This window comes from Strongylocentrotus purpuratus, unplaced genomic scaffold (assembly GCF_000002235.5).
Source record: "Strongylocentrotus purpuratus isolate Spur 01 unplaced genomic scaffold, Spur_5.0 spur5_scaffold_19, whole genome shotgun sequence".
Taxonomy (NCBI): domain Eukaryota; kingdom Metazoa; phylum Echinodermata; class Echinoidea; order Camarodonta; family Strongylocentrotidae; genus Strongylocentrotus; species Strongylocentrotus purpuratus.
In genome coordinates this window covers 3,308,040-3,583,459 of record NW_022145604.1, presented here as the reverse complement: position 1 = coordinate 3,583,459, position 275,420 = coordinate 3,308,040, and the positions used below count along the sequence as shown (strand labels likewise).

The 275,420-nt window shown below is 37.8% G+C and overlaps 8 protein-coding genes and 1 long non-coding RNA gene across 12 annotated transcripts; 5 read left to right on the top strand and 4 right to left on the bottom strand.

Annotated features, from left to right (window-relative positions):
• Positions 1-18,058: 18,058 nt before the first annotated feature.
• Positions 18,059-95,045, top strand: LOC100888963. 3 transcript variants are annotated; one of them, XM_030990047.1, is made up of 21 exons: positions 18,059-18,151; positions 19,505-19,840; positions 20,401-20,499; positions 33,427-33,771; positions 34,336-34,434; positions 47,696-48,046; positions 48,335-48,433; positions 60,983-61,318; positions 61,665-61,763; positions 67,193-67,540; positions 67,862-67,960; positions 78,095-78,439; positions 88,304-88,402; positions 89,341-89,439; positions 90,645-90,743; positions 91,675-91,773; positions 92,176-92,274; positions 93,212-93,310; positions 93,715-93,813; positions 94,214-94,312; positions 94,855-95,045. In XM_030990047.1, the coding sequence occupies exons 1-21, from the start codon at positions 18,064-18,066 to the stop codon at positions 94,959-94,961; spliced, it is 3,543 nt and encodes a 1,180-aa protein (XP_030845907.1). In that variant the 5' UTR covers positions 18,059-18,063; the 3' UTR covers positions 94,962-95,045. The 3 variants fall into 3 exon arrangements, with proteins under 3 accessions (XP_030845907.1, XP_030845909.1, XP_030845908.1); XM_030990049.1 differs by lacking the exon at positions 92,176-92,274; XM_030990048.1 differs by lacking the exon at positions 93,715-93,813.
• Positions 95,046-101,163: 6,118 nt separating this feature from the next.
• Positions 101,164-107,965, bottom strand: LOC105437804. The gene is made up of 4 exons (XM_011664841.2): positions 107,763-107,965; positions 106,731-106,890; positions 104,062-104,184; positions 101,164-103,335 (listed from the first exon to the last, which is right to left on the bottom strand). Exons 1-4 carry the CDS (start codon positions 107,910-107,912, stop codon positions 103,253-103,255), a joined length of 516 nt encoding a protein of 171 aa, XP_011663143.2. The 5' UTR covers positions 107,913-107,965; the 3' UTR covers positions 101,164-103,252.
• Positions 107,966-117,076: 9,111 nt separating this feature from the next.
• On the top strand, positions 117,077-153,317 carry LOC115918089 (probable C-mannosyltransferase DPY19L1). Its single transcript, XM_030990765.1, has 22 exons — positions 117,077-117,266; positions 119,039-119,063; positions 137,923-138,010; positions 138,823-138,960; positions 139,766-139,886; positions 140,766-140,917; positions 141,500-141,591; positions 142,094-142,193; positions 143,771-143,848; positions 144,447-144,497; positions 144,608-144,694; positions 145,247-145,303; positions 145,806-145,886; positions 146,621-146,722; positions 147,538-147,609; positions 148,185-148,297; positions 148,903-148,930; positions 149,473-149,592; positions 150,443-150,617; positions 151,060-151,159; positions 151,730-151,855; positions 152,258-153,317. The coding sequence occupies exons 1-22, from the start codon at positions 117,122-117,124 to the stop codon at positions 152,403-152,405; spliced, it is 2,199 nt and encodes a 732-aa protein (XP_030846625.1). The 5' UTR covers positions 117,077-117,121; the 3' UTR covers positions 152,406-153,317.
• On the top strand, positions 120,528-133,516 carry LOC100891466 (formin-like protein 13). Of its 2 annotated transcripts, XM_030990045.1 has the most exons (6): positions 120,529-121,165; positions 126,292-126,408; positions 126,761-126,874; positions 128,562-128,721; positions 129,312-129,522; positions 130,833-133,516. In XM_030990045.1, the coding sequence occupies exons 2-6, from the start codon at positions 126,393-126,395 to the stop codon at positions 131,469-131,471; spliced, it is 1,140 nt and encodes a 379-aa protein (XP_030845905.1). In that variant the 5' UTR covers positions 120,529-121,165; positions 126,292-126,392; the 3' UTR covers positions 131,472-133,516. The 2 variants fall into 2 exon arrangements, with proteins under 2 accessions (XP_030845906.1, XP_030845905.1); XM_030990046.1 differs by lacking the exon at positions 126,292-126,408 and having other exon boundaries at positions 120,528-121,165.
• On the bottom strand, positions 124,478-130,939 carry LOC115925963. Its single transcript, XR_004064896.1, has 2 exons — positions 130,830-130,939; positions 124,478-126,075 (listed from the first exon to the last, which is right to left on the bottom strand). It is a non-coding gene; the product is annotated as an uncharacterized LOC115925963 (long non-coding RNA).
• Positions 153,318-156,005: 2,688 nt separating the features above from the next.
• LOC100888738 (adhesion G-protein coupled receptor G2) lies at positions 156,006-174,370 on the top strand. The gene is made up of 16 exons (XM_011664823.2): positions 156,006-156,171; positions 156,745-156,820; positions 160,709-160,774; positions 161,319-161,454; positions 162,517-162,635; positions 165,232-165,414; positions 165,908-166,027; positions 166,940-167,064; positions 167,635-167,775; positions 168,410-168,755; positions 170,015-170,205; positions 170,821-170,997; positions 171,472-171,581; positions 172,068-172,330; positions 172,843-172,909; positions 173,581-174,370. The coding sequence occupies exons 2-16, from the start codon at positions 156,745-156,747 to the stop codon at positions 174,095-174,097; spliced, it is 2,637 nt and encodes an 878-aa protein (XP_011663125.2). The 5' UTR covers positions 156,006-156,171; the 3' UTR covers positions 174,098-174,370.
• Positions 174,371-176,619: 2,249 nt separating this feature from the next.
• On the bottom strand, positions 176,620-208,632 carry LOC580251 (sushi, von Willebrand factor type A, EGF and pentraxin domain-containing protein 1). Its single transcript, XM_011664840.2, has 42 exons — positions 208,452-208,632; positions 207,809-208,036; positions 207,171-207,359; positions 205,763-205,963; positions 204,328-204,463; positions 203,974-204,092; positions 203,242-203,433; positions 202,464-202,655; positions 201,724-201,924; positions 200,831-201,073; positions 199,987-200,175; positions 199,431-199,637; positions 198,762-199,010; positions 197,708-197,953; positions 197,102-197,302; positions 196,069-196,659; positions 195,375-195,536; positions 194,724-194,885; positions 193,595-193,756; positions 192,907-193,119; positions 192,187-192,531; positions 191,308-191,673; positions 190,692-190,922; positions 190,131-190,284; positions 189,596-189,754; positions 188,977-189,241; positions 188,397-188,690; positions 187,419-187,563; positions 186,985-187,105; positions 186,157-186,290; positions 185,171-185,381; positions 184,569-184,768; positions 183,935-184,111; positions 182,694-182,924; positions 182,136-182,306; positions 181,280-181,483; positions 180,580-180,755; positions 180,031-180,148; positions 179,076-179,270; positions 178,618-178,794; positions 178,020-178,170; positions 176,620-177,482 (listed from the first exon to the last, which is right to left on the bottom strand). Exons 1-42 carry the CDS (start codon positions 208,630-208,632, stop codon positions 177,173-177,175), a joined length of 8,799 nt encoding a protein of 2,932 aa, XP_011663142.2. The 3' UTR covers positions 176,620-177,172.
• Positions 208,633-213,270: 4,638 nt separating this feature from the next.
• On the bottom strand, positions 213,271-229,746 carry LOC105437801 (P-selectin). Its single transcript, XM_030990764.1, has 13 exons — positions 229,427-229,746; positions 224,841-224,897; positions 223,183-223,312; positions 222,368-222,483; positions 220,760-220,963; positions 219,596-219,784; positions 218,364-218,615; positions 217,262-217,447; positions 216,695-216,889; positions 216,117-216,314; positions 215,072-215,278; positions 214,457-214,663; positions 213,271-213,395 (listed from the first exon to the last, which is right to left on the bottom strand). The coding sequence occupies exons 1-13, from the start codon at positions 229,491-229,493 to the stop codon at positions 213,271-213,273; spliced, it is 2,133 nt and encodes a 710-aa protein (XP_030846624.1). The 5' UTR covers positions 229,494-229,746.
• A 162-nt stretch (positions 229,747-229,908) lies between these two features.
• LOC580186 (sushi, von Willebrand factor type A, EGF and pentraxin domain-containing protein 1) lies at positions 229,909-272,559 on the top strand. The gene is made up of 34 exons (XM_030990043.1): positions 229,909-230,429; positions 231,833-231,904; positions 234,270-234,320; positions 235,404-235,530; positions 236,508-236,626; positions 241,969-242,157; positions 242,375-242,554; positions 242,997-243,251; positions 244,167-244,352; positions 245,005-245,193; positions 245,917-246,111; positions 246,550-246,756; positions 247,226-247,435; positions 248,017-248,120; positions 248,700-248,868; positions 250,584-250,808; positions 251,254-251,442; positions 251,735-251,932; positions 252,181-252,316; positions 252,613-252,731; positions 253,469-253,657; positions 254,138-254,323; positions 255,241-255,441; positions 262,975-263,214; positions 264,069-264,260; positions 264,986-265,195; positions 265,821-266,072; positions 267,209-267,454; positions 267,933-268,136; positions 268,818-269,098; positions 269,494-269,980; positions 270,730-270,891; positions 271,207-271,365; positions 272,104-272,559. Exons 1-34 carry the CDS (start codon positions 230,414-230,416, stop codon positions 272,124-272,126), a joined length of 6,168 nt encoding a protein of 2,055 aa, XP_030845903.1. The 5' UTR covers positions 229,909-230,413; the 3' UTR covers positions 272,127-272,559.
• The last annotated feature ends 2,861 nt before the right edge of the window (positions 272,560-275,420 follow it).

Below are 275,420 nucleotides of genomic sequence, written 5' to 3'. Positions count from 1 at the left end.
CCCTCACTTTTTGTTAAAGTGAAAAAAGTTAAAGAGAAAAAGAAAGAAAGACGGAGAAAAAAAATAAGTGACCTGCCAAAATCACAAATAAAGTATAAAAATGCTCATCTGACTGTAATTAAATGCCTAAAACCCCAAAGCGTCCGGGGGCTCTGCCCCCTTGATGCTCATCTGATCGGAATTTAATACCTAAAAAAAAAAAACCGAGTTTCCGGGGGTTATACCCCTGGACCCCACCAAAGGCCCTAAGGCGGGCCCCTGGATGCTCATCTGACCGTTATTAAATACCTAAAACCCCCGAGCTTCCAGGGACTCTGCTCCCTGGACCCCCTGCCGAGGCTCATGCCCTGGACCCCACGCCAATTTACGCTCTACCTGATCGTTAATACTCCACTTTGAAAAACGTTCCGCGGGACCTGCATGTAACGTGTAAGACTGGTTGTGATGCAGATTTTTCGTCTGCCCCCCCCCCGCTTCCGAACGTTTTTTTCTCATTATGTCACTGCCCCTGGAAGGTGAGCCCCCTGGAATGTTTGCCCCCCCCCCCCCATCCCAAACTGCTTCCGGCGCGCCTGGAGAGAGAGATTGATTGAGAGAGGGAGTGGGAGACGGGGAGCGAGAAAGAGGGGGGAGGGGAATAGGACAGTAGGGGGAGGAGTGGAGAGAGACAAAGAGAGAGAGAGAGATAGAGAGTGTGTGTGAGAGCTAGAGAGGGGTAAATAGAGAGAGGGTCAAAGAGAGAGAGAGATAACGAGAGAGAGAAATAGTAAGGAAATATTGCCTCTGACAAAGTCTACGTAGTAAGAACTCATTAGTATTGGTCGTATTCCTCTAAATTAAATGTAATGATAATACAGTTTATTTGCATCATACAAAACATGACAACTCATAAATACAGAATAGATAATTATATCAGCCAGGACAACGTGTGCTTGTACATGAGGCCCCTATCAATGTAAACACAATATTCAATTAAATTAAATAGCGAAATGAATAAAACTTACTAGGTATATATATACGTACATTTAGAAGAGGAAAGAAATATAAGACCAACCATTAACTATCAGCAGTATCACGCATGTATCTGCATACACCCACAATCACACTCAAACCAAAGCAATACAAAAATAGGGAGAGTACAGAATGAGAAAATGACACACTGAGTGTCAAATTTGAAAGAACATACAATTTAAATGACAAAGTCATTTTTGTTTATCAAAATCTGTTCAGAAACGACTAAAATATCCTTAAATATAGCGATTTGTAATATTTGTGTACCATCAAAAATATTCGATCATTTGAAAAAGCCGTTGAAAAAACGAAACAGCACCTTTTACGTTGTATTTCAGCCAATGCCAATTAAAAAATAATTAATTAATTAACGGTCACTGTATTTCTTTGAAAGTGGAGCTGAATTGGAATGATTGGCTAAATTTTACACATTTGGGGTCTAAATTTACCTTCATAGCAATTTTAGGTCCCAAAAGGGCACTGGAAATGTCATAGATAAGAATAAGAGCAATAAGCATGCACTTTAAAGCCATTTGCGGTCTGAAAACAGAATTCAACTATCCCTTTAAACATGAAACTGATATATTATTGAGTTTTAAAAGTTCAGACACTGGGAGAATTTTCAATTAAAAAAAAAGGTGGAAGACTGGGACTACGAAGTTACTCTTTTTTATCAGTCGTATTGCACCTTTTTGTAAAATATATAGTTTATCAATATAAATTGGTGGGTATAAAATATCTGAGTTTGGATATAACACCTATACTTCTTGAAAGCTTAGAACATATGTTAGCAATGTGATACTTCTTTTTGGCTAATCGGATTTCCCGACACCATTATATTGCTCGTTAAAATTAAAATATTTAATTTCAATCGATTTCAATTGATTTCGTAATCAACGACAATGCACTTTCAACCGAATATCGTTTATCTTTATTCGAATCTCTCCCAAATTATAATATGTAGTAGCTGAGTTTCTGATCTAAGTTCCAAATACAACCTATTTTCTTTCTTGATGACGGGATCATGAAGGAATTTTAGTCAAACACAATGGGTCAAAATCAAACTTCCCTTTCATTTCTTCTTTTTTTACCATCCTGGCCTCGATGATTGCTAAGCTCCTTTCCCTTCCGAATACTATCTTCAGCTATCTACAGTTCCATGCATTACTTGAAGAAAAAAAATTAATACTCCCTGCCTCTCATTCTTTCCCTTTCCTATATTATTACCTGTTAATTCAACTCTGGTCTAATCCACATACTTATACAGTGAAAGTATATATCCATTCGATATTTAAAGATTTTATTATCAAGCAACTTGCGAAACTCACGTCAACAACTAAAAATGATCGCTAATGTAGTCCCACATTTATTTTGACTTTTCATTTACGCCGGGACATCATGACGTCACGCACTATTCACTTTTTATTATTCAGGCATGTGCTCTTATTTATCAATTACATTTTCATTTCTTTGAATAAGATAAAATCGTCAAAATGCGTTCTTCATGATGTAATTTAGAGTCAAAGGTGTATTGTCATATATCGTCACAATCTATCTTCCCTAGATCCATGATGATCAAGGAGACACAATTCAATCTTTACATATGGATAGATCATACTGGGAGAGTCATTTTATAAAATGATATATCGTGTAATGCATTATTCGTTATGTAAACCATTATCATACGTACCACCTAATTCGTCTAAGTGACGAATTAAAGTCTACTTATTCTTTATTTTTATTTCTCCCCTTTTTTTTCCGAGGATAACTCAAGATCGGTTCATTCAATTTCTTTCAATTTTGGCACAGTCATAGGTCATTGTCATGAGACGTGACAATAACATTTTCAAGGTCATCAAATTATCGTGACGTCATCCAGGCGCCATTTTGTGAAATCACATTATCCATAATATCTTCATGATGCGTACTCAAAGTTCATTCATATTTATATCACATCAGGTCAAGGGTCAACAGGTCATGTCATCAAAGGTCACATAAAGGTCATGACGCGCGCGTACACGCGCGTCAAATTTAAAAAATGCTCAAAATCACTTAACTGTTAAACGAGAGTACGAATCAGGTCATTTTAAGCATTTCGCAAAAAAAAAAAAAAAAACGCGCACACGCGCATGCGCGCGCTTTCTCTCGCGTCATGGCATTTTGCAACATAGAATCGCCGAATCTTCTCGGTCATCATTATTGAGCACATTTTTCCAAGCATTTTGATACCTTGTTCACCTGTTTGTGAACATTAATAACGGAATGAGCGTCCGTTTAAGATACATGTACTTGCATGTGAACTCTTGTAATACATAGCATATATGGCCAAAAACTTGCCTACCGGTATACAAAATCCATTGTAGCTCCTTAAGATGCCAGTTGACCTCTAATTTTATTTTCATATTTGGATAGAGTATGAATCGTAGATATGATTTTATGCCTCATTGACCCTCAATGAACTCATGACGTCATCATAATGGCCACTGAACTCAAAATTTCTATTTGCTTATATTTACGTCAGCATATTTTTAGAACATTGATTGTATCTCTGTAAATATTGATCGATTTTCCTCCGAATGTGGATATGTTCTAGCTGAGACAATTCTCTATGAGTACAGTCGTCACGATTTTTCATTTTGACAAAGGCATTATGGCGTATTTTTGCGATTAAAGAAGGCATGTAAATTTTTCACATTTTGCGTGTATTCTCTATTGGACATGACTTTTTCTCAAAACTGGATTCTACATTCTAGTCTTTCGCGAGCAATATCTCCGTCGTGTTATCTTTGTTTACGCTGAGCTTTGAGTATGTTGTAGCTGAGACAATAAGCTATCACGAGTGTGCCCTTTATTTTTCGATCAGATGCCGGGATCATGCTCATATTTCACTTACAAAGTGGGATTTGAGAATTACATTTTCCGTTTACTCTACTTTCCGTAATCTCTATAGGAAATGTTTTGGTATATATCGGTAACGCACTTGACTTCCGACCTCGAGGTCCCTGGTTCGAGTCCGGGCGTCTCCAACAATTTTTTTTCTTCACTTTTTTTTTCTTTTTGACCTTTCACTGTACCATCTCCTTTGAATATTAAAACACGTACAATCGCAAATAATGTAATAAACAACCATATTTACTTTATTATTACCCTATTATCACTTGATCCATTACTTTTTGCGTGTAATCCTTATGGGAGATGACTTTTTCTCAAATCTGGATTCTACATTCATGTCTTTTGCGAGCAATATCGCCGTTATTTCGGCTTGATTTTTGTTGATTTTTGAGTATGTTGTAGCTGAGACTATATGCTATCTGGATGTCTCCTCATTTTCAGGATCACGATAATGATCATGAGGATGATGATCATTATCATCATCGTGGTCTGATGATGATCATAATCAACATATCATCATGCATCAACATAATCTTGATCATGATCATGATCATCATCGTCATAGTCATTATCATCATCATAATTAACATTATCACTATCATCATTATCAACATATATCATCATCACCATATACTATCATGATCATTATGTTCATCATCATCATCATTGTTTACATGTTTATATAACTTCTCCCTTTCTCTATATAGTAAATATTCAAATCTATCATAAGATAAACGTTATCATTACCCTATTATCACTTGATCCACTTTGCGTGTAATCCCTATGGGAGATGACTTTTTCTTGAATGTGGATTCTACATTCCTGTCTTTTGCGGGCAATATCGCCGTTATTTCTGCTTGGTTTTTGTTTATGTTTGAGTATGTTGTAGCTCTGACTATATGCTTTCTAATTGTCCCCTCTTTTTTCAATCAAATGTCAGGATCACGCTCATGATAATCATCAATATTATCAACATTATTGTAATAATCATGCTTGACATCTAGTTAAGCTCAAATGTAACTTTATTACTTGATACATACTTATCGGTACGTGAGACTCGCACGGTAGCATCCATGCATCGTTGTTGTCTATATGACATATCTCACCACAAGGTGGCGCTATTAACGTTAGACTAATGAGATATACATATCATTACATCCCCCCTTTTCATCAAATACAAAGAATACATATATCTTTTTTGTTGTTTTTGTAACAACTATCAAATCTGATACAATGTGACCCACTATTCAAATCCAGCCAGGTTTGAGATTAAATGAGATTTACTTCCGAAATAAAGTTCAATATAGTCCAGTTCTCATTTGTGTTCGTTTGTTCGAGTGTTCATAATAATAATAATAATAATACATTATATTTATATAGCGCTTATTACAATGTTTCTAAGCGCTTTACAGAGTTGTACTTAGATAATAATACATTCAATAACTATAATTAATATATACTAATCAACCTACAATTAATTCAAAATACATACAGAAGCACAGATACATCTAGTCAATACATACAGTGGAGTTCTTCCAGTATTTGCTTCCTTTTTTAGATCTTGATTGTTCGCTTTCAACACGATCCTCTGTCAAATATTACAACTTTACAAGTAAGATTTTTTTACTTTTTCTACAACACTTAATAAGTAAATGAGTAACAGGGTAGACTGTCTGTTACTCCAACTGTACTAGAGGATTATTCTGCCTCTTGGATAACACAGTTTTCCTTCTTCAACACTAAATAATAGTTGAAGATACTAGCTACATGCCTATACTATTTAACTAATCGGATTGAAGGGGTTGACTACCCAACACTCCAACTGTACAAAGGAGATTATTTTACCCCTTTTAACTTGTACAGTTTACTACATGTATATATTTACAAATCCAACTTATCCGGGCGTCTTCGTACTCTCAAAGGATAACGACGTTCACGCTCGGAGATGGTTTACTCTCACTGGGGCTTCTTGGCGATGTCATGTCTCGCGAGTTGGTTGTAGCTTCTCCTGTGATTTCGCTGTCTTCGTAGTCATTGACACTCACGCTTTGTTCACGTCGTGGTCGCTTCCTTTTCTTTTTCTTTTTTTGTTGTTGCCATGCATGATATTTTATATACAAATCATCGTTTACATAGATTCAGGTTTCATTAAAATGGGTTGTGCTCTTTTTGCAAAAAAAAATTGAAGGAACTTATCAACATGTAGTATTTGAATGTAATAACATAAAAGAAATCTGGGGAAATGTGTTTATAGACTTAATTTACCAATTCTGAAGATATTATCCTGCACGGAAAGAAATTCATATAGCAATAGATGACAGTACATGTTCCATAAAAACAGAGCAATTATTGAACCATATTTGGATTTATCAAATTTGTGATTTCCACAGTAAAGAGATGGAAACAAACCCTCCAAAAGCAAAAGAAATAGAAGATATAATACTGGGAAAAAGAAATGAAGAATAAAAACGTTCATTGGAACAGTATACCCTTTCAATATTGAATTGGATTTTTTGGTGGTAATGTCTAAATTTCGTTTAAAAATAGATGATATCAGTCTGGTAGGCCTACACTGCAGGTAAGAGTCAGGACTAACATTTAGCATGTTATTAATTTTATTTCCACTCTTATATTCTCTGAAATGTTATCTTTATTGAGGGTGACTTGAAAAAGTTAATAACTTGGAAGGGAGGGGGTGCAACCTGCCACACGCTTCTCCCTCTTGGTTGCTTTGATCCATTGCCGGAAATATTTTGGCACCTATCACCCCCCCCCCCCCAACCACGGATACAAATCGACACCCTTGGCTTCATAAACACGAACGAGTCATTCGAATGAGTCATATAAGGAAATAAACAAAAAGCGAAGAGTATGTATTTTTCAAGTACGTGAGGGCAACAGGGTGTGATTGCGTGTGCGTTTTGTGTGTGTGTGTGTGGGTGTTTGTGCTGAATTGAAAACATATTTAAACGCAATGCTCTCAATAGTCTCCATCTAAATTTCCCATCAATTAATGTATACAAGCCTAAATGTAGGAAAATCCCCAGTCATATCATGAAATACATCCTTAGAAATGCAGGGTAAAATACAATATGATTAAAAAGAGCATAATTTATATAGAGAAACTCATTGAGTTAGAAGATGACCACTGCATAAATATATACTCTCTATCGGCTAAGACTGTAATAAAAGGGGCTGGAAAACATGGAGAGAAAACAAAATCAGGAACGAATTTTAAAGACATTTTAGTCAATCTGTATTCATCTTCATTGAACTTTCTCAACTAATTAATGGAGCGGGTAAGTTCAACTTCCTTATTCCTCAAGAATTGTTGTCGTTCTGTAACAAAATTATACAACCAAATAAATTTGTTCTTAAAGTTAAAGTAAGAAAATGGTTTTAAAATGGTTTAGGTTTATACATATTAATATAACAATATATTTTGGGGAGCTATGACGGGATTTTTCCGTGTATAGTATCTTTAATATTCAATGATTCGATTTTTGATATGTTTCAGATAATACATTCGTAGAATATTGAGAAATATGAAATCCTTGAGCAAGGTAAGATGATGGTGACCTGCTCATATTGAGTCAGTGTCATGTGTAGGGCAACGAGGAAATTGACGATGCTTTTAATATAAGTTGCTCGAATTGTTCTCAAAAGCCTACAAAGTAATATCTAATACATTTAGGCCTACACAACCGAATTATTGGATTTTAAAGCTACTATACGTGTATTGTATTGTATTGTATTTATCAAACTTCATTGATGTACATTAATAATCTGTTTATAAACATATAAATCATATAAATCAATTTACAATGCAACGGTAACATATAATTATTGAGATTAAAAAATAATATTAAGACCTGAATTGAATCACAACAAAATTATATTCCATTCAAATTTAAGGAGAGTAAAGAGGAAATAAATTTCCTAAACATTCCGCATGCCCCCACATTAAATGAAGGATTTGATAATAGCGATACGTGCATATCGTGGACATACGGTATTGTGAGAGGATGGGAAAGCGTGTTTTTTTTATTAATAGGGGTGAGAAGACATGAGCCCCTGAACAATTGCGCACTGATAGGGGGGGGGGGGTAGTTGCCCCAAATGAAATTCAAACGTGGTTAATTCCTAATTCGATTCGATTTCTCATTTTTGGGGGTAAATTATACTTTTTTATGCATTTGTTGGAAATCACAAATTCCCAAATTTACAGTCAGGCAAAAAATATGCTTATTTAGAAACCTTCATGTCAGGGCCTGCAGAACGGTGGGGCTCAGGGGGCTCGAGCCCCACTCACTTTTGTTTGAAAAAGTATTTTACTTGTTAGAGAGAAAATGAAAGAAAGAGAGAAAGAATAGTTACCTGCCAGTGTCACAATACGGGGCCCCTGGATGCTCATGTGACCGTAATTAAATACCTCAAACCTCTTAGCTTCCGGAGGCTCTGCTCCCTGGACCCCACCAAGGGCCCTAAGGTGGCCCCTGGATGTTCATCTGACCGTTATCAAATGCCTTAAAACCCCTGAGCTCAGCCCCCTGGACCCCACGCCAATAACGAAAAGTGACCTGCCAGTGTAACAAATAAGGTATCTAATGGCATTGGAAAGATAATACTGATTTAGAACTTCCTTCAAAACGAAAGGGCTGGAAAATGTTGTCAAATCGACATAAGGGATTGCTATCACTTATGTAAATAGTCTGATTTTCAGACCCTTTATACCGAATGGTTGTATATTTTAAGGCTGCGCAAAGATTCAATTAGTTTCATTTTGGCCATTACAAGAAGTAGTTTAATGATGTAGACAATGCTGCATGTACCTGTTACAGCTCATTTTATGTATTTTATTACCAAATAAAAAAGATGTAAGTCAATCACTCAATAGTGTCTGACAGTGTAGTCTAAGAAGTAAACGGGTTTACTTGCATATATTGAATATTAGGACGTTGCAAGTGTTTAAATTTCACAAGTAGGACATACATGACATATTCATGATTCCTGCAATGTTCTACATAATATGATGTTAGCTGCAAAAGGGACATGGTATCTTCAAAATTTACAAGTATTGCTTTCTCCAACAAACCGATGTACATCATCAGTAAAAATACAATAATCTGAATGAATCCAGTACGGTGTAAGTTTGATCGAAAATCCTCCAATCAATCGCAAACCTGCAGATTAACATCTCTTTTGTACACAGTGGCATCTCTATGGGGGCATGGGCACGTGCATTCGAAGAGGGCACAATAAGGGGGCGAAAGACGTAAAAGAGAGAAAGGGTGAGCGGAGAAAAGGAAGAAAACTTTTGATTCTTATAAATACATGCGCCCTAATACGCAAGCTAAAATGCATTACAAATAAAAAAAATTCTAAAGCTCGGTCGCTACTCGCACAAGTATGTTGCACAGTATCTTGTTATTTTGCGCCCCCATTTAGATATAGTTTATGACGAAAAATAGCGTCTTTAATAAATAGTTCAAAATGTGACATCAAAATACAATTCTCATTTCTTTGCACCCTATTGTCGCAGTTTCATTGTTTGTTCTGGGTCCCATTATACATATAAACGTCACTGTTTAAACAAATTTGTGACTTGATTTGAAGTTGAAGTTGGTTTGGACAAGGAGCATTAGGCTCCTTAGTTTGGAGAAATTGCAACTGTTCCACAAGACGAGGACCAAACTTGCAAAGATAGATGCGATTTACACGCAGTACCAAACGGGGAGATACTAGACGGTTTAGGTTCAGAATTTGTATCACATTCCTATTGGTTCTCCTTTAAAAAGAAAGATATTACTGATACTTGATAATATCATTCTCGATCTGCTGCTACGTGGTCTACAATGTATCGGTGCATAATCACATGTAAGTCCTGAACCGCTTAACTGATCTAGGACTGAAATACAAACTCCCGTTTTAGTGTATAGTCGTCCGGTATTGATCTGTTATTTCTACACCAAGTTCCTAAATAAGTTTTTGGTACCGTACCCAGTGGCGGATCCAGGGGGGGGGCCGAAACGGCCGCGGCCCCCCCTATTGGCGGCGCAAAAAAAGGGAAGAAAAAAGAGGAAGAAAAGAAGAGAAAAAAAAAGGAGAAGAGGAGAAGAAAAAAAGGAGAAGAGAAAAGAAAGGAGAAGGGAAAAGAAAAAGGAAGAGAAGAGAAAAGAGAAAAGAAAAGATAAAAAAGAAAGCCCAACCCCCCCCCCCCCTCCCCCTCCATCCCACTCCGGGGTTGGAGGGACCGAATATGTGTTCCCAAAATTTCCGATAAAGAGTTACTTTTAACGCAACAAGGTCCGGCCCGTAATACACAAAAATCCGGCCCGTACTGACTTACACCGGAGATAGAGGGGTGCTTTCAAAGAGAGGGAACATACATGTGCGTACCCTATAGTAAGTGGGTGGGGGGGGGGGGGATTCGGTGAGAAAGGGGGAAAGACAAGGAAATGGCGCTAAGTGACAGTAACGACGAATAAGGGAGAACTGTAATCGGGAAATTTGGGGTCATTCCAGAAGGTTTGGCAAACGTTATTGAATAGAGGGGGCCGGGCCGGCCGCATAAAATCTCGAGCCGCGGATTCAAAGTTAAACGTAAAAAACAGCCCCCTGCGCTACAAAGGTCATCACTCTTTAGTGAGAAATTTGAAAAGGGCACAATATTTTGGATGTCTTTTAAATAGAAGCTATATACTCAACAATCAAATTTTAAATTAACGGTTGGGCCGCTTCATTACTCTTCTTTTGCCCTTCATTTGGATTCAGCTCATACCAACTCGCTCGTGTTTGTATTTGAACTCATGTTGGTAGTAATCATGGACAGGGGCGGCAATCCTGGGCCCGATAGGGAGACACGTCCCCCAGGAAATTTAGAAATATAGCTAGAAAGAAATATAGCGAAATTTTCTAGAATGCATAATTTCAACATTACAAAATCTTGCTTGGTTGCTACGCCCCGGCCCTCGCCCGATAACACAAAACTATGATATGACGCTCCCGGCCGTGATTTATCCATGGTTAGTGTAATAGATCTTTTCTCCCTTTCATTTCTACTAACCTAATTGTGTGCTATCACAATCATGATTGTTTCATTTTCCCTTTAAAGCAGGCGCGTAGCCAGGGGCGGTAGGGGCAGGAAGAGGACATAGGACGAAAAAGGAGCAGACAAAGAAAAAAAAAATTCTGACAAGTCGAGTACGGTACAACGAATCGTCTTCTTTCTCTAATAATTTAATGTAATGTCAAAGCTTCCGCGCTTCGCTCGGGAGGGGGGGGGGGGCAAATGAAATCAGACAAGGAATGGTAAAACGAATCGTCTTCTTTGTCTAATAAGTTAATAAAACGTCAGAAGTTTACGCGCTACGCGCGGGCGGGGAAAAACTGAATTCAGCCAAGGATTTATAGAGTCGAGAATGGAACAACGAATCATCTTCTTTCTCTAATAATTCAATGAAACGTCAAAGCTTCCGCGCTTCGCGCGGGAGGGGGAAAACTTAATTCAAACAAGGATTAAGAGACGAGAATGGTACAACGATTAGTCTTCTTCCTCTAATAATTAATGAAACGTCAAAGCTTCCGCGCTTCGCGCGGGAGGGGGAAAACTGAATTCAAACAAGAATTAAGAGACGAGAATGGTACAACGATTCGTCTTCTTCCTCTAATAATTTAATAAACCGTCAAAGCTTACGCGCTACGCGCGGGCGGAAACTGAATTCAGACAAGGATAAAGAGTCGAGAATAGTACAAAGAATCGTCTCCTTTCCCTTATAATTTAATGAAACGCCAAAGCTTCCGCGCTTCGCGCGGGAGGGAGGGGGGGGGGGGGGGGGGGGAACTTAATTCAGAGAAGGATTAAGGGTCGAAAATGGAACAACGAATCATCGTTCTCTAATAACTTCACTATGAAAAGCCTAAGTTTCCGTGCTTCGCGCGGGAAGGGGGGGGGGCTGAATTCAGTCAAGTAATAAGAGTCGAGAATGGTACAACAGATCTTCTTCTTTCTCCAATAATTAATGAAAGGCCAAAGCTTCCGCGCTTCACGCGTAATGGAGGGGGGGGGGGGGGGACAGCGAGCTGCCCGAATATGAGTTTTTGATATCTTTTCTCGTTTATTTTGGTGATAAATAACACTTTCACAAATTATTGTTGCTCGCTCGCTTCGCTCACTATTTCGAATTGTGAAACCAGAAAATTACTTTCCGGGCAACAGGCTATAGCCCCCCCCCCCGATGAAAATGTCAAAAATTCTACCGGTATCGTGCTTCTAATATGACCTTGTCAGTATTGGTATGTTGAGCTGAAAAAATGGTCTGCGCAATTTTCAAATTTCCGCCCCCCCCCCCCCCCCTATTGGAAAATCCTGGATCCGCGCCTGGTACCGGTCATGGTTTGATTCCACTAGCAATCCTAGCATGCATTTTATTAAAGATGGGAGCTTCCAGTTTATCCATAAGTCGGCTGTATGCAACATCTTTGCAATCATAAAGGTTTAATATTCACAAATCAGAAAGAATGCACATAGATATAAGTTGTTTATAAAAGATGTATACGTTATGTCATACCATTAGATATATTGTAACATCACTATATTAGTCCAAACTAAATTCCATCTCTGCTAAGCTTCCTCGCTTTACCTCATTAAATTTTTTGATTTTAGTATGCATATCATGCACCTTGGCCTCTTTCTCCTTATTAGCCCCTGGTTATATATCTTAAATTGTTTAAACTTTGTCCTTCTTATGAATCCAAATCTCATGTTATTTTCACTATGGACTTTTGTTGATTTCTTGTTCCCCAACAAATCATGATAAAGTAAGATGAATCTTATAGAAATCAATTTTTGGCAAACTTTAGAGAAAGAGAGGAAGGGAGCAAGAAGGATATGTTAATTGCAGACATGCTTGCTCTAAAAAATGTAGGCATAACTGATTGAGACTCATTTTTCAAAAATTTAATGTACCTGGCACCATTTTCTCTTAATTCTAAGTAGAGGCGAGCGCATTGGCATGTCACATGGAAAGTGGATGGGGGGGGGGGGGGTTGCAAGTTATAAACCCCTTTACAGTGTAAATCCTCTCTATTCGAAATTTAATCTCACTCTCATATTATTTTAGAGATTTCCTGATAGCACCGGTGTGTTGGCTCAGTCAGTAGAGCGTCCCCCTCACAACCGGGAGGTCGTGGGTTCGAACCCCGGCCGCGTCATACCAAAAGACGTTAAAAGATGGGAGTTGCTGCTACCTTGTTTGGCGTTCAACAATAACCGATAGAGCAACGTCGATCTGGCGCTGCTCAGTGGCTGCTGGGCTCACGACCAATTGAGCAAAAAAAAAATTCCATTTTCGGTTTAACTTAATTAAATTTGGAGTGGACTTTAAAAGATTATTATTATAATCGGTATCTTTCACGCGAATTTAGAATTGATCTTGATTTATTTATTTTTAAATCGATTTAAGCTATATTTTAAAGGGAGTGTGGGTAATGACAGACTTTTCCCTGTATCATTTGATTCTAAATGTTTTATGAAGTATATAAGCACAATCCAGCACGTACACAGTACACTTCGATCGCCATCGATCACGACACCTCCTTGCGGTACACCCTGTTAATATACATACCTATGGAAACCGATCCCTTGTGGTTTCACCTCCAGCTCTGTGGAATTCTTTACCCTTGACAATTGGGAATACATCTTCCATTCATGATTTTAAGAGAGCCTTAAAGATACACCTTTTCTTACAGTAGTGTAACAATTCTTTTTAAAGTGTCGGTGTGCACGTAGTGGTGTTATTTTTCCTCAGAGGTGGCCCTCCGGGGGGGGGGGCAGGGGGGGGGGGACAGTGCCCCCCACTTTTTCAGATACCCTTAAAGTGCCCCCTTTTACATAGGAAAAGTGCCCCTTTTATTTTGTAAGAAGTGCCCCTTTTACATAGGAAAAGTGCCCCTTTTAATTTGACAGGTGCCCCTATTACTTAGCAAAAAGTGCCCCCTCCCCTTTTCGCCGAGTGCCCTTTTTATTTTTGACACGTGCCCCTTTTCCTTCGACATGTTCCCATTTTCATTTGCAATACGTGTCCATTTTCCATTCTCATAAATCTTGAAATTATCTTGAAGAAGTGCCCTTTTTAATCTCTAGTAAGTGCCCCTTTTCAGGTACGAGAAGTGCCCCTTTTCACTTTTGATAAGTGCCCCCTTCACCTCTGATAATTGCCCTCTTCAAAACTGAGAGGTGCTACTTTTACTTTGAAAACTGCCCCTTTTTTCCTTTGTAAGAAGTGCCCCTTCTCCTTTTAATAACATCCCCCTTTTTAAACTCGGATGAGCACACCTTTCATTTTAACATGTGCCCCTTTTATTTTCTAATAAGTGTCCCTTTTCCTTATGATAAGTGCCCCCATTAAAAAGAGAGAGAGAGAGAGAGCTCCTTCCCCTTCTCATAACTACCCCTTTTAAAAATCTGAACGGCGCCCCCTTTTCATTCAACAAATGCACATTTTCCTTTATTATAAGTTCCCTTTTACATTTTCATAAGTGCCCCTTTTCATATCTGGTCAGTGCCCCTTTTCACCTCTGATAATTCCTCTTTTAATAATGATACGTGCCCCTTTTCCTTTCTAATAAGGGACCTATCTCCTTTTCACCTCTTATAAATGCCCCTATCAAAATCTGATGGGTGCGCTTTTCCGTCAACAAATGCCTATTTCCTATTTTCGTAAGCGCCTCTTTTTCATCACTGGTGAGTGCCTCTTTTCAGGTGAAAAAATGCCTCATTTCACCTCTTATAAATATCCTTTGCACTTTGACAAGTGCTCCTTTTCTTTTCTAATAAGTGTCTTATCCCTTTCGATAATTGTCCCCTTTTCATGTAATCATTAAACGTGCCCCTTATTTAAAGCGACTAAGAGCAATGTCCCCCAAAGGTCGCTCGCTGCGTTCGCTCGCATTTAAAGATGATATAATTACGTTACTTATCAAAGGTCTTTTAGTCTTCCGTTATGAGAATGTGCTTATATCTTCATCACGATTGGCTTTTTTCCTTTTTATAAGATGTAATTTTTCGCACATTGACCTCACATATCTGTAATTTTTTTCTCGCTCGCTTCGCTCGCTCGTAAATGCATGTTCAGACATCACACCCAACTGGAAAGTTTGATGCTTAAGCGATATATTGTATGATATATGAAGAGAAACAAATATTGAAATCATCCCTGATAATGTAATCACAATGTAGGGGTATATACATGTACCAATGTCTAAAAAATGGTATATTTTCGCTTTGAGATTTCCCACTGTGAGTGCCCTTTTTTTCTAGAAAGTGGCCTTTTTTGTTGGTGCCCCCCCCCTACTTTGGAAGACGCTCGGCCGCCCCTGTTTGTCCTCTTATATATGTTAATGTAGATTGTAAAGCGTACTATTCTAATGTAAAGCGCATATTTTCAAAAGTTTCCATTTCTGCAGGGGATTCCAATTTTGAGAATTCATTGAACTAATAACATCACAAATATTGTTATGATATCAGTCATCAAACAGAACACGACTGTTCAGCTTCCAGTAATCTGAACCCTTTCGAACAGATTTTGTTTTGATTTTTAAAGAAATAAAATATTGCGTCGTGATCAGCTCTCATTGCTGGTCTGATATCTGTGCTACAACTCTTCCTTAAAGAGCTTTTGTCGACCAGCCAATAATCTAATCTTGATGCAAGTTTGAGATATTCATTCTTTCAGTCAAACTGAATATTATTAAAATTAATTCCCCTCCAGATATCACACAATTCGTATTTCTCTAACAATCTACCAAATTTTAGCGGTTTCTTGTAACAGGAACGGCTTGTTCCCTGAACGTTTTGAGTGTCTTGCTTGACATTCAGTACACGGTTCCAGTCTCCTAAAGAAGGAAAGAAGAAAAACAAAAGAAGGTCCCATATGTTTTGTTTGCCATGGTATGAACTTAAGAAGTGTTAACGAAATACATATTACAATAACAAAATTGGTTTGGTTGAAGTCTAATATTTTCCAAATTTAGTATATATACAGTGAGCAGTTTAGACGAATTGTCATTTGTATTTTGTCATGAATGATTGCTTCCATTGTGTGTCCGCACGTCATTACAAGCTTCGTTATAATTATGTTCACACGGAACCGTCGTAGTTTTAAACTTCTAAGTCTCTAATTTTGTTACTCTTCTACAACCTTGAAGTTCAGAAAAAACGAACTAATGCCAAAAACGAGGACCAAAACAACAAGTGTTCAAAGTTTTAAACTTCGAGCTGAGCAAGCAATCTTAGTAAGAACACGGTAGCGAAACCTTGAAGTTTAGTGCGTCATCATGGTACGCAATTGAGGATCCACGACTGCCCGTAGCTATCGTGTTGTACATTTCTGTATTGATAGTTTAAACTGATTATCATCTATGCCTTGTGTATGTCATAATTTTATGTTATGTTAAACAAAAACTCATAAGATCGACCGTGTGAAAAAACTTTGGGTAAACTTAAAGGTAATACAAAGTTTTGGTTTGGGGTCATGAATTTGGTTCAAATGAACATATTTGAAGCATATGCGATTCTACAATATTCAGTGATCGTTGTTGCGGTTGAAATCGAGTCTAAAGTTATGAAATTGTAATTAATAAACTCTTTATATTGTATAGTTCCCTCTCAAGGTCAAAATATTAATTAAGCTATAAAACAATGTTTCCTGACTAAAATATCGACCGATTAACTATTCCCATTTGGAAATTATATATCACAACTACATATTCTGAGAGTTTCATGGTTGCAGTTACCGTTGTTCGGCCGTAGGCGCTATTTGAAATTTTTCAAAATTTATATTCCATTTTTCTCGAAAGCAGAAGTGTTTTAGGGGCTAAATTTTTTTGTGCTTATACATCCACATGGGCATCCAAACAGATCAAAGTTGTAAAGAATCACTATCCACCCAATTTTCAAAATTTCCCAAAACTTTGTATTACCTTTAAAGCATCAAATTGGCTGGTTTTTCTCAGTAACTTCAATCCTATATACTTATCTTTCCAAGGGAGAAGACATATTTGTTTAATCACGATTTCCTACGAAAGGATGGGGGCTTCTTTTATACCCATACCAGCCCCTTTTACCATAGGCCATTACAATTTATTTCTTTCAAAATGAGGAAGAACATGTGAAATACTGCAAGCGGGGGCGTCCAGCCAGGAAAAAAGCAGGAAAAAGAAAGAAAAGAAAACAAAATCTTGTAGTGAATAACGAGGTAAGACTGTATCACACTATCTAGATTCTAAAGTGCTAACTAATTTGCTACTTACCATTTTGAAGTCCTTCTCCTTCTGCTACGTTCTGAGAATTTTCTAACATGTACATTACCTGTGTTTTCTCGATTCATATGAGCAGGGATTATATCTCGGGTGCATGTATGATTAAAACCCTTTTTAGAAATAAGTGAATTTTTATTAACATATTGGTACATCTAGCGAATTAGGAGGGGGAGGACCCTCAAGATACGTTTAAAAGTTGCCAATTTGTGTTTGATCGATCCCACGATCAAAAATTCATAACTTAAACAGAGACTTTAATCGGAATTTATTAAATTTTCCCGCTGCACCCGAAACGTTTTACACGTCTTTGCTTTCAGTAATGTTAACACGTCGATCTCTGCTCGAATCTGTTTATTTCTAGTAACATCAGGCCGGAATTCCCCTTTAATTTCGAGATACTTCTTCCATATGAAATTAATATTTGGTGCTGTTGTTCTGATTAATTATATTTCACTAAATGCTGATGAGTTTATTTTACTCTTTTTAAAGCAGATGTTGACCCATATAAACAGGCTGGATTGAAACCCTTTCTATCCGTTGCTATACGCCTATAGCATATACTCCCTGCATTTCTAAGAAGGACTACTACACTTTACTTCTTCAAAAAACTTCCGAAATCATACCTCTACAATTTATTCTTGTTATTTTGTTGATTGGATACGGAACAGCGCCTTGTATACACTGGAAATGTGCTATATAAATCCACTTATTATTATCATTATTGTTATCATTATAAATATTATTATTATTATCATTATTATTATTATATTACAAATACTTGTATCGAATTACCACATCAGATTTTATAATTTTAATCCCAGTATCATGAACGGAATGAAAATGAAGAAGAGTTTTGGAAAAACTCACTCAGTTGTCCAGCTTCTCCTTATTCTTTGGATGACATCCCTCATCCACATTGCAGTTGGGGGTAAGTACATTTGTTTTAAATGTTTACAATTGATTTGTAATGTTTTGTTGGAAACATGAATAAATTAAAATTGAAAAATTGTAGTAACATTAAATAAAAGGTATACCGGTTACGTATTTATCTGTTTATCAATGTGTATAGGCCTAGATTTTCGGGGAAATGTAAATGTTCATCTATCACTGTGTATTACACTGTCGCTAATATAGTTGGAATATTTTTGTTTTACCCCAATTTATGGAATTATTTTTAAAATAATTTAAAAATGATAGATCTAGATAATAGTGTACATAATGAGAAGCGAGTAAACAATAATATTCATCATTCTTTATGGTTTTAGATTTCTTTACTCCGAGCTTCTTATGACTCCCTGGACGTTAGAAGAGTAATATTTTGTCAAATATGTAAACCATCTTGAAATTTCGTGTTTTACTTTTTTTTAAACGCCGGAGGGCTCCTATATAGGCTAATTTTAATTAATAGGTCATACCAAAATATGGTGCTTTTATCCACCGAGTAAGGGTAATTTCATTAAGCCACCTGACTTCATGAAGTCGGGTCCAAGCAACAAATTTTGTCAATATGAAGTCGTATGTCTGCATCTCATGATAGGCCAGTCATTATATTCTGTAATGAACATAGATTGCTTCCCATATAAATTTTGTCCATACGATTTTTAGGGGAAATGCCCCCACTCTTTAAGGGGCTTCTTATTTAACCAATCCCTTGTGATCTTTCTCGTGTTTGTAATGTCCAATCATACTTTCAACCAACGAAATGTTGTGCGTGAGGTAGCTTTTGGGAGCTCTGACATATACGGCGAGGTCAAAAACTTTTTGGGGAATGAACTTTATGGTCTAGGTAACTTGTCTCAGATTCTGAAACAAAATTCTGGATTTAGCTCATGCTGCAATGATAATTATAAACCTTTAGGTCAGTCAGGAACCCCGTGAATTTTACAAGCCAATCGCCTGTCTGATTATCAAGATATTTATGATTGGAATTACAAATTTTGAAAACCGTAACTCGAAGATTTTTACTTTTTTGAGGCACTTCTTGATCATTTTGAAGCGCATTTTTTTTTTAGGACTTCACTAATATTACACCACATCACACACACTGATAACACGTAGGGCCGTGTATCTCAGATTTTACATTGTAAAACGATCCCTTTAAGTCGGTCAAATCGTATGGATAATATAGGTTTTTTTAGGAGAGTCTCCAAAATTAGTCAGTGCTTATCCAACAATCTCAAGTTGAAGGATTGATCAGAATCATCTACAGATGCGAAAGTTACTTGTTTTTCTTTTAATTTCTTGTTTTTCTTTCATTCTTAAAAAAAAAAAAATCTGACAGATTATTCAGCAACTTATCTTCCGGAAGGCGAATCACATTTCATCTCCTTTCCACACACCTCTGAAATACGGTTGTATGAAGCAACCTTGCTACAAACAAACGCCACGAATGGATTTCAAGTTGTGCTTCAAAATTTGCGAATCTATGATGATGATAGTAAAGTCCAAATAGGAACAGGTAACGACCCATCTGATATACGGTCTGTTATCACAACTATCCGTGGACATACACACGACGCTCTTGATCATGTTTATGTAGATAACAATGAGATGTGGTTTGCCGCCATAGGATCAGGGCTAGACCACGGTGTTGGTATTACTGCCATTGATTTGCTGAGTGAGTATAATTGCATCAATCGGATTATTACTGTTCAATTCCTTGTGGATTTTTTCCACTAATAAAATTACTCGAGGTAACAGAAGTTACATATAAATGGCTTTACTGTTTAATAGACAGTGACACCGCTAGATATAAAACAGGACGTGGGAAGGCTGCCCGAATACAGAAGTACATATCCCACCAACTTCAACAAACATTTTCCAACACGATTAAGAAGAGCGTATTCATCGATCTAGGTTGAAAACTACATGTACAGTTCAAGATCTGCCGACATTAATCTCTAATAAATGAGTATCCCACCTCTCGCCAATACCAACAGCCTGTAGCGTAATTATTAAGTCGGGCTCCCTTTCATTAACACGTAATAATAATATTAACACAAAAGAGCATATGCAATAGTCTATGTGTCAGATCAATTGTAACTGAAAATGCATCAGTTTATCTTAATTGTCATTATACAGAAGCAGAGATTAGGGTTATTATTATTAAAAGATTATGTTTATTATCAGAAGTAGGTGAATACTCCTAAAACACACATCGTCCTTTTTCTGTTTCAGATTTCTTTCCTTGTTTGGGATCGATCATGAACGTGTCAGTAACGTTAGTTTGCGATGGATATTACGACTGTGACAATTATGAGGATGAATCATCATGTAGTAAGTAACAGAACAGCCCCTAAGTTTCGATACTGAAATTCTTTTAGACTACATCCCCATGTTCTGACGCATTATGTTCCGCTGCCTACTATATACATGATATAGAATACAACTTAGGCAAATTTGCATAAATCCTTATTAGCACATCCCTCATTAGTTACACCAGGGGTCTGTTTCATAACACTTGTTGTGATGGACCCAATATACTTCCATGTACTTGACACGTTGTTGCAATAAAGAGAATAGCTAGGGCGTGTAACTTGATTCTTAATGCCTACTTTAATCTCTTGTGGTGTACAAACGTAGTTATGGGAATATAATTCAACAACTGTGTTGGTTACCGTACCCTGTAAACCAAACAGACAAGAAAAATATTCATAAGATCAATGTATCCACACATGGAATGTTAGATTGTAGTTTCAACTCCTGTTAAACGATTTTCACATTAATTGTGATGAGTAAGAAATAATTAAGAGTTTTCTTTAATTATATCATGCTGGTATTTCACAAAGTGTATTTTGAAATTAATGTTTTTCTTCAACTAGAGAATGAATCCAAAAAGTACTTAAAACAAAAGTATGAAACATATAAAACATGCATGTGTCCTGATCATGATTGCATAACACTATTTCCATATGAAAGACCTAACTTTAAACCTAAGCGTGTGCCTAATACCCCCTTCACATACACGGATTTTTCTTACGAGTCCTTACGGATCGCACAAATTCACGGATCTTTCACGGATCCTTACGATTTGGCCACGTTTACGACCGGTTTAAGAGTTATTACGAGCTGTTTGCGGTTTTATTACGATGTATTTACGGCAACAGTACACGATTTGTTACGAGTTGTCACGGATAACTACGAGCAACGGTGTAAAAGAGAATATATATATATATATATATATATTTTTAGTCTAAAAAAAAAATCGCAACGACTCAGCCAGCGGCTGAATAAGCGGGGGGGGGGGGGGGGGGGGGGGGGGGGAGGGGGGCTGATAAGAGGACACTTTTTTTTGTTTTTGTTAAAAAAAAAAATCGCAACGACTCAGCCAGCCGCTGAATAAGCGGGGGGGGGGGGGGGGGGGGGGGTGGGAGGGGGGGGGATAAAAGGACACTTTTTGGTGGGGGGGGGGGGGGGGGGTTAGGTCACCTTTTTAGGTCAGCCATTTGAATATTTTTTTATTTTTTTAAATACAATTTTTAATAATTTTTTTTTGATCGGGGGGTACGCCCCTGTTTTTCAGTACATTTTGGGCGAATTTAGGGCTGATTTTAACATTTTTATTGCCGGTGGGCACGTGCCCCCTGTGCCCCCCTGGATCCGTCCACGTCTACATCAACCAAATAATAATTTCATGCTAATCTCTTTCCCTTTTCAAGCTAAAAACAAAGGCACTTTTACTTTCAACATCAAAAACCTGACAATCAACATAAAATGTGTGTGCATGAATGAATACACTCGAATCGATAAATCGCCATGCAAACTATAACATAACTGCTTCTTATCTTTCATGCTATTTGAAACATAACGAAAAATTATTCCAGAAACATACCTTTAAAGGTACTATGTCCCATTTGCAGGCCAAAAAATGAAAAAGTTAAATTCCAACTGCATTTGAAAGATAATACTAATTTAGAACTTCCCTAAAAAGGTGGGGCTTGAAAATGTCTTCAAGTGGGAAAATAACGACTTTTAGTTGTCAAATCGACTTTAGGGCTATAGAGCCCAAAAGTAAAAGTCTTGATTTTCAGACAATTGTACCGAATGGTCATACGTTTTATGCTGCGCAAAGTTTCAATCAGTTTAATCTTGGCCATCATAAGAAGTGGGTTATTGATGTAGACAAATGCTCATGTACCCTTTGCAACTCTATTCATGTATGTTATTACCAAAGAAGAAAAAGGCCAGTCATGTTGTAATATGTTATTATGACACTCAATAGTGTCTGACAGTGAAGTCTAGCAAGTAAACGGGTTTCCTTGCATAATTTGAATATGAGGACACTGCTAAAGTTTAAATTTTACAGATAGGACATACATGACATATTCATAATTCCTGCAAAGTTCTACAGCATTTGAGGTTGGCTGCAAAAGGGACATAGTACCTTTAAGTATGGGGTGAAACTTAAGGAGTTAAAATGAAATCTGGAAGTCATACCGAGTAAAACTGCTACAAACAAACTCGGACGATTAGTAAACTGCTGTGTATAAAGTCAAGTGTGCGATTTTAAAATGTTGCTACCATGTAGTTTCTTGACCAGTCGCCTAAAAAAATAACAGTCATAACAAATTACAGTTAAAACAAATCATGTTAGATAAATCATGTCATTTCATGACACTTGTTATGAAAAACTAATTCTAAATGCTATGATAAATTTGCTCTCAGCAAATCAAATGCCACGATTTCAGTAGCTTATAACAGTTATTGTAACTTGTTACTGATAACAAGTTTTACGAAATAGGGCCCGAGTACACAAATACGGAATTGTTGGAATACGGGTGCGGAAATATAAAGCCATATATTTCGCATTCTATCACATTCTTCTCCACTGTTTTATGAAATTGTGGAATTCGTTAGTTTCTTGCATTTTATGGTGAATGTTCTCCATTATTTAGAAGAGTAACTTGTTTTGTCTGTCTTGGGGACTTTTTTTTATATATTTTAATGGCTTTTTGGCTCCCAGCTTATTAGGGTATCCCATATTGTTCCAACGACTTTTCAAAACTTGGTAGAAGACAAAGACCTGAATAGTCAATCATTTCGATCATACAATTTTACCCCTCAATTGATTGAGATCATCTAGGTCATTGATAAAACGTGTGGTAGGTAGAGTGAAGCTGTCCTGTTACACTCCCCCTTTAATTGTCAGGTGGCTTAGTGTTAAATTTTAAGGATACCGTTACTCGGCGGATAAAAGCACCATATTTGGCACGAGGCTTCCTTATTTGCCACGGTCACACATTTGCGTACCTTTGCGCAATTAAACGTGCTAACTACGTACTCAATACGCAGACTAGCGCATATAGACATGCGTTGGTCCGCGCTAGTTTTACAATTTTCTAAACTATCGCAAGCAAACGCAAGCTCAAATCGCCTACGAGCGGATACGAGTGGCAACCAGTGAATGCGAGCAACAGCAAGTGGCTTAGCGCAGGTATACGAATCATACGAACCTCTTTTTTTTTTGGATTGAGCGCGTGTCACTGCCTTTAGTTGCGTTTCCTGCACGATTTAGCCCATTGCCGTTCGCATGATTGCACGTATTGTTTCGCTCTCTCGCTCTCTCTCTCTCTCTCTCTCGCACACCGCTCACAGCAACAATTAAGAACCGTAGCCTTTAAACAAGGCCACATGTACGATAGACGCCGATCGACTAAAAAGAGACTAATCGCGGAAACCCAAGTGACCGTCAGGGCGAGTAGCGCAGCCAAGTAGCCTTTAGTAATCTAGATTGGATATCTTATGTTAACCTTTGTTTCCGACTGGAATTCTTTACCGAAATGGTAGCGTCCAATCAGCGAACGTATCCTCGCATGATGTCAGCATATAGTATCCATCACACACACACATACACACACAAGCACAGTAAACTCCACGCAGTACGAACATGGTCTACTATGAACTAAGAATGACGTACGGGCTAAGACCACTAACCTCTACATGGAACGAAAACGAGTTGGACTGGTTCATTTTATATACAGGGAAAGTCCAATTATCTCACGTATGATTGTTGCATAAGTCATAAAATGCTTGCTATTTAAATATAATTTTGCATGTAATAGATTTGAATGTGATATTTTGTATCTATCATTTATATGTCCATCTCATAAGCAAGACTTATTTACGTATTTTACCTTTTCTTATATGTTTTGATAATGAACGAATCACGAACGAAGCTAACTGGGAGATGGCCGTTCTGATTGGTCAATAAATCCAAAGTAATGAATAATTCATGCAGAGTAGTAAAATCTAGATTGCAAAAGGCCTCGTGGCTAGCGCCACTCGGTCGCGCGTTCACCCCGGGTATCTAGATTCATCTCAGCCGCTGTTTGGGGTGGAAAATAGCCAGAGTCACGAGGCCTTGTGCGATTACTACTTGCTACGCGGCGAGTCTAGCTCGTACGCCGTTCGCTTTAGCTCGCAGTCGCTGTATGGTTACCGCTCGGTTTAGCTTGCTATCACTGCGATTGGGTGCAATGCACCGACCACCGTCGTTGCGCTGCATTTCGGCTATAAAAGATGTAGACTCGTCAGAAGCTAAGATGCTTATGACTAGTATGTATACACCGCCGCAGCCTGAGTGAGCTGGTATGCTGTAGAGCTAGCTGACACCGCCAGCGTATTGACTCGTACTGCTATGAGCCACAACGAACTGTAACATGGTCATATAGGCAACCGTAGGCAGTCTTTGGTACGAGCAGCATACGAACTGAAACTGCATCAGAATCTGAACCTACGAGCTAGATACGCAATAGTGTGACTGCTACCTTCAAATTTGCGGCGTATTTTTGGGCACGGCTGCGTATAGCCTCTTGTCGATGGCCCTGTCGTTGTTGGGGTCCATAAATTCTGGCGGCTTGCGTGTTGTTTCTAGCTCGTTTCGTCAACTAATGTTAGCCTATGAGCCCTCCGGAAGTTTTGAAAAAAAATCATGTCTAATGTGGTCGAGGTCGAAGTCTTCGACGTTCGCAGGACTATACACTAGACACCTCGGGTATTGGAGTGCACATGGGAATTACGTGTACGTTAACTACATCACAGTTTACGCCATAGATTACACCGTGGTTTACATCCTTAACGCTGAAGTTTACGCCATACATGTAGTTAACGCCATTTTTACAATAATGAAATACCGAGGCATTAAAACTACCTATCCTTAACCAAATACAATCTTCATCTTTACGCTGTTAGAATAACCCTAATTATTCCAAGAATAATCAAAATGCAAATGATAACTTTATATTCTACTTTCATAAAATATCTTCATATTCCTGGTATCATATAACACGTAACAACTAGATAAAAAAATGAACAGCATCCATTTTGAAATAAGTAACATTCCTTTTCTCTGTCAAGGATAATATTATATATGCAAGACTTTAATCATAAAATGATTTACACTTAGGGATTCAGGTCAAAAGAGCCTTTAAATTATTGTCACCCAGGCTTATCTTATTTCTCCATTAATTAATGTCTCTGACAATTTGCTTAATTAATTTACTGCAGAAGAGAAATAAGTAGAATTCACTTACAGTTTAACTGGTGACAAGAAAGCTTGGAAGACAGGAGCAGCCCATGTCCAGTACAGACAATTTAGGTGCAAGCTAGAAACACAAGAAACTGCCTCGCTCAGTTTCAAAAGGTGCAGCCCAAACACCTGCCGTCGCCCGACTCTTTCAGCCTAGCTGAAGCCACCGAACCCCTAGCTGGCTAACTGCTGCGGCTGCTCTAAGACATTAGTCACTCAGAGGTCTTGCCTCTCCAGATCATAAGCTTTAAGTGACCAATGTTAATTCGAACTAGGATTCCTCCCGTATAAGGAATTTCGATATATACCCAAGCTACGAAAATATTGCCTTTATCTGCTTAAGAACAAAACTTTGCAAGAAAACTATCCGAATCACCCTAATTTTAATAGAGATTATAATTCGAAACTTGCAGGAAGCCTAAGACTGTGCTGGACAAAAGGAAGGAACTCATGAATATGAATAGGCTAATAAGCTAACTCCACTTCATATCTTTGGACAATAGCAAAGACATGACTACAGGCTGAAATAGGTATGACTTGTAACAAGGCTGAACACCTGAAAACTTGATGAGAAAATGAATTAGTCTCGGGCATTTGTGTACCTGACCAGCTACATTGAGACATCTGTGGATTCTGAAATTCTCCTCTTATAGTGGAACGAGGTTTACTGTATGTAAGTGAATCGTCTTAAAGGACTGGGCATCAAGAAACAAGAAGGCAACAATACAAGACTGAAGGGTCGTTTGTTAGAATGCATCTCAGAGGAATAAGAGCAGCATGATGAGAGGCACACTGTTCCCATTTTCAAGGAAGGCATGCGAAATATGTTGAAAAAAGCTCTAAAGAATCGAGACTTTCAGAAGACGCTGTTATCCTGGCCAAAGCTGCTACAATTAAGAAGAAAAAAAATCTTTAGCCATCAAGGCTTTAAGTTTACTGGTTGCTTCCTGGGAGAATGTCAGGAAGACTCACTGCCCTCAAGGATCAATTAAGTCTCTTGTTTCCATGATCTTGAATGGTCCAAACTTAAAAGATCAAGACAAGCGTGATTCCCAGGCTTGCCTCACAATCAGCCAGGTATCATTTACAATAAAAAGAAACGGTCATCTGATACTGCTGTGAAGACCAGCAACACTCTGGAGCGTGAGCCACTCCTGCTAATCTATATTGGCATTAATGCACATGCACTGACCAGAAGCAAGAAACTCATTGATCAGTCATATCACTTTGGCGTCAGCATTCCTTATGACAGGATTATGAAGATTGAGGATTAGATCGCCACTCCTACCTGTGAACGCTATGTAAAAGATGGAGTGGTTTCTCCGGCTAGTCTCCGGAAAGGTTTGTTCACTGTTGGCGCCCTCGACAATCTTGTCCACAACCCGAGCTCAACCCCTTTCATACCATTATTCCATGGGCTGGAATCAGCCTTTTACAGTTGCCTACCAAGACCAAACCGGATGAGAGCAGAGCATCTGTTATGATACCACCTTCTGAAAATCTGGAAATCAAAAACACGCTCTTCCTGACAGCTACGCCTATGTACCAGCCATAGCTTTGAAGACAACTGCTGTTGCGGTGCCAGAAAGTTATGTGTGTCCAGTCGAGAGGTGCTTTAGATGAAGCCAGAGCAGGGGAACACAACTGAGTAGAGCATTCTCTGCCACTTCTAGAGACAATAGAACCTATCATGTCTCTAATTAACCTCGGGTAAAAGACCATCCAGCACAATAAGTACTTCTTCCTCTGTCCTATGAGAAGTCTACCACTACTGATATGATCAAACATGGCATTGATGTCGAGAGGCAAGTTTTCGAATTTCTGAACCCAGGACAAATCAAAGTCATTACATTTGACCAGCCTCTGTTTTCCCTGGCAAAGTTTGTACAGTGGCAATGGCCAGACATGCATGGTGAGAGAGTGCATGTGGTTATATACAGGTGGTCTGCACACAGAAATGGCACTCTTGAATACACTTGGGGATGTCTTAGAAAGTTCTGGCTGGACTAAAGCCCTCACAGAGGCAGAGGTAGCGTCATCTGACACGGCGGACACCCAACTCGAACTAGGCACGCCCACCAAATCACTCTCTTGACTCTGCAACATCTTCAGAGTGAAGCTTTCATGCTCAGCGAGGGCCCCAAAGATGAAGAGTCTGCCACGGCTTGGAGAAACAACTTGAGGAAGAGAAGTCCTACTTTCATGTACTGGGACCAGATTATGAGATATGAAACCCCTATTCTCATCTTCATCGGGGCTCACAGAGAGAAGAATTTCCCTTTGTATGTTGAAGTCTTGGATAAACACACACCACTGTTCTTTGCCTTGGATAATATGAACTACTCACGGTGGATGCCTGTCCACATCAGAGATATGAAGTCCTTGCCCGACAATTTCAAGAATGAGTTTCAGAATTTTCCCCACTGGGTCCTTTCCAAGAGAAGTAACAAATTCTCTGCGATCCCATTTGATCAAGCTCATGAGCAGGAGAACAAGATTGTGAAAGGTTCTGGTGAAGCTGTTGGGCTCACAGAAAACCCTGTGACTTTTCGACAATGGATGCTTTCGGGAACAGAGATGTCCAGGCTGCTGAAGAAATTTAAAGAAGAATACCTTCCTGATGATCACACAGAGATCCCGGAGAAATTTCAGCACCATGAGCAGGATCTGTCAACACTGAAGACCTTCCAGCGATACTATTAGACAAATAGGCAATCCCATTCTTAGACGATTTCTCAGGTCTAGTAACTCTTGATAGTCGCAACTGCGCGGATGAATCAGTGGTAGCCGTATTGCACACCTTGGAGGATACAGGCAGGTAACAGTACTAGAACTTTGTCGAGAATGTGCTTGATATGCGCAGCCACGCCATATTTGACCCAATCAAGAGGAATTACCTAGCACTATTCAGTAAACCTAAACGTAAGGTATAACATCTAAGCAGGGGAAGAAGATCAAAGTGCTTCAAAACAAAGTGGCACTCTTTGGCCAGCTGTACATATCTATGCACAACCGGGATGGTGACTTGGCAGAGTCCTTTACACATGAGATACAGTCCTTCCCTCCTTCCCTCTCAGATTTTAACAAGCTTCATTTGCCAAGCACGAAGCCGGACCTCATGAAATGTCTTGAGCAACCTGGTCAATCAGAGCCACTTTATACCTATGACTGCAAAGTCCTGGATGGTGCCGTCATCGCACTTGTCTGCCTAATACCAGCGTCAGCACCTTCCATGAGTATGCAGACAGGGTATTCATCCCTAATCTGGAGAAGCAGCAGCATGATGTCTCGAAGTTGGATGTTGTGTGGGACACAAACATCCCAGATAGTTTGAAAAAATCTACCTGGGAAAAGAGAGGCAAGGATGTGCGCAGGAAAGAGTCGGGTGAGATCAAACTACTAGGCAATTGGATGGACTTTCCCAGTGACCCACTCAACAAAAAAGAGCTGTTTGCCTTTTTGACTTCCAAGATTGAATATTTCAACTTTCCGCCAGCCAAAGCTGTGTATGTCACATCCGGGAAATCTGTGGCATCCATTGGTACTAGCATCCCCATGCAAAACTGCAATCATGAGGAGGCGGACACCAGAGTTGTGGTTCATGAAAACGGGGGAAAAACTATCAACATGCGTACTGTGGACACAGATTTTGTAGTAATCTTTGCTGGCACATCCCATAAACTGATTTGAACTCGACCTTTGGTTAACATCTGGATGGACTTTGGCATTGGGCAAGAAATACAGGTTTTACCACATCAACGCCATCTACTCAAGCCTAGAGCAGCAACAACCACGAGCATTACCCATGTTCCACGCATTTTCAGATTGTGACACAACCTTCTGATTTCAATGGCAAGGGCAAGAAGTCAGTTTGACAGCTAGGACCGGCAGGCCTATAGAGATGTCACACAAACATTTGTCTCTCTAGCCAATCATCCTTTCCAGATCCTGGAACGCAATGACGACTCTCTTCTAAAGCTCGAGAAACTGACTGTTATCCTGTATGACAACACCAGTTCTTTGCGCTCTGTCAACGAGACAAGAAGGAAACTCTTCTGCTATAAGAATCGAGCAATGGACAAACTGCCACCCACCAAGGATGCACGGTGCTAGTTCAGAATCATATCCAGACTTTGACCCGTAACTCCGGCGTGGATATACCTTACTAAAACATACCAAAAATCAACTAAATCTTCATCAGTTGTTCAACTAATGGTCATGATTTTAAAGTCGTATGTTTCTTACCTATTTCGTGTCAATTTTCTTTTCTTTTTTGGAGTATTTTTTCCTAAAAACGAAGACTTTATAATATACTTTCTTACAGGTTTCACGGCAAACCGCCGCGCAATACAATTGCATACCGTATAGGACCGACGGTGGGTTGCAGGCGCGTGCGCGTACGTGAAGTTAGCGACTGTGATCACAGATCCTCATTACATTCATGTAAGTAATTCACATTATGATAATGATCATCATTATTAAGGTAACATCAAGCATACTTAGAAAATTGAGAAAACTGCAATCCATTTCAGCCACATGGAATTGTCTAATCTCCGTGGTGTGAGATAGTCAGGAAAATTTAGATCGATTATTCACTTATTGGGTGATAACATTGAACTTCAGACTCGGACCAGAAAAGCACATGAACGGATCCGGGGAGGTGGGGGTCAACCCTCCCCCACCCCCCATGGATTATTATCTGTATTGCTTGAGTCGGTACGGTCGATCACACCGGGACCTCACCGTTGCCGTCGGGTCCCGGTTTCGTTTTTTGAGAACCGACGCTCCGAAAAAATGAAATATGTAAGAAATTGCAGTTTTGCACACCACTAAAATCAACCCAGCTTAAAACTTAAGTATTTAATTGTTACCAATCATATTCTAGCTCATCCTGAATCAATCCGAACTGCTGATACAAATAGTGCATGGTTGCAAAGCAGTTCGCCCCACGGGGTTGTTGTTGCCAGCTAGCTGCTAGCTAGCTACTGTACTGGCCGGGTCTCTCGGCAGGATTAATAAATCAGGTTGAAAGAAACATTAATGTTTGAATAATAAAACGGCTTTCTAAAAAGTGCTTCTTTACAACATACCGATCGAATAATTTTTAAAAGACAAAATAGATATTTTTCTTTGATTTTGAAGACCGCATGCTTCTTTTAAAAGCTGAAAATTACTTGGTAATCACAAGAAGTTTCGATACGGATAGCTGTTGCAAGGCAAGTTCAGACTAGTTTCGGGAAAATGCGCAGTGCACCTCGTTAGCAGTAATGCGTGCCAGAATGAACCCAAACAAAGACGTGATCGTAACGAGAAAAAAATCATTAAAAACTACGAGAGCACAATTGGAAAGACAACTACTCAAAATTATCGTAAGCAGAAACATAACTTGGAGGAAGAATACAATAGTTGTCCAAGAAAAGCGACATAAATAGTGATATTTAAGGAGTTACTATAGGTACAATCATTATCGGAAGGGCCAAGCTGCTGCGATATCCGAATTACAAGTGTTTAAATTGAACACGAGGCTAGAAACCAAATAAGGCCCTCTACGGTAAAAAGCAGTATAACAAAGGATTCGAGTATTTTGCAGCAGCTAGGCTCCTTGCGATAAAAATGTACCCAGTTACTCCACGATTATCACAATTTCTGTGGCATTTCTTGGGCGATTATTGAATTCTTAGTCCAAGATATGTAATTGATTATGGTAATTTTGAGCAGTAGTTGTCTTTCCAATTGTGCTCTCGTAGTTTTTAATGATTTTTTTTCGTTACGATCACGTCTTTGTTTGGGTTCGTTCTAGCACGCATTACAGCTAACGAGGCGCACTGCGCATTTTTCCGAGACTAGTCTGAACTCGCCTTGCAACAGCTATCCGTATCGACACTTTTTGTGATTACCAAGTAATTTTCAGCTTTTAAAAAAAAGCATGCGATGTTTAAAATAAGAGATAATTTTTTTTTTTGTCTTTAAAATATTATATGATCTTTATATTGTATAGAAGAATTTTTTAGAAAGCCGTTTTTATTATTCTAACATTCATATTTTTTGACCAGATTTATTCAACCTGCGTAAATCAAAATGGCGGCTCGAATGTTGGCCTTCTATTTCTGCCCCAGTTTTTTAATTTTAGAGGCACGATAATGGCGCTAAACATCGCCAATCATGGATGAAAATAATGTCAAATGGAAGAAAACACCGATCTGAGCCGAGGTGCATGTGTTGATTTATGTGATTGATAAAAAAGGTCCCTTTTAAGAGACATACTGATGATATGCGCTTTTTATAGAGGCAAGTGACAAATCCTGCGAGCTGATTTCGGGACACCGGGTCCCGATCGGTGCAACGCCGTCGGGACCCGGTTTATGAAAATCCCGACATGACTCAGGCCTAATTAATTTACTGTCTGGTTATGTGGTGAACGTTTCGAATAGGTGACTGGCTAGAAATCATACTGTGCATATAATTTTTTTAAATATTGTTTGTATTGTGTGTGTGAACAAATCTGATGGGTCTGAACCCCCCCCCTTTCTTCGAAAATTCAGAAATCCGCCCCTGAAGAGGGTTGATTTTTGTTGGAAGTTGAATAACGACGGTATTTGAAATATTTTTAAAAATGTTATGGTACTAATATATAGTCTAATTAGGGCTACCTAAAAGTCAAAAATTACGCAACCACTCCGAGCTTCTTATGACTCCCTGGACGTTAGAAGAGTAATATTTTGTCAAATATGTAAACCATCTTGAAATTTTGTGTTTTACTTTTTTTTAAACGCCGGAGGGCTCCTATATAGGCTAATTTTAATTAATAGGTCATACCAAAATATGGTGCTTTTATCCACCGAGTAAGGGTAATTTCATTAAGCCACCTGACTTCATGAAGTCGGGTCCAAGCAACAAATTTTGTCAATATGAAGTCGTATGTCTGCATCTCATGATAGGCCTGTCATTATATTCTGTAATGAACATAGATTGCTTCCCATATAAATTTTGTCCATACGATTTTGAGGGGAAATGCCCCCACTCTTTAAGGGGCGTCTCATTTAACCAATCCCTTGTGATCTTTCTCGTGTTTGTAATGTCCAATCATACTTTCAACCAACTAAATGTTGGGCGTGAGGTAGCTTTTGGGAGCTCTGACATATACGGCGAGGTCAAAAACTTTTTGGGGAATGAACTTTATGGTCTAGGTAACTTGTCTCAGATTCTGAAACAAAATTCTGGATTTAGCTCATGCTGCAATGATAATTATAAACCTTTAGGTCAGTCAGGAACCCCGTGAATTTTACAAGCCAATCGCCTGTCTGATTATCAAGATATTATGATTGGAATTACAAATTTTGAAAACCGTAACTCGAAGATTTTTACTTTTTTGAGACACTTCTTGATCATTTTGAAGCGCATTTTTTTTTAGGACTTCACTAATATTACACCATATCACACACACTGATAACACGTAGGGCCGTGTATCTCAGATTTTACATTGTAAAACGATCCCTTTAAGTCGGTCAAATCGTATGGATAATATAGGTTTTTTTTAGGAGAGTCTCCAAAATTAGTCAGTGCTTATCCAACAATCTATAGTTGAAGGATTGATCAGAATCATCGATGCGAAAGTTACTTGTTTTTCTTTTAATTTCTTGTTTTTCTTTCATTCTTAAAAAAAAAAAATCTGACAGATTATTCAGCAACTTATCTTCCGGAAGGCGAATCACATTTCATCTCCTTACCAGACACCTCTGAAATACGGTTGTATGAAGCAACCTTGCTACAAACAAACGCCTCGAATGGATTTCGAGTTGTGTTTCAAAATGTGCGACTCTCTGATGATAGTATAGTCCAAATAGGAACAGGTAACGACCCATCTGATATACAGTCTGTTATCACAACTATCCATGGATATACACACTACGCTCCTGATCATGTTTATGTAGATAACAATGAGATGTGGTTTGCCGCCATAGGACCAGGGCAAGACAGTTATTTCCGAATGGGTGTTGGTATTGCTGCCATTGATTTGCTGAGTGAGTATAATTGCATCAATCGGATTATTACTGTTCAATTCCTTGTGGATTTTTTCCACTAATAAAATTACTCGAGGTAACAGAAGTTACATATAATGGCTTTACTGTTTAATAGACAGTGACACCGTTAGATATAAAACAGGACGTGGGAAGGCTGCCCGATACAGAAGTACATATCCCACCAACTTTAACAAACATTTTCCAACACGATTAAGAAGAGCGTATTCATCGATCTAGGTTGAAAACTACATGTACAGTTCAAGATCTGCCGACATTAATCTCTAATAAATGAGTATCCCACCTCTCGCCAATACCAACAGCCTGTAGCGTAATTATTAAGTCGGGCTCCCTTTCATTAACACGTAATAATAGTATTAACACAAAAGAGCATACATGTATGCAATGGTCTATGTGTCAGATCAATTGTAACTGAAAATGCATCAGTTTATCTTAATTGTCATTATACAGAAGCAGAGATTAGGGTTATTAATATTAAAAGATTATGTTTATTATCAGAAGTAGGTAAATACTCCTAAAACACACATCGTCCTTTTTCTGTTTCAGATTTCTTTCCTTGTTTGGGATCGATCATGAACGTGTCAGTAACGTTAGTTTGCGATGGATATTACGACTGTGACAATTATGAGGATGAATCATCATGTAGTAAGTAACAGAATACCTCCTATGTTTTGATACTGAAATTCATTCTGACTGTATCCCCGTGTTCTGACGCATTATGTTTAGCTGCCTACTGTATACATGATATAGAACACAACTTAGGCAAATTTGCAGAAATCCCAATTAGCATATCCCCTAATTAGTTATACTTGTCACAATGTGACTGGGATTTCTTTTTTAGACAGAGAATGTAATGGACAGGTGTTAGATGAATAGATGTTGTTGGTAGCAATTTACTAGGTCAACTAACTTGGATTTACTAGGTCAACTAACTTGGGTCTCTAGTAGAGCAGGTGTCTGTCTTTGTCTGTGTGTGGGGAAAGGATGAGGAGAATGTTAATAGGAAAGTTTTGTATAGAGGATTCAGTAAAAGGAATTTGGATGGACAGTTTTGGCATGAGAGGAATACAAAGAATGTTAAAGAGGTTACTATTGAGAGAGCCAACGTGGATTAGAGATTTAGGGTAGTTTAATCAGATTGCACATGAGATCTCGAGAGGAGCAGACCTTTCAGAATTTGGTCTGATTTTGGGAGTAAATGAGGGGTGTTGGCCACGAAGGTAAATGTTACAGCCACAGGCTATAAGCATGCTGTTGCTGGCATAGACTTTCCCTATACTATGGGACCAGGCAAGAACCAGGCAGCACAGGCCGACGTGGTAGAAGCCTCATCAGCCCTCGCCTCAACTTGAATCATCATTTGAACATCTGAACTGTAAGTTACAGAAATAAATGTATTACCTTATTTGTAATTATCTGGAAGGAAGGTTAATTTCATACATTTCATAAAGAGAAAGATATTTTCTATGTACTACGAGATAATGGATTTTTGTGTTTTATCTTGCTTGTTGAATAAGGAAGACTTAACCTTGATTATTTTGTTTGCTTAGAATTATGAGGTTTAAGAAATTGTATTGCACTGAAAAGTTATATATGTATAACTATATGTAAAGACATAGGTGTTATTCTATAATTTCTAGGTGAAAGATACCGTACATGGTCATTTATAAATGTCGCCTATTTTAGTGGTTTATGTCAGTGAAGCCAAGCTCTAGAGATTGTAAATGATTGTTGTAAATTGTTAGGATTTACATCGCTATAGCTATCGTGTTTATTTTTGTAGATGGTTGGCTATTTGGTTTCCATTTAATTCTTTTAGGGACAAGCTGGGCTCGTAGCCATAACCCTAGGCACCATCAGTGAATGGACATGTGTTCGTAGTCGACACGCTCAGGCAACCTACTCGCGTCAAGTCGTTGAGTCAACACCCAGTGCTGTCGTACACCGGTCAGGCTTAGCAGGTCATGCATCATATCGCACCGGGTTACAACATACACCAGAGTATTTCGTTCCGCCTATTCAGAAACAGGAAGAGGTGGTATTTAAGAACTCTAAATCGGGACTCTCTAACCCACAACAGTATACTTTTTATATAAAGACCGGGCTAGAGACGGTGGGTGATTAACTATGTTATACCTCGAAGGATGACCTGGTCATCAGGTAATCTATTTTCCTTTGGAAATATGGAGAATTATATTGTGATATAATTGAGTACCGATAAGACGACATAAACAGTGATAGGATATACTCCTATCTAAGTTCACAGTGATTCTGAAACATTTTATTTTTGTCAACTGTTTGCATGTTTAATTATATTGAGCCGATGGCTCTTAAATAAACTGTTTGTACCCTATATTCTTACTCTTGAAATTGCTTGATTTTCTTGTGATACATACTCATTTCATCAGAACCTAATTTATCGTCAGACCATAATAATTTTCAGTATTTAAATCTGACAATACTAGGGGTCGGTTTCATAAAACCTGTTTTTTAATTTGATTTGATTTATTTATTTCTGTTTGATTTTCTTTTTCTTTTGCATTTTTACAAATATATAACAAACAAACATTGCAAATTTACACATGACAAAAGACGAGTATGTAGAATAAAGTAAGGCTGGCTGTAACTAATCGAAAGCATCAAACAGGAGGGTTGATAAAGTAAGCAAAGCTTGATAGTATGACTTCCCTTAAAGGATACATAATAATACAAATATGGAGGAAAAAATATTTGTAAAAGGGGAAAACGACAGAAAAAAAGAAGAAACAAAGAAAGAGGGGATGCACATCAAGATTCACAGATGTATGTGGTAGTTGGATTTCAATTTGATATATAAAGATAAATAAGAAGACGCACATTTGAATACTGAGTGGCCAACTTTGGATATAATAGAATGATACCCCATTCACAGTGGTTTTGAAATTTGTAGCGGCGTTGTAGCGGAGCGGCGACACCGCCATAACACCGCTACAAATGCATTCACAGTAGAAAAGTTATCCCGCTGCAGCAGCGGGATAAATATCATGTACCCATTCACGCTGCAGCGGGTGATTTTTATTACCTCCGTAACAAACACGTGTATGCATGGCTCATGACCCGCGAGTGACCCCGATATGACCGGAAATACTTCAGCGCGGGGTTCTCGATTGCTTGAAATTGCGCGCGCTAGCTGTACTTTACACACTCGATCATATTACTTTTTAAAAAACTAGCATTTTTAATTGCTTCCAGTCAGAATATTTTAATTTTTTGAAGTGTGAAATATTTTTATTTGGATAATTATAATATCTACATAATAATAAAATCAATTTGAATCCACTGGTTACTTTATTTCTATTTCACTTTATGTTCCCCATTGCTGGAGAAAAGAGGTCAGTGATAGGTAAGTAAACAAATCACACGTGTTTGTCGCGGTGTTATAGCGGAGAGCCTTCACACTGAGTAAACACCGCGACAGCAGCGGGACTGTCCCGCTGCTGTAGCTAGGCGAACCTAGCGATAGTTTGTCGCGGCGTTATCGCGAGGCGGTGTTATCCCGCGATAGTTTATAACGGGTCCGAGCCTTCACACTGAAGACAACACCGCGACAGCAGCGGGACAGTCCCGCTGCTGTCGCGGTGTTTGAGGCCACTGTGAATGGGGTATGAGAAGACTCGCGAGGTTCGGACAATATGAATGTGAATGTGAGATCAGCGAGCTGGTTTAAAAACCTGGGCCTGCGAGTCGGAGCCTTGAAATGTTTGTATACAAAAGAGTGTTTATAATACCCCATTCACAGTGGTTTTGAAATTTGTAGCGGCGTTGTAGCGGAGCGGCGACACCGCCATAACACCGCTACAAATGCATTCACAGTAGAAAAGTTATCCCGCTGCAGCAGCGGGATAAATATCATGTACCCATTCACGCTGCAGCGGGTGATTTTTATTACCTCCGTAACAAACACGGGTATGCATGGCTCATGACCCGCGAGTGACCCCGATATGACCGGAAATACTTCAGCGCGGGGTTTTCGATGGCTTGAAATTGCGCGCGCTAGCTGTACTTTACACACTTTTCTTTACTTTTTAAAAAACTAGCATTTTTATTGCTTCCAGTCAGAATATTTTAATTTTTTGAAGTGTGAAATATTTTTATTTGGATAATTATAATATCTACATAATAATAAAATCAATTTGAATCCACTGGTTACTTTATTTCTATTTCACTTTATGTTCCCCATTGCTGGAGAAAAGAGGTCAGTGATAGGTAAGTAAACAAATCACACGTGTTTGTCTCGGTGTTATAGCGGAGAGCCTTCACACTGAGTAAACACCGCGACAGCAGCGGGACTGTCCCGCTGCTGTAGCTAGGCGAACCTAGCGATAGTTTGTCGCGGCGTTATCGCGAGGCGGTGTTATCCCGCGATAGTTTATAACGGGTCCGAGCCTTCACACTGAAGACAACACCGCGACAGCAGCGGGACAGTCCCGCTGCTGTCGCGGTGTTTGAGGCCACTGTGAATGGGGTATTAGTCTGTACCCCAAGTAGGCCACTCTTTATTCATACGTGTATTCATACCAGGTCATGGATGGTTATAATCAACGTTTCAATGAATGGAGGCAAAAAAGTAAGAGTACAGAAAATTATCGAGTTTTGTAACGAAACAAGGAGAACTTATTTTGATGGTGGATTTAAAGATAATGAGCAATAAGAAACTGTTTCACCGCTCTTTTAAAAGATAGCATTGTATCCATCGTTTTTATTTCAGGGGGTAGTGCATGCCAGGTATCAGGTTCAGAATGTCTAATTGAGTTTTGAGCTAAGGCTGTTTTGGCGTTAAATAGGTGATATTCATTGGAATGCCTGGTTGGGTAGGAATGAAAATGAAAATTATGTTGGAATAAAATGACTAGTGATGGGGGTAGAATGCCGGATTTAAGCCGAAACATGAACAGAGATTTTGCATGTAGTGTATATCACTTACTTTTTAGAGTTTTTAATGTGGCAAATAAAGGGTCAGTGTGGTCGCGATAACCTGCATCGGTACAAACTCGAATTGCTTTTTTCTGTAACATTAATTTACGATTAGTATTGCACTTATGAGTAGCCCATATGATATTGCAGTAAGAAATATATGATAAAACCAGTGTATTATATAGCATATTAAGCACATGTTTTGGCAACAAATATTTTAGCTTAAACAGTATACCATTATTGCGAGAAATATGGGTAGTTCACATGATCATTCCAGTTACATTTGTCATTCATATATACACCTAAGAATTTCGTTCATGACTTTTTTCTATCGGAACATTGTCGACAAGCAGCTCAAAATTATAAATATTGTGATTTCTTGAGTTTCTAAAGTGAATAAAATTGGTCTTCTTTAGGTTTAATGATAATATGTTGCTTTTTAACCATTTCGATAACTTAGGTAGTTCAATGTTAGAGAATTTTAGAGAAACTTGGTGATATGGATTTTGGTCGATGGTTCGACATAGAAGAGGGGTAATCTTTTTGTGTACGACTTTTTTTTATTAAGCAGTTCTTTAATGACATTCCATGTAGATGATATATTACATTCAGCATTTTTTAATTTGTTTGAAAATATATATTTTTTTGGATGGCCTTATGATACTGGTTAGCTCACTTGTGAAGGGGTAAACTAAGTTTATACAGTTTGTTTCTTTTCCTTATTGATGTGAGAATTCCCTTCGTAACCCATGGGTTAATAGGCTGATTATATTTACCTTCATATACCTCACTTAAGAAATCCAGCCATCTGATTGGTCGCAATTGCATTCATAAACTTTAACTATTTCTGTAAAATTCCCAGTAACCATGGTTAAAACAGTTCTAAAATCCCAGTAACCATGGTTACCGGGAAAATAGTTCAGTCTCCATGGTTACCCCATAGGTTTACATGTTACAAAATGGTTTAAGCGATCGAGGATACCGTACGTGTGCGAAGAATTGGTCGGTATTTTCATACAAGACAAGACAATTCCAAACAAGACAAAAATGGCTAAAGAAACTGTCCCAAGATTTCAACTTATCAAATGCAAGACTCGCTGACAGCAAGAACAACAAAAAAGGTACGTGAAATTATCCATAAACATGTTCGTTTAGATGCTGAAAATAGAGTACCAGCATAGACGTAGACGAAAATAGATCTAGATGTCAGGGTGTCTGATCGCGCACCCGATGTTGTGTGCTATATTCTTCCCATAGAGATTACACGCAATGCAGTCTCTATGCAGTCTACGTGCATTGCGCGACCATGCAAAAAAAGTCAAGTTTTTTTTTTCAATTCGAGATTCAAACCTTTATCTGTTGTGATCCTGAAGGTGATACTCAATAAGTGAGGTGTCATCCCGGCCCCCCCACTCAGTGTTATTTAGGGTACGCATATGCTCGTTCCCTATTTTTTAAAGCACCCCCTATCTGAGGACTGCCAACATTTTCGAACCCCCCTTTCGCGGGCTTTTCGCGGCCTTTTCCTGCTTTGGAGACCCCCCTAAATCAGGAAAAATGCTCAATGTACCCCCCTAAATTCGGAATAATTTCTCAGGAGTCCAAAGAGATAAGAAAAAAAAAGAAAAAACACCCCTTTTTTGAAGAAATCTCCGGGTGAAAATCAAATACACCCCTTTTTTTACAATTCTCGGGCCGGACTTTGTCGCACGAAAAGTACCCCTTTACCGGACATTTTGGCAACACGCATGCGGTCATTCCGACCCCTGAGTGGGGGGGGGGGGGGCCGGGGGTGTCATATGAAAGCGCAGGTTCTTCTCTCTATTCCCCACAGGGCCGGCCCACCCCCAAAATTGTAAAAATATCTTGCTTAGACTTGAATCTAGATCTAGTCTACTCTCAAAGATACACTCATAAAAAACAACCATGCAGATAAACTAGAGAAAGGCCAAGGTGGTGTCATTAGTTGACTCTTTTGTTTTCGGCATATAAAAGTATTAATGACTGCTTTAATATTCGAGAAATAGTTGTTTTTATACGCTCTCGGGAAGGTTACAATTGGGCTATTGCCCTCGGCACGCCTCGGGGCAATAGCACAATTGTAACCTTCCCTTGAGCGTATAAAAACAACTATTTCTCTCAAAGCAGTCATTAATACGGTTCCATGACACATGCTCCGCCGACGATTGCTCCGCCGACATTTACTCCGCAAAACGCGACAATTGCTCCGCGACATTTGCTCCGCGACATTTGCTCCGACGTCAAATGCTCCGCCGACAGGTGCTCCGCCGACAGTTGCTCCACCGACAGTTGCTCCGCCGACAATTGCTCCGCCGACAGATGCTCCGCCGACAATTGCTCCTCCGACAATTGCTCCGCCGACAATTGCTCCGCCGTCAATTGCTCCGCAAAACGCGACAATTGCTCCGCCGACATTTGCTCCGCCGACATTTGCTCCGCCTGAAGCGACACTTGCTCCGCCGACATTTGCTCCGCCGACATTTGCTCCGCCGACATTTGCTCCGCCTGAAGCGACACTTGCTCCGCCGACATTTGCTCCGCCGACATTTGCTCCGCCGACATTTGCTCCGCCGTCAATTGCTCCGCCGACAATTGCTCCGCCTGAAGCGACAATTGCTCCGGTGACATATGCTCCGCCGACAATTGATCCGACGACATTTGCTCCGCCGACAATTGCTCCGCCGACAATTGCTCCGCCTGAAGCGACAATTGCTCCGGTGACATTTGCTCCGCCGACAATTGCTCCGACGAAATTTGCTCCGCATGAAGCGACACTTGCTCCGGTGACATTTGCTCCGACGACATTTGCTCCGCCCAAAAAGTGTCCCATTAAATACAAATGCTACTAGTACTACAACAAATGCTTCGCCGACAATATTTTTTTTTCACGGGTTGTTTTTGTTTCTTTCTTTTTTTCTTCATTTTTTGAATGCATTTCATGACATTATGTAAATGAAATGAAATGAATGAATATTGATGAAGTGGGAGGAAAAAGCAGTTGCCTAAAAGTCATTTCGAATATACTGAAATAACTTTCCATCTATCACTGTACGTCCCACATAATGTACACTAAACACTCATTACATGTCATGGGAAGTTTTTTTTTTTTAAAAGTAGAGCAGCAAGCCACATTCCCCAATACGCGCATACCTCCTGGTTAATTTCAAACAGCTCATCAATATGTAAGACCTGAAATTACCTCAATGAAAGAAAACTAATAACATGAGAGGAAAGAAAAGAGCAAAAAAGACAACCGTTTTTTTTGCTATTCCCCATAATGTTTGATTTAAAAAAATAAAAAATAAAATTATAGCTCCTTACGCAAGTTCTCCGGCGAAAGATAATTACTCCGCTCAAAATCTGTTTCATGTATTACTCATTAGCTGATCCAAAGCTCAAGGCTATCTCTCTCTCTCTCTCTTTCTTTCTCTCTTTCCCATGCTCCTCCTTTTTCTGTTTACACCGTTTTCTTGTCTTCTTTGCTCTTTTCTTTCCTCTCATGCTATTAGTCTTCTTTCATTTCCATCACTTCTTCTCTGCTCCCTCTCGAGTTCTATTTCTCTCGTGAAATTGAAACGTAAAGTAATACAATCATGTAGTACATTCTTGTTTAGAATAATATTTTCAATAATATCCAGTCCATTTTCTAAAGGTTTCTTTCCTTTAGTTAAGTGTATGTAGCTTTAATATATATATGTTAGTGTGCAAAACACTCCGTTTCATTCGAGTACTTTGTTTTCACTAAATAATTTAAGGGACTCACGAAGCCACCGGAAGAAGAGCAATTGGCTTATCATGAAGAACTAACATCAAACTGCAACAAAATGATTTGTATAAATGTGAATAAGCAGAAAGGCTGCCATCTCATTTTCCGGTCTGAATGGGTTCTCTTCCTTACGTATATAAGTGCCCTTATTTTCTAAACTTTTTTTTTATATTTGTGTGTTTATTAAATTGTCAATCATATAAAAATTACATATTTACAAGTCATTGGTAATAATTAGACAAACAAAAAAACCAATATGTATAAGAACAACTAACAATAATGAAAGGACAAGAAAGTTATAAAAAAAAAACATTATAGTAAAAAAAAATACACTGTACACATATAAATCATAGTTTGAACTCCAGTGCATAAAGGGGAGTGGGGGGGGGCACAGGAATAAAAGTTAAATCAACATGAGTATCATAAGTCAAATCGCCATTTCTTAAAATGCGAAACAAGCTTGTTCCTTTTTTTCGCTGAGAAATATTCAATATCTTTTTGTTTCTTTATAAAACTCTTAAAAAGATCAACACTTGGTAAATCCCCCTTACTTATTTTCTAAACTTCCATGATGACCTATTACATTGTATAATGCTTTACCTAGTAAGATGCATTGATCGAGGTAATTTCAGGTATTACATATTGATGAGCTACCTGAAATTAACTAGGAGGTATGCGCGTATTGGGGAATGTGGCTTGCTGCTCTACTTTAAAAAAAAAAAAACTTCCCATGACATGTAATGAGTGTTTAGTGTACATTATGTGGGACGTACAGTGATAGATGGAAAGTTATTTCAGTATATTCGAAATGACTTTTAGGCAACTGCTTTTTCCTCCCACTTCATCAATATTCATTCATTTCATTTCATTTACATAATGTCATGAAATGCATTCAAAAAATGAAGAAAAAAAGAAAGAAACAAAAACAACCCGTGAAAAAAAAATATTGTCGGCGAAGCATTTGTTGTAGTACTAGTAGCATTTGTATTTAATGGGACACTTTTTGGGCGGAGCAAATGTCGTCGGAGCAAATGTCACCGGAGCAATTGTCGCTTCAGGCGGAGCAATTGTCGGCGGAGCAATTGTCGGCGGAGCAAATGTCGGTGGAGCAAATGTCGGCGGAGCAAATGTCGGCGGAGCAATTGTCGCTTCAGGCGGAGCAATTGTCGGCGGAGCAATTGTCGGCGGAGCAAATGTCGGCGGAGCAATTGTCGCTTCAGGCGGAGCAAATGTCGGCGGAGCAATTGTCGCTTCAGGCGGAGAAATTGTCGGCGGAGCAATTGTCGGCGGAGCAAATGTCGGCGGAGCAAGTGTCGCTTCAGGCGGAGCAAATGTCGGCGGAGTAAATGTCGGCGGAGCAATTGTCGCGTTTTGCGGAGCAATTGACGGCGGAGCAATTGTCGGCGGAGCAATTGTCGGCGGAGCAATTGTCGGCGGAGCATCTGTCGGCGGAGCAATAGTCGGCGGAGCAACTGTCGGCGGAGCAACTGTCGGCGGAGCATTTGACGTCGGAGCAAATGTCGCGGAGCAAATGTCGCGGAGCAATTGTCGCGTTTTGCGGAGTAAATGTCGGCGGAGCAATCGTCGGCGGAGCATGTGTCGGGTTACCCATTAATACTATACTATTATTAAGCTTTGGGAGACATGTATCAAAGTACGATTAAAATTTTGTCCAAAATAAGCAATATGCATCATCTGTATTATTGCACGATAAAACATCTTCCCAATTTTCGGATTCTAATTTTTCGATTAGTCGAGATATATTCCGCTCAGTAAATCTTCGGACTTTAACTTTTTTGTTCGTTTTTGGAGGTTTAAGTATTTTTTTCAAGTATTAGAAACAGTGGTAGATGATCTCAGATCTCAGAGTATATTAAGCCTGACCCAAGTCATCCGATAGCTATATTAATAAATATATTGTCTATTAAGGATGATGAGCGGGTATCTATCCGTGTAGGTTTATCAATTGTTGGGAAAAGTGCATTAGAGTACATGAGTGTACGTAATCGGTTGATGTTATTATTATCCTTAATAAGGTCAATATTGTAATCACCCATTAAACACATAACTTTATTTTCATCATTAAGGTTATGTAATAAAGTGTCAAAGTCAGACAGGAATAGGTCTATTATTTTTTGATTGTTTGGAGGTCGGTAAATTACACATATAATAATTTTTTTTCTTTTCCCATATCGATTTCGACACAAAGTAATTCTGCACTATCATCTAGCCTAACTTTATATGATAATGTTTGTAAAATATAAAGGGCGACTCCACATCCTCTTTTAGTTTGTCTGACATGGTGGACAAATGAATAATTATGAATTTCAAATAAGTTCGGAGAGTTATCAGTCAACCAGGTGTCAGTAATTCCAATTACAGAGAATGGAAATGTAATATCAGACAACAATGAACAAATTTTATCGTAATTTTTAACCAAACTTCTGGCATTAGAGTAAAATAGACCAAAATTTGTACAATAATTACCTGTAACTGTAGAATTAAATTCTTCTGGTAAGTAATATTGACAATCGACAGATTGCTGTTCGTTAACAGTTACGTCGTTAACGGTAATCATTAAAGAGTACAAGTAATAAATGAATCCATGACCTGGTATGAAGTAATAAATATATAAGCATGCACCCTACGATGTCTAGAAATCCAAAAAAATACATAAGGAAACACAGATCTGATTTACAGATGCATTGCAATTTAAACATACGAAATATCAGGCCGAGTTTGTTTTGTCTATAGTAGAGTGAACTATGGTCTCTCCGTAACGTTATGATAAACATACACAATATTCTCTCTTAATACTGGGAAAACAGGTAGAGGGAGGATACGGAGAGAAGAAAGAAGTAACGATAAAGAGAAGAGAAGTGAAAGGTAGGAGGATGGAAAGATGTTTGTAAGAGATATAACACTGTAGATGTAGTATACACGGTATTAAAGTAATACATTGTATAATATGTATAATCAGGTTCTATATAACATTGTCAATAAAATGATAGAAAACAGGAATAGCGTTACCAATAAACTTGGAAGAAATAAAGTGTCTATTCCAAGGTTGACAATAAACTATTTTAGGATTTTAAGAAAAATGTGCTCTCAGCTGATCTAATGCCACTATTTAAGTAGCCTACCAGTTATTGTAACTTGTTACTGATAACAGGTTTCTATGAAACAGGTACCACTACCAGGTACACGAACACGGAATTGTTGGAATACGAGTGCGGAATTTAAAGCCACATTTTTCGCATCCTTTCACATTCTTCTCCACTATTTTATACAATTTTAAAATTCATTAGTGTCATGCATTTAAATGGTGATCTTTCTTCATTGTTTTGAAGACACACTTGTACGGTCTGTCTCATGGACTTATTTTAGTCACTGGGGTTATATATGTCTTTTGTGCTCCAGGCCTATTAAGGTATCCAATTTTGTTCCAACGACTTTTTACAACTTGGTAGAATCCAACAGTGGCGGATCTAGGGGGGGGGGGGGGTAATGCCTAGTCATAATTTCTACCCGCGAAATTTCGTGCGTGAGGTAGATGGGTTGAAACCGACCTTACAAAAACCAATTATATGATATATAGCAATTCGTTCAAGATGTTGCCCGGTGACATTATGTTCAACGGTGTTCTGATAGACAGGGTAACATCAACTAAATTTTTAGGTCTTTATATCGACGAACAATTGAAGTGGAAAACTCATGTAAATAATCTATGCAAAATATTATCAAGGAACACTGGTGTAATTCGTAGGTTGAAGTCTACTCTTCCTAAAAGCATATTACTTATCTTGTATTCAACTTTAATTCTACCTTATATTAATTATGGTGTGCTTGCTTGGGGCAAATCTCTAATAACACAATTAGATAAAATATTCTTTGCTCAAAAGAGGGTAATAAGAACAATCTGTAATGCTGACTTTCGTGCTCATACAAATCCTCTTTTTTATCATCATAGGATTTTAAAGGTAGAAGATATTTATTATATGCAATTGGGTTCCTTAATGTATGATCTCAACTCAGGTGTACTGCCACTGGCATTAGACAAGATTTTCAAGAGAAACAATCAAATTCACAATTATGCCACAAGAGGTGCTTCTGCATTCCACTTACCCCATGCAAGGACAAAGTTTACTCCCAACACTTTAGTTTGCACTGGACCAAGGTTTTGGAACACTCTTGACTCAAGCATTAGCCATTCTGTCAGTATATCTGTCTTCAAACGTAAACTGATATTGTACTTATTGAATAATTACTTAGTTGTTTCTTAATCTGTACTGTCGTGATTTATATTTGAACTTAATCCATTCCTCAATTTACTACTGTATAGCAACTGCCGACTTACCTTTTCCCTTTTCTCTCCTTTCTCGCCTGTAGCTAGCTTTCAGTTTACAGTGAAAGTATATATATATTTTTCTTTCTCCCCCAACTCGAGCTCTCCCTCTCTTCCCACTCCCGCCCCCTCTCTCCATGTCTATATCCCACATTATTATCACTCTTATCTCCCCCTTTTGTACATAGTCTCTTCTCCCCACCCTTTTTTATTACTCAGTTAAACCATGTGTATAATCATATGGTTATTGTTTATAGTTATTTGTTTTAGTACTTTAGCGCCTTTGACGAACATTTCTTGTATTAATCTATAATATAACCAGGCTGTTCTTGTTGTTTATGTTATTGTTTTTGAGGGACCTGACCTCTACAAGCTAAGCTTTAATTAGGTCTCCTCGTCTTTTCTTCTTTTGTTTTCTCATGTAAATGCATTGTATGAACTTGATTCTTATAAGTGTTCCTCTTATATACTTTGCATGTTATACATTTGTTAAATTGTATTACATTTATGTTGGAAGAAAGACAAATAAACTTGAACTTGAACTTGAACTTGAACTTGACTTTTGGGTCTGTTTTGAGAACTCTGACAGATACGTTCAGGTCGACAATTTTTTTGGGGGAATGATCTTTCCTCTAAGTAAATTAAGGACTTCAAATCGCATGGATAATAAAGGGTTTTTCGGGAGAGTCCCCAGACTAGCTATCAGTGCAATATGATGAATATTGTCTATCAATCTCTTGTTGAAGAACTGATAAAAATCATCTACAGGTCACTTTTTTTCTTGTGTTGTTTTATATTTCTTGTCTTTGTTTTCCCTACAGATTATTCAGCAACTTATCTTCAGAAGGGCGGTTCACATTTCATCTCCTTACCAACCACCACTACAACACGATTGTATATCGCAACCTTACTACAAACAAACGCTACAAATGGATTTCGAGTTGTGTTTCAAGACGTCCCGTATCTCGAAAATGATGATAATATAGTCCAAATAGGGATAGGTAACGATCCGTCTGACATACAGTCTGTCATCATAACTATCCATGGATACACAAGATACGCTCCTGACGATGTATATGTATATAACAATGAGATGTGGATTGCTGCCATAGGAGCAAAGAGTGACTCCGAGCTTAAAATGGACGTTGAGATCATTTCCATTGACCTATCAAGTGAGTGTTGAATTAATTTTATTTTAAAAAAATCGGTGGAATCTAAAGCTGTGTGTATTGAAGCAGTGATTACTGGTATCTTACCAGTTGTAAAATAAGAATTGTTCAATACAGGTCGAGTGATAAAGATAAACCATGTTTCCAGTTTTACCAGCAAAATAGTATAAAGAAGGCCAATTTTTAACGCGCCTTATTACTAAAAGTAATTAAAAAAACCTAGTGTATTCAATCGCAAAATGTCCAAGCATAATAATGTTATTTTTCTGTCCATCTTCTATTTTCTACCAGCCTTACTTGCCTGTTCAGGCTCCAAGATGATCGTGTTACCGACTCTCCTTTGCGATGGACTTTACCACTGCGATCATTACGAGGATGAATTAGCATGCAGTAAGTCAAAGATAAGCTGCTCGTTAGTACTGCGTTTCTTATAAGTATGACTAGTTTTCTGTACTTTGTGATTTTGTAGCATATGTTATTAATAACTAATTCTAAGATTCTATGAAAAATTTGCCCTCAGCCAATCGAATGCGACGAATTCAGTAGATTATACCAGTTATTGTAACTTGTTACTGATAACAGGATTTATGAAACAGGTCCCAGGTATACGAGCACGGAATTGTTGGTATAAAGCTACTATTAATACGAAGCCCTGTATTTCGCATTCTCTCACAATTTTCTCCAATGCTTTATAAAATCAAGAAAAAAGTAAACATCATTAGTTTCTTGCATTGTTATGGTGAACTTTCTTCATCATTTCTTTATTATTTTTTTACCTAAGCTCGTCTACTAGAAATCAAAGTGTGTGCGTGCGTGTGTGTGTGTGTGTGGGGGGGGGGTGCATGATAGTATGCACGTCGATAGTCACTTAGAGGTGTTCTTGTACAGAATCTTCCAGACAAGACAGGATTTATTTCAGAATTTAGGAGAAGCGCACCTTGCCGGTCATGGTATATATTTTTTCCATAGATTTTCTGTAGTATGGCTGCAACGCTTAGTGCAAATTCCTTCAAGAGTTCAGTTGGAACATTATCTGACCAATATTTTTACCTTCGGGTTTTACACCGGCCTTTCATGTCGTCGAATGGCTATATCTTTGTTTGACATTAAGCCTAAGATCTTTGGGAGGGGGTAGATATTGGATCCCTCGCACGGTGCGAGCCGCCAACGCCATGGTAAATACTCTATTTTCGATCAGTTCGATAGTAGCTTGATTGAAGGTGGACAAAGTGAGCTTTAGATAGACCCATTAACCCTAATAAGGCCGGGGGGGGCATTATGCCCTCCCCTCCACGATTTTTCCGATTGCTCGGGAACGCATATGGATGGCGCCCCGCCGCTCGCTGACTTTTTTCTTTTGAGTCTTGCGCAACTTTTAAAATAATTTTTTTGAAAATCAGACCTACGGTTACAAGGTCACGTGACCTTTTGTCTTTGCATGTCAGCCCGAAAATCGCTCATTTTCGTGATTTGTGTACAAAACACATGGAAAAGTCATTTTTCCTAAAAACAGATCAAACATGGGTTATTGGGTCTTGTTTAAAGTTTAGGTGGTTGTTTTGGGAGTCAAAATAGTTGAATTGTAGTAAGAAATGAAATAAAATAACAAAAACAATGAAATACATAAGTTAAAAAACCAATGAAATACATAAGAAATTATCAAAACAAGGGATAACATGAGGAATAAGCTGGCTCTTCCAAATTTTTTTGTCGTATTATTATTCAGAATGGTCTAATGGATATAGTGAAAAGGAATGCTTAAATATGAATAATATATGATTTATGGGTAAAATGTGATTTTTATGACTTTATTTGCATAAATTACCATAAATATCAAAATGAGTAAATTTTTCAAAAAATTGAAATTATCATATTATTCTATACACTTTACTTGACATGCGTGCAAATTTTCGCGGCGATCGGCCGCTTCGCGGCCGAGATCTTAAGGGGGGCCATAATGCCCCCCCGGCCATACTAAGACCTCAAATAGCCCGGCCTTTTTAGGGTTAAGCTGGTGACTATTGAAACAATACTCACTTAAAGGGATAGCCGAGTTCTGTTACAGAGGGCGCTACACAAAATATTTTTTTGTGAGATAATACAAAAATGGTTGTCAAATTTGAAAGAGCGTACAATTTAAATGACCAAATCATCTTTGTTTGATCAAATCGGTTCAGAGACGGCTGAAATATCCATAAATATAACGATTTATAATACTTGTGTACCACCACAAATATTAGATGTAATACCCCTACATTATAAGTAATACATTATCAAGGATATCCTTCAAGGTTTTATCTTTTAATAATAATAATAATATTTAATTTTTATATAGCGCTTAAAACAAATGTCTCTTTTACGTGATCAAAGATACTGCTTCAACACCATACTTTGCTGTTGTATATGATGGTCTGAACATATTTTTGTGTAAGCGAACGAAGCAAGCGAGCAAATCTTTCAAGATTTTTGAGGTCACATTGCGACCGTTTATTACAGAGCCTGATGGGGTGTTAAGTACAATCTCTTAATGAAAACAAATAAGACCTTCAATTTATTTCTTAATGACATGACCAGCGTGTCCACACACAAAACAATTTATCCCGAAACTCTATAACGAAACGTCGTGTAAAGAATCATCGTATAAATTTCAGAGTGTCCACACACAAGAAACATCGTATAAATTCCAGGATGCCCACACACAGAAGAAAGTAATCCTGAAACTCTACAGCGAAATGTCGTGTAGGTGCGCAGTTTGCTACTGCGGTCATGAAATGGAAGCGAAAATGAGAGGTCGCTTGAGGTCACGTTAAGCCCCGCCCAGTTAGTTACACTAGTTACACTCTCCCTGTTCACACACAACATTTTCCGTGATTAGGCGTGATTAGGCGTGATTCTTTATTGAGTTTCAGTTTGAAACGATGCCCAAACCTGCGTTTCGTTAGACTAGTTTCGTTATACGACGTATCGTTAGTGAGCGTCCACACACACAATTTTCATCGTAAAACTATCGCGAAACGGTATCACTATCGCGAAACGGTATAGCTAATCACGCTTTATCACGGAAAATGTTGTGTGTGGACAGGGGGGACATTTAAATGCAATCGTAGCGAGCGAGCTTTGGGGATTATTTGAGAAAAATAGCTCGCAGTCGATTTATCAAAGGGTCACATAATATGGGAGACTATGGGAAATCCATTTTTTGAGGGGAACTGAGAGGCGATAAGAAACATCGTATCATATAGCATATAATATGGTAATTATGTCTCGGTCTTTTTTTAACATGAATGACGGAAATGTAGGCTGAATGAAGTTGTCTTTAGAAAATTTGTACTGTCGAAACCTTTATATCCCTGAACAAAAAGCAGATGGTTACTTTTCATGTTATGATGTCAAAAAAAAAAAAAAGCGGACACTTTTTTTTTTTTTTTTGGTCTCGAAATTTGAAAATTTGACATTTTGCTCCGTTGGGGGGGGGGGGGGGGGGGGGGGGGGGTAAGGTTTTTTTTTTTTTTAATAATTAAAAAAAAAAAAAAAAAAAAATCCAAAGGGGGGGGGGGGTTTAGGGATTTTTTAGGGGGTTTACACACATAAATATACCAAAGGGGGGGTTTAACCCCCCAAACACCCTCCCCCCCCCCCCCTGCGTACGCGCCTGATTATTACAAACCGAAAGGGGCACTTGTCAAATTAAAAGGTGCATCTATCAGATCTGGATAGGGGCATTTATCAGAGGTGAAAAGAGGGGCACTTATAAGAAAGTGGAACGGACATTTATTAGAAAGATGAAGTGAGCACTTATTACAAGAGAAAAGATCACTTATTAAAAATGAAAAGGGGCACTCGTCAAAGTAAAAGGGGCACTTATCAGAGCTGAAAATTCGTATTTTTAATTCCTTAAAGGGGGCACTCATCACAGAAAAAAGAGGCACTTCTTACAAGGGAAAGTGGCAAATTTTGGAAAGGGAACGGGGCACGTGTCAAAGTAGAAGGGACACTCAGAAGTTTTTGGGAGGGCGCTATTTGTTGGCAGCCACAAGCGATATGTCGCTGGAATAAAATCAAGGTAAATTTATTGCTCACAGCCGTGATTTTCACTTCCTTTATAGTGAATTGTGTTATTTGTACTTTTGTCATCATTTTGAACCGGGATTTGTGCAATATTGAAGAATGGCAGCTCGTAAAACTACGTTTGTTTTGAACGCCTTGATACTGTTCTTTGGATTATGTATGTACATTACGTGTATGTGTGTGTGTACGCCAATTCCTTGGCGTCAAAGAGTGACGTTGAATGACTTAAATGGTAACAAAGCCATTTCCTTGAACTCTAAAAGGTCGCTCGACCCTGACTTAGAAAGGTCGCTTGATATCGTCCGTGAACCTAAATTGCTCCGGATCATCAATAGAACAATGGAACTGCAACGCATAACGTACTCTATGAATCAGCTTTACACATTACGTAAGCGGTCCAGGTTACCGTTGCCTGGTGATGTGAAGCAAGTTGCTAAGGAGTGTGGTATATTCCTAGCCCGCGGATGTAGGGGCGGATCTCGCAGGATCCGCCAACTTGGTGTTCGCATTACGAGTCGAAATGACCCCTCCCCACTATCAACTGATGCAACTCGTTCTAACCTTGTAAACATACATACTTCATCTAAAAAAAAAGTAAACACCACGAAAATTTGATTTCCCTCGAATGCTTATGAGCAATATTAGATCGCTATCCAACAAGGAGGATGAACTTCAAACAATCATCCATGAGAGCAATATTGACGTGAAACATGGTTGACCCCGGAAACTGTTGATTATTTCGAAATGAGTGGCTTTAGCCATCTTCACAAATGCAGAGATCATAAGAGAGGAGGTGGAGTATCCATTTACATAAATGAACAAATGCCACCCAGACCTGTACCTGACATACACGTTCCTGAAGACATCGAAGTGGTCTGGGGACAGATTCGGCCTCGTCGGCTGCCACGTGAGATATCAAGTATCTTTGTGGCGTCAGTCTACTTCCCACCAAATAGTGTCAACGAGCTAGAACTGGCCGACCATCTCATTAGCTCAGTAGACCAACTAAGGTCGAAGCACCCTTCTGCTGGCTTCGTCGTAATGGGGGACTTTAACCAAATGAACACGTGATCTGTACAAGCACTTCGCTCAAACAGATCGTCAAGAAACCTACCCGAAATACAGCTACATTGGACAAAATATTGACAAATATGAAAGACTTCTACAGCGAGGCTGACGTCATGTCACCGCTAGGACTGAGTGACCATAATTCTGTTGAGTGGGGTCCATTGAATATATTCCCCCCAAAACGGAACGTTTTCTCCAGACGAGTCATTAGACCGATGCGCGATTCTGACATAAGATCCTTCGGCCGGTGGATATCTGTTCAAACTTGGCATGTTCAAGATGCTGTGACAACATCAGACAAATGTGAGGCATTTTACACATCCTTTCAATCAGCCATTGACACACATTTTCCAACAAAGGAAGTGAAAATCCATCAGAAGGATAAGCCATGGGTTACACCATCTATTAAGGCTTTAATTAATCAGCGTCGAATCTTCTTCAACATTGGACAGAAAGGCGAATGGAGAGCCTGCTCTAATAAAATCATCCGGAGCATAGGTAAAGAGAAACGCCACTTCTACCATGATCGTGTGGCTCAGCTGAAATCGGACAATCCTACCTCGTGGCACCAGCATATTAAGCTCATGACTTCTAGATCACAATGCTGTCCAACCATTGACGTTCCCGGTTGTGATCAGTCGTACCCATCGAAGATTGCAGATACCATCAACAAGCGATTTGTAGATGTTGCTAGCAACATCCGGCCCCTCCAACTATGCGACTTGCCATCATACCTGCCGTCTCAGAGACCCCCTACTGTGCAGCCATGGGAAGTTTATCGAGAACTCCAACGGTTAAAACCTGGAAAGTCCGCTGGTCCCGACGGAGTACCTACCAGATTGATCAGGACCTTTGCGTATGGAATAGCCTATCCACTAACCACCATCTTGAATAGCTCGTTCGTGGAAGGGGAAGTTCCCAACAGATGGAAAAAAGCTATTGTTGTGCCAATCCCGAAGGAAAAGCCTGCTAGAATCGATAAACTGAGACCGATTGCACTTACAGACCACTTTGTGAAGGTAGCAGAACTTTTCATAACAAAGTGGTTGATGTCTGATATCTCATCCAAACTAGATGCCAAACAGTTTGGAAGTAGACCAGGTAGATCAACAACACACTGTCTTGTAGATATTGTAAATTTTCTAACGAAGCAGGCCGACAAATTAGGTACCACATCCACTTTAGTCACAACTGACTTTTCTAAGGCTTTTGATAAAGTTGATCATACAGTAGTTATCTCTAAGCTTATCCGCCTTGTGTCTTGTCCCTCACTTGTACCTTGTATTTCTAACTTTCTGACTGGTCGCACCCAGTGTGTTCGCTACCAAGGTGTCATGTCTACCTGAGCTCCAGTGAACGCGGGCGTCCCACAGGGGACACGCTTAGGCCCTATCTTGTTCCTAGTCCTAATCAACGACGCATTGGCATCCTCAAATTTGGAGCATTGGAAATACGTTGATGACATGACAATAGCGGAAGCGAGACCACGGGTTGCGGCTGCAGAAATCCACAATACCCTATCTGAACTCAACACATGGTGCACTAACAACGCCATGCAGCTTAATGCCAGTAAATGTCATGTAATGAGAGTAAACTTCGGAAAAACCCAACTCCCTCCAATTAATGTAAGTCTTGGGGACCAGACCCTTGATGAGGTGCAATCAATCAAAGCCTTGGGGGTACTACTACAAACAGATCTGAAATGGAACAGCCATGTCGATAACATGGTGCGTAACGCAAATAGGCGCATGTATATGCTAAGAACCCTGAAACCATTCCAACTACATGTACCATGGAAAGACTTACTATGTGTATACACAGGCTATGTCAGGCCCATGGTTGAATATGCTGCTCCACTGTGGCATCCTGGCTTAACCAACAAAACGCCCAGATTGAAAGGATCCAGAAACGTGCACTCAAAATTGTACTGGGATCATTGTACGTGACCTACGAAAATGCACTACAAATGAACAATCTCCAAACCCTAGACAATAGAAGGCGAGAACTTTGCAAAAGATTTGCTAAATCACTAATAAATTCACCTCAGTTCAGGGACTGGTTGCCACGCCCACGCAATAATAGATATTCTCAATCTCTGAGGAGGGTTGCTCCTTATCCCGCAATCAGATGCAGAACTGATAGATACAAAAGAAGCCCAATTCCATTCTTGGTCGACCTATTGAATGATATGTAACTATAATCATCAGACATAGCTACACTTTTCGCTTTTCACCCCTTATTATATTTGAATTTTTTTCAGTTTGTTACATGATATTAATTTTAATGAATTCTATCCAGTTTATTGACAAATCATTGCTGTATCAATCGTAACTCCTAAACTTATTTTCCTCTTCCATTCTCCCCTCTGTTTCTATCACTCTGTCTCCCCCTCTCTCTCTCTCTGTCTCTCTCCTATTCTCTCTCTTTCTTCTCTCCTTTTCATTTCCCCTTTCTCTCCTATTGTATCCGTCACCCTGTATGTGTCTCTATTGTAACGATTTGGAATAGCTGGCCCCATTTAGAAACCAATCAGCCCATGTTACGCTTTGAACCTATGAATATTTAAAGTATATCTATTTTTGCCTTTGTAAATCTTAACTTATTTTCTGTCAAATGTAAATTTCCAATGTATCACTGTATTTTACTGAGCTTTTTAATCTGTTAAAATCACGCAATTATTCACTTTTTAAATCCATTGCAACTATTGTATAAGCCTGTCTGGTTACAAACAAACACGACCCGTTTAAATTCAATGAATATCGGAGAGAAAATATTATTGCATGTTCACATTTATATATATATCTTTATATTTTATATTTTTACTATGAACTTGAACGAATTTTGAATTTATATCTTGTAATGTCTGATTTCACATGTATTTATTGTAATGTAATTTTTTTTAATCAATTTGTAAAAAGTCACACAATTCAGCCTTCGGGCTGCGAGATGATTTTCAATAAAACAAACCATTTTATTATCAGGTGGGCTGTATAGCGTACAGACCACCTTATAATTTAGTTAGAATTGCATTTATTATTATTTATTTATTCTTTATTTTTCTTATTTCTAACCACTTTTTTGTGGACAAGATAACTTGAAAATGGCTCGATCAAATGCCTTGAAATTTGGCACACATATGTATAGGCATATGTACAAAGCACAATAACGTTTTCAACATTGACCTTCACTGATGACGTCATCTAGGCGCCATTTTGTAAAATTTTACGAAAATCAACTCATGATCATATCTTCATAACCAAAAGCTATTTCTCATTCATATTTATTACGATCAAGGTCAATATCCGTCCGGTCAATTTCAGGTCAAAAAACGCGCGCGTGCGCGAACGTCCGCGCGTCAATGCGCGCGCAAAATTTTCAAATGCTCAAAATCGTCTCAAAATCATTTCGCATACGTTTTAGGCCATTCTAAGCATTTTATTAAAAAATCGCGTTTTCGCGCGCAAAGCTATTACGCAACATAGAATCGCCAAAAAAAAATTTCTTTCATAATATTCCACATTTATTTACAATTAAATTGATACCATGTTTGTCTCTTTATGACTATTAATAATGGAATGATCGACCGTTTAACACAAGTTTCCGTGCGCGCGAGCTCTTGTAATACATAGGATATATGGGCAAAAACATGCCTAGATATAAAATCCATTGTAGCTCTTTAGGATGCAAGGTGACCCCAATTTTTTTTTCATATTTTAATAGAGTATGATTTGGAGATATTTTTCATGTCTCATTTGACCCTCAATTAACTCATGACGTCATCATAATGGCCTCCGAAATCAAAATTCAAATTTGCATATTATGACGTTAGCATATTTATGGAAAATTGATTGTATCTCTGTAAATATTGATCGATTTTCTTCCAAATTTTGATATGTTATAGCTGAGACAATTTTTTACAAATGCAATTCCTATTATTCTTCATTTTGACAAAAGCATTATGGCGTATTTTTGCGATTAAAGGAGGCATGTTAATTTTTCACATTTTGTATTCTCCATGGGACATGACTTTTTCTCAAAACACGATTCTACATTCCCGTCTTTCGCGAGCAATATCTTCTTTGTTTTAGCTTCATTTACGCTGAACTTCGAGTATGTTGTAGCTGAGACAATAGGATATCTCAAATGTTCCCTTTATTTTGTCTCGATTTTTTGTTAGATCAGCCCACCTATACTTGTTCCAAACAAGTATTACATATCTAGTTTATTTTTCTTATTTCTAACCACTTTTTTGTGGACAAGATAACGTGAAAATGGCTCAATCAAATGCCTTCAAATTTGGCACACATATGTTACCTGGCAGTCCTTTCTCACTGAACTGACATCAATAACAAGAGGACATGGATCTCGTTTTAGGACATTCAACTGCAGTAGTCAGACCTATGCTTCTTCCTTCTTCCCAAGAACCTGCAAGGACTGGAACAACCTTCCACAGGACCCAGCCCAATACCACTCTCTTGACGCCTTCAAGGTCTTGACGCCTTGAGTGAGATGCAGATGTAATGTCTACAAGACTGGGAATGTTTTTTTTACTTACACATGTATATATGCACCTGCACAACAAGAACAACAAGTTAAAATGTGGAATAACAGGACATGTGAAAGTCTCCACATATACACACAAAACCAGTGCGATTATCTTCATCACCATGAAGCGGCACTTAACTGGAAGAAGAAGAGGCATATGTACAAAGCACAATAACGTTTTTAACATTGACCTTCACTGATGACGTCATCTAGGCGCCATTTTGTAAATTTTTACGAAAATCAACACATGGTTATATCTTCATAACCAAAGGTTATTTCTCATTCATATTTATTATGATCAAGGTCAATATCCGTCCGGTAAATTGCAGGTCAAATAACGCGCACGTGCGCGTATGTCCGCGCGTCAATGCGCGCGCAAAATTTTAAAATGCTCAAAATCGTCTCAAAAACATTTTGCATATGTTTAAGGCCATTCTAAGCATTTTATGAAAAATCGCGCACACGCGCATGCGCGCGCGTTTTTGCGCGTAAAACTATTACACAACATAGAATCGCCATTTTTTTTCTTTCAAATTATTCCACATATTTTTACAAACAAATTGATACCATGTTTGTCTCTTTATGACTATTAATAACGGAATGATCGACCGTTTAACGTAAATTTCCGTGCGCGCGAGCTCTTGTAATACATAGCATATAAGGGCAAAAACATGCCTATACAAAATCCATCGTAGCTCTTTAGGATGTAAAGTGACCCCAATTCTTTTTCATATTTTGATTGAGTATGAATTGGAGATATGATTGCGTGTCTTTTTTGACCCTCAATTAACTCATGAGGTCATTATATTGGCCTCCAAACTCAAAATTTTAATTTGCATATTATGACATCAGCATATTTTTAGAAAATTGATTGTATCTCTGTAAATCTTGATCGGTTTTCTTCCAAATTTCGATATATTCTAGCTGAGACAACTTTCTACAAATGCAGTGTATAACATTTTTCATTTTGACAAATAAATCAAGGCGTATTTTTGCGATTAAAGGAGGCATGTCAATTTTTCACTTTTTGCGTGTATTCTCTATGGGACATGATTTTTTCTCAAAACTGGATTCTACATTTCCGTCCTTCGCGAGCAATATCCCCGTCGTTTAAGCTTCGTTTACGCTGAACTCTGAGTATGTTGTAGCTGAGACAATTAGCTATCTCAAATGTGCCCTTCATTTTCTCTCATATTTTAGTTGGACTAGCCCACCTATACTTGTTCCAAACAAGTATTACAAATCTAGTTATTATTATTTTAAGTAAAAAGGAGCACCTCTTACCTGAAAAGGGGCACCTGTAAGAAGGAAAAAGAGGGTATTTATTACAAAGGAAAGTGGGGCACCTATTAAGATAAGAATAGGGAAACTTATCAAAGGGCACTTATGAAAAGGGGAAGGGGCACTCATTAGAAAGAAAAAGGGGACACTTTTGGGGTACTCGAAAAAGAGGGGGAGGAACTGTGCCTCAGCGTGTGTCATAGAGCGTAGATATACTTGGAGAGTGTTCCAAAGTTTTGGGTCAGTGCTTTATCACAAAAGGTTTTTTTTTGCTCTAGGATTGATGGTGAGAAGGTGTTGTAAGATGGCCATGGTGGGATGTAAGGTAGGAATAGGGATATCGGACAAAGGTTTTAAAAAAGATTTGAGATAAAATTGTTTAAAATTCCCATAAAAGGGAACCGACCTGATTTGGGGTTCTGTTTTGGAAGCTCTGGTAGATACGGTCAGGTCGACAACCTGTTTAGGATGACCTAGAGGCTGTTCACACCGCAATGAGATAGCGCGGTCTATCGGAGCACCCCTTTTTTCTAGCGCGCTAGACCGCGCTATCTCTCGTGGACCACCCCAAGAGGTGCTCCAGTGGCACTCCGTTTTGGCTCGCCGTGGCTCGCTGTTGGGCGGACCGAAACGACGTTGTACCTTCCACACCGCAGAGATAGCGCGCGCTATCTCCGCCGGTGTGAACAGCCTCCTAGATGGCCTGTAACTTAAGTGGCTAAAGAGATTGTTAAGAAAACTATACATGTTTTTGCCAAGCACCTTTGTCATATTTTTAATGAGTCTTTTTATTTCAGGACAACTTCCGGATCAATTAAAGTTAGTAAAAGTAATACCCCTTCATAAGAATCTCTGTAAAGAAAACAACAGAATATTATAGACCTATTTCTATCTTGCCAATCTGTTCAAATTTTTTAGAAAAATTGGTGTACAAACGTGCTATTTTATATGCTAAATAATTCGGATTTCGTAAAAAAACACTCAACATCCACGGCTCTAATTGAATGTTTAAGTCTCTAACTCATGCATTGGAAAATAAGCTAATTCCTGCTGGTACATTCCTTGATTTATCTAAAGCATTTGACTGTATTAACCATTCTATACTGTTACAAAAGCTATCGTTTTATGGCTTACGGGGTACTCCTCTCAAATGGATCAAAAATGACCTTTTGAATAGGAACCGGGTTTGTTAAATTTAATAGTGTTTGTTATCAATCACAGATCCTTTCAACAAGAGTACCCCAAGGCAGTGTTCTTGCTCCTTCATTGTTTTTGTTGTTTATAAATGATCTACACTTTGTATCAGACCAGCTAAATTAGTTTTATTTGCTGATGACACCAATATATTTAATTTCATATTGTTTTCAGGGAAAACTATGCAATATTTATGAAAGTTTAAACCGAGAACTGAGTAGAGTTTGCAAATGGTTCACTGCTAATAAACTCGTTGTTAATATGTAGGAAAAACTAATTATATGGTATTCAGGAGAAGAAAGGTAGCAGGTGACTTTAATGAATTGAATATAAAATTTGATGTGTTGCTCAACAGAGTTAATTCAACTAAATTTTTAGGAGTTAATATAGATGAGTCACTTTCTTGTAAAAGTCATGATTTGCATATAAATATATATATATATCTTTTGTATGTGTTTATTGTTTTTTTTAAAGTTTATTTCTGTATTTTAATATTGTAATTTTAAGCAGGGGATGATCCCCGATAAACCTTTGTGGTTTTCGATCACCCCCTCTGCAGGTTTATATTTTGTTCTAATGCTTTTCAATTTGATTTAAATTATATTGTCTTTTCATGAATCTGTGGAAATTAATGAAATTGAAAGTGCAATATGATGAGTCTTATCTACCAATTTCTAGTTAAAGAAGTGATCAGAATCATCTTGAGATACAAAAGTTATTTTTCCACTCTTTTTTAAAATTAATTTATTTATTTATTGTCTTAATTCTATTTTTTTTAAACAGATTATTCAGCAACATATCTTGAGGTAGGCGAATCATATTTCATCAACATGTATTCCTACGAACGACTATACAATGTAACCTTGCTACAAACAAACGCTATGAAAGGATTTCGAGTTTTTTTCCAAGATTTTCTACTCTATTCTGATGCTGAAGTCAAAATAGGGACAGGTAACGATCCGTCTGACAATCAGTCTGTCATCACAACTATCCACGGAAGTGTACCTTACGCTTATGATGTCTATGTAGATACCAATGAGATGTGGTTTGTTGCCAAAGGAGGAAAGGATAAATCCCCTGTTGTATTGGATGTTGAGATCATTTCCATTAAGCTATCAGGTGAGTGTGTGCTAATTCTTGATTTAACTTATTTGAATATAATTTGTGTTGGATATCACTGCATCGCTCAATGTTCTTCATAATCTAGTTACACCAACAATACGACCGAATCTAGACCGACTAGGGACCAAGCAAATAATTACATCTTTATGATTATCCCAAATGGCCAATGAAATTGATGGTATGGAGTAGGTTTGAGGATAATACGACAAACATGTTACATGAAGATACACAATGTCTCCTAATGAACCAGTAGTCAAGTCAAAGAAAACCTAGTGTAATAAATGGTGAAAATGGTGAAAGCATTATGAGCTTCCAATATTTTCCATTTTCCATCTTCTACCAGCCTTTTTTTATTGTTCGAGCTCCAACATGAGCGTGTCACCAACTGTCCTGTGCGACGGGCTTTACCAATGTGATCATTACGAGGATGAATCAGCATGCGGTAAGTCAAAGAACAACTGATCATACATTTCCGATGTGCAAAACATATTTTCTTTTTACTCAGCTTTCGTGGAAGGGGGCTTTTCGGGCAAAATTATCCGACAAAATGCACAATATTTCACAACAAGCCGCCCCCCCCCAAAAAAAAAAATCTTTCTTATACAGAAAATATATAAATGTTTCCTAATTATAAAGTTTCAGCAAAAGTATACATTTGGTAGAATTAATAAATACCTTTTTAATAATATATTTTATTTCCCCCGCTGTTTTTGTCCTCTTGTCGGGTTTAGTGACCCCCCCCCCCGAACCACTGCAACATACCATAACAAGTCGGTCTTATGCGCAATTCAAATGTCTGCATATGAGGACAGGCCAGTCTTTATTTTTGTGACGAACAGACATTGTTTCGTAACACAATTGTGTCGATATGACTTAAGAAGGAAAATTCCACCATTTTTAAAGGGTCGTCTGACATTACGCAATCCCGGTAAATATTACGTCACTCATTATGTTTTGTAATGTCCAGTCATAATTCCTACTAAAGAAATTTCCTGCATGGGGTTGGGGTGAAACCGACTTGACTTTGAGCTATACGGGAGTAAATCCGACAGATAAAATACAGAAAAAGTGCATCACTCATAAAACATGTTTATATAAAAATATTACATTAAAATGTGATACGATAGAATGGATACGAATTGCTTCTCAGAGTGCATTTACAATGGTATGGTGTTTACATCGCCTCTTGAATGAAATTAAAGATGACATTGCATGTAAATCAGGCGGTAAGGTGTTAAAAATGAATGAACCTTGGTACTGGAGGGATCTTTGGAAATTGTCGCTCCTCGGGGTTTTTTTTTTTTAAAGAGTAGAGGGTGAGCAGCGTATCTTGTATCAATAGAAACATTTCTCGGAATGACTATCTATTTCAGATACAAAGGCAAGAGATCAATTTCGATTAAAGGCCACATGTCAGATTTTTCTTAATTTTCGTGCTATGCCTACGGAAGGTGAATTTCGTGCACAATATGAATCTACGTGACATTGTTTTTATAGCAGTATCTCGCTTATTTTTGCTCTATTTTGTCTCATATTTTTAGTTGGAACAGCCCATCTATACTTGTTTCAAACAAGTATTACATGGCTAGTCAGGTGGCCTGTATATAATACCTCAAAAATAGTGATCTGTCAAATTATGACAGGTTCAGTGACCCAATCAAAATTTTATATCAAGTGCCTCTCCAAGTTCCTCGGTCTTGAGCCATCCGTTTCAGCGTTTCATACCCTAATGCTCCACATTCTGTGATTACATCGTCTATGAAACTTTACAAGGACTTTCCCTATTCTTCTTTCCATGAATACGACCTTTTATGACTCTGAGCATCAAGCCCTCATCATGCCGCATTATGTGTCCAAGCCATTTCGTCTGTCTCTCTCTCTAATCGTTTGAATCAGGACCCGCTTTTCTTGAGCCCAATGCAGCACCTCTTCATTCGAAACTCTGTCCATCCAAGTCACAGCTAGTAATTTGCGCCAGCACCACATTTCGACCGCCTCCAATCGCTGCATGTCCGTTTTAGTGAGTGTCCACGTCTCCGTCCCATTCTACAGTACACTCCATACTAGAGACTTCACAAGACGCTTTCTCAGACTAAGGTCAATATTGTGGCTCATCAGGATAGCTTGTCGTTGAATGAAGGCAGCTCTTGCCAGAGCTGAGCGCAAGTTCACCTCTTCTGCATAGATATTGAAGAGAAGAGGAGACAGAAGGCACCCCTGACGTGTTCCACGTCCAATGACGGCTGGTTCAGAGACCCATCTCCAACGCGAACGCTAGCAGTCTGAGATATGTACAAGGATGCAAGCAGTCTACGTTCTTTCCAGCCAACACCAATAGCTGACAGCACCTCCATCAACCTAGTCCAATTGGCACGATCAAATGCCTTTTCGTAGTCCACAAAACAGATATAAAGGTCCTGATCATGCTGTATACATCTCTCACTTAGTATTCTCATTACAGCGATTGCTTTTCGAGTACCGACCCCTTTACGACAGCCAAATTGATCAATTCCAATATAATCTTTGGACCTCGCTTCAATCCGATGGTGGAGTACCTTTTAGCAATACTTTTGAAGCATGTGATACCAGGGGAAATGGTGTAGAAAGTGGTGTTCGAAGAGAACGATTCTGAGGCTTGTTTTAAGTTCTCTATATTAGTAGATCTTCTCCCACGTTGCCTTTTTGCAGGATTCCTGTTTTGCACAGTTTGATCTTTCCATGATTAGCTTTTGAAAAAAGGCGCGAAATTCGATTGGCGTATCGTGCAGCTAATTATAATGAAATGCTGAAAAGTGTTTGAAAAGCCCAGTGTTCGCTTACCTTACGAGAAATTCCTATTCCAAAAGTGGTCACATAAATCCAAAACAAAAAACTTCTAAAAGAACAACCCAATTTCCATATGAGAAACAAAGTCAAAGATATAATCCAAGAGTAAGGCGAGAGTGCGACCTATCCGGGTAGCATATGGTGGCATATGTATGGTAGGTATATGGACAAACCACAGCAAGGTTTTCAACCTTGACCTTGACTGATAACGTCATTTAGTCGCCATTTTGTGAAATTTTCTGATAATGAACTCATGACCATATTTTCATAACGAGTCATCAAAACTGAACCAGATGTGTAACACATGAACTTAAGGTCAAGGTTCAACAAAATATGTCATTAAAATCCGCGCGCACACCATGACGCGCACGTACGCGCCCGTCAAATTTTTGAAATGCTCAAAATCATCTCAAATTCATTTTGCATATGTTTCAGGCCATTTTGAGCGTTTTATAAAAAATCGCGCACACGCGCATGCGCGCGCGTTTTTATTCGCTTTGGCCTTATGCAACATGGAATCCAATTTTTTTTTCTTTCATGATATTCCACATTTTTTTTACACACAATTTGATACCAATTTTATCTCTTTATGACTATTAATATAGAAATGAGCGTCCGTTTAAAATAAATGTCCGTGCGCGCGAGTTCATGTTATAAATAGCATATATGAGCAAAAACATGCTCATACAAAATCCTTATAGCTCTTTGGGAATCACCCGGACCCCCATTATTTTCTTCATATTTTGATAGAATATGAGTCGGAGATATGATATCATGTCTCATTTTGCCATTAAATATATTGTGACGTCATCATAATGGTCTTGGAACTAAAAAAAAACGAATTTGCATTTTATGACGTCAGCATATTTATGGAAAATTGATTGTATCTTTGTAAATGTTGATCGATTTTCTTCCAAATTTCGATATGTCGTAGCTAAGACAATTCTTTACATGCTCTGACAAAACTTTTGTTAATTTTGATGACGTCTTCATGGTGAAAATTTTGATAAAAGGCCACATGTCAGATATTTTTTTAATTTACATGTTATACCTCAAGAAGGTTAATTTCGTTCACTACATGAATCTACATGCAAAGTTTTTTTTAGCAGTATCTCGCTTATTTTTGGTCAATTTTGTCTCAAAATTTAGTTGGATCAGCCCACCTATACTTGTTCCAAACAAGTATTACATGTCTAGTTATTATTGTCTCACTAATTTCTGGCCCGTCCTGCATTTTCTTCCGAAATTTTATCCTCCTTTCCCTCACTCAATCCATAACCTCCCTTCTTCCATATTCCACTCTACCTCTCTCTACTTCCTCCTATACCCGCTCTCCTTTACCACTCCTTTACCCCTCCCCTTTCCCCTCTCGTTTACACTCTCTTCACCCTCTCTCTCTCTCTTTCTCTCTCTCTCTTCGCTCCTATCTTCTTTTATCTCCTCCCCGTAATCCCAATCATCCTTTTCCCCACTCTCTATAAACTCGTGCTTCCCCCGGCTTGGTCACCCCGTCTTCTCCCTCTCGGCAAGCTCGTAGCTAGGATTTATTTAAGGGGGCGGTAGTGAGCACGCGAATAACTTACAGAGCGCCAAAGCGCGCTTCCTAGGGGTGGGGGTGGGGGGGTGGGTGGGGGGGGGTGACGTTTCATTAAATTATTAGAGAAACTGGAGTCGATTTGTTGTACCGTTCTCGACTCTTAATCCTTGTCTGAATTCAATCCCTTCCCCTTCCTCCCCCTGCCGCGCGGAACGCGTAAGCTTTGATGTTTCATTAGATTATTAGAGAAAAAAGACGATTCGTTGTACCGTTCTCGACTATTCATCCTTGTTTGAATTTTTAAAAAGTGTTTTTTGCTGCTCCTTTTTTTCTTTCTACGTACTGTTACTGTTGTCTCTTCTCTCGCTTTCTTTTTACTTCTCTTCTCTCTCTTTCTTTTTATTTCTTCTCTTCTCTCTCTTTCTTTTTGCCTTCTTCTCTTCTCTCTCTCTTTGTTTTTGGTCGACGTTTTGGGGGCGTGCAACCGCCCCACCGCCCTGACTACGCGCCTGCCTCTCGATCCAAGTCCTGTCTAATCGCCTCCACCTCTCTCTCTCCCTTCTCTATGTCTGATCAATCCTGCAGCTAGTACTTCGTCCTTCATTTCCCCCTTTTCTTTGGCTCCACATCCTGCTTATCCCCTTACTTATGTAAATCCATTCCCCTTTTCACCTTTCCCCATCTTTCCCTCACAACTCTTTGCTTTCATTTTGCCCCCTCTATGTCCCCTTTTTTCTTCTGCCCCTTCTTCCTTCCACCTCCTTTCACGTACTCTCCTCATTTTCTCAACTACCCTCTTCCTCCTCTTCCCCCTTCCTCTTCACCCCAAATGCAGCTACTATAGGACAACTTGAACCACTGAATTTACAGTCGGAACAGCTCGATCTCGTTTCCCTTCCTTGCCAGTCCTCCATTTTCTCGTCCTTTCTTCATTCCTATATCCACTCTGTTCCCCCATGTTTTCTTACTCCCTCAAACCCACCTTCTATCTCTCTTCCCTCCTCTGTTGCAACCATTTGTTGGGGTTTAATTCCCATACATTAAATTAATCTACCATTTATTGCCCCCCCCCCCCCCAGTTGTGAAATAGCCTCCCGTCCTACATCCAAAATGCTCCATCTATATCCACGTTCAAAGTAATGTTAAAAACCCATCTGCTCAAATCCATATCATGAATCGTGTCTTCTCTAAACATGTCAAATAAATAAATGATGTCGTACTATTATTTGTTATGAAATAAGTCATTAGTTAAGTTAACTTGATTCATTCATTTATCTGTAACAAACTGTAATTTTGTAACGTAACATAGCGTAACATACTGTAATTTTGTACTGAATAATATTGTGTAATCGTGGTGCTGTCGTCCCGGCTTTTATTTCGTGTAAGGACATTGCTTCACTTAATGGCTGCTGGGACAACAGCACAACAGCGCCTAGAAACAATGTATTAAGCGCGTTATAAATGTGATCTATTATTATTATTATTATTATAAATATCTTTTCTTACAGATTACTCATCAACATATCTTGAGGAAGGCGAATCTTATTTTATCTACAAACCGATCTCCACCTTTAACAGCCGATCGTACAAGGTAACCTTGCTACAAACAAACGCTATGAAAGGATTTCGAGTTGTGTACCAACATTCGTCTTACTACTTTCATGGTAAGGCGATGTTAGGGACCGGTAACGACCCATCTGATAGTCAGTCTGTCATCACCATTTTCAACAAAGATACAAATTACGATCAGGATGTCTATGTAAATACCAATGAGATGTGGTTTGCTGTCATAGGAACGAAGAGTACCCTCTCGCGGTTTGACATTGATGTTGAGATCATTTCCATTGACCTATCAAGTAAGTGTGTGATTATACTTGATTTGTTTTATTTGAATATAATTTATGTTGGATATCACTGCATCGCTCAATGTACTTCATAATCTAGTTACACCAACAATAAGACCGACTCCATACCGACTAGGGACCAAACAAATAATTATTTCGTTACGATTTTCCTCAATGGCCAATGAAATTCGAAGTACGGAGTCGGTTTTAGGATAATACGACAAACAGGTTATATGACGATACGCAATGTCCTCTATTGAAGCAGTAGCCAAAGAAAACTTAGTGTAATAAATGGTGATAGTATTATATTTTCCCTTTTCTATCTCCTACCAGCCTTTTTTTATTGTTCGAGCTCCAACATAAGCGTGTCAACAACTGTCCTGTGCGATGGACTTTACCACTGCGATCATTTCGAGGATGAATCGGCATGCAGTAAGTCAAAGAACAACTGATAATATATTTCCCAAGTGCAAAACATATGTTCATCTGATTCAGATTTCTCATTGCCTTTACGATTACCTTAAAGCAGTTATTAGGTGATCTGCCGCGGAACGTAGCAGTCTAGCAGAGAACCTATTGATTTCGTTTGATAGAAACTATCTTCTTTTTTTGATTTTGTAAGAATCTCCCCCTTTCTTATTGTATGAATTTTGTTCGCTTAATATCTCATGAATGACATGGTTAATGACAATGAAATTTTCATTATAATTAATGTGCCATTTGCATGATTATTGATCCTAAAGAAGATTTTTTTTTTTTGTATTACTGATGCGTGACGTCGTCTAGGTGCTTTTTTGTTAATTTCTATCGTTGACCATATTTCTGTCATACATTGTCATTTCTGAATAATATTTGATATGCATAAACTTGCATAAATATTTGGTCACATGCTTGTCTGTGCGCGCGTAATGGCGGACGCGGGCACTTTACTCTCTCGCAAATTACATAAATCGCTACAGTTGACAAACTCCTAGTCGTATAGTAGTAGCAAAATTTCAAGTAGCGAGTTAGATCGCTACGCTCTCCTATATAAGAGCGAAATTCAAATAGCGAGTTAGATCGCTTCAGTTGGCGCTCTCCTATAGTACTAGTAGTAGCAAAATTCAAATAGCGAGTTTAGATCGCTACGGCTGCTACGCTCTCCTACTATAAGAGCGAAATTCAGTAGTCCGGTAGAAGTTTTTCAGACCTGGACAAGTTTTTAAGTACAAGGTTTTTTTGTTGATTCGTGTTTTAGATGGGTATTGAAGTAAATTCAGCTTGGTTGCCACCTTGGCAACCTCGGGCTACTTTTGTTTATTTATAGCATAATGATGTAATTAGCATATTTGCAATACGTGATATGTTGCTAATCGTAATCCAGGAAGCCTGAACACATGGATCATATGACTTTTCAAGGGTTTTCTATGACGTGGAATTTATTTATGACACCAGTTTTTTTTTTTTTTTAGTAAATTGCAAATAATTAGCATATGTACAATGTATGGAGTTCTTTGCCATTGTTTATCTGAAAAGCCTGAAAATGGTGCAATGCAACATGGTAAATCACTTTTTAAAGACAACACATTAATTTATGAGAAGATATTCCATGTAGATGTAATATAATTAGCCTAATTAACATAATTAGTGAATTTGAATACTTGCATTTATTGATATAGGTCTAGTCTAGCCAGAAAGATCAAGGGGTGATCATTTCAATATGTATTTTTTTTTAATGACAACCAATGTTCATCTCAGAAGTCGGTCATGTTGAAACGTAAAATAATTAGCCTTACTAGCATAGTTAACCAAATTAGCATATTAATCAGGCAATTGCCTGATGGCCTTGTGAATTTCTGTCCAACGAGTAAGAATACAAAGGTATTCTTTTTAAGTTTCCCACTAAACAGTCATGACAGAGACCAGTAAATTAACTGAAAAATGGTTACTGTGGTAAAGTATATTTGTGACCCAACACCACAAAACCACCAAAAAGTCGCAAAAAATTATTTTCCTGATTTCATCTGATTATGAAAGAAGTAGTTCTCCTCATTAAAATGGTATATTACTTGTCCAAATTGAAGCTTCCTAACCCTTTCAATTTAGTGAATGAAAAGAGCTGGTGAGGGAGGTTACTGGTATTAAATTGTGAGAAAGAGAGCTTTAAAGTTTGGGGCTATTCAAGCAAGCAAACCACAGGGAAATCAATAGAAGGGTGAATCAAAAGGCCATAGCAACCACTATGAAGAGATTTTCAGATTAGGCTAAAATTTGGCCTGATGGTCAAACATAGTCTGTTCATTATGTTTCTGAGGTTTCAATGTGTGGACTTAAGTCTTTCAAAAGTTATTATGTTGTAAATGTATAGAGTTGTAATTGGACAGATTAAGTGAACTGCAACATAGTGCCGAGACACCTGCACTAGACAATGCCTATTCATGGTGGACCCGGAGTCTTTTTGTTCCCCCTTACATAACACTGCTTGTCACCTATCTTGTTTTGTATACATCTGGGCAATTATTTGTAACCACATTATGAACTTGCTTTATACTTAATTCCCATACTGTTTTCTTTCTCACAGGAGGTTCAAAGTATTTTTACTATGACTTGCTCTTTCATTTCCATTTTCATTTCGTTGACCGCCCGAGCTACCCGGGCATCTGCGTTGGTGCACCCCGGTACCATCCCACGGCTCTGCTCACGTACAAAACCTGGCATTGTAACGACGTTGTAGACTTTTTCGCAACTTGTCACTCTCAAATGTATAAAATATAATAATGTTCTTACTCATGATCAACAAATTCTGGATATGTGATGTACAATCAAGCTACTCGAAGTCGTTAACGGAGAATATAAGACGAACGCAAATCTGGAACTCGGATGTGAAAGCGGATACAAACAAAATGGCGCGCCGCACTGATTGCTATAACGGACCAATCACAGCCCGCGTAGCACGACCCGTTAGCAACGACCGACCATTTCCGGACTACGATAATTTCGCTCGGGAAAAGTGATCAAATTTTGGAAAAGACCGAAGGCTGTACGAAAAAAACTGGTCTAGAAAAACCGTTTAAAACACATCTTCTACTATGTTTTAGACTTCCAAATTTTGATACTAGGTACAGAAAAGACCACTCTTTCAGAAAATGCAAAAAAACAAAAATCTATTTTTTTCACCTAAATTGACATTTTAGCTGATTACGGAGAATCGCTGGTTGCGACTTTTTGTTGGTTTTGTGGTGCCGGGTCACATTTAGTATGTTGATCATTTTTTCTTTTTTACTTCTTTGAGTTTAGGTATTGGACACAGAATAAGAAGTCCTTGTTGCTGTTATAGATGGACATATATTGGTACTTTCGATCTAACAGTGCTTATACTAAGATGCATAGATGATGAATTACAAAGTAACAATCCTTGCCTATTTATTTAACAAATTACCTGATTAATATGCTAATTAGGTTAATTATGCTAGTAAGGCTAATCATTTTTCATTTCAACATGAGGGACCTGTGAGATATTAGTTTTCATAACAAATATACACATAAAATTACCATTCCAGATTTTTCTGGCTAAACCCGACCTATATCAATAAATGCAAATATTCATATTTACTAATTATGTTAATTAGGCTAATTATAGTACTTCTCATGAGTTAATGTGTTGTCTTTAAAAGTTGATTTACAATGTTGAATTGCACCATTTTTAGGCTTTCCAGATAAAAAAATGACAATAAAGTACTTATATTTATACATGCAGTGGCGGATCCAGAGGGGGGGGGGGGGGGGGGGGGGGGGGGCTGGCCCCCCCCCTTCTCCCAGGGAAAAAAACATGTAAAAAAACACGTGATTTTTACCTTTTTGGGGGTTTGGACCCCCCCCCCCCCCCTGGCGCTCAAGGGAGGGGTGCAAATTTTCGATGGCCAAAAAAACAAAATAATATAATCAATACCCCCCCCCCCCCTACTGAGCGATTTTTCGGTCGGCGCCGTTTTTCAAATTTTCCGGTGCAAAAAAAAAAAAAAAGTTGGGCCCCCCTCCCCTAAGAAATCCTGGATCCGCGCCTGAGTACATGCACTGTAATGTAATTAGCTCATTATGTTTATTATGCTATTTAAGACGATTGCAATACTTACAATTAAAAAATAGTGTCATAAATGAATTCCTCGTCATAGTCATACTACCAATATTTTCAGGCTTCCTGGATTAAGATTAGTATCATATTACACATTGCACATATATGCTAACTAAAAAAAGTTGCCCAAGGTTGCCAAGGTGGCAACCAAACTAATTTTACTTCAATTTAAAAAAAATTTAGAACACGAATCAACAAAAAATTCTTGTACTTAACAACTTTTCCAGGGGGATGTTTCACAAAGATCCTAAGTTGAACTTATCTCTAAGTTGGACTTAAAAAATATGGAAAGCCATTAGCATCTTTGAAAATATTTTGTAAAAGTTATTTTGAAAGGCATTCATTGTTTATTGAAATCATTCATATTTTCTATCATCAAGGAGATTTCATGTTCTGGATGTGGAATTAATAAAAAGTCTAAAATACTTGAATTTCTGCTTTTGAATATATTTCATTTAAAGACTCCAATGGCTGTCCATAATTTTTAAGGCCAACTTAGTGTTAAGTTCGACTTAGGATCTTTGTGAAACACCCCCAGGTCATGTACATGGTATATGGTAACGTCTACTAGACTATAGTGAGTTAGATAGCTACAGTTGGCGCTCTCCTATAAAGTAGTAGCAAAATTCAAATAGCGAGTTATCGCTACGGCCGGTGCGCTCTATTAAAGGCACACTGTTCTACTTGTAGCTACTTGGTGTACCCAATCGGTGCCTGTTGGTCCCCCATGATCCTCTTTTTCTTATGTTAAGTAAGAGCTGAGTTAATGAGATAGCCACCTGTCACAGTGACCTCCCTGGCTCGCTGGGTGATCCAATCAATCCCTTCTGGCTGAAGTAGTAAAGACTGCCTTTAAGAGCAAAATTTAAATAGCGAGTTAGATAGTTACTACTGGGCAATTCCACGGTAACGGAAGGACACTCAGACAAGATATTTGAACTTCAGGTTCATACTAAAAGAACTGTTTTATTAGTATAAGATGTGAAACAGTACAGATATAATACCTATATAAGTGCCTTTAATTCTCCCAAAAAAAATTGTCATTATAGTTAAGTAGTTTAAGAATGTGCATATTAATTATCTCGGTAACAGAAGGACATAAAAATGGACATGGTTTTTCCAGTTAATTAGTGTTTATCCAAACTTTGTGAAGTTGATGAAGCTTTCCACTTGACTGAAACACATTTTGTTCCCCATAGTTTAATACATACTAATAAAACATTTCTTTTAGTATGAACCTGAAGTTCAAAAATCTTGTCTGAGTGTCCTTCCGTTACTGTGGAATTGCCCTACTGGTACTTTACTCTCTCGCAAACATAAATCTCGCAAACCACAAATGGTTTATTGCTCTTATTCTTATTTATGACATTTCTAGCCCCCTCTTAGGACCTAAAAATGCCACAAAGGTAATTTAATTTTAGAAATACAATGTACTACATAACAATACAATCAGTATTGCGGAGTCATATGAGAGAATTTATTGTCTCCAAAGTTTGGAGATAATAAATAATCTCAGATGACTCCGCAATTACAAGTCCCTTCATGCTGCTTCATTGTATGTACCTCTCCTACTGCCAATAACTCATAAACTGATCCCAACACGACATGGTTGAGAGTTAAATCAGTTACATCTTATTTACTTCCTCATAATAATTATGTAAAACACAAGATGAAGAGAGAACCAGCTAGAAAGAGAGTCTTGGTCTAATGGTGATCAAAACTCAACTCCCTTTCCTAGGTGAGGAACTTCAGTTATCTCATAAAGTTCTAGGAGTGAAACAATGTTGGATTTGATTGGTCTATGGTCAACTGTCTATCAAGGTTGCTAAGGTATTATGTGGATTGGTAATGGAGAGTGTAAGTGACTTGGGTTGGGCCTATGAGTCATGGTTCTTAAAATGTGGTTCCTTGAATATACCTTGAATATACTTTATACCTTGAAGGCCACACCTCGCCATCTTGGTGATGAAGATCAAGTATAGACAGTGTGGTGTGACAGGGTTAAGGGGGTTCCATGGGACCCATTTTTAAAACCCAGGTTGGATAGTTGTCGTTTGAAGCTGAGAAGTGTGGGAGCATCAATGGCAGTTTGTGGCAGCTTGTTCCATTTGCTTACAACTCTCTGGCTATATAATTTTTTCCTGATGTCAAGGCGGCTTCTTGTTGTGGCTAGCTTTATGGAATGGCCTCTTGTTCTATCATAGTTAGCAAACTGAAAATAATTCTCGGGTTTGGATTTGTCGATTTGCGTCATTATTCTGTAGGTTTGCAGTAGGTCTCCTTTCTCTCTTCTTTTTTCCAAAGTAGTTAGTTTCAGTTTTGCTAATCTCTCTTCGTATGGTAGATGTTGAATACTTGAGTTTTGTGGCTCTTGCTCGAACTTTTTTCAACTTCTTTTTGACTTTTTCCAGGTAGGGACACCATGCCTGAATGGCGTAATCTAGGTGGGGTCTGACGAGTGATTTGTACAGTTTTAAGATCACTTCCTTACTCCTGAATGTAAAGTTGCATTTGATCATTCCTAGTGTCCTATTTCCTTTATTTGCTGCTGCAGCACACTGAGAGGCAACTTTCAGGGACTTGTGTACTAGAACCCCTCGATCTTTTTCTTCTGTACTTTCTTTCAGCTTGGAGTTGCCCATTGTGTATGTGTAGTGTGGGTTGTGGGTTCCAAAATGCATGACTCCACATTTGTCGGCATTGTTTATCATCTGCCATGTATTTGCCCATCTGTGAAGGTGGTTGATGGAGTTTTGCATTTCTATTCTATCATTGTCTATTTGCATTGGATGGATTAGCTTGGTGTCATCAGCAAATTTTTTAACTGTTGATTTGTCGGTTAACCCAAGTTCGAGGTCATTCATATATATCAGAAAGCACAGTGGTCCCAGGACTGATCTGTGTACTACAGAGCTGGTAGCATGTCTCCAGCAAGATTTGGCTCCCTGGGTAACAACTTTCTGCTTGCGACTGTTGTGCCAGGCTGTTATCCACTGCAATATGTTACCATCTATTCCATGGGTATTGATCTTTTTTTTTTACTTGTCTCTTGTGTGGGACGGTATCGGAGGCCTTTGTTAGGTCATGGTATACTACAACTTTTTGTGTATAACTGTCTACTGACTTGGTGATGATTTTCAGGTACTCTAAGCAAGTTGGTAGTTGTAGATTTCCCTTTCCTAAAACTATGCTGGGTATCCTGTATCAGACAGTGTATATTTACGTGGTCATTTATTTTGTCTTTGATAATGCTCTCTAGTACTTTACAGCTGACTGATGTTAGGATGATCGGTCGGTAGTTCTCCGGTTTGGATCTTGCTCCTTTCTTGAACATTGGAGTTATATGGGCTGACCTCCATTCCTCTGGTACATGTTCTTTAGTGATTTTCTTAGTTCTTCAGCCAGGTTTTTTTTAGAAAGGCTGTTGGTATATCGTCTGGACCCGCTCCTTTGGATGGGTCGAGGTCTTCAAGCTTCTTTTTCACACAATCTTCAGTGATTTCTATCTCAGCAATGATCTCTTCAATAGTTCCTTTGAACACATTCTGGGGAACATTTACGTCCTCTTCAGTAAAGACTGCTGCAAAGTATTCGTTTAAGATATTTGCCGTTTGTTGGCCAGATGGGACCTACTCTCCAGTTTCTCTTTAAAGAGGTCCTACATTGTATCTGACCTTTTGTTTTGATCGAACATATGCATAGAGGCTCTTCGAATCTTCATTAATGTTTTGAGCTAGTTTCTTCTCGAAGTCACGTTTTGCCGTCTTTATTTCATGTTTGGCGTCCCTCTGGCATTTCTTGTAGTCCTCTAAGTTCTTGGTTGTCTTATCTGATTTGTACCTTTTCCAAGCTCGATGCTTTCGACGGATACTTTTCTGTGTTCCTTTTTGTGAGCCAGATAGCTTTCTTCTTTCTAGATTGCCGTTTAAATGGTACATAATTAACTGCTTCAGCTTTATTTCAATTGTGTTCCACGTTTTATCTAGTTTTCAAGTTCCTTTGCCCAATCTATTTTTTAAGTTGTGTTCTGATTTGATTAAAAGTCAGCATTTTTGTAGTCTCTCTTAGGTTGATGTACACATGGTTGGACATATAGTAGTTAGTTTCCCAACTTAACATATTATGATCACTGGTTCCAAGATGTGCGAGGACCACCACTTCATCGATCGTGTCAGGATTAGATGTGATGACAAGATCCAAAATTGAATCAAGCCTTGTAGGTTGAGTCACATGCTGACACCATAGATTGTCCTATATGACTTCGAGAAATGCACCTGATTTGCTTGAAGCACTTTGCATGTTTCCCAATCAACGTCTCTGTATTTGAAGTCGCCGACAGTCATTATATCTTTACGTTCATCATTTAAATGTGTCAAAACTCGATTCAGGCGGTCATTTTGATCATTTTAATTGTTTGGGCTCCTATACACTATGCCCAAAAGTAAGTCAAGGGCTGCATCCTTACTTGAAGTTTGTTATACTGGGTTTGAAGCAGCAACTCGCCAAGTTGGTAACCCCCAATCTGAATATTGGTTCGTCATCACTTACTCCAGTGAAGAAAGTTCAAAATCTTGGAGTTATTTTTGGTTTACTCCAATGTGACCATGGAGTCGCAAGTATCATCAAGTGTTAAACTTGCGACCAACAGTCTCCGCGATCCCCGTGCTATTCGCAAGTATCTCACCATAAAGGCGGCTGAGCAGCTTGTCCATGCATTTGTAACATCCCGCATCGATTGTTGTAACTCTTTTCAGGTTGATAATTTCATCTGTCATTCCTTTGGCATATTTCTTGCAAATACTACAATGCCATGGGATACCTTGGGTACCTTGCATTCCAAATCTTGTCACGATGTCGAATAGCTCATCTGAGAGGCCCCCGCATTTCTGATAATATAATGTTTACATACATCACAAATTGCAGCTTGCACATAGCCTACTTTTGACACAACCGTAATATCTTGGTCACATTTACCACTAATGGTTTGATGTTTTTCCTCGTAATCATGGGCGGATTCTGCTAGTGGAGCAAGGCCATTTACTTACATGTATGGGTATTAAAACTTCAGTGTTCAGTGCAAAGTCTAGGTTTAATTCTGTGGTACTCACTCAGCAAAATGTAGACTAGTCCTTGAGGCTTGAACCATACTAATAATAATAGCTAGTTCTTATATAGCGCTTTTCAGGACCGAAGGCCCTCTCAAAGCTCTTTATATTTACAGATATATATATATTATTACACGGTCATAGGAATCAGGCTTACCCGCACACAATGCATGCACATTCTCCACTCCCTGGGGAGCATTCCAGCCAGGCGTCATTTTTACAAGCGCACACTTGCTCATCTAACCACATTAGCTTTCGCATCCTACCGCGTACCCATTTAACACCTGGATTTAGAGTGGCAACTGTGGATCAATGTCTTGCCAAAGGACATTAGTGCCGCGGTGGGACTTGAACCGGAACCTTGTGATCTAAAGTCCGGTGACATATCCATTCGTCCACGACACTATGCCCTCAGCATGTCTATCAGCTATGGCTGATCAATAAATTAAAATTTACAAATTGTAATTTTGTAATTGTATACTTATCCAAGATGGCCTCCAAGTCAGAGCTGTTTCAAGTAGCTAACATGAAATGTGCTGCATGGGACTTTACTGAAAGTGTACATGTAGACTAGAGGTGCAAACAGTATCCATCAAAATCTTGGTTATCCTTTGCACACAAAAATCATCAAATATGTATCCTCCTGATCCTTCACTCCTTGCTTGTATCCACAATGTAGAATTCCACATTGATTTTTTTTCAAAATCTTTGGTGCAAAATCTGAATTTTGTTTGGGAGATCCCAAAAGCACAGCCCCACACCCTACCACATCTATCTTGGCTGTCTTGAAGTTAACTCTCTGGGGTGATTATAATCACAAGATAATGGGGTCAGTGTCTATGAATAATGGGGTAGGCCTACCGTCTAGTGATAATGGAGTTCTGTTTTAGATCATGAAAGTGGGGGAAGGTAAATGACTGGAAGGAAGACAGGTACATGTACTACGTAACAGTATATACTGATTAAGAACATATTATAGAGGGATACTTGTCTTCTTACCCACGGAATCTGCTTTGTTCTTTTCAATGAGTTTCAATGTCATTATCACAGCGGATTAATATCCTATCGTCCTTCGTTAAAGACTCCTGATTTTGTCATATGACGGCCATGTTTTTCACGTTGTTATGCTGTCTTGTGTTTTGTACAGAAAATATCATCTTTTCGCGGTAAAATCAGATATGGATAATAAAGAGTAACTTTCTCGGGAGAGGCTACCATATTTGTCAGTGCAAGTTGACGAAGCTTCAATACCAATCTCCAGTTGACGAACTTATCGTTATTATATGTCACTTGTTTTTATTTTATTTTATTTTTCTTTTTCTTTCTTGTCTTTAATCTTTTTTGAAACAGATAATTTAGCTACATATCTGCAGAAAGGCGAATCACATTTCATCAACATACCGCTCACCCGCACTAGCCGATGGTTCAATGCAAGCTTGGTACAAACAAGTACTATGTATGGTTTTCGAATCGCGTTTCAATATATGGATCTAAGCTATGATGATGAAGTCCAAATAGGGACAGGTAATGATCCGTCTGATATACAATCTGTCACCACAACTATCCATGGAGCCATAGACTACGCTCCTGATGATGTCTATGTAGGTACCAATGAGATGTGGTTTGCTGTCATAGGAGGAAAGAGTTACTCCAGGCTTCAGGTGGAAGCTGAGATCATTCCCTTTGACTTATCAAGTGAGTGTTGGATAAATGTTCTTTTAAAATATCGATGGAATATAACGCTCCGTTCGTTGAAGCAGTAATATTCAACACAAGTCGATTGATGAACGTGAACCATGTTCCCATTTTTACCAGAAATAATAGTATTAATAAGATTAATTCTTAACGCGCCTAATTACTAAAATTAATCTAAGAAAACCTCTTGTAATTATGCAACATGAAGATGATATACCGCCCCGTCCTGTTTGTTTACAGACCGGACCTCATTTCAGCCGGGTCCGGGAATCGTCTTGAACTTGAAACAGGAGATTGAGTTATGTGATTTCGTGCATGCGCAGGCCGATATTTCGCTCGGCTTACCCTTCTTTTAACTTCCGTGGGCTTAGCGTCCTCTTTTCCTTTCGTCTTGTTCTCGAAAGCTTCCGAATGCATAGAGCCCACACGTTCATTCCCTTCTTATCAATATTGATGGGGGGTTGTTTGTCCGGACGCTTAACAAAAATAAAGCCCTCACTTTTGCCTTAGTATTTAACGAAATGTATGCATCAATATCGTCTTTCGTCTTTCATCGTCTTTTAATTTTCTTTCATAATATTGGCTAAAATATGTTACACATTTTTAATAAAATATTGCACGTGTAGGTATTCGAGGTATGAATTCCAAACAATAAATATTAAGAATATAAGCTCACCAAATAAAAACTCCTCCTCTGCGAAACACATGCGATGAAACTTGTTACAATGTGTAATGATATCCAAATGAATTAAATCGATATGACAAGTCCTCTTGATGATAAGTGCAGCTGAATAAACCTAATGTAGTATACAGTTGCATGTAACTAGCAGAAATTGTCTTGCTTCCCAGAGTCAAGTCCTTCTACTAAGATGATGCACAAGGAAAACAAATCTACTTACTTGTGTCATGACCCCCCCGCAAAAATCTACCTCTGGAAAAATGCAAACATGGATGAAATCAGAGAGGAGCTGGAAAGCTTTGCAGAGACACACCTATCTCAGATGTCACTAGAGACTCCAGTTGAAACCCAGTGGTCACAGATAAAAAGCAAGATCCTATCTGTTGTTGAGAACCAAGTCCCATCTAAGATGACGACATGTATATTTAGCCAACCCTGGATTACGGCTAACTTGAAACGACTCTCGAGGAAGAAGAAAAGGGCGTTTAGAAGATCAAGATCAGCTGTTGACAACAGCCAGCCTGACGTTACACGGTACAAAGAAGTGAAGAAAACCATGCAAAGGGAATGCCGCAAAGCCTACCAGACATACATCTCAGATCTGATCTGTGGTGAGGGGCCTAGTGGTGGTTAACGATTCTGGACGTACATCAAGAACAAGCGATGTGATAACACTGGAGTACCCCTCCTTCTGAAAGATGGGATTCTCCACTGTGACAGCCAACCAAAGGCAGTTCTCCTTAATGATCAGTTTTCATCTGTTTTTACCAAAGAAGATCTGAACAGTGTTCCTGATCTAGAGGCTAGAGTCTGAAGACCGGTGTTTGGAAACTGCTGTCAAAGATCATCCCACACAAAGCATCAGGACCTGACAACCTTCCTGCACGCCTCCTCAAAGAGTGTTCGACAGAACTTGCGCCTGTCCTTTCACTGCTGTACCAGTCAACACTACATCAGGGCTGAATCCCTATTCCCTACCGACTGAAATTCAGCTTCTGTAACACCAATCTACAAGAAAGGTAACAGACATGAAGCTTGTAACTACCGACCCGTTTCCCTAACTTCTCTAAACTGTAAGGCCCGTATTCTGAAGTCAGGTTTAACTTTAAACCTAGGTTTAAGTCTAGTCTAAGCCTCGCCTAACTCTCAGATTTAAACCTAGGTTTAATTTTGCGTTTCTGAAGTCAGGTTTAACTTAAACCTAGGTTTAAGCCTGGTCTAACTCTGTGGAAATTGTACACATATTTAAACCTGGGGTACACCTAGTTTAAGTCTGGCTTAAGTCAGGTCTAACTATTTGTTGGAAATTCAGAGGAGAAGAAGACACCATTAAAAGGCATTACGACGAATTATTGCAAATAATGAGACCGGAGAGACCTCTTGTGGAAAGAAAAGAACCTTTCATAATCATTGCGACGATGATTTTTTTTGCATCGCTGTTGTTTTTTAAATACCAAACAAACAGCGATTTGCACTGACTCCAACAGTACAAGGCGACACACACATCGCTTGCGGATGAAAGTGGGCTTTGTGATTTAATGCCTTCGGCAAGTTTGAACATTAATTTGGATACTTCATTTGCTTATTGAATCTTTATGCCTAATATTTTCTAAGTCTTAAGATTTTATATTTTATATAAGATAGTGTGATTTGTATAGTACGACAATACTTGAAACTAAAAAATTGCCAAAGTAAATCGACAACACGTATCACTTTGTTGCAGAGGAAAACAAATATAGATCTAGTAGCCCCATACCTTTAGTTTGACGTTATGCTCACGTAGTTTTGAAACTGTGAGTGCAATGCACATTTTTGAATTGCGTCCCAACGATGTAAACAAATGCGAGTTAAAATAAAACTGTAGACCTAGGCCTAAGGTTGAATTAGAGTTAAGAGTAAATTAATGAAGAGCAAAATCTATATTAATAAGACAATCATGGATTAGCATAATTAAGAGCCAACGAGTGTGTTAAGCCGGAACTCTAGACCTAGTAGAGTTTTGGGTAGAATCTAATCCTACAATTTCTGCCCTAGATCTAGTCTAGACTCTAGACCGATTAGGCGCGCCTAGTCTATTATTAATATTATGATGTCAAAACATCCATAACATCCTAAAGATGCCCCGAAAGATGCACTAGAGGTCTAGATCTAGATCTAGATATCTAGAGATCTAGACCTAAATAAGATTAAAATGACTTAAAGAGAAATGATCACAAATACCTTCTTGATGCAGAATAACTAGTCCAAAGTCAACATTGAAGCTCATATAATATGGTCGAATTTCAAGCGTTTTTTTTAGGACAAACGACAATGCAATATTTCTAAACTGTGTGTACTTGAACGAATGAATGCGCGCACGATCGATGATATGCGCGCACGGTGCAGAAGGAGATCATGATACCCGAGGTATCCGATACCCGACACGTCGGTTCGAAAAAGGATTCCATTGTCCTAAATGATAGAGGTGTTGTGGACGAGTGGATAAGTCACCGGACTGTGGATCACAAGGTCCGTGGTTCAAGTCCTGCCGCAGCACTAATGTCCTTTGGCAAGACATTGATCTACATTTGCCACTCTCCACCCAGGTGTTAAATGGGTACCCGGTAGGATGCGAAAGCTAATGTGGTTAGATTAGCAAGTGTGCGCTTGTAAAAATGACGCCTGGCTGGAATGCTCCCCAGGGAGTGGAGAACGTGCATACAATGTGTGCGGGTAAGCCTGAATCCAATGACCGGGGTAATAATATACTTATCTGTAAAGCGCTTTGAGAGGGCCTCCGGTCCTGAAAAGCGCTATATAAGAACGAGCTATTATTATTATTATTAAAAAAAAACTAAAAATCAAACAAATGAGCTTCTGCAATGTTGACTTTGGACTAGTTATTTTGCATCAAGAAGGTATTTTTGATCATTTTTAGTTTCTCTTTTAGTCATTTAAATCTTATTTAGAGCATTTTTATGATGTTCTGGAAGTTTTGACCAATCTGGGCATACAGAAATTGTAGAATCCTGATTTTTGTATTATTTATTTATTCGTAAAGAACAATTCCACCTCGATTCAGACTTTTTCAGCAGTTTAACAATAAATCAAAGGGTAAAACAAAACAAAAAAATCAGGTCATAACGTTCAATGGTTGCTTCGAAAGAGATTTGTTTGTGTCGAATATTTTAAATTGAAGTTATTAAATTTGCAGCACGAAATCCAGCTATAAAAAAGCCTATATCAGCTACCCTTGAAGATGGATGAGCTGTACTGAGCATGTGCAGTAGAAGCAGACTACATCTCCATGGTAGTTAAACATTGGCTTAACTTTAAACCTGGGTTTTAGACTTAAACCTGGGTTTAACTAAACCTGGCTTTCAGAAACTGAAATGATACTTAGACCTGAAGTCTGGCTTAGTTAAACCCGGGTTTAAAGTTAAACCTAGGTTTAACTAAACCTGACTTCAGAATACGGGCCTAAGACTTTGGAGCACATCATAAAATTCTCAGAGATCATGAACCACCTGGAATCTAACGGCATTCTATCCGAAAAGCAGCATGGATTCCGTAAACACCATTCATGTGAATCCCAGCTGCTGTTAACTATCAATGACCTTGGCAAAGGACTGGACAATAAGCAGCAGATCGATGCAGTGCTGTTAGATTTTTCAAAGGCACTTGAAAAAGTACCACATGAAAGACTCCTGAGCAAACTAGCCTATTATGGTGTCCAGGGTAACCTCCTCTGTTGAGTCTTTAGATCGTGTACAACAGGTTATACTGGATGGAACAAGTTCTATTCCGGCAGGTGTGACCTCGGGCGTATCACAAGGGATTGTCCTGGCCCCCTTCTCTTCTTTGCTTACATCAATGATCTGCCAGACTGTGTCCGTTCAGAAGCTCGGATGTTTACAGATGATTGTCTACTATACCGACACATTAACTCACAAGCCGACGCAGACACACTCCAAGAAGATCTTAACCACCTGCCAGACTGGGAAACCAAGTGGCATGTGTCTTTTAACCCAAGCAAGTGTGAAGTCCTCAGAGTGACCAACAAGGTGAAAAATGTCATCCGTTCACCTTACTTACTCCATGGAGTTGAGCTTCCAACTGTAGACAATGCCAAATACCTTGGAGTACACATCAACTGCAAGCTAAGCTGGAAGACACATGTAGACAACACATGCAAGCAGGCCAACAGCACACAAGGGCTCCTTCAGAGAAATCTGCATGGCTGCCCCAAGAAAATTAAGGAACAAGCCTTCATGACACATGTACGCCCCATCCTTGACTATGCCTCAACAGCTTGGGACCCTCACTGCCAAGACCAAATTCGAAAACTCGAAATGGTTCAGAGGCGAGTTGCTCGGTTCACTCTAGGAGACCATCACCCAAGACACAGTGTTTATACCGAAATGCTCCACCTTCTAAAATGGCAGTCTCTCTCCGAAAGAAGAGCTCATCTGAAAGTTACCATGCTATATCGTATCTTGCATGGATTAATTGCCATTCCTCCTGAACCACCCTACATCCCAGTATTACGATCATCTGGAAGACGACAAGCTCAATACCGACATCAACTCTGCAGGACCTCTGGGTATCAAAACTCCTTCTTCCCCAGTGCCATCTGCTTATGGAACCAGCTCCCTACCACTGTGACAGCAGCTTCTTCTCTGGAACAGTACAAGGGGCAGCTGATTGGGGTGACTCTGCGTCAAAACTAGCTGGAGGAGGAGTTATTTTTACTTGCACAATGAACACTTTTTAGTTTTTACTACTAAATTCTAAAACCGTTTGGGACCTCTTTTTTGGAGGCTCACACAATGCAGCATGGCACACTCGTTCACATCACTACACAACACTACGAAAATACTCTACCGAGGACTGTACTTGCACGGGAAGAAGAAGAAGAAGAAGAAGGAAAGAGAGAGAGAGAGAGAGAGAGAGAGAAAGAAGGGAAAGGGAAGGGAAAGAGGAGAGAAAGGGAAAGAAAGAAGTGGAAGAAGAAAAGAAAAGGGGGAAAGAAGGAGATCGGGGAAGTGGGGCCGAAAGGGCCTTGCCTCCCAATTTGTTGCCTCCCCCCCTCCCCCTCCCCCATCACAAAAATAAGAGAGAAGGAAGCAAAGGGAAAGAAAAAAGAAAAGGAGGAGATAAAGGGAAGGAAATAAGAGGAAGAAGAAAAGAAAAGAAGGGGGTGTAAAGGTGGTCTTTGCCCCCCCCCCCCCCGCCCCTGCCAAAAAAGAGAAGGAAGGGAAAGGGAATGAGAAGCTGAACCAAAAAAAAAGGAAGAAGAAAAGAAAAGGGTGAAAAGAAGGGAGATCAGTTAGGAATAATCCGGCCAACAACGTGTGGATTGGGGGGGGGGGGCGAAAGGCGCTTGCCTCCCCTCCCAGCAAACTTAAAAGAGAGAGAAGGAAGGGAAGGGAAAGGGAAAGAGAAGGGAAAGCGAAAGAAGTAAGGTTGGGGAAATCATTCGAGATTTTCCCGCCAACAAGGTGTAATATTTTTTTTTTTTTTTTTTTTTGGGGGGGGGGGGGGGGTGGGCATTTGCCCCTCCCCCAATGAAATTCGATACCGGTGATTTACAAATGTTGCTGAAATTACGTCATTTTCCGAGATTTTTCCTCCAGTTTTTAGTAAATTATACTTTTTTATGTGTTTGTTGGAAAATGACAAATTCCAAAAATTCACAGTCAGGCAAGAAATATGCTTGTTTAGAGGCCTACATGTCAGGGCCAGCGTAATGGCGGGGCTCGGTGGCCTCGAGCCCCCCCCCCCCACACACACACACTTTTTTGGAAAAAAAACTTTTTAAAGGGAAAGAGAAACAAAGAAAAAAAGAATAGTGACCTGATAGTGTCACAAAATAATGAGGAATCAAAATATGCCTAAAACCCTTGACCTTCCATGGGCGCTGTCCCCTGGATTCCACATAGGGCCCTAAGGCGGGCCACTGGATGCTGATTTGACGGTAATTTAATGCCTACAACCCCTAAGCTTCTCGGGGCTCCGCGCCCTGGACCCCAAGCAAATTAGTGTCCTGCCAGTGTTACAAATAAGGTATTAAAAAATTGCTCATCTGACATAATTTCAAATTTGCCCCCCCCCCAAGAAATCCTGGATCCGCTCCTGGTTGCCATGACACAACAACATCTACTAGGGTACAGTAGATAGATAGAATTTTTTATTGATCCATATTCAAAACATAGAAAATTGGCCTCCACTGGCAGCACGTAAGCAAAATGCAACGTAGTTACAAGATAATTGATAAACACTTAGGTGTATACGTCACATAATGTACAAATTCACACGAGAGTCATGACTTAAAAAGTTACGTAATAATAGGGAAAACCTAAGAAAGGAGTCGACATTTAAAGATTGAGAAGAGAGAAAGAGGTCGAAAGGAGACCAGATTGAAGAGCGAAATAGTAAGAAGAGAGAGAGGGGGAGAGAGAGAAATGGAGGGGAGAGATTTAGAGAGAGAGAGAGAGAGAAAGGGGGTGGGAGAAAGAACAATACTGGACACGGTGGAGGAGGGAAAGGAGAGGGGAGGATATAAATAGAGGGAGGGGGATAGAAAAAGGAAAAGGAAGGGGGACAAATTGTAAGCGACACATATAGATAAATTGTTTACTGTGTATTTAAAAAGTAATATTATAGTTATTGTTTTGTTACTTTGTTTAATTGAACTCAAGATCAATCCAAAAATCAAAAATTCGTGCATATATTATTGAGTGCTTTTCATTTTTCTTATAAAGTTGTTCTTAAACCACCGTGTATAATTCTGCTGCAATAACATAATTTAGCTCAACTTTAATTTAAAATGTAATGTGGAAACTCAACCGTTATAAGACTTTGTGTATGCTCTTAGGCATTATACATCACCTTATATGAAATGCTTTTATGATATATATTTAATGTAATAATTCCATTCAACATAATTTGACCTTACCTGTCACACAACTGACACACCTGCATGTATACTTTTTCAGTCTATCGATCTCATTTTAACAATTGCAATATAACAATTTCCCCCCCTCTCTCTCTCTCTATACATATATGTATATATTTTTGTTTTAATAATTTGTTGGTATTTAAAGATTATTTTTACTTACAATAATTGGTTCAATATTTCAAGTAACTGTTATAGGTTGTTCATCCATCTATTATCAATTATTTATATATGTATATAACTTTAGGTATGAACAATAATGTTAACTTTATCTTTTATCATTTTTATTGTACATTTATATGATCATTCCTGTTTTATGCACATTTTATGTAAACATTGCATTATTGGTCCCTGGACTACAGCATTGTACATTGTATATGTTGATATTAATAAACCGAAATTGAATTAAATTGAATTGAATAGACCAGTTTCGCAACGTGTCCACGTCGGATGCGCAGGTCCCCGCGAAGCGCCCTGACACGGCTGACTCCACCCACCCGCCAGGAACAATCGTATCCCAACAGGCAGAATGCGAATTGTAGCCGCTACCAGGCTGGCAATACATTAGAGCTCGCCCAACCTAGCAACAACCAATGCACGCAACTCACACCCCGCCCACCGAAACACAACCACTCCCAACAGGCGAATGGAGCCTCCCGCATCCAGGCACCCCGACAAAGACCCACGCACCCAACCCAAACACCCTACTGAAACCGGTCCATTAGGCCTAACAAAAAAACATCATTTTGTTGTCCTCGATCGCTTTTCTGGAGTAGGGGCGGGCGGGCGGATTTTTTTTTTTCTTTTTTTTCTTCTCCATTTAAAAAAAATAAATAAATAAATTTGTTTTCCATTCAAAAAAATAAATCATTAGGATGTTGAGCATTTAAACAAACAAATTCTATAAAACACTTTAATATAGTAAAAGTCTAGTTTAATGTACAATGAATATCAAGACCAACACAGAAAGTATTTTTGGTTTTGAAAAACAGCACCTTTTAAATCTCCATTGTACTACTTATAGCTACTTGCGCCCTCTATGTAGCAAACAATGCCTAATCGGTGACCATTGGTCCCCCATGATCCTTTTTATCTTATATTAACTGAGAGCTGATTGGATGAGAGAACCACCTGTCCAGTCACCTTGCACGGTGGTCTAATCCCTCCTATAAACTAGCACAGATGGGCTTTAAAATGAGTTTAAGAATGCTCAGAACCTGATTTGAATGAAAAGCATTTTGACATAGAAATAGAAAAATAGCAAGTTTAATAAATACCTAATTGCATACTGAAAAGTCCAAACTGGCAACGTCCCGCATTTTGATTCTTGCAAATGCATGAAATGGTATTGCTCCCCCCCCCCAAAAAAAAAAAAAAATAATAATAATAATAATAATAAAAAAAAAAAATAATAATAAATAAATTTAAAAAAAAAAATTAAAAAAAAATAAAATAAAATACAAATTTAAAAAAAAATGGAGAAAAAAAATGAAGACAAAAAATGGGGAAAAAAATACGAGCGGCCCGAAAATGACGAGCGGGCGGTCGAGGAGAACCAAAAAATTTTTTTTTGTGGGGGGGGGGGCCTTATGTGGCACATTTAAACAAAAACGGCTTTATAAATACTAATTATGCGTAACAGAGCAGAGACAAGATTAAGCAGGAGGTCAATTGGCAGGTGTTAGAATTACATGGAAAATATATAACTGGCTGGCAAAGGGACTGTTAAAGGGTCGATTCGTCACCAATAGGGTCATCGTGTATCGTCTAACATTAGCATTAAACATATGAATAACATTCGGCACAAAGGATTTTCTGTAACGACAGCGGTTGCTCTTGGGTACGCGTAGGCGAATACCTGAACGATTAAATCAAAAGAAATGATGTAATGGATGTGATGAGTCATTCATTATTGTATGAACTTTAAGTAACCATGGACCTATTACGGATGGACATTAGACGTGATTCTTTAGTTTGATCCAATGATAGTCACCGCCTTCTGATAATGTGCATCTTAATTAGAACATTCAGCAGAGTTGTAACTTACAACCGCTTCCCTCGAAAAAAGAGACATATACAGATTGGGATAAACCTACCTACTTTTTTGATTTGTCAATCTTTGATATAAAATTCTTAAATTGTCTGTCCATCACCTAATATTACTTTGATATTTCGCTCATTCATATATGTCCACGTGTACGGTAAAGATTCGTCGTGAATTTAAGGATATTTTCTCTACTCTGTGCAGTTGACTGTTCTGGTAGCAACCCATGTCAGAACGGAGGTACCTGTGAGGACAATGCATGTACATGTGTCGCGGGTTTTAATGGAGTTGTTTGTAGTACAGGTATGACAATTAATTGTCACATACACTGTCGCTCATAACGTTGGAATATTTGTTATACTCAATTTATGGAATTATTTTCACAATGATTTATTCCTAATAGATCTAGATTATAGGATACATTCTCAGGAATGGAACGGAATGTAGAGCCATTTTATTGCTTTGAAACGATTTCCATTCGCTTAAAATGTAATTAAATTGTAATAATATAGTTGGGAGAATTAAGGAATCGATCAGTTTTTCTCAATTTGTACCATGAATAATGGTCCGTTTTCACTCAAATTTTTAGATTATCTTTAATTGTACATCTAGCATTGGAGTCACTACCTTAGCACCACTATCTCTTATCTAAACAAATATTACCAAGTCCCTTTAAGGGCGTACGTTCCCTAGTTGATAAGCGTATTAGCATACACATGCTTTAGTAGTCACGCAAAACAAACACTGGCAATTTATTATTCAATAAAATCTAAGAATGTAAACTATTATCTAGATCTATAAGGAATAGATCATGGTCTAAATAATTTCATAAATTGGGGTTTAAAAAAATATTCCAACGTTGTGAGCGATAGTGTATTTTAAGTGCTATTGGGATTCATCGTATACGTCAAATATTATATTGGTTAAAAGGAAGTTAATAGTTAATTAATGATAACAAGATTAATACCATGATCCCGTCATATCACGCCTCGAATCTTTCTGTCTATTTTTAACATCAACATTTTAACATTCAACCGCCCCCCCCCCCCGAAAAAAGAGTGATAAAAAGACAAGAGGGGAAACCTTACGTACTTTGTAATCTGACATTATTTAATACTTCATTAGTAATTGTAATTGTAATTATTTTGATATTTTATTCTTGTCATTAATGTAATTCCAAGTGAACGGTGAGTGTAAAAGATTCATCATAAATTTGAATATATTTTCTCTATTCTCTGTAGTTGACTGTTCTGGGAGCAACCCATGTCGGAACGGAGGTACCTGTAAGAACAATGCATGTAAATGTGCTGCAAGATTTAATGGAGCTTTGTGTGGTACAGGTATGGACATTTATTGTAAAATTATGTTAAGTGCTATCGGAATTCATCGTTTACGTCAAATGTTGTTTTGGTTTTAAAGACATTTATGGTTACTCAATAATAACAAGATTCATGCCATGATACCGTCATATCGTGCCTCGAAACTTTTTATCTATTTCTACATCAACATTATAACATTCAACCTTCCTCCGCACCCCCCCCCCCGAAAAAAGAGTGGCATAAAGATGGGGGAATCATACGTACTTTGTAATTTAAAATTCTTTAATACAGCACTCTTTAAATTTGTGTTCATCACTCTATATTATTTTGATAGTTTATTATTGGCCGTAATGTATGTCCACGTAAACGGTGAATGTTTGGATTCGTCATGAATTTATAGATATTTTCTCTATTTTTTGTAGTTGCCTGTTCTAGGTGGGAACCATGTCGGAACGGAGGTACCTGTGAGAACAATGCATGTACATGTGCTGCGGGATTTGATGGAGATTTGTGTAGTACAGGTATGGACATTTATTGTCACATATGCCATTGCTTTCGGGAGTCATCGTATACGTCAAATATTTCTTTTGGTTTGAAGGAAATTAATTTTTTTAAATGATAACAAGAGTTATGCCATGATATCATCTAATCGGCCATTTACCTTTTTATTTATTTGACATAAACACTATAACATTCAACCCCGCCCCCTTTCCCCTCCTCCCGAAAAAAAGAGTATTATAAAGAAGTTGGGAATTCTACGTACCATGTAATTTGACATTCTTTAATACATCATTCTTAAAATTTGTGTTCATCACCCAATATTATTTATACATATTATTGTTGGGTTTACTGTATATCCATGTGAACGGTTGAGTGCTAAGATTCATAAGGGACTTGGTTTAAAGGAAATTAATTGTTAATCAATGATAACAAGATTCATGCCATGATATCGAAATATCGCGCCTTGAACCTTTTTTATTTTTTCGACATCAACATAATAACATTCACCCTTCCCCTCCTTCCCCCAAAAGAGTGGTATAAAAACGGGGGGGGGGGCATCCTACGTACCATGTCATTTGAAATTCTTCGATACATCATTTTTAAAATTTGTGTTCATCACCCAATATTATTTTGATATTTTATCCTCGCCATTCACGTTTTAGCACGTGAAGGGTGAGTGTTAAGATTCGTCATGAATTTAAAGATATTTTCTCTATTCTGTGTAGTTGACTGTTCTGGGAGCAACCCATGTCGGAACGGAGGTACCTGTGAGAACAATGCATGTACATGTGCTGCGGGATTCGATGGCGCTTTGTGTGGTACAGGTATGGACATTTATTGTAACATACACTGTTGCTCAAAGTTAGATTTTTGTTTACCCCAATTTATGGAATTATTTTGACAATGATTTATTCCTAATAGATCTAGATAATAGTATACATTCTCAGGAATGGAATGGAATTTAGAGCCATTTTATTGCTTTGAAACGATTTCCATTCACTTAAAATGTAATTAAATTGTAATAATATAGTTGGGAGAATTAAGGAATCGATCAGTTTTTCTCAATTTGTACCATGAATAATGGTCCGTTTTCACTCAAATTTTCAGATTATCTTTAATTGTACATCTAGCATTGGAGTCACTACCTTAGCACCACTATCTCTTATCTAAAAAAATATTACCAAGTCCCTTTAAGGGCTCACGTTCCCTAGTTGATAAGCATATTAGCATACACATGCTTTAGTAATCACGAAAAACAAACAGTGGCAATTTATTATTCAATAAAATCTGAGAAAGTAAACTATTATCTAGATCTATTAGGAATAGATCATAGTCAAAATAATTTCATAAATTGGGGTTTAAAAAAATATTCCAACGTTGTGAGCGATAGTGTATTTTATGTGCTATCGGGATTCGTCGTATACGTCAAATATTATTTTGGTTAAAAGGAAGTTAATAGTTAATTAATGATAACAAGATTAATACCATGATCCCGTCATATCACGTCTCGAATCTTTCTGTCTATTTTTAACATCAACATTTTAACATTCAACCGCCCCCCTCCGAAAAAAGAGTGATAAAAAGATAAGAGGGGAAACCTTACGTACTTTGTAATCTGACATTATTTAATGCTTCATTAGTAATTGTAATTGTAATTATTTTGATATTTTATTCTTGTCATTAATGTAATTCCAAGTGAACGGTGAGTGTAAAGGTTCATCATAAATTTGAATATACTTTCTCTATTCTGTGTAGTTGACTGTTCTGGGAGCAACCCATGTCGGAACGGAGGTACCTGTAAGAACAATGCATGTAAATGTCCTGCAAGATTTAATGGAGCTTTGTGTAGTACAGGTATGGACATTTATTGTAAAATTATGTTAAGTGCTATCGGAATTCATCGTATACGTCAAATGTTGTTTGGGTTTTAAAGAAATTTATGGTTGCTCAATAATAACAAGATTAATGCCATGATACGGTCATATCGTGCCTCGAAACTTTTTATCTATTTCTACATCAACATTATAACATTCAACCTTCCTCCGCCCCCCCCCCCCCGAAAAAAGAGTGGCATAAAGACGGGGGAATCATACGTACTTTGTAATTTAAAATTCTTTAATACAGCACTCTTTAAATTTGTGTTCATCACTCTATATTATTTTGATAGTTTATTATTGGCCGTAATGTATGTCCACGTAAACGGTGAATGTTTAGATTCGTCATGAATTTATAGATATTTTCTCTATTTTTTTGTAGTTGCCTGTTCTAGGAGACACCCATGTCGGAACGGAGGTACCTGTGAGAACAATGCATGTACATGTGCTGCGGGATTTGATGGAGCTTTGTGTGGTACAGGTATGGACATTTATTGTAACATACACTGTTGCTCATAAAGTTAGATTTTTGTTTACCCCAATTTATGGAATTATTTTGACAATGATTTATTCCTAATAGATCTAGATAATAGTATACATTCTCAGGAATGGAATGGAATGTAGAGCCATTTTATTGCTTTGAAACGATTTCCATTCACTTAAAATGTAATTAAATTGTAATAATATAGTTGGGAGAATTAAGGAATCGATCAGTTTTTCTCAATTTGTACCATGAATAATGATCCGTTTTCACTCAAATTTTCAGATTATCTTTAATTGTACATCTTGCATTGGAGTCACTACCTTAGCACCACTATCTCTTATCTAAAAAAATATTATCAAGTCCCTTTAAGGGCGTACGTTCCCTAGTTGATAAGCATGTTAGCATACACATGCTTTAGTAGTCACGCAAAACAAACACTGGCAATTTATTATTCAATAAAATCTGAGAATGTAAACTATTATCTAGATCTATAAGGAATAGATCATAGTCAAAATAATTTCATAAATTGGGGTTTAAAAAAATATTCCAACGTTGTGAGCGATAGTGTATTTTACGTGCTATCGGGATTCATCGTATACGTCAAATATTATATTGGTTAAAAGGAAGTTAATAGTTAATTAATGATAACAAGATTAATACCATGGTCCCGTCATATCACGCCTCGAATCTTTCTGTCTATTTTTAACATCAACATTTTAACATTCAACCGCCCCCCCCCCCCCGAAAAAAGAGTGATAAAAAGACAAGAGGGGAAACCTTACGTACTTTGTAATCTGGCATTATTTAATGCTTCATTAGTAATTGTAATTGTAATTATTTTGATATTTTATTCTTGTCATTAATGTAATTCCAAGTGAACGGTGAGTGTAAAGATTCATCATAATTTTGAATATATTTTCTCTATTCTCTGTAGTTGACTGTTCTGGGAGCAACCCATGTCGGAACGGAGGTACCTGTAAGAACAATGCATGTAAATGTCCTGCAAGATTTAATGGAGCTTTGTGTAGTACAGGTATGGACATTTATTGTAAAATTATGTTAAGTGCTATCGGAATTCATCGTATACGTCAAATGTTGTTTGGGTTTTAAAGAAATTTATGGTTACTCAATAATAACAAGATTAATGCCATGATACCGTCATATCGTGCCTCGAAACTTTTTATCTATTTCTACATCAACATTATAACATTCAACCTTCCTCCGCCCCCCCCCCCCCCCGAAAAAAGAGTGGCATAAAGACGGGGGAATCATACGTACTTTGTAATTTAAAATTCTTTAATACAGCACTCTTTAAATTTGTGTTCATCACTCTATATTATTTTGATAGTTTATTATTGGCCGTAATGTATGTCCACGTAAACGGTGAATGTTTAGATTCGTCATGAATTTATAGATATTTTCTCTATTTTTTTGTAGTTGCCTGTTCTAGGAGACACCCATGTCGGAACGGAGGTACCTGTAAGAAAAAAGCATGTAAATGTGCTGCGGGATTTAATGGAGATTTGTGTAGTACAGGTATGGACATTTATTGTCACATATGCCATTGCTTTCGGGAGTCTTCGTATACGTCAAATATTTGTTTTGGTTTGAAGGAAATCAATGCTTTTTAAATGATAACAAGAGTTATGCCATGTTATCATCTAATCGGCCATTTACCTTTTTATTTATTTGACATAAACACTATAACATTCAACCCCGCCCCCTTTCCCCTCCTCCCGAAAAAAGAGTATTATAAAGAAGTTGGTAATTCTACGTACCATGTAATTTGACATTCTTTAATACATCATTCTTAAAATTTGTGTTCATCACCCAATATTATTTTGATATTTTATCCTCGTCATTCACGTTTTAGCACGTGAAGGGTGAGTGTTAAGATTCGTCATGAATTTAAAGATATTTTCTCTATTCTGTGTAGTTGACTGTTCTGGGAGCAACCCATGTCGGAACGGAGGTACCTGTGAGAACAATGCATGTACATGTGCTGCGGGATTTGATGGAGCTTTGTGTAGTACAGGTATGGACATTTATTGTCACATATGCCATTGCCTTCGGGAGTCATCGTATACGTCAAATATTTCTTTTGGTTTGAAGGAAATTAATGCTTTTTAAATGATAACAAGAGTTATGCCATGATATCATCTAATCGGCCATTTACCTTTTTATTTATTTGACATAAATACTATTACATGAACCCCCCCCCCCCTCCCGAAAAAAGATTATTATAAAGAAGTTGGGAATTCTACATACAATGTAATTTGACATTCTTTAATATACCATTCTTCAAAATTGTGTTTATCGCCCAATGTTATTTTGATATTTTATTATTGGCTTTACTGTATTTCCGTGTGAACGGTGACTGCTAAGATTCATAAGGGACTTCGTTGAAAGGAAAATAATGGTTAATTTATGATAACAATGATACATCATTCTTCAAATTTTTGTTTATCACCTAATATTATTTTGATATTTTATTCTCGTCATTCACGTGTTTCTACGTGAAGGGTGAGTGTTAAAGATACGTCATGAATTTAAAGATATTTTCTGTATTCTCTGTAGTTGACTGTTCTGGGAGCAACCCATGTCGGAACGGAGGTGTCTGTGAGAACAATGCATGTACATGTGCTGCGGGGTTCGATGGAGCTTTGTGTAATCAGGGCATGTGAGTTAAAGTCTCACCTCCCTGGTGTAATACAGGTTAGAAAATACATTGTAACATATTGTTATGTAGTAGTTGTATCAGGGCTCACCTCCCTGGTTGTATCACTCCCCACTTCCTTCAGTCATTTACCTTTCATTCACCTTTCTCCCACCTGCTCCATGACAAAACAGAACCCCATTATCCCATTACTTTTATTATAAACAATTGACCATTAATGATCACCCAAGATTTTGATTCAAGGATCGAACCACATTCCAATAATTATGACTCATAGGCCCAAACCCCAGTTACTTACACTCTCTATAGCCACTCCCATGACAACCCTGACCATTGACCAATGATAAGCATGAATAAGTCTCCCCTCCTAACATTGTTTCTCTCCCCAAACTTTCCTGAATGTAAAGTTGGATAATGATAGGGACTTTGGATTCAGCCATCACCCGCTGAAAAAGGGTTTTGAGATAGACTAGCTACAGGCATAGGGAGAGATAATATTGTGTATCTCGGATTCTAGAGTCGTCTACTAGTGAGTCATTGTGTTATGTACTTAAGCAAGAAGATTGAATAAATGCTGCTGAAACTGTAAACAAGCTCCTCGCCTCATCATGTATGCTCCTCGCCTACAATCACCGATCCCTACACGACATGATGGAGGACCCGGCTTCCTTAAAAAGGACTGATACTCATCACCATCAGAATGAGTATCACGACTGACAAGCCATTCAACGACGATGACAAGGACAGCAATATATGACAATGATGATGACTTAACCCATTGCTAAGATGGAGCCTGATCATAACGCTGAACCAACGACAACACGCACAGATGACATCAACGACAGACTGGACTTGCCGAGTGCCGACATTATCGACGACTACATTCATCGATGCACCAACAGCAGACCACGTCGGACAGAGAACTGCGGATCGGGATCCACATCGACAAGCAAACAATACCCATGACATCGACGGACAGCACCCACGACCATAATAATGTGGACATTGATCGACGTCTCGCTTGACCCGGATTTCTTTGCTAAATAACTCAAACTCTGACACCTAGAACTTTCCTGTTTTTACTTTTTTTCATACTTCTAAATTAAATTGCTCCGCTGCTTTTAACTCATCAAGCAGCTAGTTTGCTAGTTGGGCAAGTGTAACATTTTTCGTTCCAAGTTTATAAGTGAGTATGTAAGAGAGGATAGTGTTGTAGTTAATTGTTTTTAATACTTTTAATAATGTACATCTGCGTAATTTATTTGCAACAAATTCGTAGTGATTACATGTAGTTAATTGTTTTTAATACTTTTAATAATGTGCATCTGCGTAATTTATTTGCAACAAATTCGTAGTTTGCACTAGCTGTCTTTTATTTACTTTGTATACTTGTCGAAATCTTTTTAATTGTTTTATCTAAGATTCTACCCTTCTACATTAATGTAATATAATCCCAGGAATATAATATATGTAGCTAAACATGCTAAAGGAATTGGAAGTTTAATAAATTACATCACCACCCTATATAAGCTTGTCTAAGACGAGATCAATTGCTCAGGGCTTTCATAATCCTGCCAATTTGCAGTGGTAAGGTGAGCAATATAATTTGTGAATGGTTAAATGTCACATGCTAGTCTTAACAATTAATTAGCTTATCACTGTTTGAGGCTTTTGTAAACCTGCAACATTTCTGCAGTTAAAAGATGGACAGATACATTTGTGTGATAGTGTTTTATTTTGATTCTATTATACTTTCGTGTTTCGTATTCATATTTTGTAATTGTAGTTCGATTTTTAATTGAGTTGAAATTAATTTAATGAATGAAATATCTAAATGGTCACCCAGGGTTATAGATGCAGTTACCAGTTGCAGTACGACGTAATTTAAACTGGCAAACAGTACACTTCATAATTTAAATGAAGATTGTCTCTGCAATATTGATAAACTGAACAAACCACATGTGTATAAGGATATTTGTTTTTTATTTTCTTGATGCTAAGTCTTTCTTTATGAAAAAATATTATACGTGACATTTAAAAAAAAAAATTTAAACGATTTTACAATTTGACCTACTTATTACTGCCCACAATTTTGACCTCATTTGACCGCATGACACATACTGACTGACAGCAGGATACCGATACAGACACCCCAGACCAGGAAGGTTTTACTAGTCTTTTTATATATAGACAAATTACCTTCATATCGATTGTGTACTGTATTATTTTGTTTTGTATTACTATAAGTCTAGAGGCATTATAGTGTAAAAGTCACTTTATATCAATGTGTATCAAAGCTTTCCTTTATAAGTCTAGAGGCACTTTGTAGTTTAGATTAGTACTTGTGATGTATGACAATAATAATTAGGATGTTAAACTGTTGTTGAAATTTACACAAGTTGAAAGCACTTTTTCATGAATGAAGTTATATAATATATCATTATCATAGTTCATCAGTTTGATGACTTTACAAGGATTAAAGTTCACTTGATATATGATATTCAACAAGTTTGAAATTACTTGTTCATCGTTCATTATTATTTACCCAGCTAGCAATGCGACATCGGGCCAAAGTTGGGCCAACGTTGGGCCAACGTTGGGCCAATGTATCTCGAGGCATCGGGCCAACATCAAGTTACGACGTTGGCCCAAAGTCAAAATGTCCGCCAGCCCAATGTTGACCCGACGTCGGGAGATTACGTTGGGCCAACATCAGATTCTGACATTGGGTCGACATCAAAATTGAAACGTTGGCCCGATGTAAAAATGTCCAGCTACCCAATGTTGGACCAATGTCATTTTCCCGACGTCGGCCTAACATAATTTGTCTGATGTTGGCCCAATGTTAGAATAACCGCAAACCCGATGTTGGCCCAATGTCATTTTCCCGACGTCGGGCCAACATTATAATTCTGACGTTGGCCCAATGCTAATATGTCCGCCAGCCCAATATTGGCCCAATGTCATTTTCCCGACGTCGGGCCAACATTATAATTCTGATGTTGGCCCAATGTTAATATGTCCGCCAGCCCAATATTGGCCCAATGTCATTTTCCCGACGTCGGGCCAACATCATAATGCTGACGTTGGCCCGATGTGAATATGTCTGCCAGCCCAATATTAGCCCAATGTCATTTTTCCAACGTCGGCCTAACATAATTTTTCTGACGTTGGCCCAATATTAAAATAACCGCCATATATAGTTTATACAAATCACTGTAAATGTTAATCAAAGTTTTCCTGTATAAGTCTACAGGCACTTTGTAGTTAATTAGATTAGTATGACAATTGTTATTGAATGTTAAATTCTTGTTGAATTTTACACAAGTTGAACGCACTAGCTCGTTCAAGACAGAAGTTATATAACGTATCATAGCTCATCATTTTGATGGTTTTACAAGGATTGAATGTACACTTGTTATATGATATTCAACAAGTTTGAAATTACTTGTTCATCATTTATTATTCTTTAAGTTGTTTTATGATTATGGAAAGAACTCTATAATGGGTTAGGAATGTTTGTCACTTGAATTCTGTGTTGATGCTTCATACGAAGTACATGTACATATATTGTCTGTTTAAACACAGAAGTACTTTCAATGCCTAGAGCGCACCCGTTGCTTTCTCATTTATAATCATGTTGTTAAGATGTTAGATTTGCATCGACAGTATTGTTCGTATATTTCTAAACCACAGTGTGCATACTGTGATGACGATTTCTTGTTTGATTAGACTCGTATATTTCTTTAAAGATTGAGTCATTTGATAAGTGACACGCGTTTACATTTTGAAAACGTTTTGGCTTTGATAACTTTATAATGGTTATTTAACTTGATTATATGTTTTTCTTGTTTGTGTTCATGTGCATAAGTCTGCACAATTTATAATTTGAAAGTTGGAAGTTGTTTTTATGTGCATAAGTCTGCATGATTTTATAATGTTACAGTTGCTTATTGTGCATAAGTCTGCACTAGTATTGAATCACAAATAAGTTTTGCTATATGCTATGCTTGTTTAATCGTTTAGGATTATTAGTATGTAGCTATTAACCTTTGTTATGATAGCCATAATATGAATAGGTTTCGATTTTAGATATTTACTATGTTGTACATTTATGTGTTTGAGAGAGAGGGAGAGTAAGAGAGGATGGAACAATGATCACATGTTTCGCTTATCAGTTTTCACTTTTCTTTAATTAGTTAATATGTGTATAATTTTAAGATGTCCCCCTTTTTCTTCCTCTACTGTTTTTGAAAAGAGGGAGAAGAGCCTTATTTTCCAAAGAAAGGGGATGTTATGTAAAGGTATTACAAATCTACACCCCTATACAGATAAGACCCACCCTGCGAAATACCAGACCTCCTTCGAAGACATTCGTTAATTAACTTATTCCAGCCAAATAAACCCCAAATTGTATACATCTTTAAAGTGCCCCACAAACCTCCAAAACAAAAGACTTCCTGTCTTTCTCCCAATAACCAAAGCCCCCTTTGTTTGATAAGACCCTTTCCCAGAACAGTGTTAGCTAGATGATTATGAGAATTGAATTGTCTTTGTCCCTTTGACACAATGTAACCTACCCTCATATTCCTTGTGTCCTCCTGTATAATTATGAGAGGTTCTAGCTTTCTGGGGGAGAAGAGTTCAGACCATCACCAAGCTAGTACCTATACTTCGTCTGCTCTATATCTTGTAAATATACTTGTGAATCTGGACTATGTGACTCATCGTTTTTAGAGTTATATAATAAAATATACTCTTGCATATTACACTTCAAGCAAAGTATCAGCATCTCTTTATTTCATGTACCTCTCAATATTCCAATAACTCAATACACCGATCCCAACACGACAATATGTCTGCCAGCCCAATATTGGCCCAATGTCATTTTTCCAACGTCGGCCTAACATTATTTTTTTGCGTTGGCCCAATATTAAAATAACCGCCAACCCAATGTTGTCCCAATGTCATTTCCTAGACGTCGGGCCAACATCATAATGCTGACGTTGGCCCGATATGTCTGCCAGCCCAATATTGGCCCAATGTCATTTTTCCAATGTCGGGCCAACATCATAATTCTGACAATGGCCCAATGTTAATATGTCCACCGGCCTAATGTTGGAGCAATGTCATTTTTCGGACGTCGGGCTAACATCAAAATTCTAACGTTGGCCCAATGTTAAAATATCCGCCAGTCCAATGTTGGCCCAATATCATTTTTCCGATGTTGGGCTAATAAAAATTATCTGACGTTGGCCCAATGTTTAAATGACCGCCAACCCAATGTTGGCCCGATGACATTTTTCCGATGTCGTGCCAAAATGAAATTCTGAATGTGAAAACAATATTTCCTATATACTGGGCCAACATTATATGCACGTTGGCCGTCGTTCTAGTTGACTAATTGAAATAAGTAAACATGCACAGGATCAATTTGCAAGTAGCCTTTGCATGCATAGAACAATGGACACTTGCACTATTATAAGGTAAAGTGTCATGTGTGACATAAAGCCTAGTAAGAAAACATGAATCAATTTCCCTGAAGTTAAGTTAAAATTCAAAGTCACGTGTATAATTTGTAACATGCAGGGAAGGAATTGGTCCTCTTAATGGAAAACTGTGAGATATTACATGCGTGCACTGTACAATGAAAGAATTGTTAAATTAAATGATTCAAGTTTTTGATAAATATCAAACAAGCAAAAATTTCACTCTACTTTATCCTTTGTTTAATCTCTGTTATGAAGCAGCGTTACAGTTGAATACAAAATACATTATGTGTAATTAAGACATACTTAAAAGAATGTGGTACCTGAAACAAAACCGAATATCGAACAAAAACAACGCAATACGTCAACACTCCTGTCTACGTATAAATGTTTTAAAGATGAAGTTGAGTTCTGGTCATGCGATTGCATTGTGAAAGAAATGGTGTGGAACCGACCAGAAAAGGTTGATCATCTAGCATATAAGAATTTGTGTGTATTGCAAGGTTCTGGAATCATCAAAATGATAAGAAATTTGGCCAAGTCTTGGTAAAGTTACAAACACTTGCACAGAAAGATGTATATGGGACTACACGAACACGTGGCGTAAAAAGCCGGCCCCCGATTTTTACGATGTTACATGCATATTTAGAATATGAAGGCATTTGAAGAACCATGCTTTTCAGGGAACATGTCTTAACTGATGTTCTTCCACACTTGCATAATAAGAATGAGTAATGCTCACAAATTATTTTTCACCTCTTCCCAGAACTCAACCTTCTCTTTAACCCCTTCAGAAGCTGTACTAAATACATGTACACGAAAATTATGGACATCTTGGTAGGTACATGGATTCATGATCGTTTTTGTTTACACTAAATTCCAATAAATAAATGTAATACATGTTCAAGCTGTTTCAAGAATAGCATTGAAGTATAATTTAGGTGTAAGTTTTGTTTCTTTTTTAATGTAGGCCTACACTGTACATGTCTTAATCACTGAAATCACTGTATGTCGTGCAGTCGATTCTTACTGGCGAGCAAAGCCCCAGGCATCTACTCTTCATATTTTAATCAATGTCATCCTGAATGAGATGCCATGCTGAATTTAGTGGCATGACATTCGTCACAAAATAAAGATGCCTACAGCATTATGGGTTCAAAGATCCAATTTGATGTGAAGAGATAAATGGTCTTAAGAAAATACTTTGTTTCGCCTAAGGAATTAGATGTTATCTTACATAATATGTGGCAAAGTGGTGTGTTAATCGTATTTTCAATTTGATGTACCATTTTGTTTAATGGATTCTCCACCAACAAAAGATTATACATGTAGTTTAGTATTACACAGTTCAAGTCAAAATTGCAGGAGAGACGTTTCAATGTAATTTGCACTGATTCTTGTGTGATACTTCATGAAAGAGAGAAAAACAAATCTCGATGAAAAAATTACAATTCCCAAAATTTCTTTAAATTTCACTCATAAACAACTGCATTGTAGTTGAGCCCTTCTTCAATCTATCATCAAGTACATCTATTTGTCAAATAAAATTCAATAGGATTAGTTCCCCTTTAAGCATGTGCATTATATTAATCTACTGGTACAAATACTTGTTGAGACCTCATTTTACAGGGTTACAAACTTACTATGCATAGTATATCAGTAAATCCTGCATAACTTTGTGTTTATAGTTGGGATGAAGCAATAAATGTATTCGTTGACAATATGGGACATGCCAGGCCCGTACAACACGAAATAAAATCAACAACTAAATTATTCATACCCTCGGCAATTTTATTTTTACTTTTAAGTATTTGAAAATTTGATTTGTCGTGATTTAAGACTCTTGAGAATTTGAAATATTAAAGCTTGCATCTAACAGTATTCAGCAAATATCCGAATTCACCCAGTCCACCTTTTATTCTTGAGTTACGAAAAACACACCAAAAATACATAAAATGTATACAAGGGGCGTGAATAATTGGCTATTAACTGTATGTCGTACGGGAAAAGGTTGACGTTGTTAAAATAAAAGAAGAATGACGTAAATGCCAACAAATTTGAGAGAATCCATATTTACAAAAAGTGTAGACCCCCAAACAAAACCTTGGCAAAAACTATTCATTCTCATGTCGTACAGGACAATGTGGCGGAAATGGCCTGGCCAATTATTGGCGGTGAAGTCCGCAGGCAACTACGCAATTAAGACCTTGGATGTATCGTACAATGTATTTGGAACTTAGAACATGCACTAGATAACACACTGTTTAGCAATTTTATGTGCAACAACGTACATATGTGACAAGTTTCACATTTCAACTATTTCGTCTTAAAAATGAAAGTCCAAAGTCTCCATAGTACGACACTTACCTAATTTAGGTGGTCTAAGCATTAAAGTAAAATATTATCCCCTTAGTAGCTAACTAAACTCAAAGTTGTATTATTACAATTTTTTCACGTTAAACATGTATAAAGTATACTGATGTATATAGAGGGGAAAAGGGAAAATGTTGAATGGTTCCTCACAGTGTATGCAAACGTATTCATAAGTAGTTCTCTCATTTTGAACATAAATAAGCATGCATTCCATAAGCTTTGTCCAATCATATCTGCTGGATGACCAAAAGAATGAAACTGTCTCATACTCATAAAACCGATTGATAGTTGATGAGCAGTAGCTTATAACTCTAACTGCTGGGGCCAAAAGAAAAAAACAAGTTCAGTAGATTTTTTCCTCCTCCAGCCAGCAGAGTTTTAAAAAAGTTCACGAGTCAAGAGGAAGGGGGTGAGAGTGGTATCACGGGTACATCAGTCAATCACTGTCCTCTTCATCTGCACCCACGTCGCTTTCGTTGTTTGGTTCGTTGCCTTCCTCAATCTCAATTAATGCAGCTGCTGCAAAACTTAAAAGCGATGGAATATTGGTATAGAATGAAAGTAAAACATTAAAAAGGCAACGTAAAACACGATGAATACGACTGCGCCTTTAATTCCTCCGCCTGATCGGTTTGAAATGCTGTATAACGCTTTTCTAAATTATATAAATCATTGCAAACATGTTTTTATACATTCCCTGTATGGGAAAAAAAATGTAGACCGCCATCAATAAACTTTTTGTACAGAGGAGCTCACTGATGACAACTTCAAAAATCAACATCTTTCTTGTTTTTAATCGGAAATCGCTCAAACTTTCATTTATTTGTTTCTTTAACTATTCTGCTTTCATTATTACCAACTTAATATCGGGCGGCAATTCCAATTCAAACCAAAAATTAGATTAAATTTTGTATAACTTCAACTTTTAAAAAGATTGCACATACCGATATATATATATATATATATAAATGTAGATGACTAGTCTGTTTTCCTGGAATGTTCCTTTTTGATCATTTGCGGTATGGTTGTAAATTCAAACGGGTGTTGCCTTGAAATAATAACGAATTTCTATAGCGGTACTAATTTATAGGTCTGTATTCAACAGAGAAAACTTTATTTCAGATGTCGAAAAATATTTACAGAACCATTCTCAAATAACATTTATAGTTTGGGGTCATTTATACCAAAGCTAACTACGAACTGGCCTGTTAGAAAATGTTACTTGCACATTAGTGAAATGGTTACCTTTCTTTTTTTCTTCTCTCTTTCGGCGTCCTCCAGACCTGTCACTGCTGTATCTCAGCCACTTCTTTATAAGATCTTCAGTAGAAGTATTTGTGGCAGATTCCCATGATCTTCTAGTGGCACCTTAAAAAAGAGAAATTTCTTTGTCTTGATCTGAAAATACTTCATCACACAAGCGTTTTGGTCATTTATGGGTTAAGCCAATCAATAATTATATTCAATACTAGCCTGACTCAGTGTTTCGCACCTCGATCGTGATCTTAGAAACTATTCAAAATAAATTGTGGAAATCGACAACGGAAAAGCTTCTGATGATTTACTGCGGAGGGATCGTACCCTTCTCTGTTTTTTAACGAAGTGACTGCCCTGTTTTTGCATAGCTAGTGAGACAGATATACAGTGGTGTAGCGAAGACTCGGTCATTGGTGGGAGGTGGGGGGGGGGGCACCATACGTAAGTCTATTAGATTAACATTTTTCAACCAATCTTTAGTTACTGCACCCTTTTAGGAATTAAACAGTTTCTTGTCACCCTCATCCAAAATACATCAATGAGGATTTGTTTTCCATCCCTATTAAATGTAGACGTACGAGCCCATTTCTGTGTGAGGAAATAAAATAATTGTTGGTATAAAACAAAATACAACAAATATGGTGAGGGCTCCTCTTACCCCCCCCCCCCGTGCCCCCTGCCCCCCCCCCTCTTTCTAGCTACACCACTGCAGATAGACTACAAAGGATGGATAAATAGCGTTTGACTTGTTTTGGTACCTATTCATTGCACTTGGACATGAAAGAAGAGTAAAGAGAGAGGAGGGCAACTGAATACAAATTTCTACATACAAAAAGGTAATTGGAAAAGAAAGAACAGTGGAAATGAGATAATAAGAAAACTATTAAATGATGTTCATATGCTGATCCTTTATGGTTGAGAATAAATATGTGAAAATATGTTTTTAAAGAAATGAGAAGAAAACCAACAAAATTTGAGTAAAATGAAATACAGAGAAAGATGGATATAACAGACAGTGCCAAGATTATGACTGACTCTTTACAAGCAACCCTTGTAGCATATAAAGCAATATGGCAAAAGGGTACTAAAAACAGTTTTTTAGAATGTAATTTCCCTTTTCATTGCATTAACTTTGAACTCTCAAGGGGCCGCATAACATTGTTTCGTGGGACATATTTAACCAGGGCCCCAAAATTAACAGTTCAGACTCAAGCTTACGCATTTTGACCAACATTTTAAAGAGACATTGAACGCACCTGAGAAGGGGAGATGAACGAGAAGAAGAAGAAGAATAAGCAGAAGAAGAAGGAGAAGAGAGAGAAAAAGAGCGGGGAGAAAAGGAAGGATAATAAATGGGGATAGATTCTAGAAGAAAAAAAAATTCATTGCGATTGATCCACAAAAAGAAAATCCATCCAAACGTATAACTGATAATTGTGTGACTCAACATCAAGGCCCTAAAAGTGACCGAATACTTCACATAAATTTATTTTTAGTGGGTCGCTATCTTACATTCAAATTATCTCTGATGAAACCATTTTGGGTTTTGTGTTCCATGTGGCACAGTGCCACAGGGAACACAACACCGAAATACGCGTACAGTACAAACAAATTCATAACAAAACAACAAAAACATACTCGTTAAAAAAGAAATATAAAAGTTCTATTTCCAGATTCTTCAAATAAAAGGAGGAGGAAATTTTAGCCTTTCTGAAAATGTTATAGCCTGGAATTTAAACAGTTTCCAAAAAGGATATCATTAAGGTTTCCAACTTTTGTAATAAGTTCATTTGTATGAAAGCGGATAAATAAGAAAACCGATCAATGGCAAATGTTTGAAATAAATCCGACCAATAATACGAAAGTTATGAGTGTTTGATATATATTGGATCAGTATATCTACAAAGTATGCAAAACCCAAATGATTGTGATTGCAATAGTAATAACTCTCCCGTTTGTGGGGTAACAAAATATTGTATTTCTTATTACTTTTTTCTCCTAAGCGCCTTCTCCCTTCGGGCACTGATAAAATGTATTGTGGAAAGCATATTAATAAAGATTTTCGAAAAAAGAGAAGACACTCTCAAGTCTTGGATTTTAAAAACTTGACATTTTAGTAAGTTTGTGTATTGGTTGGAACACATTGGGAAAATTATCCGGCACTTCCTAATAGCGACACTACCGATTAAGCCCGGCAATTTGAAGTGCCGAAATGTTTATTGATTACAGCTTTGGAAAATGTATACTTTCCGTATTCTTGTCCGATTTAATGAATCTTTCACCAATCTGCTTATCTGTTTTCTGCTTTGTCTGTTAAGGTAGAATTTCCCTTTAAAACTCACCAATTAGGGGGCACTGCTAAAGGCGAAAAGGCGAATTGTTGAAACTCGCCTAGGCGCCTTGAGAGGTCGACTTTTTAGAGAAGACGCGAAGGGATCGAACTCGCCTTTTTGCTTCTCGGGGGTGTATGGAAAGCTGGTTTTTCATTCCTTGTATTTTTATTTGTGTTAATATAATATATAAGTATAATAGGCTTAAGTACTGTTCATTTCAATCAAAATGAAGGAAAGAGTAAGTATCTTTAGCTATAGATTTGTAAAATAAATAGATAACATATCAAGAGGACATATTTCTATAACAAAAAGTAAAATACTTACGCAATATAACGTCTGCAATGTCCATTTTGGAAATGCCGACTTTTTGTCCCATCCCTTTCCAATTCAAATTGGTGGCGAGTTCGTCTTCAAGCATCGCTTTGAGTATCCGAGCAACTACTTCTTTTTCGGTCGTTCCACCGAGCGTACCAAGAGATTTAATCTGTGATTTAAGCAGTGATAGCTAATTAAGAGTAACGACTCGAGAGCATGTATGGTACGTAGGCTACATCTTAGTTTTAATTGATAAAATGTGGCACACTTATGGTAAGGGGCGGATCTAGGGGGTGGGGGGGGGGGGGGGGGGGTAGGGGGTTTAACTCAACCCCCCCCCCCCCCCCCCCGGGCTGCCAAGTGAAAATGTGATGTGCATAGAAAAACGCCATCATGTGTCCAGACCCGCACAGTATTAGTAGATGCCAGGAAAACATCACTTACGGGGGGGGGGGGGGGGGTCCAAAAATAGCAACAACACAAAAATCGCTCAGCGAAATATCGGCCGGCGCGATTTTCTATTTTTCGGGGGCAAAAAAAAAAAATAGTGCACACTAACCCCCCCCCCACCCCCCCCCCCCCCCCCCCCCACGCTTATTCACCGGCTGGTTGTTTCGCCGCTAAATATTTTCTCACGAATTGTGCCCCCTCTTTGGCAGTCCTCCCTGTCGCCGGCTGGATCCGCCCCTGAGGTCAACCGCAACCCTACCCTACCCCCCCCCCTTTGCAAAAAGCTAGATCCGCCCCTGATGTTGCACTTTGCAAAACTATTCCTTAACCTGCATAGCTAGCACAACTCGATTGTAATTGATTTAAACACAATAGCCGCAAATAAATAAACCTATGTAATTTCTCGCCAGTTGATCTACAAATAAACACTATATGTAAAATTGCTTCTATATAGGTCAGCATCAAACATAACATATCGACATCTAGTCCAACTCGGTGTCATCCTCTTTGCATCATCATTACATCATCTTATCTACTTATATTTATATAGTAAACTGTAATAACAAAAGTTATTCGGCCTGATAAGCTTACAAGTTTCTTTTTGAATGGCTTCGCCTTCAGCTGCTCATTCAGCTGCTCCAGCTCAGTGATGTTGGAGACTGGCAGGTAAGCCTCTTCTCCCATGTCCATGGTGTCTGCCTCAACACTCTGGCCTCGAGTATTGAGCAGACTTTGCATCATGGTGGCATTCTGCCGACCCTATTGCTTGATTTCATTCAGCAATCGGATGACACCTGCACAGAGCAAAGTGTAGAAGCAACGGTTAAATTAAATGAGATATCACATACCGGTAGTAGCGATAAGCAAAGAGAATTGTTTAGGTAGATTAAATTGAATATATTAAATATATTACAGGTATAAATACATACAAACAATTAAAGTTGGTAGAATCCGCTAAAAAAAAAAAATCACTGGACAATTACATGCACATATGACGAAAATGTAAGATTTTCATTTGTGATGTTGTGCATTCCAATAAGCAGTTAGAAAGAAAAAGGGTGAACATTCATTTCCAAAATGACGGTGCACCCTCAGATTTTTAATCAAGCAAATTGAGCAATGAAACAGTACCCCTTTTGTGATTGAAAAGGGTGCCTGTATGAAATGTATGGCGCCCGATATTTTGATTCCTGTATGAAATATCACCTAGTTGTTCGTTTTTGCTCTTTTTAAAAGCATTTCTGAATAATGCGTTCGGTGGCGGAGACATGCAAATGCAAAAAACACTATCCATAACAATAATATCACCCGTTTCAGTAAACAATTGATTTTCACCGTCACCATCGATGATATCCCCACTATCACTTATTTGGTTTTGATGGCATTATTCTTAACCCCCCCCCCCTTTCCCCGTTATTTAAATAAGCACATGAAAACAATCGTTTTATTCGGCATTAAAGTTTGTATTACCTTCAGGCCATATGCTCGTTCGTGTTCGCTTGTGAACTAGCGGTTACTTGGTTTTACCAAAATCTGGCAAAAATGGATTTTGACAAGCCATTTTCAAAGCAATCCTGTTCAGGAAAGTGCGATGGATTTATATGATCAATGTATCATTTGAAAGCATGTTACTTGTACTGTATGAAAAGTAATGAATTAGATTTATACAGCTCTGGTTTGTTTATAATAACAGTTTGAAGTGTTTCGTTTTTTCCGGGACGCACTGTTGAGTGAATTACCTGTACTTCCGCCTTCCTGAACCTCACAGGTAAACCAAGGCCAGGTGTCTTCAGTTCTGGAGGGTCGTGAGCATCACTGCGTTCTTCGCGCTTGCGGCGTCACAGGGGGGCCATCGGCAACTCTGTCTCCCGTCATTCTTCCCCAGCCACTTGGAGGAGACCACTTCCACCTCTTTGGTGTCCAGAAACTCGACAATAACATATTTATCCATGGTCTGAAATAACATTATTATCTAGTACAAATGAATAAAATGTACCAAACAGCTATGACCGATTTGATAAGTGCTCATTCGATTGGAGTCTCAAAGGCTAGTACAGAGACGAGACCAGGCGCGTACGCAGGATTTTTTCAAGGGGGGGGGGGGGGGGGGTTTAACATTTATAAATCGGGCCGAAAATTTCGCAACGACTCAGCCAGCCGCTGAATAAGCGGGGGGGGGGTGGGGGTGGGGGGGGGGGGGGGGTAAGAGGACACTTTTTTTTTTTTGTCTCGAAATTTGAAAATTTGACATTTTGCTCCGTTGGGGGGGGGGGGGGTAAGGTCAGCTTTTTTAGGTCAACCATGGGAATAAAAAAAAAATCCAAAAGGGGGGGGGGTTTACAGAAATTTAGGGGGGTTTACACACAAAAAATTACCAAAGGGGGGGGGGTTTAACCCCCCCAAACACCCCTCCTGTGTACGCGCCTGGACGAGACAAAACTAATGAGTAACATGATTCAAGGGAAAGGCAACATAATTATCCATCTCTAAAAGGCAATAGAACAACTTAGCCAACATTTGCTGACACAGGAAAATGATAATCTGAAATAACAATATTAGCTAGTACAAATGAATAAAATGTACCAACCAGTTATGACCGATTTGATAAGTGCTCATTCGATTGGAGTCTCAAAGGCTAGTACAGAGACGAGACAAAACTAATGAGTAACATGATTCAAGGGAAAGGCAACATAATTATCTATCTCTGAAAGGCAATAGAACAACTTTGCCAACACTTGCTGACACAGGAAAATGATAATCTGAAATAACAATATTAGCTAGTTCAAATAAAAAAAAATGTACCAACCAGCTATGACCGATTTGATAAGTGCTCATTCGATTGGAGTCTCAAAGGCTAGTACAGAGACGAGACAAAACTAATGAGTAGCATGATTCAAGGGAAAGGCAACATATCCATTTCTGAAAGGCAATAGAACAACTTTGCCAACACTTGCTGACACAGGAAAATGATAGTCTGAAATAACAATATTAGCTAGTACAAATGAATAAAATGTACCAACCAGTTATGACCGATTCGATAAGTGCTCATTCGATTGGAGTCTCAAAGGCTAGTACAGAGATGAGACAAAACTAATGAGTAACATGATTCAAGGGAAAGGCAACATATCCATCTCTGAAAGGCAATAGAACAACTTTGCCAACACTTGCTGACACAGGAAAATGGTGCAACCTTTTGCCAAGTTCTCTAAAATAATATATTCCAATCTTGTTGGAGTCAACGGGGTAGTCAAAGAAAGACATGGCCTTTGAAAATGTGTAACAAACAATAAAAGGTTCGATTTCATTGTTGACAAGAACATTGGTCACCTGAAAAACATCCTCTCCGATCATTACAAAACTATCACGTTCATTTGTTGACATAACATAGTTATTGCAATGGAGTTCCTTGAACTGCATCGTGCCTCGGGGTGCATCGTTTGGAAGAGGTCCTGATGAGTGCCTGTACTTCCATGTGCATGGGGAGACAACATGATCAGGCTTCCGTCCTGAACTGGTATCCATGTTCTTTTCAGACAACCATCGTATGACCTGTTGTAGTGGCTGTTGTGGTTTGCGAATCATTCGCTTGATACTATTCAAATGGTTTTCATATGGAAATGCAGAGAATTTATCTAAAAATCCAAAGTTTCTAACATCATCTGCTAAATGAACCAACGAATGTACATTGTAGATGAGACTTTCTTCACCATACAGTTTCCCACACTGTGTCACAAACAGAATAAGAAGATTTTCGGCATAGTCACAGTACTCTACACACTTCGAGGGATTATACAACAGTCTTATGGCTACAACTAGAAGGATGAAATGTAAATAATAAGGTTCAGGCAAATTTCTCCTTAGAGCGACTGCCCCAGTATACAACAGAAACGTACGGAATTCCGTCGCCTTCCAACGGTCTACTTCTGCAAGAGCCCTTCCCTTTCTTGCAAACTCCCGAGGTACAAATGATTTGCAATGAATAATCTCATCTGATATTGCATTAACAACTCTTGGTCCTAGTCTGACGTTCATTGGACCTCGCATCCACAAGTTTATCAACTTTCTTACAACTCCTAGACAAATCAGATGCATATAGTCTAATGGAAACTGAGAGACCATACCCACACCAATTTGAAGCAAGCAACTAGTGTCACGATGGTGTTCCTTGTTGTCCTGATTCTTAAATGTTTGATCAGTCCTAAGAACTGCATCAACACAAGGGAAAGTGACACGCCGCTCTGTGTACACTCCTTTTTGACTACACTTGTCACAACCCCAGTAGCCCGAGTGTCCTTTGGTACACTTAACAAATGCCCTCGCCGGGGTATCACAGATAACATTTTTAATTGTGACATGTATTCTGTTGCCCCTGAATTGTACCCCCTCCCTTGATATTTTGACCATTTCTTCAAGAAAGTCGTGTAGGTAATCGTTGGAAGTATTTGGTTTGCTATCCCCTAAAAAGAGACCAATGAGAAAGGGTTCTGATGTGCAGTTGGTATCCTGGTCCTGAATCCTACCCAGTATCGGCCAAAACTGGTCCCCTTTGCTCTTGAACAAGGCATTCCGTCAATAAAAACCTGAAGAAGCAAACGATAGTCTACAAGCATATCGAAAAGTTGGGGATTAAATTCCAGGGAAGAAACTATGTTGGGAGCAATTCCAAAATGATGGTAAGTTCCACCAGCAACTTCTTTCACTTCATAGGATGTCATGGTTGTCAAAGGAGTGCGAGAATCTTTCGGTATCTGGGGGAAATGGGGCTTTAAAATAGCTAGTAATGAGTTAATGTGACTTGCTGGCGTACAGCAATTTACTGCCCATTCTCTAAGATGTTCACGGATAGTTGGTTGACCAAGATCTACATCTTCATCCGACGTTACGTCACTATCATAGCCTGAATGTGACGGCGCCGCGGCTTCGCCATGTTGACTCAAGTCTGGTATTGAGAATGCATCATCAGATTCAGAGTCAGTCAAAGATAATTCATCACCACCACATGCCCCTAATTCTATGTCACTTGAAGTACCAGTAACACCATTAATCTCGTCATCGCTAACGTCAGATGGTAAGGTGGAATTCAAAACTTCTCGTGTTTGTCTGTCGGCTATTTGGCGCAAATGTCTAATGCTGTATAGCTTTGAAGCTCTATTAAAATTTGACATAGCTACACACCACGAGTAGCACTGTATGAGAAAAATATGCAGGGCCTCTAAACCTTGAGCAAAGTGATAATGGAAACTAGAGGATCTAAATAGACTCTGACAAAGACAAAGAACTTGGGGGACCAATAATATTAATGCTGCAAACAAATCCAACAAAGTTCTGTTTAGTTCAGCTATAGGCTACAAACCCAATATTCGTATCAACATCACCTTCAAAAGTTTGGTTGATTCTGAAAAAAATCTGTAATGAGAAGAACAAAAGAAAAGAATATGTAATGAACTATAGTCTTACTCTACACGGTACAAGTTACTCAACCCTTATTCTTTCCCCTCCCCCTTTTATTATTCTGCTTCCCACCGTATATCGATGAAGGGGAGCTAGGGGGGTCCAGACGCGGCCCTCCCGGGGGGCAGGGGGGCACAGTGCCCCCCCTCTTTTTCAGATACCCCAAAGTGCCCCTTTTTACGTAGGAAAAGTGCCCCTTTTATTTTGTAAGAAGTGCCCCTTTTACATAGGAAAAGTGCCCCTTTTACTTTGACAAGTGCCCCTATTACTTAGTAAACGTGCCCCTTCCCCCTTTTCACCTCTGACGAGTGCCCTTTTTATTTTTGACACGTGCCCCTTTTCCTTCGATATGTTCCCATTTTCCTTTGCAATAAGTGTCCATTTTCCATTCTCATAAATCTTGAAATTATCTTGAATAAGTGCCATTTTTAATCTCTAGTAAGTGCCTTTTTTCAGGTACGAGAAGTGCCCCTTTTCACTTTTGATAGGTTCCCCCTCACCTCTGATAATTGCCCTATTCAAAACTGAGAGGTGCTCCTTTTACTTTGACAACTGCCCCTTTTTTCCTTTGGTAAGAAGTGCCTCTATTCTCCTTTTAATAACTACCGCTTTTTAAACTCCGATGAGCACACCTTTCATTTTAACATGTGCCCCTTTTATTTTCTAATAAGTGCCCCTTTTCCTTATAAGTGCCCCCATTAAAAAGAGAGAGCTCATTCCCCTTCTCATAACTACCCCCTTCCCTTTCTAATAAGTGCCCCTTTTCCTTATGATAAGTGCCCCCATTAAAAAGAAAGAGCTCCCTCCCCTTCTCATAACTGCCCCTTTTAAAAATCTGAACGGTGCCCCCTTCTTATTCAACAAATACACATTTTCCTTTATTATAAGTGCCCCTTTTACATTTTCATAAGTGCCCCTTTTCATATCTGGTCAGTGTCCCTTTTCACCTCTGATAATTGCCCTTTTAATAATGATACATGCCCCTTTTCCTTTCTAATAAGGGACCTATCCCCTTTTCACCTCTTATAAATGCCCTTATCAAAATCTGATGGGTGCCCCTTTCCGTCAACAAATCATACAAATGCCTATTTCCCATTTTCTTTTTCATCTCTTTAATATAATTATCTTTTGTACTTTGACACGTGCTCCTTTTCTTTTCTAATAAGTGTCTTATCCCTTTCGATAATTGCCCCCATTTCATGTAATCATTAAACGTGCCCCTTATTTAAAGCGACTAAGAGCAATTTTCCCCCAAATTTCGCTCGCTGCGCTCGCTCGCATGTAAAGATGATATAATTATGTTACTTATCAAAGGTCTTTTCAGTCTTCCGTTATGAGAATGTGCTTATAACCCCATCACGATTGGCTTTTTTCCTCTTTATAAGATGTAATTTTCGCACTGCGACCTCATAGATCTTTAAAATTTTTCTCGCTCGCTTCGCTCGCTCGTAAATGCATATTCAGACATCACACCCAACTGTACAGTATGATGCTTAAGCGATATCTTGTATGATGTATGAAGAGAAACAAATGATGAAATCATCCCTGATAATGTAATCACACTGTAGGGGTATATACCAATGTCTAAAAAAATGGTATATTTTCGCTTTGAGATTTCCCAATGTAGGTGCCCCCTTTTCCAGAAAGTGCCCTTTTTTGTTGGTGCCCCCCCCCCCACTTTGGAAGTCGCTCGGCCGCCCCTGGGGGGTCTTGCTAATACGGAACTGGTTTATGTGAAAATCAAGCCAACCTTGCATGAACTTTATAGGTCGCACACCACAAACAAATCTAAGCATATACTAGCCTAGAAACGATCCCAACATAGACTAAATAGTTGGTATAATCGGTGCTCGGGGGCTGTTGATCCACTAAATAAAATTAAAACGTGGTTTTGAATACTAAAATAATAATACTTAACTTCGATACCAGTGATTTACACAAATATTAATGTTTATGCCTTTAATGACATGATTTGCCGTTTTTCCCCCCTCTCATTCTCGCCCATTATGCCAGAAGCGGCACTCCGGGTGGGGAGAGTGGGCACTGTGCCCCCCATTTTGCAGGTGCTGTTATAGAATTCGTAGCATAATTGACAAGACCCGTGTTCTATTCATTATGCTATGTGAGGGCAGTGGCCTATTGTCAGCTAGTGCTTTTTTTTCTTTTGCTACATCTACAACAATTAGTATAAGAATTTCCGTTTCGGTTTAATAAAATTTGGAGTGGACTATTAGGCTATTATTATTATTATTATTATTATTATTATTATTATATAGGCAATTGCTTGGTAACTGGAAGGTACCAGGTTCGACACCCATCTAGTGTTTTTTTTTAAATTTGCCACATGTACAACAATTAGTATAAGTATGAAAAAAATACATTGAGATTATCAATGTGACACTTTAGTCGAGTGGATAGGCAATCGCCTGGTAACTGGAAGGTATCGGGTTCGACACCTGATACACCACATTTACAAATAATTCATATATTTGTTTAAAAAACTAATTTTGGAATTTTATAATAAATATTATTGTTGTTGTTGTTTTTGATGTAAAACAGTAAGAAAAATAGGGACTTTTTGCAGGGGGGGGGGGGGAGCAATGTAGAAAAAAACTATTTGGGGGGGCAAATTTGAAATCTATTTGAAATTTAGTCTGCTGAAATTTGAACATCGTGCCGGTGTGACCGCGTCGTTTGTCCTACCAGTTTAGTTTGTCCGTCGGACATAATATGCGGGTTTTCTGCTCGCACGGATCGTCCGCCGATATTTCACTCAGTGGGGGGGGGGGGGAGTGGGAGGGGGGGTAGTGAGCACTAAATTTGTTGGGGGGGGGGCTCTCGAAAATTTGAAAAGCCAGGGTGGCATCTAAACAAAAAGAAGATAAAATAAGGCATGTTTTTACACGTTTCTTTTCCCAAGGGGGAGGGGGGGGGGGGTAGCTGGCTCTCGTCGGCTAGCTGGCTCTCGTCAACATAGCCTGCGGCCGGTAGCTTTAACCACAAAGTCATACGGTCCATTGATGTTGGCTGCAAATGAATAGATGAATAAAATATGCATACGGAAAATTGAAATGTTATAATCACTAGAATTTGTGAACGCAAGAGACTTCTGGATGGAAAAGTTGAAATACCTCATTGTCTGTCTAGATCTTGGCTAATAGTATTTGATCCGTCAGTGTATATGGTCTGGGAGAGCCCAGAAGAGATGCTATAGCTATAGTTAGGCTAACTGTACTATATATTATTCTGCATTCTGCCAAAGCCTATATCATTTTGGTCTCCTCCTTAATCACCTGTTGGGACACTGTTAAAAATATTGCATAGTAATATATCATACACAGGTCGTCTAAAAATAATTGATTCTCTTCAGTATAAATTCATTTTAAAAAAAAGAGAAATTTAATATTTCGCTTGTTGGAACAAATGAGAGAGTTGTCCGGCACTAAATCACAGTGACATACAAAAAGGCCTACATATTCAGCCAGTTTAACTTTTTAATGGCAACCCAAGTTTGTAATAACTTTACTTGTATGAATTGGCCTATCATAATTATTATATATATATATATATATATTTAAAATATATACGGGATCGCGAAAGTCACTCGGACCGATAATAGGATATTATGTTTGAAATATGAGATCAGTCTGTTGGGAATCTTATAATTGGCAATTTGGTCAGTAGATTGTGATGTTTTCAACTCTCCCGTTTGTCGTGTACAAAAGAAGAAGTAATATTTACACGGTTTTCAAGTTTTTCAAAGTATCTTCTCCCTTGGGGCAAGTCTCAAAATGGATTGTATGTTATTATTGGTCCGCTTAATAGAAAACACCCTCCTCATCGAGACATACATTTTCATATAATATGAAGGCATTTGAAGAGCCATGCTATTCACTTTTCAAAGAATATTTTTTCTCTGATGTTCTTCCATACTAACAATCACAAATTATTTTTCACCTCTGCCCAGAACAGAACAGAACAGAACTCTTTGAGTACTCTCCGAGGGACTAATAAATATGTGTCGTGATCACAACTTGCAAAAAAATTTAACAATATGTAGTTTGTCCTATTTCGTTAAAATTTTCTGCTTTCTTTTAGAGCAATTAGTTAATTTTTCAGCTAATAAAGTAAACATGTTTTAGTATCTGTTTGCAATCTCGCACTAAAGTCGGACACTGCATCATACATGTGCCTCAGTCTTCGAGAACCTTTATTTGGGAAAATAGAATGTTTAAAAAAAATGTACCTAGTTACTAATTACTAGAAAGAAAACAAAATATTGTTTCATTTTTTACTCAGAAGTCGATGCCCCCCCCCCCCCCCCCCCCCCCCCCCCCCCCCCCCCCCCCCCCCCAACCCATTTTCTCTCACTTCGCCGCGCCACGATCATGGACATAGGTACCGGTATTAATCGATATCCTACCCGATCCTATTTACGAACACATTACCATGGCGCGGCCGCTCCTGTGAATAAAAGAAGTGCCGAGCAGACGACGACCATGGGAACTAAAAATGGACGATTAGATGGCAAGAAAACGCCTACAAATAAAAAGTTTAGATCTCGGAAGGAAAATGGAGGCAACAGGGAATCTTCGGGTATAAAGTGGATGTTTTCAACGTGGAATTTGGCCGTGATTTCACTAGGTAGGTAGCCGAAATTAAAAAGCAGCGAAAGCCGAAACTGTGATGATGTGGATGTGCGCTTTGCCGACGCTATATTGGCCCGGCCCAGCCCGTGTTAAAGCTCATCGTCATCGTGGAGTTTTGAGTTGGAGCTGTTCACTCCAGCCAGCCCCGCTCAGTCACAAAGTCAAACTAGGCAAGGCATTGGCAATGCTACTAGTTCTAGATCTATGCCAGACAGATATAGTCTAGAGCTAGAGTCTATCACTTTTTATCAATATCAGATAAGACTAAGATTAAGATTTTAATAAGAACTGCCTTTTTTTTGTTAAACGTAAATCTTATCCAGACCAGACACGGTTTGTAAGAATTAAATTGATATTTGATGTAATATTTGTTTATAAAGACTCAATCATGTTCAAGTGTACGAAGATACACCAACAGCATGGTGGCCTGTATTCATGGGCGTCAATCCTTACGTAATACTAGTCATAATTATGAAAAAATAAAATTCCAATTAAAATTCCCATAATGGCGATAGATGTATACTGATTTATCTTATACATCATATATGCAAAGCAAATTCACTGAGAACTTACCCTAAATCACAAATTTAATTAATAAAGAGATTTTTTTTTTTGCCAAAAATTGCACTGCCACTAACTGCCCACTTCCGTAGGCGAAATCTCTCAAAATTGAACCCGGCCGGGGCGGGAAGGGTATCATTAGCACTGGTATGTTCTATCGCTGAAAGGTTGTGGGCCTCTGGAGTTGTCAACATTCAATCACAAATTACATAAACTTTCCGATAATACCACACTTTAAGGTGGTCCCTACCGGTCTCATAGTTCATTTCGTAAGAACAGCACAAATAATCGCTCATACATGGTCAAAATTGCTCTTACTACTGAGCTGAAAGGTGATTTTGAAGGCAAAGACAGATCGGGTTGACAGTGGTTTTGATGTCAGAAGCTTCGTAAAGTTTTCCAAATAAGGTAAGTGCTTATAAATATTCATGAGAGGTGAATCACAAATAAAGAAAGTAAAATTCATCCGCCCCTCGTATTGGCACACACTGCACAAAAGCACGTTCGCTGGTGACAAAGAGTCCAATGCAGAAAGAGGGTGATTTTGCAATATCGCCCTCACGCGGTCAATAGGGAGCCTAGTAATACCTATTGTTCAGGGGGGATGAATGAATAGATCATCCCCCCTGAACACTATTACGTAAGGCCATGTAAAATTGATTTCATGTTGATCGTCCCCGCCCGCTTCCTTTTTGGGGGCCGCCTCCTATTTTTTGTTATTTGTTATTTTTTTTTTTTTTTTTTTTTTTTTTGAAATTTTTTTTGATTTTTTTTTTTTTTTTGAAAGAAAAAAAACATGAAAAACACTGCTAGAATGGCTCTATTTCTGATTTAAAAAAAAAAAAAATTGTTGGCGGCCATCTTGAAAAAAAATAGCCTCGACTGTCAGGGAAAATGTACCGAGCGGCCATTTTGAGCGGCCATTTTGAAATATCAAATATCAAATAACATGGTACACCCTCCTCCTCTTTTTCAAAAAATCCGGACGATCAACATGTAATCAATTTTACATGGCCTAAGGATTGACGCCCATGCCTGTACTTCAACAGAAGAAGAAGAAATGTGAACTAGGAATCAATCTGCATCTAGCCCTAGGCCTATACACTCAGTCACTTATTGAAAGAATTTGGTTTTGTGATATGATTTGGTCGATCCCTGTTATATGTTAATTCATTTTTTTATCTTCTCTTCCTCTTTATCCCATAGCTCTGACGTTTGGTGTGTTACATGGGTAAGAAACTAAGAATTCATGTTTTATATACCGGTAGAGACATAATTGAGATCAGTTTGTTTGCCTGTTCATCTGTCCATCTTGATTTGTGTGTACTAAATTTCGATATATTGATTTCCAAATTCTCTTGCTGTTTTGGTATTTCCAGAAATTGGTCTTGAAAAAAAAATTGACGGATGAAAAGTCTAATAGACTAGTTGTTAACTTCAGGAATAATTTAGAAAGGAAGATAGGATTTCTGTGTTATAGACATACAGTATACATGTACAGTAGTCTATATGAAGAGTTTAATTCCGAAAAGAGCTACATGTTCATGTAAATCCATTTTTGTAACTTTGGAGAAAAAAGAATTTGTTTACGAGATTTTATACAGGCGTCTATGGAAAAGTGATATTAGAAGGTGCATTTATATCATAATTGCTCCCAAAATTTAGGTAAATACTCTTGTTGAAAGACGGCTACGTAAGTGAACTATTTTCTGATATCAATAACTCAATTTTCATCAAAAGTGGATTTAGCTCCATTTGGAATTAAACTCTTCATATGTTCAACACCTCTATACAATCCAAGATTGGTTGAAATATTTTGTAATCTTATTTAAATTGCTTTGGATTCTGACAGGGCGTTCTAATGTTGCCAGCACCTTTGTTGGCAATGTAGTTGACTAATTAAACAATTTTCACAAGCAGTGATCCAAGCTGTTTCTCTCTAATGTCAACAAACATCAAACTGCTTCACGCAATGATGAAAAATGTAATTACTTTGTAATCTTAATTAGTGCTAGAGCCAATATTACAGTAGACACAGTGTTACTTTTCGTACAAGAGGGTAGTTTCAGTATGAATGCAGCTCAGAATACTTAAAGATAAAGACCAGCTATGGTCATGCGATTGCATTGTGAAAGAAACGTTGTGGAATCGATCAGAAAAGGTTAATCATCTAATGTAGCATATAAGTATTGGTGTGTACTGCAAGGTTCTGGAATCATCAAAATGATAAGAAATTTGGCCCAGTCTTGGTAAAGTTACAAGCACTGTACACAGAAAGATGTATATGGGACTACTGCGACAAGTGCGTTATATCTATCAGGTCCATACATGTAGATATTATAGAAATGATGCATGCACATGAGTTCATTATACGATCTATCCGCACTCGAGTTGAGGCTGTGTGTACATGTATCTATTGCACGAAGCCGTTAGGCTGAGTGCGATCGATAGATACACACAGCATCAACGAGGGCGGATATATCGTATAATGAACGAATGAAAACATGCATCATTTGTTTTATACAACGAAACTCCTACATGTAGATCCTTATTATTTGATGTAAAAAGAATTCATTCAAGATTAGTTTGGGACAGTATATGGCTGACAAATAAATCTCAAGTTTAATAAGGCTTAATTTAGTGCGCACACATAGCTATACATGTATATATATATATATATATATATATATATTAGCGTGGATGGTACCTTTGGGAGACAATAGGGGGTTTGAGCAGGTATATTACGGAGACAAAATGAATAGGGAGACAATTTTGTGTCTCCCTAACGTTTCAGCATGTATTTTACGTACTTTCCAAACAGATCAGCTCAGTTCAACACATATCGGTTGCATCCGTTTTTCCCCGCTTGTTTCATAGCCTGGTCCATTATATTGAGGGGGTCAATAAATTGCAGATAATCAAAGGGACATTTTGTCTCCCTATATTTGGCGTAGTTACAAAACTACATTGTGGAGACTTCATGTTTTTTCTTAATTACTAAAAAACTAGGCTCTATATTTTCATTATATTACATGTGGGGGTCTTTTTTTCGTATTTGTGAGAAACTGACACAGAATTTAAAAAAAGTTTTGGCTCCATGTTAAATATACACCCCTTTTGGAACAAAATTTTGTCAAAAAATCGTGACGTCATCACCCCCATATATCAGTGCATACTAAATGCACGTACATGCAATGTGCATGTGCTGCGCTGTCATGTCGATGTACCAGAGGCTACTGATGATGTGATGTCTTCTATCACAACGAGATCAGAGGAGCGGACCCCTATTCGCTGCAAAACATCCTGCAAGACGAGAAGAGTGCTTCTTAAAAGGTAAAATTGTATTGCCTCTTTTCTAGTTCTGACCTTAGTTTATAAGTTATGACAGGAAGTACGATAGTTTACTTTTTTCCCCTTATTTCCCCCCCCAACTTTCAACTCACACTCACAGAAACTTCCATATGTGGGACTGTGTTCAACATGGTTGAAACCCCGGCTCTGAGGCTCTGTGCCACATTATTCTGACTCTGAGACAACAACGTAGTCTGGTAGTCATGTGTTGAGAAAACTATTCCTTTTTTTTTATGTATGCCCAGATTTCTGTTAAGCTGGACAAACTAGTAGTAGTACTGGCTATAGTATATCGTGGTTTAGGTCCTAGCTGGGCCTGGCCTGGAGGACTCCTATTTTCACAGCACCAAACTTACGGCAATTTCGATGGATTTCTCGGTCTACTAATCTTGAATGGATTTCCTTTGTTTACGATGCGAAACTCTATTTAAAAGCGGTGATTTCTTGGGTTTTCTTTCCACCACGCGTTTTCCCATAGACTTTCTAGAAACAATAATCACAGTGTCGGACAAGAATCACGGAAACATAGCTAGAATCTAGAGTCTAGAGCAGAGCGTTTCAAATTTTATAATCGCAATAGCAAGATGACAAAAACACATAAATTGCTTCCACACATCATCAGTAAAATCAAAAACTGTATACTATTAAGACAGTTGAATAATTCCACTCTCTTTACTTACTCGTGAAATAAGGCTCTGCCCTGTACAAACCTATGTATAGCGCCTTCCATAGAGTTGTACAGGGCGGAGCCTAATATCACGAGTAATTAAAGAGAGATGAACTTCGCCAACTCTCTTTACTTACTCGTGAAATATGGCTCCGCCCTGTACAAACCTATGTAGCATGTTCCATAGGTTTGTACAGGGCGGAGCCTTTTTTCACGAGTAAGTAAAGAGAGTTGGCGAAGTTCATCTCTCTTTAATTACTCGTGATATTAGGCTCCGCCCTGTACAAACCTATGTAGCGTCTTCCATAGGTTTGTACAGGGCGGAGCCTTATTTCACGAGTAAGTAAAGAGAGTTGAAAATTTATTTTTCATAATTACTTGATAATTATGCAGTTTATTTTGTTTGGGCGGTTCTTGCTGTAGTATTCTGACGAAATAAATCCAATCTCATATTTATTTAGATTTAGATCTATTTCGTCATAGGAGTTTATAGGAATATGGAAAATATTCCTATATCTCCGCTGACGAAATAAATCCAATCTCATATTTATTTAGGTTTATTTCGTCAGAGGAGTTTGGGAATGAAACATTTTAAGAATTTTCGTTCTGACGAAAAAAAAACCAATATTCCCAAAAAGAGAAGTAATCTTTGTTAGTTTGTGGAAGCAGACACGCGACGGAGTGCAGATTCATATCGGTCGCGATTTGACTTGTTAGCTGGTTGGAAGTTGTCCGGTTCGAACTGTCCCTCAGAGCCTAATTTCACGATAATGCCGTAGTACTGAGCAGAGTTGTAGAGAAAATGAGAAGCTTTGCTCTGCCTTGAGTTTGACATGTTTGAGTTTGATGAAAATTGACTTGTATGATTATGTCAAATCGTCAAATCGATGCTTGTTTTCTCACCCATACTTAAACTGTTATTGTTAAGTTACTACTAGTCCAAGAGAACTCTAGATAGAGACATTTACATTAACATTTGGACGTTTTTTTTTAACATGTCATACCTTGAGTCCATAGACCGTCCATACCTATACTAGTATACTATGTGTAAAATACTTTGTATCTTACACATACATACGGCCACACACGCGAAAGTGCCTCTGTTCTTTACGCTAGCATCTGGTCATTTCCAATGACAACGCATTGTCAACTGGGTCAAAGTGAATTCGCTCATACCCCTCAAGCAATCAATTCCAAGCCAAACGAAAAAAATAACGCATGGCGGCAATGTGATTGTTCTGTGCTGCACACTAACTGAATAGGAGGCCCAGCCTGTGCTAGATCGATAAATCTATCACTATCATTGCCTCGACATCATAATTTGTATTTTTGGTGGTCGGCTGCTTCTAGCGATAGATGCGAACGATACACTGGGCAGTACGGGCCGAAAGAGCTCGGGTGATAGGGATACATGTATATCACTTACGGAATCAAGTCGATTTCCAACCATAAAATGCCATATTTTGGCACTTGGAATCAACTGTATGGTGCAATAAATATATTTTGGGCTACTATAATAGTTAAACTCATCGATCTCGTGTCTTGCTTGAATGTTATTCCATAACCACGGCGATTTTGCAGATTTTCATAGCATTTTCCATCACTCGTTTTCGTTTATCGCGAGATTTTTTCTTCAGATTTCGTTATAACGTGCATCTCTATGGCGGTAATAGTTTCCGCCATAGAGATGCATGTTATAATATGTTAAAAATGTTACGACCTTGTCTTTGCCGTTTGACAAGGCCATCACAGCTGAAAAATGAGATTAATCGTGTTTAGTCTTGTTTCAGCCACAAAGGTTTGTCAAGAGGCTTACATTGTCCAAAGATCAGGCAGTCAATTTTGATTCGAAGCTCGAGCAGATTAAAGCTAAGTCATATTCCCTCTTTTCGCTTTTGATGTTTTAATTGTTATTGCAAGTTTGTTTTGTTTTGCATGCCCATTGACGCATTATTTTAGTTTATTACCTGTTAGTAGAATTAGAAGACTTTTAATTATTAGATTTCGTCTTTTTCCCGTTTTCTCATTTCATTTTTCAGATTTTAGTACCAGATTATTTTAACATGTCTACATGTATGTACAGGCAAGCGCTAGTTAATAATCATATCAATAATCATAAACCTGTTGGAGTTATTCTAACTTCTAATCATCATGATCTTGAACAAATCAAACATTGGTCTTCTGTTTATCGATTTGATTATGTAGTTTGTTTCTATGATGGTGTTTATTTTATTTTTTATTTTAATGGTTCTGAATTCTATACTTATGAATACTTTGTAAGATGTGTTATGGGGCTATGGGGGGTAACTTTTTATTCATAAATCATGATCCAAGTGTAGGGGCATATTGGTAAATTCAGGGGTTTTTCCCTCAGGGTATAATTTTTTTTTTCTTTCTTTTCTTTTTGCAGTTCTTATCCTTTTTTTTTAGTTTCCTTTTTCATCCCAATTTTTTTTTTTTTTTTTATATTCCCGTTTCTTTTTTTTTCTCCAGTCTTTCTTTTTTTTTTTTTTTTTTTTTTTAGATATTCCTATCTTGTAATGTTTTCATCCTATTTTTAGTTCATTATTTCCCTCTACCTTTCTTTCTTTTTTCTTCTTTCTTTTTTTTTCTTTCTTTCGTTTTCCTTTTTTCTGTTCTTTTCTGTCTTTTCCCCTTTCTTCTTCCTCTTATATTTGGTGCGAACGTACACATCTTTTCACTCATTTTAGATTGACCTCAGGGTTCACGAGTGATCCCTGAGGTTACTCCAAAATGAGTGAAATGAAATGAGTGAACAAATATTCACTAAAAATCTACTCTAATCTCACTCTGAGTTCCATTCTTCTCTTCATTAAACCACTTCAAAGTAATGAGATTTTACCATATATTTTTGTTTACTTTTCATTATTCAAATCAGGTCTAGCATTTTTGAATTTGCATCATCTATGAATAAAATACATGTAATTTTGAAATAGCATGGACACAAATCTGACAAGGGAGGGGGGGGGGGGGGGACGACGACATGTCCCCCACATTTTTCTGGCTTCCTAGTATCTTTATACGGAAATGATGACCGTCTTCAGACATTGATGAGTTTTTTGTCTGCGTTTGTCAGCAATTTCCTAGGCATGCAGGAAAGGTACCCCTGCCATGTACGCCCCTTCCACCCACTTTTCAGCTTTTTCGCGACTTGAGCGACTCTACAGCCGCTGTGTAGACTGGCAGCGGACAGGAAAACAAACAAACAAACGGGTACATGCAAGACAGTTCACCATAAATATAAATATATGATCTTGATTCTGTTGAGTGGTAGATGTGAGATGTCATCTTTTCTTTCCACTCTAGATTTAAAGATATCCTCCAGGATGTTCATGTTTGTCCACAGTCTTATTTGCTATACACGTCATAATCATCATCTTTCTCTACCTGAATTTGTCCTCCTCAATCGTGAAGAATTTCTGCTTTAACATGAATCTGGTCGAGCAGCAAACATCTTTTTATTTCCACTTCAAAATCTAGGATATCCTCCAGGATGTTCAAGTTTGTCCACATAGTCCTATTTGCTACACTCATCATAATCATCTTCCTTCTCCACCTTGAAAGACAGAGTCTGTTTTAGCGTGAATAGGGAGTGGTGGCGCGGTAGACCTGACCACTGCCTCCGCCGCCGCTCGAGTGAATGATGGTGGTGGAGGCGCTGCTGCTGGTGTCTCGTCTCGTTGATGCTCTTCCAGAGGGTGTCCCGAGGCTGGTGTGGAATGTTGGCCACACCACTTGTTTCTTCACAGCAGCCTTTCGTCATAAAATAGCCTCGGTGACGTCAATATCTTTGCCGCCTTCCTTGAGATCTACCGTCTCGATCTTTCCTAGGATCTCAAAGTCTGCAACGAATGTCATCTCCATGTCCAGCTCGAAATAGTCTATTCTTTTTATGACTGCAATAATATTGATTTCATTCTGGACCAAGTAGTTAGTTTGCAAAGACCCATCCAAGATCACCCCAGAGAGGGTAAGATCGTGGAGGGCAACCAGGACCCCAAACAAAATCAGTGTTATGTTCCATCTGCAGACATATTGTATGACTTCTCACCATGGCGATGAATCTTCCTACTGGAGATGGTCTGGGTTGACGGACGAGGCCAGGTTGATCTGCAGACAGTAGTTACATGTATTCTTGTTGGCGTACTGAAACAGGCAGTACATGGGGTTCAGGACTTCGTGGGACAGCATAAAAAACCAATCCCTAAAAATACCAAAACAAATACATTTTTAGATATCATAACTAAACAACAATTTGGGTTGGCAGAAGAGGTCAGATTAAACAGATCTATAATACCAAGTCCCAGACTTTAAATAAGTCTCAGGACAACAAGACCTATCCAAATAGCCAATGTCTGAAAATGACCCTAGTTGGGGTTACAAACAAAATAAAGATCATAATTTTCTTAATATGCTGTAGGTGTTGGAACAGGCAGTCATACATTGGCCAGCCAGCAGCCATCAGTGTCCAGCAGTAGGCAGCCACTGGTATCCAGCAGTAGGCCACTACAGAGTCAGACAATGCAGACCCAGAAAAGTATGTACAATCTGATAAAATTTTCTGCTTTAACATTTTTAAAGATGCATAATAATTGCAGTGCAGTTGCAGTTGCTGTAGGCAACAAAATGTTCATGTTAGCCAGCTTGAAGAGGAGCTGCTTATTAAAGAGATTCTGTACTTAAAAATTCAGGGTTCAAGACTCATTTGCAATATAAGAAAATAAAATAGTGCACCTTTTTAAATTCAATTGACACCCTGAAAATTAAACATTTGCCATGCTATGTCAATGCGCAAGCTAATATTACTCCGTGTAAGATTGCACATCAGAGTGTTTTTGTAGTTGAACTGACATTTTCTTTTTTGCATATTTCTTTTTTGGACTGTCTAGGTACAATGGTTGGTCAAAGAAGGAAGCGTATAAAGCCTGACAAAGAAGCAGAGATATATATCAGAAAACAGGAAGACAAACAAGGTTTTGTTGTCAAGGAAATTCCTCTGAAAGGTAAGGGGTTCTAATATCTTTGTTATTTGTTTGTTTTTGTTTTTATTGTACAGTGCTTGTTTAATGGTTAACACAACTACAATGATTCAATACATGTACCATGTATGTTCTCAATGGTCATGGGACACACGCTGCCAATTTTACCCGAAAATTCACCTTTTCATTGCATGGACCTGTCTTTTTCGACAGCTCCTCTCATGCATAAACACACCTTCCCAAACAGCTCCCTTTAGAAACTGGAAACATTTGACTGCATGCAGTAGACTGGTATGTGGGGCTCCGCCTTTTCGCATTCCTCAATTATTGCTTCGATAGTTGATTTAATAATTTTCCTGTACGCATTCTTGTATAATTCATAATTGGATCCACACATTTAGTTCTAGATTTGAAAGCTTTAAGCCCAATGTTAAATCCCTTTTGTTTAAACTTGCATTTGATTGATTTGTCTTTGAGTTATGTTCTTTTTTGGCATTTCAGTGCATTTTGAAAGCCTACATGTAGGTAGGGTGGATATACATACTTTAGCATAGCACCCATATTCATTAATATTTGGTGGAGGAGGCTAAACTTAAAAGTTGTATATGACACTGAAATTCCATAAAGTAATACTGTAGACTTTCAAATTTCCAAGCTGGAGGTAATGACAGATATGCCAATTCCTTGGCCTTGGCCTTTAACTTTTTACATTCAATGTTACACCAAAATGTTTCTCTACTTTTTTGCTACCTCCTTACCAAATTTCAACTTAATTGGTAATTCCTAGATGGTGAAAGTAGGATTTTCAGATAGAGTTCATTGACCTTTGACCTTTGACCCTGGGTGAATATGGCCAAAATTCCAACTTGCTCGCTGGTACGACAAGTGGTACCTTTGGACCAAGTATGATCAAAATTCATTCAGGATTTCTTGAGTCATCACGTAAACGAGGTAAAAGTAGTATTTTTTGATAAAGTTGATTGACCTTTGACCCTGGGTGGATCTGACCCAAAATCTAATCAGATCGTTGGCACGTCATGGGGTACCTTTGGGCCAAGTATGATCAAATCCATTCAGGAATTCTTGAGTTATCACGTAAACGAAAAATCCGGACAGACTTACGGAATGACGGACGGACGCACAGTGGGCCAGAATGAAAACAAACTGCGCCAAAACTATTTTTGTGCTTTACGTCAGTGCAGACAGCTCCTGTGCACTCAAGTGTAGTTTCTTTTTTCCCCATTGTCAATGCATTTTATCCCTATAGAAATGAGCTAAATTACACAAAACATTGCTGAACATTTATGTTTATAACACAAAAAGTTGCAAGTAGTACCAGCTAATAGCTAAAAGCCCATATGCAAAAATATTGGAATCTCACATTCACCATTTAAGACTTTTGGCACAGTTTGATTTCATTCTGACCCTCTGTAGGATGGACGGACGAACAACCCGAAAACATAAAGCCTCCGGCACCTTCCGTGCGGAGGCATAATAAAACATGAATTTCAATCTGACTGCTAGATTCAGTAACTCAACATCATTCCAAACATGTCAAATTTATTACAATTTCATACCTTTAAAATTCTCTAAAATTTGTTTTTTTATGTGGAACTGGCCATGATCAACATGAAAGTGCCCATGCTTAGTGTACAAAATATTTTCTGTGAGGCTCAACTATACATGTGCTTAATGTGCTCTCTTATTCCAGGAAGAGGAGTAGTGACTCCAGAGGAATTTGACAATGGAGATTTCCTCTTGCAGTATCCAGGAAAACTACTACCTGAAAGTGTGGCTGAAGCTCTGGAGGAGGATGAAGGCCATCCAAGTGTTTTTCGGTATTTTTTCTCATTCAAGGGAAAAACCAGCTGGTGAGTCACTCTTGGAAATTAACTTCCATACAAACAAGAATGATATTTTCTTGCCCTATGCCTTAGGCAAGTGTTGACTATAGAAAAGAAAGAGTGAAGACGAAGGATGCTTAACTTTCTCCAGTATTACTAGCATAAAGCCTTGTTACCAAATGGGACACAGAAGTGTTTATTTTTTTTGCCAGGTTTATTCTGACTGCATGAAAAATGTGCTTTTGAAGGATAAGTCCTCCCTTAGAAAATTCACCTTTATGAAAAATTAGAAAAATCAGATGAACAGACACTTAAAAATCAATACAAATAGTTACATTTTATGCAATAACAAAAGTAGGCATTTTCTAGGGCAGAATGGAATTGCCCATAACTGTAGTAACAATCCTGCCAAGTTATTCTGCTTGAACCTTCTTCGTTAAAAAATTATGCTATTTTGATTAGGGGGGGGGGGGGGACTTACTTTTTTTGTTGGGATTAGAATGACCCATGTACAAACATCTTACAAATTTGTTTTCCCCTCACTGGAAACCTCACTTCTATTTTCACTTTGAATTTTATAGATCCGTGGAGACTAATGATATGTCCTCCTTTTTCAGTTATGATGCCACAGAGGAAACAGAAAAGGGGCCTTCTTATGGAAGACTTGTAAATCATGGGGAGCCACATGAGCGCAACTGTAACATGAAGGTTATTTCTGTGGAAGATGTACCGTACTTGTGCCTTTTTGCCTCAGAGACCATAAGAGTTGGCAGTGAGCTACTTTATGATTATGGTTTACCAGATGCAAAGCTGCCATGGAAACATATGGTGAGTAGTTAAAGGGGACTTTTTTTATTTTGTTTTGTTTTGGGTTGTTTTTAAAGGAATACTCTTCATGGCAATGTAAACATAATTGTTATGCCTACGCTCACAGAAGGTGATGCCGGAGGCATTATGTTTTTGGGTGTTTCGTCCATACATCTGTACGTCCAAAGTCCGTCCTGTTTTCGTTGTGATAACTTAAGAACTGTTAGATGTATTGATTTTAATGTTGGGTCATATGGGACAATGATCTAATTAAATTGTGGTCATGAGGTCAAGGGTCAAAGATCACAGAGGTCTTTATACATGAAAATAACTTGTTGCGATAACTTGAAAATGGTATGACATAGAAATTTTAAACATAGATTATGTATGGCACTGGGAGGCAGACTGATCTGATCAGATTTGGGGTCATTAGGTCGAAGGCCACGGAGGTCATTGTTTACATGAAAATGGCACATTCACACGATTACTCAAGTACAATTTGATATATCAACTTTAATCGGAGATCATGTATATAAATGGAAGGCACATTTAAGGGAAGTAGGTTTTGGGGTCATTAGGTCAAAAGTCAAAGGTCATGTGGTCATTGTGTAAATGAAAATCGCTTGTTCTTGCGATAACTCGAGAATGGTTTAACATATCAACTTAGAAGTGAGATTATGTATGCACATACAAAGGGCAATAATCTGATAAGAATGGGGGTCATGAGGTCACAGATCAAAGGCAACAGAGATTGAATGCATGAAACTAGCCCCTGGTTCTTGGAATAACAGATAAACCATTTGACCTATAGTAGTATAGGAGAGGTCATTATTTGACAATTTCTTCAATAAGGCATGTAACATACTTCTGATTGCACGCAGCAGTTGAGTATCCATCTAGTTGTACAAGATGTACTGCATAATGAAAGTAACTAATAACTTGCTGCACAGCTGCAGAACAAATTTAAGAGAAAAACACAGATTTTTAAAAAGGTAAATTAAAGAACTGAGATAAAACATAAAAAATAGTGAGAGAGAAATGATAAACTCTTATAGATTAGTGAGAGTTGCACCTGTACTTCCTAATAAATTTCATGTGATTTGTGCAAAAAAAAAAGTATTTGCCCTATTTTAGATGAATTTTTTTCAACCTGACAGGGTGAATTAACTTCCACTTCCTAACAAACATTTTTGTAAATGCATTATAACTTGGGTACAGTCAATAAAATTCTGGTTTGAGTGAAAATTGGTTTCATGTGATTATTTATTTTTATTATAATTATTATTATTGTTATTATTCATTTATTTATTTATTTATTTATTTCTCACCAGGAGCAGCCCCCGTCTCCATCTAGCAGCCCACTTGATACTTCTCACCAGGAGCAGCCCCCGTCTCCATCTAGCAGCCCGCTTGATACTTCTCACCACGAGCAGCCCCTGTCTCCATCTAGCAGCCCACTTGATACTTCTCACCAGGAGCAGCCCCTGTCTCCATCTAGCAGCCCACTCGATACTTCTCACCAGGAGCAGCCCCCGTCTCCATCAAGCAGCCCACTTGATACTTCTCACCAGGAGCAGCCCCCGTCTCCATCTAGCAGCCCGCTTGATACTTCTCACCAGGAGCAGCCCCCGTCTCCATCTAGCAGCCCGCTTGATACTTCTCACCAGGAGCAGCCCCCGTCTCCATCTAGCAGCCCGCTTGATACTTCTCACCAGGAGCAGCCCCCGTCTCCATCTAGCAGCCCGCTTGATACTTCTCACCAGGAGCAGCCCCTGTCTCCATCTAGCAGCCCACTTGATACCTTGTCTCAAATTGTCCCTGAATCACATTACTTGCGGATGCCAAATGTCAGTGTAAGAATGTCAGTTTATCTCTCTTTTTCCTATTCCTGGTTGCTTTTGGACTATTCAGAACTCTGGGAGCACTGCCATTACAATGTGAACACTATGCTGTTACAGAAAAGCATGTAAAAAGTATTGTTTTTCACAGGATGATGATGTATGTGTTTACCATGAAAAGGTTATCAAAATTGCAATTATCAGGTAAAAGTCTATACTTTTACAATATCTTTACTTTCTTAGGGTGGGAAAAATTTGCCAAATAACATGTTTAGGGTATCCTGAGACCGAAGTATAATTACTTATTAATGGTCTTTTTTGAAATTTCATGTGGTGGTCTTCACTTTATTTTATGACAGTGTCTCATAAAATGAAACTTGCATGTATACTTGGTTTTGTTTCAAATATTTCTCTGAAGTTTACATCAGAATATATTATGTAAATGATAATTATAATACCAATAATAATAGATAAAAAGAAACAAAATTGTAGTAGGGCCCCCTAAAAAATGTTACCCCCACAGGGCCCTTATGGGTGCGTCATGTGTCGTCCATTGTGCGTAAACTTTGTACATTTTAATCTTCTTATCCAGAACCAATGATAGGATTCCAATCAAACTTGACAGGAATCATCCTCAGGGGTATAGGAACCAAAGTTGCTAAAATGGTGGGCATGGCCCCTAGGGGGCCCTGGGGGATGACGCCAAATGTAAAAAATATGTTAATTGTAAACATCTTCTTCTTAAGATCCAGAACTATGGTGTAAAGATACCTCTATTGATACAGAATGAAAGTTGTTCATGACATTTCTTTGGATAGCCCCTGAGGGGGTCCTGTGGGGATAACATGTTGGGGGGAACTACCAGGTGAAATGAGCATTTTTTCTACTTCTTTTAAATAAATGATTATATTTCATCCAAATGTGGTTGAAATCATTCTAAAGTGTAGGGGATCCATAGTTGCTTATAAATTACAATTCAGCCCCAGGGGCCCAGTTGAAGGTCCCCAAGAGTAATAAATTATGTAAATGCCAAACATCTACTCTAGATCCAGAAGTAAGCCATACCTGGTATTATGCTTACAGATGCCTCAATTTATGAAGAATACACATTGTTCATGACATTTATGTGGGTGGCCCCTGAGGGGCCAAGTGGGGGTAACTTGGGGGGGGGGGGGGTGGCCTCCAGGAGAAACGAACATTTTCATATCTCCTGTGGGTGCCAGAGAGAACATGCGCCAGATGTGAATTGATCGACCTCGGGTGAACGTTGTGCCCCCCTAGGGCTCTTGTTTGTTTCAGATGCTTCTCTGTTAATGAGATTTTTTATTCTCTCTTACAATCTATTGTAAAAAGTTGCAATGTTATAAAACTTCTTTGTGTGTTAAGTTGAAATGGCATTTATATCAAGTTGTTAGAATGTTTCTCATGTTTGTAAATATGGAAATCCTGTTAATTCTGGTTGATGTTTGAGGATTCAGAAGCCCAGATGCACTGCCATTCACGATGTGGACAGTGCTGGTGTTTTTTTTCAAAGAAGGATGATGTATATGTTTATGTGAAAAGTTTATCAAAATTTGCAAATATCAAAGTAAAAGGCTATACAGTACAATGTACTTTAAAATTAGCGCTATCTTTTGAGGGTTGGAAAACCTGATCAAATAATATGTCATTAGAGTTTCCTTAGACTAAAGTACATGTATAATTTATTATTCACAGTCCATTTTGAATTAAGAAAGTGTGATGAGGCATTAGAAAATATGCATAAGGTATTTCATGAACGCAGGATATAATTCTGAAATTTCAGTCATTAGTACAGAATAAAGAACGGCCATTCCGACAATTTAACACCTTCTAAAATTCTGTTTTATCTGAAATTTAGGTCATTTGTTTTAACATAACATTCATATAGAAGTTTTAAATGTACAGGGGTCTCCTACACACCAGGAATCTCCTTGTTCCTATTGTATTATAGGAAAAGCTGAGCCGTACAAACATTTCGATGTTGTTATTGTATCTGTAACTTTTTAGTAAGATTATCTTAAGGGCATTTTCCATACATACTGGAAAGAAAATATTCAAAATAATTTGCAGAAAAGGTGGAAATATTGAATATTTGTAGAGCTGCACTATGCACATCACAAACCCTGTGTTGTTACTGCATTAAATTTAAAGATATACACAAATGTTTCACATCTTATGATTTAAAAGATATCCTTAGTAACATAAATACAGGGAAACCCCATTATAACGAGGTAGTCAGGACTATCAAATTTACCTCGTTATAAACGGCCAAATTCACAATTAACATTTAAATGAATAAGTGAATCGGGGTCAAAAGATTAGCCTCGTTATAACTGGTACCTCGTTATAAGTGAGCTCGTTATAACCGGGTTTCCCTGTACAATTTACCAACACCTTTTGGTTGAACCATGTTTGAGAAAGTTTGTGGCCAAAATCTTGTCATTTTTTTTTGTCCGTTTCTCATGAGCTTGTTTGATTGTGTGAATTATGTTTGTTTTGTTTTTCTAGTGGAGTATACAGGGGCGGCGGAACCAGGGCGGGGGGGGGGGGGGGGGGGGGGGGGGGTAGGGGGATACCCCCCTTCCAACTCTCCCCCTGTAGTACATTTGATTATCTGGAAAGACAAAAACGTAGATAGCGGGGTGGGGTCGGGTTTATTACTGTATGCACCGGATTACGTAATTCTGATCCCTAAATTTGAAAAATCTCCCTGCTGTGGGAGGGGGGACACGCCCTCCCCCTGTAATACATTTGATTATCTGGAAAGACAAAAACATAGATAGCGGGTTGGGGCTGGTTTTGAAAACCTTATTACTTTATACACCAGATTACGTAATTCTGATCCACAAAATTGAAAAATCTCCCTGCCGTTTGAAGGAGACACCCCCGCCCCCCACGCTCGGTCGCTCCGCTCCCTCACGAAGTGCCCTTTTTAACATAATAGTGTCCCTTGGGGCCTTTGCCCCTCCCCCCCCCCACAAAAAATAAATGAATAAAAATAGTAATAAAATAAAATAAAAATAGGTTCCGTCGCCCTTGGGAGTATATAACGCTACTAAATGAAATATATAGCATCAATGCATCATCATTTAGAAGCAGAGAAGCTGCGTCAAGAAATACGGAAGATAAATGCACAAAAAATTCAAAATTGCCATTCAATGAATACAAAATATATTGTGCAAGGTTGCCTTCGTAAAGTACTTATTCCACTCGCAAGTGTCTGCTTATTGTACTTTGTCAAACTACACTGGAATGAAATATGATATAATAATTACATCAAATGAAATTTTGGACTTCATTGACATATGTTTGGTTTCATAACCATGAGCACAATAATCTAGGTCAGGAATCTGCGTTGAAAAATAAAACGGATGCAACCGATATGTGTTGAACTGAGCTGATCTGTTTGGAAAGTATGTAAAAGACATGCTGGAACGTTAGTGAGACAAACAATGTCTCCCTATTTATTTTGTCTCCGTGATAGTCCTGCTCAAACCACCAAAGGTCTCCCAAAGGTACCATCCACGCTAATTTAAAATCGCCCCCATCAATATATAATATATTGTGTAGAATTGTCTCCTAAATATACTTATTCCACTCGCAAGTGTCTACCTATTGTACTTTGTCAAACTACACTTGAATGAAGTATGATATAATAATTACATCAAATGAAATTCTGGACTTCAATGACATATGTTTGGTTTCATAACCATGAGCACAAAAATCTAGGTCAAGAATCTGCGTTAGAAAATAATAATACTAATAATAATAATAATGTTTGGAAAGTACGTAAAATACATGCTGAAACGTTAGGGAGACACAAAATTGTCTCCCTATTCATTTTGTCTCCGTAATATACCTGCTCAAACCCCCTATTGTCTCCCAAAGGTACCATCCACGATAATAATACTAATACATGCGATTTATACCGCGCTCGCATCCCCTTTGTAGAGTGCTCAAGGCGCACATATATTACCCCCTGATCATCAGGTACATTGCAAACCCGCCCAATTATCTTGAGCACACTCTCAACTCCCTGGGGAGCATACAAGCCGAGGCAGCCACCGGGCGCTCTGGGCTTTTAAACACCCGACCAAGGTTCCCATCACTCCTGGGTAGGGAGCAGCGTTCACAGATAAATACCCCTGCTGAAGAGTATGAGCAACTGGGCAATAGTGGGACTCGAACCCGCGACCCTCGTATTGAAAGACGAGAGCCCAAACCACTACACCACAGCGCCTCCGAATATATATGTGAAACTTTAAAATCGCCCCCATCAATATATAATATATTGTGTAGAATTGTCTCCTAAATATACTTATTCCACTCACAAGTGTCTACCTATTGTACTTTGTCAAACTACACTTGAATGAAGTATTATATAATAATTACATCAAATGAAATTCTGGACTTCAATGACATATGTTTGGTTTCATAACCATGAGCACAATAATCTAGGTCAGGAATCTGCGTTGGAATATAAATAATACGTGTGTTAAACTTTAAAATCGCCCCCATCAATTATGCATATAAGATGTATATTTTTGTATGTGCATTGATGTATAGAATTGTCTCCTTAATATACTTATTCCACTCAAAAGTGTCTGCTTATTGTACTTGTCAAACTGCACTGAAATGAAATACGATATTATGTTACTAAAGTAAGAAAATACTTTGTTTGTTTAGTTATAGTACTGGTGCATGGTAATGAGGCTTTCATACCTTTTTAACATTGTAAACAGGTAAAACTACACAGTCGTGTTGCACCTGCATAGTTATTTGATTTTGCTCATAAATATGTATTAGGGAGACATGTCTCCTAAAGGTGGCTAAAAAAATTACTGTCTCCTGAATGTGCTATCTGGAGTAAAAAAAACGTTAAGGAGACATTTTTATGCACATGTAAAAGCTATATCTGGAATTGAATTTTTTACTGACTCAAATTGTAAAAGCATCAATTTATGCTGCTATAAGAAGCACTCTCTAATATTGTAGAAGATACATGGTTTCTATATAGGGGCAGTCTGAACAGAAATGTAAAATGTCCCCCAAATATACCTATTTTGATGATGTCTCCCAAAGGTCCCATGCAAAGTTATATATATATATATATATATATATATATATATATACTGTAGCAAGTGCACTAATTACCTCTGTACCCATTTATGCATAGTGCTGCGCAAGAATAGGCTCATGCTCACGCAGTATTAAGCGCCCTAACCTCTATGCGTACTACTGCGCTCTGAAAACGAGTTCAATAGTATTGGAAAATATTGCACTCCTTTTCATGAAAACGAGTGCAATAGGCTCAGTAAATGAATCACACGTGACCGCGCATGACCAATCATTTGATTAGGATCTGGGAGTGAGTTGTATAAATAATTTACCAAATATATCAATTAGTAGGCAGTATTGATGACGTTAATTCAGCACAAACAGTACACCCTCATCCACCAACTGTCTATTTAAAAAAAGGAGTCCTGCCAATGCCGTGTTATGATACCATGACGTTTAATGCGCAAAGCGCGAAGCAATGCACAATGACTGAACTTCTGAAGCGAAGTGACGTGTAGTAACCATGAAGTGTGGTTCAATCTGTATACAAACAAACAAAACATAAACAATAATAAATACCTTGCTTATAAATCAACAATCCCAAGCATTATCTAATACTCTTCTATTGTAAGTCAAATAGCGGAATCTTATTACCACTTAACTGCTTTAATTAGCTTGACTTCGTCAATATTAATGAACATATCATACAAAACGTCCATTTACACCCACTGACTGTCAATGTCATTAGTCAAATTCTACACAACTCAAAATTAACCATGCCAGTTTTGTGGCTAAATCATCCTTTCACATTACTAAGTAATTTACCTACGGCTATCTTGCCTGTTAACCTCATAACATTTATATCCCTAACCTTACATGTCATTATTTATACGTGCCTTTACCAACTCACACACATGTACAATCTTATGCACTTGTTTATACATGCTCATGCGAGCAGCCATTTTAAAATGCCCAACCATGTAGCTATTTCAAGCTTTTCATCAAATACAGTTACTAATACACCTTAAATTATCAAAAATTAATAATTATACTATTCTTTAACATCTTACATGTAACTACATGATTGACATTAATTAACACTTACAACATTGGGCCTCGACAGGATTGACTTGATTAATAGTCGGCGGAATCACTGGGTAAATCTTCCCACTTACATGTACAGAAGAATTTGCTGTCCGTAGTGATAAACGCCCCCAACGGCCAAACTAATTTATTACGAAAATGAGGACAAAATTCTGTCCGCAACAGGCGGTTTCTCTGCAAAATTTGTATGATCAAGTTTAAGTCAAAACATTCTTTCACATGATTGGTAATAAGAGCTTCCATTTCTTTTTTTGAGAGGAGGGCGTTTTCAAAACTGGTCTTAACCTTTAAGAATTTTTTTTACTGAAAGTACTACAAATTGTTTTTCGTCATGTAGGTGCTTCACAATTGTGTAGATGATGAGAATTTATTCAGAATTGTTTGATTTATATCGTAACAGGTGGCACATCTCTAGTATGTTTGAGAATGACAGATTCTTCTCACATTTATCTGACCTGGAAAGAGAGATGACATTCAGAACAGAAATGGTGAGCTTATAAATTATACACACATGCACACCATCAGTTATCATAGGCCTTCCTTTAGTAGTATAATTTTATCAAAGTAAATCAGTTATTGTAATGACTTCTTACTTGTACCATTCCATTCTGTATGTAAGTTATTTCAACTTTCCATATTCTCTCTTTTCATGTTTTAAATTTATGTGATAAACAAAATAATGGATTTTCAAAACATATTTCTCAAGCATTGTATTTTTGAGTAAATATAATTTGTCACTTGACCTTGATTTGCAAGTTTTAATGGTACAATGTAAAGTGAAATGATATTGCAAACATGCACAATTCAGTCTTTTTTTATTTTGACAAGGGGCTGCCTGAGGTTGTTTCCATGTTAAGCCATTGTGATTCCTGTATTAAGCTCTTGGCGAGCTCCACGCTTTTCTTCTTACAAGGGGGCTGGATACAGAAATTCAAGTGCAATGATCCCTTCTGAACCCATTGCCTACTGGAACCGGATGGTCCCTGTATTAATCCAATGGGGATAAAAGAAATTGGTAACCAATGGGTTAATATTTAATAACTTGAGGGGTTTAGTGTGAATTCATGTACAGGAAGTTCATCTCAGACTCCAGGAGGGTGTTTCACAAAGCCTTTTTTTCAATGACAAATGACAAACATCAGTGACAAATCTGCTGATAACCAATCAGAAGCAAGGATTTCAGTAGCTTATAACAAAAACTGTAATTTGTCACTGATGACAGGTTTTGTGAAACGCCCCCCTATTATTGTCAGGTCCTGTCAATGAGTATTAAAATAATTTCTTTCTATTTTGTCTTCAGGGGTTGTATTACTCTTACTATAAGACGATGATATCGGCCCCTAGCATGGGACAGGGTCTACTTGCTATCATGCATGATAATGTGACGGAGTATCCCAGCACCATCAACACGCTCAAGAGATTCAATCTCTACCCTGAGGTGAGGAATCATGATTGAATTCATAATTATCATAATCATAGGAACAGGTACTGTCTTAAGTGCCAAAGCCAATAGAACGGTTTACTATCATATTTACATTTAATGCATACTTTTTAGAAAAAGGTTGTTCTTGACAACCTGTTAGCTTTCCCAAGGCTTACCTGGCATAGCAACAAGTAATGTATGCAGACTGGATTCAAAGTATTGTAATTCATTCATTATTAAACGGTTAATGGAATAACTCAATATTGGGATCCAAGGAAAGAAATATCCATACATTTGAGTATTTGGGTAAAGCGGTTTTATTGAATCACCAGTATGTTTTAGTTTTTTTTTAAACTACTACCAGTAACTTAGCTTTGATTAAGTTGCAGCATTATGAACAACTAAAGATCATAGATGTAGTGCTCTGTATATTCCTACTTGGTTGCATCTATGTATGATAATAGTTGGGATATGTGTATCTAATTTATCAACATATTTCCATTGGCCTTAAAAACTAGATGTATCCCTTGTATTAGTAGGCTACATGTACATGTATGTAGCCAAATATTTTCAAGGTTGACAAGAAATACATTGATTCCTACATCTGGGACGGGACAGATACATGTACTGTAACTATAGATAGAATCTTTTGTCTGGTACAGTAAAACATTTTTTCACCAAGATAAGAATATTTTTCTTTATTTGAATATTTCCAGCTTGGTTCAGGCATATTCTCACATTTTTGCGCAATCTGAGATGCCTAAATTCTTAACTGAAGCTCTGCTTGTACAAGTGATTTGATGTGTTTTTTTCCTGTCAGGTTGTATTAGCAGCTGGTTTTAGATTCTATGATGGAGTCACAAAACTCCTGGATATCAAGACTAAGGATTGTTACACAGTAAACAGAGGAAGAGGTCTCAGTCCAGTACTTAATTGTGAAGGTAAGATGGGGATTTTTTTTGTTTTTAAATAAATATTTAAAAAATATATAAATGTATGTAGAGTCAGTCAAGTGGTTTCATAACTTGACTAGGAATGCAGAGGTCATGGGTTGTAGCCCTAGCATGGCACATGTATACATTGCTCCTCTTCTTCCAGGGGAGAAGAATAAGAGGAGAAGGGGAGAAGAACAAAGAATAAGATCAACTTTAAGTTGGACGTAACTATGGCAGGCCTTTCATGCCACTATTTTCTCTCATTATTTGGTTTCTCAAGGGCAGACCAATGGTGGTCACAAATCTACAGAATTTACATTTTTTTATCGTTCATCATTGAAGGAAAGGTATTATCTAAAGATCAATGGAGAGATAAATGGAGAGAGCAACCAGTGGCATGAATGGCCTACCATAGTTGAGTCCAACTTCAAGTTGATCTTAGTCTTTGTGAAACACCCCCTGGTATTATAAGTCATTGTGGTTTGATAAGCATGTGATTCTTTGATAAGGGCAACTGGCTGGAATGCTTCCTAGAGGAGTGGAAAATATACATTTAATTTGCAGAATTGTAATTAGGAATCCAGTGACCAGGGTAACAATATTTTGCGTTGAGAATGGATTGATTAAAGCCCCACTGCTCTAGTTATAGCTACTTGCGCCCTCTATACATACAGTCAACAAGGCATAAGCGGTACCCGTTGATCCCCCACGATGCCCTTTTTCTTACGTTAATTGAGAGCTGATTTGATGAGAATACCACCTGCCAGTTACCATGCAGGGAGGTCTAGTTCCTCCTGGCCAAACTAGTGCAGAGAGGCTTTAATGCATCAGGATTCCTGTAATACATGTACTTTATCCTTCATTTTGTCCTATTTTAATTCTCAGGAATGGGAGATCCAGCTTATTACTATGTGAATTGGATCTTCATTGAGAACGGCTTCTTGGTGTCTCTCTTATTCATCTTTGCTACATACCTCAGTGAAAGCCTTCTTGGTGGTCTAATAACTGTAGCTGCTTTCTTCTATAACCATGGAGAGGTAGGAATGTTTTTTTCATTTATTCAAGCCTGATCATTACCCAATTTAAATCTGTTTCCCGATAAAAAATAAAAAAAATCCTGATTTTTTTTTTCAGCTTTAATTTTTTTTTTTTTTTTACTTCCAGATTTTTCCTGATTTTCCCCCAATTTTGAGTTAGATGTAACTTTCATACAGGGCTTGATATGAAATCTCCCCCCTTGTTATCTGTAGTCCTTAACCATTTGAATATGTTATATATTTGCATGTGTCATATGTAGCTTTCTTGGGGTGATTTTTATGCTTTTTAACAATGTAATGTGCAGTATTCATGTATTTAAATTATTTTATTTGTTTTTTTTAAATGTAGATGTTGCTCTTCAAACTTGTAAGATTATCTGCACCACAAACTGTCCATATTACTTATGAGTCAAGATGATTCCTTGTAAATAATTTCTGTGCCAGTTTGTTGTTTCCTTTCGGCATTGATTATCCGGTTCCAGTAGTGGGTTTATCTGCTTTTTGCAACTCACAGAGGGGGTTTATATATTAGTTTACTTATCAACTGATTACAATTGCACTTGTTATTTTTATTTACAACAGTGTACACGAGTGCAGTGGACCCCTCCGTTGAGAGAGAGCTTTGCATACCCTGTCTTTGTTCTTCAGATGCTCTTGGTTACCCATGTCCTCAGGTCAGTCAGTCAGGATGATGAAACTTCCTTTGTTAAAGGAGTTTATTTTCCACAAAAATCATCTTTTTTGGTGCCATAAGTGCGATATCTGTGTGTAGAATGATACAAGTTACCACCTTCTGGCTCCAAACAGATGAAATTTTTATTAGCGTCAGATATTTGTAGTGGGTTGAGCATAGAAAATCAATATGAAACATGTTCAATTTCATATGTTGTCCTTGAAAAATATGTTTGATTATTTCTGCATGGCTACCCTTTTATCAAATGACATTGTACTGATTTTCTATAGAATCACCTTATTTGTGTGTTTTATTGTTGATTTACTCTATTACCAATTTGTAATTCTTGATTGTATATCATTATCTGTACATTAATGAATTTCTTTTTCAAAATAAGGTTCATTTTTCCTTATGTGGTGTTATCTTTTAAATCTATTGATGCCCCTGGGTATCTTTGCAGAGAAATGGCAATGTAAGCGCATTATTGTTGTTCTTATTTCCAGGATTTCCAAGCCAATGTGGTATCACAGTGTAGCAATCGGTGCAGGTGTGGTTGCCTTCATGCTGCCATGGCAGTTTGCTCAGTTCGCTCTACTGACACAGGTAAGCGTCTGTTTTTCCGGTATATGTGTAGATATGTTTCCATTTTGCGTGTGTTTTCTGTTTTCTATATTGTATATAATCTGTATCTGATGTGTTTTTTATGGATTTGATTTGAATTGAAATCAAACTTGAAAGTTGAAACTTAATGATTTGATGTTTGACATTGAATCATTTTGTTGTTGTTGGTGTTTGGATATCATGAAAATGATTGTCTTCGTATTTATGTTTTCTGTCATGTCAGTTTTGCTCAGTTTGCTGTACGCTCTTGATTAGAATATTTGCACCTGTTCATATCATTGAATGTTCAGTAGATTGCACACTGAGAGACCTTTAACCTTTTATTCAGTTAATGTTTGTTCTTTTTTCAATTGGATGTGACTGTAATTGCCTCTATGTTTTCATGTTAGTTTTGCTCTGTTTGATCTCAGATCAGGGTAAAGTTATTTGCACCTGTTTTCCTCATTGAATGTTCAATGGATTGCCCTCTGAGTGACCTATGACCTTTTACCCTTCTGAGTCACTTTGTTCTTGTTATAAGGATGTCATGACAATAATTGCCTTCATGCTGTCATGCCAGTTTTGCTCAGTCTACTGCGCTAATAGAAGCACCTGTTTCGTACATCCTATGTTCAGTGAATTGCACTTAGAGTGACCCTTGGCTTTTAACCTGTGTGTCTTGCTTCTGGAGCTATTTGGATAAATGCAGTTGACAACATCAGTTGAATGTCTAGACCATTCCTACGGATGAATGCGTTTACTTGCAGTTTCTTTCAGTATGTCTATGTACATCTCTCTTTCTCTCTCTCTCTCTCTCTCTCTCGCCCTCTCTCTCTCTCTCTCGCTCTCGCTCTCGCTCTCTCTCTCTCTCGCTCTATCTCCTGCTTTTACCTGTCAAAATTTATTTTCACCTCTGTAGACATTAGCTCTCACTTCTATTGCCCCTGACCTTTTTATGTCACTGTCACTATATTTATTTCTCCATCTCTTGCTTTCCTCAGCAATTCTTCAGCGGTATTAAGCATTGATGTAACTCCTCATTCCATTATTTCATGTGAATCAATCTGTGTCGAGATTATGAATCAATTTTCAAAAATATGTTGCTATTGTTTGTTGTGTGTGAGTAATTTTTTTTTTTTTAAATCATTTTTAATTTGTAGTTTTAAAAGGGATGGGAAGGTGTTATTAATTATGTTTAGGGGCTGATATGTACATTGTACAAGTACATTTAGCAGGATTGTATCAAGTTTGGAAATATTACTAACATATTAATGTTTTCCTGTCATGAACTTGGCTATTGCACTGACTTTTCAAATGGGAAGCAAACACTAGCTGTCACAAAGTCTAAATGGCTCTAGACCTATAACAATGTAACATGGGCAGTCGTTTAGCATCACATCTATTTATCAACGCTACACGCACACCTCAGCTTAGCGGTGATCAGGGCATGAATTTAGCCGGAGTTGGCACCTTAATGGGCTCCCCACTGTGAGGTTAATCTAATTTGTAGTCCCACCTATGTCATTGTATGTTTGCTCGTAACCTGATTTTTGGGTCACCCTTTGTTTTCCTCTACCCAGACCCTGGCTGTGTTCGCTACCTACATGCTGGGTTTCGCAGGCTCCAGCAAGGTCAGATGCATTCTTCAGGGGCAAAGTGTAAGTCAATGCCTCGCTCAAGTACGGTGTGTGATATGAAACATACAAACAATAATACATACTACCACGTGAGGCAATATGTAGTAGTATGTGGTTATTTTACCTGACTGCTAAGAAAGCATAAATGCTTGTTAGTTAGCAACCAGAAGACCGACGGCTTTAGGTCCTCGAAGGGGCCTGGTAATGAGAATTAATGCCTTACCAAAGGGCACTTATGTGCTTTGCTGTACTACGTTGTTGTTAGGCCCTGTAGGCAAGCTCTAAAGTACTAGGAAATTAAGAGCAAAATCTTGAAAAACATGACACCCCCAATCTTTGTTAACCCCTGCACATGCACACATTAAATCAACTTTCTCAAGGTCTTTTTTTTATACACATATATATTCTAGGTTGATACTTGAAAAAACATATTGTTGATATCATTATTGGTACTACAAAAGTTTAACAACTTTTTTCTCTGTATCTATGTCTCTTAATCATCCAGATTGTGTGCTCTATATTTTTCAAGAGAATTATTTGTACTCAGAGAATTTGCTGATGATTTTGTCTTGAAGTAGTGGTTTATAATCATTAAACCATATCTCAATTTCTCCTTTAGCTTGGCCTATTTGTGAGTTACATAATGCTTTTTGGTAATGAAATGCTATTTGTGAGTTAGAACTAGAAATAAGACTATATGTATACACACAGAATTTGCTGATGATTTTGTATAGAAGTGATTGATAACGATTGATTCTAATCTCAATTTTTCTCATTTAGCTTGGCTTATTTGTGAGTTACATCATGCTGTTTGGTAATGAAATGTTACTTACTTCATTCTTTGCTGCCTGTCTTCTCACTGTCTGGGTAAGTAGTTCAGGGTTTTTTTCCTTTAAAATCATCGATTAGATTTCACTCTCATTTATTAATTAATTAATCCATTTTATTTAAGCAGGGTTGCCTCTTCAGTCTTCAGGTAGCAAACTGCTGTCCCTGAGGGCCCTGCACAATAAAAACAATGTATATAAAATATTTATAGACTAAATGAGTTCAAATTGAGCACATAAATATCCTAAAAAACAAAGGTTAAGAAAACAAAGATAAATAACATAAGAAGAAATATGAATACAATATTGTAAGGTGTAAGTTAACTAATTATAAACATATGGTATGATCAAAACATCCAACTGATAAATTATTCAATTGTCCAATACTGATTACTTTCGTTGAAAGAAAAAGAGGTAAGAAATAGAAAACTATAGCATTGATGAACTTGGAAGGTACTAGACATATTTAAAAATATGTGTGGAGAAATAGCTTGAAAGATTATTCCTAGTGAAAATTGAATATAATCATTCAATTTTCTGTAAATATTTAGAGATTTGATTTTTGGTTAATGCATTATTTTTCTCAAAACAGCTTATTCTTTTTATGGAACCTGTATTGGAGAAACTGCAACATAGGATCATTATTTGGGTGAGTACAGTGCATGAACCCAATGCAAGGGTGTCCTTAGCTTTTTGATTAATTCTTATATCATTGATCAAAATTTTCAGTTATATTGTGACAAAGATTGTCACAAAAACAAGACAATATGGTAGCTTTGTTAAAAAATTGTATTGTACCTGGTTAATGGTAACTTTGAGATCTCAGAAGGAAAGATGAAAAATTTTACATTTGATTCAACCATCAGCATTCTAGCTTGCTTCAATTTGAAATCAATTGCATTTTATTGTCCAGCAGGAATTTGCTTTGCCCACAATAACATGTGAATATATAAATAACCTGACAAGATGTTTTTCATTAAATATAATAACACAATGTGTAATTGTAAAAGCTTAAATCAAAATATTGTATGTTCGAATAGTGTCTAGCGTAAATTTATCAATGCATTTCAAACAGATAACTTGTAAAAAAGAATAACAATTTTGTTTTATTATGTTGCTTATTTTCTTCATTTTATGATTTTATTTTTCAGATATGTCAGCTATGCCTTCTGTTTGGTGGGACCTTAGTGGTGAAGCTAGTCCTCTCCACTTGTCTAAGCATAGAAGACGATGTAAGGTTCATCAGATTTTTTAATGTCTGTTAAGGGAGCTTTGTTAGGGAAATGTAGTGGCATGAAAAAACATGTCCAGAAATGGAGAGTGCATAATAGTTTCTTTTTTGACATATCTGAAGGAAAATTTAGCTTACATTAAGCCTCATCAAGATGGTACATGCATATGCCGGCTCCATATCATAACGTTGGGTTCTAACTTTTGTGTGATGAAATTATGATTTTAACCAATGCAGTTTGCGTTCTGGACCCATCTTTTAAATGCCACAACATTTATTTAAGGCATGAGTGTGTTGATTGATCTCATATTTAAGTGTGTTTTTGTAATATCTTTTTATATGTGTCTTTTCTTTTGGGTGTGTGTGTGTGTGTCTGTTTGAAAAACCAGATTTGTTATAATTTCCTCCTTTTTTAGATTTTTTTCTTCTTTAGGCTCACTTTGCTAACCTTTCTGTTTAGATCAAAGTGCTCTGAATACAAAGTCTTTCAAACTATGCTCTGAAAATGTGCTTCATCTTATGGTTTCAAAAAATTATGATATGATTTTTAGATTGAATTGCCTTTTATAATTAGCCAACTTTTCCTTTTTTCTTGTTTAGGCTCATATTGCCAACTTGGTCAGGTCTAAGTTCTCAAGATACAGAGTAGTTCATACTGTGCTCTGAATGATGATATGATTTTTAGATTGCACTGTCTATAATAAATGGCCATCTTTTACTTTGTTTCTTGTTTAGGCTCATATTGCCAATCTGTTCAGGTCTAAGTTCTCAGGATACAAAGACTTCCATACCATGCTCTATACATGTGCTGCAGAGTTTGACTTCATGCAAACAGAGGTAAGCAATCGTTCATTCAAGCATCATCGGTGTGTTGGCTCAGTCAGTAGAGCGTCCGCCTCACAACCGGGAGGTCATGGGTTTGAACCCGGCCGACGTTAAAAGATGGGAGTTGCTGCTACCTTGTTTGGCGTTCAACAATAAGGGATAGAGCACATTGATCTGGCGTGGAACAGTGGCTGCCGGGCTCTCGATCAATTGGGCAAAAAGAATTTCCATTTTTGATTTAACTTAATAAAATTTAGAGTTGACTTTAAAAGATTATCATTATTATTAATACATCAGAGGTTTTGACTTCAATGGAAAGTGATTGTATAACACATGCTCTGGCAATGATTGCTCCATGTTCAATAAACCAATGTAACAGCAATCCAGGACCTTACACTGCATGATGCTTTATCCTAACCTAACCTTTAAAATAAAACAATCAGAACTTTAGCCCCATCTATCAATATTTTTGATGAAATGAAACCGGGAACAAATGCCAGACAAGATTTATGATTATAGATTGACACATGTTTTGGATTGAATTTTAATCTTGTCAAACATAGCAAAAACTCTTCTTCAGTGATTCTAAAGTCAGATATTATATTATCTTTACAATGCTGCTTTATATTCACAACATGGAAAATTCACTGAAGATTCGTTAAACATTTCTAATTCTAATTAAAAAAAAGAAATATTGATTGAATATTTACATTTGTATGTCAAGCTGTACAGTAGAACATGTGGTTGAAATATTGGATAAAATCATTCAATATTTTTCTTAGCTTTAATGTATAATTATATATGATTTTCATCACTTTGCTTTGCAGACGGTCATCAAATTCCTGAAGACATTTCTCCTGCCTAGTTCAGCAATAGCAATACTGGTTACAATAATTCATGTAAGTATTTTCTGCATGCAACAAATTAATCTTTTCAATCGCAATGTGTTTTGAAGTTATCAAGGGAGACCGAATGCATGGGTGTATCAGTTTCCTCAGTTATTTTAAGATTCTTAACATGATAGTTAATGTTTAGTAGCCCCTACATTTTTTTAAATTTTTGGTTGTTGCATGTACATGTATTTCTGAAGGAAATATTTCGTCAGTGTTCTCACATGTATTTCTGAATGCATCGTTTCATCAAATTCATATTGTACCTTTCATGTGAGGTCTTATAATGTGTGATCATTTTGAAATAGTAAACAAAATATATGTAGGTAATGGGAATTTACTGCAAGGTATGCATTACAAAAAAATGTGCATATTTGCATTCAAGAGATCTTTGTCTTGCCACTTCATTTGTAAATTCTTGCTTGTAAACCTCAATATATTTATTAATTTCTCTTGAATAAGTACCCCAAAACATGTTTTGTTGCTGTCCCAGTGCCTACAATTTTTTCTTTATATAAATAATTATATCGCCATCAACCCATTGGTAATAATGGTTCAAATTTATTTTTATTTTTTTAAAACAGCTATTCAGGGTATTCTTACAGCCAAAGACGGAGGAGACTCACAAACACAAAAATGGAAGCAGCAGGGAACATGTAACCGAGAGGAATGATGATGTTCATGCCAAAGACGAACTGTGAGTCCCATTTTATGCACTTAGCAAAGGAATGATACCTTGTACACTGTAGCTTCAGTTTTACTTGTGACTTGTTAGCTTTATAAATGATATTCAGTTTTTAACTCTAGACAACAAAAAAATGTGTTCTTGAGAAGAGAGACTGATAGACAGATAGACAGGAAATAAAGTGAAACCTTACTGTATAAATTACTGCCTCTAGAATGCATGAAGGGAAAATGATGGTGCACATAAATATGTTTTCTTATCTGAATGTCCTTTCCTGCATAATTTAACGTAATTGTTGTGATGGAAGCATATTGTACGTATCTTATCCACATTTTTATCAGTTGATAACTTGATACCTAATGTTGCCTTTGTTTGGAATAGCACAATATATAGGGGGGGGGGGGGAATGGTGAAAAGTTATAAGGAAACAAAATCTGACTGTTTGCAACTACGTTCCTTTTACAGTACACTGGGATTTGTGAAGATTGTGACGTGCATTTTGACAAAAATGTTCTGAGGCATCTAATGCCTTACATCTTAATAGGCCTTTAGGAAAGCTTTATTTCATGTAAATCCAGCAGACTTTGATTCTAACGCTTTCTTCTCTTTCTTCACAGAGAGATCAGGCAGCTTCCTAGTGCAGAGGTGAGATTATTTTTAACATGAATACCAAATTTAGAAATTTGTCTTCTATTATACTTTCTTATGATAAAAAAACCTCATAAACAGTTTATTAAGGTAAAATGTAGTTTGCTAATTCCAGACAACAGTTACATGAACATGTACATTTACATGTACTTCCAGAGCAAAGTGTACTGCATTGCTGTATAGTAGTTCCCCAAACATGGATTCAGTACTTTTGCAGAAACAGTATACTAATACAATTGTAATAATACAGCAAAATTCAGGAAATACAATTTCAAGACTACAAACAGGTTTTTCGACACATGCTCTAGCAAAAACTGCTCTGAGGTCAATTTTCTACTTGTACAAATTTCAAACCACTAACTGCACCCCTGGATCGAATACAATACCTACTTTTAGCCCTAACCCCAACCTAACTTACAACACAATTGCAACTGTAACCCTAAGTGTAGTCTGTGACAAGGTAATGCGCAGGGCATGTGTCTGGTTACCTATGATACCAAATGTTTTAAAAGCTCCATCTTCTTTTCCATATTGTGCAGTTGGTTTACCATCTGTTGCAGCTGTTGGCTTTCCTGGTGATGGCAGTACTTGTCATGAGACTGAAAGTCTTCTTCTCACCTCATCTTTGTCTTATCTCAAGCATGCTGGCATCAAAACAGGTTGGTCAATACTTTAAGATTTTATTACTACATCAGATATTACTACTACCTAAAACCTCCTTACATGAAGGACACTTACTACCCCTAATCCCCTCCTTGGTTAGCTCTCCTAGTAATGACAGTAACTGTCATGAGGCTAAAAGTCTTCTTCTCACCACACCTATGTCTTATCTCTAGCATGCTGGTATCATGACAAGTAGTTCAATACTTTATGAGTACCACATTGCACCCAACAGGTTAATACCCTCTTGATAAACCCCTACATGAAGGATCATTCCCCCTTTCTCTTTGTTAGCTTTTGTAGCGATGGTAGTACCGGTCATGAAGTTGAATCAAGACAAGTAGGCCAATAATTTATGATTGTATCAGAACAACTGTCACTGGACAATTACCCTCTAGAAAAACCTGCTGGAATAGCATTATATATTACTGTTCATTATGCACGTGGAATGAAATTACTCTCTGATTTAGCAGAAGAATTTTGTATGGTCTTTTCAGTTCATCACATGCCAAGATTATTTGTTCTTAGTATGTCAAGAGAAGTGTGTTTTCATCTGCATGTTTCTCTTATCAGGGTATCCCCGATTATTTGTAGAGTAGGGAGGGGGAAGGGTTCAGATCATATTTTTTGGACCAGTTAGCAAGAAAAATAATCCAAAAGAGAGTGAGAGAATAAAGAAGGATGATAATTCTTGCAATTTTATGAATACAGTACTGTATTTTTAAAAATGCAGAAATAATTTTGTTTGAATTGACATCAATCCATAATTCTCCTGGCCCTCATTCTCTTCTTTTTTTTTTTCCTCACTGCACTCTGTAAATTAATTAATTTATCTTGTTGATCCATCAGATATTTAAGTTCTTCAGATCAGACATGCATCACCAAGCTGCAATATTCATCTTACTTGCAATGATGTCCGTCCAGGGCTTTCTGAATCTTCAGCATCAACGGAGCATACAGGGAGACTTCTCTAATCCACCACAAGAAGAACTGCTTGAGTGGATTATGCAAAACACATCAAAAGGTATTATGATGGGGTGTTGGGTGTCCGGACACTTAACAAACATAAAGACTTCTCTTTTGCCTTTTGGAGTAAATGGAAAATGTTTATCAAATAGCACTATTACCATCATGAATATTTGTCGTTTATAATATAATATAATATTTATGAAATATTGCTTTTAAACTTCAAATTATTGATTTAAACAACATCTGGGTATACCTGTCTTTTTTTTATAAACAGACAATGAGAACTACAAAGAAAACTACAAAGTACTAGAATAGCTTCAAACAATGGTATTCTGATGCTTTTTGTCTTCCACTCATCAGTTACCGTAAACACAAGAATGAATAGAAAACCAAGATCTATTGTTATAAATAGAAGATAGAGAGAGCAGAGAATATGAAAATCTACCTGATTGAACAACAGAACTCATGCTTTTTTCCCTCTCACAAATGTCTTTCAGATGCGGTGTTTGCAGGACCAATGCCTACCATGGCTTCTATCAAACTATCAACAGGGAGGAGGATAGTCAATCATCCACATTATGAAGATGCTGGACTAAGGTATGTACGAGTCTTAAAATGCACTTCTCATTACCCTTTTTAAGATACCTTTTTCCCACTTCTGTTTTGGCTTAACTGGAGTATACCCCACATAGCTTCAGCATTATGACATAACTGCCAACCATTCATTAAGGTTAGGGTTAGGGGTTGGGTTGGGGTTAGTGATAGGGTTACTTGTGGGGATGGGTATTTGCAGTTGTTCCTAATTTTTCATCCAGAAGAACATATGTATTCTAGAATTTGTATGAAAACCTCTTTAGAAAAGATTTCTGCAATGTTTTATTGAATTGCCACTTGTCTCTACTCATATAAAGTTAAATAATTGTCTACGACTTGTATAGAAATGCCGCTTTTGTTGAGTTTTCCAAGTGCTGCTTGTTTTACGCACAAAAAGTCCTGTGTTTAACTGTCATGATAATAGACCCTACATCTACATAACTGTACATATAGTTATCTTCTTATTCTTATATTATATCAGTAAATTTTAATACAGGATCACCCAGTTTTCCTAGTCGGTGAGTTAAATGGTTGCTCGCTCATGAAGAATTTTTTCTTTCTCCTTATGAACAGAGCAAGGACCAAGTTAGTATATGCCATGTACAGTCGCAAACCAGGCAAGGAAGTTCATGAGGGTTACAAGTCTCTCGGAGCACAGTATGCCATCCTTGAGAGATCCTGGTGCTCCCGCAGATCCAAGTGAGTTCTCTATATGACATCCTTTGAAATGTACCAATCGCCTACAAAAATAATTTGTGTATAACTCAGGGATGCCAGTTTTTTAATTCAGGCCCTGGCAATTTATTTTCAGGCCATATTTTAGGCTTTTTTGTGTACAAAATAGCTAATTTTTTTCTACATTGCTTCTCTCCACCCAAGTGTTTAATGGTAACCCTGTAGGATGCAAAAGTCAGGATTGCGAGTGTGTGTAAAATGCTTCAAAGGGAGTGGAGAATGTGTAGTAGACATGTTATGCCTGCAAGCCTGAATTCGATGAATGGGGTAATAATAGTTGTGAAAAGTGCTTTAGAGACATCATAGATGTACATGTTTTGAGCACTATAAAAGCCAAGAATAAAAATAATTGTTATTCTTTTGTAGGTTTGGGTGCAGCATGCCAGAGATATGGGACATTGAGGATCCGACAAATGCGTTTAAGAGACCCTTATGCTTGCGGATTGAAGAAAGATCTACACCCTACTTCTCACCGGTGTTCACCAATGGAGTGTACACAGTTCTCAGAGTCTGATGCAGTAATTCTAACTTGAGAATATGTTGCTAGAGAATTGAAGAAGGCAATCAGGGTTTCATAAAGTGCTGAAGAGAGAGAGACCAATGTGCTTGTGGATTGAAGAAAGATATGTTCCAGCGGTGTTCACAAATGGAGTTTACACAATTCTCAAAAGTCTGACAGGCTTTCAAATTAACATTTGGAATTCAGGAAGGTGCTACTCTACAGGTATATTAACCAGTGATCACAATTGGAGTCTATACCTTGCGAAATGGTTGATAAATTGGTGACGAGAGACCATCGTGCTTGCAGATGGAAGAAAGATCCACACCCTATTTTTCACCAGTGTCTACGAATGAAGTGCACACAGTTACCAAAGTCTGAGCAAATGCTGGCAAGAGAACATCGTAGTTGAGAATTGAGACAGGTTCCACACCATACTTTACACCGGTGTCTACAAATGAAGTGCACACAGTTTGATCAAATGCTGACAAAAGAACATCGTACTTGAGAATTGAGAAAGGCACAACACCGTACTTTACACCAGTTTGTGTGGAGTGCTGAAAGCCTTCTAAAGTTATGCTTTGAGATTGAGCATTACAAGACATTTAACTTTCCACCTCTTGTTCAGTAATAATGGAACCTTACCATTTTGAGTTTGGTCATCACATTTGTTGATTATGAAATAGTATCTTATAGCCAAATGCAAAAGTTCTAAATTTTCCCCAGGAGAAGTACACCCTTCCAATTTTAATCGTCACATTTTGAACTGTATTTATATGTACTACAGGCCAATAGCTTTCCAGAAAAAGAAACTCCATTTGAGGTTAAGTCATCCATTTGTTCAACTTCTCGAACATTGTTATTATTTTGCTTATTTATTTGTCTTCCCTTTGTTTCTCAGCAGTATATATACAATGATCAGGAAAATTCAAGGTATTTTGTTTTTTCTGCGTTAAGCTAGGAGAGCACCCACACATATACTATAACACAGAGTTAATGCCCTTCTGGCTCTATACAGACAATTTCTTGATTGTAAATTGTACATTTCTTGACTGAAAATGCAGGGTGATTAACAATTTTGAAACTTGCAACGAAGAGGCTGAAAGTAGTTGGAATTTGTTTCAAGTACTCTGTAAATGTTTTAACCAGTTTTCTGTGATTGACAGGAGATATTTCCTGTACTAGAATTTTAACAGACAATTTCTTGATTGTAAATTGTAAATTTCTTGACTGAAAATGCAGGGTGATTAACAATTTAAAACTTGCAACGAAGAGGCTGAAAATAGTTTAAATTTGTTTCAAATACTTGGTAAATGTTTTCTAACCAGTTTTCTGTCGTTTACTGTACTAAAATTTTAGTGACATACTTTTACATTGTAACAAAGAGCCTTTTGTATCCTTTGTATTTCCTTCTTGCCTTGGTATATTCACCTTGAATGTTTGCAATGTTTCATCATCTCGTGAGAACTAGAAAGACCCAAATCAACTTAATTTGGGAGTCTGAGAAAATAGTCAGCAGCAAAGGTATGATGTGAGATTGTAACTATCCAGTTTAAAATACCTTTACAAATGTACTTGCATGTAAATTTAAATGTTTCAAGTTTCAAGTTTATTTATTTCACTTTATCAAAGATAACATAATTGAACATAATGAACAATGGTAAATATTATAACTAAACATACAATATAGAAAACATAATATACATGATAATAGCTATAGCAGAGACTACCGTCATATAAATCAATCAATAAAGTGGGGGAATCTACTAAAAAGCAAAGCTTGTATTATGTAGATCCCAGTTCATAGGTTTATGTATATATAAGGGTATCTGAATTAACATATTTACAAAAGCATATGACTACAGGAGGGTTATCTTTAAGTGACACATTTTACTAAACATATTGTAAACAATTGAAAAAAGGAAGAGTTCTGTGCTTTCCTCAGCATAAACAAATTTATATATACATTAAATAAAATGATCAGTGCTTATTTTAGCCCCTCCGTCGCAATTAATAGAAGATTTTTACCCATATGTTAAAATTATACTTCAATTGATGTAAAATAGAAATTGTTAACATGAATAAGGCAAGCATGATTCTCATTGTTTCAAAAACTGAGTCTTGTTATCATAAAAACTGTTAACAAATAAAAGCAATACTTATGCATGCAGGAGGTATTTTTCCAATACATGCAGGATTTGTGTGTGCAACAAAAGAAGCAATGATTATGGAAACAAGGTACTGTTTGTTCTAGTTGCAGGAATATACACATCAAGCCTACCAGGGCAATAACATGAATATACATGTACAACATATATTATTCCAAGACAGAATATTACCCACCAAATGTAGTAAAAATACAGATGAAAGGTGTATTAGATCTATGAATTTATCTACATATATTTAATGAAAAGTGCTTGTAAAGTTACTGATGACTCCATTTCTTTTTACCAAGATATTGGCCATGTTGATGAATCAGTTTCATAAACTTATGTTTAAATTAATTCAAAGTTTCAATCCAATTCTTTAAATGGTGCAGATATACAATAAACCATTGTAATAAAACAAATATTTGTCTGTTTTTTTATATAGTGTATAAAGATGTCAATAGAACAATCAGAAGGAGGGTGAAAGAAATTGTAAAGCGAGAGAGTAAAATAAGGAAGAAATAGTGAGAGAGAAAGAGAGAGAGAGAGAGAGAGGGAGAGAAACTTGAAGAGAGAGACAGACAGAAAGAAAGAGATAGAACATTGAAGAGAGAGAGAGAGAGACAAAGACAGAGAAGAGAGGGCTAGAGAGCGAGGGGAGAAATAAAATGAGAGAGAGAGAAAGAGAACTTGGCTCGAGCAATTGCGTATCCAGAAATTGCAAACCGTAGCCTCCCCCGCCTCCTAAGGGAAATGTTTGTCTGTGTGTGTGGGGAGGGTGGGTAGGGTCAACGTACCTGATTAGCCCCCATATGTTGTAGGTCCATTCATGCTGTCATGCTTTTGTCCAGCACCTGCGAAAGGGAAGGGGGTGTTTAATAGTTGGCTTCACTCTATGTTGGACATGCCCCTCTGCCGAACGGGAGAGGGAATAAACAGAAAAATAAGAGATTCAAAAATTGGTGGCACCTTTCAAACTTTTATGTACGCTCTGTGTTATTTAAGGACTGATACTTAAGTGCAAAAAGGACAATATTAATTGAAGCAAAACATTAACAAATGAATGAGCAAAGTGAGTAATTGTCTGAGGAAGATGTCTTAACAAGAGAGTGTACGTAATCCCCCACTTTATACTAGTTTCCTAAATTGCCTTTTGAGAAAGAGTGCTCTAAAAATACGTTTTTCTCATAATGATGTATTCAAAATCTTAATTGGGGTGGGGCTTCCAATTAAAAATCGTTGTAATCACTCTCATGACAAGAAATGGTTCCTAGCTGCTTCAGCTAGTGATATCAATCTTTTAAAAATGACGCATGAATTATTCTGAGGTCAATTCGTCACTTTTTGCTTATGCAACACTAGTTTCATTAATCTAGTTTCAAATGAACGACACTTAAAACAATTTAAAAAAGATCTTCACGTAAACTTGTGAATCGCGCCCGCACTTTCGCCTGTTTGTCCTTCACAAGTCACATTCGTAGTCATTGCATGTACTTCGGCTATCACTATTGGTCTGTAGTTTTAATTGTTCTTCGAGGAGTACTGGGAAATCAACATCTAGCATACGAATTAGTCGTGAATCCTCTTCAAACATTTGTTGATTTGGACACAGCTTGTTTTTGACATATTCAGAGGTAAATATATGGTGTCGATAAGTGGCATATTTTCTAATGAATATATCTTGTTCGATGTTTTGTGCGATAGACCCTCTGCTATAAAATTACATGGAACATTTATGCACGAGTGATTGACTTGTGGTTTACGCATGATGAATGTGTCTGAAAAGTAAAGTTAGCATGAGTTATCCTTTTTGGGGAATTACATCCTTATATACTTATACATGTATAAACTTATAAACTAGTGTACTCAACGTGTCCCAATATAATGTTTCTTGTTCTGTTTTGTTAAATCGATTTAACAGTTATGATAACAATATAAGTTATTTCATTGTTTCTCCTACAAAGATCAACTACATATACCACAACATAGTAAGCTACCATGTCACATGAAACGGTAGCTTACCCAAGGGCCACATCTTATAATCCTAAATAAAAGGCGAAATTAATATAAATCTGAGTATCATTACCATTATTAGGCCTAATATCTGAAGCTTTCATGGTTTGAAGAAGACTCAATATTTGATATATGAATTGCACGAGTTCTTTGATTATTATGGTGATTTCATTTTCTATTTTTTTTTGTTCGAGATGCCGCTGAAAATGTCGTCTTTCAAACATTGCGTTTTCTTCTTGGTGTGTTTATTCCTCTTCATCGGAGACACGGGTAAGAAAGTCGGAATTCCATAAACAAGACATAACTAGATCGCAAGATAACAAGACTTTCAAAATAATAATTTAAAGGCAATTGTAATACTTTATTGCTTTTTTTTCTTTATTGAAATCATGTTTGGACGTCATTGTAATGTTTGCAAATTTAAGGGTAATGGACATAATATTTGCATAGGCTGTAAATGATAATTGTAATGAGTGTCAATGATGGATGATTAATTATCAAATATTAAGTAACCAACAATCTCCCCAAAAGTTTCTTAACCAGTTGGAATCATGGTTGTACGGGTGCAGTTTTGCAGGGGTGACACCCCGTGCCCCAAAACTTTGCTGTTTATACAAATGTTTGCTAGCGACCGACAGCTTACTTCGTGGTGAACATAAACCAGTTAACCATATAATAATAATAATAATAACAATATTTATAAAGCGCAACATATCCATCTCTAGAGATGCTCAAGGCGCATACACATAATTTTAATTTATATTCAACATACTTAAGATTAAAAAATATTAAATGTTAACTTGCATTAGATCATACAAGTTCATATATGAGTTGACGATGGCTCGATCGGACATTGGTTATTCGAAATTCTCGGCCGGGCTGCAACCCCTCCCCAAATCCCGATCCTCAATGATGGTGGTGTCGTGGTTCACTGGTTCACGCACCGCCAATCAATAATTTGGGGTCCAAATCCCTTGGCAGCATTAATCCTCTTTTACCACTCTCGACCCAAGTAAAGGATACCTGCCTGGTAGACATTTAGCAATTCATTAAATATTGTTTCTGCCTTATGGTAGCCAAGCTAGCTATATAGCCTTGATAGTGTTGGGGCTCCTGGAGCACAATGAAAGGTAGTTAATGAACGCTATAACAAACCAATATTATCAATATTATCAGACTGAATTTGATCTGATGTAGTATTCCAACACAGCACTGGAAAATTCTTTTGTCCTGACCCAATTGCTCACCTCCCCCTCCCTTGTCCCCTTTATTGTACTCGTCACTCAGGGATTGACAAAATGGCTGCCTATAGTTTTTTCTCTCATTTTGTCAACGCTCTGTGGCGAGGATAGTGATGAAAAGTTGAAAACAACGACTTACTATTATCTATATAATTATTCTGAGATCATAGTTTTTAACAAATCAACCGCAAAAAGCATGTGATCATTAGTATGTCATCTGAAATCAAGTGCAAGTTCGGGTTTATTTCAGTTTCATTTTAAGATCGAAAGTCCATGATATAGGCCAGAAGATAGCAGAATCATAATCGGTTTCTTTCAATAAGTTCATTCTGTATACAGTTATATTTAGCTCTCGTCATACTCATGGGCAAGTTGGTGACAACTAACAAGAAAGCATGCAGAGGTTTTGAAGTTTTCGTAAATAACTACTTAATATTTGTTTTCAATTTAATTCACTTCAATTCAATGTGGTTTATAAGAAATACAAAGCAGTAGTCAATAGGAGTAATTGCACAATGCTTACCAAGTAAAAAGCGTCATAAAATATGATCATCAATTAAAACAAAAAAGAAAAGTTATATGAAGTTAAAGTACATAATCTATATAAATCAAAATTATATTATCATACAGGTATACAGCTTTGGAAACAAAACGTTAATCATTATACAAAGTAGAAGTAAAAGATCACTCGAAGATTCGGCTGACAATTAATTGATGTATCATCGTTATGATGCAATATAAAAATCCAAATCTTTCAACTTGATTGTTTGAAGAATTGATGATCACTTGATAATAAAACATATTAATGAAACATATCGTAAAAATTAGAAAATGTTTGCATTTCCCATTGTTTATGAATTTCGACATTGGAAGATAAAGAGCATTTATTTACAAAAGCAGGGCATATCAATTTTGCAACAATTACATTGTTAAAAATAATGATAATTTAAAAAAAAGACTCTTTAACATTATATAAAAACTTAGAGATTAATTATACACATGACAACAGATGGCCCAATTGCTGGGCATATTGATGTTACTGGGCATTTTGATGATATGAGAGAGTATTTATATTAAAAGGGGAAAAAATCAGATTCGATCTTTGATCTTGACTGGTTATTCCCATAAAGCTTGTTTCAGTAATTACAAAGTTTATACGGACTTTGAACCCGATCGACATCGCATAAATCATTTCACCCATACAGTCGGAAGTCACGTCCGGTAAAATGATCTTCCCAGGGTAGCGAGTCAGGAAAAAACAAACAAAGATGACTTTATTGTTATCTTGTTAAATTTTGCACGTCTGCAACCTCCTATTTGTAAGAAGATGATATGAAAGAGCAATATTTAAATAACTCATGTTATTGTTAAACTATTTCTTCGTCAAGTTAGAGAGAGAGAGAGAAAACAAAGATATTGATCTGCTTCGAGCCGCTGGCTAGCCAAATCTTAATCGTTAAAAGAAATAATATCTGGTGCAGTCAAAAACACCAAACCGACTCAAAACAGACCATGCCAATAATTGGCAATTTATAATTCATTGTATATTGATAACACAAGTTCGGTTGGTGTCAGAACAGACCAATTCTGGGCCGTTTGGGTTAGCTTTATCATTTTGTTCGGTTTGTTTTAAGTCTAAGCAGCTCTAGGTATTGGTATTACGTTTGTAATAGTTTCTGAAAAAATTCGAAAGACTCAAACCAAATCTGATCGATATAGATATCATTGTAATTAAAAAAATAATTGCAAATTATTATCAATCTTTAACCATTAAAGAACCATGATCAACATTATCATGGATTTCTTTAAATGTGATACTTTAAATCACGCGACTTCCTGTTTCTGCATCATCATGAATTCAAGGTTGAACTTTCACCTGATGCCTGCATCCGAGTACACTTCAATCAACCTTCAAACAAGTTATATTACTTACTTTTTTAAATGCTATTCTCTTTTAGCTTTCAGAAATGCCACATGGGCGATTTTTCTGAACACATTTTTCCCCTCTTTTCAAGGATATTTTATTTTTGAAATTGTACACATTAAATGCATTCGGCTTCAAACTAATTTTGTTTCCTCTTAGCCCCGACTAGTGATTTAAAAGTTATAGTAGCTATAGCTTTTGTCTTATTAATAATCATCATTTTATATTGGGTTCTCTGGGAATTTTTTCATTTTCTTTCTATTGTCTGTACATAAATTCATGAATTCATTAACAACAAAAATTCCAAGAATTCACTTGTTTTTATAATTTCTCTTTCTTCTTGGGGGTGAGGAAAGGGGTACGAAATATAAAGTCAAAGTCTGCTTGGTTGGGACGTAACAAAGGAGTTGATTAGCTAACCAGGAAGGGAGGCGAGCAACACTCACACGCGCACACACACCCACTAACCCATCCACAAATACAAACCCACACATACACGACAGAGACATACATTGAAGGGAGAAACCAATTGAGCCCCCCCCCCCCCCCTCCATTGGATACTTGGGAAACTTTCGCTTCGGATGAATGTTTTACTCCCACATATTGCATTGGTGTATCTCGGCCGCAGGGCTGTGTTTGACTGCCCAATCGTATATGTTGCAGCAAAACTTACCACTGTACTTACATTTATTTGATTTCATTTGAATCTTTAGGACACATGCGAGCAGAAATAAATCGTGTTTCCTTCGACGCTCACCAATATCGGCTACATGGCCATTTACAGAATGTTCATTTTGCAGAAGAAATTAGATTCCCTCCAAATGAACAAGTCAATAAGTCATGAACATAATATTGTAAAACGCTATTAGTCATAATTGAAAATTCATTGCGTTTTTAATTCACTGAATAGGGAGGAGGTTGTATGATATAGATACTGAGTGATCCGGAACACATTCTTTTGCAATATTCTTGAATGTTTTATGATTATTTTAGATGCTTGGAGGAGAAGGAGACGAAGGCGCGCACCACCACCACCTCCACCACCGCAGGTGGCGCCAGGTTTGTTCAATACATTTATTTCATAGGGGACAGATACGAAGATTAAAAAGTCTTAATTTTTGAATCCTCAGCAAAAATATAAACTCTTTACAAATCCCATACGTTGCATTGTAAAAGGAAGCATATCCAATGTAGAAACATACATATGTAATGACCTTGTTTTATGTTACAATGTATACGAAAAAAATGTCATCGATTGGTAAAAGAAAATGAGAAAAAAATTGCATCGAATATTATTTTGGCCAGCCCATAGTCCTTTCATTTTCTAGATATTTCATAGCATTCGTCCGTTTCCCCTTGAACAACAACGAAGAGAGAGAGATAGAGAGAGAGAGAGAGAGAGAGAGAGAGGGAGAAAGCGAGGGAAATAGAGAGAGAGAAATATTTAAAAGAAACATAAGCTACTTACTATTACTATAAAAGCTGTTCTGGTAATACAATCTTTGCAATACTAACATTTTCAACGACAAAGACACATCGTTATATTAAGATCACTTATCATTAAAATGACCACTTGTAATAATAATTATTATTTTCCATCTAGTGGTAGTAGATACCACCGCGCCCACCTTCACTTATTGCCCGAATGACATCGGTGTCTTCTACACCTCAACGACATCGAGTTTCGTATCTTGGACGACACCGACTGCTACAGATGACACAGATTCGTCAATTACTGTGTAAGTATAGTCGGTGTAGGGTGTAAGTATGATCAGTGTAGGGTGTAAGCAAAGTCGGTGTATGGTGTAAGTATATATTGTCGGTGTAGGGCGTAAGTATTGTCGGTGTAGGGTGTAAGTATAGTCGGTGTAGGGTGTAAGTATGGTCGGTGTATGGTGTAAGTATAGTCGGGGTAAGGTGTCAGTGAATTCGGTATATACATGAAGTATAAGTGTATACACTGTACTTTGTAACTATAGTCTGTGTACGGTGAAGTGTAGTTAGAGTATGTGTAAGTGTAGTCGGTGTATGGTGGAAGTAAAAATATATGTGTATAGTGTAAGTGTAGTCAGCGTATGGTGTAAGTGAAGTCGGAGTGTGATAAAGTTGAAGAGTACGATGTAAGTGAAATCGGAGTACCGTGTACGGTGTAAGGGAAGCTGGTGTACGGTGTAAAGAGTAGTTGGTATACTGTTTAAGTGTAGTCGATTTATGCTGTAAGAGGAAATTAATCCTTCTTAGAATGTTGGCCCATGTGCAAACAGGAGGGGGAAGTATTGACAGAAGTCGGACCACGGTCAGTAATGATATTAATGGTTGAAAGTTGAGATCAATAGAAATATTACCATTGGCAGTTCGATGATGATGTGTTATGTCATACAGGGCGAATACATCCAGCTAAAATTATCTGTATATTATGTTCCGTCGGTTAGCATAGTCATTACCTTTAATCTGGACTTTGAGAGAGGGGGATAGAGAAAGAACCATTTTATCCTTGTCATCAACATCAGAATCGATCAGCCGGAAAAACAATATCTTTCTATTATGTGATTGTGATATATTTTCGTCCTATACATTGTGAAATAATGAACAAGGAATTGTGTTGTATTTATTTTTGTTTATCCAATGATAACAAATCTTTGTTATTATTATTATGTTGCAGTTTTGTATGAACTATGTTATGTACGAAAAAGAAATTGGAGTTTCGAGAAATAAAATCAAACAGAAACAAATATTTTCACTTTCAATTCCGCTTCCCGATATTTTTGTAACAAATATGTTATGTTTTGTTCCGTTTTTAGAGAAACATCAGGCGGTTTGCCCGGATCACTATTTCCAGAAGGAAACCACACTGTCATATATACGGCCCGTGATGGTGCTGGAAATACAGCGGAATGTGTCGTAATCTTCACCGTTAGCGGTAAGTAAATCGGCAACATGAGGAATCAGGGTGGGTCATATATTTCCCGTGTTTATTTCTGAATAAGTTCTTATTTGAGTTTTTACAAGCAATTGTCATATACATGTTCACCTGGCCTGGGTGTCGATCCGTAACTGATACCTATTAATCAGGGGGGGGGATGATCTATTCATTCATCCCCCCCCCCCCCTGATGAATAGGTATTAAAGTATCGACACCCATGTCACCTGGCATAAGTAGCACTTAAAGATAGTTACATTTAAGCTACAGGTTTTGGACTCCATTATGTTGCTATAAACTATATTTCTCGTATTTATACTGTTTTGATTTTCAGATTCAATATATCATGTGATGCTATGTTATATAGGCCTATTCCATTATGTGTTATTAATTTGTTTGTAAACTTTTCTAATTCGGCTAAACGCCGTGATGAAAGTTTATTTGAAATAAATCATTTTGAATGAATGAATGAATGGACTAAGCACAATGCAGATATTTACATGAAAGCCTATGCCTGGATCTCTGGATCTCTAAATGTTGTGTTCATAAAGACACATTAGGAACTGCCCTATTATGATCATAACTTTGACAAAACTTTATGAATACGAACAACAGTTGCCCATTCTCGACCCAGATAAGTGAAGATGTTATTCAAAGTTGCTCTCTTTATTATAAAAGCTCAGATAATTCGCGGGTAACACGTTATCATCGATTTATATTTTCAAGAAAAGACTCATCATAAACTGCGCTATTGTGATCATAATATATTATTAGATACTTATGGATAGGAAGTTGATCAATACGTAGCATGGAAAACGTGACATTTGCACTTTCGTTGATCTTTAATCACGCGTTTTTTAAACTATTATATTTTATAAATGTCTGTAATTGAGAAAGCTGTATATACTTATTTATTTATTCTAGGTTTCGATTAACACTCAGCAACAAAAAAAGAGGGAAAATAAAGAAAATATTTATAATGAAGATTTCTTAATAAATTTGTAATATAAACTTTTGTAATATCATTCATGTATCAAAATAACCATAAATTAATCCTGTTTAAGATGATATGCAATCAAAATCATTCCACTCACGCATGAGTGACGATAGCCATGTTTAACAATAAACGAGTATTTGACAAAGTCTTTGGCATATTTATATATTTGTTTTAAACGGTTTGTTGACAACAACAAAAATCATTAATCTATTTTTCTGAATCACACATCGACAGCTTAAATGAATGTACTCAGCATCCAAGCGTGAAATCCAAAAACGTGATCTTAATTGATGTTAGTAGAGTACCCGATTTTCTTTAAATGAATGTATATTCTTTTTTATTTATTGACGGTTTATATATGGAAATTTTAAACAAAAACGAGTGTCAATTTTGTTGCTGTTGCTGAATTTATACAAAGGGATCAAAGCCGATAGCAAAATAGGCCATGTACGTATTAAAACTATCCAGGAGATTAGTTTCAACTATTGGATCTATCTAAGGAAGTTGTTTGTTTTGATTATTGTTATTAAAAGAAGCTAATGACCCGATACAGGAAACAGGCAATGTCTCACTCTAAGCGCTAACCTTTGATAGCAATGATGAAAAAAGTTAGATCTAAAAACAACATGTCTGGTAACCGATATATTTTCCGGTTACAAGTCTTAAGAATTGCAAGATTTAATCACCGTGTATTAGATATTGCCATCGCTCTTTTTCGATGTAAACCTCGGATTAAAATATCCTAAAGTATCATATAATGTTTGAGAAGCTTTGCAAACTATTCAAATTTGGACGATATGCAGTCTCGTTGGTGTAGATCATTCCATCGTATTTACATTTAAGCATATTTTTGTCTAAATGTTATGACATTTTTAGGATCCTTATGTGTTAGTTTTAATCAAGTTCAAGTTCAAGTTTATTTTGTTTCACATTTCACAAAATAGACTTTTAGAACATAATATGAAATATACTAAAAGTATCACATTGTATAATCAATTCTTTGTAAAGACGTCGAAATTAATTGTATTGAATAGTTGGTTATACAGGGTGAAATGTGAGGAACCTATTAAAAAACCCAGCTTGTAGATTATAAGTCCCTCTAATGGCTCCACTTTCGTCTCTTTTAAAACTTTGCTATGCCATTGCTTTATTAATTTTTAAGTCATCGTTTCTAACACACTATTTCTACATTATACTAAACTCTGCTGAAAAATAAAAAAAGAGTGGATTGCTTGTACATATAAACAAAACAGAAAAGTCTGATTAAAATTTCTGTCGTAGAACAGCCCCGGCTTTAGACCACATTCAAATTGTATTGAATGTTCGGGGGCATTTTTTGGCGTCACACTAGGTACGCCCCTGCATAATATAAAGTAAAGTAAATACAGTAAACATAGATTTTGGTTTGAAGGAACAATGTAGCATAAACGAGGTTCCTTAAATACAATGTATACATAGTTTTTCGACATTTAAACCTATTTTCAATTTGGCATTTATAGATAAAAAAAGGAAGAAACTTTTGAAATTTTGTTTGGAAGTAACAGATACGTATATGAATACTTTTTTTTCTTCTCCTTTTTTTAAAAATATAAAATTTAGTTCTGCGATGCCCAGTTCTAACTCCTCCAGTTCATGGAAGAATAGTAGGTTCGTGTTCGAGGTTGAAGGATTCTAGATGCGAGTTCGAGTGCGAACAGGGCTACAATCTTACCCATAATGCTCCTCAATGTGTCGTCACAGTACCAAATGCATCCTGGGACGGGCCTACTCCTTTCTGTTCAAGTAATAATATTAATATCTTTCTTTTAAAGGTTAAGTAGCCTATTTGAAATCCTACTTGAAAAATGAGTTATGGAAAGCATAATCAATATTGAATGTGCATGCCGACAAAATTGAAAATATCCACCAATGAAGAGGCTAGGGACGGGAGTCCTCGCTCTTTCGAACAAGTAAATGGTGAATACAGAAATTGATATCAGAAGCATATAAACGTATGGTATTGAAAGGGTGGGGTTACATTGTAACTTGATAGAGACGTCAGCACTTCCTCTTACGCCTACGAACAAGGGTGGGTTCGAATCCTTCTTAATCGGAGAGGCAGGGGGTAATAATAATGTACACGGTCCCTTGTTCGGTAGACCCATTCTGTAGAACCATTCAAGTTCTATTTAATTTTCTCCTTGGCATTAAATGGGAGGGGTACATTGTCACCGTCTTCGTACTTTACTGGATAATTCACCCAGGCTGATCATTTTATAACGTTTCTCGTCTTCAGGTTCACAATGTGGAGCAGACGAAGTGCTCCTCCCAGATGGTCAAACGGTGGTATTCAACCAAACACAGGTTGGAAAGCGCGCCAATACTCCAATCGTCTGCGTAACAAATATCGGAGTTGGTAAGATATACACAAAATCTTTATTTACAGTATTATAGTACTGTTTATCTATTAGTTGTATTCATTAATTTGTCCCATGAGCGATAGGTATCTTTTTAAGTTACTGCATAATTATGTATGTTTTTACATAAGCTTGTGTTATATTTCGTTTTATTATACTTTATGAGGCCGTACCGATGCAATAGGCGTCTTCAGTACTCCGGTAATTGTGTTTAAGATAAGGACGCTTCATTAACAAGATACAGTAACATTTTGTTTTAGAGAACATTCAGTACAATAACGATTTAGAAAAATGATAAGATGAAGAAAACCAAGACATGGAAACAATTCAAATATAAATAAGCATTTTATTTTTATAAGTTATCTGATCTGCCCCTTAGTCAGGTCAAGTCCTGAACTTCAATTTTTTTTTTATTATTGTGTCCTTTGTCTTTGGCGTAATGTCTCTGTTCCTTCATTGCTGATTTATCAATAAAGTGATGCTTCAAACAAATATGCCGATAAGCATTATTCCAAAAGAGATTACATTTTCAGAAGACGGCCGATGAAAACTCATGCCTTATCAGTTTACACCGACTAAAATGATAATGACAATAATGAGATTAAATGAAATAAAACACAATCAATGGGGAAATTTGGTATATTGGTAAAGGCTCTTGACTGTCGTTCACGAGGACATGGGTTCGATCCTCATAAGATGTTTAGGCCTACTTTCCTTGAATAAGGTTTTTTGCTTACATTAGTCCCTCTCGATCAAGGTGTAAAATGGGTACCTGGCAATAATGGCTAACAATAACTGCAGTGCCCGCAAGAAGAGCAGTATTATAACTGATTTTGCTGCCCTGGTTAAATAGGACGCAATTATCATAATTATTATTTATTAATAATATCTTCCCAAACCCTTGCTTGCAGACCGCACTCACAATGTATCCCGTCTGTGTAGTCCTGATGATGAATCCGGAGCTATGTGGAGCGATCCCATTTATCCACAATGTTCCATGAACGACAGCGTCGATTCCACCTTCTCCCCTGTAGCGGTAAGTCGTTTAACAAGACAATGAAAATTACATTTTAAATTTTAGACTCGTGAAATATTAGTCACTAAAAGAAACACTGATTCAAACCTACACATCGTTGGAATCAGTGCATAAACATTTTAATAGTCAAAGATGGTATTGTAGTCTCTTAAATAAGTTTATTCATTAATATGTCACATTAATCAATAAAATCTGGCCACTCAGAGTTGAACAGTAGCAGTCGTCATGACTCATGTCTACTTCGACTCTCCCCAAGTTTTGAATGAAATGGGTAGTCATACTGATCAAAGCCCGGTTTGGTTGAATTTATAGCCTCCATTCCATTTACAACGTAAATGCACTTCTTCTTTCGTGTCCATCATCTGAGCTCAAATGTTCTGTCAGGCTCTTGTACACTAAAAGAGCCTTCTCATTTGCTGCCACTTGGTCTTCCAGGCAGCATTGGTCATCTCGGAGTAATAAGTGTGACATAGATGCACTAAATGGGACAAATGGGATTTAACTCGCCACCTCCCAACCACATCGCCGTATCTGACACATCGTAAAGAGCTTGTTTCATTTGTAAAACAGAATGATCTTTCATCTGAAGACGCTACCAACCAAACTCGGTCTGAGCTAGCTACCTTCATCGCAAACCCAGATAACATCCGACTCGATTATTTTGCGTCACGCCTGCTCAATGCAATAGACGAAGCTACTCTGTCTCCGAAGGTAATCATTCTCTCGTATCAATAGTGATTGGGGTACTACAATTTACCTTCTTATAGTTACCCTGGCACCAAGTCTATTATTTCAAAATGGACGGGATGGTTTTTCCATCACTCATCAAAGAGCTTCAAAATCAATGGTGTTGGGCATAAGAGAGAAGGGAACATTTTGCGGGAAGAAGAAGAAGAAAATATATCGAAATTAATTTGTACGTGACCATTAATTAACCTTGTGACCGACCCTGAAGTAAAAAGCTATAAATAAGCCCCACCCCCGGTAATTCCATTAATGTCAAAACACCCCCTTGATGGAGTTTTGTAAAATTGAGAAATTGAAAATCACATCCAATTTTGGCTTCTCCAGTAATCAACACGAGTCATAAAAAGTCACGTAATGGTGCTCATTTTATAAGCAACGCGATCGCAAAGACATTCGAAAAATCAAGCTAATACACTTTTAATAGTCTTCTTCATCACCTATTCAAATTTGGGAACGTTAAAAAGAAGTTTATGCAATCAGAATATCATTTCTAAAGGCATTGTACTCGTCCTTAAGTTGATTTCTCCGATGTATTTGCGGATGTATTTGTGATCGTGTTGAGGTTAAACTATAGTGTATGATCCTTCTGGGTTTCCAGGAAATCTTCACCCTTGTGGACATGGCTCTAGACATCAACGGCGATACCTTCGAAGAGGAGAGCACTCAGGCAGTCTCAGACTCCATCCTCTCATCCGTCGATACTTTCCTCAGCCGTATACAATCGACCAATTCTAACAGCAACTTCACCTACCGCGGCGAGAACCTGGTTGTAGCCGCTTTGAAGGTCGGAAGGACAACTTTCCCCCTTACCGCTAATATTGAACCGCCGAGTCGCGATGCGGATGATGACTTCATCAATCTTTCGACCAATGGGGAGAGCGAAAATACAGGGGAAGGTGTGTCGTCCATTTTCTTTCCAGGAGAGGTCCTGGATTACTTACCAGGTATAACAACATTATCTTGTAGATTTTTGCTTAAATGAGAAATATAGAATCAACGTAATCTTAATCTTCGTTCTTGTTAAAGGTACTATGTCCCTTTTGCAGTCAACCTCAAATTCTGTAGAACTTTGCAGGAATTATGAATATGTCATGTATGTCCTATCTGTGAAATTTAAACGTTAGCAGTGTCCTCATATTCAAATTATGCAAGGAAACCCGTTTACTTGCTAGACTTTACTGTCAGACACTATTGAGTGACTGACTGGCTTTTTTTTCTTCTTTGGTAATAACATACATGAAAAGAGTTGTAAAGGGTACATGAGCATTTGTCTACAATAATAACCCACTTCTTGTGATGGCCAAGATTAAACTGATTGAATCTTTGCGCAGCATAAAACGTATGACCATTCGGTACAATTGTCTGAAAATCAAGACTATTACTTTTGGGCTCTATAGCCCTAAAGTCGATTTGACAACTAATAGTCGTTATTTTCCCACTTGAAGACATTTTCAAGCCCCACCTTTTTTAGGGAAGTTCTAAATTAGTAGTTTCTTTCAAATGCAGTTGGAATTTAACTTTTTCATTTTTTGGGCCTGCAAATGGGACATAGTACCTTTAAGTTATTCTTATAAAAAAACAGACCATTATATTACATTGCAATGACGTTTATACTTCCATAACCAATATGATGTTGGTTGCATTCCTTATTCTTAAAACTAAACACGAACAGCTTACTGTAATGGTGTCAACAGCACTTTAATAACATGATCGCATTTGCCATGGGAAGCCCTCCCTTTACTACAATTTACACAAAAGTAAATTATTCTTGTATTTAAAGATTTGATTGCAAATACCGGGGGGGGGGGGTGTTTCATAAAGCTGTTCGTAAAGTTACGCATGACTTTACGAACGACTTGTATGAAAAGCCAAATGGGATGCTCAATCTTTATTAAATACATCAACTAAAGTTGAACTGTGCAGATGTAGATTAACATTCTTATGATAACAAACATTTTTAATGCAAAGTATATTTTTGCCATCATTAATTGAGGTTATTGAAAATATCGGGAAAAAACTTAGGGCATCCTATCTGGCACTTCATATACAAGTCATTCGTAAAGTCATGCGTAACTTTACGAACAGCTTTATGAAACACCCCCCTGATATCTTTATTGGATTAGTCCTGTCTTCCAACGGAATTCCTGTTTCAATTATAGGCCTAATGCAGACAATGTCACATTTTTTTCTCTCTCAATTACAGATGGGAATAACCCAGTAGCAGTCAGTGTATTTGTCTTAGATTCTCTCAAGCTGTTCCAGCCAAACTCGTCAACCCAGGATGAATTGGAGGAGAGCTCCATCCTAGTCTCACCAGTTTTATCCGTTACCATAGAGGGAGCTAAGATAAAAAATCTCTCCGATCCAGTGGTCTTAGACTTCACAGTCAATAGGGTAATTAATGCAGTTTCTTTCTAGTAGACGGGTTTAGAACACGAATAAGCCGTGGAAAGGCTTATTCTCATTGAAGCATAGATTTAAGTAGTATAGTTCGCAATGGGTAGATTGTATTTATTTTTTAATCTGAGAAGAATTTCAAATGCATGTCGAATCAAAAGAATAGATATCGGCTATTATCTAAACATTTTATTCAATGTCAATTATGTTTTTAAGATAAGAAAAAAAGAATATCATGATTATTCAGAACAAACAGAATCTGCCGGTCTGACCTACTCGTATGTTTTAGTAGATTTTTTCCTTCTGAAATCTATATTTTAGAGACATTAAATTACGTTCTTTTATTTCTGTTCTGTCATTGTCTGTAAAATATTGCAATTATTAAAAAGCCATTAATATCAGAACTAAACAATCTCATAACCTTTCAATGTTTGTCACGGTTTATTGCAGGAATTAATATTCTTTTTGTTTTACTCTCCATTATCATTTTATCACTTCTGATGGTTTTATCTTTTACTAGCTCCATGACCTTGTTGATGCCGCGACAATGATCAGTGTGATTATGGTTGCATTTTGTGTGTTTTCATAAACCATAAATCTATTTCTAATCAGAGTCTGATATCGGTCGGAGCTAAGCCCGAAATAATCCCTCGGTGTGTCTACTGGGAAAGACCTACCAATGTGTCTGAAGGGGCGTGGTCACAAGAGGGGTGTCAAACAGGTCCTATTTCTTCCAAAGAACTGATAACGTGCCGATGTAACCATCTTACAAGTTTCGCTGTATTAATGGTTCGTATCCCTTATATTGGTATAAGCTGATCAATGTTTAGTTGCCTTCCAATATCATCATAATTTAACGGTGTTAATTTATCTAAAAAGTCCCCGACAAGAACCCTCCCTTCACAAAATAAATGGAAGAAAATGAAATACAAAATGAAAACATAACGAGATTTTCCAGTATGGATTCTCACATTTGAATCAAATAAATGGATAAGAAACATAGGGCTTATGTTGTACAAGACACATTTAATAGAATTGTCCATAAATGTTCTTGACATTAATTAGTTTAAAGTCTAATGTTATTCTGTATTTCTGCTTTTGTTCATGTCTATATTTTTCTTCCTAACTTAAATTATGTCGTTAATGTGTTGAATAATTTGTATGTATATTGTGTATGCAATTTTATTTTTTTAATGGAAATGTGGAAAAATAAATCAATTCAATTCAATTAAAGGTAACTTCAAATCTATACTTTGACCATAGAATATTAGAGCAGCATACCATTCTAGGACCCTGGATACCATAAGTATATTTGGATGCATCGCTTCCATTCTCTGTTTAGTCATGACAATCGGATTCCTTGTTGGTATCAGGTAGGTCTTATCTCTATGTTAAAGATATCTTCTATTTATGACATAGCATAAAAATTGTTCCACACAGCAATCAAGATCGAGCAGTAAAATGTTATACATGTTATACAGATCAATCGACTGATTTATCTAATGTTATGTTAAGTTATTTCTTTCCTTAACATACAGAATTCTGTGCTATTAACATTATCTTTAATGATTTATCATTTTACTCATGGTATTCGATTTTATGGAAAAACTTTTAAAATGCTTTGTTACTGTATTTGAGAGTAGATAAGTCTGTTATTCGTTGACATGTCCAATAAGATAAAGGATTTTTTATTTTATTTTTTTTTTTTTTTGGGGGGGGGGGGGTTGTAAACTGTGACATATCTAAAGTAATTGTAACTTTTGTAATACTGCACAGAGAAAAACATAACATCCTGATCATTTTAAATCTCTTAATTATGATCCTATCAAGTCCAATTTGCTTTCTTCGAAATTTCACAGGAGTTTACGTCGGAGGCTTCCCCAGCAGATAATGATTAACCTCAGCTCGGCTTTACTTTGTCTTTACTTCGCCTTTGTTGTTGGTGTGGACAAACCCTCTTGGGGACTAGGCTGTACAGTTGTCGCCATCTTGTTGCACTATTTTACTTTGGCAGCGGTGGCCTGGATGGGTGTGGAGGCTTTTAGCATGTATCTTATGTTCGTCCGAGTCGTGAATTCTTACATGCCCAAGATGCTTCTGAAATCTTGTCTCGTTGGATGGGGTAAGAATCGCCTTCTATTATGCCTAACCCTGCCAGTAACTCAAGGGCGCATCCATGATCCTCTAAATGAGGAGGAGGAGGAGGAGGGAGGGGGGGGGAAGGTAAATTCTGTGAAAGTTGTAAAAATATAAATGAAGATTATAACAGGCTTATGTGACATTTGGGACTACAATTTTAGGAGGACATATTTTCCATTTGCATGACTTGTTTAAGGAATCCCATATTATGCTATTTAAGGGGCGAGGGCTGTAGGTCTACCCCTAAATCCGTCAGTGTAGTATCAAACTAGGCGAAGTTCCCTGTAAGAAATGAATAAAGAGTGACGTCTTTCGGATGGTGACGTAAATTGATACACGTCTGTAAAACCACAAATTACACACGCACAGACACACAAGGCTGTAGCGTTGGGGGATATATATGAAAGGGGGTAGAGTCACCTAGTTTGCACGTTTTCTTTACCATCTCTCTTTTTCATTCTCTCCTTTATCATCATTTTGCTCCCTTTTTTATAGGGGGTCCACTGCTAGTCGTTGGTATTACGGTCGCCATAGACTGGAAAGCATACCAAAACACAGAATAGTAAGTAAAGCCGAAACACATTTTAAAATTATGAACCCTGCAATATCCTTTCATTAAAATCATAACTGGCTTAACTTATTGGATGGGCAGCAGAGAGAAATGAGGATCAGGAAGGAGACGGAAAGGAAGACACAGGAAGAGTTTTATTAATTGTATTAAGGAAGATGGGAGATAAATTGACTTGGAAATTGATACAGACAGGACGAGATGGGGAGCGGTAACGAAGAGACCCAACCCTCCATGTAGAGGACCAATGTGATGATGATATTGATGATGATGATATTGATGATGATGGTGGTGGTGATGATGGTGGTGATAATGATTCAGACTAATCTTATCCTGTACATAGGCTTCGTTGGCTGGTTATTGTTACGTGATTTGCCTTTGGTTATAGGAAGCGTTAGTGGAGGTGTCCCGGTAAAGTGGTTCATTCACTTGAATCTTAATCCAAGAGTTGAGGGTTCGAATCCCAGTCCGGCCCTAACGTCCTTTGTCAAGACATTCATTCACATTTTGACAGTATCCACTCAGGTGTAAATGGTTTCCTGACAAGTAGTTGTTTAGTAGTTGTTGGCGTGCTCTAAGAAAGAGGGTTATGTGTTATGTACAGCCGTTGTCTCTGAATGCACCCAATTCAAACTGGTTATATTCTGCTATCTATGCCCTTACAGCTGCTTCATGAATCTTGGGCCGTCATTCTACTTCGCACAGTTGTTTCCCATCGCCCTTATCCTCACCATCAACACAGGCGTCTTCATCATGGTCATCTACAACTTGACATGCGGCAGGAAAATGGCGTCGATGAAAGAATCAACCGCTGCAACACAGCGAGCCGAGTTACTTCGCCGCCTTCAGAATGCTATAGCTATCGGTACATTACTCGGGCTAAGCTGGGTGTCCGGATTCATGGCGATCGGCAGCGCGCGATTCTTCTTCAACGTCGTTTTCGTGATCTGCACCTCCCTGCAGGGGGTCTTCATTTTCCTTCTCTTCTGCGTTCGCCTGCCTGAGGTTCGGCAGCAGATGATGCTTCTAGCCTCCCGTCTCATCCGGGCACTGACGTGCAGAAAGTCGGCAGTGTCATCGCGTGGCATGAGCACCAGCTCCACGTCATCGCGCATGACGTCATCACTTCCGTCTACGGTCACTGTGTCATATTCGGCGGGAAAATCAGATGTTATGCTTTGAATCCAAGAGCAACAGAGTTGTGTCCCCAAGTTCTGATAAATATCAGCGAATTTAATAAAGTGTATTATGGGAAAACATGAGAGTGTTGAAATCTATAGTAGATGTTGATATACTCTAACAAAGTGGGTTTTCACTAGTGTTGTGAGTCCATTTATTGATTTATCCTATTTTCTTATATTATTCCACTATGTAAAAACGATTTATATCCGTGTTTCCATATGAATTTGTCATTGTACATTTGCTGCTTTGTATTATCTATATGTGTATATTATTTTATATGGTATATTGTTCATGTGCTTTATGTAATACCAACAACTGAATTTCCAAATGGACCAATAAAATTTATCTGAATCTGAATCTGAAGTTATTTAATGGGTTACGTTAGAGGGTCTCCTAAGATACACGTACGTCTCTGTAGCATATCTGTTTAGGAATTCGTCTGACCTTAGAGGTGAATGACAACCGATATTTTTGTATCCTAAATCTGAAGAAAAAAACTATATCAAATTGCTAACCCTTAGTGCACTTATAGGCTGATTGTTTGCTGCATACTATTGGCGATTTTGATAATTTTCGGGACCAGAATTAAGGGAAAAATAATTTGAAAACTATTAATGGACCTATTTTTCTGCAAACAGTGCTTTTAAGACTTTTTATCGTTGTGGAATTGTGGAATTTAAATAATTATATCAAGTAACATGATTGTAAGAACTACTGTAGAATGCTATGATGAGCAGAATTTATAAAAAAAAATAATTAGCAAAAATATGTCATTTTGCCTTGTTAATTATATATATCATTATGCTGTAGCTTAAACGTTGAGATTCTGCAAGCGGATTTATTTAATGGAATGCGATGTAAATCCATAAGGTGACTATTGACGTTTATTACTTTAAATATGAGCTTTCTCGCTTCAGTATGTTCTCATTGTATATAATGCACTTGTATTACCACATTTATCATATTGTGTCAGTGTCTGGTGTCGGTGTCTGTGGCAAACTGAAAATGAACATCTTATTTAAATTACAGAACAAAGTACCGCGTATTTGTACCAGTAGCCATTATCTTGCTCATTCTGCTCAAAACCTTGAATATATTTGATTTATACCAGTATCATACAGCAGTGCTAGGGTTCCTTTATTTTCATAATCTTCTAATATACAATTTCGATCATGTTCCCTACGAATCTTAGTATTCATAATTATAACACACGAAATTGAACCAATTTTCATCGTTGGAAAAGTATGTTTAAGTATGAGGAAAATCTCTTCGGTGTAATCTCCCGGTGATTTGAAATTCATTACCTATGCAATAACCAAAGATTATTCAAAAAATATCTTTAAAATTATTATTTGTCAAAACACTGACATAAAACATTACCATATTTTACGCCATGCTGTTTCTCTAGCTTATTTTTTTAATATTTTTTTTATCCACTGTTGGTTTTTAATTTGTTTACATGTCTTTCAGTGACATAATAAGTTGAACAAATAAAAATCGGGATACAGGCCTGCATAAATTATTACCTTCAGCAAATTTCAGATGGTGCAAGTCTCATTAAAAGAGTGTATGATAAGCTAGCTCTTATCATCTCTACTTTCTGCTATGTAGTTTTTCTTTGTGTTTCTACCTAAGTTTTATCTATCTTGAATGTACTACTCACCAATGATATTAAGGCGTGATGTGTGGTATAGCTCTCTACCAATACCCTCTACCCTACTCAATCCTCTCTCTCTCTCTCTCTCTCCCTCTCCCTCCCTACCCCTCCCTCCCTCCCTCTCTCTCTCTCTCTCTCTCTCCCTCTCTTTCTCTCTCTCTCTCTCTCTCTCTCTTTCCCTGTCTCTTCATCATCCTGTGAAATGAAGAAGGGCATTACCTGTACATTCAACTCATATTGTTGGACCATGTTATTAAAGAGATAACTCATTTGACTGTTAGCAAACAATATGTCTCCCCTCCCACTATATCGCCCCTTCCTCACACCTCTCTGCCTCTCCACCTGTCTCTTTTGCTCTCTTTACTGTTTCCACTTTATTACTTAATAAGGATCCATTGAATACAGTTCATTACATTTCCTATAAAATTATCTTTATTTACAATGTAGAACAAAGTGATTTATGCAGATATTAAACACCCCTGTGAATAGTTAATGTGTTGCAATAGAGATGCCAGATTGACAAACAAATGGATGAAATAACGACCTCTGAATCCATTAAAAAAAGGTTAACAAAAATTAATCCAGACAGACAAATTAAATGTGAATAAAGTCACATTTCTGATCTAAACATGAATTGATTCCAAGTGTTTAAATTATTTGAATAAATTGTGTGTCAAAGTAGTATACGATCATTTAACAAAAATGCAAGTTGTTATTTGAAAGCATTTATATTCAACTACAAACTGCAAAACAGGATTTAAATAGTTTGTCACATTCTGAGTAGAACAAAATTAATTCAGATCATTTTGTATATATATATATTGTAGGTTGATAATGTACAACCATTTGTATATAATCCACTTAAAACAGGCTATTACCAAATTGGACAGGCATGATTCATGAAAGAAATCTATTTATGTCTTGACATTAAATCATGGATCATCGCTAGATCATAATGAAAGAGAAGGTGTAAGACCTTATTTGCTGGCTGTAAGAAAAGCCAAAGATTTCTCACATACTTGCCTAAAAGGCCTCTACATACAAAACTTCAAAAGTTCAACAAGCATGATTCATGAAAGAAAGATTTCCTTGTCTTGATATTAAAAAAACGTAGGTGATGCATGGGTGATCGCTACACCTTATTGAAAGGAGAGACAAAGATGGGGGGGGAGGGTGACATCTACATCCCCCTCTTGGAAGGCCCATGGTGACACAGAGTTTCCTGGGCACTGTCGCATCAAAGTTTGTGATCAAATCTGGTATCCAGCTTCTAAGCTGACATCCTACAACATAGTCAAACAGTGTCAGGTGCCCAGTAAGAATCAATTATCCGTCGTCAGACTTTGTCCAGCTTTCATTTCAGAGTACAAAACACAACAAAGTCAGTAGGGAGCTTAAATCTCCTTCACAAAAACATGTTACATTTTCTCCTCCGCTTGTACCTGGGTTCCAAACGTAGTTGGTGTTTGAGGTGGAAGATAAACCTTCAAGTCATCCTCCAGGTTTGTGCCAAGCTTGAGGGTTGGGTATTCCGAAAGAGAGACCCCAAAGGTGTCGATGTTGGACAACTTTTCTTTGGAGGAGGAAACATCATCACCCCCAAAGATGAAGTCATGGTTCTTTGTGCCTTGTTCCTCATAGGCGTTGTAGGTAAAGGTTCCTTTGGTTCCGGCTGCTGCTGGGTTTAGCAGCTGGATATCTTGAGTGGCAACCGATCCAGTCTTGTTTCTGCAGAAGGGAATGGACACAAGGATGGGAAGACAAAATGAGTTGTCCAGTCCATTCATACTTGGATTGAAGAAATACGTGTGTAACCAGATGATAGGTAATAATTTAAAGAATTTGAAACTGAAATTAACAAAAAATTGCATATTAAATCAAAGAAAATTAAAGGCCAAATAAAAGAAACGTTGGCTAAGGAGGACAAGATTGCACTTAATGTTTGGAATATATGAATAGCTCAAGATTTTGTACCTGTTTTGTTCTCTGGGCTGCTATTGACATCTATAATGAATGAAAGAATTCACATTGGGGGTCAAACAAAATTATGCTAAAGTAGTTCATTTTGTTAGCTGCTTGCAATAAGACTGTTATTGACCCTAGACAGCTCTTACAGCCTTCTTGAGGAGAGCTTATGAATTATGCTCGTCAATGCATAAATAAAGCTCCACAAGGTGCCCTAGGACGGCTGTAACAGGGAGAAGGTGACTAAAACAGAATAAAAATGCTTTGCCGTGACCTATATATCTGGCTAGCTATACATACCGGTGTCGGTGTTTGCACCGAGCAGCAATGACAAGGATGATGACTAAGAGAACAACAACTCCTATTGCCGTAGCGGTGATGAGAGGAAGCGGGAAATGGTCTGGCTGATGAGTAGGAGGCAATGTAGTAAACACAGGAACAGTAGGAGGAACTACAGAAAAGAAGACAGACACATCATACTCATATTACTTTTACAGAGAGAAATTGCAACTTTAAGTAGCGAATATAAACTTGAAATTAAACTTAAAGTACAGGTGAAAGTAACTAATGGATGAACATGCATACAATTTGGTATGCATGAAAGTTTAATCAAAAGTTAACTTTGGTGCAGGCCGAAATATTTGTGATCTGGCCTTTCAACCTAAATCATTTTGATATCGTGTAAAGTTTTTTTTTTTTTTTTTTGTTTGGGGGGGGGGGGGTATAATTTTAAGTTACCTAACAATATAAAGGTAAAATATAGTATTTCTTGGTGATATAGCCCTCATTGAAATAAGACAATAAACAATAAGCCTGAAGACAATTATTTTCCCTGTCGGTGACTTAATTTGTATTGCTTTAAATTTTAATAGAGAAATTTATAAAATCTGATTCCCACCTTTACACTGGGTGACGTTAGAAGCATGGAGGTCATCTGTGAACGTATCTGGAGGACAGAGGATGCATTCATCTTGGGCTTCTTCATCCTGGTAAGTATCCTGAGGACATGGGTAGCAGTCGTAATCTGTGGTGTTGCCTTCCGTAAGTGCCCAGTAAGTGCCAATCCCACACGGCACTGCATGACAAAGATATATTGGGGGAATTGTATTTAACTCATATCCTGCCATAAGGCCGCATGCACACTACCATTATAGTGCTTTCTACACGCAAGCGAGCCACCGCTTCTCTGCTTCATGCGTGCATGCTCATCATACTCTCTTTTCTTTCCTTTTTTTCCTTACACATAGTTCTTTCACACAGTCTTGTAAGAGGATTTCCACTGTGTTATATATTTTGAAGTAGATAAAAAAAACATTTCCATATTTAAAAAAAAATCCAAAAGATTATTTTTATTACCACAAAATCCATTGACGGTGCTATCAATGTAACCAGATGGACAGTTCTCCCAAATATCTCCTGTGATGGAGGACGGGTCACCGTGTAAGACCTGGTCAGCAACCTCAAGGGTCAAGGAATCATTCCTGAGAAGCGAGCTCATGTTATAGTAGAAAATGTCCAGAAGTTCCATGGTCTCGAATTCTGTGGTATTATCTGAAAGAAAATCATGGGCTCCATTTAGGATTTAAGATGTAAAGGCATGGTAAATTCCCAGAATTCTTCTTTGTAAGGTGAGGAACACAATTGGCCTAAATAATACAGAAAAGCTCTTATTGGTATACAATGCCTTAAACATGCAAGAAGCATATCATTTGATTTAGTTCATATGATATCAACTGTATCATCCAAATGATTATGGTTATGGTTAGGGACATACTTTGAATTTTAGATTAAGTTTACTGTTATGGTTATATAACGATATTATTTTGGTAAACAGTCTAAATCAGGAACTCAATTAGTTTAGGGAATTGATAACAGAGTAATCATTACCACAGCTTATAGATAGTATGTGATAGCATGTCATCATTCTGCGATGTGAGTGGAAAGGTAGGAGTGTTCTGGTCGAGTGGTTTAAGGCGTTTGATTGGAGATGGTCGAGAGTTCAAATCCCGACACAGCACTAATATCCTTTGAAAGATCATATTTACCTGCATTTTCTACTCTCCACCCAGATGTTAAATGGGTACCAGGTAGGATGCGACTGTCCTTGTGGGTCAAACAGTTTTTGAGCGTCAAGTAACGCCTGGCTGTATGCTCCCCAGGGAGTGGATATTGTGCACACAATGTGTGCGGGCAAGTATTGAATCCAATGACCGGGGTAATAGTATATCTGTAAAGCGCTTGGAGACATCATAGATGTATCAATTAAGCGCTATATAAAATCAGAATTATTGTTATTATTAATGACACTCACCTGCTCCTACAGAGTGATGTTCAATGCTGTCATTGTGAGAGACAGTGATGCTTATTTCGACCTCTCCTGCTGACTCTACTGACCGGCGCTTGTTGGTCAAGAGTTGGCAGTTCTGCACCTGTTCACAATGGAGGTACATGTATTAGACTAAGGCAATATAGAAATATGAAATGTTCATGAGACTAATAATAAAATCAGAACATCAATGACATATAGTCGCATCTGGCTAAGGCATTTGCCACCATTTTCATCACCAATTGGTTGGGAAAGAGGAAGAAGAAGCATTTTTTTTTAAATTCATTTCATTTCATGGTATTTAATTAAAATCTGTCTCACAGCAAAAAGAATGAATCGTACAAATTTTGAATAAATGTGCATAATTTAACATTTATCATAATCAATGCTAAAGGGAAAGGAAAAAAAATAAAATCCAAATTCTGTGAAGAAGTTCTGTGTATCTCACTTAGCTTTACAAAATAAAACAAACAGAATGAAAATAAATCAATAAATGAAGCTTCAGCTAAGCGTGAACACCCATGAATTCTTTACCTGGATTTGAAGAATTTTGCATGAATTCTCTCTCAGGCAGTCGATGTCTTCAGAGTGTGTATTCAATGAGCTGTATGCAGCTTTTCTTAGACTCTCCTTATCACCAGCTGTGACACACACAGCACCAGGATAACCAATGTCCAACACCCCCGTCATCCCAAGGCTCTTGGTGACTTCTGAAATTTGAAGATACTTGATCAAATGATATACAATTTCTCTCCCTTTTCAAACTTCTTTCAAGGCATCGGTGACAGTAATCATACATGTATACAATGATTTACACAATTGTTAAGCAATGTAGATTACACATGATGTGGTAATATCATCTGATAAGATAGATCGCGTAGACAATAATGCAATTAAATTGTACTACATATATTTATCTTAATTTGATAAATCAAACTGTTTCTACTTTACCCAGAGTCTATGTATATATCCTTTGGTCATGAAAGCGTAGTGAAGGGCTTATTGTTATTATCACAATCTTGTTCTCAAACAATCACTGTCGCTAAAAAGAGGCGTTCATTAATCTACCATAAAAATGGCAGGTATTTCAACATAATAAAAAAAATTGACTATTGGGAAGAGGAAAAACAAGAGTTGGGTATCCATTCGAATTTTGGTTTATATGAAGAACTTTTAATTTGAAACCTGTTTTGTATGTGAATGGCCTTGAGACAAAAATTAATCAGATTTTTACCTGTACAAGAAGGAAATATGGCCCTTCTATTTTTTGCTGTTTGGTGATTCCATCGGTAGTTCGTATCCTTTCCACAGAAGTAGAATTCCATGGCCCTCTCAGCAAAGCCGTAACCATGGCGACAGCTGATGGTGCAGTTAGTCATCTCTGGATGCTCCTCGCAGTGGAGGTAGCCCCTGAGTGGTCTTCTAAGTCTGAGACAGCCTACAGAAGGAAATGTATATATAATTAAATCCCATACAGTTTGATATTATAGTTTAATCCACAATGCAATGAATTACAAGGTAATATAGCCTATAGTAGCAAGAAACAAATTGAATCCATTTTTTTGCAGAATAATCATGTACAAAATAAAAATTAAAAAAAGAAAACAATTTGTAATTTTTATTCAACAGGTTCATTTAATAAGCCTGTACAATATTCTTTTTTTAAGAATCTAAGAGTAAACAATTTGGGGCAAGCTGAGCTAGGAGGCCAAGCTGATTCATTTAAATTAAATTTTGGAATTTCTGAACTCCAATGGGAGGGGAAGGGGAAGTCCATGTAGTTTTAAAAAGGTCACTTTTACAAAATTATAAAATCCACTGAGACTAATACTGGATATATGCTCACGAAAGTTATGTAATCATTATTCATGTATGCACCTGTGATACATTCTATTGAACACAGGTGGAAGTAATCCTTTCAAGAGGGCAAACAAAGAATCACCTCCATGACTTTAGCTGTGATTATTCCAAAAGGCATAAAGTGGGATTTAGCTATATTTAAAAGATCTGTGGATACTTGGGATCATCTGAAATACATGCTAACTACCAAATGGTCTTTTGTTTAGGTTCCAGTCCAATATTTGTTTTACCTGGGCATTCAAACGCATTGCATATTCCATCCTGTTCAGCCTTCCCTGTACAGTTCAGACCTCCTCCCTGTGGAGCTGGGTTGGTACAGTCCCTAGTCCTGGACCGGGTACCACCTCCACAGGTGGAACTGCACTCTGTCCACAAGGACCAGTAGGACCAGGCTCCATCAACTACATTGACGAGGGCAAGGATAATGACAATGACAATGTGAATGACCATAATAATTTCAATTACAGTGACATGAAAATATATAACATAAAATAACACAACTACAACTGTGGCAATGATTATGAAGGTGTTTAATCACTATGAACTTGAGAAGAACACCAACACTGGTGATGATACTGTCACAATGACAGTGACAATAAAAGCAATAAACAAGTTGAAAGAAAATAAACAATTTTTAGGAGCCGTATCTTAAATTACTGTTTCAAGGAATGAACCATTTGCAATAGCATATGTTTGTAAAGAATCACAAGAAAATAGCTAGTCAACTTGCACCAAGTTTCCGGATGTAGAAAACCTTGTAATGTTTCTACATTTTTTGAAACAATTACCTTTTCTAGTTTCGCAGAACTGCCCAGAGAATCCTTTCCTGCACAGACACTCAGGGGCTCCCTCTACTGTTTGACATGAGGCTGCATTCTTACATAGTCCATCGCTGCACAAGTCTTGTGTGTCTGTACACAGTTCTCCTTTATAGCCACTTTCACACTCACAATGAAAACCTTCTAGTTTGTTTTCACAAGATCCATGGATACATGGGTTCGACATGCACTCGTCAACAGCTAAAACAAGGGGAATTCAGATTAACAATGAGAAAGAAAACAGTTTACACTTCATATATGTTGTATATGCTAGCCATTTAAAAGCGATAGTTTGAGGCGTTCATTTTTAAAGCTATACTATATGGAATAAAGTTTTAGCCTAATTGAATACCTCATAAAAGAAAAAGGTTAGTGGACAGTAGGAGTAACAAATACTTTGTCAGTATGAATTTATTTACTTTTTTTTAAAGACTCTGCTTATAAATTACAGACATATATGGAGTTTTACTTATATGTAAAAAATATTCTAACTTATATGTAATAGATATGACACCTGCAATGGTCAGCATATGAGAGCAACAGTGATCAGAATGAACCAGCCAATTGTATAGAATTAGAAAAATAAATGTACCAGTGATGGTTTCTGGTATATAAAACATACTTCTGTTGATACTGTTGTCAGTTCATCAATAAACATCCTAAATATTACAAACACATGTGGCTTTAAATAGGTCCTTTTATAATTGCAGAGGTTGATATTACATTAAACTTCAAACTTAAAAAATGTATGGGTTTTGGTGGTGTCATGGTAAAGAGGTTCATTCACTTGACTCTCAATCCAAGGTTAAGGGTTCAAATACCAGCCCAGCACTAACATCCTTTGGCAAGACATTAATCCATTTCTGCAATCATTTACCCAGGGGTGAATGGGTAACTAATGCTAGAGGGCTATATTTTACTACTTGGGTGTGGCAGTGGTACTGCAGCTGGAGTACCAGGAGTACTATGGCCCTGTTTCATAAATTTTTTAAATAAAAAACAACTGCCAAATATGTGCACAGCCAATCAAAAGCAAGGATTTTAGTAGCTATAAATATTAACATAACTTAATATTTAAAACAAGTTTTATGAAACAGGGCCCAGGAGTGTCACTAAAAAAAAGCCATTATCATTATTATTCTTAATCTGCCAACTGCATCATAACAGTCACTTAGTTAACATGCTCTCGCTACAAAAAGTTATTAACTCACCGTCACACATGGATGGGGATTCTATCTGAGTGGATGTAATGTTTTCTGATGACACCATGTCTGTCCATGACACAATGTCACCAAAGAGGGCGGGCTGGCAAGTAGATGATATTTCCTCTAAGGTTTCCTCCTCCAGACGAGAAGCCCAAACATTGATACCACTCATGATGACATAATCTAGAGTTTGACACAAAAAGTACATAATTGCATAATATAGCATAAATCTATATATTAAAAGAATAAAGAAATATCATCATCAATAGTGAGTGATCTGTCAGTTTATGACAGGTTCAGTGACCCAAAATTCTTAAGTGTCTCTTTAAGTTCCTTGGTCTTGAGCCATCCGTTTCAGCGTTTCATACCCTGTTGCTCCACATTATGTGATTACATCGTCTAGAAAGACTTTACAAGGTCTTCCCACCTTCTTCTTTACATGAATACGATCTCCTATGACTCTGATCATCAAGCCCTTATCAAGCCGCATTATGTGTCCAAGCCATTTCTTCCGTCTTTCTCTTATCGTTTGAATCAGCACCCGCTTTTCTTGAGCTCGATGCAACACCTCTTCATTTGAAACTAAATAGATCAAATATAAAAATGCAATATATTTAGATCTTTCTTCAATAGTGCTTACCTTTCTGTTCCATGTTATCTGAGCCCACCACAATATATCCTGGTCCTACAACCCGAGAGGATGGCATGGTTCTATTCCTGTATACAGTGTTTCCTTGATCAACAGACAGGATCCAGATGATTTCAGGTTCAAATGTCCATTGAAGACTAACATGATGCCAGGCATTGTCACACAGGGAGGATCCTACATTGTATGACGTACTAAATGGAAAAGAAAGAATTATTTGTATTTAAGCATTGATTTCATGCATGAAAATACTCAGAAAGGCACAAATAATGAGGCCAGCCAAGATTTGCAAGTGCTGTTACCTCTGTTATCAACCAGCCCTGTAAAGGGATTCTTGCATTTGATACCATGACAAATGTGAGAATACCTGTTACTCAAAGAGTATGAAGAGTTTGAGGATCCGAGTACGTACCCCTCATCTTCAACGAGGTTTGTACAAAATGCAAAGTCTTTTTAATTTTCAAATACAACTCTAAATGGAATCCTTCTCAAATGTCAATATACACTGAGATTTCTTTTCAAGCATTTCTCAACTTTCCATAGTAGGAAAAAGGTAAGGAGCACTTTAAATGGAACCAACAAATGATTGAGTTTACCTTTTACTTAAGAGTTTGAGGCTGCAGGGATTAGAGAGTGAGTACTCCTCATCTCCAACGATGTATGCAAAGATGTGAAAATCTTGCGGCGCGTGCAAGATGCGTATCCAGGCAGAGATAGTCATGTGACTGATATCACCTGACTGAACATCAGCAAAATGTACTACTTCAGATTCAGGGTTGAAGATGAGGTCAAAATCAGAAGGAAGAGCTGTGAAATAACAACATATTGGATTCAAACAAATAATTGCTATAATATAAAGGTTTGTAGAAAATGGCTTCATCATATATCATTAAATAAACATCCACATTAATTTCCAAAGCGAAGTTATTTCACTTTACATAGATGTACATGTAAAATTAATAATCACCTAGCCTATTGGTCACACAAAATGAAGGAATCATTAGTACAAAAAGATACTTCATACTTTATATACTACATACTAGCAGCAGATCGAATCAAAATCTAAAATGTATACCAAACTCTGATCAGTTAATCCATTCAACAGAATAACCAGATAAAACCCCTACCCGATGAATACAATTTAGTTGTCAGCATGTACAATGAAACAAAAATCTATCTTGAAGTATTAAAGAGAGCTCATTTCAGTACATAAAGTGCACTTAAGTTACGACAGCTAAATCATCGAGATAGAACATGAGGAGCCAAAACAATGTAATAACATATATTGAAATTGATATTGATATTAGTATAGTGTATATCATATTTTCATCTTATTTGACCAAATTATAGTGATACATCTAGATTGTTCTATTATGTAAATTTTGCATACCATATGAGATTGCACTGATTGTGACCAAACCATTTAACCATGTAAAATGTACACTGAACAAATAATCGTAATGAAATACAAATGATATCAAATATCTATGCATTTTTAAAAAAAAAATTCCCTCGATGAAATATCAAAGTTGGAGGTGTGGCCTATGCGGGGCAGCGGCCTTATCGCTGGCAAATACTGTACCTGTTTCACATAGTAATCCTGTGTAACCAGGAGCACAGTCACATACAAACTGAGTGAACCCTTCCACACAAGTCGCTCCATTGAGGCAAGGGTTGCTCCCGCACTCCATGCTGGCCTCATCACAATACAGTCCTCTGCAATAGTCAATTAAACATTTGAAATAGAAATGGGAACATATCCATGGCAAGGAATATATCCACATATAGCATCACAATACAGTCCTCTGCAATAAGTCAATCAAACATTTGAAATAGAAATGGGAACATATCCATGGCAAGGAATATATCCACATATAGCATCACAATACAGTCCTCTGCAAAAAGTCAATCAAACATTCGAAATAGAAATATGAACATTCTAATAGCAAGGAATATATCAACATATAGCATCAATTTGGACAAGGGGATGCTTTCTAATCCTCTTAATGCAGTGCAGTCCACTGTATTTTAATTACATGCAATTAAAATGATAATGTGGACATCTCTATAGAAGTGTCTCGTTGTATTATAGTATCACATAATGGTAACTCTTGTTCTTATTTTGACTGGATTTATACTGAAGCATCCCAGTTGGCAATAACGAAAATGAAACAAACATGATAGAAATCAACAAAAACATGATTGTGTGTATTTAAAGAATTTATAGCTTGTATAAATTCTTCTTATTTGTAGACATGTTAGACATGTTTAATGTTATACCCATCATTGTATAAAGTGCACTTCGAAATACAAGAAATTCTTGAATATTTACAGACACCATTATAATTTTACTTTTATATGCTCTTGTTAATCCAGTCATGAAATGCACAAGATGGAACCTGTATGTTACCTGAAGCCAGCGCCACACTGACAGATGTAACCACCTATGGTATCCTCACATGAACCATGATTCAAACAAGGATTTGAGCCACATTCATCTATGTCAGTATCACATAATTCCCCAGTGTATCCTGCAGGGTAAATAGGAAGTCAAGATAATGAATATAGTATTAATAAAATACAATAATTAAAGATAAGTAACATTAATTAATGCTAACAGATTACGGGGGTGCGATTTGAAAGTGCTTAAGTTGATTTCCTTGCTCTTTGAATTTATTTGAGATTTCAAAGACTGTTAAATTTATAATATAATTGAGGGAAGTTGTCTTCTGGTTAACTTCTAATTTACATGAGCATTCCTGCTACAATTTATGTCTGTTTTCATTAAAAGCAATGCCTAGTACTAACTTTAAACAAATGGCTGGTAATGCATTATTCTCTCACCATTAGAGCACAGACATGCGAAGCCAGACACCTGATCAATGCAGGAACCATTGTTCAAACATGGCTTGGATGAACAATCATCAATATTCATCTCACAATATGTTCCGTTGTATCCTGGTGGGCATTGGCAGATAAAGCCACTGACCTGCCAAACAGAAAGAATAAAAATGCAATAGCTCTGTCGAACAAACACACAATCAAAGAATATGTTGACCTGTATGAGTACGATAATCATTGTCTGTAAACTGTTTATTTACCAATAGTGATAACGGGCACATTCACCTGTACGCCATGAGTGCTGATTGGCACAAACAATAGGCAACACCTAGCAAAGTTTTTGTTGCATATCATCACGTAATTCCCACCCTAATTGCCTTCATGAGAAGCCTTGTATCACCTGTAAACAATGGTTTGGTTTGGTTTGATGTTTGTTTTACAAGACTGCTAAGAAAGCAGATATACACATGTATTAGTAAGCAACCACGGGACCGACAGCTTTAAGTCTACTCTGAGGGACTTGGTAATGAGAATTAATTCCTTACCAAATAGCACCAGTGCATCGACTTGATTTTAACCCATGACCTCCCAGTTACGAGACCACTGCTCTACCACTGAGCCATATCATCTCCTTATATAATAGACTTAACATGAAATTTTGAGATAGTCGAGATGCCTTTGGTAAAAAATATATCTTGATAATTACAGCATGGGAGAAGGATTTAACACGAGTGGCACATAAAGAGTTCACATTTACTGGATCTGACCTGTGCTTTAAAGCCCATATGTACTAGTTTACAGGAGGGATTAGACCACCATGCAAGGTCACTGACAGGTGGTTATCTCATCAAATCAGCTCTCACTTAACATAAGAAAAAGAGGGTCATGGGGGACCAATGGTCACCGATTGGGCATTTTTTGCTATATAGAGGGCGCAAGTAGCTATAAGTAGTGGAGTGGGCCTTTAAATTTGAATCATACCTGGTCTAAACAAGTAGCACCATTCTCACAGTCATTGTTCACACAGTCATCCACATCCCTCTCACAGGCTTCCCCTGTGAAACCTTCTAGACAGGCGCATCGGAATCCCCTATCACCATCCTCCTTGCATGAGCCTCCATTAGTACAGGGATGGGAGGAGCAGGCTGGGATCACCCGGAGCTGGCATTGGATTCCTGTGTAACCAGGAAGACATCGGCAGTGGTAGCCTGCAACTTCATCAATACAGGTAGCATTGTTTTCACACTCGCTGTTAAAACAGTCGTCTACATCAACCTGTTAATAAGGAATGAAACATGGGTATCAAGACCAATTCCAAGTAAAATAGGACATTAACCCTAATATTTGATTTAAGTCTGATCATATCAAATTCGGTGGGTAAATCAAAATGTAAGTATCTAAATTGTCCCAAATCTGCACAAAAATATTCACACACTCCTGAATATCGGAATCTGCTTAACTTTGAAGTCAAATGTAATGTGCCTAGACAGACTCTCCTTACCATGCCATTCCTTACATAATAAATCAATTGAAATATCATTACAAATCCGCTGCACCTTACCTCACAGTTTGTTCCATTGAAGCCTGAAGGACACTGACATGTATAACCCCTTGGTCTATCGGTGCAAGTCCCGTTGTTCAGACACGGAGCACTGATACACTCATCTTGGTTGGTCTCACAGTGGATCCCACTGAAGCCCTCATCACAGAGGCACATGTATCCATCAATATGATCAAGGCATGATCCTTGAATACAGGGGAAGCTAGAACACTCATCAATGTTGACTTCACATGTGGTACCGGTGAAACCCGAAAGGCAAGTGCAACTTTTGGAGACAGAGAGGATATTAAAACATAATTACACATTTGTAAAGATGGAGAAGAGAGTCGGGACACCTAATGCTACATCCCTTAGAGCGCCAAAATGGCAGCTGTGCTAAAGCTGGGTATCAATTGTGGAGCGCCAGGAGTGTGAAGTCTGACAGACATGAGTGCTATAAAGAACCCACTCTTATTATTATTGTTATTATCACCTTTTTCAAGAAAAATATAACTGAATTCTTGTGCACACATAGAAACAAACAGGTCAGTGATTTGATTGCAAAATAGTTACATTCCACAGATTTGATGGCAAAAGAATCTTCTGACCCACATTGGTATTAATGCATGAACATACTCACGTGAAACCAGTTTGAAGACTGGTGCATACACCATCGTTTAAACAGGGTTCGCTCAGGCAGAAATCAACTGGGATGTTGCAAACATCACCTTGGTATCCTTGGAAACAGTCACATGACCAGGAGTTAATCCCATCATCACATGTCCCGTTGATGCAGGGACTGGAAAATCAAATAAAGTAAACTATTCAGATTGCATAGATATTGGGCACAAAGAGGAGTACATCCATAGAATTAAATCTATGTATGCATGTAGCTCTATAAGTAATATTATTTTATGTAGTCAATGCCATTGTGTGGTAGGGGATTCTTAACTAAGCCAAATGGGATTCTGTGAGGTAATATCAATTATAAAAACTCTGAAACAAATGTCAGTTCAACATAATACTTCTCTTTAGAAAGTGTAAAGTAATTACAACTAAAACTTGAAGAAATAACATCATCACTCAAACTGAATAAGCCCAGAAAACTTGCTTTCCTTTTTGGTCAAGACTTCCCGAACAAATTTGTAATAATATCCTAGAAATAGAAACCTTACCTTGACAAACAATCATCTATGTTTTCTTCACAAGTGGGTCCAGAGAATCCAAGTGCGCATACACATGAGAAGTTTCCTATCAAATCCAGGCAGGTTGATCCGTGAAAACAGGGCTCACTTACACACTCATCAATGTCTATTTCACATTGCGACCCTGGTTACACAAATGAAAGTGAGGATCACAGGTATTTCAAATGGATGACATACATTGAAAGAAATTCATGAAATACTACTCTTCATCTCTACAATATATGTTAAAATGGCAATGGCCTTACATGTTACATACATATACATTAGCTGTACGAAAGGAACAAGCACTTTGCATCTACCATTTATCTTTTTCAAAGTTCAAAGTCTGTGAATGACTAGGAATCTTAGAAATTATGGGTTCATTTTCTAAGCAATAGTTGCATTCTAGATCCCTTTTGCAGTGGAGGCAAAATTGCTGCTCTTACAATCAGATTACTGACTACTATTTCTAAACTCCGTAAATAATAACTTCTGAGCAAATATCTACCAAGGTAGATGTTCATGAATCTGTGGCACTTTTATCTTGCATACCTTGGAATCCAGAGACGCATTGGCAGGAGAAAGTTTCTCCCCTGCTGATGCAGGTTCCTCCATTCAAACACCGCCCACCTCCATCACAGAGGTCCACCGCATCCAGACACTCCTCCCCAGTCCTGCCGGGTGGGCAAAGACATTGGTAACCACCGACCTTCTCCAAACAGGTGGAATTAGGCCCACATGGGTTACGGGAGCACTGGTCGATATTATCATCGCAAGTTGGGCCTGTGATCAAAACAACGACATTCATATTTAACCTATTTGAAATAAATTATAGTTTGATGTTTACCATTCTTTAAAGCATTTTTAAAACCCATAAATCAACTGAATTGAAAAGATACATTCTAACAAAGGTGTCTGTTAATACAGAAATTATATTAATTTTATTATAACGATTGTCTAAAGAATACCTGAATAAAAAATCTTCCTTCAGGTTATTTTGCAGAGTTACTGAAATAGAAAAAGCTTTAATAACAATAGGCATATGCATGTAACTACCTTAATATTTCAACACTGATATAGTAAACCCTGTATTCTTGTAACACTTGATTAATAACAGGTCATTCAGTTTGTGTAAAGAAATACTCGTAACCAGCAATGATTCACAAACCTGTAAACTCTTCAGTACAAGTACAGGTAAACCCATCCACATCATCCAGACAGGTGGCTCCATTAGAGCAAGGACTTGATGCACAATCATCCCGATTGACCTCACAATCGCGACCTATGAACCCTGGTTGACATTCACATGTATAGATATGAGAAACGCCCTCTCCTGTCCCAGCCTGACACGATCCTCCATTGAGACAGGGATCATCATCACATGCGTTTCTCTGTCGCTCACAGAGCTGTCCTGCATAACCAGCTTTGCAGAGGCATTCAAACGTGTCGACGAGGTCAAAGCAGGATCCGTTGTTAAGGCAGGGGTCACTGGAGCAAAGGTCAATATCCACTTCACACTGTGGACCCTCATACCCTGAGGTAGTGCAAATAAAAAAAAATGAATCAAAAATATTGCATGTGATCTGATTTGATTTGCATTTGGTCAGACAATATAATTTGAAACAGATTTTGATGGGAAATGAACATAGTCATAATAGAGTAGTGTTCTTCATATAAAGGTGATGGTATGCCGAGGCAAATTTGACTGTACAAGAAAAAAAACACTCTACCATCATAATGGCAACCACTTCTCTACCTCTATGATAAACACAACCACACTCTAAATATTTCAATATTCATCATTGCTCCAACATCTGGCCTTTAAAGGCCGTCTGTACTAGTTTTACCAGGGGGATTAGACCACCCTGGAAGGTCACTGAACAGGTGGTCATCTCATAAAATCAGCTCTCAATTAACATAAGAAAAAGAGGATCATGACCAATGGTCACCGATTAGGCATTGTTTGCTGTATAGAGGGCGCAAGTACCTATAAGTAGTGCAGTGGGGCTTTAAGTACTGTGAATGAATTTCTGAGAGGTTTACTAACCAGTGCTACAAGAACAAAGGAATCCATTGACTACATCCTGACAAGTCCCTCCATGCAGACAGGGATGGCTGTGGCACTCGTTGATATCTCTGGAGCAGTTCAACCCAGAGAATCCAGGAGCGCAATCACACTCGTAACCACCACCATCCTCCCCATCCAACACACTGCAGGTAGCAGCATTGAGGCAAGGATTTGGGGAGCATGGGTTAAGCACCATGTCGCAGTCATTACCATGGTATCCTGGTAAACACTGACATTCGTAGTGTGTCGCAGAGCTGATGCAGGTTGCATTGTTCTGACATGGCAAGGTCTGGCAGAGGTCAAAAGCTACTTCGCATTCCACTCCTAAACAAAACAAGAACATGTATAATGATAAAGTGGCCTAGCTATTCAATAAGTGTACATACTGTTACACAGTGGTGTAACTACATTAACAGAAGATAACACGACCTCCTCCCCATCCTTAGACGGACTTGCTCTCTTATCTAATTCATTTATCAAGGACTAATTCCTACCATAACACATAACACTCAGTAGCATACTCACACAATTCTTAATGCATAGCATACAGGAGTCTTTACTCTTTTGTCAGCTTACTAAGCAAATAAGATAAAGATACAGAAAACAGGTTCACTATTTTTTTGATTAGCTTATCAAATAAGACAAATAGGAATGTGCCAATGACTTCTACCGTCTCGGTTCCAGAAGAGCTCTACTCACCTGTAAATCCAGGAAGACATACACAAGAATAACTATTGACAAGATCTACACAGGTCCCATTATGTAGACACGGCTGGTAGAGGGCACAATCATCAATATCAATCTCGCAGTCTCTGCCACTGAAGCCTGAAGCGCATATGCATTGAAAGCTGCCTGTGAGGTCAACACAGGTCGCACCATTCTGACAGGGGTCGGATGCACATTCGTTGATATCTAAGAAAGAAGTGAAGTTAGAATATAAAAACATTATAATCTCTACTACTCACCATGTCTTACACATTATAGGAGCCAGACAGTCACTTAAAGAAAAAAATTACATATCATTATGTGTTCACGTAGTGTATACCAAAGCATACGATATAACAATTATAGAACAATTAGTTCACTCACTATTTTAGACATACATTCTTTAATAATTGCTTACAAATCTACCCATAGGTAAAAACAGAAGAACACTGACATTATTTTTTGTGTATTAGTACAATGGTAACCATGAAAATCATGTGTTGTGTATAAAGGAATACTCCATATTTACAAAGAAATGGTCGACACTTCTTGAGCATATTAATCAGCTGTTACAACACATGTACATGTCAAAGGCATCAAGTACAAGAGGAATTCGTTATTACATTTTTGTATGCAATAAATAACAAATCATATATGAGTTCAATTATATTGGGATTGTTACCTGTGCACTCCTGCACTGATTGTGCTCCGCTGCTATTGGTGGAGAGTTGTCCAGGGCAAAGGTCACATGACGTCTGTTGCGCACGACTTTGATAGGAGCCCAATGGACATGGATTGCAAGGATCAACACCAGAGAGGGAGAAGGCACCGGGTGTGCATGGCTCTATTGGGAGGGGAATAACAAATGATGTAGTACCACATATCAGTGTTAATATACCATGTTGTAATGTAATTAAATGTTAAGCACAGATCTTTGTTAAGCGCCTCGTTACAAATTGTTTTATTCACCTGTTACGAATGATAATAAACAAAATTGAATAGCGAATTGCATACATTATGTGTTGTTAGGTAAGACAAGTCATAATTTTCGTTCTACCTAGCAACAATTAATGTATGCAATTCATATTCAGACTATTGAAACTAATATTATTGGTATCAGGTGAATACAATATAATTTGTAACAATGCAATTAAAGAAAGATTGGTGCTTTCAATTATATTACGAAACTGGCCTATCAAAAAAAGGACATTATGATACATCATGTTTTACATCCGTCATATATTTTATATTTGTAATAGCATTACACCCAAAGTACAAACTTGACAATACTGATTAGATTTCCCCATTTTGTGTTTGTTTTCTCTCAACTTAGCATTAAATAATAAGATCAAATGTTATCTCAATCTTCATCATACATTTTTACCTTATACACTGAGAAAGTTATGAAGAAAATTATTGCCTAACTGTAATTTTCCAAGCAAGTATGCATACCGAAATATATCATTATACTTTTAACAAAACTAAAGGCAAAAGAATCATATGAATATTTAAAAGTATTCACATTTGTTACTTACAAATTTCAAGATTCAAGATTTTAAGACATTTTATTTAGCAATCACCATGAAAATATATAAAAATGATACAAAATACAGTATGGAATATAGAAGGGACCCAAAGAAAAGCAAATGTTTGCCTGGAATTGCCCCGAAAGAGAGAGAAGAAACAACAAGAGCAAAACAGAAACCAAGTAGATACAGAGTAAAATGAATCAATAGTAGATAGTTTAGGGTAACAATAACTTATTATAAAAGACACTAAAATTTACTAAAGTTTCCTTCCTTTTGACTTACCCATACATTGTTGCATTTCAATGCAACCAGAAGCCAATGTGGTGGTTCCGTTAGGGCACTGAAGGCACGTAGTGCTCAGAGGGAGAGACTGGTAAGATCCAATAGGACACGGCTGACATGGGGCTACGCCAGTGGATGAGAAATGGCCCGCATCACAGACATCTGAAAAATAATCAACAGGTTATGATAATTAGTGAGGAATTAAACCAATTAAAACATATAAGCAAAAAAGTTATTCGCAATTCAAGACAAGTCGCATAACAAACTTTTTTTTCTTGGGGAAGAAACAAGGTAGTCAAAGAAGTCACTGAAGATAGAGGTGGCAAGTGGTGGGCTTAATGGGTAATTGGGTGCCATCTCCCCAGCAAAACCCATTCTGACATATAATCTGTTTTGAGGCAGAATGGTGCTAGCATTGTTCTAGAGCATGCTTGAATCCATGCCTTTCTGACTCCAAACTGCTGACATCTAAACTACCCAGTGAGCCTAAAAATGTGGTAACCTTTTAAATATTTTTTTTTTTTGTGGTCTTGATCCCCCCTCTCCCCTTTTCTACTCTTCCGGCCAAATAATCTTGGATCGGCTCCTGATGACCATTGTAAAAGCTTTGACTGAATATGTCTTGAAATGCTTCAACAGCTGACTGCTTACCTAAACACTGTGTAGCATTGGTTGACCCTTCTTCCTCTGTCCACTTGCCCTCTTCACATGGGGTACACGCTGTCTGTGCTTCAGAGTCTTGGTAGGTTCCCCTGGGACAGGCCTGGCAAACCTGGGTCACGTTGTCATAGAAGGTCCCCACGATACAAGGAACTGGAAGATAATAACAATACTAATAATAGGTCTTATTACCCAGGGTGGCATCATCAGTATTAATAATGTTCTCCCTGAGGGCCCTGCAATCATATTATTACCCCAGCTTTAGACGAGCTGCTTTGATAAGGCGCGCAAGCATTCAAGTAATTTCTTCCTACGCCGAGATGGATTAGGCCAATTCAAGGAGGTACAACAAGGTTAATGACCAGTAGTCACTCTTGCAACTTATTGGGGGTTTTGATCATCGTGTCATGAATATTGATTTAGAAATAATGAAAAATAGAGATCAAACTTTAAAAAGCTGTAAAAAATGTTCTCACAGATATTCTCAAAAAATGTATAAAAATTATAACAAATTAAAAGAAATAAATAATAGTTGTATAGGCCTAAATGTCTTCATGTGACTATTCTCTGTCAGTACATTGCTAATATTTCACTACTCTGTTGATATTTTGCTTATTTCACACAGTTTAAACTAGTTAAACATAATAAAAACGAATGGATTTTTAAAACTATTTCTGCATCATACCACACTGTAGATCTTGATTGTCCGCTGTGAATCCATCATCGCATATGACCTCTGCATAGTCGTATGTCAGTGACTCCTCGTCCAGGGTGATGTTGGCTCCAGAAACATCTGTGAAATCAGGAAAGGTTCCTTCTATGATCTGATCGTAAAGGATATCGTTCATGGACACCATGATGTCCTCAGCAGCTCTGGCAGCGTCAAAGTTAGCCAGGCTTGGGTCTTGATCGATGTTTACCACAAAGTCCCATTCAATGGACACCAGGAAAGGACTGTCAGCCTGTCGCTTCAGGCGGTGTTCTGCCTGCTCCTCCGTCTGCAATGCAGAATCCACTTTCCCCTTGCTTCTAAAGAGTCTCCTTTGAGGAATCTCTCTACGGCCTCTTCGTCTGACCTCAAGGTTTGGTCCACATGTGACCTTGACATTATTAGCAGTGCACTGGTCAGACTGGGTGCAGACACCGCTGAAGTCAGTTCCCCGAAGGACTCCCAAGAAGGCATTTGCAATTTGGTTCAGGTTGTCCTGCGTGCCACACGCTCCAGAGAAGTATAGAAGCTCATTTGGAAGGTTGCACTGGCCTGGCCTCTTGATAGCTTTTAAGAATGAAAGCACAAATATTTAATCATTATGAAAAAATGTAATGAAATGAATAAAAACATTCAACTATGTCTATAGCCAAATCATTTATTTCATCCTATGGCGAAAAAATCTACCCTACTTTATTCTTGGTACATTGTATTTGGTATACAAGAGTCTCCAAGGTAGAACTCTCACTTTTCTCGGGTTTCTTATTCAACAGTGAAGATTGTAAAACAAAACATAAAGAATGTCAAAAATCAAATGTTCAAGGAGAGTAGTTTCAACATTAAAGAACTGCTGTTAATAGGATAAATTTAAGAAACACAGTTAAAAGGGCTGAAGCAACTCTAAACCATTATGTCCATTCAGCTGCATTTATCCATTCCAAGAACTACAAGATGCATGCATGCATCAACTAAAAAGAATTTTTCTTACGAATACCATCTTTTGTTTTACCTGAGCAATCTGGTACATAGGCATGAGGGCTCCAGAGGCCGCTCCCTCCACAAACATAATGTTCAGGGGGCTGCCGGGATGACCGAAGCCTTGGGATGTCATAGTCGTCACTGCAGAAAATGCTGCAGAATCGTCCATACGCCCATTGGTCACAGGACAATGCTCCGTTCCCAGGCGCTCTCAGCTCATTGCAAGTAACAGCTGAAAAATAATGAAGAAGTTATAACTTTGTTTTCATACAGCGCAATGTTTAAATGAATCATGGCAACATTTAATATTTGTTAATGTTTAATAGCCTTCTTGTTCATTTCGACTGTGCTGACAGGCTAGTATATAGATGGCAGGTTTAAATCCCTCTGGTTCCAAGATTTTATCTGACTTGTTTTTAATTACAAGATCGAGCATGCGATCTCTATTTTACTGGGTGCACGCCAACAATTTCTTTAAAACAAAATTCAATATGTTCAGGGGAAACAGCTGCAGAGCAAACTTATGCAGGAGACTTAAGATCACATCTTCAAGAAATAATATTTACAAACATATCATCTTGATACTTCCTATCAATATATAAACATGAAAGAAAAAGTGCTAATTTCTACAACTTACGTGCAACTGATACAGAAAAGTCACATCCAACCGTTTTTCCGTTGTCTGTATTTGAGGCTAGATAGCTGACAACATGTTCTCCCCATGGGAATGTTGCCATATGGTTGTCATGGTTACTGGTGATGAGGAGGTCATCACCAGTAACTTCCTCAAAGACTGGTATTTCCCAGGTGACTTCGGTCAAGACCTCACTGGTGTTGACATGGATGTCAGCAGGGCAGAAGACTACTACAGGAGGTATTTCATCTAGAGTACAAGAGTCAGTGCAATAATACATTATCTGTTCCATCCACAGCAGAGAACCTGGATGACAACTGACATGTACATACATAACTTAAAATTAACTGAAATGAGCTAAACTGACCAAATAAAAAATTGAAATAGACTGAACTAAACAGAACTAAATAGAAATTAATTTCCATTAAATATTTTAATCTTAACTGAACTATTTGAAACAACACAAAACAGGAAAACACTATGGTAAGCTCCACGTCAAAAACAGAACAGAAAGAAATATGACACATCAAAGAAACATAGAACCGAATTAAAGCAAATCTTAACATATTTGAATGGAGCTACATCAAAATCAAATGTGACTTAAATTTGAGAATTGAAACAATGAATAACCTATTACAAAACCTAAATGTGAGTTTAGGAGTTGTCTTTGATCCCAATTCTAGAGTTTCCTTGGATCTGATTCTGTGTATAATAATTTGATCTAAATCGAACTAGTTAATGCTGAACAAACAAATAATATACATAAGTCAGAAAACAAAGAAAACTGGCTAGAATTGATGTATTCTAAGAAGAACTATCTTTATAAGTTATCAAGATAAATTTGACACATCAATATACCATACACATCTTCAATCATAATAGTCACATTAATACAGCCCTTAAAACTACATTTCGAAGTGGTTTACATCAATAATAATAATAATAATAATATTTAGTTTTTATATAGCGCTTAATACAATGTCTCTAAGCGCTTTACAAATATACTATTGTAATTATTATCTCTAATGTTGTCCGCATTAACATATGCCTTCATTACCTTGCACATAGACAGAGAAAGAGCATGTCACAGAGTTGCCAGCTGAATCTGAAAACGTATAGCTAGCCACAGCATCCTCTGTGAAGTTAAAGGGGGAGATCAGATTTTCAGGCAAGGTGGTCACAGAGAGGACTCCATCGGCATTATCCTGAGCTCTGGGTAGGTCAAAGGTCACTTCTACACCCCAGACTTCAGTACGGATTATTGATATGGGGCCAGGGCAGAATGTCAACGTTGGAGCTACTTCATCTACAAGAGAACATAGAGCAAAATAGATTTGTTCAACGGATATTCAGATACAGCATATCTGTGTCGAGATCTGTAGAGATATTTTCACAGCCATGTCGAGAGGGTTTGTCAGGGAGGTAAACATTTTGAATAAAAGAATTTCAATACTGAGATTTATCATTATCAATCTACGCGTGTATATCAAGAGTAAGCAAATCTTGATATACAGTTGGAATGATTTTACAAAAATGTTTGACAGCTTTGTTGTCATATACATACATGACAGGTTACTTAAAATGTTTGCTCTCTACTAATGCATGTCACATCAATCGCAAATTTAACTTTAGATTTGATTATAATTTAATTTTGATTTGACTTTTGTTGAAGCAACTGATTCTGTTTCAAACAGTGTGGATCACTGCATCATTTCATCGTCCATACCAACGCATGTCACATCGATTGCACCAGCATCTAAGTCCCACTCTCCATCTGCGGCACAGGAGACTGAGTGTACAGCGCCCTCTAAAGTAAGTCCATTGTGGCAGAAGAAGGTGCATTCTGTCCCGTAGTAGAGCTTCTCCATACTGGTGCATGTGGCAGGGTACACATTGATGTTCAGTGGAAGATCCAGGGGGTCACATCCAACAACTGGTATGCAAAAAGGAAGATTTAAACCAAAAATAGGGGTAAACAAATTTAATACAAAAAAAAATCATAAAAAAGATACAAAGAGAGAGAGAAAAAAAATCCATAGATATGAGCTTTAGGAAAGGGAATTTTATTCTGGCAACTTCTGCTTAATCCATTAAATAGAGTAAGGTCACAAAATCTAATAGGTGATGCACACTGCTCTACAAAGTCCAAACTTCTACATCACAACTAAAGCATGCACATTTTACAGAAAAGAAAACAGATGAGACAGCGATTTAACAAACATGCAAGATCATAGGTTGCTGTATTTCCCTTCCTCCCTCCTCTAATGAAAATTAACACTTACTATCACAAAAGGGTGTTGTTTCTCTCTGCCAGTGCATGCGTTGCCCTGTGTAGTTACAATGAGTTAGGCTCGGACCAACGAGGAAGTATCCAGTAGCACATTCCACTTCACACTCGCTTCCCCATACGTTGTCACATGATCCAACGACATTACCAAACACGGGCGGGTAGAGAGGCTGACATCTTCTCACTAAAAATGAAATCAATATAAGAGGAAAATAATTGTGAAGACGGATTTAGGATTCAAGTTTCAAAAAATGGTGATGGTTATTTTACCTGACTGCTAACAAAGCATAAATGCTTGTAAGTAAGCAACCAGACGGCCGACGGCTTTAGGTCCTCTCCGAGGGACCTGGTAATGAGGATCAATGCCTCACCAAAGGGCACTAGCGCATCGCTTTGGTTTGAACCCGGGTCATCAGATTACGAGACCACTCCTCTACCGACTGAGCTATCGCGCCTCCTTCTAAGTAAAAGGGTAGCCTCATGAATTTAAATACTACTCTCCCTGATGGATCTCCGATCAAAGTTTACATGCTACTGCATTCAGTATTAAATCTATGTTGTATAATTAAAATAGAAACAAGAACATTGTTATCTCCTCTATAGGATACCATAGAAATGAAACAAAGAAGTTGGCGAATAGACATGAAAATCACCAGCTGCCACTAGATAGTGCACTACTGAGCCAACCATAATTATAACTGGGGGTGTTTCACGAAGATCCTAAGTTGGACTTAACAATTATGGAAAGCCGTTAGCAGCTATGAATTTAGAAGTCCAACTTAGAGTTAGGATCTTTATAAAACACCCCCAGCTCTCAAAAAATTCTTACATCTACTAACCTCTCACAGTGATCTCAAAGAAGCAGGTCTGTGTATTGCCTTTGGGATCCGATGCAGTACATTCTACAGCATAGTCCCCTTCAGGCATCACTCCTTGCTCCAGGTCACACACAATACTGGTGGCAGCGGTGGGATCGTTATCAGTGGCCTGTACATCCCAGGTGATATCAGTAAGCAGTTCTCCTTCAGGGGTATAGACAATGAAGTCATTCGGGCAGGCTGTGAACACAGGCTCTTCAATATCTGGAAAGAAGAAATGTAGTCCAAGTCCAAGAATAAATTCTTACCCTTCGAGCCTTTACAGTAGAATAATTACCTTAACAATATATCATGAGATTATTCACATTATGTTTCCGATTTCTTAGATCTAAAATACTGACAATGGTTCTTCTACAGATCTATCAGATCCAATGCCCTATTCGTAAACATTCCTATAACCACAGAGCCTTTCAAGTGACCCACAATTTTGTGTCAAATACAATCCATTTGCAGTCTCCTCATTATTTCATTCACTTTTCTTTTTAATTCAGTTTTTAATTAAATGCATACTACTACTCACTTTCTGTTTTTGTCTGTTAATAGAATCCCTGTTTCTTTGTACCATTTACTTTGTGAAATCATTGCAACTAAATGTTAAAGGTATGTGAAATATTTTAAATATATGTGCATTATGAAACAATGAACTGAAACTAACTTGTTTAGGTAGAGATTCTCGGGTAAACTCTATTCGGATTTCAACAAAATTGATAATTTAGAAATGAAATTGATCTGTTTTCCCCCTTTATTAAAGTCCTCGTAGTCAAAAAGGCCTAGAAAACAAAGAATGACAGCACTGTAAACCATCCAAAATTGCTGTTGCCCAGAAATCGAATATGATAACAGGGACTACTAACCAACACATGATGCTTGGGTGATGTTCCTGGACCAGAACCCAGTTCCTAGGCAAACCGTATCGCTCAGAATCCTTGGCTGGATCTGGAACCCAGGTGTGTTACATCGAAGCAGACATGTCTCTCCAAACGTGGGGTCTGTCTGGCAGTCAGCAGGTGTGATGGTGGCTCCATTCACCACTCCCAGTGGAGCACAGGCAACGGCTGTACAGAAACAAATTGTCAATTTTTAAATAGGTACATTATCTTTAAAAAAAAATCTATTCATGTATCTATGTATGTATCCCATTTCAGTCTGGAGGCTGATAGCAACATTCTTATACCCTTTCCATTTATGTACACGACTCCATTTGGTTACCACGCTGAGTATTTTTTTTCTTCAAATGGGTACTTGGCAATCTCTTTGGTCTTGATCTATAGTCATTATCTGACTGTAGATGGTGGTTTTGTGAATTGTTCTTAATAGCAAGAGCAAACACGCGATCAGTATTTACTGGGTGCAAGACAAGATTTCTTTACTAATTGATATTGCACCCAGGAAGCCTCCCATTGAAAGCCTAACATTTGTCCTTCCTCTTAAACAATAATAGTACCCAGATGTTATATTGTGCATTGCAAATGATCATCATAGTACCCCTTGATGATTATCTTATCTTCAACTTTGAGATTATTTATGTATAATGTGGTATGTGAAATATGCAAATATTACCTGTAATAAAACTGAAGAAGACAAACAAAATTACCTTGACAAGTGAAGTCAGAGCCACTCCAGGTCCCGTCAGCTTGGCAACGCTTCTGATGATCACCAACCCCTCTGAAGCCATAGGGACAGTAGAAGGTACAGAGGGTTCCGAAGGTCTCTTCTGCAGGTGGCTCCTGGTGGCACCCTGACCTGACTGCTAAAGGTGGGGTCGCAAGGGATGGGCAGGTACGGGCTGAAGGAGCAAAATACATGGAATTCTAAGGTTGAATAGTTATACTGGTAACACGAATCAATGAAGAAGTTTGTAACTCATGGTTTGAACACCTGATATTCCCTTAAAGCCCATCTGCACTAGTTTGGCTAGGTGGGATTAGACATTCCTGCAAGGTCACCGACAGATGGTTATCTCATCAAATCAGCTCTCAATTAACATAAGGAAAAGGAGATCATGGGGGACCAACGTGCACCGATTAGGCATCGTTTGCTATATAGAGGGTGCAAGTAGCTACAAGTAGTGCAGTGAGGCTTTAAGATTTTTCTTCTTATTTCATCGTTTCTACATGTATATATTTAGAAATTAGAGTATGTAAGGGTTACTATTCTTTCTGATTGGGTCTACCAATAGATTGGGATAGCCATTTCAAATAATAGAAAACATCACTATTCATTGATATTACATAATAATATATCTTTCAAGTATACCATGTTATAGGTTTTCCTTAAAAGACATTGTAGCTGAGATGTTAGTATCAATGTCATTATCGTTGTCATTGTCATCCTCATTTTTATATTAATTCATAGATTCCCCTGCTTCTTACGTCTACATGAGGGCTGTTCTCCGTCCCATGATGCAGGAGCTTGGCCTTGAGTCAGTTCACAGGTGCGTATGGATGGACCAACAAGCTCATAGCCCTGGTTACATGTGTAAGAACACTCTGAGCCATATATAGGGTCTGTGCAGTTGACAAGGGAGCCCCTGGATGGTGCTTGAGGTCTTCGACACCGGAAAACTGGATAAGCATCAGAAAGATAAATTGCAATTAAAGTGTGTGTTAACTTATACAACAGATAACTATGTGCTTCCTACTAGGGTCTCTCCTCCTAAGAATTGCAAAATATATAGTCAAACCTGTCTATAGCAACCACCCAAGGGAAACACAAAAGTCGTCTTTGTAGACAGGTTCCTTTAGAACATATTTCAATGAAAAAACATTTTCAAGGGAAAAAAAATATGGTGATTGTAGACAGGTGGTTACTAAAGCAGGTCTGACTTAAGTAGAAACATTAAAGTATGTGGGCCTTTCTGCACCACCTTGATTTCTGCAACACCTTACGGTTTCATTTGACAAATTTTCTTCTCCTTTTTTTGTTTTTATGTCAATCATATAGGTATGTATTTTCTTTATGATGTGTCTTTTACATGTATGTTTGTATTGCAAATAAGAGCTTGCTTAAAGAATATGTGTGTTCAAATAGATAAACAAGCAAACTGACTTATTGAATAATAAATCACACATAATGGTGAACTGCAGGAAGATCTGTTTTCTCACCATTAACATGAATATCTATCTGACAGCGGCCTGCATTGCCACTAGGGTCAGAAGCAACGTAGGAAGTCGTTGTAGTGCCTTCCAAAAAGGTTGCATTGGGTCCAGGCAGACCAGCGATTCTGTATACAAAATAAAATAAATTTAGATTAAACTCTACAAATCATTCAAAGGCTTGAGGGTTAACACATCAGACTGTTGTCTAGAAACCACTAAGAGTCACTCACAAGTGGATAAAATGGAGAAAGGCTGATTTTATTTCATCAAATACATTAACCAAACCCGTGACCTGTAGAAAATTATAGGTGGCTTTGAGATAAACGAGTCACATATCTTGTTGATATAATTACGACTTACCTTTTTACCGTGACATTCCCTGAGTTATCTGAAGCGCTAGGAATCACAAAATCCACGGTGGTATTGAGTGCTCCTCTGTCAGCGTTGACATTGATATACCTCGGGCAGGGTTCATCAAACGTGGGCTCCTGATGATCTGAGTAAGATATGAACATACAATTGAAATGAAACGCTGTGGGAATGAAGCTCGGTACATAAAATATTTATCTCATTGACCTATTTATATGTCATATTGAATGCATTTAAAGGCCCATTGCACTCCGTATAGCTACTTGCGCCCTCTATATAGCAAACAATGCCTAATCGGTGACCATTGGTCCCCCATGATCCTCTTTTTCTTATGTTAAGTGATAGCTGATTTGATGAGATAACCACCTGTCAGTTACCTTGCAGGGTGGTCTTATCCCTCCTGTAAACTAGTACAGATGGGCTTTAAACACCTGTGTGATTGAGCCCCCTGTCAACATTCACAGTGATATACTTTGATCATGGTTTGTCAAAGTGGCTTGATCTATACCTGATGTGAACACACTTCTTGAGATAAAATTGAATTGAGATTTATTGTCCCTTTCAGGAAAACTTTTTTACACTGGTTTCACAGTCATTGTACATGGACATAATACAAGAAGAAATACATAATACAATAATAGCAAATGTATATCATCACAAACATCATAACATTCTGAAAATTATTGTTACATTGTAAACGGAACAATATATACACTGCTCAATTGCTAAATATTTCAATTTATTGTTCAATGGTCCTTTCTGAACCCTTTTATCAAAATTCCCATTGAATGTGTTCCCACAGAGGTACATTAAGCACTGCTAATCGACATTGGTCTACTGAGGATCTACAGAAGATTTGTGAACCTATTGTTCTAACCACCCTTTAACGTGTTTCTCATTTTTGAGATGTTTCACATCATTGAACATATTTTATCCAAGCACTTTCAAATTATTTGCAAGTTCAGATCTTTTCTTTCTATTGCACAATTATGTTGAAGCATGTGTCCATTTATTTTCCTGATTCTAACAGCATTTGCTTTCTAGTTGCCCAACAGAAAAGTCTTTTCAAGTAAATAATTAAAGGGAGTGTCTCACTAAAAAAAGCCTTAATTACTCTTAATTTTATTAGAAGAATTCCTGGTGACCTTGTTCAAGTTCCCCTTTTCCCTGTATCATTTTGTAAAAGATATAAGCCTAAGATGAGGGTTTATGATAAGTTATAAGATTAGAGAAAGGGTTGGATTAAAGTTCTGCATATAGTTAGTGTAGGGAATTGACTGCAAAGTAATTTTTGCTCAAGCAATTTTTTTAGAACCGACAGGATCACTGATATCAAAATCATATTAATCACCAGGAAGAAATAATATCAGTATTCTGATTCTTTAATGAAACTTGGTATATTTTGTTTCCGTTAAAATATACTTACCTTCACAGTAGACAATCCTGTTGTCACTCCAGGTGCCATCTGCTGTACAGGTTTTGGCAAAAGAACCATGCTGCAGGAAACCATTGTTGCATAGAAAATTGCAGGGAGTGTCATAAGGAATCCTGGAGTCCGAATTGGTACACTCTGCTGGTGATACAGTACCATGGTCCAGTCTGAAACCGGACAGACAGCTCACAGAAGCTGAAGTATGAAGAGATAGAGGAAAAGACTTTTAGATTCATAACTGTTGTTGTAAACAAAGAGAAATTGACAGTAGACAATGAAGTCGCAGGATATGCCACAAAGTGCCCTGGCTGGCACCATTATTGGTATGCTCTGCTAGTCATACGGTACCATGGCTATATTATTAGGATGAAACCAGACTGACTGCTCACAGAAGCCGACATAGGAAGATAAAGAAAACAAATCTAGATTCATAAACTATTAAGCAGAAGAGAAAACCATTCTTGCAGGAAAAGATGGAAGAGTTACCATACGGTACCATGGCACAACCATGGGTATACTATGCTGGTGATGTGTTGCTTTGGTTCAGCCTAAAACCTACATGGACAGTTTACAGAAGCTGACAAGGGAAGATTCAGAGGGGAAGAGGAAGCCAATGTTCCAGAGGAAATTGCAGGATGAGCCGTACTGTACTCTTCGAGGTGACAGGGTACACCGTACTGGAGATACAGCACCATGGCTCAGACTTACACCAGTTGGACAGGACACAGATGCTGACATTGGAAGCTTAAGAGGGAAACATTTATACTCGCATCTATTGTTGTCAGTAGAAGAGGGTTTGTCGACATACAGAAGAACTTAAAGGTAACGTTAGACAAGATTTTATAGATAGATTTATCATCTTCATTGTCCTTGTTGCCCTAAGGAATCTAATGAGAACTTTTAACAACAAGGTAATATTAACCGTTACAAACAAGGTAATTATCCATTACAAACAAGGTAACTAACCATTACAAACAAGGTAATTAACCATTATAAACAAGGTAAATAACCATTAAAAACAAGGTAATTAACCATTATAAACAAGGTAATTAACCATTATAAACAAGGTAATTAACCATTACAAACAAGGTAATTAACCATTACACACAAGGTAACTTACCATTATAAACAAGGTAAATAACCACTATAAGCAAGGTAAATAACCATTATAAACAAGGTAATTAACCATTACAAACAAGGTAATTAACCATTATAAACAAGGTAAATAACCATTACAAACAAGGTAATTAACCATTATAAACAAGGTAATTAACCATTATAAGCAAGGTGATTAACCACTATAAGCAAGGTAACTAACCATTACAAACAAGGTAAATAACCATAACAAGGTACTTAACTATTATAAACAAGGTAGTTAACTATTATAAGCAAGGTAACCAACCATTACAAACAAGATCCTCTCCTGAGAATATTCCATCTGCAGTGCAGGTACGAGTCGCTCTCTTAAGCCCCTGTTCTGTCAAGTATCCATCATCGCAAGCAAACTCACACTGATCTCCGTATGATGCATCTTCAAAAGGGCAGCCTCGTACAGAGCTGTTGGCAGAGGGTTGGATTTCACATCTTGCCACTTCAAAAAGAGATTTGTTAAACAGTGAGGTCATGTATTTTCTGTTTAAGCGCTAGGCAAGGAAAATATGATTATCATTTTGACACAAATAATATAAAACAATATTTCTGCATCTTTAGTGTTCTCGTGAGCAGCACACTTTGATTTGAAACCCATAACAATTGTGGAAATTAGTCAATTTTAAATTTTGGGGCATTAACATTCCAGACTTCATGAATACTTTGTTTCCCATTTTGAGAATACTTTAACCTATCAAGCAATGCAGTATTCATTCATTAAACAAATAGTAATTACCCAATTTCATAAAAAATAATGAATGCAAAACTTCTGTGAGAACATATCCAGTATTTGTTCAATGATATTTTGCAATTTTGCCTGCTCATGCGCATAATGTATCTTTATCTCCAAACTGGCTGTTTTTAGCTAATCAGGCAAAGAAACTCACATACCTTGACAAATCGGCACATTCTCATTCCATGCTCCAACTGTATTACTTCCTCCTCCACTCTGCCCACATATCAACTCCACATGCTCCATTTTGTCTGGGAGGTCGTAACCAAGGCTACAGGTCACTTGGCATGTTGACCCCAACACAGCTCCACCCTCACATGACCCCTGACCCAGGAGTAGAGTAACATGACCTTTCGATGGAGCATAAATAGGCGGGCATCTTACCACTGGAAAATACAAATAAACAATGAAGAGTTACAAAGTCATTTCGTGAACTAAAATATTTTCAAGTGAACCACTAATTATGGAGTCTGAGAATACTTCTTAATAATCTTGTCATTGAATTCCTTCAAATAAGATATCACATGGGTGACCTTAATAAACAAGTTCTAATAAATTTCCTGCTTTTATTCGGGTCAAATTAATTCAAAGGTTGACTTTTGATTTAGCTGATAGACACGGCACATTATATATGTTCACTATATTATTATTATTTTAACTACACATTCCCATCAGCTTTCTCAACACATCATTAGAAATGGAGGGAGTGGTAACTATATATTTCTAACTTTTCTAATACACTCTATAGAATGAGTTTATATTATATCTACTGTTACAAAATATTGATTACTGAACTTTCACCTTTGACCTGGAGGTCAAAAGAGCATGTATCAGTGTTGCCTGCAGCATCTGTTGCTCTATAGACCAGAGAGTGATCTCCTTCTGTGAGGGTGGTTGGTTTGGATCCAATAGGGTTCGAATCGATGCTCTCCAACTGAGCAACTATCATCAAGCCTGCGTCTGATGCCTGTGTGTACATCATCATGAAAACAGGGTAAATGGCAAAACATGATTGTACTTATCATGATCTTCCTCATTATTGTCATTATTTTCTAGCGCTCACCTTAATGTTTTTGCTTCATATTCCTCTTTTTCCTCATTACAAAAAATATTATTGCATTCAATATATTGAAATCATTTTCGATATAAACTTGTCACATACTGTGCTCAATGAGGTTTACAATAAAGCCGGGGTATACAATATGATTGCAGGGCCCTCCGGGAGAACAGTATGAATACTGATGAGGCTACCCTGGGTAAACAAGACATAATATCCATATAATAATACGCTAAGGCGTCGAGGGGGGTATCCGGGGTCCATTTTACGGCGCCCAGATCTCCCCTCCCGCCCGCCCCCGGGCGCCGCCGGGCGGTCCCGCGGACGGACGGGGTTTCAATCTACAGAATTGGCCACGTCCCGGCCCTGTGCGACGTCCCGGTCGTCGTCGATGCGTCCGCACGTCCCACTTATCCGTCACGAATTTCATGCTTTAGCATGAAACGGAAGTGGACGAGCGGTCTGAGGCGCCGGTTGCGTTCGATTCGCCGGCAGCTCTTGCACTTTTTGCACGCACGGGTTCGATCCCGCCTCCGTCGCAAGTTTTTTTTTTCTTCCCCGTGTTTGTTTTGTATATTTTAGATGTTGTAATCTTTACCATTTTTTAAATGAGTCGAGTCTTTATTTGATATTTATTAGCTTATTTCATGATATCTAGGCCTAAAATCAGCGCAACAGATGTCTTCCCATATCCACGTCCAAACTTAGAGACCTATTTCCATCATTATTGCCGGGATTTTTATATAGTTTTCGTGAGTGGAGGTATGAAATCAAAGCTTTTTTTGTGATTATTCTGGCCATGTTTACTCAGTTTTGATTATCATTTATTAAAGGAAAGTTTTCACAAGAAAATCAGAGAAAAACATCGTTCAGTTTCAAGAGCTCTGCCGTACGCATACAGTGTGTAGTGCAGTGCAGCTAGCTGCGCTGGCTGCTCGACTGAGCTGAGTGAGTGAGTGAGCTAGCTATTCAGAGTCGAAGAGACTATGAAGGGCCAAACATGCCAATATTCGACAACTATACGCTATATTATGTATCCATCCATGCGACTATTTATGTCTATCCATTCATTGAAGTAGGCCTACACGTGAATTACACAACAGCGGGCAGGCCGAAGTGCCATAAGATCGTTGGGGGGGGGGCAAAATATTTTTTTTTGCATCTTACATGTTACAAAAAAAATCTGCATCTTACATGTTACATGCAGACCCCACAAAACATTTTTCAAAGTGTGGGGGGGGGGGGGGGTCAGGTAGATCGAAGCGAGTTGAGTGTAGGCGTGGGGTCCACGGGTTTCAAGGGGCCATAAACCCCCGAAAGCTCGGGGGGTTTAGGCGTTTAATTAGGGTCAGATGAGCATATTTTCAATACTTTATTTGGCGTGGGGTCAAAAGGTAGAGTTGCATAGTGTTGCGTACCAACTACACTGGCCTACGTTACTATATGCTGGGGGACGGAAAGGGGTACGCAAGATGAACAAAAACAATTCAACATGTTTAATTTTTTTCGCGTACTTTCGGCGTAGAAACTTGACGCAGAAAGTACGCCTTTTTACGCAACACTACGCTACATGACTACGCAACAGTACGCTACCCTACGCCAGATTGACAAAGCAGTAAAAGCTTTCCACACAGTAAGCAACCATAAGCAAACCTGTACGCCAGCCTACGCATAACCTACGCAGGGACTATTTTCCCATTAATACGCAGCCTAATTTCTGCGTAGTCGGTACGCCACACTACGGAACTCTACGCAGTTCCAGTGGCTTAAAGAATAACTACCTGTATAGTTGGATCGTTTTTTTTTTTTTATATAAGGCCAAATTTAAAAAAAAACATGTTTAGCGTCCTGTTTTTTGGAAAAATGGGAAGGAGGCCCTTTTTTTCTTTTTTTTTTCTTTCAAAATGGCCGCTCCGTACATTTTCCCTGACATTCAGCCTATTTTTCAAGATGGCGGCCGACAATTTTTTTTTTTCTTTTTTAAAATCAGAAATACATTTTAGCAGTGCTTTTCATGTTTTTTTTCTTTCAAAAAAAATAAATAAATAAAAAAGAAAATAAATAAATTAAAAAAAAAAAAAGGAGGCGGCCCCCAAAAAGGAAGCAGGCGGGAACGCTGTTTTTTTTCTTTCAAAAATAAAAAAAATAAAAAAATAAAATATTTTTAAAAAAAGCGGGCGGGGACGCTAAACATGTATATTTTTTTAATGACCTGAATGGCAAATAAAGTTCTTGGTGGTTTTAATTTAGACAGTCTCTATATATCTATTTACACCCCCCGCCCCCCTCTAGAATCCCGCGGATTTCCGCGGGTCCTGCTAGTCCATATAATAATACGCTAAGGCGTCGAGGGGGGTATCCGGGCTCCATTTTACGGCGCCCAAATCTCCCCTCCCGCCCGCCCCCGGGCGCCGCCGGGCGGTCCCGCGGACGGACGGGGTTTCAATCTACAGAATTGGCCACGTCCCGGCCCGGTGCGACGTCCCGGTCGTCGTCGACGTCGTCGATGCGTCCGCACGTCCTATATATCCGTCACGAATTTCATGCTTTAGCATGAAACGGAAGTGGACGAGCGGTCTGAGGCGCCGGTTGCGTTCGATTCGCCGGCAGCTCTTGCACTTTTTGCACGCACGGGTTCGATCCCGCCTCCGTCTCAAGTGTTTTTTTTTTCTTCCCCGTGTTGTTTTGTATATTTTAGATGTTGTAATCTTTACCATTTTTTAAATTTTAATTAAAATGTAGACCTGATATTTAAAATTTAAACGAGTTGAGTCTTTATTTGATATTTATTAGCTTATTTCATGATCAGCGCAACAGATGTCTTCCCATATCCACGTCCAAACTTAGAGACCTATTTCCATCATTATTGCCGGGATTTTTATATAGTTTTCGTGAGTGGAGGTATGAAATCAAAGCTTATTTTGTGATTATTCTGGCCATGTTTACTCAGTTTTGACTATCATTTATTAAAGGAAAGTTTTCACAAGAAAATCAGAGAAAAACATCGTTCAGTTTCGAGAGCTCTGCCGTACGCATACAGTGTGTAGTGCAGTGCAGCTGCGCTGGCTGCTCGACTGAGCTGAGTGAGTGAGTGAGCTAGCTATTCAGAGTCGAAGAGACTATGAAGGGCCAAACATGCCAATATTCGACAACTATACGCTATATTATGTATCCATCCATGCGACTATTTATGTCTATCCATTCATTGAAGTAGGCCTACACGTGAACACAACAGCGGGCAGGCCGAAGTGCCATAAGATCGTTGGGGGGGGGGGGGGGGGGGGCAAAATATTTTTTTTGCAATTTACATGTTACAAAAAAATCTGCATCTTACATGTTACATGCAGACCCCACAAAACATTTTTCAAAGTGTGGGGGGGGGGGGGGGTCAGGTAGATCGAAGCGAGTTGAGTGTAGGCGTGGGGTCCACGGGTTGTGGGGGGGGGGCGAGGGGGATCAGGTAGATCGAGGCGAGTTGAGTGTAGGCGTGGGGTCCACGGGTTTCAAGGGGCCATAAACCCCCGAAAGCTCGGGGGGTTTAGGCGTTTAATTAGGGTCAGATGAGCATATTTTTAATACTTTATTTGGCGTGGGGTCAATACGTAGAGTTGCGTAGTGTTGCGTACCAACTACGCTGGCCTACGTTACTATATGCTGGGGGACGGAAAGGGGTACGCAAGATGAACGAAAACAATTCAACATGTTTAATTTTTTTCGCGTACTTTCGGCGTAGAAACTTGACGCAGAAAGTACGCCTTTTTACGCAACACTACGCTACATGACTACGCAACAGTACGCTACCCTACGCCAGATTGACAAAGCAGTAAAAGCTTTCCACACAGTAAGCGACCATAAGCAAACCTGTACGCCAGCCTACGCATAACCTACGCAGGGACTATTTTCCCATTAATACGCAGCCTAATTTCTGCGTAGTCGGTACGCCACACTACGGAACTCTACGCAGTTCCAGTGGCTTAAAGAATAACTACCGGTATAGTTGGATCGTTTTTGTTTTTTATATAAAGCCAAATAAAAAAAAAAAACATGTTTAGCGTCCTGTTTTTTCGAAAAATGGGAAGGAGGCCCTTTTTTTCTTTTTTTTTTCTTTCAAAATGGCCGCTCCGTACATTTTCCCTGACATTCAGCCTATTTTTCAAGATGGCGGCCGACAATTTTTTTTTTTCTTTTTTAAAATCAGAAATACATTTTAGCAGTGCTTTTCATGTTTTTTTTCTTTCAAAAAAAATAAATAAATAATAAAAAATAAATAAATAAATAAAAAAAAAATAGGAGGCGGCCCCCAAAAAGGAAGCAGGCGGGAACGCTGTTTTTTTTCTTTCAAAAATAAAAAAATAAAAAAATAAAATATTTTTAAAAAAAGCGGGCGGGGACGCTAAACATATTTTTTTAATGGCCTGAATGGCAAATAAAGTTCTTGGTGGTTTTAATTTAGACAGTCTCTGTATATCTATTTACACCCCCCGCCCCCCTCTAGAATCCCGCGGATTTCCGCGGGTCCTGCTAGTTATTATTATTATTACAATACCAAGTGTGACCGAGGATTCAGTTTTGATATGGGTTTACCTGTACTGGTTCAAGCTGATCCCAGTTGACTGTACCCACTGATCGGCCAGGGTCTGCATAGAGCACAGTATCAGGAGGACAAAGTACATTCGGAGCTGTCAAATCTGAAAATATGAAGAAAAATATGAAGCATAAAGGTTTCAGCATAGATTTAAATAAAAGAAAAGAACATCATTAAACAAAACATGTTTCTGAGTTTTAATATCTGCACAGAGCACTCTGTACAGTATTGAAGATAATTTAGAATGCATGCCTTGAATTTACACATCCATTTTTTTATTTATTTATTTCTGATATTTATACAGGGTGGCACATATCACCAATTTGGTGGTCTTCCATGAGGCCCTGTTTGGTAATAATACAAACAAATAACAGCATCAAAAACAAAATAGATAAATACACAAGCATATAAACAGGTAAAATACAAAATAATTGGTATCCCCTTGAAATAACTGATCATTCAAGAATCATCCTTGATCATTTACAAGAAATAGGTAAATGGAATTTTCAAATTAAATATAATTTTTTAAAAACGTTCATTTAATAATCTGATAAAGCTTAACGCACGGGATACCAAAATTGTTATATACATATTTAAATTCAATTGCTCTTTAACTAATACACTTAGCTTGTTTACGAGATAACTGAAAATGGATAAATTACATGTATGAATATATGATATAACGATAACCATGTCAACCAAATTTCATAATTTTGCAAATAGGAAAAAAATGGTTACCTTTGCACGAAACCACCAAAAGTTCACTTACACGTCATCTACAGATAACAGGGCATATCACCATCGAACTTGAATATCTTCCAGAATTATATCATAGGCAATATCTAACCATTCTGATTTTATTTGTATTAATTATTAATCTGTAACATTTTGACTGGAACATAATTAGTTAACATCCAATTTCGGACTGGCTACTAACTTTCTACACCCTCATCATCTTGGAAGATAACTACATTTTCCTCTATCAAAAATTTCTTATGGGGTTCATCCATTGCTAGCATCTTAGTACCAGTATATTGGTGAAGGCCAGGAAGAGCAGTATTCAAGCAGGATTTGTATCCTGTGTGTATACGACCAACAAATTATATTATCATAATCCTGAGTCATCTTGTACATAGTATTCAACAGGTTAAATGATCTGCCTACCAACACAAGTCTGTGCCAGACCATCCCATCGGCCATCAGCCAGGCAGCGCCTTGTAGTAGTACCAATGGGAGTGTAGCCCTGACTACAGAGGGTGATACAGGTAGTCCCATAGGCCTGTCTCATGGTGGGGTCCCTAGCTTGATCAGCTAGCTGGCAGCCATTCACATAGCCATGTGATGGGATGTCCAAAGGCAGGCACTGGACAACTAGAAAGAACAGAATATCACTCATGTATAAAAAGAACTTGTGTGACAGATGTGTACATCAGTATTGTGATTTCCTTGAGATAAAAATTATGTATTTGTAACAAACATAATGACAGTGAAAGAGCGCATGGCCCGAATTCACAAACATGGACATCTGACGGTTTCACACTTATTTTGCGCTAATTTTGGACCATGGGTTATGTAAATGAGGGTTTAAACCATGGGTTAAATTTATACCTCTTTTGTTAATTCGGGTCAATGAGTTCCAAGTTTTTTCATATTTACAATTCATGTAAGCTTTCCACACAGTAGAAACATGGACTTTAGATTCTGATACTAAAAAGGGGTTTGGAAAGCCAGGGTAACATCAGTACAACTGACTGATGGTTAAAAACAGTAAATGCTAACCTGAGCAGGATATAGGGCCTCCACTCCAAACTCCACCTCCCTGCCCGTCATCCTGACACACCCTCCTCACAGGCGTGGCCTCACTCGCCTCATGTCCAACGTCACAGAAGAGGGAGCATACGCTGCCGAAGAGCTCTCTGTCATGGGGGCAACCACTTTTACCCCCATGGAGTGGAGCTGGCAGATTACTGGCTAGGCAGGTAACAACTACCAAAGAAAAAGAAAAAGAAAACTACATCAAATGATTAAGTGGCTATACAAGTCAAGAATTCAATGTGAAAGCTAGTAGGCAAGCCCAAGGTATTAGTTCATTTATAGTCCTGTTACTTTGTAAGTATTGAGGAAATATTAACGTAAATTCACATCAATTATGTTTAATATATTGTTTCTTACTTTGGTCTGACCTACGCTCTTGTAAGGCTTTAACAAATCTTGTAGGGCTATAAAAATACTAAAATCTTATATGTACTCTATGGGACATTGGCTTGTACTTACCAAACTACGGAATTGTTTAAATTATATCTATTTATTTATTCAATGTAAGCGAAAGGTTGGATTTCAAATTTAAAGCCATAGGTTTCCCTTGTTTAACTAAAACCAGATCTGTCTGTATGGAGCCAGAAGGGCATTAACTCATATACCTAAACACAGAGTTAACGCCCTTCTGGCTGTCAACAGATGATATTTTGTCTTCATTTTCAAATAGAATAATGACCAATCAAATCAAATCAAACCATATAATCCTTGTCATATGAACGTATAAAACAAGGGTGATGAAATGGTGGCAGTGGTGGGATATGTTCTAAACCATCAAAATGACTGAATCTAGCTTGCCTTAACCCTAAAGACAAACAATGTTACACAGTGTAATGTCCCCTTAACACCCTAAATGTACAGCTCCGAAACACAAAATGATGACTAATTATTAATTAATTAAGACTTGAAGCAAATGTGATTGCTTTGACTACAGCATATTGAAGAGTTACTTGTGCTGAGTTCACAAGTTTTGGACTACAGTATCTAAAGAGTATCAAACATAACTTGCCTTTGCAGGTTGGGAGAGGGTGTTCCCATGACCCGGTAAGGCCGCAGGTTGCCAGAGATGCTCCTTGTATGAAGTACCCCTGGCTACACTCAAATTCACATTCAATTCCAGCAGGGATTTGAACCTCTGTCCCACATACTGAGAAATCATCAGGCACTTCCAGCGGTCCTTCAAGGTCGGGTCTCTCGCAGGTTTCCACTGAATGGACATTTGGATATTTTAATATAGCAGTCAATCACTATTCTAATTATACATACTGTTTTCACAGCTATATGTTTAAATTCATGCACATTGATGAAATTTGTTCAAAATAGTTTAATAGTGTAATTTAAAAGGATTAGTGAGGATGAATTTTATATTGACTCAACTACTTTTGTAGATGCTTTTTTTCAAACAAATTCATTATAGGCCTTAAGTAATACATACATACAAATTAAATTGTATACAGTATAATGATGTAAGAATTTTATCTAATATGACCTGTCATGGGCCCAGGTTTGGACTATGGACATTATTCAAAAGTTAACAAGATCTTTATTATGAAATAAAGACTCAACAAAAAAGAGAAATTAACATACCTTCACACCTTGGAGAGTTCCCTTCCCAGAATGCTTCATCACTTCCTGTCTGTGCGGAACATCGGAGCACATTGTTAGTAATACTAAAACCAGGCAAGCAATCGAAGTAGCATGAAGAGCCATATGATGTCTGGCAATGTCGACCGTTCAGGAACACACCATTCTCTGGGGGCTCTAGTGCAGAGCATTGAAGTACTAGAATAATGAAAATTGCAGATTAATGAAAATATCATAAGGGAAGGTGGTGATATTTAGAATATATTATTCCACAAAAATATGTTTATTACAATGACTTTACATGCATTGAAGGAATATACCTCTGTGTATCAAAAAAATTATGAATATTTTAAAATTGTGTTGGTTATTTAAAAGCTTCCCATTTAAAAGAATCTTTGTCACGAAAATAAGTTCGGGGGTGAATTAGAAAAAAAGTTCCAGAGATGTCAATATGTTAAGAGCTGTAATGCTTTTCCATTAACGAAAGACAGAAATTACATTAGTAATTTCAGTTGGTTAATGCAGTAGGCCTATTCTGTTAGCTTTCCAAAAAGCACAAAACACACAAACCTTCACAAGCTGGAGGTTGAGACGTCCATACTCCTGCGAAACCATCTTTTTGGCATGATGATGATCTAGGTCCCTGGAGACGGTAACCGTGACTACAGGTGAATTCACAGGTCGAACCTCTAAGGTTGCCATGCTCGCAATTGACAATGAGACCAGGGGTGATTGGCATGGTGGAACAACGTATGACTGATGAAATAAAAGAAAACCCACAAAACACAAAACAATGAACATGAACATATTTATCATCACATTTTAACAGGAATGTAAATTGTCAATTAGATAAATTGAAGTCGAGTTAAAGTAAAAGTAATGCATCATTCAGATGTTGTTTTGTGTTATAGCCGTTCCTGTTTAAAGATGTGAAGATATGCAAACATTTGCCAACCCATTGGTTGTCAAAATATGTCTTCTATGTCAATATCATATGAAAAAGAAAAAAAAACAAGTCTAGCCTTTGTAAACCAAACTTTACCTAGAGGGTGCAAAGAATAATATAATGTCAAAAAGTTACACCACACTTTTCTTTATAAGCTTTTCATTTGAACAACTTGCATGAAGTATAGTTACTTCCTCTAAAGCACTTTAAGCTCATAATAGCCCATCTTTAATGACAAATATGATGGTCATACATTAAAGTCTTTCAGCTTTTAAAAAATGCATTTAAAGGTAAAGACCAGTTATGGTCATGCGATTGCATTGTGAAAGAAACGTTGTGGAATCGATCAGAAAAGGTTGATCATCTAGCATCTAGCATCTGCAAGGTTCTGGAATTATCAAAATGATAAGAAATTCGGCCCATTCTTCGTAAAGTTACAAGCACTATACACAGAAAGATGTATATGGGACTACCCTATATCTCTCACAGACCATGAGAGAAACAAAATTTACCAAATATATGAATTAGTAGACGGTTTCCCGGCAAATTTTTTATCATCATGTATTAGTCAAAACATATTTTTTCACATGATTGGTAATGAGAGCTTCCATTTCATTTTTTGAAATTGGGGCGTTTCCAATACTGGTCTTTACCTTTAATGTTCAGGTATCGTTAATATTATCCTAAATACAATAATAAGATTGATAATTGCAAAAATGTCCAAACCTTGAACAGTGACTGTAAATACACAGGTGCCCTCGTTCCCTTGTCCATCTCGGGCTACGTAAGTGATTACATAATGGCCCTGGGGAAGCTGTGCTCCAGGGGCAGGACCATCATGAGTGACATCCGTGATGGTGGCACCAGAGTTATCGATGGGTGTGGGTGGAGTCCATGATCCTATCCCGCTCTCCTGTCTGTCCTCTGCGTAAAGGATCTGAGATAGAGGGCAGTCTTCAAAACTAGGCCCTGCAGTGTCTGAAAAATAAAAAGAATGGGTTCTAAAGATCAATGTAGAATCCTCAGGACTACTTCAACTGACAATGGATATATTTTACCCTTTCAAATAAATATTCATGATTGCAGGCCAAATTTATCAGAAGTTCTATATGAAAATATGTCATGAATGGATTTCCTTTATACTGCAAAATCTTGTGTTTTGATGATTTATATTTATACCAAGTAGGAATTTTCATGTAACAATAACTTATTTTACTTGAAATTGCAATATTCATAGTAAAATAAAAAAAGGCTGTGGATTTTCATTTGCCATATTTACATACACATTTTTTTCAAAAATCCATTACGTACCGAGGACCTATCATTTGGAACTCACTGACCTCATCAATTAAATAATCTCAATCACTGAATGTTTTCAAAAGAAGGTTAAAATTATGTATTCTTGCAAAATATTAATCTAATCTGGCTGCTGCCTACCAAGCAACTTTTATATTATTGTACCCATGTATTCTATTCTGTTATGTAACAATGTAGTTCGTTGCATGATGTTTTTTTATGGCTTGGTGAAATTAAATTGAATTGAATTGGATTAAATTGGTTGGTCTATTTACCGGTAACACATTGAATAAACTATAATTTTTACACAATAAAAATACTTCAAAACTTATATCCCCCCCCCCATCACCTAATTGAAACAAAAATACAGTTCATTCATTGTTTGTTTACCAATAGGTAAACATGTCTCGTGCTTTTCCTGCCCCCTTCTCCATCAAAACCAGGCCATCCTAGCAATTTCGGACGTTAAATGTTTTGATAATCATTTTTTGTATTATTATTTTATTTCTTTTTGCTTGTCACACATTTTTGTTATACTTATGCCCGCAGCAATAGAATCCTGTATCTCCCAATTTAAAGACATGGTTAATCCCATAACAATAATGGGAAAAGGAGAGGGGAGGAGAGGGGGGGGGGGGTAAAGTACTGCACACAAATGATACCTTGGCACTCTGGTTTAGACCCAGTCCATCCTGATGAGGTGCAGACCCTGCTGCTAGACTGACCCAGGGGTATATCGTAACCCTTATCACAGGAGTAGGAACAGACACTCTGGAAAAGATTACTTTGAGTGCAGGAGACGATCCCTTTCTCAGGAGGAGATGATACGACGTCAGCTGAGCATGTCAGTTCTGGTTGGAAATAAAACAAATAGAATTAGAAATGTTCATGTGATAGGAAAACAAAATACGAGAGGTGCATGACGTAGTATGTGCATGCATAAATCTATTGAGAGCCTGAAGGCTGGGCATTAACTCTGTTAAAATTGATGAATTAACGCCCTAATATGGATCTTGACAGATGGGGGGGGGGGGGCACTCCCCCCACTCCGGGAACGGAGGGACTGCATGCATGTTTCCAAAATTTCCGGCTCATAACAAAAGAAAAAGGTCTACCCATATTGACTTTACACACCGGACTTATGCTGAAAAAGGGGGAGGGGGTGCTGAAAAGGCTTGTATAACAAAAGAAAAAGGTCTACCCGTATTGACTTTACACACCGGACTTATATGCTGAAAGGGGGGGGGGCGGTGCTGGGAACACGCATATGCGTACCCTAAATAACACTCAGTGGGGGGGGGGGGCGGGGAGAAGCCCTCCTTGCCAGTTGATGATGACTAATGCAGAAGAATGGGTCTCAACACCCTGCAGGGCAAGTCAGTTATGGACCCTGTTTCATAAAACTGTTGAATAACAAGTTGCAATAAATGTTATAAGCTGATGAAACCGTAACGGCCGGTGCATTTGATTGGGTGAGAGTAACAGAAGTGTGACAATGTTATTGATAACAAGATTTATGAAACGGGGCCCTGGTTTAAAATAAAACAAATAAAATGAAATTAAAACAAACAAAACAAAAAAGAAAACATCCCCCAAACGATCGGCCTCTCGATCATCATCAACAATCGAAAGCCACGAAGTTACCGCGTAATTTTACTTTGCAGCTTAGCTTATTAATTCTAGAGTTGTATATCTATCATTTTCTTTAATTGGTATTGGATCATCGCTTTCTCAAAATGTTAATCATATTGTATTATGTCTGTCAAAACAAAAATAGTTATACCATTTTTTTTTCATTTTTTTTTACTTCAACCAAGTTTACTCACCGACACATCTCAGCTGCGACCCGCTCCAGTCAGCTGTTAGCAGGGTTGGGGATTGTCTGTTTTCAGTACACACTCTATCGGCTGTTCCACCGCTGAGCGTGTATCCCTGAAAACACGAATAGTGACAGGAGGATCCAACAAGGTTTCCTTTTGTACACGAAACATACCCGCGGTCCAAATGGCTGATGGAGCTACATTTGATCACTTTAAGCAGGAAGATGATAAAGAAGGAGGGGAAAATCTTGTAAATTATTCAAACGCATGCGTGAGTTCTAAAACTATTACCATGGGATGTGTCACTATGAACATCACTGACAAAGAAAGCGGACAAAATATACAGTTCCTCATGCAGGTAGACAAAGGAAAATCCCTTCACTGCTATTATGTAAACATGTGTGGAACAGGTGTCACATGCATATTCACCTGTTCTACACATTTTTAAATAATAGCAGTGAAGGGATGTTCCTTTGTCTACCTGAGGAACTGTATATTTTGTCCGCTTTCTTTGTCTGTCATATTCATAGTGTGTACATTCCACTTGGCTTTGAAGCTCCATGCTCCGGGGAATTTCGGAGGCCAGGCACCATGCATGCAGTCTCGCATTTATTACAAAATATTAAATTATACCGGCAAAATTTCAGTGTAAATTATCAACTTTATATGGGGATTGCGTTGGGAATAGTGCATCAAATAATTTTTTCAAATTAAGTACACTGCCCTTCCTATATTTCGTGTGACAGAGTTGGTAAAAGAAAAATATATCCTGAAGAAAAAAAAAACCCATGATTAACAATCTTCGATAACGTTAAATTTGCTGATGCGTGTTTTCGCGTGTTTTAAAAATATTTTTGCAGTTGGAAAAAGGATGAAATTACACAAATTCGTGGTCGCTTGTTCATTACCCATTCAACAATGGATGAGAAATCATTGACAGGGACAGCAAACATTTGCTGGGATACCATTTTCTGATGTAGGAATTCTAAATCCTGAAATTTCATGCCCTCTTTTATCTCATCACCACCTGGTCAAAAGTCAGGGGCGGATCTACGGGGGTGGGGGGGGGGGGGGGTAACCCCCGCCCCCTTGGGTTTCCAAGCAAAACAAAATATTTTTAAAAAAAATCGCCTCGCCTTCATTGGGTCATCCCCCCCCCCCCCCCCCCCCCCTTAGCAAAAACTAGATCCGCCCCTGACAGTTGCTGATTAGCGCATAACTTTTCGGCGGCTTGGAGCATGGGGTCAAAGGAGAGCGACTTGATTCCACTCCTTCTCTATCACCTCCCCGCTTTAAGCGATAAAATAATGACATAGTAATTTTTATTTAAAAAATTGATTAAGGAATAGATAGATCGATGATTACAGACGCAATCACGGTTGTGTAATATGTGCAATATATACATTGTGATGTATTCCAATATCATCTTTTCTGCAAGAGTAAAACAAAAAAAGGCAGAGATAAGATAACTTTTAGAAGGTTCGTGTTAAATAAAAGAAATAGCAGAAAAGCTAACTTTTTTTTTTTAATAATCTCCCTAAGAAGTAAGATGTATCATGAGATAATCGTAAAGACTTTCAAGATAAATCGGAATTAGAACAGGTTTGAACTTACAAATAATTTGGAACATGACGTAACACTGGCTGTAGTTTGGCACATTATCCCGGGCCTGGTATGTAATCGTATGGTCACCTTCTGAAAACAAAGCACCAGGTGGATTCCCATGCCGTCTGTAAACAGGATAGGGACAATCGAAAGGAAGAGAGAGAGTGTGTGTGTGTATGTTTGTGCGCGTGTGCGTGTGCGTGTGTGTGTGTGTGAGAGAGAGAGAGAGAGATGGAGAGGGAGAGAGAAAGAGAGAGAGAGATGGAGAGGGAGGGGTGACAGAGAGGGGGAGATAGTGAGAGAGAGAGTGAGGGAGAGATAGAGAGAGATAGAGAGGGGTGGGTGGGTGGTAGAGAGGGGAAGATTGTGTGAGAGAGAGAGAGGAGAGAGAGAGAGAGAAGAGAGAGGTAAGAGAGAGAGAGAGAGAGAGATGGAGGGGAGAGAGAGAGAGAGATAGACGATGAGAGAGAGAGAGAGATGGAGGGGAGACGGTGAGAGGGTGAGCGTGTGCGCGTTGAGGCGTGTGTGTTTGTATGTGCGTATAGCGAGAAAGAGAGAGAGAGAGAGAGAGAGAGAGAGGGGGGGAGAAAGTAAATGTATTTTTACCATACAACATCGCGATATGCATGGTATTGATAATAAACGATATTCTCTCTGTCACCCTCTCTCTCTCTCTCTCTGTCTCTCTGTCTCTCTGTCTCTCCGTCTCTCTCCCTTCCCTCCAACCCTTTCATGTTATGTCTTTCATCCACCCCTCCCACTCACTTCACCTCTTTACCCAAGTCTGACTTTCAACAATCAAGATTTGATTTGGATTTTCATACTTGACCGGGGCGGGTTTATCAACATCTGTAGCGGTAGGCTCGGACCACGTGACCCCAAAGGGAATGGTAGCCGTATGAATGATTCCAAGGGATATGTTGCACTTCACGTCAAACACCGGCGGAGTTGTATCTGTATTGAAATAAAAAGGAGAATGTTATTTAAGAAAATGCAATGATTACTAAAAAATTACGTAGATTTTCTACGGCAAAATGTATAAAGACAAGCTTATTCATCTCCTATATAATTATCTACGGCCAAAGTACAGCACTTAAAAATATAAATCCTAAAGGTTGCAGTTATAAGGGGAAGGTGAGATCCTGAACACATTTCCTGATTGTAATCAAGTATGATTGTAATCAAATAACCTATTAACATTTTGTTGCACACTTGCCATGTTTATCATCTTCAGAAAAAAAAAGTTATTGATCTTAAAACAACATTTCCTTTTAAGTTCTCCCACACATCCGCCATATGCGTTCAACAGGGTTAACCAGACTGAAGGTTACTTTATGTTTATCTATGAAATAGAGCTCATGAAGGCGGTCCACAAAAGGAAGCTGGTATAACCCGGAAATTTTATAAAAGGGTGAGGTCTACAGAGGTATTACTTGAAGGAATGGTAGAAGGAAACAAGATAGAGAGACAACGAATCACTTGGTTCGACAACATCAAGATGTGGCCAGGACTTTAAATGAAGAGGTCAGGCAGCTCTTAGGAAACTCTCTCCCAAGCTCCCTACGTTGTAGTAGTGGTGGTTATTTTACCTGACTGCTAAGAAAGCATAAATGCTTGTTAGGAAGCAACCAGAAGACCGACTGCTTTAGGTCCTCTCCGAGGGACCTGGTAATGAGGATTAATGCCTTACCAAAGGGCACTAGCGCATCGACTTGATTTCGAACCCGGGTCGCCGGATTACGAGACCACTGCTCTACCGACTGAGCTATCGCGCCTCCTAAATAAATGTATATCTAATACTGAATCATTCATATCTAAACATAAAACTCATCTTTTCAAATTAGCATATCAATAGTAGGTCTACTAAAGCATAAGTAATGTTGTAATCTTTCTCTTTGTAATTATTACTATGATCAAAGCGATGGGTGTGCATCGAGGCCAACCCTGGCCTGGGACGGTACCAGATGAATGAATGAATGAATGAATATATTCCACTGACGCAATAGCTGTTGCAATTGCTGCGTCATTCCGACTGCGTTATCATTACCGGCGCTAATCCAACCTGTGCGCACAATTTGCCCATAGGCCACTAATTACACGTATCATTTGCACTGTTAATTTCCGATTTTTTTTTTTTTTTTGGGGGGGGGGGGGGGTATGTTTTCACTCCAATGTGGCCCGTCATGGACTGCACCGGTCAATGACGCAGTCTTACGTTAGCAAATTGAATCCTCGTGAAGTGCAACGAGAATTACTGGTCTTGACGCAAACACCAGATCTAGATGTCTATAGTGACAACTGAAAACTCCGAATACGCCAAGAACTAAAGTATATTCTCTGATGGACAGATGGGGGAGGGGCGGAAGAAAAAAGATGGTGAGAAAGAAAGAAAACGGGAGCGAGAGAAAGAGCAATATACATAATACAAATATACACATATACAAGTGTGAAAGGGAGAAGGAACCTGTGAAAAGATATTTACCTTTAGGTTTCGGAGTGGGTGAGCTCCTTCTTCTTCGCCTTCTCCTCCAAAAGGCATCTAATATTCGAAAACGAAAAATACAAAAGTGCCGTGTTATCATAATCACTATCTTTACAAAAGCATAATAAGAGTAATTATCTATTTTTAATAGTTTCATACCTTTACCAAATAAAAGTAATATAATATATATATATATATATATATAGAGAGAGAGAGAGAGAGAGAGAGAGATAGATAAAGATGGAGGGAGAGAGAGTGAGAAAAAGAAAAAGATGGAGAGAGAGAGAGAGAGAGAGAGAGAGACAGACAAAGGAAGAGGAAGAGGACATGAGCTGAGCCAGGAATGGGAATTTCATATACCTCGGTAGTACGTGATATCCGTGTAATAATACGGAAAAGAGTTACTTCACGATCGACAACAAAATTAATGAAACATAAAATATTGATATAAAGATATGTAGCAGCAGCAGGTTTTTGCTTAGACGATGTATTAACATTCCGATACTGATTTAAGTAAAGTTTGATTACGAAAATATATCATGTTCACTTTCTTATGTAGGCATGGACGATAATATGTAATTTTACATGTGTTTCCCACTCTGGAAAATATCGCAATCAACATCAATGTAGTTAGATAATATCAACAAGTTTCCTGAGTAAATAAAATCGATTGTGTAGAATTTCTATATTAAAAGGCTTCCAGATATTTCTACAACCTGGATCTATTACTGATAGCTGTGCTTTGGGGTTTTACAACTTTGTAGACATTATGATAATAACAATAATAATAAATACACATGGTATTACATAAAGCGCTATTATTTTCAATGCATTGCTAAAAAAAAAGAAAACTCCAGTAGAACCGTTTGCAGACACCGATTATATAGCTGAAAAGTTAACATCAAATTACAGATAAACTTGAGTTCTGGTAAATATAGAAATAAAATTCTAACATAATCCAACGAAACTTGCACCGAATGTTCAAGATTACAAATAAATGACATGTGCTAAACAGTATTGGTAGAAAATCTATAGTGGCTGAGTAATGAGCAAAGAAGGAAAAGGAAATCTGGATAAGTAGGCCCTACACCATGTGCTTAAAAAGGGCAAGTCCACTTCAATAATTACGTACTTTCAAAGGAAGCAGAAAAATCAGACAAACCAATCAAAAAAAGTGTGAGTAAAATCGGCTAACTAATAAGAACGTTATGAATTGTTAATGACATGAAAAACTTTGAAAATCACTACACACAGATTGTTTTCTTTATATTGATAATATAAATTTCCGACTTCCCCCTATAAATCTTCTTTCTTCACACCAGCATCCAAGTTAAATTGATCGTAATATGTTTTCGTGTGGAACTGTGGATGCACTAATATAGATTAATTGTTTTTATTCTGTTAAATCATGAAAATGTATATTTAAATAAACTATTTAATATGAAAATTAATAATTATGAATAGACAGTATTGCGAAAATAGTATCAATGTCTCAAAGTTCATAAACGATTGTAAAATGTCACGTATGTAATATGATACATATCACATATAACCTGCGCAATGGCATGGGAAATTTAGTTCTTGTGGATAAAAAAGGAAAATAATGGAATGAAAACATATAAGGTAATTGCTAAAAAGTGAGGCGATGACGTCACAAACTGATAACCAATTTTGCAATTTGTGTAGTGATTTTCATTGTTCCATAGTTTTTCATGCTTTAAAAAAAAGTATAACTTCTTTATTTGTGATCTGATTTTCCTAAAACTCTTCTTGCTCTCTTTCTCCTGTTTTTCCGCATCTATTGAAAGCAAGTTATTTTTGGAATGGACTTAACCTTTGACACAGGTCACTAGGTGCAAATGGGAGTTGTGGGTTCCTTCGAAGATGACGCCCAGCAAGTTTGTATGCGTTTGTTTTTATTTCACTGGTTCAAAAAACCAATCTACTGCAGGATAAATAATCCAGAATAAATTATAACAATTTTCTCTCAGAATGCGATTCCTAAACCAGAGCTCAATATAAGCTTGAAGCTTAAAGGATAACGTAGACTATTATAATGAAAATGATAGTTGATTGCCATAATAAAAGTCATAATTCCCTTTAAAAATTCGCTGATATATATGAAAAACATCATAACAATTGCCGATCCTGAGCCAAGAAGGATATTGTTTGGGAAGTTCTGTTATTTGACCTGCGAAAAATAGTAACTACGGAAACGATACTGCTACTAAATAACTGGAAACTCAATTCTTGAATAAAATTATATTGTAGAAGCATTTAGATTAGATACTCAACTTTCATCCCACTCAGAAAGTTCCATTTACATAACAAGGAAATAAAGTTTGACCGTTAACCTTTGGAAAATTGCACCGAGCATGAACAAAAAATCGATGAAAAAGTAAATCTTAGACTTCAGTTGACATACATGTACATAAAACAAGAACATTTCATATATATGAAACAAAATGATAAATACACAGGGTGATAGCAACAAATGAAACAAGTTAAGAATGTTATTGAATTGTCTTTACTAATACTAGTGGAAGAAAGCAAATATACATGGGGTCTAATCAGATGAAATATGGTTTTAAATGTAAAAACCCCAGTAATGCAATACGTTGAATTAACGTCCAAGTCGGTCTTGTCTATCGTGCATCTTGAAGAAGTTTGAAAATATATTTGTTATTTTATATCCCTATGCATTAGGAGTGTTTACAACAAGAAAAGAATAGTTTTACTTTAAAAAAAAAAGAGTAATGCAGTACGCTGAACGTCGGTCATGTCTTGTCTATCGTAAATCGTAAAGAAGTATGAAAATACATTTTTTATTTTATATTCCGATGCATCACAGAATGTGGAGCAACAGGTATGAAACGCTGAAACGGATGTCTCAAGACCGAGGAACTTGGAGAGACACTTGACATAAAATTTTGATTGGGTCACTGAACCTGTCATTAACTGACAGATCACTATTGATGATGATGCATTAGGAGTGTTCACAACAAGAAAAGAATAGTTTTACTAGGAAAGACGTTTCCTGTCGAATCACTTTTTAAAATGTATTGCTGACGTCACGAATAATTTACCTTGTCCCGGGAAAAGGTGAACTATTCGTGTTGGGGTCTTATCAGGTCAAGTATGGTTTCAATGTAAAAAAAACCCAGTAATGCAATACGCTGAACGTCGGTCATGTCTATAGTGAATCTTGAAAAAGTTGAAAATATATTTTTTTAATTATATCCCTCAGCGTAAGATTGTTGCGTTTGGAGTGTTCACAACAAGAAAAGGGATAGTTTTACTAGGAAAGTTAAAGCTTAGCTGCCATAGTTTATAGGAGGGATTAGACCGCCCTACAAGGTCACTGGACAGGTGGTTATCTCATCAATTCAGCTCTCAGTTAACATAAGAAAAAGAGGATCATGGGGACCAATGGTCACCGATTAGGCATTGTTTGTTATATAGAGGGCGCAAGTAGCTACAAGTAGTGCAGTGCGCCTTTAAATAGTATGGCCATAATAATAATAAGAATCCGTTTTTTTATATAGCGCTCAATACACCGATCCAAAGATGTGCCTAAGCGCTTTACAGATATATTATTACCCCGGTCATCGGATTCAGGCTTACCCGCACACAATGTGTGCACATTTTCCACTCCCTGGGGAGCATTCCAGCCAGTCGCCATTTTACAAGCGCACACTTGCTCGTCCAACCACATGAACGTTCGCATCCTACCGGGTACCAATTTAACACCTGGGTGGAGAGTAGCAAGTGCAGGTAAATATCTTGTCAAAGGATATTAGTGCCGTGTCGGGATTCGAACCCTCGACCTTCGCATCTACAGTCAAGCGCCTTAAACCACTCGACCACGACACTCCCACCATATATGTAGGAAGGACAGAAAATAAATTAAACAAAGGGAAATAAAACAAAGAACAAAGATACAAACATAATAAAACATAAAGCACACACACACACACACACACACACGCACAAAAACACAGAAAAAAACTATATGGCAACGATGGTCGTAAAAATGCGCAAATATTTCAATTGCAAAGAATATATTATTAGCTTGATAGAATGCCTTCTATAAAGAAAAGAAAATGTTTGAAGTTCTATATATTTCTTTATAATTTGTGGATACGATTATAGATAGAACTTAATTTTATTACAAATCAAGTCATAACATTTCAACGTGAAATTGACAACCATTTTAAATAATTGTTATAACGAATAGTACTACGACTGTATAATAACACGAATTCGGACTACTGCTACCACAAATTACTAGTACAGTCAAACCTGTCTATAGCGGCCTTCCAAGGGAAACACAAATGTGGTCTTTGTAGAAAGGTGGTCTCTAAAGCAGGTTTGACAGTAGTAAAACTGCTACTTCTACTAGGCACTATACCTATACTCCTATAGCTGTTGCTACTATTCTACTCCTTGTATAATACTCCATGCGAATACAAGGTATCTGAAAATATATTGGATATAGCATAGATAAGACACGATAATAATTAATATAGGCCACAATGGTCAGGAGAAGAGATGGTAATAAATAAATTGTGCACAATTAACATTACCTGTTCCTTGGAGAAGAAGCGATGCCATCACCAAAATACACAAACCCCTTATTAGGAGAATCTTCATGTTGAGGCTCCGTGTTTTGATAAGTCAGAAGGCGAAGGCTGATAGAATAGAATGGAGCTTCTTAGGATACTCGACTTACATCGACGCGCATAGAACTATCAACTAGCTTCTTCAGTGCAAAATCTGAAATACGTCGAGAGAAAGAAATTAGGATGACCTTCCTATACCACGCTTGTAACCTTTAGTTGTGTTTACATTAAAATCATCGGACAAGTGAAATTATAGACGGTTGTTTATATCCGGGTCGCTAAATCACCCTCCAGCAAAGTAGTCATGTGGGCCAGCTGGGCATTGATTGGTTAAAAGGCAATCACCACCACTTTCTTTGACCTATCACATACGTCGTTTCGTGATAAAGGTTCCCTCCTCCGAAACAGGGGGGTCGTCCCTGATACCAGCCAAGGAAAACAACAAATTAAAAGGCTAATGGTCTTGATTCGTTGTCTGGTCGTGTCAATTTCACCAAACTTAACTATGAGCTAATTGTCAACGAGTGGGGATTTCCACGTTAAAAATTGTCACAGAGTGTGTACAAGTTTTGTAGCTTCAATTTTAAAAGCGGGGTATACTGCCAGCTCTTAATTGGAACTTTAAACTTATTGTTTTAGATATTTGACTTCGATCGTCACATGTCCATGCATGCTTAGTAAAAGATTGATCAGTTGTGAACAACTTCGCCACCGTCCTGTACATTCACTTTTAATGCACAAGCGATTACTGATGCGATCGGAAACTGTGGGCGGGAGATTCTAGCTAGCTGATACGGTGTTGTTTTTGTTTCACATAACCTGATGTAACACGGTCAAATTTCTTGTCCTTAGAGAACGTCTTATTAGAAATTATTTTGAGGTTCTACAGGAAAAATTGAGTACCACTTCCAACTTGTTCTCAAAGCTTCAAACTACAGTTCACCGCTAAAGATGAAGATGTCTGCAGGTAAGAATTATGTGATTTTAAAAAATTCAATTTTTTGAAGGCACGATTATACTGTATTGTTTACTAAAGATGATTTTGCCTCTTTATATTGCAGTTGAAATATTTTTATTGAATGCTTCTGGTTCTGACAATTATTTTGAAAGCCTGTATGAACATAAAAGCTGTCATGAATGCAGAATTGTTGTCTTAAAAAAAAGATCATATATTGAGCTCTTGAGGTGAAGGAAAGTGTGAATTAGGTAGGGGCTACATAATTTGAACTCAATATAACAAAATGTGAAGGCCACTCGGATTATCATCATAAATCATCATCATCGACACCGGCACCTGCACGGCCACCACCACCACCATCACCATCATCATCATCATCATCATCATCATCACCACCACTACTACCATCATCATACTATCATCATCATCATCACCACACCACCACAACTATCAACTTTATCGTCATTATTACTACATTATCCTTCTCCTCCTCACCCTCCTCCTATCATCACCACCACCACAACCACCATCACCACAACCACTATCACCGACACCACCACCACCATCATCATCTTCATCATCACTCCTCCTCACCATGCCTCTGAGAATTCGAAAAATACGCCCACTACTCAGTAAATGTATGTACAACGTTCAATTCGGTACATTTTATGTTAAAGATATAAGGATAATAATTACAGTGCTTATATAGCGCCTAACACTTACTTTGTCAGAAGTCTCTAAGCGCTCTACAATAATGCAGCATAATTACCCTGGCTTTAGCAGTGCAGCTGTTACGCGCGCTGCGTTTCAAGGAATAAATTCCTACCAGGTACCCATTTACTTCACCTGGGTGGAGTGTGGCAAATGTAGATCAATGTCTTGCCAAAGGACATTAGTGCAGCGGCGGGACTCGAACCGCGGACCTTGTGATCGAAAGGATGAGTTCTTGTAAAAGTAAAAAATACTCTGTGAGCTTTCTTATTCTTTTTGCACACGTTACATGTCAGTTTAGAAGGCTATCAGGTAATAAAATATATCCCCTGCGTTAAAGGGCTAATTCTAATCGCCCTCATATTCGAAATGTGAAAGAGATTTGAAATAGCTGACAGGTGGACGAAACTTTCATACCACCTGTGTCGATATCCCATATAGCCATTTATGTCTGCAGTGCATGTGATTTTCATCAAGATTGAGTTGATTTCATATAACGTTGAAGTTTCTGAAAACGCGCAGTGTACCCACCAATTCATGTATATGAATTTTCATTACCCGTTCTAAATAACTCGTATGATTCGCATGATCATTTCTAGCAGCGTTTTAGATGGATGCTATTAAAGCTAGGAACTTAAATCTGCTAGAACAGATATCCTTGGCATTACACAATTATCTTTAAATGTGTTATTTTCTTTCAGAGGCGGGAAGAACCGGAATCAGCAGCTGTTTGTTGTGTCTGTTCTTCATCCTCATGATGACAGGAAGCTCTGGTAAGATAACCAACTGAACTCGATAGCATGATCCGTTTCTTCCGAATCAAATTAGTTTTTTTGTAATCAGGTGCGGACTGTGGGATATTTAGGTGTTCTCCCTATTACATCATGGAGTAATCAATGGTAGTCTGCAGATACTGCAGACCCGTGAGCAGAGAAGCCTTAAGCAAAGCCTAGCTCTGTCAGTCTCTGGCCAAATTTCTTATTATTTTGTTGAATCGAGAATCTTGCAGTACACACCAATACTTATATATGCTAGATGATCTCAACGTTTCTTTCACAATGCAATCGCTTGACCAGAACTGGTCCATACCTTTAGAAGCCTATAAAACAGAAATTATTAAGAGACAAAATTAATGGAACGACGAAACAAACAATATTTTGTCACCCTCCACTCTTTCAAGGCTTGCCAAACAGCAATAGTACATAACGAGCTTTGAAAAAAAAACAGTCACATACCATCACAAGTTTACGCAGGAGCTAGGGAGGTCAACAAGCAAAAAAATGATGTAAATTCAAACTTGTAAAAAATTAAGAAGCCATGTGAAGCAGTAAGTCCCTTTGTGAAGCTGAGTCAGGCTCCAAGGCTTGCATAAGGGTCTTTGATGCACTCTCGTGCAAGCTGAGCCATATATTTTGAAGCGTTTTCAAATAAATCTTACTATTTCATTAAAACTTAAAACTTTGGTTGAGAATGAATATTTAATTGCAGCTGATTTTTGAAGCTATACAATACAAATTCAAACCTGTTGCTGTTATTTGTTGAAACACCCTGTGTACGTATCTGCATGCAGGAGCAACTGTCGGGTCACCTTTCAAACTCAGATCACCTTTACAGATATCGACTTTCTATCGACTTCTCCGAAAGAAAAGAAAAAATGCGCAAAACCCTGAATATGATAATGATATAAGATTAGGTTAGATTGGGTTCTCCTGTTCCTGCTTATATGAATATAGTTTTACTTACTCTTTTGGGGCGCGGGGGGGGGGGGGGGCTCTTTGCGTACTGTCCACAGCGTGGCAACTTTGTTGTGGTGTGTGATAGGGCGTATGTTTGGGTGTGTGTTTTCTTCTTTTATGTTTATGCTGTTGTAGGTGTGTAGTTTGTGTAGTTTAATGGAAAATAACAAATAAGGGTATTTGCGTTTGCCTCGGCGTCGCTTGTTAAAATTAAGATCAGCCGACAAGTTAATTCATTGTTTTTTGGTAATTTAAATGGAATGCAGTAATGTACCTATTGTTTGTAATTTTGTTTCGTTAAATGTAAAAGGAATACGTTAGAAATCAAAGAGGCAGAAACTCTTGGATTGGTCTAGAAATAAGCGAACAGATATAATAGTTTTACAAGAGACATATTGGGAAAAGATGGAAGCAATTAACCGTGGAGTGGAAGTGCATATTTTAGTCACGGAACATGTCATAGTAAAGGGGTCATTATATTAATTGATTCAAAATTAGATGCTCAAGTTTTAAAGGTAGTTGCACGTGTATTTTCCTGTTCGTAGAAATAAATAAATTGGAACAAATAAGTTACATGGGTACCCGGTAGGATGCGACCGTCATTATTGGTCAAACAGTTTTTGAGTGTCAAGTAACGCCTGGCTGGAATGCTCCCCAGGGAGTGAAGATTGTGCACACATTGTGTGTGGGCAAACACTGAATCCAATGAACGGGGTAATAGTATATTTGTAAAGCGCTTAGAGACATTGTTATTGCTATTAAGCGCTATATAAAAGCTAAATATTATTATTATTTTATTATTATTTTTTGATTGATTTTAATATTGAGACTTTAAAAGAAAAAATTGGAAGGAATATTCCAATAATAAAGGGTGGAGATTTCAATGTGATTCGAGATAAAGCCTTAGACTATATGGGATGCCGAAACAAAATATTCACTCTAGATTTAGTTTTGGTTTTGATAGATTTTTAGATGATCATGTATTAATAGATATAGGCCTATAGAGAAAGGAATAACACAATTTTTTTTTAAAACTTTAATTTCTAACTTATAGACAGGTTAATCCCTATATGCAAAATAGATTAGATTATTGGTTTAAGATATCTGAAAAGTAAGATGCACTGGGATATTTTGAGTTCCCGTTACTGGGGGGGGGGGGGGTGGGCTTGGGAGGCCCACGCAATTACGTGATTATGTTTTTGTTTTTTGAAAGTATGTTTAGCACTGTGAGCAAAGCAAAAAACAATAATTTCACCCGATTTCTCACTGTATGTTATGTTATGAAGAAAATGTACAATTTTGTTTAATATGAATGATTTTTACAATATGTATTTGATTTGAGAGAAAATAATAAAAGATATATTTTTAAAAAAAATTATGTGTATTCTTGATTTCTTTGCAGATGCTTGGAGAAGACGAAGACGAAGACGGGCTCCCCCGCCACCTCCCCCCGGTAAGAAAAGTTTCAGACAAAATTCAGACAAGAGTTTTGCTCATTTTGCATTGAAATGATTATTCTCACTCCTTTTCATGTCCTGTATTTCCATGACGTATATTTATAATGAAGTATAATGCAGGTCTGAATACGAATGTTACAATACTTTGATTGCATTTAATCATATACATGTATTTTATCGTGTTTTTTCATCTCCCCCATTTTTTTTTTTTTTACCTGTCAACGGTTATATAGCATTTACTAAGTATATCTGTAAAGCGCTTAGAGACATTGTATTAAGCGCTATTTGAAAGCGGAATATCATTCATTAAAGGTATAATTGACGGCTTATTTTTACCCGACTGCTAAAAAAGCACATGTATGCTTGTAAGTAAGTAACCAGGGGACAAACGGCTTTAATTCATCTCCAAGGGACTTTGTAATGAGGATTCATGCCTTAACAAAAATCATCGACTTGGTTTCGAACCCATGGCCTACCAGTTACAAGACCACTGCTCTACCACTGAGCCATGAACTCTTGAGTTCTTTCCTTGCCATTTCTTTAAGACTTGAAAATAAATTAAGTTGCATATTCCATGCGAACGTACCGAACAGAAGATATAACAGTAAACATGATCGCAAAACTGACAAGAAATCAAACTAAAGCAATTTTAGTAGCCTCATTCATCACACTTTGAAATATGCAATAACTACGGATTTTGTAATCTGAACTTGATTCACAGGCTATCATAATGGCTCTCGAGTTATTTATTTAAAAGGCTTTGCAATCACATTCGTACATGCTGTAACTCTTTTGTGATCATCTTCGTTTCCTATATATTTATTTCCACGTCAAAATAAAAACAATATTATTTAATCTTCAAAATACAAACATATATAATAAGATATCTGAATTGGAAAGATAAAGAAAACTTATAAATAGCTTGTTAAAAAAAAACTTAAAAACTTACACTTTGGTACATGATTCACATAAAATCAAGATTTTTTTTTTAAAAGAGAAAGAATTCCATACACATTGAAGTTATAAACTATTAGAATTTATCAAAAAGAAATTGCTTATATTATTGGTTGATTAAACAGACACAACTGCGCCGACGTTCACTTATTGTCCAAATGCGATTGGTAATCAGTACACCACCACGACGTCGATGACGGTCCCGTGGAGGACCCCAACTGCAACCGACGATAGAGGCTCAGCTACTGTATCGTAAGTAGTTGCAAAGCTCAAGCGCGTTTCTTACAAGGCGCCATGGCAGTAGACATTTGACTATTGAATTATTACTTATAAATTCTTATCTCCCTAATCCAGGGTACCAGTCATTTCATTCAAATTCTATAATTATGGCAAAATAATTAGTAAGCATGATGTATTGATGATGATGTGTAGAAGTACCGGTGTGTTGGCTCATGCAGTCAGTAGAGCGTCCGCCTCACAACCGGGCCTGAGGTCGTGGGTTCGAACCCCGGCCGCGTTATACCAAAAGACGTTAAAAGACGGGAGTTGCTGCTACCTTGTTTGGCGTTCAACATTAAGGGATAGAGCAACGTCGATCTGGCGCTGCTCAGTGGCTGCCGGGCTCACGATCAATTGGGCAAAACAAACAAAATCCATTTTCGGTTTAACTTCGGTTTAACATTTGGAGTGGACTTTAAAAAAGATTATTATTATTATTATTAATTAAATCACATGACGATGCCAATGTACATGTACATATTCACCGAGCAGTCACCGGCGGGCGGCATCGAAAACTTTAAAAACGGGGGGGGGGGGGGGGGGAGTGGGGGCTTCATAAATAGAAAGCTTTCTTGATTTATTTAGACTATAACCTTAATCGAATGCACTTTTGAAATGCAATTATTAAACAAAGTAATGATGATTTCTTGAATAGCGCACATGTCTGTCATGTCTTGCTTTAACATAATTATTGGGTATCCATTTACACCTGGGTGGCGAGTGACACATTTTTGTTTTGCCCCCGAAAATTTGAAAATCTCTCCACCTCCCTTGAACACCAGGGGAGGGGGCCCGTCTCCTTGTTTGTAACAAATAAATGGAAAATTAATGTGTTTTTACCTGTGTTTTTTCCGAGGGAGGGAGGGGGCGGGCCCCCGGCCCCCTCCCTGGATCCGCCACTGGTCACCCCAAGTGATTTATATTTATGATGGATTTCCCCCTATATGTAGTATAACGTCTGGTTCGGGTCCTGGTTCGACTTTCGCAGCGGGCTCTCGTTCTACAATATACACTGCCCGAGACAGCGCCGGGAATCAAGCAACTTGTACCGTATCCTTTACGGTCATTGGTAAGAATTGGATCGTGAAACAGAGATACAGAGAGAGGGAGAGAGAGAAAGAGAGAGAGAGAGAGAGAGAGAGAGAGAGACGGGGAGAGAGAGAGAGAAAGAGAGAGAAAGAGAGAGAAAGAGAGAGAAAGAGAGAGGAGGAAAAAGAGCGGCGGGGGGGGGGGGGTAGGAAGGGCGGGATCTGGGGGTTTTGCCATCCCCTCTCCAGTATTCAACAAGATAAATTTGTATTGTGTCTACATCATTAGTATGTTTATTATTATTATTAATATTTGTATAAATATGATTATTTTCATTATTATGATTACGACTATGATAATGATGACAATGATTGATGATTGGTATCACCATTCTGTCAGCATCATCACTATTGATTTATTTGTATTAGAACTTTTTATACATTTAATCTTTGATGTTGATTAAGTCTGCGTAAATTCAAAAGTCTGAGGAGAATTTAATCGTTATATCTATGATTTTCTTTTTTCAATTGCTGGATTATTTTTTCTTTCCTGACCTGAAAATATGGGTCGACATTGGCCAGGGTCCAAGGCCCTCAGGAAGTATTAATTCTTGCATAAGTACAATGTGAAGAAAAAAAAACTTCAAAAACATAATGATTTTATTGGTTTAAAGTTCCTTGTTTCGATATAATGATGGACTTGTCGGTTTATGTTACATCTTTACAAAAAAAAAATCACGGGGAACTTTACAGGAAGATCTCGAGGTAATTCCAAAAGGGAAGTAAAATAATGTTGGCTAATGAAAGGGGGTGGGGGTGGAGGCGCTGGCCGTGGCAAAATCCAATCTGAATATAATACATTAGTTTCAGCCCCAAAGCGCTGGAAAAATAATAACCCCTTGTTGTCAGCAGACATTCCCTTTCATCAAAATGACACTGATTTTTACCAATAATTATATTTATTTTTATAATTACAGAAGTGCAAATCTGTCACTGCTTGCTTTTAAGCTATACATCGATCAATGAGATCGAAAGTATCATGATATGTCTATCTTCTTTTCCGTCTTTTATTTCTCTATCTCTCTCTCTTTCTTTCTCTTTCTCTGTCTCTCATTCTTTCTCTCTCTCTCTCTCTCCCTCTCTCTCTCTCTCTCTCACTCTCTAGATATCTCTCTCACTTATTTAACCCCCTATATAATATGCTCCTCCCTGTCTTTGCATTGTTTCTTAGGTTGCATTTTCCTTCTTTCTCCTATTTTCTTTCTTTTATTATCCACCTCGTTCTTTATTGTTGGTCGTATGACATTAGTTTACCTTCTTTAATATTTACTTAGTATCTTTCTCCCTCCCCCTCTATCGGTTTCTTTCTCTCAATCACTGACTCTCTCTGTTTTATGATGGCAATTTCTAACTTTTAAACAAATCTTTTTCTATTTACTCTATTCCTTCTCTTTCGGATTTTATTGTATATAGTCTTTAATTCCTTTATACAAAAGTCATGTAGTATTCTCTATTTCTAGCACATATCAATACGGGTCTATTCTTTTCTCCTCTTTTGTCTTTCTCCCATTTTTTTCCTCACTTTCTCATGTGACACTATCGATCTTGCTCTGTCATGAATTGCTTCATCAATAAACAAACACAAAAAAAGAAGGAAAAAAATATATACCGTCCAACATTTTGAACACTCAGTTGAAATCCAGCACATCGTTCAGATTCCGGAAATCTTTGTTCCGGAAATACAGCTTTAGAATTCCCCCCATGGCGACAGAGCCGGAACTATAAACATAGGAACCGGAAAATAATATACCGATTGTAGTCGCAGATAAAGCACAAGTGAAAGTGATTAAACACAAAGCAAAATACTAAATAGAAAGAAAGCAGAAGGATGCGATGCTAATAGATAAACACTTGTTTGTTTTCATACAGCATTTTTACACAGTCGATGAACACATTCCTCTTCCTCTTAGCGTGCCAGAAATATAAGTTGGCGACGGTCACCTCTCTCATAGAAAATATATCAATCCCTAGTCCATAATGTCATTTAAAACACATTTAACAAGACATTTTTGGGGTTGAATTGGCGAGCAATCCGAGTTCCTACTCATCATAGATCTCTCCATGACATGACTTGTGTCCACACTACCTCTAAAAACTTGTTATAAGCTGTTTTCTCCGGGGTCACCAAACCATCATTGTGTTATTCTAAATTCTTGATGTAACTTAATTTGATTGTATATCTATTTTGATGGTTGAACAAATAAATGATTTTAAAAAAAAATATTAAAAAAAGAACTGTTCATACCTTACATCCCACCAAGACGTCTAATGCTTATGGTGACAGAGCACTGGTATGTGGAACGCCCTCCCAGTATAGCTACGCTCCATTAATACAGATGTCGAAGTGAAAGCCCTTAAAACTTATCTCTTTGATAAGTGTTACCTTTTATCGTAAAATGCAATTTGTAAAGCGCATTGTGAGGGCCTATACGGTCTTAAAATGCGCTATAGAATAACTCATAATTATTATTATCTCTAGACCCAGTGAAGTAATACGAGAATGCAATGCCGTCAGATCGGAATCCCCCCGCCATTTAAAACAAGTGGAACAGAAAGATAGAAAGGGAAAAAGCGCGAAAGACAGGGACAAGGTGAAAAAGATAACAGGACTCTCACCCAAAGTTGTTTATGAGATGCAATGATAACTTATTGTTAAAATAGATCTACATAATAAGCATAGAGAGTGTATAGTAGGCGAAATTAAGGATCGAAATTATGATTCATCTTTTGGCTTACAAAATGTCTAAAATGATTACGCTTGTTAGCTAGGGTGAGTTTGCATTAGGCATCGTGGATATGAAGGAAGTGATTAATGCTTTTTGTACCATGTTGACAGAATCTGTTCCAAAAGCAAATAATTAGTTCTTTATCAAGAGTCTCTAGCCTCCCCCTTCCTCACACCCTTCGCATGATGTTGGTAGAACAAGAATTACGCATGCGCAGAAAAAGGAAATCCCCCAGTAGTCTGAATAAAAAGCGAAAGTTACATTCGTAGTACTGACGTCATTTTAATGAGTAACATATTTATAGAAATTGCCTTTCGCTGAACATGTATATGTATTTAATATTGTCTACACTACATAATAACTAATTTGTTTTTGAAAAAATACTGTGAAAGAGCTTAAATTTCTTCGAGTTTGAGAGATGTTATATTGTATTGTATTGTATACATATTGTAGACATCCAAAAGAAAGCCAACCAGAGACTATACTTTATTAGGGTAATGAAAAACTTAAGAGTAGATAGTAAGTTGATAGAACTGTTCTTTAAGTCCCTAATTCAGAGTGTCCTAACCTTCAACCTAATTTGCTATTATGCAAACGCTAAAATTGCTGCCAAGAAACTACTCGAACGTCCCAGAAAGGCAGCAAAACGTATCACAGGAGCCGATCTAACATCCATAGAAGATCTGTATCAGAAAAATGCCCTTTCTAAAGTAAAACAAATAATGCATGACCCCTCGCACCCACTGAATGAGCACTTCAATTATAACAGATCTGGAATACGCCTGTGCACACCACGAACCCAACGTGCACGTTTCCGAAGATCCTTTATCCCCGACTCCATTCATCTTTTCAATTCCAAAGCAAAACGTGTTTGATTACTATGAACCTACCATGTAATGTATCAATATAAATGTATATGCCATGAATACTGCATCCAACTATTTACTAACGTTTGAGCCAGTAACTACAACTTATGTGTCATCAAGAAACTTAACAATAATAACGATGCCGGTATTAATTATACTATTGAAAATGGTAATCAATAATAATAATAATAATAATAATAATAATAATAATAATAATAATAATTCATGTATTTATTATCATTTTAAGATTTAATATGGAATAATCAATGAATATTAAATAATTTAGCTTCATATTTTGTAAAATGGAATCTGATATTATCTCTTCAACCACCATACTGCCATATATACAGTGGCTTACTCACATAATTTTATTATCTCATTCTCTATGTATGCTTATCATAATGTTCATGTTTATCACTGTCTTGTAATATTTCATGTATATATTTGTATTGTAATACTCTGTAACCAGTGGAAAACAAATTTCCTGTAAAGGACAATAAATTATTATACTTATACTTATACTTATACTTAAACCTCTCAAAATGAGACTACACAAATATTGACTGGCTCTGGTGCAGTTCGTGTGCGTACCTATATGGCCTGTGTGGAGATGGGTGGAGGAATTCGTCCTCTCGGCCTGGAAATATATCTCAGATAGCTACATTTGCAGAAAGCGACCTTAAAGTAAACTGATATACACGTTGAGGATTGAACCTAATCACTGGGATCACAATGCCCGTGTTTACGTGAACTATTATGGTAAGGACAAAAACAAATTAAATAAGATAGTAAAAAAACTCTCCACCGTGCACCGCACGCGCGCGAAGGTAAAGCGGATCATCGGTCAGCCTGTCGGCGGAGTACTCATTGCGGCCTAGGCTGGGGCTTGATCTGAGAGGGATCTGTGGAGAGTGGAGATGGTGGGGCCGGGCGCGGCGGTGGGGTTGAGAAGATAGCTATAATTATAGTGAAGCAACGCGACAGTTAACATTTTTCATGATCAAGTACAAGTAATGGTTTTTAAGTAATACATCATAAGACAAAATATGTCAACAACAAAACACTCCAAGGCCATGCAAGCACCCAGATTTTTCTGTCTAAAATAAACTCTATAAGATATATATATATTACTACATAATATATAAATATAGCAAGATGATTTACTTTGTTAGACCCATATAAAAAGCTATGCGCTATAGAGTATAGTAGGTATGACATTAATATTTAAACTAAGTGAAGACCCTCATTGTTGTATATATAAATCCTGATGCTTTTCATTAATTTTTATGATGTAGATCTACTGGCCCAGCTTTCAACATGTTCAACGGGCCTGTAACTTCCCCAGTGTCTGATTATGTGTTCATGTTTGTATCCATTTTGATTTCTGATGGCATTCATAGGTTTAAAGTTATAATAATCTTGCTCTGTTGGTTTTTTCCATATAAATCTTGATCTTTGGGTTTCTAATTTTCCGTCATATAAGCTCTATGAAACAGTGACAATAAATTTAGGGTAAAAGACCTACTGGCTCCTGCTTTTCATGCAATAATCATAAAGTGTCTATGCATTAATGCAACAACGGTGCACATCTTCCCAAGCTTTCATGGTATGTTACGATTGTTAATAATGATACTTTAGAAATGAAGTTTAATCCAGGCATAAGTAGAATATTTTTTAAATGAAATTATAATGTTGCTCTTAACTTTTGTTCATCTCTTTCTCCCCACGTAGTCATTAGATGCTCTTCATTGAGTCGCCCTGCCCACGGTTCTGTATCTTGTTCAAACTCTGCTAATGTTGGTTCCCGCTGTACTTACTCTTGCACGACGGGATACCGGACATCAGGGGGATCTGTGACAAGAGTTTGTATAAGGTCTGGGAATTCCGGTACTTGGAGTGGATCTGTCGCTGCGTGTGTCCGTAAGTTGACTGTTACAATCACTGTCTACCCCGACTGGATAAGAGTTGCAACATATGTTTTAAACACATGATATACATGAACACATTTTTATCCAGTGTACTTGAGGGGGGGGGGGGATCACTTGAAATTTATGCTGCAAGAAAACATTCACACGGGCTATCATTTGTAAGACGGAAACATCACTGACACATTGTATTTCTGCTTGTAAATCTACAGGTATATCATGTCTTGGCCCCCTCTCCAGTCCGTCCAATGGCCAAATCAGTTGCTCTGACAGCAGTAACTACAACAGTCTCTGCAGCGTATCCTGCAACGAGGGATACACTCTTCATGGCAGCTCTTCACGTTCATGTGGAGTATCAGGAATTTGGTCAGGCTCCAACCCTTCCTGTGCAGGTAGGATGACTGTAATTCTTATAATTTTGAGCTTGCATGCTTGGGCAGTTCTGGATCCAGGATTCTTAAGTTGGTGAGGGGGGAGGGGGAGGATTGTACGTTCCATGCACCTTAAAACAATATCATTGAGTCACATGGACCTATTTTGTGTGCCACATAGGTGTGTAGGCCTAGTATGATTGAACAAAAAAAGAAGATTATTTTCTTCGTCAGTTTCAATTCTCCAAGTAGTTAAATCATTTTGGCAAGACTTACATGTACTACGCAACAATGTGTGAGATGGATTGGATGATTAAAGTGATCCATTTGTAGTTTCATGGTAAAGAGGATCATTCACTTCACTTTCAGTCAAGTTGAGGGTTCAAATTCTATCTCGGTATAATGTCCTTTAACGAGACATTAATCTACATTGATGCCCTATAATTTGTATGTTGTATTCTAGATACCACTGCACCTGTCTTCACTAGATGCCCCCCATCCCAGACTGTCTATGCTCCTGCACTGTCCTCAAGTGCAACGATCAGTTGGTCAGCACCAACTGTATCCGATAACTCAGGAGAATCCATCACCCCCCGTCTTGACCGTGGGTCTACTGCACCAGGAACTTCTCGTCCAGTAGGCACCCATGCTGTAGCTTATGTTGCCGGGGATAGCTCAGGAAATGAAGCCTCCTGTCGATTCTCTGTCACTGTTGCAGGTCAGTCAAAGATAGGCATAAGGCCATTGGCACACATTTGTGATGTTAACATTTGACATATATGTATATCATGAGCTGAGAAACCCTGGCCTGGCTTCCCTTGATGAATGGCTAATCTTGATTTCTGTTACTGTAATTGAGTCTGGAGTACAGTAGGTAAATTGATCCATGGAAAGGTGGGCATAGCAGAAGATTAATCTACCTATTTGGAGCTGGGTAGTACAAACTTTTTGTTGAGCTAGAGAAAGGAAAGTCTACTGATAGCTCAAGCTATATTGGTAATATCATGACTGTTGGTGATTGGCATAACATATAATATTTCAAGAAAAAAAAATTGAAAAAATTGAAGACATTGTTGAATTAACAGGGGTGGGCGCCATTTTAACTCCAGACCCCCATATTTTCAATTGTTAACAGGGAGTAGATGCATACGAACCCCAGAAATTATCATCTATAGACTAAATGTAAATAACTTGATGTGGAACACTGCTTTTGGACTACAAAAAAAAAATCATTTAGATAGCATTGAATATATCCCACCGCTGCCACCATTATAGGAGTCACCAAAGAAGGGGTCACCTGACATGTGCTCTGGTGAAATATGCTCCAGGCTTTATATAGGGTTAGGGTAAGGGGTAGCATTGGGTTTTAAGTAAGGTTTAGGTATATGGTTAGGGTTTGGTTTTGTGTGTGGATGAGGGTTGAAGTTCAGAAATATGTTAGTGTAGGAAAATTAACCCCAAAGGAAATGTGTCGTGGAAAACACCAAATAACCACAGATAGTAGTTCATAAAAAACATTGTCTTTAATTATATTTCTTCACATCTATTTTTATATTATTAAATTTGTTCAATTGCTTGGTGTTGAATGAATCCTGGATTGAATATGTTCCCGTGTATGCCTATTACTTTCTAGTTATCCGCTGCAGCAGTCTCTCTGCTTCTGCTCCACTCCAAGTGGCCTGTCCAAACGGTGCAATAAGAGGCTCTGTCTGTACGTATGGCTGTGGTGTCGGATACAGCCTCCAGGGTCAAAGGTCAACGGAATGCCAGAAGAGTGGTTCAGCCGGTTCATGGAGTCAGCCACCGCCAACCTGTCAGAGTATGTGATGTGAAGTTTTTTTTTTTTAAATACTTGAAGGGGTAAAATGGTTTACTCATTCAATCCTCGGCTGGTACTCTCCCAGAATCAAACAAAAAACTTTTAGAACAGTCTAACAAATCTATAACAGGGAGCCAGCTTCCAAGCCATAGTCTGATTTCAGACCCTGACACTTCTCCATTTCATAGGGTAAAACCATCTGGCATCCCTGCTAAAAATCTAAATCTAATTCATTGTAAATGATAAAATCTACAAATAATCGTACATATTCCGTTCAAATCTTTGAACGCATATGGCATCGGCAAACAAAATATAGTAGAAAATATATAGATTGCTGAACAATGAACAACAGAAAATTAGAGAATCAATTCCTTGTCTTACACACTTGAATAACACATGGTCTATTAATACGTACATTTATTTACAAGTACCAGGGCAGCGTTTCACTAAACTATCATATGTACATGTCTGCCCACACCCCTTGTAATACATATTTTAATTGGATGTAGAGGCAATCTTGTAATTATTGTTTGTTAATTGAAACGTTGCTCTGAACGCCAGATGACTTTTAACATATCTATGAGATGAGGAATCCACTTACAGTTCATAACACCCTCACATATGACTCTGGTCTTCCGATCTTGCTCTATAGTCCTGCAGTGTCCAAGCATGGTTGCTCCTAGCCATGGAAGAATCGTAGGCGCTTGCTCAAGGAACTACGGCTCCAGGTGTAACTTTGCATGTGACACGGGCTATGAGATAAGCAACAGTGCTCAGCAGTGCAGTGCCCGAGCAGGAAGTACTGATGCCATCTGGGTAGGTTCGACGCCCACCTGCACAAGTGAGTGTGTTCTTCAGCTGTTCATTGGTGATAAAGTCAATCTATATTGAATTGATTTAAAGTGGTTCAGTAGATTGAATTTCATTACAGCCAAAGACAGAACTGCAAAATACTTTTCAAATTAATAACATATATCCTATAATTATGAAAGGTACATGAATACCGTAATTAACGGTGTATTAACCGCACCTTTTTTATACAACGTTAATTACGGTAGACAGGTATAGCAAAACATTCAAAGATAAATATTCCTTTGGGAGATGATAATAGATGTGTTGTCATAGTGTGTCCTGTTGTTGATAGTAGCATTTTATTTTGCTGCGTCAGTTTGGTAGGTGATCTATTGCTTCATGCGTGACTGAGGCTTATGAGGAAAGTCCACCTGTCATGAAAGAGGTGGCTAGTGATGTGAAGGTTGTTGGTTCAAGCCCTGGCACGACACCAGTCTCCTTTGGTAATACATTAATCTACATTTGCTACTCTCCACTAGGTGTTTAATTGGAATTCTGGGAGCACTGAACTTTGTATCCTAGTTAGAGCAACGGTACTATCGGTACACTTGAGCACCTTGTATGGTGGATATGTGCGCTACAAAGATATCATTAGCTATACCAATATTATTAAAACGTTTAGAAAAAATGAAATAGATTATTCTTATTACATTCCTATTTATACAGTGAAAAATATAACACATTTTTCAAATTTTGATTTTGATTCAACCAGGAATCTATTGCAGGAAGCCTAGCCTCACCACGGCTCTTCAGATCACCACCACCCAGGCCTGCCCCTATGGAAACCAGGTACCATCTGGCACTCAGTGTCACTTCTCCTGCAGCGCTGGGTACTACCTCACTGGGTATGCTGCCCTCACATGTCAGCATGATCGAACCTGGAATCGAGCCACACCGACGTGTCGCTGTAGGTGCTCCTAGATTGATATTACTTTGTGAAATAAATTACAATTACAATTTTTTAGAATTAAATTTTAGGTCATCCTGTGTATTGTGTATGTCATACATGGCCTTGTGAACTTTTTCTGTCCTGCTGGCTGTTCAAACTATTGATGACATGTACTTGACTATAGTATGTGGTCATTTTGTTTTCAATGAGGTATACAATAAGTAGGCTACATTTGTTCTGATTACTGATGACAATACATTTGTAGCTGATTTTCATCTCTTTTATTATCATCATAATAAAAATAAAAATCATTGTTATCTACCTGTGTGTCTCCTCGTGATTGACCCTTACTGTGCTATCTCTGCAGTTTATCACAAACTCAAATAACAGTATGTTGTAATGTGGCAAATTATGCAAAGAGTTCCGTGTAGTGATTCAACATCTTGCTTTCATCAGTAATAACCTGTTCAGGGAGTGACCTCCCTGCCCCAGTCAATGGAGAGAAGCGTGGATGTTCCTCTTCCCGTGAGAACTACGGCGCGGTCTGCACCATGGCGTGCAATGTGGGGTACCTACCAGCCACGCCTATTCAGAGGACCTGCTCCGACGATGGTAATGGTGATGGGAGTGGAGTCTGGGCAGGAACTGATCTGACTTGTACAAGTAAGTTCTATCGAACCTGACAGTTCTAACAAATGCATAGGGTTTTAATAATTTTGTTTATGTAACCCCTCTCAGATGTTTCAGATGCATGGTGGAAACGTTGATTAAATGCTAATGCAATCAAACAAAGTAAAAGGAACAGTACCGGTATTACAGTTTTCTTACATTCAATTACTACATGTGTAGTGAGAGGTTCGAATATCTGTGAATCATGAGGTCAGGAACTTTTAGAGCAGTCATTGAGAACATCAGGGCTTGGTCTTACAAAGAATTATGATTTATCAAATTGATTGCAAGTCCCCAAATAAGTCAACAACCTACAAACTCTTATAACTTTAATTATGAGTTGTACTTGATATCGAGCCATGATTGATTTGAAAAGATTGCAACTGTTTAAAAACCGGGGCCCAGTTTTGTCTCTTAATCAAGTTCATGGCCCAAAATTACATACCCTCATTTTTCTTTTCAGTTGTGACCTGCCCCGTGCCTGCCACGCCCAGCAACGGCCGAGTGACTGGATGCCTTTACGGAGGATCACCACAGGGGATAGATGGGAGGCAGAAGTACAGCACGGCCTGCAGTATGGTATGCTCTCAAGGATTCACCAAGACTGGAGGGTCAGCAAGGAGGGTGTGTCAGGCAACCGGACAGTGGGATGGTCAGCAGATTGTTTGTGAAGGTGACTTGGGGAAAAATTGTGGTTTATTATTCTGTGTATTTTCATTTTTTTAATGAATTTACCAATGTACATATAACATTATAATTACATGTGCAATGTTATTAACTCACTCACTTGCTCAACAATTATTCAATACTTTACTGCCACTAGATTGTTTTAACATAAATTTGCTTTCACTAGTTACATTTTAGAGGGATAGCATGCGCAAAATGTAATTTGATTTGGTACAAATTTTCCTTCAACCAAACAAAATGTAAAGGAAGCACTTTGGTATATTTGTTAAGGCTTTTGAATCTCGTGTGAGAGTTCATGGGTCTGATCCAATATTTGATGCTTTCATCCTTGAAGAAGGTATGTTACCCTCATTTGACTCTCTTAACCCAGGTGTATTGGTTACCTGGACAATGCCAGGATGATAGATATTACAGAGCCCTCTGGAAGAACAGCAGATGTTAGTACTTTTGAGGCTACCCTACGTAAATAGGACCATAATATGACATCACAATGAATTATATAGTATTTGATGTTGTATTAGATTAGATGATAGTGATAAGTGTCAATGTTCTTGATCCAAACCTCAGATACCACTCTTCCTGTCTTTGTGTGTCCATCCAACAAGCGACTGTTTGCAGGAGAGGACAGCACTTCTGCCCCTGTGCCATGGAGTGACTGGGAACCAGTTATGGTGAGATCAATATCTTACATATAAGCCCACATGTTTGAAAGAAAAAGCCATCTAAATTTGGGACAGATTTGTTATTTAAAGGTTTAGATAATGATAGTTTTTCCGTAAAATCCTCATTAAAAAGAATGTCTGTTGTTTTAGGCTTGGGCATTGAATAATTCACATAGGTATAGTCATCTACATATGTGCACCTGTTTTAGTTTCAAGACCACAGAGTTACCTTTTCATGGCCTAAACAGGAAATTTATCATTGTAGGTTTTGGGGGATATTTGCTACCTATACTTTCAAGGCCCTATAGGTACAATATAATATTCATGACACAGGGAAGATTTAGTTTGCAAGCACAGACTTTGACACTATAAACACAATTATATAAAGAATTGAACCTAACCTAGCTCCGTCATACTCTGGCTTGAGGCAGCTTTAGGGCCTCCATGTATATGTTTTGCGGCAGCCCTTGCAGTCTACATCCACTGTAGTTTAGGAACTCATACAATCTATTGTATGTTACAATTGACATGATCAACTTTGTTCCTGCAAACCAGTGAAGATGATCTGTTGACCTTTAACCTATGTAGGGTACTGACCGAGGCTCCCCTCTGCAAGCTACTATGTACACAGTAGACTCAGTAGAAGTGGGCGCTGCCAAACCAACCTCCCTACTGGAAGGCACTCACAGGGTTGCGTACCGGGGCACAGACCTTGCAGGACAATCGACCACATGCTCCTTTGAAATTGAAGTAAAAGGTGAGTGAGAAAATGAGGGAGGGAGATAAGTAGAGAGAGCTGCTGTAGAAGCTCATTTTAAAGAACACTTTTCATTCCAACTCTCTTAACAAGGTACAGACAAGTAAGTTTGCGATTAATGTTTGGTTGTACTTTTCTTTTTCGAGCCCTGGGAAAATAATGTTTCCATTTGACATGGTAGTTTCTTTAGGCCCAAGGACTTTGTCTTTAGGAGGTTCCACTGTAGAAGTAAAATAGTCAGGGAATTGAGGAACTTTGAAGAATGCAATTTCAGAAGAAATGTCAGAAAGTGAACTTGGACCAACTTTTATGATTTTTTCTTTCTCTGCTCCTGTAATGGTGGTATAGAAGGGCAAGAAGAGGAAATTCTTTTTATGCCTCCGTTACGAAGTAGCCGGAGGCATTATGTTTTCGGGTTGTCCGTCCGTCCGTCTGTACGTACGTCTGTACGTACGTACGTCTGTACGTACGTACGTCCCGTTCTCGTGATCGCGTTATCTGAAGAACCGATTGATGGATTCCTGCCAAACTTTGGTCATGTATGTATCTTGCAGAGCCGATGAACTGAATAGATTTTGGGGTTACGAGGTCAAAGGTCAAAGGTCACAGGGCTCATTATGTATGCAAAAACAGCTCGTGATCGCGTTATCTGAAGAACCGATTGATGGATTCCTGCCAAACTTTGGTCATGTATGTATCTTGCAGAGTCAAAGAACTGATTAGATTTTGGGGTCATGAGGTTAAAGGTCAAAGGTCACAGGGCTCATTATGTATGCAAAAACAGCTCGTGATCGCGTTATCTCAAGAACCGAGTAATGGATTGCTGCCAAACTTAGGTCATGTATGTTACTTGCAGAACCGATGAAGTGATTAGATTTTGGGGTCACGAGGTCAAAGGTCAAAGGCTACAGCGCACATTATGTATGCAAAAACAGCTCATGATTGCGTTATCTCAAGAACCGATTGATGGATTGCTGCTAAACTTAGGTCATGTATGTTACTTGCAGAGCAGATGAACTGATTAGATTTTGGGGTCACGAGGTCAAAGGTCAAAGGCCACAACGCACATTATGTATGCAAAAACAGCTCGTGATCGCGTTCTCAAGAACCGATTGATGGATTCCTGCCAAAATTAGGTCATGTATGTTACTTGCAGAGCCAATTAACTGAGTAGATTTTTGGTTCATAAGATCAAAGGTCAAAGGTCATGGGCTCATTATGTATGCAAAAATAGCTTGTGAACACATTCTCATTAGAACTGACAGATGGATTACTATTAACTCAGGACATCTTGCAGAGCCAATGAACTGAGTAGATTTTAGGGTCATGAGGTCAAAGATCAAAGGGTCATATATGTATATGAGAAATTGCTTGTAATCACGATATTCTGAGAACCTGTTAATGGATTACAATTGAACTTGAATTCGAAAAATGTCTTCTGTTTTGGTTTGTAAAATTGCTCTATGACGGAGGCATCATTTTCGACTGCGCGCAGTCGAATTCCATCTAGTTTACTGATGAATTATTAACAGTTTGGTTTGTTGTTAATTTACGTATGACCTTTGGTTTTTACTTTTCTCTTAAGTAATAATAACAATAGTAATAGTTTTGATAATGGAGTAGTTTTTAGGCCTGTATCACTGCTGTAACACCTTTGGAGATACGTTTCCTTTATTGTGAAAGATATGTTCTTTTTAACTTTTTCTGATATCCAGTATCCCGTTGCGCCCCCATCCCCATCCCTGAGCATGGTTCAGTATCCCTCGTCTCTGGGACCGGCCGTTGTGAAGAAGGACCTGTCTTTGGGGCAGACTGTCGCGTGGCATGTGAGGCGGGCTACCGACTGTCGTCAGATACCGATCATGCCGACAGAGTTTGCCAACGGCTCACCGACACATCGCAATCTGGCTTCTGGACAGGGCAAAACGAGATATGCAATGGTAAGGAAAGTTCTCACTTCTCTAGGTTATTCTATTGAAAGGATGTTTTTTATTCCTTCATTCTTTTAGCCTGTCTCTACTAGTTACAGAGTGTTCCAGTTACACGATGAGCTGTGAATCAAAGTGATGTCATACCTGTCACATGACTTGCCACTGTCGATCTTTTTGTCAATTTGGCTTTCCTCTGATTTCAAGCCTTAAAATGCATTTCAATTATCATTCATATTACCATCTGGGACTTACGGCAGAAACAGTTTTACTTTTTTGAAATTCTACACATAATACAAACAATAATGTACTGTTGTATTTTATTCTATTTGTCAAATTGTAAGGTATACAATGGCTTCAACAAAAATTTAGGCCAAATTCTGTGAGAATCTGGAAAAATAGATTTTCATTCCCTTATGTAAAAACACATTTTGTGCATGAATCTTTATTTCCACAGTGAAGAATTGCACCGTTCCAACTGTCACCAATGGTCTCACCGAAGACTGCTCAAGGCCCAAGGCCTCTTATCGAACAATATGCCAGTTTCACTGTCGACCAGGGTTTATGGCGCCCTCTACTGTTGAGACTGTGAGTCGGACATGTCGGGCAGACGAGGCTTGGAGCGGACAAGATCTTCAGTGCACAGGTGGGTTCATCAATTAAAATTTGCGAAGAGTAGGTTGAGTTCTGGTAACGAGAAAATCAATTTTTGAGTTTCCTCTGTCTTTCTATGTCAGGTTGGAAGGTCATAGTAGAGGTAACCCATAAAAAGTTTTAATGCCCTCATAATCAAAATGTGATGTGCAGGTTGACTACTGCACTGGGGCACTGTGGTCACTTAACTTAAAATTGGTAAGACACGGTATGTAAAAATAAAATAAAAGTTATTACTAAAATCATAAGAACTATGGATTTATTCATATCCCTTGATAACGCAGTTACCAAGACCTGTCCTGCCTCGTTTGATGTGGCCCATGGGGGTGTCGACCCACCCGAGTGTGAGTCAGCAGATGCTGTACGGTTCAGTACTAGGTGTGAGTTCTCCTGTGATGAGGGTTACCAGATACAGGGTCCCACTGCTCTTGCCTGCAGCACGGAGGGAGAGTGGAACCATGAGGTGGTTCCACATTGCAAAGGTGAGCTTATCGTTCTGTTTAGTTGCCGCCTCTATATACCACTCATCTATTTGGTATTCATTTTTATGCCTCCACTACAAAGTAGCCAATTTGTTTCCATCATTACCAGAATTTGATGATTGGTTGTTAGTGCTTTTTGTGTAATCTCTTTTTATACTCTAGTCAACTAAAGTTTAGTCTTGGACACAGATGGAGTATACATATACCTCAATCTTTTTAAATGTTTTTTTTTTTCTTGCATTCATTAGATATCCAGCCGCCATCCTTCAGTGGACCTTGCCCTCATCAGGTTACTGTAGCTGCAGAACCAGGAACTTTAGAGGCCCATGTACATTTTGAGGAACCTGTTCCTACTGATAATTCTGGCCATGTGAATCTCACCAGGTATTGGCTTTTCTCATTTATAGGAATGTTCTTTTAATGTTGTTTTTCACATCGACTTTTTAACCCTCATGTAGTTTCATGTTTTAAGGGGATAATAAATTTAAATATTCTATAAATTGCATCAATCACAGGGTCAAGATCATTTACAAAATTGTATCTGGGATTTTTACGTCACTCACAAATTATCCATTCCTTATATCTCCCTAATCCCTCTTTCTCTCTATCTCTATCTCACTCTTGTCATCTCCCTTTCTTCTCTCCTTCTTCATGTTTCTCACCTCACCCTCTCCCTACAGCCTTGCTCCAACTCATGTCCCAGGGAGCATCTTCCAGGAAGGTGATACTAACATTGGTTATCTAGCAACAGACTCCAGTGGGTTAGCCTCCAGATGTGATGTAGTGATAACTGTAGAAGGTACAATGAGAGAACATAAACACATGCTAGGCCTGGCTTCATCAGCTCCAGTCGGCCAAATAGTACGCTATTTCTGATCACGAAATAGCGGGCTATTTGCTCAGGAAATCTTCCTAAGATATCTTGGGCTAGTTTGCAAAGTAGCCCGCTATTTGTCGGGTCTGTCTTCACCCGCCCAAAGACTCGCACCATGCGCAAACACTGAGCAAATTTCTCGAGCTCGAGTTTTTAGCTGATGAAGACGCAATTTGTAACTTTGGGCTAATTTTCAGAATCAGAAATAGCAGGCTATTTGGCCAACTCGAGCTGATGAAAAAAGGCCTATTGACCTGGCCATTAATTGTCTAGTGATTTCTCTTATTCTCATAAGTTTAATGTAGGAACCATATGGGTGTAAGAGGGCAGTGGGTTACACTATAACAGATAAACCATTATGTGTAATACATGTATGTATTAAGTTTTAGGGCTTTGAATAGACTGCCAAAAATATTTATTACCAGTTAACCTAGGTAATAAATCAGTATCATTTAAATGCACATGTACAACTTCTGGCATATTAAGGGTTTTGAAACTGCACCTTTGTACATGCACATACATTTACAGATATTAAGTTAATTAATACCAGAATTTAGTCAAGTTTCATTGATATTTGTTTGACATACAATGTTCTATTGTCTCTCTAGATTCTAGTAGTACAATTTTTTATTTTTGTTGTTGATTTTTTTTGCATTTTACAGTGTACAGATGCCCTCCTGAGCAACCTCCCCTCCATGGGAAGGTAGAAGGATGCCCTGATCCCTTCCATGGGAGCCAATGTCAATACTCCTGCGACGTAGGTTATGACTTGATTGGCGAAGATACATTGTCATGTGACTTGTCACCTGACACCACCCCTGTATGGAGTCATGACAGGCCAGTTTGTCAGAGTAAGTATGGGATCTGTGAGACTGGATGAATTAAAGTTTGATCAGCTGTAATACAGATCATAGATGTACATGTTTGGAAAATAAAAACTATAAATAAGCCATGTTTTTATCAAAAGGTTGTGCCTAAAGTTTGTTAACAAACAACAACAAAAATCCCAGAAATTACATTTTCATAAGCACAGTGTGCTATCAGCTTTCATTATATCCTTTGCTCTTTACTCAGCTCTTCAATTTATATTATATTTGTTTGTCAAATATCATTTATTTGTAGTATTGAACATAAATTGGTGTATTAGGTATGTTTGAATCTGTGACATTATATTTTCTGTGATGGCTAAAATTCAAGATTACCTTTAACCACCAAATAATTTATACATTTTAAAGTCATTATCATTTTTTTCTTTTTTTCTTCAAACACTGTTCATTCCATCCAGTAGAGGTGTATGAAGACATTTATTCTTTGTCTTTTTTCTCTCCTAGTTCGGACATGTCCGGCACTGGTCATTCAAGCTCCAGCCACACTGACAGGGTGTGGTCAGTCGGAGAATGTCCCTTATGGGTCAGTCTGTATCTTCCACTGCCCATTAGGTTATGAGGGTGTAGGAGAGAGTGATAAGAGATGTCAGGCAGATAGGACCTGGAGTAGCACAGATTTCACCTGCAGTCGTAAGTTCTCTCTCTGTCTATCTCTATCTCTTTCTCTTTCTCTTTCTCTTTCTCTCTCTCTCTCTCTCTCTCTCTCTCTCTCTCTTTCTCGTTCTCTCTCTTTATTATCTCTCTTTCTCTCTCTCTTTCTCTCTCTATCTGTCTATCTCTCTCTCTCCCTCTCTTCTATCTCTCTTTCTCTCCACCTCTCTGTATTTATATCTTACTGTCTTTCTCAAATGTTCATGTCAACCCCTGGAGAATATAAGAGACTGTGACACTGGGTTCATAGCAAGAAGTTGCATGTTGGCCCTTTGGCCAAATGATATGAACTTGCCTATCATGTAACAGGGTGAATGTTAGGATTAGTGAACGTTTTATCACTTTACCTGGTTATGCGATGTATATGCCTCCTTGCTCAAAGAGTGACCAAACCAAGAAAAGCTTGTCTTTCTTTCTTCAATTCCAGAATTGTATGATGAGGAATGTTATCTTTAAATACTGTTTCTATGAAAAGAAACTCTAAGGAATAATGATAATTATCCTTGCTTATATAGCGCCTAACACTTACTTTATCAGAAGTCTCTAAGCGCTCTACAATAATGCAGCATAATTACCCTGGCTTTAGCAGTGTAGCTGTTACGCGCGCTGCGTTTCAAGGAATAAATTCCTACCAGGTATCCATTTACTTCACCTGGGTGGAGTGTGGCGAATGTAGATCAATGTCTGGCCAAAGGACATTAGTGCGGCGACGGGACTCGAACCGCAGACCTTGTGATCGACAGTCCGGCGACGTATCCACTCGACCACAACAGATAAGCCCTGATTTAAGAATATTTGTATTGAAATCTTAATCATGGTGTACGTATACTTGTTGGAAAAAAACACAATATGAGCGTATGAAGAGTTGAAAGTACTCTTTGACCTGTCTGTTGTAGGTAAATCCTGTCCAGCACTAGTGGAGACGGCCTGGATTTCCATTCGACCAGAGTCCTGTCTGTCTAACCCACGCTTTGAGGATACATGTAACCTTGCATGTAGGACTACAGGATACGAGATCAGCCCTTCCAGTCTAAGCCAGACTATGTGTTCTGGGAACCAGACTTGGACTCAAGATGTAGGCCAGGCCCAGTGTGTAGGTAAGATAAAGATTTGTATATTTGATAAATAAATGATGGTGCATGAATGGTGACACATTTCATCTCTTAAGGAATCCTTTAAATTTTTAACCCAAGATATTTTGAGTTGATACTTGTAATTTTTGAAAATGCAAATTCAAGTTGTATTTAAATGAAATCATTGTTTTCGCGGAGTCTACTTCAATCAAACCTGCTTTGTGACCATTTGTATAGAAAGACCACTTGTCTACAAAGACCACTTTTTTGTTTCCCTTGAAAATGGTTTCTCATTGAAACATGTAGTTATGGAACCTGTACATAAAGACCACCTGCCTATAAAGACCACTTTCTTGTCTCTCTTGGGTGGTTTTTATAGACAGGTTTCACTGTATTACTATTTACTGGTGTTTTCTAATAAATAATGTTATCATGATTTTAATTTTTCTCCTATATTCAATAATATGTGGTTTTGATGCTGGTGTTGGTGGTGATGTTACTTATATGAGGATGGTGTAGAGTCATGTATCGACTTGGTGCAGATGTCAAGTGGAGAACCCTCTAAATGGGGGGGGGGGGGGGGGGTGACCAGATAATAAAATAGGAAGATAGTGGTGTACGAGATGAGAGAGGAAGGTAGAGAGAGAGAGATGGTATAAAAGAAACAGAGAATGTGTGAGAGAGAGAGAGAGATGGTATAAAAGAAACAGAGAATGTGAGAGAGAGAGAGAGACGGGGATGGCAGAAAGACTATCAAACCATTAATAAGTAAAAAAGAGGGAGATAGAGCAGTGAGAGCAATAGTTATATTGTATCGTTATGGCAGATAGAGTGAGATTACATTTTCTCTTCCTCTTTATGGGGCCTTTCTTGTCCTTGATATCTCTTTCTTTTTTTCTCTTGCTATTGCTCTTGTTACTGTTTTTTGTTGTTATTGTTGCTTTTCCTGTCTTTTTGTCCTCTCCCTCTCTCTTTCTCTTCCCCCTCCCCACGCTCTCTTTTACTTTCCTTTTATCTTTCCCTGTTCTCTCTTCTATTTTCTCTCTCTCTTTTTCTCTCTCTCTCTATATATAGCTCCCACTTTTCTTTCTACTCTGTTTCTCTCTCTACATGTTTTTTCTTCTTTTTGTCTTCCCTCTTCTTGTCTTCCCTCCTCCTTTTCTTATGAGCCTTCTCTTTCTCCTTTTTACCTTACATTTGTTATTCCCAACTTTCCCTTCTCTCTCTCTCTCTCTCTCTCTCTCTCTCTCTCTTTCACGCTCTTTCCTCTCTCCCTCCTTTCTCTTGCTCTATCCCATTCTTTCACCTGACTGTCCTTATTCTATTACCCCCCCCCCCCCACTTCCCATTCTCATGTACTCTCTTTCCCCCTCCCTTAAATTCTGGGAACAAAAACAAAAAAAGAATACTTTTGCTATTTATCTTTGGTTGTGCATGTATTTCAAGCTTAATAAAAATATCAAATGGAACAAAAAGTTAAAAAACATCCTCTGTCCTGCATTCACCAAAATAACAAAATTGTCTATAAAATAGATGAAAGATAGTGCCCAAAAAAGCACAGAAAATGTGTATTTGACTTTTTTCAACTTTTCAACTCTTGTACCAAATACTTGCCTAGAACTTCTTCTTTTTTGCCATAAGAAAAATGAAGAAAAATAGGGCCGTTTTTGGAAATACCATAAAAATATATTGGGTTCCATGCTTGAATCGTATATTGAATATATTATCACAGTTTAGAAAATTACTTATTTAGAGATATTCCAAGTTTTAGATAACAAAGCAGCTCTCATTTAAGGTGAAAGTGACTTTTGAATAGTCAAGTCAATGCTCATACATGAAATACGGTTCTCTGAAGTTAACTCAGAGTCAACTACTGTGTTGCTATATATACAAAATCTTTCTCCTTTTTTTCTGCTTCAAATTGTTAACAATTTCATTGTCTTTTTGGTTTCCTTTCTTTTTTGGTTTCCTTATTTTGATTACAATCCCCTTTAAAATACAACATGTACCTTTAATGGCCTGTCTAGTGCCAAAGAAATCTCTTTGAGAGCAAATCATTATGCAATCTGTCTTTTTCTATTTTAGGAAGTGCCCCACCCCTTTATTATACGCAAACCCAAATTTACATTTTCGGGGGTGTCATTTCCATAGGTAAAGATAACAATGATCACCGGGTAATAATCTCACAGAATACTGTTTGATTTTGATGCTTGATTACGGAGGTTAAATATACTGAAGAGAATTGATGGAAATGCCAAATGTGAGAATGGTTAACAGTCTCTGAGATTTTTGAAAATAGGAACAATTTGCCCCATAAATTCTAACTCTACTTAACATCGTATTTGAGATACATTTGATATTAAATTACTTGCACAGATAATTAATGCATACATTTGTTAAAACAGACTACGAAAACAAAGTAAATGACAAACTTCACTCAGAAACTGTATGTTAAATAGACAGACATACATGTACGCAGTATACTGGCAAAACTCTTTCATTTACGTTAAACTTGGTGTTAAAGAACCTTATGACACTATGAATATGACGGACAAAGAAAGCGGACAAAATATACAGTTCCTCAGGTAGACAAAGAAACATCCCTTCACAGGTGTCACATGCATATTCACCTGTTCTACACATTTTTACATAATAGCAGTGAAGAGATGTTCCTTTGTCTACCTGAGGAAATGTATATTTTGTCTGTCATGTTCATAATGTGAGTTAATGCCCTTTTGGCTTCTAACAGACTTTATGATGATTGTTCAAAAATTTAGTAGCACCAAAGTCCAAAGGGGTTAAGGTTGTTCCAGATTTGATGATGGCCTAGTATCCAAGGGGTTAAGATGATCAAGAACCGTAGACTTCTCTTCCGTCTTTCTCTTAGCGATGCTTTCTAGCGCGACCTGCTCCTCCAAGTCCAAACAGCTGTCGAGGAGATGAGAATAGTTTCTGGTAGCAAAAAAGATTCTCATTTCTCTCAAGGCTGCTGCAACATGATGGATGGATTTAAACTTTAGATGGCCTAGAGTCCCCCTTCCCTCTTTCCCTTCTTTCTTCTTTCCACCATCTTCCTCTTTTTGACTCTCCTCCTCCTCCTCCTCTTTCTCAACATCTTCCTCTTTTACCTTACACCAATTATTGCCCTTCTTCTTTAAAAACATTGGCTCCATGATGGACAAAGTGGGACTGCTCTTCTCTTCTGTTACACCTGTTTTACTAGAACTTTGAGATGAAATGTTTTTCACAAACTCGCCCACTATCATTTGTGGAAGCTCACTTGTGAGGTTTTTCCCATCATTTCCAAATGGATCACTTTTTGCTCTTTCAAAGATGTAAGATTTCCTTGGCAGCAAGCCACCAGCTGGGTTTTCTCCCCCCTCCAAGCCTAAATTCACCTTGCCAAACGAGATGCTGTGTCGCTTCCTGAAAGACTCCAACCATCCGTTAGACCCCTTGAACTCTGTGATATTAAGCTCGCGAGCAATCTCCACTGCCTTCTGTTGCAGCATCGGACCATTAACCGGTATCATACGGTCTATGGCTTCTTCAAACCACTCATAGACCTTATGATTGATCTCTTCGTTGCCCGTCTTACGCAGCTTGCGTTTGCGAGAGAGGGGTACATTTTGGGCGTACTGCTCGATCCATTCGTTTTTGCGCTTCAAGATGTTTTGAACTTGGGTCTTTCCACATTTGAAGCCATGCACATTCATGATTTCCATGATACTCCGCCCACTTAATCCCTCCTCCTCGCGGAGTCGTATTGCTTCAATTTTCATATCGAGGGGTAGCTGGTTGCGGGAAAGCTTGCCTGGGTGAAAAGGCTGGGACACATTGAAGTGGGATGGAGAAAGATGTGACATCTCAGAGGTTGATGGTTGTGTTGCTGTTGTTGTAATGTGTAAATCCAGTGGTAGAGTTGTTGTCGTTGCAGCTGCTGATGTTGTAAGTGTGGGCAAGTGATGTGGTGATGAAGACGTTGCTGATATACTTGTACATGTCTGATCTAATGGAGTTGTAGGGGATGCTGCTTGACTGTCATGTGTGGTAGAGTCTGTTGTGGTAGCTCTTGCTAAAGATGTTGCGGGTGCAGGATCTGGCTGCCCATTCAGTGGATAAATCCTTGAGACACACTTCCAATTTGGCACTGATTGCAAGGGTGAAATCTTTGGGTATGTGATTTCCTTGTAGCGGGCCATTGCAGCAGTTGTAGCTGTGGTTCCAAAACTAGTTGTCGTATCATTGCCAGAGTTTGATATTGGTGTGCTGGTAATTTGTAGATCCGACCCCCCTGCATGAATTGATCTCATTTGAGTTTTGTGATCTTGTTGATTAGATGTTGTTGACATTGTTGCTGATGTTGCTCCAGATTTTGATGTTGGTGTGCTTTGTAGATTCAATACCTCTGCGTAGGACGATTTTGAATGAATGCTGTGGTCTTCATGGTCAGATGTGGTTGATGATGTTGCTGATGTTGTGGGAGTTGTAGGTGTTGTATAGAGTGCAGGAGATAAGTCAGTCCCATTTGAATCAATTTCATCTGCTGCTTGACCAGTGGAAGGTAATTCATATACTGCATTTTTTGTATGAGTGGTATGCAGCTGAGGTGACAAAGTGGTAGGTGTTGTTGTTGATGTGGTAGCTATTGAAGACATTTCAGATAAGTCAGTCTCATATGAATCAATTTCCTCTTGCACTTGATAAAACATTGATGATTCTGGTGCTGTTGTTGTGGTCTGAGTGGTATGCAAGTGTGGTGCCGAACTGGTAGGCGTTGCTGGTAATGTTGCAGGCATTGTATCTGATGTTGCCGATGGTATGATTGGTTGCACTGGTGGTTGAGATACTGCTTCCAAAGTGGCTGAGTCCTTGCTAGTTGCAGTTTCTTCCATGATTGCATGTGCATGCAGTGATGACATTCTTGCAGACAATATACCTTGATCCCTCTCTTTATCAAAGTTGGTAGACTTTTTGGCTCATCAAAATCAAATGTTTAATAACTAGACAGGCAACTTGTACCATGCATTAAAAGCAAAACATAATGAATGTCCACAATGCAGCTAACTGTAGTGTCTCGTTGAGGAACAGAGTTGGAAGCCTATATAAAGTATACAGCACAAAGCATGTACTGACTGTATGCTGTACTACATACACTGGTATAGAGAGTGAGTGCATACAATCCCCCTCTGCATAAAGACCTTATGTATGTGTTTGTGTGTTTGAGGTTAGTGCTTGTGTGTGCTGTGTGTGTGCTGTGTGTTGCGATCAGTCTGTTCATCTGCCTGTATGTATACATCCTGCTTGTGTGTGATGTGGTGTGCACAGGTAATAGTTACAGAGTGTGTATTATAGTGGGTATATATGTGTGTGAGTGTGGAGCTATGAATAGATTTGCAATGATGGTCCTAGACAGACAGGTGGCCTTACTACAAAAGGTCACTGCAAGGGAGTCTCGTTTTAAAGGGAAGGATCACTGTATAGTTGTGAACGTGTGCTATCTATAAAAAGAAAGAGGTTAATGGATGGATTTGAGACTTGTATTTATTGTTGTTTTCATATAGGAGATGATCAAAATGACAGCATATGTATTTTTGATATATCACACAATTGATTTATTTTGTAGAAACTACATCTGCAAAAAAAAACTGCAGAATATTTGATTTATTTGGCTAAATATATACATTTCTGTCTCTGTACATCTCTCACATTATATTTCTCATTCAATACCATATTCCTCTGGGCCCTATTTGCCTGAGTGTGTATATATCGATCGTCCCTAGTTTCACGAAGTGACGGTAGTGAATGAAAATCGCATACAATTTGCGTGCAGATTTTCCTCGCTACCGTCACTTCGTGAAAACAGGAACGATATGTATACTTCTCAGTCTCTTTTTCTTGATATACATCATATCTCTCTGATGTATCTCTCTTTCTCTCTCTTTCTCTCTATATATATTATATATCAGCTATTTCTCTCTCTCTCTTTCTATCTCTCTTTTTCTCTCTCTCTTTCTATATCGCTCTCTTTCTTTCTCTGTCTCTATAAATATTATCATTTCTTTCTCTCTCTCTCTCTCTCTCTCTCTCTCTCTATATATATATATATTATCAGCTATTTCTCTCTTTCTTTATCTCCCTCTCTCTCTCTAAATATTATAATTTCTTTCTCTCTCTCTCTCTCTCTCTCTCTCTCTCTCTCTATATATATATATATACATAAATATATATTTGTGTATATATGTAGTAAATAATGTGTCTCTTTCTGTAATCAAATCTCTCTCCTTCTGCGAATCTCTCTCTCTCTCTCTCTCTTATCTGTTTATCTCTCTTTATCTCTCTCTCTATATATATTTTCATATCTCTCTATATATTTTTTCATCTTGCTCTCTCTCTCTCTCTCTCTCTCTCTCTCTCTCTCTCTATATATATATATATATATATCATCTCTTTCACTCTCTTTCTCTCTCTCTCTCTCTCTCTCTATATATATGTAATGGGCCCGTAATGGGTTGGTGACGACAAGTTCAGAAACTAAATGAAAATGAAAGAAGCTCGGATATACAGTTGAAGTCCACTTTATTAATCATAAAAGTCAGCTGAAGTAGCTCCAGTAGTTACCAACGAAGATTAATTATTTTAGAACATTTCAAAATAGGTAATTCTCTCAAAGGCTGAGCGGCCCTATAGACGAGTAAAACTAGCAGCACATCCTAAACATGATAACGGAATGAAATAAAACTCTCTTCAAAATCCCGCACATGGCATGTAAATACTCCGGCACCCAACGAGGCTTAGATATCACATGATATAACCAGCCAACCAGGAGGACCCTTACGAAGTCAACCAATTACAAGATGGGATATATAAAATTACCCTTAGGTCATCTGACCAATTAAGAGAGGAGTTGTACATTTAATCAATTATAACGAATGACAAAGCATAATAGATATGAGTGACTAGAACTAGTCACCAACAAAAATGGGAGGAGTCTATCTCTTCGCGAGAATGTCAGGTCCCCAGAAAAACAGTCTATTGTCTAACGTGTTTATCAGAAATGAACACCTGTACATATTAATTCAGGAATTTATTTCCAACGTGCTTATCGAATGAACACGTTAATCTGCTGCTAATGCAGGAATTCAAGACCAGGGGTTGTTTACCCATTTCCGGCATACTATTGGAAACATAATTACTGCTATTTAACTTTTAGACGTATACCAAGTCAAACTAATAACTACAATAAATCAACCCCACCCGACTCTTCTATGGCTCTAGCGCCCCCTTTAGGTCAATGTGTTGCCCAAATAGGTCACCTCTTTCTCTCTCTTTCTCTTCCCCCCTCTCTCTCTCTCTCCCTCTCTCTCTCTCTCTCTCTCTCTCTCTCTCTATATATATATATATACATAAATATATATTTTTGTATATATACGTTGTAAATAAGGTGTCTCTTTCTGTAATCAAATCTCTCTCCTATATGTATATATCTATTTATAGTCTTTAAAAAAATCTTTTACAAATGAAGTCCCTGTATGTTCTTTCTTTCAAAACGTACAGATATTGAAGCCCCAACCTTTGATGACTGCCCTGCAGACATCGTAGCATATACAGAGAGGGGCTTGAACCAGACTCATGTTCAGTGGTTGGTACAAGCATCAGATAACAGCGGCAGTGACCCTCGAGTGACATGCGACCTCCATGCAGGGGTCATAACCTCTGGCACCTATACAGTGACCTGTACAGCTAGAGATGGGACAGGAAATGAGAACATCTGCAGGTTTTTAATCGATGTCATTGGTGAGTTTTACACTTTGAACCTTAAGTTAACCCACAAACAAATTCTGCAATTATTATTATTACTACCGGTATTAAGTAGTTGTACCTGGGAGGCGAAAAACAAACTGAATCACCATAACCCTTAGGTCTCTACTCTCGGTATAACTGATTTGGGTGTTGCAACTGGACCACTAAACAGGGGTTTCTCCCTACTCGTATATGAATTGTTTAGTGGCTCTTTCCTCTACACAGGGCCTCCATTGAACGTCCTATCCAAGGGATGGAGTGTTTTCCACTGTAACATAGCCTGCATGTCTCTATGAAACACGGGAGGGGTACTTTCACACAAAACTAGCTTCAGTCATTCACCTGGGTTGGATTTGAACCCACAATCTGTCGGTCGACATGCAGATGCGTTACCAACTGAGCCAACTTGCCTCCTCATTGATGGGTTAAAGGGGATAACAAGTTTGTTTGGAATAATAGGAGGAAAATAAGAGTAAATGGTCATTGAAAGATTGAGGAAAATTTGATGAAGCTTAAAAAAGTTATAAATATTTCATATGGTTGAATTAAACACTAAGAGTCAGCTCTATGATTGAGCTTTGATGTAGTTCTACATTTTATTGTTTCAAACTGAAAAGCATTAGAAATAAAATACCTGTCTTCTAAGGTCTTTGAAGGAATATAATTATTCATAAAGGGAAATGCGTGAAATTGTTGGGATAAAAAAGCTACAAACTGTTCCACAGCAAAGTAGTTCAAAGCATGCCATAATTTGTGTAACAAAGTATAAATGCTGTTGAGAGGATATATCACAACTTCAAGATTATTAACCTAATAGATTTATTTTGTTTCTTTTGTTTCCTTTTCAGTACGTAAATGTCCCAAAGCATTTGAGCCTCCTTTGTTTGGAACAATGACTGGATCATGTGATAGGTCACATGGTTCTGTGTGTCACCTGACCTGTTTGGTTGGTTACTCTCTGGTTGGTTCGGCAGAAGCAAGCTGTGAGTTTAACGGCACAGATATGTACTGGAACACAGAGGAGGAGCCTTACTGTCAAGGTGTGAAAATGAAAAAAAATCAACATACAGTTAATTACTAACTTATTCATACCCCTTGTAAAATTTGATGTTGTTTGTCTTTTTCATAACTCAAGTATGAAAGGTGGAGAAGTTGGCTAGGTCTCATTCTCAAGAAACATACATAGGGACAAATCAATTTTTCACAAACTTAAAAAAAATCCAAAACTTGGTAAGGGTATGAATAATTTAGTGGTTCACCATACCAGTATATGTACTGTATTCTGTGCTTTGTTCACCTTGTTTTTCTAAATCACAGCAGCAATAAACAAAAATATTTTAAAAAAAATATGTTTAAAATAAATTGCAAGAGGATCAAGGTAAAAAATAGTAGCTACACACAACAAAGGCCCCGTTACTTCTTTGGTTTTATAAGATATTAAAATGTGAAGCACACAACGCTTTATGCCATTTTATTTTGCCAACCGTTTTCTAGGTGGTTTGATGCAACCTATGAATGTAGCCCAATTACGTTACCTTCCAAGATAAGGACAGTGACAGATGTTTGATTGATTTAGAAATATTAAAATTGATATATTCACGTTATACTGTTCTTGTACAAATAGGCAGGGACTGATAATTGATATGAAAACTTATTAAAATGCATATTTATTTGCAGAAACTATGCTCTTAACTAAAATGTTAGAGTAATTGAATAATTTAATTGATTAATAAAACAGAATTGTATCTCAATTTTTTAATTGCAGTTATTGGGTGCGACCCTCTGGTGCTAGACTCTAGCGTTTTTATTTCTCCACCGTCCTGTGGGTCATCTGAGAAAGTGCATTCTGGGACAAATTGCATGCTTCATTGTGATCTTGACCTGACCCTGGTAGGGGGGCTTGAATCCTTGACCTGCCTAGACTCTGGTCAGTGGAGCAGTGGTTTGAACGTTAGCGGTCAATCAAGATGTCTAGGTGAGTAAAGACTCTATTAACTGCCATTCTCAGTGAGGCAATAACGGCGCAGACTCGTGAGTGAGTTGCCAATTTGTCTTGTGATTTTCAAAGTTTTTCATGTTATTACAAATTCATAACTTTCTTATTACTTATCCTATTTTGCTCAAACTTTTTTTGATTGGTTTGACTTATTTTTCTGCTTCTATTGAAAGCAACTTACTCTTGAAGTGGACTTGCTCTTTAACTGCCATTCTCAGTGAATATTTTCTAAAAACTTTTAGAAGTCTCAAAATCCATGCAGAACCTGGATATACAGTATAAAACCATTTCACACATCGCTGTTTGCACTGATATGGTAGAACCTGGATATAAAGTATAAAACCATTTCACACATCGCTGTTTTCACTGATATCGAAGGAAAGGGGTGTATTCATGGCTTCAGTCCCATGTATTTCTCATTCTCTCAACTCATGTTTACCTCTAATATCTTCTTGGTGAATCCTTCAGGTACCACTTTTATGCATGAATCTTTGCTTGCCTGAAATCAAATATTTTGTTAGTCATTTTCACAATGAAGCTGTTTTATCTACATGTTGTCTACTAGTATATAAATGATTCATTGTGTTTTTGTTATGTTATGCAGATCTTGCAGCTCCAACACTCACTTCCTGTCCCTCCCAGCCCATCATGGCCGTGCGCACTGAATTCTGGGGAGTGGAAGTGACTTTTGACCTCCCTTCAGCAGTAGATAATATTGATAATGACCTCGGAGTGTCAACGTACCCCATTGACCTCACTACACCTTACAACTTTACCGCTGACACCACTTGTAGTTTTTCCTTCAGTGACCAGTCTAACAACACAGCTTTGTGTGTGTTTCAAGTTTATGTAACTAGTGAGTATGGATAATTGGTTTGAAACCTGTATTGAAGACCACTCAAGGAAAACCTGGTCTTGTATGAAAACTCTTCATTTGCCCGTTTGGGGCCAGAAGAACGATACTTCTGTGTTATCAGAGTTAACACCCTCCTGTCTCTCCTCAGATGATATGATTGGCCAAAATCAACCTCTTTGTAAAGTTATATTTCAAGTTTGTTTTGAATAGGAATATGCCTGGGGGCTACTCAGATTTGTTTTGGATGGGGGTGTGCCACTCAAGCCTCAATACTCCTACCCATTATTAGGGGGCATTTGGGGCATTTTTCTCGGAAAAAGACCCATTTTCCAAAATTTTCTGGTGTTTGCCTGGCAAATTTTGGAAATTTTGAAAAAAACGGACCCAATTTTAATGGTATTTTTGTTAAAAGTGGGACCCATGTTAGGGATTTTTTGTGGAAAAGTGACCCATTAGAGTGGCACACCCCTTTATGTCAAAATATGTGAGTACCCCCCTCCCCCCCCCCCCCCCCCCCGGGGGAATATGACAACAATATTTATCTTGTTTCTTCTCGAACAAGAATCCTCTTAACACGAACATCTCAAGTAGATGTGAATATTGTCAGCTGCTTGCAAGAAGGCTATTACTACAGTTGACAGTACAATGGCCAGTATATCCTTCTAGTTGGCATTCAAAGGATGTTCTTGTTTATAGGATACATCTTCTTTGGTGTAGATGAATTGGAACCTGTCCATAAAGGTCACCTATAAAGGGAAACCGTAAAATTGACTACTGCAAACAGGTGGCCTTTCTTTATAGCTTCTTCAATGCCTATTTCCTCTATTAGGATGAAGGTAATAAAAATGACCACCGTAGACAGGTTTTGAACTTTTTAAAAATTTTGATGGAAGCTATGATAGTGACCACTATAGATAGGTTTGACTATACATTTACTTCTTCAGTGCTTTCGAAGTGAATGGAAGACATTTTATGCTCATCTTATGCCCATTTAATGAAATAAAGTGTTTTGAGTAAAAATGTATTGGTTTATGATAGTTGCAAAAAGTGTGTTGGCTTGGAATAGGAAATTACATTTGATGATGCTATGTAGATCTAAAACAAAATGGAAGCTCCATGTTTGGTGTCAATTTCAGATGAAGTTCAACCAATCGTCCAGTTTTGCCCGCCGGATCAAAACATCACAACCTTGACTAAGATGACAGAGGTCGAATGGGATGACCCTGTCTTCCTAACTCCTCCAGGGATTGATATCATTGAGACCTGTAACTATGGAAACAACCCCGCCCTATTACCCTGGGGTCATCATGTGATCCTTTATCAAGCTAGTGATAGCAGGAATGGATTGAAGGCTGAATGTGATATCAATGTGGATATCAAACGTAAGTATTTTAGCCAATGCTCTTTCTTTTCTTTGCGTACCGGTAGTCGTGTTTTTTCTTGTAACATTAATGTTATGCTACCAGTATCACATTTTAAAGATAAAGACCAGTTGTGGTCATGCGATTGCATTGTAAAAGAAACGTTGTGGAATCAATCAGAAAAGGTTGATCATTGGTGTGTACTGCAAGGTGCTGGAATCATCAAAATAATAAGAAATTTGGCCCAGTCTTCGTAAAGTTATAAGCACTGTACACAGAAAGATGTATATTGGACTGCGCACACGTATTTAACTAATTTACCAAACATATCAATTAGTAGGCGGTTTCCCGGCAAAGATTTTATCGTCATGTATTAGTCAAAACGTATTCTTTCACATGATTGGTAATAAAGAGCTTCCATTTCATGTTTTGAAATTGGGGCGTTTCCAATACTGGCCTTTACCTTTAATCCTGCTACTACATTGATATCCTCTTCCAGCTGTTTCTTGTCATAACCTCCACATCCCTGCACATGGTGCACTGGCCTGTGATGATGGCTTCGCTTACGGGCGCTACTGTACCATGGTTTGCAACGAGGGCTACGATGTTCCCCGTTTGAGATCGATGGAAGCACCCAAGAAGCTCTTCATCTGTGGCTCCTCTGGAGTGTGGTATCCTCATGCCAATGTTCCTGATTGCTCTCGTGAGTTGATATAATAGTGACCTGACATTTGTTATGGCGGCCTTCGCTATGGGCTTCCTTCCATCAAAGATGTATGGTTGGAATTGGGATAGGCCTTAACAAAAAAGATGTTGTATTGCCCTTTGCCACCGACCCAAAAATCTTGAAATCTACGGTAGGCCTTTTTTTTTTTTACTGTTTTTTAGGAAAAAAAATGTATTAAAGCATTCAAAACTGAGAAATATAAGCCCAAAGAGGGAGTAAAAAAAAAAAAAGGAAAAAAAGAAAAGATTTCTGACCGACCAACCCATGTTTTGGCACCTAAAGGGCAATACAACATTTTTTTTTTAGGCATTATGGGAGGGTTTAGTATTGGGGTTAGGGTTGCAATTACGTTTACGGTAGGCTAGGTTTCGTTAAGGATTGGGGTTACAGTCAGGTGTAGGGTGTAGTCCAGGGTTGAAGTTAAGAATTTTCTAAGTATAGGAAGTTGGTCATGGATTAGTAGAACTGCTGTGCCTCTTCTTTTGACTCACATGTACTTGTATGATAACAAGTCATTTCATGTTTGATATATTCTCAAAATCTTATTGACATGAAAATTAAATGGCCACTCTGATTGTAAATGAACTTGAAGAGAAGAAATCACTGTACCACAATGTCCCAAGTCACAGTAAAGCCCCTTTATTTCTCTTTCTGCAGAACGTCGCAAGCCCAGGCGTATGAACCTTCCACTCAGCATGATGTATTTTGAAGGAAAGTGTGGTGCGGGTGAGAACCAGACGATTCATGACATCTCAGAGAAGTTTGTGAGCATCATCAGCAACACAAACTTTGCTGCAATCTGCGCCAAGAACCAACTTTGCAAGGTCGACCATATCAGGGTGACGTGTGGACCAGGTAACGATCGTCGAAAACGAGATGTCATCTCAGAGAGGCTGGGAGAGGAGACCGGAAGAAGTGGCATCGCTGCGGTATCCATGGTGAGAACTTGGATAATTTCAACCTTAGACCAAACACTGTACCCACCCCTAGACTGAAATCTAACTCAGTAGTTAGTTCTGATATAATACCATTTGGCTACCCAACCCCGACCTCACTAAAGCACGGAGTGAATGTCGCACATGATTACAATCACAGTTTCATTCACTTTGGTAGCTTTTCTGTGTGTCAGATATCTTTGAAATTTTGAGTACAAAATCTATATCATTTTCAACCGTACACTATGATAAGTCATCTAATGCAGACACATATGTCACTCAATTTTAGCTGTACCTTTATTTGTAAAATGTCTATGATTATTTCATCCTTTCTTTCATCCTTTCTTTCAAACCATCGACTATACTTTACCCTATCCATATTTCATGTCATTTTCAAGGTCCTGAGTATGGCATTAGGTGAGGATCAACATGATAGTAATGAAAGCCAGGCAGAAATCATGTACAAACTGGCAAAACACATCCATCACCACACCAAGGATAGTCTACTCGGTGGCAGCGGTGGGATATCTCAGGAATCAAGTGAAGAGAACCAAGCTGGTCCTCTATATGGTGGCAGGAGTGGGATATCTCAGGGACCAAGTGAAGAGAACCAAGCTGGTCCTCTAGATGGTGGCAGCAGTAGGATATCTCATGAATCAAGTGAAGAGAACCAAGCTGGTCCTCTAGATGGTGGCAGCAGTGGGATATCTCAGGGACCAAGTGAAGAGAACCAAGCTGGTCTTCTTTATGGTGTCAGGAGTGGGATCGAAAGGACACCAATTGAAGAGCAGCAGACTGCAGGCATTGACTTTGGTCTATGGTTTGATGACCTTGTCTCTGAATGCGACGAGGGGTATATTCCAGATCACGATCGCCAGACATGCAGTAAGTTTTCAGATGAAAAATGATGTAAACTTATTCCTTTGTCATTCTTCTTTTAATTTAAAACTACAATGCTAGTTTCATATTTACTTTTACTTTTGAATTAGATTATTGTTTCTTTTCAGGATTATATAAAGACTTGTTAAATACATTGTATATCAACCAAATTCACCTCTGATTTCTTCCATAATAATAATAATAGTAGTAGTAGTAGTAGTAGTAGTAGTACTAGTATACTTTATTGGATAACTTGCTTAGCACAGGGCTAATCTGCCACAAGGTCCATTGCACATAAATAGAAATAAATAAACAACAGTTTAACACATACAATAACAGTCAAAAATACTTTACCACATACTGAAATGAAATATACATTAATATTCGGCTTTTGTATAGCGCTTAATACATCAACAAATGTGTCTAAGCGCTTTACAGATATATTATTACCCCGGTCATACTTGTTTACTTTTCCTGGTCCTAGTATTTTGGTACCATTACACAGTACCAATGTTACACAGTGAGAACTTTTAATTTCTCAAAAGGGAAAGAAATTTAGGATGGTTCAATGATGTCTTTATACGAGAATGAGGTTAATGAAGAGTACTGAATAATACATAATTGTATATCATCACTGGAGAGACAGAAGCTCTTATACAGAGTTGATGCTCTTCTGGCTCTCAATAGAGTACCACTGTACACTTCCTGCCTCATCATGGAGTATCATGACCTTCATTTTGTTCTTTCTTTACCAGTTGCTTGTCCTACTGGGCACTACTTCCATCAATCTTCCGGGGAATGTGTTGAGTGTGAAAGGGGCTTTTATCAAGATGAGCAAGCTCAAAGCCAGTGCAAACCATGTGTGGATGGCACTTTTACAAGGGAATGGGGAGCAAGGAGTACTGCTGACTGTGAAGGTTTGTTGATAAATACTTCTAAACTAACTGTTGACATAGTGGAGCGGTTAAGCCTCCAATTATGATCTCTTTACTAGGCGTTCTAAAGGTGTTCTTGTCAAACCATGAATATCTACGTGTATCTTGCGCTTTCTTGCAGAATGAAGAAATACAGATAACATAGAAGCTCAAGGCAGGCTTTGTTCTCTTCGTGCCCTGTTCTTTTGGAGCAGTTGTTTGAGCTCCAGTTTTGATCTTGAGGAATAATTATGAATAAAAGCAAAAGCACTAATTCATTCGAATCATTTCCTGTTCTCCATTGCCTCTCCCTCACAGTCCAATGCACACCAGGCTACTATTCTCCATCTGGTTTTGCTCCATGCATCCCGTGTGGAGAAGGTCAGTTCTTACCGATGAGAGGTCACAGCGGTTGTTTCAATTGTCCTCCTGGACTCTCGTCTCCACGTGGATCAGCATCTCCTTGGGACTGTAAAGGTAACTACTGTTTCACAAAAGCTTTTATATACAGTAGGCTTGCGGGTGCACCATGTGCGAGAGAGAGAGAGAGGATTGAGGAGTCTTGAAAAGGACTCTCGGTAATCTTTCTTGAGGATGTGTAGTCCTAAAAAGGACTGTTTGTGTAGTCTTGAAAAAGACTGTTGGTTATCTTTCTTAGCTTATAGTTCTAAGGATACTATAGTGCTTGGAGAGGATGAGTGGCGGGAGTGGCTTTTAAATTCATTAAAGTGGAACCAAGTGTAAAGTTCTGAGTTAAGGAACGTTCAGATGACGTTAAGTGTAATACACTTTACACATGGCTCAATATAATTATAGAGGCCACAAGGTTCAATTTTGTATTTTTCAATTCATGACTGGACAGTTGTGCTTATTCATTTTGGTACAGACTCAGTGTATTGTATGGAATAATGATGGTAAACTAGGTTGAACTTGTCTGCCTTTATGGATATGATCTGAGCATTTTTGTATGTTGTTAGTTCAGGAAAATTGGCCTCATTGTCTGGGTGGTGACATTCAGAATTCATTTACAATGACTGGTCTACATATTGATATGCAATGCAGTAAAACTAGAATTCTCAACAAACCATTTCTCAAATTCTCGATGATGAGTTTTCCTTACATTCCAAGACAAATGAATGACTTTCATCATGACCATGCAACATTTAAATGATTCTTTCAGATACACATTTTCTGTTTTTGTATTTCATATTTCAGAACCCTTTCCGCCTGGTCAGTAGGGCCTACTCATGCATCGGCAGGATACAAGCCATGCCTGCCTTGTCGCCCTGGCACCTACCAACCTCACAAAGAGCAGAAGACTTGCGAGGCCTGTCAAAAACAAAGCAGTGAAAGTGTTGAAGGGGCCCGGTCAATTAGTGAATGCACATTACATGGTTGAATAAAAAAGGAAATTATTTTAAATTTGCCAGAATTGCAAAAGGAGCACATTGAGATTAAGATCATCTGATAGTGGGGAGCTGAATATTGCTTTTACTGTGTAAGCCTGAGATGACTTGGACTAGAATCTATGAAAAATGAGTTTTATACAAAAGTCAAATCAGACTGAAGAATTACAGCAGAGTTTATGTTTGTTGTACACATCGAATCGTATTGCTCACCTTTGATGTTCGATAAAATGCATTTATATCATACATACACAGGTTTCTTCAATGAATGTAAGCACATTTTATGTTCAAAGAGTAAAGGAAGAGGTTATAATTGTTTAGATCAACTTTAGTTTTCTTCTTTTGATATTTATATGTCAAATAATTCTGACAAAATATTGGTCCAGCGCCTTGTGCTATGTTTACTAACAGTATTAGGAAAGTTATTTGATAATTTACATTACAAGAAAATCTTAAAGATATGAATGTATTCAGATGATGCTTTAGTTCATTTTTTTTCTTGAAAGCATTGTTTAGCCCTTTGAGCTTTTGTTGAATAATTTTGTGTCGGCTTGCAGGAAATCATTAGTTCTACATCAGCAAACATGCTGTGATTTGTATAGAATACATAGGCAAGGAAAATAACTTTGCAGATGTTACCGCCTTACCGTGCATATTGCATTTACCTTGTACATGTAGTAACAAAAGAAAGAAAATGTTGAGAACAGGTCTGATTTATTATAAATTTAGCTTACCGTACTCAGATGCCAGTTAAATGAAAACAATACTGAATTGAGTTTACAGTAGTATTGCATGTCTTGTTTTTGTATTGCTTGTACACGTATGGAAGCATCCATATCTTGTTCAAAGCAGGGTTTGGTTATATCTCCCGTTTTTTCATTTACAAGCACATTCATGTATATGACAGTATTAATGTTTTGCATTTTCTTAAATGTAATGCACAAATATTAGATGGATGAAGGTGTGTTTGTGATATAATTATTCTGTTTTTGCAGGTCAAATGAAGAAGAAGAAAGAATGCATATTAATGTAAATTCATATATTTTCATGTCATCAGCAATTTATCTTTGAATAACAAATAATCTTGGTCAATAAATCAAAAGGAAAGCAATTATTAAATGTTTTATATATTTTTATTTTTCATTTGTGATAGGAAAAAAAAAATCCCTATTCCACAATATACAAATATTTATAAAAATCACACTGTGTGCTTTATATGTACAAAAGCGGGTGCCTCCCAAGCAATACACATATACTTTTATATACAAGTGAATCACACGTGACATACTTTAATCAATAATATAAAACCTGTTGAACAGTGAATGGCAGTTAAGGCAATTCAATCTCAATATTTATAATCACATTTAATTGTACAAAATTCAATTTATTCATTTCATGAAAGATTTCATCAAAAATAATTATATAGTATATTCATAATTAATTTGCTTCATTTGGAACATTTTGGACGGATGCAAAGACACTTTTTGGAAGTTTGGAATTCATCAAAAAGAATATCTATCAACATTTGGTGGATTCTTAAAGTCCATCCTGATATATAGTTGGTTTTAATAGAAGCAGAAAAATGAGAGGAATGGGTAAGTGAAAGTTTGAGCAAATTCCAATTAAACATAATGAAGTTGCGATCAATCAAACAGAAATTGGCAACTCTGACATATCTTGCTCTGTACTAACTAAAAAAAAGTGAAATTTAATCTGTACATGCACTCACAAAACATTTATTGCAAACATGTTTCTCTACAACCACTGTAGGGGGAAAAAAAATCTATTACGTCATCGATAACAAAAATACTAACGACTTTATGAAAGTTAATGTACAGAGCAAATTGGTAAGTTTAGATATGGTGTTTGGTTTCGGATTGAAGATAAGAATTCAAAACGTGGAGGGAATTAAATGCGGAACAACTGCAGCAATATAACAGCATCTGTGGGAACTCAAGCAGCACAGACGTATATTTTATACCGTAAGACATAATTTGATCAGAATTAGCGCGATAAGGGAAAGCAAAATGCATAGTGAGACCAAAGTGTCAACATTTTTCATGCAAAAATAAAAATATAAGGCACAAACCAATATAATTACTGCAAGGCAAAAAAAAAGCACTTTAGTCATTATGTCAATACAGTACATTATAAGAATACAATATTGCTATTAAATGCTACCCTGTTTTACATACATATTTTTAAAAGATAATGTGGATTTCAAGAATTCTTGAATACTAATAAACATTGACTAATTTAGACAATAAAATTATCTTCGATTTGAAGAGAACTTTTGTCACATTATTTGTAAGTAATTGTGCATTTTATTTTGGCAAAATAAAATTAAAAATTCTGATCGATTGTAGCTCCGATATTATGCAGGGTCCATATGGTAATTTGGTTATTACAAAACTATTTTTATGCCTCCGCCACCGAAGGTGGTGCCGGAGGCATCATGTTTTCGGGTTGTCCGTCCGTACGTCCGTACGTCCGTCCGTCCCGTTTGACCGTTATCACAATATCTCAAGAACCATTTAAGATTTAAACTTAAGACTTGGGAATAGTATTTATCACCATAGGAAGACGATCTGATTAGATTTTGGAGTACGTAGGTCAAAGGTCACAGGTCACAGAGGTCAACTTATGAAATTCCTTGTATTGAGTTTGTTAGCGCGATATCTCAAGAACCATTTGAGATTTAAACTTCAAACTTAAGGATAGTATGTATCACCATAGGAGGACGATCTGATTAGATTTTGGAGCACGTATGTCAAAGGTCAAGGGTCACAGAGGTCAACTTATGAAATTCCATACATTGAGATTGTTATCATGATATCTCAAGAACCACTGGAGATTTAAACTTCAAACTTAGTGATAGTGTGTATCACTATAGGAAAACAATCTGATTACATTTTGGAGCACGTAGGTCAAAGGTCAAGGGTCATAGAGGTCAACTTATGAAATTCCATACATTGAGATTGTTATCATGATATCTCAAGAACCACTGGAGATGTAAAAACTTCAAACTTAAGGATAGTATGTATCACCATAGGAAGACGATCTGATTAGATTTTGGAGCACGTAGGTCAAAGGTCAAGGGTCACAGAGGTCAACTTATGAAATTCC

Excerpts from the sequence above, each read along its gene's own strand:
- LOC100888963 (XM_030990047.1), top strand. The coding sequence starts at position 18,064 with ATGAAGAAGAGTTTTGGAAAAACTCACTCAGTTGTCCAGCTTCTCCTT. Across the intron at positions 67,541-67,861 it reads CATTTCCATTGACCTATCAA|CCTTTTTTTATTGTTCGAGC; the intron begins GTAAGTGTGTGA and ends ATCTCCTACCAG. Across the intron at positions 91,774-92,175 it reads TGGAGCTTTGTGTAGTACAG|TTGCCTGTTCTAGGAGACAC; the intron begins GTATGGACATTT and ends ATTTTTTTGTAG.
- LOC105437804 (XM_011664841.2), bottom strand. The coding sequence starts at position 107,912 with ATGATGCAAAGTCTGCTCAATACTCGAGGCCAGAGTGTTGAGGCAGAC. Across the intron at positions 104,185-106,730 it reads CATTGCAGACGTTATATTGC|GTGCCACTAGAAGATCATGG; the intron begins GTAAGTATTTTA and ends CTCTTTTTTAAG. Across the intron at positions 103,336-104,061 it reads GAGAGAAGAAAAAAAGAAAG|CAGCTGCATTAATTGAGATT; the intron begins GTAACCATTTCA and ends TAAGTTTTGCAG.
- LOC115918089 (XM_030990765.1), top strand. The coding sequence starts at position 117,122 with ATGGGAACTAAAAATGGACGATTAGATGGCAAGAAAACGCCTACAAAT. Across the intron at positions 145,887-146,620 it reads GTCTAAGCATAGAAGACGAT|GCTCATATTGCCAATCTGTT; the intron begins GTAAGGTTCATC and ends TTTCTTGTTTAG. Across the intron at positions 149,593-150,442 it reads GCATGCTGGCATCAAAACAG|ATATTTAAGTTCTTCAGATC; the intron begins GTTGGTCAATAC and ends TTGATCCATCAG.
- LOC100891466 (XM_030990045.1), top strand. Across the intron at positions 128,722-129,311 it reads TTCAAGGGAAAAACCAGCTG|TTATGATGCCACAGAGGAAA; the intron begins GTGAGTCACTCT and ends CTCCTTTTTCAG. Across the intron at positions 129,523-130,832 it reads AGCTGCCATGGAAACATATG|GAGCAGCCCCCGTCTCCATC; the intron begins GTGAGTAGTTAA and ends ATTTCTCACCAG.
- LOC100888738 (XM_011664823.2), top strand. The coding sequence starts at position 156,745 with ATGCCGCTGAAAATGTCGTCTTTCAAACATTGCGTTTTCTTCTTGGTG. Across the intron at positions 171,582-172,067 it reads GGATTCCTTGTTGGTATCAG|GAGTTTACGTCGGAGGCTTC; the intron begins GTAGGTCTTATC and ends GAAATTTCACAG. Across the intron at positions 172,910-173,580 it reads GCATACCAAAACACAGAATA|CTGCTTCATGAATCTTGGGC; the intron begins GTAAGTAAAGCC and ends ATGCCCTTACAG.
- LOC580251 (XM_011664840.2), bottom strand. The coding sequence starts at position 208,632 with ATGATGTACACACAGGCATCAGACGCAGGCTTGATGATAGTTGCTCAG. Across the intron at positions 195,537-196,068 it reads CAATCAAGATCTACAGTGTG|TTCCTTGTATCGTGGGGACC; the intron begins GTATGATGCAGA and ends ATTATCTTCCAG. Across the intron at positions 179,271-180,030 it reads ACATCACTCTGTAGGAGCAG|ATAATACCACAGAATTCGAG; the intron begins GTGAGTGTCATT and ends ATTTTCTTTCAG.
- LOC105437801 (XM_030990764.1), bottom strand. The coding sequence starts at position 229,493 with ATGAAGATTCTCCTAATAAGGGGTTTGTGTATTTTGGTGATGGCATCG. Across the intron at positions 220,964-222,367 it reads CGTCATGTTCCAAATTATTT|TGATCAAATGTAGCTCCATC; the intron begins GTAAGTTCAAAC and ends TCCTGCTTAAAG. Across the intron at positions 216,315-216,694 it reads GAACTCTCCAAGGTGTGAAG|TGGAAACCTGCGAGAGACCC; the intron begins GTATGTTAATTT and ends ATGTCCATTCAG.
- LOC580186 (XM_030990043.1), top strand. Across the intron at positions 231,905-234,269 it reads CATGATGACAGGAAGCTCTG|ATGCTTGGAGAAGACGAAGA; the intron begins GTAAGATAACCA and ends ATTTCTTTGCAG. Across the intron at positions 252,317-252,612 it reads GGCCATGTGAATCTCACCAG|CCTTGCTCCAACTCATGTCC; the intron begins GTATTGGCTTTT and ends CTCTCCCTACAG.